The sequence below is a fragment of the Chiloscyllium plagiosum genome, unplaced genomic scaffold (assembly GCF_037043375.1).
Source record: "Chiloscyllium plagiosum isolate Xiang-an unplaced genomic scaffold, Cpla_swu_hap1 HiC_scaffold_46, whole genome shotgun sequence".
NCBI lineage: Eukaryota > Metazoa > Chordata > Chondrichthyes > Orectolobiformes > Hemiscylliidae > Chiloscyllium > Chiloscyllium plagiosum.
In genome coordinates, this window is record NW_028270184.1 from 11,766,422 (window position 1) to 12,010,293 (window position 243,872).

The following is a 243,872-nucleotide window of genomic DNA, read 5'->3' on the forward strand; positions in this document are numbered from 1 at the left end:
AGGGGGTTTGGGCACTAACAGATCCTCGTGTTAGGGGGTGTGGGCACTAACAGATCCCTGTGTCAGGGGGTGTGGGCACTAACAGATCCCTCGTGTCGGGGGGTGTGGGCACTAACAGATCCCCGTGTCAGGGGGTGTGGGCACTAACAGATCCCCGTGACAGGAGGTGTGGGCACTAACAGATCCCTGTGTCGGGGGTGTGGGCACTAACGGATCTCCTGTGTTTGAGGTGTGGGCACTAACAAATCCCTTGTATCGGGGGTGTGGGCAATAACAGATCCTCCGTGGCAGGGGTTGCAGGCACTAACACATCCCAGTGTCAGGCGATGTGGGCACTAACGGAGCCTCGTGTCAAGGGATGTGGGCACTAACAGATCCCTGTGTCAGGGTGTGGACACTAACAGATCCCTGTGTCAGGGGGTGTCGGCACGAACAGATCCCTGTCAGGGAATGTGGGCACTAACAGATCCCTGTGTCATGGGGTGTGGGCACTAACAGATCCTCGTGTCAGGGGGTGTGGGCACGAACATATCCCTGTCAGGGAATGTGGGCACTAACAGATCCTCGTGTCAGGGGGTGTGGGCACGAACATATCCCTGTCAGGGAATGTGGGCACTAACAGATCCCTGTGTCATGGGGTGTGGGCACTAACAGATCCTCGTGTCAGGGGGTGTGGGCACGAACAGATCCCTGTCAGGGTATGTGGGCACTAACAGATCCCTCGTGTCAGGGGGTGTGGGCACTAACCGATCCCCGTGTCAGGGGGTGTGGGCACTAACAGATCCCTGTGTCAGGGGGTGTGGGCATTCACAGATCCCTGCGTCAGGGGTTGCGGACACTAACAGATCCTTGTGTCAGGGGGTGTGGGCACGAACAGATCTTTGTGTCAGGGGGTGTGGGCACTAACAGATCCCTGTGTCAGGGGGTGTGGGCACAAACAGATCCCTGTTTCAGAGGGTGTGGGCACTAACAGATCCCCGTGTCAGGGGGTGTGGGCACTAACAGATCCCTGTGTCAGGGGATGTGGGCACTAACAGATCCCTGTGTTAGGTGGTGCGGGCACTAACCGATCACTCGTGCCGGGTGTGTGGATACAAACAGATCCCTGTGTCAGCGGTTATGGCCACTAACAGATCCTCGTGTCAGAGGGTGTGGGCGCGAACAGATCCCTGTCAGGGAATGTGGGCACTAACAGATCCCTGTGTAATGGGGTGTGGGCACTAACAGATCCCTCGTGTCAGTGGGTGTGGGCACTAACTGATCCCTGTGTCAGCAGTTATGGCCACTAACAGATCCTCGTGTCAGGGGGTGTGGGCACGAACAGATCGCTTTCAGGGAATGTGGGCACTAACAGATCCCAGTGTCAGGGGGTGTGGGCACTAACAGATCCCTCGTGTCAGGGATTGCGGGCACTAACAGATCCGTGTGTCAGGGTGTTTGGGCACTAACAGATCCTTGTGTCAGGGGGTGTGGGCACGAACAGATTCCCGTGTCAGGGGTTGTGGACACTAACGGATGCCCGTGTCAGGGGGTATGTGCACTAACACATCCCTGTGTCAGGGGATGTGGGCACTAACGGATCCTCGTGTCAAGGGATGTGGGCATTAACAGATCCCGGTGTTCAGGGTATGGGCACTAACGGATCTCCGTGTCAGGGGGTGTCGGCACCAACAGATCCCTGTGTCAGGGGGTGTGGGCACTAACAGACCCCTGTGTCAGAGGGTGTAGGCACTAACAGATCCCTGTGTCAGGGGGTGTGGGCACCAACAGATCCCTCGTGCTGCGGATGTGGGCACTAACAGATCCCTGTACCGGGGGTGTGGGCACTAACAGATCCCTCTTGTCCGGGGTGTGGGCACTAACAGATCCCCGTGTCAGGGGATGTGGGCACTAACAGATCCCTGTGTCAGAGGTTATGGCCACTAACAGATCCTCGTGTCAGAGGGTGTGGGCGCGAACAGATCCCTGTCAGGGAATGTGGGCACTAACAGATCCCTGTGTAATGGGGTGTGGGCACTAACAGATCCCTCGTGTCAGTGGGTGTGGGCACTAACAGATCCTCGTGTCAGGGGGTGTGGGCACTAACAGATCCCCGTGTCAGAAGGTGTGGGCACTAACAGATCCCCGTGTCAGGGGGTGTGGGCACTAACAGATCCCCGTGTCAGGGGGTGTGGGCACTAACAGATCCCCGTGTCAGGGGATGTGGGCACTAACAGATCCCCGTGTCAGGGGATGTGGGCACTAACAGATCCCTCGTGTCGGGGGTTTGGGCACTAACAGATTCCCGTGTCAGGGGGTGTGGGCACTAACAGATCCCCGTGCCAGGGGGTGTGGGCACTAACAGATCCCTGTGTCAGGGGGGTGTGGGCATTAATGGATCTCCTGTGTTTGAGGTGCGGGCACTAACAGATCCCTCATGTCGGGGGTTTGGGCACTAACAGATTCCCGTGTCAGGGATTGCGGGCACTAACAGATCCCTGTGTCAGGGGGTTTGGGCACTAACAGACCCTCATGTCAGGTGGTGTGGGCACTAACAAATCCCCGTGTCAGGGGTTGTGGGCACGAACGGATGCCCATGTCGGGTTGTGGGCACTAACGGATCCTAGTGTCAAGGGATGTGGGCATTAACAGATACCTGTGTCAGGGTGTGGGCACTAACAGATCCCTGTGTCGGGGTATCGGCACCAACAGATCCCCGTGTCAGGGGGTGTGGGCACTATCAGATCCCTGTGTCAGAGGGTGTAGGCACTAACAGATCCCTGTGTCAGGGGGTGTGGGCACCAACAGATCCCTCGTGCTCGGGTGTGGGCACTAACAGATCCCCGTGTCAGGGGATGTGGGCACTAACAGATCCCTGTCAAAGGGTGTGGGCACTAACTGATCCCCGTGTCAGGGGATGTGGGCACTAACAGATCCCTGTGTCAGGGGTTGTGGGCACTAACAGATCCCTGTGTCAGGTGGTGCGGGCACTAACCGATCACTCGTGCCGGGTGTGTGGACACAAACAGATCCCTGTGTCAGCGATTATGGCCACTAACAGATCCTCGTGTCAAAGGGTGTGGGCACGAACAGATCCCTGTCAGGGAATGTGGGCACTAACAGATCCCTGTGTCAGGGGGTGTGGGCACTAACAGATCCCTCGTGTCGGGGGGTGTGGGCACTAACAGATCCCCGTGTCAGGGGGTGTGGGCACTAACAGATCCCCGTGACAGGAGGTGTGGGCACTAACAGATCCCTGTGTCGGGGGTGTGGGCACTAACGGATCTCCTGTGTTTGAGGTGTGGGCACTAACAAATCCCTTGTATCGGGGGTGTGGGCAATAACAGATCCCCCGTGGCAGGGGTTGCAGGCACTAACAGATCCCTGTGTCAGGGGGTTTGGGCACTAACAGATCCTCGTGTTAGGGGGTGTGGGCACTAACAGATCCCTGTGTCAGGGGGTGTGGGCACTAACAGATCCCTCGTGTCGGGGGGTGTGGGCACTAACAGATCCCCGTGTCAGGGGGTGTGGGCACTAACAGATCCCCGTGACAGGAGGTGTGGGCACTAACAGATCCCTGTGTCGGGGGTGTGGGCACTAACGGATCTCCTGTGTTTGAGGTGTGGGCACTAACAAATCCCTTGTATCGGGGGTGTGGGCAATAACAGATCCTCCGTGGCAGGGGTTGCAGGCACTAACACATCCCAGTGTCAGGCGATGTGGGCACTAACGGAGCCTCGTGTCAAGGGATGTGGGCACTAACAGATCCCTGTGTCAGGGTGTGGACACTAACAGATCCCTGTGTCAGGGGGTGTCGGCACGAACAGATCCCTGTCAGGGAATGTGGGCACTAACAGATCCCTGTGTCATGGGGTGTGGGCACTAACAGATCCTCGTGTCAGGGGGTGTGGGCACGAACATATCCCTGTCAGGGAATGTGGGCACTAACAGATCCTCGTGTCAGGGGGTGTGGGCACGAACATATCCCTGTCAGGGAATGTGGGCACTAACAGATCCCTGTGTCATGGGGTGTGGGCACTAACAGATCCTCGTGTCAGGGGGTGTGGGCACGAACAGATCCCTGTCAGGGTATGTGGGCACTAACAGATCCCTCGTGTCAGGGGGTGTGGGCACTAACCGATCCCCGTGTCAGGGGGTGTGGGCACTAACAGATCCCTGTGTCAGGGGGTGTGGGCATTCACAGATCCCTGCGTCAGGGGTTGCGGACACTAACAGATCCTTGTGTCAGGGGGTGTGGGCACGAACAGATCTTTGTGTCAGGGGGTGTGGGCACTAACAGATCCCTGTGTCAGGGGGTGTGGGCACAAACAGATCCCTGTTTCAGAGGGTGTGGGCACTAACAGATCCCCGTGTCAGGGGGTGTGGGCACTAACAGATCCCTGTGTCAGGGGATGTGGGCACTAACAGATCCCTGTGTTAGGTGGTGCGGGCACTAACCGATCACTCGTGCCGGGTGTGTGGATACAAACAGATCCCTGTGTCAGCGGTTATGGCCACTAACAGATCCTCGTGTCAGAGGGTGTGGGCGCGAACAGATCCCTGTCAGGGAATGTGGGCACTAACAGATCCCTGTGTAATGGGGTGTGGGCACTAACAGATCCCTCGTGTCAGTGGGTGTGGGCACTAACTGATCCCTGTGTCAGCAGTTATGGCCACTAACAGATCCTCGTGTCAGGGGGTGTGGGCACGAACAGATCGCTTTCAGGGAATGTGGGCACTAACAGATCCCAGTGTCAGGGGGTGTGGGCACTAACAGATCCCTCGTGTCAGGGATTGCGGGCACTAACAGATCCGTGTGTCAGGGTGTTTGGGCACTAACAGATCCTTGTGTCAGGGGGTGTGGGCACGAACAGATTCCCGTGTCAGGGGTTGTGGACACTAACGGATGCCCGTGTCAGGGGGTATGTGCACTAACACATCCCTGTGTCAGGGGATGTGGGCACTAACGGATCCTCGTGTCAAGGGATGTGGGCATTAACAGATCCCGGTGTTCAGGGTATGGGCACTAACGGATCTCCGTGTCAGGGGGTGTCGGCACCAACAGATCCCTGTGTCAGGGGGTGTGGGCACTAACAGACCCCTGTGTCAGAGGGTGTAGGCACTAACAGATCCCTGTGTCAGGGGGTGTGGGCACCAACAGATCCCTCGTGCTGCGGATGTGGGCACTAACAGATCCCTGTACCGGGGGTGTGGGCACTAACAGATCCCTCTTGTCCGGGGTGTGGGCACTAACAGATCCCCGTGTCAGGGGATGTGGGCACTAACAGATCCCTGTGTCAGAGGTTATGGCCACTAACAGATCCTCGTGTCAGAGGGTGTGGGCGCGAACAGATCCCTGTCAGGGAATGTGGGCACTAACAGATCCCTGTGTAATGGGGTGTGGGCACTAACAGATCCCTCGTGTCAGTGGGTGTGGGCACTAACAGATCCTCGTGTCAGGGGGTGTGGGCACGAACAGATCCCTTTCAGGGAATGTGGGCACTAACAGATCCCTGTGTCAGAGGGTGTTGGCACTAACAGATCCCTGTGTCAGGGGGTGTGGGCACCAACAGATCCCTCGTGCTGCGGATGTGGGCACTAACAGATCCCTGTACCGGGGGTGTGGGCACGAACAGATCCCTCTTGTCCGGGGTGTGGGCACTAACAGATCCCCGTGTCAGGGGATGTGGGCACTAACAGATCCCTGTGTCAGAGGTTATGGCCACTAACAGATCCTCGTGTCAGAGGGTGTGGGCGCGAACAGATCCCTGTCAGGGAATGTGGGCACTAACAGATCCCTGTGTAATGGGGTGTGGGCACTAACAGATCCCTCGTGTCAGTGGGTGTGGGCACTAACAGATCCTCGTGTCAGGGGGTGTGGGCACTAACAGATCCCCGTGTCAGAAGGTGTGGGCACTAACAGATCCCCGTGTCAGGGGGTGTGGGCACTAACAGATCCCCGTGTCAGGGGGTGTGGGCACTAACAGATCCCCGTGTCAGGGGATGTGGGCACTAACAGATCCCCGTGTCAGGGGATGTGGGCACTAACAGATCCCTCGTGTCGGGGGTTTGGGCACTAACAGATTCCCGTGTCAGGGGGTGTGGGCACTAACAGATCCCCGTGCCAGGGGGTGTGGGCACTAACAGATCCCTGTGTCAGGGGGGTGTGGGCATTAATGGATCTCCTGTGTTTGAGGTGCGGGCACTAACAGATCCCTCATGTCGGGGGTTTGGGCACTAACAGATTCCCGTGTCAGGGATTGCGGGCACTAACAGATCCCTGTGTCAGGGGGTTTGGGCACTAACAGACCCTCATGTCAGGTGGTGTGGGCACTAACAAATCCCCGTGTCAGGGGTTGTGGGCACGAACGGATGCCCATGTCGGGTTGTGGGCACTAACGGATCCTAGTGTCAAGGGATGTGGGCATTAACAGATACCTGTGTCAGGGTGTGGGCACTAACAGATCCCTGTGTCGGGGTATCGGCACCAACAGATCCCCGTGTCAGGGGGTGTGGGCACTATCAGATCCCTGTGTCAGAGGGTGTAGGCACTAACAGATCCCTGTGTCAGGGGGTGTGGGCACCAACAGATCCCTCGTGCTCGGGTGTGGGCACTAACAGATCCCCGTGTCAGGGGATGTGGGCACTAACAGATCCCTGTCAAAGGGTGTGGGCACTAACTGATCCCCGTGTCAGGGGATGTGGGCACTAACAGATCCCTGTGTCAGGGGTTGTGGGCACTAACAGATCCCTGTGTCAGGTGGTGCGGGCACTAACCGATCACTCGTGCCGGGTGTGTGGACACAAACAGATCCCTGTGTCAGCGATTATGGCCACTAACAGATCCTCGTGTCAAAGGGTGTGGGCACGAACAGATCCCTGTCAGGGAATGTGGGCACTAACAGATCCCTGTGTCAGGGGGTGTGGGCACTAACAGATCCCTCGTGTCGGGGGGTGTGGGCACTAACAGATCCCCGTGTCAGGGGGTGTGGGCACTAACAGATCCCCGTGACAGGAGGTGTGGGCACTAACAGATCCCTGTGTCGGGGGTGTGGGCACTAACGGATCTCCTGTGTTTGAGGTGTGGGCACTAACAAATCCCTTGTATCGGGGGTGTGGGCAATAACAGATCCCCCGTGGCAGGGGTTGCAGGCACTAACAGATCCCTGTGTCAGGGGGTTTGGGCACTAACAGATCCTCGTGTTAGGGGGTGTGGGCACTTACAGATCCCTGTGTCAGGGGGTGTGGGCACTAACAGATCCCTCGTGTCGGGGGGTGTGGGCACTAACAGATCCCCGTGTCAGGGGGTGTGGGCACGAACAGATCGCTTTCAGGGAATGTGGGCACTAACAGATCCCAGTGTCAGGGGGTGTGGGCACTAACAGATCCCTCGTGTCAGGGATTGCGGGCACTAACAGATCCGTGTGTCAGGGTGTTTGGGCACTAACAGATCCTTGTGTCAGGGGGTGTGGGCACGAACAGATTCCCGTGTCAGGGGTTGTGGACACTAACGGATGCCCGTGTCAGGGGGTGTGTGCACTAACACATCCCTGTGTCAGGGGATGTGGGCACTAACGGATCCTCGTGTCAAGGGATGTGGGCATTAACAGATCCCGGTGTCAGGGTATGGGCACTAACGGATCTCCGTGTCAGGGGATGTCGGCACCAACAGATCCCTGTGTAATGGGGTGTGGGCACTAACAGATCCCTCGTGTCAGTGGGTGTGGGCACTAACAGATCCTCGTGTCAGGGGGTGTGGGCACTAACAGATCCCCGTGTCAGAAGGTGTGGGCACTAACAGATCCCCGTGTCAGGGGGTGTGGGCACTAACAGATCCCCGTGTCAGGGGGTGTGGGCACTAACAGATCCCTCGTGTCGGGGGGTATGGGCACTGACAGATCCCTCGTGTCGGGGGGTGTGGGCACTAACAGATCCCCGTGTCAGGGGGTGTGGGCACTAACAGATCCCTCGAGTCGGGGGGTGTGGGCACTAACAGATCCCTCGTGTCGGAGGGTATGGGCACTAACTGATCCCCGTGTCAGGGGATGTGGGCACTAACAGATCCCTGTGTCAGGTGGTGCGGGCACTAACCGATCACTCGTGCCGGGTGTGTGGACACAAACAGATCCCTGTGTCAGCGATTATGGCCACTAACAGATCCTCGTGTCAAAGGGTGTGGGCACGAACAGATCCCTGTCAGGGAATGTGGGCACTAACAGATCCCTGTGTCAGGGGGTGTGGGCACTAACAGATCCCTCGTGTCGGGGGTGTGGGCACTAACAGATCCCCGTGTCAGGGGGTGTGGGCACTAACAGATCCCCGTGACAGGAGGTGTGGGCACTAACAGATCCCTGTGTCGGGGGTGTGGGCACTAACGGATCTCCTGTGTTTGAGGTGTGGGCACTAACAAATCCCTTGTATCGGGGGTGTGGGCAATAACAGATCCCCCGTGGCAGGGGTTGCAAGCACTAACAGATCCCTGTGTCAGGGGGTTTGGGCACTAACAGATCCTCGTGTTAGGAGGTGTGGGCACTAACAGATCCCTGTGTCAGGGGGTGTGGGCACTAACAGATCCCTCGTGTCGGGGGGTGTGGGCACTAACAGATCCCCGTGTCAGGGGGTGTGGGCACTAACAGATCCCCGTGACAGGAGGTGTGGGCACTAACAGATCCCTGTGTCGGGGGTGTGGGCACTAACGGATCTCCTGTGTTTGAGGTGTGGGCACTAACAAATCCCTTGTATCGGGGGTGTGGGCAATAACAGATCCCCCGTGGCAGGGGTTGCAGGCACTAACAGATCCCTGTGTCAGGTGGTTTGGGCACTAACAGATCCTCGTGTTAGGGGGTGTGGGCACTAACAGATCCCTGTGTCAGGGGGTGTGGGCACTAACACATCCCAGTGTCAGGCGATGTGGGCACTAACGGATCCTCGTGTCAAGGGATGTGGGCACTAACAGATCCCTGTGTCAGGGTGTGGACACTAACAGATCCCTGTGTCAGGGGGTGTCGGCACGAACAGATCCCTGTCAGGGAATGTGGGCACTAACAGATCCCTGTGTCATGGGGTGTGGGCACTAACAGATCCTCGTGTCAGGGGGTGTGGGCACGAACATATCCCTGTCAGGGAATGTGGGCACTAACAGATCCCTGTGTCATGGGGTGTGGGCACTAACAGATCCTCGTGTCAGGGGGTGTGGGCACGAACAGATCCCTGTCAGGGAATGTGGGCACTAACAGATCCCTCGTGTCAGGGGGTGTGGGCACTAACCGATCCCCGTGTCAGGGGGTGTGGGCACTAACAGATCCCTGTGTCAGGGGGTGTGGGCATTCACAGATCCCTGCGTCAGGGGTTGCGGACACTAACAGATCCTTGTGTCAGGGGGTGTGGGCACGAACAGATCTTTGTGTCAGGGGGTGTGGGCACTAACAGATCCCTGTGTCAGGGGGTGTGGGCACAAACAGATCCCTGTTTCAGAGGGTGTGGGCACTAACAGATCCCCGTGTCAGGGGGTGTGGGCACTAACAGATCCCTGTGTCAGGGGATGTGGGCACTAACAGATCCCTGTGTTAGGTGGTGCGGGCACTAACCGATCACTCGTGCCGGGTGTGTTGACACAAACAGATCCCTGTGTCAGCGGTTATGGCCACTAACAGATCCTCGTGTCAGGGGGTGTGGGCACGAACAGATCGCTTTCAGGGAATGTGGGCACTAACAGATCCCAGTGTCAGGGGGTGTGGGCACTAACAGATCCCTCGTGTCAGGGATTGCGGGCACTAACATATCCGTGTGTCAGGGTGTTTGGGCACTAACAGATCCTTGTGTCAGGGGGTGTGGGCACTAACAGATTCCCGTGTCAGGGGTTGTGGACACTAACGGATGCCCGTGTCAGGGGGTGTGGGCACTAACACATCCCTGTGTCAGGGGATGTGGGCACTAACGGATCCTCGTGTCAAGGGATGTGGGCATTAACAGATCCCGGTGTCAGGGTATGGGCACTAACGGATCTGCGTGTCAGGGGGTGTCGGCACCAACAGATCCCTGTGTCAGGGGGTGTGGGCACTAACAGATCCCTGTGTCAGAGGGTGTAGGCACTAACAGATCCCTGTGTCAGAGGGTGTAGGCACTAACAGATCCCTGTGTCAGGGGGTGTGGGCACCAACAGATCCCTCGTGCTGCGGATGTGGGCACTAACAGATCCCTGTACCGGGGGTGTGGGCACGGACAGATCCCTCTTGTCCGGGGTGTGGGCACTAACAGATCCCCGTGTCAGGGGATGTGGGCACTAACAGATCCCTGTGTCAGAGGTTATGGCCACTAACAGATCCTCGTGTCAGAGGGTGTGGGCGCGAACAGATCCCTGTCAGGGAATGTGGGCACTAACAGATCCCTGTGTAATGGGGTGTGGGCACTAACAGATCCCTCGTGTCAGTGGGTGTGGGCACTAACAGATCCTCGTGTCAGGGGGTGTGGGCACGAACAGATCCCTTTCAGGGAATGTGGGCACTAACAGATCCCTGTGTCAGAGGGTGTAGGCACTAACAGATCCCTGTGTCAGGGGGTGTGGGCACCAACAGATCCCTCGTGCTGCGGATGTGGGCACTAACAGATCCCTGTACCGGGGGTGTGGGCACGAACAGATCCCTCTTGTCCGGGGTGTGGGCACTAACAGATCCCCGTGTCAGGGGATGTGGGCACTAACAGATCCCTGTGTCAGAGGTTATGGCCACTAACAGATCCTCGTGTCAGAGGGTGTGGGCGCGAACAGATCCCTGTCAGGGAATGTGGGCACTAACAGATCCCTGTGTAATGGGGTGTGGGCACTAACAGATCCCTCGTGTCAGTGGGTGTGGGCACTAACAGATCCTCGTGTCAGGGGGTGTGGGCACGAACAGATCCCTTTCAGGGAATGTGGGCACTAACAGATCCCAGTGTCAGGGGGTGTGGGCACTAACAGATCCCTCGAGTCGGGGGGTGTGGGCACTAACAGATCCCTCGAGTCGGGGGGTGTGGGCACTAACAGATCCCTCGTGTCGGGGGGTATGGGCACTGACAGATCCCTCGTGTCGGGGGGTGTGGGCACTAACAGATCCCCATGTCAGGGGGTGTGGGACTAACAGATCCCTCGTGTCGGGGGTTGTGGGCACTAACAGATCCCCGTGTCAGGGGGTGTGGGCACTAACAGATCCCCGTGTCAGGGGGTGTGGGCACTAACAGATCCCCGTGTCAGGTGGTGCGGGCACTAACAGTTCCCTGTGTCAGGGGGTGTGGGCACTAACGGATCTCCTGTGTTTGAGGTGTGGGCACTAACAAATCCCTTGTGTCAAGGGGTGTGGGCACTAACAAATCCCTTGTGTCAAGGGGTGTGGGCAGTAACAGATCCCCCGTGTCAGGGGTTGCGGGCACTAACAGATCCCTGTGTCAGGGAATGTGGGCACTAACAGATCCCTGTGACAGGGGGTGTGGGCACTAACAGATCCCTGTGTCAGGGGGTGTGGGCACTAACGGATCACCTGTGTTTGAGGTGTGGGCACTAACAGATCCCTCGTGTCAGGGGATGTGGGCAGTAACAGATCCCTTTCAGGGAATGTGGGCACTAACAGATCCCTCCTGTCAGGGGGTGTGGGCACTAACAGATCCCTCGTGTCAGGGATTGCGGGCACTAACAGATCCGTGTGTCAGGGTGTTTGGGCACTAACAGATCCTTGTGTCAGGGGGTGTGGGCACTAACAGATTCCCGTGTCAGGGGTTGTGGACACTAACGGATGCCCGTGTCAGGGGGTGTGGGCACTAACACATCCCTGTGTCAGGGGATGTGGGCACTAACGGATCCTCGTGTCAAGGGATGTGGGCATTAACAGATCCCGGTGTCAGGGTATGGGCACTAACGGATCTCCGTGTCAGGGGGTGTCGGCACCAACAGATCCCTGTGTCAGGGGGTGTGGGCACTAACAGATCCCTGTGTCAGAGGGTGTAGGCACTAACAGATCCCTGTGTCAGGGGGTGTGGGCACCAACAGATCCCTCGTGTCAGGGGATGTGGGCACTAACAGATCCCTGTACCGGGGGTGTGGGCACGAACAGATCCCTCTTGTCCGGGGTGTGGGCACGAACAGATCCCCGTGTCAGGGGATGTGGGCACTAACAGATCCCTGTGTCAGGGGGTGTGGGCACTAACAGATCCCTGTGTCAGGGGATGTGGGCACGAACAGATCCCTCTTGTCCGGGGTGTGGGCACTAACAGACCCCCGTGTCAGGGGATGTGGGCACGAACAGATCCCTCTTGTCCGGGGTGTGGGCACTAACAGATCCCCGTGTCAGGGGATGTGGGCACTAACAGATCCCTGTGTCAGGTGGTGCGGGCACGAACAGATCCCTCTTGTCCGGGGTGTGGGCACGAACAGATCCCCGTGTCAGGGGATGTGGGCACTAACAGATCCCTGTGTCAGGGGGTGTGGGCACTAACAGATCCCTGTGTCAGGGGATGTGGGCACGAACAGATCCCTCTTGTCCGGGGTGTGGGCACTAACAGACCCCCGTGTCAGGGGATGTGGGCACGAACAGATCCCTCTTGTCCGGGGTGTGGGCACTAACAGATCCCCGTGTCAGGGGATGTGGGCACTAACAGATCCCTGTGTCAGGTGGTGCGGGCACTAACCGATCACTCGTGCCGGGTGTGTGGACACAAACAGATCCCTGTGTCAGCAGTTATGGCCACTAACAGATCCTCGTTTCAGGGGGTGTGGGCACGAACAGATCCCTCGTGTCGGGAGGTGTGGGCACGAACAGATCCCCGTGTCAGGGAATGAGGGCACTAACAGATCCCCATGTCAGGGGGTGTGGGCACTAACAGATCCCTCGTGTCGGGGGGTGTGGGCACGAACAGATCCCCGTGTCAGGGGGTGTGGGCACTAACAGATCCCTCGTGTCGGGGGGTGTGGGCACTAACAGATCCCCGTGTCGGGGGGTGTGGGTACTAACAGATCCCCGTGACAGGGGGTGTGGGCACTAACAGATCCCTGTGTGAGGGGGTGTGGGCACTAACAGATGCCTCGTGTCAGGGGGCGTGGGCACTAACGGATCTGCTGTGTTTGAGGTGTGGGCACTAACAAATCCCTTGTGTCAGGGGGTGTGGGCACTAACAGATCCCCAGTGTCAGGGGTTGCGGGCACTAACAGATCCCTGTGTCAGGGGGTGTGGGCACTTACAGATCCCCCGTGTCAGGGGTTGCGGGCACTAACAGACCCCTGTGTCAGGGAATGTGGGCACTAACAAATCCCTGTGTCAGGGGGTGTGGGCACTAACAGATCCCCGTGACAGGGGGTGTGGGCACTAACAGATCCCTGTGTCAGGGAATGTGGGCACTAACAGATCCCTGTGTCAGGTGGTGCGGGCACTAACCGATCACTCGTGCCGGGTGTGTGGGCACGAACAGATCCCTGTGTCAGCGGTTATGGCCACTAACAGATCCTCGTGTTAGGGGGTGTGGGCGCGAACAGATCCCTGTCAGGGAATGTGGGCACTAACAGATCCCTGTGTAATGGGGTGTGGGCACTAACAGATCCCTCGTGTCAGTGGGTGTGGGCACTAACAGATCCCTGTGTCAGCGGTTATGGCCACTAACAGATCCTCGTGTCAGAGGGTGTGGGCGCGAACAGATCCCTGTCAGGGAATGTGGGCACTAACAGATCCCTGTGTAATGGGGTGTGGGCACTAACAGATCCCTCGTGTCAGTGGGTGTGGGCACTAACAGATCCTCGTGTCAGGGGGTGTGGGCACGAACAGATCCCTTTCAGGGAATGTGGGCACTAACAGATCCCAGTGTCAGGGGGTGTGGGCACTAACAGATCCCTCGAGTCGGGGGGTGTGGGCACTAACAGATCCCTCGTGTCGGGGGGTATGGGCACTGACAGATCCCTCGTGTCGGGGGGTGTGGGCACTAACAGATCCCCATGTCAGGGGGTGTGGGACTAACAGATCCCTCGTGTCGGGGGTTGTGGGCACTAACAGATCCCCGTGTCAGGGGGTGTGGGCACTAACAGATCCCCGTGTCAGGAGGTGTGGGCACTAACAGATCCCCGTGTCAGGTGGTGCGGGCACTAACAGATCCCTGTGTCAGGGGGTGTGGGCACTAACGGATCTCCTGTGTTTGAGGTGTGGGCACTAACAAATCCCCCGTGTCAGGGGTTGCGGGCACTAACAGATCCCTGTGTCAGGGAATGTGGGCACTAACAGATCCCCGTGACAGGGTGTGTGGGCACTAACAGATCCCTGTGTCAGGGGGTGTGGGCACTAACGGATCACCTGTGTTTGAGGTGTGGGCACTAACAAATCCCTTGTGTCAGGGGATGTGGGCAGTAACAGATCCCTTTCAGGGAATGTGGGCACTAACAGATCCCTCCTGTCAGGGGGTGTGGGCACTAACAGATCCCTCGTGTCAGGGGGTATGGGCACTAACAGATCCCCCGTGTCAGGGATTGCGGGCACTAACAGATCCGTGTGTCAGGGTGTTTGGGCACTAACAGATCCTTGTGTCAGGGGGTGTGGGCACTAACAGATTCCCGTGTCAGGGGTTGTGGACACTAACGGATGCCCGTGTCAGGGGGTGTGGGCACTAACACATCCCTGTGTCAGGGGATGTGGGCACTAACGGATCCTCGTGTCAAGGGATGTGGGCATTAACAGATCCCGGTGTCAGGGTATGGGCACTAACGGATCTCCGTGTCAGGGGGTGTCGGCACCAACAGATCCCTGTGTCAGGGGGTGTGGGCACTAACAGATCCCTGTGTCAGAGGGTGTAGGCACTAACAGATCCCTGTGTCAGGGGGTGTGGGCACCAACAGATCCCTCGTGTCAGGGGATGTGGGCACTAACAGATCCCTGTACCGGGGGTGTGGGCACGAACAGATCCCTCTTGTCCGGGGTGTGGGCACGAACAGATCCCCGTGTCAGGGGATGTGGGCACTAACAGATCCCTGTGTCAGGGGGTGTGGGCACTAACAGATCCCTGTGTCAGGGGATGTGGGCACGAACAGATCCCTCTTGTCCGGGGTGTGGGCACTAACAGACCCCCGTGTCAGGGGATGTGGGCACGAACAGATCCCTCTTGTCCGGGGTGTGGGCACTAACAGATCCCCGTGTCAGGGGATGTGGGCACTAACAGATCCCTGTGTCAGGTGGTGCGGGCACTAACCGATCACTCGTGCCGGGTGTGTGGACACAAACAGATCCCTGTGTCAGCAGTTATGGCCACTAACAGATCCTCGTTTCAGGGGGTGTGGGCACGAACAGATCCCTCGTGTCGGGAGGTGTGGGCACGAACAGATCCCCGTGTCAGGGAATGTGGGCACTAACAGATCCCCATGTCAGGGGGTGTGGGCACTAACAGATCCCTCGTGTCGGGGGGTGTGGGCACGAACAGATCCCCGTGTCAGGGGGTGTGGGCACTAACAGATCCCTCGTGTCGGGGGGTGTGGGCACTAACAGATCCCCGTGTCGGGGGGTGTGGGTACTAACAGATCCCCGTGACAGGGGGTGTGGGCACTAACAGATCCCTGTGTGAGGGGGTGTGGGCACTAACAGATGCCTCGTGTCAGGGGGCGTGGGCACTAACGGATCTGCTGTGTTTGAGGTGTGGCCACTAACAAATCCCTTGTGTCAGGGGGTGTGGGCACTAACAGATCCCCAGTGTCAGGGGTTGCGGGCACTAACAGATCCCTGTGTCAGGGGGTGTGGGCACTTACAGATCCCCCGTGTCAGGGGTTGCGGGCACTAACAGACCCCTGTGTCAGGGAATGTGGGCACTAACAAATCCCTGTGTCAGGGGGTGTGGGCACTAACAGATCCCCGTGACAGGGGGTGTGGGCACTAACAGATCCCTGTGTCAGGGAATGTGGGCACTAACAGATCCCTGTGTCAGGTGGTGCGGGCACTAACCGATCACTCGTGCCGGGTGTGTGGGCACGAACAGATCCCTGTGTCAGCGGTTATGGCCACTAACAGATCCTCGTGTTAGGGGGTGTGGGCGCGAACAGATCCCTGTCAGGGAATGTGGGCACTAACAGATCCCTGTGTAATGGGGTGTGGGCACTAACAGATCCCTCGTGTCAGTGGGTGTGGGCACTAACAGATCCCTGTGTCAGCGGTTATGGCCACTAACAGATCCTCGTGTCAGGGGGTGTGGGCACGAACAGATCCCTTTCAGGGAATGTGGGCACTAACAGATCCCAGTGTCAGGGGGTGTGGGCACTAACAGATCCCTCGTGTCGGGGGGTATGGGCACTGACAGATCCCTCGTGTCGGGGGGTGTGGGCACTAACAGATCCCCATGTCAGAGGGTGTGGGCACTAACAGATCCCTCGTGTCGGGGGGTGTGGGCACTAACAGATCTTTGTGTCAGGGGGTGTGGGCACTAACAGATCCCTGTGTCAATGGGTGTGGGCACTAAAGGATCTCCTGTGTTTGAGGTGTGGGCACTAACAAATCCCTTGTGTCAAGGGGTGTGGGCAGTAACAGATCCCCCGTGTCAGGGGTTGCGGGCACTAACAGATCCCTGTGTCAGGGAATGTGGGCACTAACAAATCCCTGTGTCAGGGAGTGTGGGCACTAACAGATCCCCGTGACAGGGGGTGTGGGCACTAACAGATCCCTGTGTCAGGGGGTGTGGGCACTAACGGATCACCTGTGTTTGAGGTGTGGGCACTAACAGATCCCTGTGTCAGCGGTTATGGCCACTAACAGATCCTCGTGTCAGGGGGTGTGGGCACGAACAGATCCCTGTCAGCGAATTTGGGCACCTACAGATCCCTGTGTCGGGGGGTGTGGGCACTAACAGATCCCTCCTGTCAGGGGGTCTGGGCACTAACCGATCCCTGTGTCAGGGGTTGCGGGCACTAACGGATCCCTGTGTCAGTGGGTGTGGGCACTAACAGATCCTTGTGTCAGGGGGTGTGGGCACTAACGGATCCCCCGTGTCAGGGGCTGTGGGCACTAATGGAACCCCCGTGTCAGGGGCTGTGGGCACTAATGGATCCTCGTGTCAGGGGATGCAGGCATTATTGGATTCTTGTGTCGGGGATGTGGGCACTAACAGATCCCTCGTGTGAGGGGATGCGGGCACTATCGGATTCTTGTTTCGTGGATGTGGGCACTAACAAATCCCTTGTGTCATGCGGTGCGGGCACTAACGGATCCCTGTGTCAGGGGATGTGGGCACTAATGGATCCTCGTGTCAGGGGATGTGGGCACTAACAAATCCCTCGTGTCGTGATGTGGGCACTAACGGATCCCTTGTGTCAGGGGGTGTGGGCACTAACTGATCCCTCGTCTCAGGGAGTGCGGGCACTAATGGATCCCTGGTGTCAGGGGGTATAAGCACTAACAGACCCCTTGTGTCAGGGGATGTGGTCACTAACAGATCCCTCGTTTCAAGGGGTGTGTGCACTAACAGATCCCTAGTGTCGGGGATGCGGGCACTAACTGATCCCTCATGTCGGGGGGTGTGGGCACTAACGGATCCCTGTATCGGGGGTGTGGGCACTAACAGATCCCTGTTTCAAGGGGTGTGGGCACTAACAGATCCCTAGTGTCAGGGATGCGGGCACTAACAGATCCCCTTGTCAAGGGATGTGGGCACTAACAGATCCCTCATGTCAGGGGTGCAGGCACTAATGGATCCCTTGTGTCAGGGGGTGAGGGCACTAACGGATCCCTGTGTCAAGTGGTGTGGGCACTAACCGATCCCTTTTGTCAGGGGGTGTAAGCACTAACAGATCCCCGTGTCAGGGCGTGTAAGCACTAACAGATCCCCGTGTCAGGGGATGTGGGCACTAACAGATCCCTGTGTCAGGGGGTGTAAGCACTAACAGATCCCCCATGTCAAGGGATGTGGGCACTAACAGATCCCTGTGTCAGGGGATGTGGGCACTAACAGATCCCTCGTGTCAGGCGGTGTGGGCACTAATAGATCCATTTTGTCAGAGGTTGTGGGCACTAACAGATCCCTTTTATCAGGATGTGTAAGCACTTAGAGATCCCTCATGTCAGGGGATGTGGGCACTAGCGGATCCCTGTGTCGGGGGTGTGGGCACTAACGGATCTCTGTGTCAGGCGGTGTGGGCACTAACACATCCCTCGTGTAAAGGTGTGTGGGCACTAGTGGATCCCTTGTGTCAGGGGATGAGTGCACTAACAGATCCTTCGTGTCAGGGGGTGTGGGCATTAACAGATCTCCGTGTCAGGGTGTGCGGGCACTAACAGATCCCCCGTGTCAGGTGGTGTGGGCAATAACAAATCCCTTGTGCCAGGGGTTGTGGGCACTAACGGATCCCTGTATCAGGAGGTGTGGGCACTAACACATCCCTCGTGTCAGGGGATGTGGACACTAACAGATCCCTTGTGTCAGGGGATGTGGCACTAACAGATCCCTTGTGTCAAGGGGTGTGGGCACTAGTGGATCCCTTGTGTCGGGGGTGTGGGCACTAACAGATCCTTCATGTCAGGTGGTGTGGGCACTAACATCCCTCTTGTCAGGGGGTGTGGGCACTAACAGATCCCTTGTGTCAGGGGGTGCGGGCACTAACAGGTCCCTCGTGTCGGGTTGTGGGCACTAACAGATCCTTCATGTCAGGGGGTATGGGCACTAACAGATCCCTCGTGTCAGGGGTTGTGGGCACTAGTGGATCCCTTGTGTCAGGGGGTGTGGGCACTAACACATCCCTCGTGTCAAGAGGTGTGGGCACTAGTGGATCCCTTGTGTCAGGGGGTGTGGGCACTAACAGATCCCTCGTGTCAGGGGGTGTGAGCACTAACAGATCCCTCGTGTCAGGGGGTGTGGGCACTAACAGATCCCTTGTGTCAGGGGGTGTGAGCACTAACAGATCCCTCGTGTCAGGGGGTGTGGGCACTAACAGATCCCCGTGTCAGGGGGTGTGGGCACTAACAGATCCCCGTGTCAGGGGGTGTGGGCACTAACAGATCCTCGTGTCAGGGTGTGTGGGCACTAACAGATCCCCGTGTCAGGGGGTGTGGGCACTAACAGATCCCTGTGTCAGGGGGTGTGGCCACTAACAGATCCCTTGTGTCTGCCAGGAAAAGGTGGTTTTAAAAAGTCTACAGTGGTGGTTGGTGCTGATGGTTCCCAATTTAATTTAGACTGTGGGACACTGAATGAATCTGTGGATTCCTGCTGCCATCTTCATGCTGAGGCTAAGGGTTAAATAATGCCCCACGGCATCGAGTGCAGGGCACCATCACCCTCCCTCCCCTTTCTCACAGTTTCTCTTTGAAAAGTCTGTCCAAGATCCCCCCTTGCTTTTCTTTTGCTCTCATTTTATCCGATTTACTTCGGTAGGTCATGGTTGAACCTGTTTCCGATGCCCTTTCACCTCTGACCTCCTCGTTGCGCAACTTGGTGGGGTTGGTCGCACACCTCACTCCCAAATCCACAGCACCGTGTCCCATTGCTGGGTTTGAGGGGGCACAATTCCAGGCTGGCACCCCTCAGGGGCAGGACTGAGGGAATGCTGAACTGTTAGAGGCGCTGCCTTTCAGGTGAGGTGGTCAACCCTGGCTCCGTCTGCCCTCGCCCATCCTCCATGGTGCCCTCAGCCCAGTGTTTATCCCTCAGCCGGCCGACGCAAATTATCCGGTGCCTACAGCTTCGCCGTTACTGGGAGCTGACTGTGCACAAATTATATGAAGCCATGGTTCTCTCCAATACAACAGTGACTGCTTTTTCAGGTATAGGGGCTCACCAGCTCAGTTCTCTAGTTTGTGCCGCTAACCGGCTGAGTTTATCATGAAGGGTTCTCCTTCTCAACCTCCCCCCTTACCTGGGGTGTGGTGACCCTCAGGTTAAATCGCCAGTCATCTCTCTCTCTCCCTCCCTTTCCTCTCTCTCTGCCCCCCCATCTCTATCTCCCCCCGCCCCCTCTATCTCTCTTTCCCCCTCTCTCTCTCTTCCCTCTCTCTCTGCCCCATCTCTATCTCTCCCTCCCTCTTCTCGCCCCGCCTCTCTCTCTCCCCCCTTCTCTACCCCCCTCTCTCTCCCCACTCTCTCTTCCCCCTCCCCACTCTCTTTCCCTCCTCTCCCCCCACTCTCTCTTCCCCTCCTCTCTCTCTCTCTCCCTCTTTCTCTCTCCTGCCTCTATGTCCCCCTTCTGTCTCTCTACCCCCGTCTCTCTCCCCCCCACTTTCTCCCCCTCCCTTTCTCTCCCCACTCTCTCTTCCCCCTCCCCACTCTCTTTCCCTCCTCTCCCCCCACTTCTCTCCCCCTCCTCTCTCTCTCCCCGTCTCTCTCCCCCCCCACTCTCTCCCCCTCCCTTTATCTCTCCTCTCTCCCCCCCTCCTACTCTCTCCCCCTCTCCTCTCTCCCCTCTCTCTCTCTCTCACACCTCCTCTCCCCACCCCCCGCACCCCTCCTCTCTTTCTCTCTCTCTCTCATCCCTAGTCTCCCCGTCCCCCCTCGCCCCCTCTCTCTCCCCCCCTCTCGCCTCCCCCTCCCCTCTCTCTCTCTCTCACCTCCTCTCCCCCCCACCACCCCACCCCACACCCCTCCTCCCCTCTCTCTATCCCCCCGCTCGAATGAGAGAGCAGCCCGATGATCCTCTAGGGCAAAGGTGGCGTTTATGTACTTCAAAGAGTACTTAATTTACTGTGAAGCACTTTGAAATGCCCAGAAGTCATGAAAATGGCTATATAAATCTTTCTCAATTCCCCTCTGCTTCATTTGTCATTGCCTTAAATCTGCATCTTCTGTTTATCACCCTTCTACTGCTACTCTGTTGCAGTATTAAGTTTCAAAAATTTTATTAAATTTTCTCTTCGTCTTTTCTCCCCTTAATCGCCCCCCCCCCCCCTTCTCCCTTCTCCCCACTTATCTCTGGTCCGTCATTCCAGCAAAGCTCTTGGTGTTCTTCCTGAAGGTTGACTCTTGCTTTATTCTTGTAGAATTCCTGCAGTGTTCCCAATGCCTCTGAAAGCGTTCACCTATCCGCTACCCGCGACCAGGTTTGTCCACGCAGGAAGGACCGTCTACAAACTGAAGATGCGTTACAGCTACCACATCAAGTAAGTTAAGGACTTTGTACCAACTTTCTCATGGTCTGGCTGCCTCAGTGATTCAGCCAGAAGATTCTCACATCGCAGACCGCGGCTCAGACAATGGTGAGGATATTCAAAATGCTGGGCCACTTGTGAGCTTCTTAATGGACTTCACCTCTGGCTCAGCTAATCTGCTGAATGAAAACCAAAAGAATCGCAGATGCTGTAAATCAGAAACAAAAAAAAACAAGAATTGCTGGAAAAGCTCAGCATCTGTGAAGAGAAATAGTTAAAGAGTTAACGTTTCAGGTCCAATGACCCTTGCTCAGAAAGGTCTGGACAGAGTGGACGTTGGGAAGATGTTTGCATTGACTGGAGAGCTGAAGACACAAGGGCACAGGTTAAGAATAAAGGGAAGACCCTTTAGAACGGAGATAAGGAGAAACTTCTTCAGCCAGAGAGTGGGGAATCTATGGAATTCACTGCCACAGAAGGCTGTGGGGGCCAGGTCACTGAGTATATTTAAAACAGAGATAGGTAAGTTCTTGATTGCCAAGAGGTTAGAGGGTTACAGGGAGAAAGCAGGAAAATCGGGTTGAAAACCTTATCAGGAGAAAGTGAGGACTGCAGATGCTGGAGATCAGAGTCGAGAGGGTGGCGCTGGAAAAGCACAGCAGGGTCAGGCAGCACCCGAGGAGCAGGAGAATCGACGTTTCGGGCATAAGCCCTTCATCAGGAATCCATTCTTGATGAAGGGCTTTTGTCCAAAATGTCGATCATTCTGCTCCTCGGGTGCTGCCTGACCCTGCTGTGCTTTTCCAGCATCACCCTCTCGACTTTGAAAACCTTATCAACCATGATTAAATGGCTGAGCAGACTCGATAGGCCGAATGGCCTAATTTCTGCTCCTATCCCTTATGGTCTTATGATCCTTGTGGAACACCGTTGGTCGCAGGCCTCCCGTCTGAAAAGCAACCCTTCACCATCACCTATCAATGCTGTTAAGTGTCCTGCCATTAACTGTATACTTTTCCTCAACATTATCACCTCACACTTGCTCGGATTAAACTCCATCTGCCATTTCTCTGCCCATATTTGCAACTGATCTATATCCTGCTGTATCCCTTGACAATCTTCTACATTATCCATGACTCCATGATTTTTGTGTCATCTGCAAAATTACCAACCCACCCATCCGTAAGACCTTAAGACAAGGAGCAGAGATTAGGCCATTCAGCCCATCAAGTCTGCTCCACCGTTCAGTCATGGCTGATAAGTTTTTCAACCCCATTTTCTGTCAGTAACCTTTGATCCCCTTGGCAGTCAAGACCTTATCTATCTCAGTTTTAAACTTACTCAATGACCTGGCCTCTGCAGCTTTCTGTGGCAATGAATTCCATAGATTCCCCGCTCTCTGGCTGAAGAAGTTTCTCCATATCTTTGTTCTAAATTCTTCCCTTTATTCTTAGGCTGTGCCCTGAGGTCCTCATCTCTCCTACCAATGGAAGCATCTTCCCAACGTCCACTCTGTCTAGGCCACTCAGTTTTCTGTCCCCCCCCCCCCCCCCCTCATCCTTCTAAACTCCATCGAGTATAGTCCCAGAGTCCTCAAACATTCCTCCTATGTTAAGCCTTTCATTCCTGGGACCGTTCTTGTGGACATCCTCTGGGCCCTCTCCAGGACCAGTGTATGGGGTCCAAAATTGCTCACAATACTCTAAATGTGGTTTGACCAGATTCTTATAAAGCCTCAGAAGTACATCCCTGCTTTTATGTTTTGGACTTCTCGAGATGAATGACAACATTGTGTTAGCTTTCCTAACGACTAACTCGACCTGCCTTCTTCCAGACAGCTAATCTTCTATCCATGCTATCTTACTCAGCAGCCTCCTGTGCGGCACCATATCAAAGGCCTACTGGAAATCTAGACAGATAATATCCATTGGCTCGCCTTGGTCTAACCTGCTCGTTACCACCTCAAAGAATTCATGGCTTGGTCTGGTTAGCATCACTCTCTCTCTCCCCACTGATGTGGAGGTGCCAGTGTTGGACTAGGGTGGACAAGGTCAGAGGTCACATGACAGCAGGTTATAGTCATAGCATGGAAACAGGCCCTTTGGCCAAAACTGGTCCCTGGTACCCACTCAGCTAGTTCCAATCGCCTGCATTTGGTCCATACCCCTCTAAACCCTTCCCATTCATGTACCTATCCAAATGTTTTTTAAATGATGCTATTGTACCTGCCTCAATCACTCTCTCTGGCAGCTCATTCCATATACACTCACTGTGTGAATAAGTTGCCCCTCAGGTCTTCTTAAACATTTCCCCTCTCACCTTAAACCTACGCCCTCTAGTTTTCAATTCCCCATCCCTGGGAAAAAGACTATATACATTCATCCTATCTATACCCCTCATGATTTTATACACATCAGTAAGGTCACTCCTCATTCCAAGGAATGAAGTCCAACCTCTCCCTATAACTCAGGCCTACTAGTCCTGGCAACATCCTCGTAAATCTTCTTTGCGCTCTTTCCAGTTTAACTATGTCCTTCCTATAACACTGTGACCAAAACTGTATGCAGCACTCCAAGTGTGGCCTCACCAACGACTTATACAGCTATAACATAGCATCCCAACTCCTATACTCAGTGCCTAGACCGATGAAGGCCAGCAAGCTAAATGCCTTCTTCACCACCCTGTCTCCCTGTGACACTGCTTTCAAAGAACTATGTACTTGTACTCCTAAATCCCTCTATTCCACAACAATAGTCCACCTGGTTTATTTGGAGTCACAAGCTTTCGGAATGCTGCCCTTTGTTAGGTGAAACGAGCAGAAGCATACAGGCACAAAACTTATAATCAGAGACCTCAAACAAATGGTGTGAGTGGAGTGTCCAGGCTGAATAATAGATCTCTGCAGGTAATCTAGAGTGTCAGACAGTCTGATTAAAATGTCAACAGCCGAATAGCATATGAAGGCATAATCTACAGTATAATCTGATGAATTGAGGCAGAGAGATAATTACAAAAAATTAAAAATAAAGTGATGCTGGAGACAGATCGAGTGACTAGAATAACCTGATAGGTATAAGAATTGTATGCCAAGGTTCTAACCAAAGTAACAAGTACCTATCTTAATTAGTTTACACACTTTTGGATTGATTTGGGGATGCCAGTGATGGACTGGGATGTACAGTGACAAATCACACAACGCCATTATAGTCCAACAGAGTTAAAAATCACACAACACCAGGTTATAGTCCAACAGGTTTAATTGGAAGCACACTAGCTTTCACCTGATGAAGGAACGTCACTCCGAAAGCTAGTGTGCTTCCAATTAAACCTGTTGGACTATAACCTGGTGTTGTGTGATTTTTAACTTTGTACACCCCAGTCCAACACCGGCATCTCCGAATCATAGTCCAACAGGTTTAACTAGAAGCACACTAGCTTTCGGAGCACCGCTCCTAGTGCTTCCAGTTAAACCTGTTGGACTATAGCTTGGTGTTGTGTGATTTGTCACTTTTGGATTAGTTGTTACTTTGGCATGCAATGTGACTCTTACACGTATCATATTATTCCAGTCACTCGGTTTGTCTCCAGCATCATCTTATTTCTAATTTTCTATAATTATCTGTCTGCCTGAATTAATCGGACTATAGGTCATCCCTTTGCATACTGTTCAGCTGTTGACACTTTACTCAGATTGTCTGATACTCTTGATTACCTGCAGAGATCTATTATTCAGCCTGTCGATACTGCATTCACACCATTTGTTTGAGGTCTCTGATTATAAATTCTGTGCCTGTGTGCTTCTCCTCACTTCACCTGACAAAGGGGCAGCGCTCTGAACACTTGTGATCTCAAATAAACCTGTCGGACTATAACCTGATGTTGTGTGACTTCTGACCTTGTCTCCACTGAGACAGGGATTCGAGTCCCAATCTCAAGAGTTGATGGCCAAGGAGCTTGCATACATAATGCAGCCAGAGAGCTGGAGAATCCACCTTTAAGTCCTAACAACAGAGGCCATTGGCAGGTTGTAAATCCAGATATTGCTGGTCAGCCATTTGATGGAAAGAAATCAGAGCTTCTACTATCAGTGTCCATAGCTGTGGGATACAGCATGCATGTAATGGTGTGCACTGCTACAGCAATGCAGCAGGGTGATGGTTCGGTTGGCCTGGATGGCTGGTGTAGATCGGTTTGGTGTCACCAGCTCCGGATTCGATCTCTGATCCAGCTGTGGTGAATTCAGGACCTACCTTCTCGCCTACCCATGATGGCAATAACAGCACCATGATTTGGACCAGCAATCGGGGAGAGAACTCAAGAAGTGTGAGAAAAAAAACGATCATTTCTGGAGCCTTTATTCTGTCATGTTATGTAGTCAGATTGTGCTTTTTTGCTGCCTTGTGACTTCATTTGCATAGCATTTCTATAAATCCTGGAACAAACCTCACCCACCTCCAACTCCCTAACAGTGGTGTATCCACAACACGTAGAGTCATACAGCATGGAAAAGACCCTCCGGTCCAGTCAGTCCATGGCGACCATAATCCCAAACTAAACTATTCCCATCAGCCAACGCTTGGCCCATATCCCTCCAAATATTTCATATTAATTTACTTACCTAAATGTCGTTTAAACATTGTAACTGTACCTGCATCCACCACTTCCTCAGGAAGTTCATTCCACACACGAACCACTCTGTGTAAAAACAAAAAAAATGCCCCTCATGATTTTTTTGAATCTCTCTCCTCTCACTTTAAAAATAGATCCCGTGGTCTTGAAATCCCCTGGGGAAAGGGCACCGGCCATTCGCCTTATCTATACCCCTCATGATTATAAATCTCAATAAGGTCACCTCTCAACCTCCTATACTCCAGTGAAAAAAATCTCAACCTATTCAGTCTCTTCTTATAACTCAAACCCTCCATTCCCAGCAACATCCTGGTAAATCTTTCCTGAACTCTCTCCAGCTTGATAATACCTTTCCTATAACAGGGCGACCAGAACTGGACACAGTGCTCCAGAAGAGGCCTCACCAATGTCCTGTACAACCTCAACATGACAGCCCAACAGGACTAGAGTGAGGGGTTGCAGAAGGCAGTTCACCACCACTGGGGACAATTAAAGATGGGCAATGAGTGTCAGCCCAGTCAGAAAAGTCTACATCCCACAAACGAATAAAAAAAACTCCCAAGTCCCACAACTGTTTGACTCTTTCCTCCTCCGAATGCAAATTACTTGACTGGAACTATCTGCAGCAGTCTCTCTTCAACTTGAAAGACATTTGCACAAAATGCAAATCCAAGCTGGTGAGTTTTGGGTGAGTGGGCGAACCTAGTCACTCTTGCATTATGAAGCACTTCATTATTTAAATTCTTTTTAACAATGCGTTTTTTATTCTGTCACACAAACTAGTACTGCTGCCCTTGCGTGTGGTGAGACACAGAAAAATTTGGAAACCCACAGTTCAATCTGATAAATTGCTTTCTTTATCCCCTGGGCTCAGTAATTCTGCACCTAGTTGTTCAAACAGATGTGCAAAACCATTGCTGTTAATCCTGACTGTTACCGTGTATCATTTCTCTTTCCATTGGTTTTTCCAGGGAGGACATGGGGATCGACAGAGAGCAAGTCAGGCAAGAATTGGAGGTAGGGAATCCATGTTCCACTACTTCAGAACACAGGTACAGGAAATTAGAAGGGAAGGATGTTAGACTCATTTCAAATGTACAGACTACCAGAATGAAATGGGAAAGGTGGTCTATTTGAAAATGTGGATTTCACAGATCTTGACCTGGTGATGATTTCCCCTGAATTTGAGTGGAATTCACAGTAGAAGTTGTGTTTTCTGGTCACACTGACTAACCAGGTCAAATCAACGATCCCTGGCCAGACAGGGAGAAGGGTGGGCTGTATGGATAAGAGAACAAAGACAAGAAACAATGAAGCACACTCTTTGATCTGGCTGACCTGTTGGATGACTCTTCTAACTGAAAGCAAAACTAAAAGCCTTCCTGGGTCTATGTGAGTCCTCATCCTGCCCACTCATGAATCCTTTGTATCATTTTTTAAATACAAAAAACACAAAAAGCTCTTTACCAACTCCCTGTCTGAAGGAGATATTTCGGCGCCACCACATCTGCAAGAGAAACAGCACAGAACCACTCGTTAAGATCAGGCTCATCACACTTTCAAATTTAGTTACTATCCCTTTGTTCTCCCATCTAAGTATATATATTGTAAGAAGCTGGGGTTGCAGCACAAACTTCACATTGTCACATCCTGCCAATCTGAAATAGACAAATGTAAGGATACTGTTTCTTTTCTGCCAGCCAACCAATCTTACTTAGAATCCCTACAGTGTGGAAACAGGCTCTTCGGCCCAACAAGTCCACACCGAGCCTCCGAAGAGTAACCCACCCAGACCCATTCCCTTATTTCCTCTGCATTTCCCCTGACTAATGCACCTAACACTACAGGCAATTTAGCACGGCCAATTCACCTAACTTGCACATCTTTGGATTGTGGGAAGAAACTGGAGCACCCGGAGGAAACCCACACAGACACGGGGATGACATGCAAACTCCACACAGTTGCCCGAGGCTGGATTCAGACCCAGGTCTCTGGTGCTGTGAGGCTGCAGTGTTAACCACTGAGCCACTGTGCCACCCCACTTCTGTCCATGCTAATATGCTGTCCCCTACACCATGAGCTGCTACTTTGTTCAGTAACATTTTATGCAATGCCTTCTCAAATGCCTTCTGGAAATCCAAGAACATTATGTCTACAGCAGTCCTGTATGTTACTCCTTGATAAAACTTCAATAAATTAGTTAAACACGTTTTCCCTTCTCAAAATCATGGTGGCTGTTCCCAAAAACCTTGGGTTATTCTAAGTGCCCAGTTACAAACTCCTATTGATCAATTCTGACAACATCCCCAAGATGGATATCAAGTAACTGGCATATAGTTTCCGTGTTTCCTGCCTTCCATACCCTCCTCGAACAGATGAGTTATGTTTGCTGCTTTCAAATCAGATGGAAACTTTCCTGAATCTAGCAAATAGGAAAATCAATACTAACCCACCAGTACCTCATTAAACATCACTTTTAAGACCCTGGAATAAAGTCCATTAGGACGTGGGGACTTGTCAGCTACAGCACCACCAGCTTGCCTAGAGATTGTAATTTCATTAGGTTTGACACTGCCTTTCACCTCTTGATTTGCAAATATAATTAGAATGTCTCTGTATCCTCAATGAAGACAAATGCAAAATATTTGTTAAATTTGTCTGCTGTTTCCTTATTATCTACAATGACCTCTTCATCTCATTCTCATTCTCTGGAGAAGCAACACTCAATTGACATTTTTATTTTTACATGTAGATAAAACATCTTGCTATCTGTTTTTCTAGCTAGCTACCTCTCAGACTCTAATTTGTTTATCCTTATTAATAATTAGACATTCTCTGCTGTAATGTATATTCTGTACAGTTATCTGATGGCCACTCAACTTTGTGCAATTATACACTTTTTTTCTTAAGTTTAATGCTTTTCTTAGCTGCTTTCCGTAAACCTAGATGGTGGCTTTTCCCCTTATAAATATAATTGTTCTGACTATTTTGAAATGTCCCATTAAATGCCCTCAGTTGATCAATTCCGTAGCCAGGATGCCAGTTCACTTTAGTTAACTCAGCTTTCATGCAGAAGGCATGCCTTTATTTAAATCTAAAAGAACAGTCTTCTGCACCTTCCCTGTAACATTGTATTCTGCATTCTGTTCTGCCACCTTAATGCACTTCGTCTGCTTCAATCTCTTGATATAGGACACTTTTCACTGTATTTCGGCACATGTGACAACAATAAATCAAACTCAAACACTGTCTCCCTTTCAAACTGAGTGTGAATTCAGTCAGAGGGGTTACTTTACTCTGAGGTCTTGAAATAATCCTGTCATATTACACAGTCCACCAAGTCTAGTATAGTTTGCTGTCTAGCTGGTTCCAGAACATTCTGACTATTCCTAATGTCAACCCAAACCAATTCCATATCCCAATCTCCTGAACCAAGATCATGTCTAATTAATGCATTAATTCCATGCTTTCCTTCCACCTTTACCCAGCTTCCTATTCTTCTTGAATGTCATATACCCCACAATATTCAGGACCCAATCCCTGTCACCATTCAGCCAACTCTGTCACAGAAATTAGATCATATTTATTTTCTTCAGTGTGCATTATTGATATGATCCCAGCTGAAGTTAATTCTGGACATATCAGACCGCACGTTTTAAATAATGGTTACCATGGTGGTCAGTCACTAAACAGTCACTAAACATAGACAAGTGAGTCTGTCAGTGTCCTTTTAACAAAAGTGCACAAAATAAAAAGCAAAGCACTGTATAAGATAATTTAGAAAGATCTTGGCATAAACAAAGGAAAATTCAACCCTTTTCCCAGTAGTATTCTTTACAGTACATCAATCCAGTGAAGTCTCATTCCTATTGAATCTCTTTCATTTCTTATTTAATTGATGAGGTTATAAGCATTTCCTTTCAATTACCTTCTAAATATTCACCAGTTATGATTCTGGCATTTCCACCTTTTTCACTGACATTTACTAGCTAAACTGGAAGGAAAACATTGATTACTTAAACTGCAAAAATTATTTTAAGATTTCTTTCTAGCTATGAAAGCATTGGTTGCCCCAAACTAAACTGCCTTTCTGCTAGTGTGAAACTGCTCTTCTGAGCTCAGTCTACTAGTAGCCCCTGATATCAAACTTAACTACAAAATTCATCAATTAACTCCCAAGTAGTTGATATAGTCATTTAACATAAGTCACAAATTTTCTTTGAAGAAGCTGTCGAAATGCAATGTTAAAAGATGACTTTCTAACCTACGTCAAGTCACTTTTACAGAACTGAAAGCTAAAATGCATTTTCCCCCCTCTTTCAAATCCAAGTTTCCAAATCATAACAACATCCTGCAAATAGTGGCTCAGAGGTTAGCACTGTTGCCTCATAGCACCAGGGACCCAGTTTTGATTCCAGCCTCGGGCGACTGTATGTTTGGAATTTGTACATTCTCCCTGTGTCTGCTCCTCCGGGTTCCTCCCACAGTACAAAGACGTGCAGGTTAGTTGAATAGCTGTGCTAAAATATTGCCCATAGTGTTCAGGGGCGTATAGGTGAGGTGCATGTCTCAGGATTAAATGCAGAGTAGTAGGGGGATGGGTCTGGGTGGGTTACTCTTCAGAGGGTTGGTATGGATCTGTTGGGCCAAATGGCCTGTTTCTACATTGTAGGAATTCTAAAAAAAACTACATCATACTATCATTTTGTTTAATTTGCTATGAATGCTACGTGCATTCAGATACAGAGTCTTTAGTTTTATCTTTGTTGTTTTTGTAATATCTAGTCTTGTATATTCTCAGGTTGGTTCTGTCTATCTCTTCCTAACCTTCATTTGCTAGATTATTATTTTGCATTCCTGCTTTTATGATACAGGGGGTCCCTGATTTACAAACGTCCAACATACGAATGCTTGTACTTCCAAATGTGATCCCATACAAGGGTGTAATTTTAAAGGCCCAACATTTCCTGTACCTAATGTTGTGGGGAAAATCACCAGCCTTGCAGTCAGAGTCTGGGTTCAACGTCAGAGTTTATTGTACAGGAGACTACCGGAGCTCCGGGGAGAGAAAGACACCAACAGCACAGTGGTCAGCTGCGAGACTTCTCTCAACCCGGAGCACATGTCAAGATACTTCTATACATTTTATGATATAATAGGTCAGTGATGAGGTTATTGCCTCTGTAACATAGTTTGTTTGTTGTAAACAATGCAGAAGTGTCGATAGTTTCATGTTAGTTCCAGCACAGCCTTTGTTAATTTCAGCACGGTTGTTGTCAGTTTCAGTGCAGACATTGTAAGTTTCAATGTAAGTGCGGACGTCCGTTGCTCTAGTAATGCATGCCAATCACACTTCCTGAGATGGACGAGTACTGCAGCCCTGGGGGCTATTAGCACTTTGTATTGAGTCCGTATCAGACTGTTAGCATTTCTATCAAAGGTGTTGGCTGGACCCAGACACTTCGGCGGGCAGTATACGCTACTCATGTGTAATCTCTCCCCTACCTGCCTTAAACTAATCAACTAGGTTGTGAGTGATTGTGCTCGCATTCTGGTAGCCCCAGACAGTGTGTGTGTTTGTTCTGCTGTCTCTCTCCATATTGTGGTCCGGTGGCCATCTTGTGTGTCAAGTGGCCAACTTATGTCTCAGCGGCCATCTTGTGTGTCCATGTGCATAGTGTCACCCTGCCCCATGCCATCTCCCACTTCACTATGAACAGCTGCTTTATATTGTCCTGCCTTGTGTTCAGACTTCTGTACAAATGGACTCAAGACTGGAACCCGTTTGCAACCATTCCAGGGGGACTGCTTGGACCTTTGATTTCCCACATCAATCCAAACCTGATCCTTCACTCCTATTGTTTAATCTAAAGCCCTCTCTACTTCCCTAATATATTGCTTGCTGGATCATTGGTTCCAGCACAATTCAGGCACAGACCATCCCAATAGTATAGCGCCAACTCTCCCCACTATAGATGCCAGTTTTCCATAAACCAGAACCCACTTCTTCCACAGCAGTCTTTGATGTATTTATTGCAATACCTTATGCTCCCCCTGTAATTAGTACATTCTTCAAGTAATAATAGTACAAAGATTATTGCTCAGGTGTTTTTGTGACTTAGTTTAGTGCCTAGCTCCTGTATTTAAGCTGGATCTCTTTTAAAGTCCAGCCTATGTTGATGGTACTTACATGAATATGGCAACTGGATCCTCTCCCTCTCACTCCAAGTTCCCATCCAGCCCTGAGCAGATGTCCTAAACCCCTAGCACTATGTAGCCTTCTGGACTCACTCAATTGAATGCACTAGATCAGTGATTGTCCCACTCACTATGCGATCTCCTACTACCACTACATTCCTTACTGTTCCTCCCAGTTAAAAGACACCCTGAACCAAAGTGCCCTCTTATTCTTAAAACTGGAATATGCTACAATGTTCCATGAATATCATTCACAAAGAAATAGGGAAGTGTTTCAGCCTTTTCCATTAAAAAATGAACACTGCCAAGCACTGAATGGATTTGTTCTCCAGTGTCTGTGCCATTAAGTTCACAGCTGGTAAACTCAGCTTACACTGCTGGCTCTGCACTGTATTTATTGAGCTCTGATGAAACATCCACTCAATGCATGCTTGACTTCATCAGTTTCTGCATCTGATTTCAATGTTCTGTGCAAGTATTGTTCCTCCCACACATTAGAACCATCTTTCGTCTGGGTGTTCAGCATCTGATTTTAATGTTTTTTGTGAGTATCCTTTCTCCTCTGATATTGAACCCACTTGTTTTGCCGTGTCTATGGGATTTGATTCCATTTGGTTTCCCAAAGTACTGCTTAAGACCAAGGAATCTTCTGAAAGAACTCTTTACTCACAGCGTAATCCCTGTGCATTGGCTGAAAATTTCCCCTCCCTGCTAAGGTGACAAGATAGGGTGAAAATGTTTTTCATAAGTTAGGTTCTCAACATCGAGAAACGTTTTCCCAATTTTCCCCTCTTTGCCCTTAGCAATGACCAACTTATTTCCAAGTTATTTGCAACTCATTGAAGTTTCAACTTGCCCTATTTACGTTCCACCTGCAGTTCCCCTCTCCTTAATCGAGAAACTATACAATGCAAATTCCCAACATGTAAATCAGACAGGTACCCGGAAGCTGAAGTTTGCCAAGTGTCTGTCCCGGCCATTGTATTGCCACTCCCTATCCCAACATCGTTCCATGGCCAATGTCGTCCATCGCCTTCCATCCACATCGGCAAACTGTCAGCCTCACAAAAATCATCGAGCTTCCTCTCAGATCAATTCAGACACCACTTCAGGCCTTCAACACTTTACTCTGGAGCTAATGGACTTGCTTCTGCTAGGTTGATTTGTGCTCAGGGGCACCTCCGTCGCAGACCTCTAGGCACTGACTCCCTTTAGTGTTTATTTAGAGGCTGCTGGCCTCTGTTTGCTTGTCACTAATTTCTTAGAACTCACTGACCTTACAGGCTGTCAGCCTCTGCTTGCTTCTGAGTGTCAGGGGACAGCTTGTGGTGGTGGGGAGATCTTGTGCGGACCTACTGAGAGTTGTAGTCCATACGCCTTGGGGGTAGAGTTAGAGGGAATGCTCTGTTTGTAAGCATATGTAGCAGAGAGAAGATGGTGGTACTCACCCATAGAGAGTGCAGAAGATTATGGACCTACTTGTGACATTACTGGGCATCCCTTCTGGCAATGGAGAGTTAGCTTGCCTTTCCTTTGAAAGATCAACATGGTCAAGAACTATAGTTTGGGAAGTGGTTCCTGGCTTACAGTGTTATGGACCAGGTCAGACCCTCTCAAAATATTTCGAGAAGGTAGCCTCGACCCTAACTGTTTCTTATTATAAAGGCTGATGTGAAGGGAATATTCTAGGTTTGACGCAGCTGGCCAAACCACTCTGCTTTAAGCAAAACAGACTTTCTTTAAAGACTGCAGTTGAAACGTGAACAAAAGAAAACGGAATTTAGAATAACTTAACTATTTGAAAACTCAACCGACACGATATCGCAACTTAACTAAGCAGCTGTTCCAACTCCCGTAACATCCCATAAATGCACCCCTTGGCAGAAGATAAATTCAGACACAGGTTCTTACAGGCCAGAGAGATTTCAGAGAGAAAAGTCAGCCAGGGATCATCTGCTGAAGCATGGAGCTTTTTCTCGGCAGCAGCTTCTGCGGTACAACTAAACCAAACTAGGAAAAACCCTGAACCAGGGGAACTGTTCACTCCCCTGCCATTGTTAAAGTAGGCTTGCTTCCGAGACATTTCGGCACCTCTGCCTTTACGACCTCTCTTGATAAAAAGCCCAACCATAAAGTGACCTTGTTAAAGTGACAGTGTCGTCATGACAGCATCTGGACTGCTGTGCTGCTGGATTTTAAAAATGCAGCCAGAGGAACCAAAAGGTCTTGCCAGTGACAAGCACTTCCCCCTGTCTGCCAAGGCTATTCCCTGAGAAAAAAGAGCCCCACAGCTCAGTTACGTAATTAAAGAGAGAAAGCGTGGAAGCTTGCCTGAGGAAATTTGCCCTATGTCATAGAGTACCGGACAGAATGAAACCTCAGCAACACATTTTAAAGGCAAATAGTTTTCTTAGGACCCTGGTGGAGTTACTGCTTCATAATAGTTCTCTCCAGAAAAGCATTTGAGATGGGCATCATCATTCTGCCATCAAGATCATTGCACATAATATTATTGCTGACGCCATGATTTGACATCTCTTCATAAGTCTTTAGCCCCCTTATCAGCACAACATGCATATCTCCACAGGAAGGAGAAAGTGAGGCCTACAGGTGCTGGAGATCAGAGTCGAGAGTGTGGTGCTGGAAAAGCACAGCAGGTCAGACAGTAACCGAGGAGCAGGAGAATCGACATTTTGGCCATAAGCCCTTCATCAGAAATTAAACTTGTGGGTCAGGGCAGTGTCTCTATCTTTATGCCTATCTTTGGGCCAGACACTGAGCCCTGTCTCTGGGCCAGACACACAGACACTGAGCCCTGTCTCTCGGCTCATTCCTGAAGAAGGGCTTATGCCTGAAACGTCGATTTTCCTGCTCCTCGGATGCTGCCTGACCTGCTGTGCTTTTCCAGCAACACACTCTGGACTCTACCTCCACAAAACGTCTCCATTGTTTCAGACATACAAACACAGTGCCCTCTCTCTGTGGACCAGACAAATGCCCACACACACAAAAAAAGAGCCCTCTCTCTGAGACAGGATACACAGACACAGAGCCCTGTCTCTGGGCCAGACAGACAAAAACAAAGCCCTGTCTCTGGGCCACACACACAGACCCAGAGCACTCTGACTCTGGACCAGACACACAAACACAAAGTCCTCTTTCTCTGGATGAGAAACACAGACACACAGCCCTTTGTCTCTGGATCTGACACACACACAGAGCTCTCTTTCTGGACTAGACACAGAGCCCTCTTGACCAGGGAACACAGATACACAGTTTAGATCAGAGTGGTGCTGGAAAAGCACAGCAGCTGAAAATGTGTTGCTGGAAAAGCGCAGCAGGTTAGGCAGCATCCAAGGAACAGGAGAATCGACGTTTCGGGCATAAGCCCTTCTTCAGGAATGAGGAAAGTGTGTCCAGCAGGCTAAGATAAAAGGTAGGGAGGAGGGACTTGGAGGAGGGGCTTTGGAAATGCGATAGGTGGAGGAAGGTCAAGGTGAGGGTGATAGGCCGGAGTGGGGTGGGGGCGGAGAGGTCAGGAAGATGATTGCAGGTTAGGAAGGCGGTGCTGAGTTCGAGGGATTTGACTGAGACAAGGTGGGGGGAGGGGAAATGAGGAAATTGGAGAAATCAGAGTTCATCCCTTGTGGTTGGAGGGTTCCCAGGCAGAAGATGAGGCACTCTTCCTCCAACCGTCGTGTTGCCATGGTCTGGCGATGGAGGAGTCCAAGGACCTGCATGTCCTTGGTGGAGTGGGAGGGGGAGTTAAAGTGTTGGGCTACAGGGTGGTTGGGTTGGTTGGTCCGGGTGTCCCAGAGGTGTTCTCTGAAACGTTCCGCAAGTAGGCAGCCTGTCTCCCCAATATAGAGGAGGCCACATTGAGTGCAGCGGATGCAATAGATGATGTGTGTGGAGGTGCAGGTGAATTTGGAGGTGGTGGGGTCCGTTTGGAGGTGGCGGAAATGGCGGCGGATGATACGTTGTACATGGAGGTTGGTGGGGTGGTAGGTGAGGACCACCCCACCAACCTCCATGTATGGTCCTCACCTACCACCCCACCAACCTCCATGTATGGTCCTCACCTACCACCCCACCAACCTCCATGTACAATGTATCATCCGCCGCCATTTCCGCCACCTCCAAACGGACCCCACCACCAGTGATATATTTCCCTCCCCTCCCCTATCAGCATTCCGAAAAGACCACTCCCTCCGTGACACCCCCCACCAACCCAACCTCCACTCCCGGCACCTTCCCCTGCAACCGCAAGAAATGCAAAACTTGCGCCCACACCTCCCCCCTTACTTCCCTCCAAGGCCCCAAGGGACATTTCCATATCCGCCACAAATCTCTGATCTCCAGCATCTGCAGCCCTCACTTTCTCTCGAAAAGCACAGCAGGTCAGGCAGCATCCGAGCAGCAGGAAAATCGACGTTTCGGGCAAAAGCCCTTCATCACAGCCAGATACAGATACACAGCCAACTGTCTTAGTCAGACAAAGAGCTCTCTCTCTCTGGGTCAGACGTAGACACAGAACCTTCTCTGTGGGTCACACACAAAACACAGAGCCCTGTCACTGGGCCAGACACACAGACACAGATCCCTATCTTTAGGGCAGACGCACAGACACAGAGCCCTATCTCTGGGCCAGACACAAAAACACAGATCCCTATCTTTAGGCCAGATGCACAGACCCAGAGCCCTGTCTCTGTGCCACACACACAGATACAGAGCCCTGTCTCTGGGCCAGACACACAGACACAGATCCCTATCTTTAGGCCAGATGCACAGACCCAGAGCCCTGTCTCTGTGCCACACACACAGATACAGAGACCTGTCACTGGGCCAGACACACAGACACAGAGCCCTGTCTCTGTGCCACACACACAGACACAGAACCCTGTCATTGGGCCAGACACACAGTGTCCTGTCTCTGGGTCTGATATGTACACACAGAGCCCGATGGCACAGTGGTTAGCACTGCTACCTCACGGTGCCTGGGACCCAAGTTCGATTCCAGCCTCAGGCGACTGTCTGTGTGGAGTTTGCACATTCTCCCTGTGTCTGTGTGAGTTTGCTGTAGGTTCATCCCACAATCCAAAGATGTACAGGTTAGGTGAATTAGATTCCCTACAGTATGGAAACAGGCCCTTTGGCCCAACCAGTCCACACTGACCCTCCAAAGAGTAACCCACCCAGACCCATTTCCCTCTGACTATTGCACCTAACACTACGGGTAATTTAGCATGGTCACCAATTTACCTAACCTGCACATCTTTCGTGCTGTGGGAGGAAACCGGAGCACCCAGAGGAAACCCATGCAGACACGGGGAGAATGTGCAAACTCCACACAGACAATTGCCCAAGGCTGGAATCAAACCTGGGACCCTGGTGCTGTGAGGCAGCAGTGCTAACCACTGAGCCACCATACCGCCCTGCTAAATCACCCATAGTGTACAGGGATATGTAGGTTAGGTGCATTAGTCAGGGGAAATGTGGGGGAATAGGTCTGAGTGGGTTACTGTTTTGGAGGGCCGGTGTGGACCTGTTGGGCCTAGTGGCTTGTTTCCACACTGTAGCGATTCTATAATTCAAATACACAGAAGCAGATTCCCTCTCTGTGCTCTGGATCAGATGCATAGACAGTGAGCCCTCTCCCTGGGCCAGACACAGAGCCCTCTCTCTGGGCCATGGTATGCAGACACTGGACAATCTCTCTCGCCCAAATTCGTTATTGCTGCAACTTGGCATAGACTCACGACTATGAAAGGGATCCTGCTCAGCCAACTTGAATCTCCAGTAGGAAATTATCTCTTGGTGACGGGCTCACAGCTTGCATCTTTGGGACACTCCAGTGACGTCTGGGCCTGACTCCTAACTTACCTTCCTACTTTTGCATCGGTGTACCTTTATAGTTTCTTCCGACTAATGGGAAATAGTGGCCAGGCTAATGAATCAAATTATGGTTAATTGGGAGTTGTTTTGGTGAACTGTGATAAGGTAATTCTTTCTGTAAAAGTGAATTTTATTTCAACACAGCTTTATCTGCTGTGACACTGAAATTTGATATTTCTGTCGCATGCGAACATTTCTCACCTTTTGAAGAATATAGCTCCTGTCTGTGCTGAAATCAGGTACTGCAGCAGTTACTGTACTCAGCGATCTAGTGATAAACTCTGATACCAACCCTGGATGTAACAAGTTTCTTAAGACTTAGTTTATGCCCACCTCCAAGATAACATACACTGTGCTTTTAATAGTTTTAAATAATATGGTATGTGTGCTCTCCTGAAAGGCAGGCCCTTGATTCATTATCCTGCGCTATTTCCTTGTCAGTGGTGGTTTGCCATTGCCATTAATTCTCGAGGGAGGGGAAGAAGTCGACGCAGCCAGAATGGGTATTGAACCTGTGATGTTGGCATCATTCTGAAGCATAGTCCAAGCCAAAAAGCCAACTTAGCGCACCAACCCCAATGTTATTCATGTAACAATATATAATTCATAATCATACTCAAATAATAAAACCCGAGAAAATCACTCGTCCTGATGAAGAAAAAGATACAGTACTAGTAAGGATAATTAAAATGCAATCAGTGTGGATGCTGTGAATTGTGAATCTGTCACCTCGTGCTATAATACATTGATATTGGTTTGTTGCAGGATGCTATCCGTGCGGTACTTGGAAATCTGGACAGGTTACAACCATTTACCACAGAGCACTTCACCATCTTCCCATGTATCCTTTGCAGCTTGATCAAAAGGGCCGTATCGAACTTAAGAGGGCGCTTCCACCCACTTACGAGTTATAGAAAGAACGTTACTAAGGTTTTGAACAGAGTGATTCTCCACAACCTGGTTACCAGTGGCCACCACATTGGTAAATTATGTTAAACACTAGTAAAATTGTCGGGCTGTAACGTACAGTGCTGCTGGTGCATGTCTTTATACAGCGAGGATTCAAAGGGAAACCTAGGACCTAGCATTGCTGAGGCGGAAGCAGGAAAATACATTTCTGATGAAAGGAAGACAACTAGTGATATGTTCTTGGACAGAATGAGAGGAGGGGATCTATTTAAACCTTTCAAGGGTTTTGAGACCGATTATCTTCACTGGTTGAATGTCAAGAATAATATGTACATTTAGCATTAGCACTTAAAACAGAGAGAGGCAGGTCAGAAAGGAAATTCTCATCAAAATGTTATTAGAACGAGGGGTGCTCTGGTTATTGAAGCTTAACCAATCATGTATTCAAGAGGGAATTAGATAAACACTAGAGGAAAATAGTTAGAGGTGTATGGTTAAAGCAGAGGAATAGAATTGGAGCAGCAGTAACTGGGAACTCGCTGCCTACAAGGATAATACAAACAGAAACAAACTGTGATTTCAATTGGTTGAGTGTTTGAAGGAAGTAAGTGTACAGGGTATACAACATATGTGACTAACTGGATTAATCTACAGAGAGCTAGCATGGACACAATGGGCCAGATAGCCTCTTTGTGTGCTGTAATTGGTCATTGAGTGAGGGACTAGCACTACTGTATGCGTCTGATGGAGCAAATGGTGTTTGTGTGGTAGCCTACTGGACTAATGATCTGGAGGCCTCAATTAATGATTCAGATTTGAGTTCAAATCCCACATTGTAGCTGGAAAATTTAAACTCAGTTCATTAATATACTTAGAATTAAAGAGTTAGTTTCAGTAATGGTGACATTGAAACCATTGGATTGTCATAAAAAACCCATCCAATTCACTAATGTCCTTCAGGGAAATCTGCCATCCTTACCCATTCCAGACTGTATGTAACTCTTGGCTGCCATCTGAAATGATCTGATAAACCAGTCAGTTATTTTCAAAAGGGCAGCTCAACAGCAATTTCCTGAGGACAATGATAACTTGTCCTTGCAAATGATGCCAATGCTCTGTGAATAATTAAAAGAAGAGACACTTACAATGCCGGGTATTCAATGATTCTGCGGAATCAGAGTGCAGAAGTGAGCCCACCTCCAGCGAGGAAAACTGAGGAAACGATCCATCTCAGCCTTGGGAAATTCCCCTGATATGAAAAGCAGGACAAACTCAGCGAGTTACTGCCCATCAGCACACTCATAGTAATCAGTAAATTGATGGAGGGGTCATAAACAGAGTTATCAAGCAGCAGTTGCCGAATAATAACCTGCCCCATGGCATCCAGTTTGGGTTCCGCAGAGCCACTCAGCCCTTGACCTTATTATAAACTTGGTTCAAACATGAACAAAGTAGTTAAACTCTAGAGGTGAGTTAAGAGTGACTGCCCTTGACATCAAGGCCACATTTGACTGAGTCTGACATCGCGGACCAGGACAATATCTAGGCTTGGGCTGACAAATGGCAAGTAACATTTGCATCACACAAATGCATGAGAATGACTGTCTCCAACAAAGTTAAAAATCACACAACACCAGGTTATAGGTGCAAACAAGGTGCAAGCAATCAGGGCCCGGCCATGTCCTGACAAGTGGCAGAATAGGATGTGCAGGTCACCTTTGGGAGCATGGTGCATAAGGCAATGAGATGGGTATGAAACATTTGCGCTAGAAACCTGCTGGCCTCACAAAGAGAAATATACTGTGAGACTCATCAAAATGTGTGTTACGATCGAGCCCTCCACAATCACCTGATGAAGGAGCGTCACTCTGAAAGCTAGTATGCTTCCAATTAAACCTGTTGGACTATAACCTGGTGTTGTGTGATTTTTAACTTTGTACACCCCAGTCCAACACCAGCATCTCCGAATCATGTCTCCAACAAGAAAAAGATCTAACATTGTCCCTTAATTTGCAATGGCATTATGATCACTGGATTCCCCTGTTATAAACATGCTAGGGCTTACCATTGACCGGAAAATGAACTTGACCAGATATATACATACCTTAGCTATAAGACCAGGTCAGAGACTTGGAATCCTGCAACAAGTAACTCACCTCCTAACTGCCTAAAGCCCGATCAACATCTTTAAGGCTCAAGTCACCGATCTGATAGTCTATGCACCACTTGCTTGGATGAGTGCACCTTCCAGAGCATCCAACAACCTTGAAAGCCTTCAAAGCAATACAGCTCACTTGACTGGCACCACATCCACAAATATTCACTGTTTCCACCACCAATGCGTAGAAGCAGCTGTGTGTACCACCAATGAGATGCGCTGCAGAAATATATTACCTTTCATTGGGTGGGTCAAAATCCTGGACTTTCCTCCCTAACAGCATTCTGTGTCTACCTCCATCAAATGGACTGTAGCAGTTCAAGAAGGCAGCTAACCACCACCTTCTCAAGGGGAATACAGCCTGGGCAATTAATGCTAGAATGCAATGAAGCCCACATTGTTGTAAGGACTTTTAAAAAATTGACTCAAAATGCTTGTGCCAACTCACTAAAACAGTTCTATATTTAAATCTCTGTTCCAGCTCCTACTTATGTGTTTTTTCTAATGTTTACGCACTACCGTTTCAAAAGCTGTCATCAATTTTGCCATTGCTTTCCTGACTTCAGTTTAGTTCCTCCAGTGCCATGCAGGATAACATGCAGCAAATCCCTGTCACCAGACTCAATTCGTCATAGCCTCTTTTACTCCAGCCAAAGTGGTGTCCCACTGTTGAAGGTCCATTCAATGCACTTTGTCAGGTCTTTTTGGCCAGCCATGTCTTCTTTTCCCAGGTCGGGTGTCCATTCGACTGCCCCTCCAATAGGGCGGATGGCCCTTGAGATGGAATGCGTACCCGCTAGTTAGTGTCTGTTGTCACTCTGTGCCAGTGCCTTGTGTAACACTTCAACATTGGTGATGTTGTCTCTTCAAGTAATGCCCAGGACTTTGCATAGGCAACACTAGTGGAAGGTAGGCGGTTTATATGGCACCTTTGCTACTCTCTTCCATGTCTTGTTGGCATTAGATGGGCAGTTTCAATGAATCTTTCAATGAGGGCACCATGGCCCAGTGGTTAGCACTGCAGCCTTACAGTACCAGGGACCCAGGTTCGATTCCAGCTTTGGGTGACTGTCTGTGTGGAGTTTGTACATTCTCCCTGTGTCTGTGTGGGTTTCCTCCCACAGTCCAGAAATGTGCAGGTTAGGTGAATTGGCCATGCTAAATTGCCCATAGCGTTCAGGGGTGTGTAGGTAAGGTGCAGTAGCCAGGGGTAAATGTAGAATAATAGGGTAGGGGGATGGGTGTGGGTGGGATACCCTTCGGAGGGTCAGTGTGGATTTGTTGGCCGAAGGACCTGTTTCCACACCAAAAAAAAGGGGTGGCTCAGTGGTTAGCACTGCTGCCTCACAACACCAGGGACCCAGGTTCGATTCCAGCCTTGGATGACTGTCTGTGTGGAGTTTGCACAATCTCCCTGTGTCTGCGTGGGTTTCCAAAGATGTGCAGGTTCGGTGAATTTGCCATTCTAAATTGCCCCTAGTGTTAGGTGCTTTAGTCAGAGGGAAACGGGTCTGGGTGCGTTTCTCTTTGGCGGGTCGGTGTGGACTTGTTGGGCTGAAAGGCCTGTTTCCACATTGTAGGGAATCTAATCTTCTAGCCCTGACGAGATGGGCCACGATGACAAAGTAGGTAAAGTCACATGACCAGTGAAAAGTTTCTTGCTGTCAATAGTGAAAAGTCCCATTTTTCAACCAAGTTTTGAACAGACAAACTCCTTGCTTGTGAAAGGCGAGAGGCCTCTTTATATGTATTAGCATGTATTGCCATTTTTTATTATCCAAGCTTGCCTCATTAATAAGCATTTGAGCTGAGTCCTGGATTGGAGGCTGTCACGGAGAAGCGAGTCCCTGGACTGGAGGCAAGACATGGATTGGAGGCTGTTGCGGGTCGGCGAGTCACCAGCATGAACTTGGAGGCAAACGCCCGGACTGGAGGCGAAGCTTCACATTTCAGAGTCTGGCATGGTCTGGAGACTTGGCCCGATGTGGTCTGGAGACTAGATGCTGGCATGGGCTGGGGTGGAAGGACTGTGAACTGTATACTTTTATTTTTTACTTTTCCTTTTCATACTTATGATCGAATTTTTACTTATTATTTTTTTCTATTTTGTATCAAGTATTTAAGTATCTGTACCTAGATATCTTGCACCTAAGATGGTGTCATAAGTAGCGACCTGTAAACTTTTCGCTGTACTCATTCAAGTACATGTGACAATAAAGCTAATTCAATTCTCCAACCCGCTAGATAGAAACTAGACTCCTCAGCATGAAAGGATAGGTAGGCTTCAGATTGGTTCCACAACATCGAGGGCCTGTACTGTGCAGGAATGTTCTTGTTGTATGAAGGTCAGAGCGGTATCCTGGTTACTACAGCTCACTGCTTACTCCTCCAGGCCTCCACCTGGAATACCAAGCACCAACATCTCAGGCTTTGAAAGTCAATGGTGGGAGGAGTGGTGGCGATATTATCAGGAAATACTGCCGTACTAGGGATGTTGGGGGAAATCGGTGCTTTGGATTGGAGGTAGCAACCTAGGATGCAGAGGAGACAAGAATGATGAAGAGGGAAAATTGGATATTTAAGAGGTTTAACAGTAGCACATGGGAGGACATGCCATATTGTGGGAGCAGAGGTTAAGTGATCACCACAACAGTGGCATAAATGTGGGAGCTGTGCTGCAGGATATTGAGTAAATCTATGCTACAGGGCAGAGATTCAGTGGGTCACAGTGAAAGCTACAAATGTAATTCCAGGCATTAACATCTCAGGGTACATTCCACGGACAGCTATCACACACATTACCCATCCACGGACCTTGGAATCAGACACATATCAGCCTCACCACATCGTTGTGACACACTTCCAGTCCACTTATGATACAGTTATGCATTTTAAGTGGTCCACTTTGGATCACACATATGTTTTTCATTGCACTGCTGCTGCCAGGGCATTTTGCATGCAGAGATAGGCCCCTGTTGAACCAGGCTGCATCTCGAGGCTGCTGACTCACTCACTGTCTTATTGCTCACTCACTTTGTGCTTGCTTAAATACTCACAGCATCCTGCTTTTGTGCCAACTTGAATACTCACAACGTCCCTGCCTTTGGTGCTAGCTCCCTCACCAGAGATTAAAGGCTCAAAGAACTTTGATCCTGCCTTGCTATTTAGCTCAGACATAAAGATTGATGTAGTTTTTCAGCATTGGTCAGATCAGACATGTTGCATGGCACCATGTTTTGCCAATCTCAGATATACAGCATGTGCCAGCAGTCTAGGTAGCAAACATGATTCACGTGCATAGTGCATAGCCCTGTCTCAAAGTTTAAGCAGAGTGGACCCAAGTCAAGTCAAGTCAAGTCAAGGAGGCCTGCTGTCATTCAGACATTCTGGCACAGAAAATCTTGCACGTCATCTAATCTCAGTCCAGGGGATGAAGAAAGTCAGTCTACCGCTGGACTGGACACAGTTAAGGGATGTGTAGCACTTTAGTCTGTTGCTGTTTGAAGAGGCAAACACAGCTTCTACTTCTTTATTTTCACTCCTACTGTTGTTGAGTGAAAATGAATGTTTTGAACCGTTCGAAGGCTTCCCTGTATGTAATGGCCCCACATTAAGCAGTGGGAAGAGTTTGAGTTACATTGGGCATTGGGGAAAGAGCAGCTGCCATTTAGATAGGGTGTTGAGATGGGATAGGGCTACCTATGGATAACTGTGGCTTGCATCCTCAACAGCAATTGATGTGAAACTGTGGACTTGTGTGTGCAATGAAATGTCAGCTGAGTCTGTTATGTGTCCAGGGGAGTGTTGATTTGTGGTCGCTTTCCCATTACATCCATGGTGAATAACAACTCAGGACTGCCAATGCTTGACTGACATTGGTGAGGCCTCCTCTGGAGTACTGGTCAGCCTGTTACAGGAAGGATATTATCAAACTGGACAGGGTTCAGAAAATATTAACCAGGATGTTGCCAGGAATGGAAGGGAGAGGCTAAATAGACTTGGACGTTTTTCACCAGAGTGTAGGACGTAGAGGGGTGGCTTTATAGAGATTTTTTAAATCATGAGGGGTATAGATAAGGCAGGTGTCTTTTCCCAGTGGTGAGGGATTTCAAGACTAGGGTGGCATATTTTTAAAGTGAGAGCAGAAAGGACATGAAGGACTACATTTTTACACAGAGAGTGGTTCATGTGTGGAATGAACGTCCAGAGAATCAAGTCAAGTCAAGGCTGGGCTTCAAACAAGGTGCAAGCAATCAGGGCCCGGCCGTGTCCTGACAAGTGGCAGAATAGGATGTGCAGGTCACCTTTGGGAGCATGGTGCATAAGGCAATGAGATGGGTATGAAACATTTGCGCTAGAAACCTGCTGGCCTCACAAAGAGAAACATACCGTGAGACTCATCAAAATGGCACATGGTGGATTTCTGGTACAATTCAGCCATCAAGAGTTGCAGTTTCACGTCTGTTTCGATGTTGTTGGGTGTCCACAGTGCATGGAGTTCTTTGTTTTTTACAATTGACACCTGAATGATTCTTTTGTTAAAAAAAAAACTTAGCTTCTACCTTTGAATCTTCAGTTTGATATAGTTTTGTATGAATTAGATTAGATTCTCTATAGTATGGAAACAGGCCCTTCAGCCCAACAAGTCCACACCGAACAGTAACCCACCCAGACCCATTCCCCCACCCTATATTTACCCCAGACTAATGCACCTAACATTATGGGCAAATTAGCATGGCTAGTTCACCCTAACCTGCACATCTTTGGACAGTGGGAGGAAACCGGAGCACCCAGAGGAAACACACCCAGACATGGGGAGAATGTGCAAACTCCACACAGACCCGAGGGTGGAATCAAACCCGGGTCCCTGGTGCTGTGAGGTAGCAGTGCTAATCACAGAGCCACCATGCTGCCCCAAATCAATGGGAAAAAAAGTGTTTACCCCAATTTTTTACATCTATCCTCTTAGTGATTCTCTGTATTTCCATTTGCCCTTTTAAATAACTATTCTTTTCTACACTGATTATTCCCATTTTTCTAATGTCTGTGACTCTTGTTGCCTCTGCCTTCCTATATCCTTTAGGTGTCCTTCCTCAACTAACTACTATCAGTTATCTGTCATTTATTTCAGCGCTGCCTGAGGGTCTTCAATGCGTGCATACCATTTGCCGTGTTTCCCTACGATACATTAGTAACTGGACTTCAGAAGTGACTCATTCCTGGAGTAAAAGGAAGTCCTTTTAGAAATGTCTTCAGCCGGAGAGTGATGAATCTATCACTGCCACAGAAGGCTGTGGAGGCCAGGTCATTGAGTATATTTAAGTCTGAGATGGACAGGTTCTTGAGTGTCAAGGGGATCTCCTTGGGGGAGAAAGCGAGAGACTGCAGTTGAGAAACTTATCAGCCATGATTGAATGGTGGAGCTAACCCGATGGGCTGAATGGCCTAATTTCTGCTCCCACATCTTGTGGTCTTATGGTCCAAATTCTTTGGAATACCCTGAGGTTGTAAAAGGTCTAATATAAATGCACCAAATCCTTTCTTTCATAATTGTGTGCTGTGTAATGTCTGTGTAGTTTGCTAGAATGCCTTTTATTTAATTTCAGTATAACTGATGCCAAAGGGACAGCTTGCAACAGATTCTCCTTTATGGTTTTCACTTTAACAGTGTACAAGATAAAAATGAATGGGAAAGATTATCAGAACTTCAGTTTAAACAAGGTGACAAAATCCTCATCTCTTACCCGTATGTCTGTACCTTGTATGTTGAATTAAGGTCAGATCACCAGCATTCGTTAGCAGGTAAATGCATTTCTTTAAAATAAATGTTTAGAGTGTATGATTACAGGATTAAACAATATTAGATGTATTCCCTTTTACTTAGCTTTCAATGCTTCCTTTCTAACTTTTATTTTCCTCTCCCTCTGTTACTTGCCAAGCATCATTGTCCATCCAAGAGATTATTTGGCAGACCGGAGCCAAGCCTCATCACTTCCTGTGGAAGCTCATTCCATACACTCACCACCCTCTGTGTGAAAAAAATTGCCCCTTAGGTCCCTTTTAAAGCTGCTGTATAGGGCAAGCAAGGAGGCATGCTGAGCTCTTAGAGCTGTACAGCATGGAAACAGACCCTTCCTTCCAACTTATCCATGCTGACCAGATATCCTAAATTAATCTAGTCCCATTTGCCAGCACCCGGCCAATATCCCTCTAAACCCTTCCTATTCATATACCCATCCAAATGCCTTTTAAATGTTGTAATTGCACCACTTCCCCTGGCAGCTCATTCCATACATGCACCACCCTCTGTGTGATAAGGTTGCCCCTTAGGTCCCTTTTAAATCTTTCCCTTCTCACTTTAAACCCATGCCATCTAATTTTGTACTCCCCCCACCCCAGGGAAAAGATTTTGTCCATTTACCCGATGCATGTCCCCCGTGATTTTATAAACTTCTATAAGATCACTCCTCCGACGCTCCAGGGAAAACAGCCCCAGCCAATTGTTGATTGAACCCAACCCATTACACCTTTACCCCCACTCATCTGCTTCTGATCGGGTGGATCAGGATTTTGTTGTGGAAGGAGCTGTATGATTGCTTGGGTAACATTTAATTTTAAAATGTCTTGTGCTTTATCCATTTTCTCCAACTCCCCAGCCCTTCACTCCTGATTGTTCTGCCTTTCGTCCCTTGATCAATTGGTCTGGAATTCTCTCTGTAAATCCCTCTGCTTGTTCGTTTAAGACCTCTCTCTTTTGAACCAAGCCATTCATCAGTCCAACTGATTTCTCTGTTCTTACCAGTTGTTTTCATCCTAGGGATTAAGACATGTGTGTCAACTCAGCACAGACTGGGAATTGAAATTGGGACCCTCTGGTTACTTTAAGTAGTAATTTAACCCTCAATAATTGAGAGACTTCTGCTAATTCTTTATTGTAATTTTTGAGAGCATGACATTTGTCAGTTAATACATTTCAAAATCAGACGGGGTATTGAGTACAAGAGTTGGCAGGTCATGTTACAGTTGTATAAGACTTTGATTCGGCCACATTTGGAATACTGCGTACAGTTCTGGTCACCACATTACCAAAAGGATGTGGATGCTTTGGAGAGGGTGCAGAGGGGGTTCACTAAGATGTTGCCTGGTATGGAGGGTGCTAGCAATGAAGAGTGGTAGAGTAGATTAGGATTGTTTTTATTAGAAAGATGGAGGTTGAGGGGGGACCTGATTGTGGTCTACAAAATCATGAGGTCCACAATATGGACAGGGTGGATTGCAAGAAGTTTTTTCCCAGGGGGGGGTCTCTTACTAGGAGTCACGAGTTCAAAGTGAGAGAGGAAACGTTTAGGGGAGATTTGTGTGGAAAGTTCTTTACGCAGAGGGTGGTAGGTGCCTGGAACACATTGCCAGCAGAGGATCTGGATCAGCACAGGCTTGTAGGGCCGAAGGGCTTGTCCCTGTGTAATAATTTTCTTTGTTCTTAGAAACAATGACAACAGCATGTTAAACTGTACACGTTGCAATTTTTGAAATCTTATGCTATTGGAATTAAGTGAGATTACACTTTATTTTTACATTTCACGTTGCAAGATGCAAGTTGCTATGTCCCAGCTGATGGTAATATTGGATGCCAGGCTCAGTGGTGAAACCTGACTTGATAGGCCATAAGTTTTACTTCTGAGATTTGGTTACCGTCATAGTTAGTCACTGAACATATTCAAGTGACATATTTCCCTCATTTCTGTCCTAAAAGATTTTAAGACTGCATTCCTTAGCTCTGGACTCACCTACATAAATAATATCTTTTCCACGTCCACCATGTTACGAGTGTTTGGGATTTGATAAACTGCAATCAAATCACCCCTCACTTTTCTAAACTTAGGTGAAACCTTGCTCTGCTTGTCCAACCTTCCCTCATAAACCAACTTGCTCAATCCAGGTATCATTCTGGTAAACCTTCTCTGAACTGTGCCCAACACATTTACTCTCTTACTTCAGTAATGAGACCAAAACTGCACACAGTATTCGGGATGTGTTCTGACTAGTGCCCCATAACCTGAAGCATAACATCCTCACATTTATGTTCAAATTGCTATGATAGTAAAGAATAGCATTCCAGTAATCACTTGATGTATCTGCTCCTAATCCTTTGCAATTCATGCATTAAACCACCTAAATCTTTCTACACCTTGGAATTCTGCAGTTGTTCACCATTTATATAATACTCTGCTTTTTCCTTCCTGCCAATGTAAACAACATCACATTTTCCCACATTATTCACCACCTGCCAGAATTTTGCTCATTGATTTAACCTATCTATGTCAGTCATAATTGTTATTAGGTCATCTTCACAACATGAGCTGTAGGGAGAGGCTGAACAGGCTGGGGCTGTTTTCCCTGGAGCGTCGGAGGCTGAGGTGTGACCTTATAAAGGTTTATAATATCATGAGGGGCATGGATAGGATAAATAGACAAAGTCTTTTCCCTGGGGTGGGGGAAGTCCAGAACTAGAGGGCATAGGTTTAGGGTGAGAGGGGAAAGATATAAAAGAGGCAACCTTTTCACTCAGAGGGTGGTACGTGTATGGAATGAGCTGCCAGAGGAAGTGGTGGAGGCTGGTACAATTGCAACATTTAAAAGGCATCTGGATGGCTAAATGAATAGAAAGGGTTTGGAGGGATATGGGCTGGGTACTGGTAGTTAGGTTAGGATATCTGGTCGGCATGGACGAGTTGGACCGAAGGGTCTGCTTCCGTGCTGTACGTCTCTATGACTCTACGAAAACAAGACCCTGCCGTTCTATCATTGTTGCTCATTTGATAAGTTGGAACTCTGAACCTAACTCTCTACCTACCTGCACCATGCAGAAGTTCAAGAAGGAGTCTCAGACCACTTTCTCAAGCCAACTAGGATTGGGCAGTTAATGCCACTTCACCAATGACCCCCTACAATTTTTATGAAAGTTCAAAGGATGTGCTTGAATCTTTAAAGTTTGAGGATAGATGGATTGCGTGTGAACACACTTAAAAACTGTTGAGGGTGTTCTGATGATGTGAAAGGCATTACATAAATGTGCAAGTCCTTCGTTACTCTCTTTGCTTCAACAGCTTTTGTGAAAGTGCTGTCTAGAGTCCAGAACTGTTGACATAACAAAACTGAGTGAAAGATATTGACAGAAAAGTGTGACCAGAAATCATGCTATGGACAAAAGGAAAGTACCCCTCATGCAGGTTTTTTTAAAATGATGGTGGTCATTGTGGAATGGAATGGTGCTCCAATCGATTTAATGTTATACAATCAGCTTCATAGTTCGATTTTATAACCCATGCTCAATTTTGTTTCCAATTATGTGTTTTTCAAAAGTTTTACAAACTCACTTTTTCAAGTCTTAAAGTACAAATTGAAAGCCATTTATCTCCTTGACTTTGAACAGGGATGAGTGACTTCTTGACTGATTTGTGTTTCCTTTGTTTCAGCTGCAGGTGAATGCCATTTCAATGATTGTGTAAGTAAAAGTAATTGTAATTTTGCAACATGATCCTTGATATTCACTGACAAGAAGCCACACCTTTCCAAATAGTACTTTGTAGTGTGATGGGCTTGGAGCTGCTTCTGTATGAAAGGGGCTATAAAAATACAAGGTTAATGACAGAAAAATGCCTGATCTTCCCTTTCAGAAGGAAGAAATATAGAAATTAGGGGTTGGAAGAAGCCATTCACCCCTATGATCCTGCTCCATAATTCAGCAAGATCACGGCTGGTCTTCTACCTCAACTCCATCTATTCACACTATCTCCATATCCTTCATTCCCTGTGTACCCAAAGATCTATTGATCCTGGTCTTGAATGTATTTAACGACTGAGCACAACAGGTCTCTGGTGTAGAGAGTTCCAGAGATTCACAACCTCTCCCATCACAGGCCAAAATGGCTGGCCCCTCAGTCTGAGACTATGGCACCGCATCCCAGACTTACAAGCCCAGGGAGACATTGTGTTGGAAAAGCACCGCAGGTCAGGCAGCATCTGAGGAACAGGAGAATTGAGGTTTCAGGCGTAAGCCCTTCACCAGGAATATTCAGGCTTATGTCCAAAACGTCGTTTCTCCTCCTCCTCGGATGCTGTCTGACCTGCTGTGCTTTTCCAGCACCACACTCTCGACTCTGATCTTCAGCACCTGCAGTCCTCACTTTCTCCCAAAAATCAGATGACACCAGGTTATAGTCCAACAGGTTTGCTTGAAATTGCAAGCTTTCGGAACTCAGCTCCTTCCTCAGGAATGGTATGATGGAGAGATATAAGGCACAGTATTTATAAGCAAAACGTTAACAAGCTGAGGTCAGGTTTTTTTTGACAGAATAGAATCATGAATGAAATAATTCCCCTTGTGTGTCTGTGTGTCTGTCTGTCTGTGTGTGTGTGTGTGTGGGGTGTTGTGTGTGTGTGTGTATGTGTGTCTGAGTGTGTGTATGTGTGTCTGAGTGTGTGTGTGTGTGTGTGTGAGAGAGTGAGTGAGAGAGAGAGAGTGCGTGTCAGAGAGAGAGTGTGTGTGTGTCAGAGCGAGAGAGTGTGTGTGTCAGAGAGACAGAGAGAGTGTATGAGTGTATGAGAGAGAGATAATTAATGTATGAATGTGAGAGAGAGAGAGTGTGTGTCTGTGTCTGTGTCCGTGTCTGTATGTATGTGTGTATTTGAGAAAGTGCAAGTGTGTTTCCCTCTTGAGACAATCTCTTCATTTCAGGGAACCAGTCAAATTAACTTTGGAAGAACTTCCTCAAAGGCAAGTAGTTCTTCCTTACTGCGTGGGTTTCCTCTGTGTGCTCCGGTTTCCTCCCACAATCCAAAGATGTGCAGGTCAGCTGAATTGGCTACGCTAAATTGCCCACTAGTGTTAGGAGGGAAATGGTTCTGCGTGGGTTACTCTTCGGAGGGTCGGTGTGGACTGGTTGGTTCAAAGTGCCTGTTTCCAAACTGTAAGGAATCTGATGTAACCTAATCTAAAGAGACCAAAACTGCGTACATTAATCCATGTGGCTTTATCAACATCCTGTATAATTGCTGCAAGACTCCTTTGTACTTCTAACCCTTTCTAACTCAAGCTAACATAATTTATTGTTGTGTTAAGTGTTGCACACTTTCTGTGATTCACATACAAGGATGCTCACATCCATCTGCAAGGGGAACTTCTCACCATTCAAAAGAATTCTACCTTTATTCCGAGCCAAGTAGAAAACTTCTTAATTCATTACATTCTATTCCATCTGTTATGCTCATTCCCACCTTTTCCAACTTAGTATTGTCAGTAAACTTGTAAGATGTTCCCCTCCTCCAAGTCATTGAATATAAAATTTATTATAAATAGCTCAGGCCCAAATGCTGATCCTTGCAGCAGTCTGCTAGCTTTAGCCAGCGAACGCTGTTAACTAATTCTCAATCTATGTTATGAAATTATCCGCAGTCCCAAGTCCTATTTTTCTGCAATAGCCTCTTGTGTAATACCTTCTTAAGTGTCATTTTTTAAATCTAGACTCACTCCATGCACTGCTTACCCCCATAGGAGAATTGGTTGAGGACTCTGGATCTGCACTCAGTGGAGTTTAGAAGGATGAAGGGTGGGGGGATCTGATCGAAACTTACGGAATACTGAGAGGCCGGGATAGAGTGGACACGCAGGAGATGTTTTCACGAGTAGGAGAGACTAGGACCTGAGGGCACAGTCTCAGAGTGAAGGGCCCTTCCTTTAGAACTGAGATGAGGAGCAATTTCTTCAGCCAAATCTGTGGAACTCCTTACTGCAAAAGACTGTGGAGGCCATGTCATTGAGTATATTTAAGATAGATAAGTTCTTGATTAGTAAGGAGATCAAGGGTTACTGAGAGAAGGCAGGGGTTGAAAGCTATCAGCTATGATCGAATGGCAGAGCAGACTCAATGAGCTGAATGGCCTAATTCTGCCCCAGTATCACATGGTGTTTTGATCTTATCCATCGTACTAGCTACGTCCTCAGAAAAAAACTAATAGATTTGTATACACAACTTCCCTTTGATAAATCTGTGTTGACTTTGTCTAATCATATGATTTTCAAGTGCCTTGTTGCCACATTATTAATAGGCAATTCTTAACATTAATAGATAAGTTTTGCCTGCTACTAATAGTGGGCTAACTGCCCTGTAGTTTCTGTTTTCTCTGTCCCTGTTCCCTTAAATAATGGGGTTACTTTTGCTACCCCCCCAGTCTGTCAGTCTAGAATCTAATTCTAGAAGATTAAAGTCAAAGATCAATGCATCCTCTATTTCTGCAACCACCTGTTTGAAAACCACTGATCTCACCAGCGCTGTATGTTTACTTGTACAGGGTTCTTTGAGTTCCTCATTCTTGCTAGACACTTGGGTTTCCATTAATTCACCAGACTCAGAGCCATCTCACTCTTGCTTCTCTGTTTTCTCTTTATCAAGTTCTTGCTCCGCTTTACTGAATTGTAAAATCCTGTAGCCTTTCAGCATTACTAATCTTTCTGGTAACATTTTAAGCCTCTTTTTTGGATCAATAATATCTTACGGCTTGCTGGCCACACTTGGATCACTTTTACTGTGAGGTCTTTGTGTGGCTCAGAGGGAAGCATATTTGTTACAAATCATGATTGAATTCCTTAAATATTAAGGAATGTGGCTTGTCTAACTGCATGTATTCCAATATGGTTTTCTAATCTACCTTAGTTAACTCAACCTCAAATTTAAATCCCCAGTCACTTTTAAGCTGAACGTAACTGCTATTATATTATAATCACTATTGGAGGTCAAATCTGCTAGCCCTTTCACAATAAACTATGCTGATAACAAAATAGTCTGCTTTCTATTTGGTTCTCCAACTTACCGAACTAAAAAAAAACTTTCTTGGTTTCTCATGTTCCTCTTGTTGGTCTTTTTGTTAACTACCCTCTAAATTACCAATCCTCTTGCCACTGGAATGGTTTCTCCTTATTTATAGTATCAAAGCCCTTTATAATTTTTGCCACCGACACCAAGGCTCCCAAAATATCCCTCCTCTCTCAGAAGAGTTCCATGAACTCTCTGATTCCTCATCACATCCAGGAAATCTCTTCTGTACCCACTCCAAGGCCTTGTCATCATTCGTAACGTGTGTGGTGAGGAGAATTTAAATTGCCCCATCGTTTTTCCTCTCTCCACTTCTTTTAATAAAGCCACTGATCTCACCGTGGGCAGCACGGTGGCACAGTGGTTAGCACTGCTGCCTCACAGCGCCAGAGACCCGGGTTCAATTCCCGCCTCAGGCGACTGACTGTGTGGAGTTTGCACATTCTCCCCGTGTCTGCGTGAGTTTCCTCCGGGTGCTCCGGTTTCCTCCCACAGTCCAAAGATGTGCAGGTTAGGTGAATTGGCCGTGCTAAATTGCCCGTAGTGTTAGGTGAAGGGGTAAATGTAGGGGAATGGGCCTTGGTGGGTTGCTCTTCGGAGGGCCAGTGTGGACTTGTTGGGCCAAAGGGCCTGTTTCCACACTATAGGTAATCTAATCTTTAAAAAATGCAAGTAATCTAATTTAAACTAATCATGTCGGATGCTGTCTTTGTTTACTACATTTTCAAGTTTCATCTCATCTGCAAACTTCTAAATTATGCCTTGTATTCTCAAGTCCAGATCGTTTAACTGATGTTGAAATGTGGAGTAGTCCTAATGTCAACTGTGTGGATCATCACTGTACTTTCTGGAATAAAAATCACCATCATTTTCTGTCCTGTTGACAAATTTGTATCCATGGAAATGTCATGGGCATTGTTTCAATAATGAATCTATTGTCCTACCTATTAGTAGTGTTCTGCAACACCACTATTCTGCTCCTTGTGTCTGTGCTGGGATTTTCAAAGAACTAGTCAATTAGTTCCACATCATAATGACTCACTTCCTAATAGAATTCACATCTGCCTTCTGACTCCAATGTCAATTACATGAATTCCTGTCTTCTGGTTACCAACGCTCCTACCAGTACAAACAGCTCCTTATTTACCAATTGCTTCACAGATTTGAACATCACTATAAAATCTTTCGGCACGGTGGCTCAGTGGTTAGCACTGCTGCCTCACAGCATCAGGACTCAGGTTTGATTCCAGTCTCGGGCGACTGTCTGTGTGGAGTTTGCACATTCTCCCCGTGTCTGCGTGGGTTTCCTCTGGGTGTTCCCGTTTCCCCCAACCATCCAAAGATGTGTCGGTTCAGTGTATTGGCCATGCTAAATTGCACCATGTGCCGAGGGATGTGCAGGTTAGGGTGGATTGGCCATGCTAAATTGTCCCATAGTGCCCACGGATGTGCAGGTTAAGGTGGATTGGCCGTGCTAAATTGTCCTATAGTGTTCAGAGGTGCATTAGTCAGGGGAAATGTAGAGTAATGGGTTTGGAGAATGGGTCTGGGTTGGTTACTCTTCGGAGGGTTGGTGTGGACTGGTTGGGCCAAAGGGCCTGTTTCTACACTGTAGGGATTCTTTCTTTAATCTTCCTGTTCAAAGGCCAATTCTCCAGATTTTATTAGGTAGACATACAGAGGATGTTCCCAGCAAAAAAAAGCTAGGGTCTGTAAATATAAGATTTACTAATAAATGCACTGTGGAATTCAGGAGAAATCTTTTTCCACAGAGAGTGTGGAGCTCACTACCATGAGAAGTGGCAGAAGAAAATAGCATGATTGCATTAGAAGGGAGTCAAGACAAACACATGCAGGAGGAAGGAAGAGAAGGACATATTATCAGGTTGGATGGAAAGGATTTGGAAGAGGCTAATATAGAGCATAAAAACAGCAACGATCAGTTGTGCTGAAAAGGACTTTATGTGGTATTTTGCCAACCAGAGCATTATCTGCATTACTTGTATCGACTTATTCCAATAGTTCATCAAAAACGTAGATCAACTTAGTCAAAAATGCGAGGTGCAGACTTTTATTATTTGCCCATCCTTTGACAAATTTGACAAATCTGAATCGTAAATACTAAACTATGAGCGTGGTTTTTTTTTTCGAAGTGTGGGGGATCATTTTTTTAGGTGGTGACGAACATGCTATCCCCGCTGCAGAGATAACTCACCAGATTTTCCCATCGATCAGCTCATTCGGAGCTGACAGGCAGAACAGAGACAAGTATCTCACCCTAACGCAGGGAGAAGTTGGTAGAAGCTTACACCTCAGGGGATTCATCAGAAAAAAAATGTACCTCTTTTATTTTCCCTTCTGAGGGGTTGAGGGTTGCAGGCTGAGGGGGCCAGAACAATTGGAAGCAAGATCAAGCAGAAGCGCCTTCCTCTGGGTCATCACTCGGGCCTCAATTCCCCCCATAATGGAGCAGTTAGAATCCTCCAACCCCGCCCCACTCCACAGATGGATCATCCTGTCTTCTTAACCAGGAATCTATCTACCTCTCATCTTGCTGGGGAGGCATGTGAGGAGCGAGTTGGGGAATTGAGATCCTTACCTGATTGGTAATTGACCTCTTCAAGGCCTTACCGGCTGGTAGATTGGGAAAGTCTCCAGTGGGCCCTTTTGCCCGTTGGTGAGTTTCTCCCCAAGGCCAACGCGTTCCGTTCTTTCAAAACTTAAAGAACGATAGATGCTGTAAATCAGAAACAAAAACACAAGCGACTGGGCATGCTGCTGTCAGAACTGCTGAGCTTTTCCAGCAGATTCTGTTTTTGTCCCGTTATTTTCCCTCCTTGCCACTTCCAGGGAGGGAAAATCACAGCGTTGGTTCTAGCAACGGTTATATCAATGCCTTCCCTGTAGCTAGAGGGCAGACTCCCATGACGTTATGACTATTTATCACCTATGACTTTAATGCATGAACAACCATTACTTATGGTCCCTTTTCTAGTTCATGGAAAATGTATCTGTCACCCCAAATATGTGAGACTGCCTAATCCACAACAAAAGATAAAATGATACAATTTATTCTTTATTTAACGATTGTCTCTTTGGGAACTTACCTGAGACGATGTGTAGGAATCTTGACAGTGGTAAAGATATTAAGATAACTCAAAACCACTGAAATCTAATGAACTCTTCAGGTTGAGACTGAACTCAAGCCAAATAGCCAATTTAAATTGAAAAGTGATTAAAACATGATCCCTCATGCAAAACACACAAAACGAGACTTTTCAACTAGAGATTGCTTGCAGGCTTTGAAAATAATGCTGTCTCACAATCTTAGATTCCCTGCAGTGTGGAAACAAGCCCTTCAGCCCAACAAGTCCCCACCGACCTTCCGAAGAACAACCCACCCAGACCAATCCCCTACATTTACCCCTGCACCTAACACTACAGGCAATTTAGCACGGCCAATCCACCCTAACCTGCACATCCCTGGGCACTATGGGACAATTTAGCACGGCCAATCCACCCTAACCTGCACATCCGTGGGCACTATGGGACAATTTAGCACGGCCAATCCACCCTAACCTGCACATCCCTGGGCACTATGGGATAATTTAGCATGGCCAATTCACCCTAACCTGCACATCCCTGGGCACTATGGGACAATTTAGCATGGCCAATTCACCCTAACCTGCACATCCCTGGGCACTATGGGACAATTTAGCATGGCCAATTCACCCTAACCTGCACATCCCTGGACACTATGGGACAATGTAGCACGGCCAATCCACCCTAACCTGCACATCTTTGGATTGTGGGAGGAAACCGGAGCAAACCCGCACAGACACAGGAAGAATGTGCAAAACTCCACACAGACAGTCGCCCGAGGCTGGAATTGAACCTGGGACCCTGGTACTGTGAGGCAGCAGTGCTAACCACTGAGCCACCGTGCCACCCCAGATGAAATCGCAATTAAGTCATCATAATAACTGCATTCAAATGTGGAGAGTCGATATTACAGTGCAATGATTTTCTCTGTTTTGAAGACTTCCTGTATGGCAAATGTGCACTGTTTATGCAAATTGAAGGGCACAGTAAGTTCATGAATTAAAATTTTACTTTGAATTTGAAGCACCCTGCGGAAACGCTGACGGTAGCATTCCCAGTAACAAAAGATGCCAGTGAGGAGAAACCTGAGAGATCACATTTACGGTCGAACAGGAAAAGGTCAGTGATGTAGAAGTTACAGCACAGAAATAAGACATTCATCACATTGTGCTATGCAGCTTTGGTCCAATCAAGAGGAAAGAACTATATTCAAGAGGTGAGCTGAGTAACTGCCTTTGACAGCAACATAGCGTTTGATTGACAGTGGCATGAAGGTGTACAAGCAGAACAGAAGTTGGTAGGCACAGAGGAAACCTTTCTAGAGGTTGGTGTCATAGCCAGTCAAAGAAAGATGGGCGTTGGAGGCAAATTATTGCTATCCAAGCACTGCACAATGTCCCTTGGCCCAACCATCAACTGCCACTTCACCAATGACCTTCATACTTCCCCACTCACCTTGAGTTCTAATCTGGGGTTCCTGTCACCGTGAACTCTAGTCTGGGGTTCCTGTCACCGTGAACTCTAGTCTGGAGTTACTGTCACCGTGAACTCTAGTCTGGGGTTACTGACACTGTGAACTCTAGTCTGGAGTTACTGTCACTGTGAACGCAAGTCTGGGGTTCCTGTCACCGTGAACTCTAGTCTGGAGTTACTGTCACCGTGAACTCTAGTCTGGTGTTACTGTCACCGTGAACTCTAGTCTGGAGTTACTGTCACCGTGAACTCTAGTCTGGTGTTACTGTCACCGTGAACTCTAGTCTGGGGTTACTGACACCGTGAACTCTAGTCTGGTGTTACTGTCACCGTGAACTCTAATCTGGGGTTACTGTCACCGTGAACTCTAGTCTGGAGTTACTGTGACCGTGAACACTAGTCTGCTGTTACTGTCACCGTGAACTCTCGTCTGGGGATACTGTCACCGTAAACTCTAGTCTGGAGTTACTGTCACCGTGAACTCTAGTCTGGAGTTACTGTGACCGTGAACTCTAGTCTGGGGGTACTGTCACCGTGAACTCTAGTCTGGGGTTACTGTCACCGTGAACTCTAGTCTGGGGGTACTGCCACCGTGAACTCTAGTCTGGAGTTACTGTGACCGTGAACTCTAGTCTGGAGTTACTGTTACCGTGAACTCTAGTCTGGGGTTACTGTCACCGTGAACTCTAGTCTAGTGTTACTGTCACCGTGAACTCTAGTCTGGAGTTACTGTGACCATGAACTCTAGTCTGGAGTTACTGTCACCGTGAACTCTAGTCTGGGGTTACTGTCACCGTGAACTCTAGTCTGGTGTTACTGTGACCGTAAACTCTAGTCTGGGGTTACTGTCACCGTGAACTCTAGTCTGGGGTTACTGTCACCGTGAACTCTAGTCTGGAGTTACTGTGACCGTGAACTCTAGTCTGGGGTTACTGTCACCGTGAACTCTAGTCTGGAGTTACTGTGACCGTGAACTCTAGTCTGGAGTTACTGCCACCGTGAACTCTAGTCTGGAGTTACTGTGACCGTGAACTCTAGTCTGGAGTTACTGTCACCGTGAACTCTAGTCTGGGGTTACTGTCACCGTGAACTCTAGTCTGGAGTTACTGTGACTGTGAACTCTAGTCTGGTGTTACTGTCACCGTGAACTCTAGTCTGGAGTTACTGTCACCGTGAACTCTAGTCTGGGGTTACTGTGACCGTGAACCCTAGTCTGATGTTACTGTCACCGTGAACTCTAGTCTGGTGTTACTGTCGCCGTGAACTCTAGTCTGGAGTTACTGTCACCGTGATCTCTAGTCTGGAGTTACTGTCACCGTGAACTCTAGTCTGGTGTTTCTGTCACCGTGAACCCTAGTCTGGTGTTACTGTCACCGTGAACTCTAGTCTGGGGTTACTGTGACTGTGAACTCTAGTCTAGTGTTACTGTCACCGTGAACTCTAGTCTGGAGTTACTGTGACTGTGAACTCTAGTCTGATGTTACTGTCACCGTGAACTCTAGTCTGGTGTTACTGTCGCCGTGAACTCTAGTCTGGAGTTACTGTCACCGTGAACTCTAGTCTGGAGTTACTGTCACCGTGAACTCTAGTCTGGTGTTTCTGTCACCGTGAACCCTAGTCTGGTGTTACTGTCACCGTGAACTCTAGTCTGGGGTTACTGTGACTGTGAACTCTAGTCTAGTGTTACTGTCACCGTGAACTCTAGTCTGGAGTTACTGTGACTGTGAACTCTAGTCTGATGTTACTGTGACTGTGAACTCTAGTCTGATGTTACTGTCACCGTGAACTCTAGTCTGGTGTTACTGTCACCGTGATCTCTAGTCTGGAGTTACTGTCACCGTGAACTCTAGTCTGGTGTTTCTGTCACCGTGAACCCTAGTCTGGTGTTACTGTCACCGTGAACTCTAGTCTGGGGTTACTGTCACCATGAACTCTAGACTGGGGTTACTGTCACCGTGAACTCTAGTCTGGTGTTACTGTCACCGTGAACTTTAGTCTGGAGTTACTGTGACCGTAAACTCTAGTCTGGAGTTACTGTCACCGTGAACTCTAGTCTGGAGTTACTGTGACCGTGAACTCTAGTCTGGGGGTACTGTCACCGTGAACTCTAGTCTGGGGTTACTGTCACCGTGAACTCTAGTCCTGGGGTACTGCCACCGTGAACTCTAGTCTGGAGTTACTGTCACCGTGAACTCTAGTCTGGAGTTACTGTTACCGTGAACTCTAGTCTGGGGTTACTGTCACCGTGAACTCTAGTCTAGTGTTACTGTCACCGTGAACTCTAGACTGGGGTTACTGTCACCGTGAACTCTAGTCTGGAGTTACTGTCGCCGTGAACTCTAGTCTGGTGTTACTGTCACCGTGAACTCGAGTCTGGAGTTACTGTGACCGTGAACTCTAGTCTGGAGTTACTGTCACCGTGAACTCTAGTCTGGGGTTACTGTCACCGTGAACTCGAGTCTAGTGTTACTGTCACCGTGAACTCTAGTCTAGTGTTACTGTCACCGTGAACTCTAGACTGGGGTTACTGTCACCGTGAACTCTAGTCTGGTGTTACTGTCACCGTGAACTCTAGTCTGGAGTTACTGTGACCGTGAACTCTAGTCTGGAGTTACTGTCACCGTGAACTCTAGTCTGGAGTTACTGTGACCATGAACTCTAGTCTGGAGTTACTGTCACCGTGAACTCTAGTCTGGGGTTACTGTCACCATGAACTCTAGTCTGGTGTTACTGTGACCGTGAACTCTAGTCTGGGGTTACTGTGACTGTGAACTCTAGTCTAGTGTTACTGTCACCGTGAACTCTAGTCTGGAGTTACTGTGACTGTGAACTCTAGTCTGATGTTACTGTGACTGTGAACTCTAGTCTGATGTTACTGTCACTGTGAACTCTAGTCTGGTGTTACTGTCACCGTGATCTCTAGTCTGGAGTTACTGTCACCGTGAACTCTAGTCTGGTGTTTCTGTCACCGTGAACCCTAGTCTGGTGTTACTGTCACCGTGAACTCTAGTCTGGGGTTACTGTCACCATGAACTCTAGACTGGGGTTACTGTCACCGTGAACTCTAGTCTGGTGTTACTGTCACCGTGAACTTTAGTCTGGAGTTACTGTGACCGTAAACTCTAGTCTGGAGTTACTGTCACCGTGAACTCTAGTCTGGAGTTACTGTGACCGTGAACTCTAGTCTGGGGGTACTGTCACCGTGAACTCTAGTCTGGGGTTACTGTCACCGTGAACTCTAGTCCTGGGGTACTGCCACCGTGAACTCTAGTCTGGAGTTACTGTCACCGTGAACTCTAGTCTGGAGTTACTGTTACCGTGAACTCTAGTCTGGGGTTACTGTCACCGTGAACTCTAGTCTAGTGTTACTGTCACCGTGAACTCTAGACTGGGGTTACTGTCACCGTGAACTCTAGTCTGGAGTTACTGTCGCCGTGAACTCTAGTCTGGTGTTACTGTCACCGTGAACTCGAGTCTGGAGTTACTGTGACCGTGAACTCTAGTCTGGAGTTACTGTCACCGTGAACTCTAGTCTGGGGTTACTGTCACCGTGAACTCGAGTCTAGTGTTACTGTCACCGTGAACTCTAGTCTAGTGTTACTGTCACCGTGAACTCTAGACTGGGGTTACTGTCACCGTGAACTCTAGTCTGGTGTTACTGTCACCGTGAACTCTAGTCTGGAGTTACTGTGACCGTGAACTCTAGTCTGGAGTTACTGTCACCGTGAACTCTAGTCTGGAGTTACTGTGACCATGAACTCTAGTCTGGAGTTACTGTCACCGTGAACTCTAGTCTGGGGTTACTGTCACCGTGAACTCTAGTCTGGTGTTACTGTGACCGTGAACTCTAGTCTGGGGTTACTGTCACCGTGAACTCTAGTCTGGAGTTACTGTCACCGTGAACTCTAGTCTGGAGTTACTGCCACCGTGAACTCTAGTCTGGAGTTACTGTGACCGTGAACTCTAGTCTGGAGTTACTGTCACCGTGAACTCTAGTCTGGGGTTACTGTCACCGTGAACTCTAGTCTGGAGTTACTGTGACTGTGAACTCTAGTCTGGTGTTACTGTCACCGTGAACTCTAGTCTGGTGTTACTGTCACCGTGAACTCTAGTCTGGGGTTACTGTCACCGTGAACTCTAGTCTGGAGTTACTGTGACCGTGAACCCTAGTCTGATGTTACTGTCACCGTGAACGCTAGTCTGGTGTTACTGTCGCCGTGAACTCTAGTCTGGGGTGACGGTTACCGTGAACTCTAGTCTGGAGTTACTGTCACCGTGAACTCTAGTCTGGTGTTACTGTGACCGTGAACCCTAGTCTGGTGTTACTGTTACCGTGAACTCTTGTCTGGTGTTACTGTCACCGTGATCTCTAGTCTGGTGTTTCTGTCACCGTGAACCCTAGTCTGGTGTTACTGTCACCGTGAACTGCAGTCTGGGGTTACTGTCACCGTGAACTCTAGTCTGGTGTTTCTGTCACCGTGAACCCTAGTCTGGTGTTTCTGTCACCGTGAACCCTAGTCTGGTGTTACTGTCACCGTGAACTCTAGTCTGGGGTTACTGTCACCGTGAACTCTAGTCTGGGGTTACTGTCACCGTGAACTCTAGTCTGGAGTTACTGTGACTGTGAACTCTAGTCTGGTGTTACTGTCACCGTGAACTCTAGTCTGGAGTTACTGTGACCGTGAACCCTAGTCTGATGTTACTGTCACCGTGAACTCTAGTCTGGTGTTACTGTCGCCGTGAACTCTAGTCTGGGGTGACGGTTACCGTGAACTCTAGTCTGGTGTTACTGTCACCGTGAACTCTAGTCTGGTGTTACTGTGACCGTGAACCCTAGTCTGGTGTTACTGTTACCGAGAACTCTTGTCTGGTGTTACTGTCACCGTGATCTCTAGTCTGGAGTTACTGTCACCGTGAACTCTAGTCTGGTGTTTCTGTCACCGTGAACCCTAGTCTGGTGTTACTGTCACCGTGAACTCTAGTCTGGGGTTACTGTCACCATGAACTCTAGACTGGGGTTACTGTCACTGTGAACTCTAGTCTGGTGTTACTGTCACCATGAACTCTAATCTGGGGTTACTGTCACCGTGAACTCTAGTCTGGAGTTACTGTGACCGTGAACACTAGTCTGCTGTTACTGTCACCGTGAACTCTCGTCTGGGGGTACTGTCACCGTAAACTCTAGTCTGGAGTTACTGTCACCGTGAACTCTAGTCTGGAGTTACTGTGACCGTGAACTCTAGTCTGGGGGTACTGTCACCGTGAACTCTAGTCTGGGGTTACTGTCACCGTGAACTCTAGTCTGGGGGTACTGCCACCGTGAACTCTAGTCTGGAGTTACTGTTACCGTGAACTCTAGTCTGGGGTTACTGTCACCGTGAACTCTAGTCTAGTGTTACTGTCACCGTGAACTCTAGACTGGGGTTACTGTCACCGTGAACTCTAGTCTGGAGTTACTGTCGCCGTGAACTCTAGTCTGGTGTTACTGTCACCGTGAACTCTAGTCTGGAGTTATTGTGACCGTGAACTCTAGTCTGGAGTTACTGTGACCATGAACTCTAGTCTGGAGTTACTGTCACCGTGAACTCTTGTCTGGGGTTACTGTCACCGTGAACTCTAGTCTGGTGTTACTGTGACCGTGAACTCTAGTCTGGTGTGACTGTCACCGTGAACTCTAGTCTGGGGTAACTGTCACCGTGAACTCTAGTCTGGAGTTACTGTGACCGTGAACTCTAGTCTGGGCTTACTGTCACCGTGAACTCTAGTCTGGAGTTACTGTGACCGTGAACTCTAGTCTGGAGTTACTGCCACCGTGAACTCTAGTCTGGAGTTTCTGTGACCGTGAACTCTAGTCTGGAGTTACTGTCACCGTGACCTCTAGTCTGGGGTTACTGTCACCGTGAACTCGAGTCTAGTGTTCCTGTCACCGTGAACTCTAGTCTAGTGTTACTGTCACCGTGAACTCTAGACTGGGGTTACTGTCACCGTGAACTCTAGTCTGGTGTTACTGTCACCGTGAACTCTAGTCTGGAGTTACTGTGACCGTGAACTCTAGTCTGGAGTTACTGTCACCGTGAACTCTAGTCTGGAGTTACTGTGACCATGAACTCTAGTCTGGAGTTACTGTCACCATGAACTCTAGTCTGGGGTTACTGTCACCGTGAACTCTAGTCTGGTGTTACTGTGACCGTGAACTCTAGTCTGGGGTTACTGTCACCGTGAACTCTAGTCTGGAGTTACTGTCACCGTGAACTCTAGTCTGGAGTTACTGCCACCGTGAACTCTAGTCTGGAGTTACTGTGACCGTGAACTCTAGTCTGGAGTTACTGTCACCGTGAACTCTAGTCTGGGGTTACTGTCACCGTGAACTCTAGTCTGGAGTTACTGTGACTGTGAACTCTAGTCTGGTGTTACTGTCACCGTGAACTCTAGTCTGGTGTTACTGTCACCGTGAACTCTAGTCTGGGGTTACTGTCACCGTGAACTCTAGTCTGGAGTTACTGTGACCGTGAACCCTAGTCTGATGTTACTGTCACCGTGAACGCTAGTCTGGTGTTACTGTCGCCGTGAACTCTAGTCTGGGGTGACGGTTACCGTGAACTCTAGTCTGGAGTTACTGTCACCGTGAACTCTAGTCTGGTGTTACTGTGACCGTGAACCCTAGTCTGGTGTTACTGTTACCGTGAACTCTTGTCTGGTGTTACTGTCACCGTGATCGCTAGTCTGGAGTTACTGTCACCGTGAACTCTAGTCTGGTGTTTCTGTCACCGTGAACCCTAGTCTGGTGTTACTGTCACCGTGATCGCTAGTCTGGAGTTACTGTCACCGTGAACTCTAGTCTGGTGTTTCTGTCACCGTGAACTCTAGTCTGGGGTTACTGTCACCGTGAACTCTAGTCTGGGGTTACTGTCACCGTGAACTCTAGTCTGGAGTTACTGTCACCGTGAACTCTAGTCTGGGGTTACTGTCACCGTGAACTCTAGTCTGGGGTTACTGTCACCGTGAACTCTAGTCTGGAGTTACTGTGACTGTGAACTCTAGTCTGGTGTTACTGTCACCGTGAACTCTAGTCTGGAGTTACTGCGACCGTGAACCCTAGTCTGATGTTACTGTCACCGTGAACTCTAGTCTGGTGTTACTGTCGCCGTGAACTCTAGTCTGGGGTGACGGTTACCGTGAACTCTAGTCTGGTGTTACTGTCACCGTGAACTCTAGTCTGGTGTTACTGTGACCGTGAACCCTAGTCTGGTGTTACTGTTACCGTGAACTCTTGTCTGGTGTTACTGTCACCGTGAACTCTAGTCTGGTGTTTCTGTCACCGTGAACCCTAGTCTGGTGTTACTGTCACCGTGAACTCTAGTCTGGGGTTACTGTCACCATGAACTCTACACTGGGGTTACTGTCACGTGAACTCTAGTCTGGTGTTACTGTCACCATGAACTCTAATCTGGGGTTACTGTCACCGTGAACTCTAGTCTGGAGTTACTGTGACCGTGAACACTAGTCTGCTGTTACTGTCACCGTGAACTCTCGTCTGGGGGTACTGTCACCGTAAACTCTAGTCTAGTGTTACTGTCACCGTGAACTCTAGACTGGCGTTACTGTGACCGTGAACTCTAGTCTGGAGTTACTGTCGCCGTGAACTCTAGTCTGGTGTTACTGTCACCGTGAACTCTAGTCTGGAGTTACTGTGACCGTGAACTCTAGTCTGGAGTTACTGTGACCATGAACTCTAGTCTGGAGTTACTGTCACCGTGAACTCTAGTCTGGTGTTACTGTGACCGTGAACTCTAGTCTGGTGTGACTGTCACCGTGAACTCTAGTCTGGGGTAACTGTCACCGTGAACTCTAGTCTGGAGTTACTGTGACCGTGAACTCTAGTCTGGGCTTACTGTCACCGTGAACTCTAGTCTGGAGTTACTGTGACCGTGAACTCTAGTCTGGAGTTACTGCCACCGTGAACTCTAGTCTGGAGTTACTGTGACCGTGAACTCTAGTCTGGAGTTACTGTCACCGTGACCTCTAGTCTGGGGTTACTGTCACCGTGAACTCTAGTCTGGAGTTACTGTGACTGTGAACTCTAGTCTGGTGTTACTGTCACCGTGAACTCTAGTCTGGAGTTACTGTCACCGTGAACTCTAGTCTGGGGTTACTGTGACCGTGAACCCTAGTCTGATGTTACTGTCACCGTGAACTCTAGTCTGGTGTTACTGTCGCCGTGAACTCTAGTCTGGGGTGACGGTTACCGTGAACCCTAGTCTGGGGTTACTGTCACCGTGAACTCTAGTCTGGTGTTACTGTGACCGTGAACCCTAGTCTGGTGTTACTGTTACCGTGAACTCTTGTCTGGTGTTACTGTCACCGTGAACTCTAGTCTGGAGTTACTGTCACCATGAACTCTAGTCTGGAGTTACTGTGACCGTGAACTCTAGTCTGGAGTTACTGTCACCGTGAACTCTAGTCTGGAGTTACTGTGACCATGAACTCTAGTCTGGAGTTACTGTCACCGTGAACTCTAGTCTGGGGTTACTGTCACCGTGAACTCTAGTCTGGTGTTACTGTGACCGTGAACTCTAGTCTGGGGTTACTGTCACCGTGAACTCTAGTCTGGAGTTACTGTCACCGTGAACTCTAGTCTGGAGTTACTGCCACCATGAACTCTAGTCTGGAGTTACTGTGACCGTGAACTCTAGTCTGGAGTTACTGTCACCGTGAACTCTAGTCTGGGGTTACTGTCACCGTGAACTCTAGTCTGGAGTTACTGTGACTGTGAACTCTAGTCTGGTGTTACTGTCACCGTGAACTCTAGTCTGGTGTTACTGTCACCGTGAACTCTAGTCTGGGGTTACTGTCACCGTGAACTCTAGTCTGGAGTTACTGTGACCGTGAACCCTAGTCTGATGTTACTGTCACCGTGAACGCTAGTCTGGTGTTACTGTCGCCGTGAACTCTAGTCTGGGGTGACGGTTACCGTGAACTCTAGTCTGGAGTTACTGTCACCGTGAACTCTAGTCTGGTGTTACTGTGACCGTGAACCCTAGTCTGGTGTTACTGTTACCGTGAACTCTTGTCTGGTGTTACTGTCACCGTGATCTCTAGTCTGGTGTTTCTGTCACCGTGAACCCTAGTCTGGTGTTACTGTCACCGTGAACTGCAGTCTGGGGTTACTGTCACCGTGAACTCTAGTCTGGTGTTTCTGTCACCGTGAACCCTAGTCTGGTGTTTCTGTCACCGTGAACCCTAGTCTGGTGTTACTGTCACCGTGAACTCTAGTCTGGGGTTACTGTCACCGTGAACTCTAGTCTGGGGTTACTGTCACCGTGAACTCTAGTCTGGAGTTACTGTGACTGTGAACTCTAGTCTGGTGTTACTGTCACCGTGAACTCTAGTCTGGAGTTACTGTGACCGTGAACCCTAGTCTGATGTTACTGTCACCGTGAACTCTAGTCTGGTGTTACTGTCGCCGTGAACTCTAGTCTGGGGTGACGGTTACCGTGAACTCTAGTCTGGTGTTACTGTCACCGTGAACTCTAGTCTGGTGTTACTGTGACCGTGAACCCTAGTCTGGTGTTACTGTTACCGAGAACTCTTGTCTGGTGTTACTGTCACCGTGATCTCTAGTCTGGAGTTACTGTCACCGTGAACTCTAGTCTGGTGTTTCTGTCACCGTGAACCCTAGTCTGGTGTTACTGTCACCGTGAACTCTAGTCTGGGGTTACTGTCACCATGAACTCTAGACTGGGGTTACTGTCACTGTGAACTCTAGTCTGGTGTTACTGTCACCATGAACTCTAATCTGGGGTTACTGTCACCGTGAACTCTAGTCTGGAGTTACTGTGACCGTGAACACTAGTCTGCTGTTACTGTCACCGTGAACTCTCGTCTGGGGGTACTGTCACCGTAAACTCTAGTCTGGAGTTACTGTCACCGTGAACTCTAGTCTGGAGTTACTGTGACCGTGAACTCTAGTCTGGGGGTACTGTCACCGTGAACTCTAGTCTGGGGTTACTGTCACCGTGAACTCTAGTCTGGGGGTACTGCCACCGTGAACTCTAGTCTGGAGTTACTGTTACCGTGAACTCTAGTCTGGGGTTACTGTCACCGTGAACTCTAGTCTAGTGTTACTGTCACCGTGAACTCTAGACTGGGGTTACTGTCACCGTGAACTCTAGTCTGGAGTTACTGTCGCCGTGAACTCTAGTCTGGTGTTACTGTCACCGTGAACTCTAGTCTGGAGTTATTGTGACCGTGAACTCTAGTCTGGAGTTACTGTGACCATGAACTCTAGTCTGGAGTTACTGTCACCGTGAACTCTTGTCTGGGGTTACTGTCACCGTGAACTCTAGTCTGGTGTTACTGTGACCGTGAACTCTAGTCTGGTGTGACTGTCACCGTGAACTCTAGTCTGGGGTAACTGTCACCGTGAACTCTAGTCTGGAGTTACTGTGACCGTGAACTCTAGTCTGGGCTTACTGTCACCGTGAACTCTAGTCTGGAGTTACTGTGACCGTGAACTCTAGTCTGGAGTTACTGCCACCGTGAACTCTAGTCTGGAGTTTCTGTGACCGTGAACTCTAGTCTGGAGTTACTGTCACCGTGACCTCTAGTCTGGGGTTACTGTCACCGTGAACTCGAGTCTAGTGTTCCTGTCACCGTGAACTCTAGTCTAGTGTTACTGTCACCGTGAACTCTAGACTGGGGTTACTGTCACCGTGAACTCTAGTCTGGTGTTACTGTCACCGTGAACTCTAGTCTGGAGTTACTGTGACCGTGAACTCTAGTCTGGAGTTACTGTCACCGTGAACTCTAGTCTGGAGTTACTGTGACCATGAACTCTAGTCTGGAGTTACTGTCACCATGAACTCTAGTCTGGGGTTACTGTCACCGTGAACTCTAGTCTGGTGTTACTGTGACCGTGAACTCTAGTCTGGGGTTACTGTCACCGTGAACTCTAGTCTGGAGTTACTGTCACCGTGAACTCTAGTCTGGAGTTACTGCCACCGTGAACTCTAGTCTGGAGTTACTGTGACCGTGAACTCTAGTCTGGAGTTACTGTCACCGTGAACTCTAGTCTGGGGTTACTGTCACCGTGAACTCTAGTCTGGAGTTACTGTGACTGTGAACTCTAGTCTGGTGTTACTGTCACCGTGAACTCTAGTCTGGTGTTACTGTCACCGTGAACTCTAGTCTGGGGTTACTGTCACCGTGAACTCTAGTCTGGAGTTACTGTGACCGTGAACCCTAGTCTGATGTTACTGTCACCGTGAACGCTAGTCTGGTGTTACTGTCGCCGTGAACTCTAGTCTGGGGTGACGGTTACCGTGAACTCTAGTCTGGAGTTACTGTCACCGTGAACTCTAGTCTGGTGTTACTGTGACCGTGAACCCTAGTCTGGTGTTACTGTTACCGTGAACTCTTGTCTGGTGTTACTGTCACCGTGATCGCTAGTCTGGAGTTACTGTCACCGTGAACTCTAGTCTGGTGTTTCTGTCACCGTGAACCCTAGTCTGGTGTTACTGTCACCGTGATCGCTAGTCTGGAGTTACTGTCACCGTGAACTCTAGTCTGGTGTTTCTGTCACCGTGAACTCTAGTCTGGGGTTACTGTCACCGTGAACTCTAGTCTGGGGTTACTGTCACCGTGAATTCTAGTCTGGAGTTACTGTCACCGTGAACTCTAGTCTGGGGTTACTGTCACCGTGAGCTCTAGTCTGGGGTTACTGTCACCGTGAACTCTAGTCTGGAGTTACTGTGACTGTGAACTCTAGTCTGGTGTTACTGTCACCGTGAACTCTAGTCTGGAGTTACTGCGACCGTGAACCCTAGTCTGATGTTACTGTCACCGTGAACTCTAGTCTGGTGTTACTGTCGCCGTGAACTCTAGTCTGGGGTGACGGTTACCGTGAACTCTAGTCTGGTGTTACTGTCACCGTGAACTCTAGTCTGGTGTTACTGTGACCGTGAACCCTAGTCTGGTGTTACTGTTACCGTGAACTCTTGTCTGGTGTTACTGTCACCGTGAACTCTAGTCTGGTGTTTCTGTCACCGTGAACCCTAGTCTGGTGTTACTGTCACCGTGAACTCTAGTCTGGGGTTACTGTCACCATGAACTCTACACTGGGGTTACTGTCACGTGAACTCTAGTCTGGTGTTACTGTCACCATGAACTCTAATCTGGGGTTACTGTCACTGTGAACTCTAGTCTGGAGTTACTGTGACCGTGAACACTAGTCTGCTGTTACTGTCACCATGAACTCTCGTCTGGGGGTACTGTCACCGTAAACTCTAGTCTAGTGTTACTGTCACCGTGAACTCTAGACTGGCGTTACTGTGACCGTGAACTCTAGTCTGGAGTTACTGTCGCCGTGAACTCTAGTCTGGTGTTACTGTCACCGTGAACTCTAGTCTGGAGTTACTGTGACCGTGAACTCTAGTCTGGAGTTACTGTGACCATGAACTCTAGTCTGGAGTTACTGTCACCGTGAACTCTAGTCTGGTGTTACTGTGACCGTGAACTCTAGTCTGTTGTGACTGTCACCGTGAACTCTAGTCTGGGGTAACTGTCACCGTGAACTCTAGTCTGGAGTTACTGTGACCGTGAACTCTAGTCTGGGCTTACTGTCACCGTGAACTCTAGTCTGGAGTTACTGTGACCGTGAACTCTAGTCTGGAGTTACTGCCACCGTGAACTCTAGTCTGGAGTTACTGTGACCGTGAACTCTAGTCTGGAGTTACTGTCACCGTGACCTCTAGTCTGGGGTTACTGTCACCGTGAACTCTAGTCTGGAGTTACTGTGACTGTGAACTCTAGTCTGGTGTTACTGTCACCGTGAACTCTAGTCTGGAGTTACTGTCACCGTGAACTCTAGTCTGGGGTTACTGTGACCGTGAACCCTAGTCTGATGTTACTGTCACCGTGAACTCTAGTCTGGTGTTACTGTCGCCGTGAACTCTAGTCTGGGGTGACGGTTACCGTGAACCCTAGTCTGGGGTTACTGTCACCGTGAACTCTAGTCTGGTGTTACTGTGACCGTGAACCCTAGTCTGGTGTTACTGTTACCGTGAACTCTTGTCTGGTGTTACTGTCACCGTGATCTCTAGTCTGGAGTTACTGTCACCGTGAACTCTAGTCTGGTGTTTCTGTCACCGTGAACCCTAGTCTGGTGTTACTGTCACCGTGAACTCTAGTCTGGGGTTACTGTCACCGTGAACTTTAGTCTGGAGTTACTGTCACCGTGAACTCTAGTCTGGTGTTTCTGTCACCGTGAACCCTAGTCTGGTGTTACTGTCACCGTGAACTCTAGTCTGGGGTTACTGTCACCGTGAACTTTAGTCTGGAGTTACTGTGACCGTAAACTCTAGTCTGGAGTTACTGTCACCGTGAACTCTAGTCTGGAGTTACTGTGACCGTGAACTCTAGTCTGATGTTACTGTCACCGTGAACTCTAGTCTGGTGTTACTGTCGCCGTGAACTCTAGTCTGGGGTGACGGTTACCGTGAACTCGAGTCTGGTGTTACTGTCACCGTGAACTCTCGTCTGGTGTTACTGTTACCGTGAACTCTTGTCTGGTGTTACTGTCACCGTGATCTCTAGTCTGGAGTTACTGTCACCGTGAACTCTAGTCTGGTGTTTCTGTCACCGTGAACCCTAGTCTGGTGTTACTGTCACCGTGAACCCAAGTCTGGGGTTACTGTCACCATGAACTCTAGACTGGGGTTACTGTCACCGTGAACTCTAGTCTGGTGTTACTGTCACCGTGAACTTTAGTCTGGAGTTACTGTGACCGTAAACTCTAGTCTGGAGTTACTGTCACCGTGAACTCTAGTCTGGAGTTACTGTGACCGTGAACTCTAGTCTGGGGGTACTGTCACCGTGAACTCTAGTCTGGGGTTACTGTCACCGTGAACTCTAGTCCTGGGGTACTGCCACCGTGAACTCTAGTCTGGAGTTACTGTCACCGTGAACTCTAGTCTGGAGTTACTGTTACCGTGAACTCTAGTCTGGGGTTACTGTCACCGTGAATTCTAGTCTAGTGTTACTGTCACCGTGAACTCTAGACTGGGGTTACTGTCACCGTGAACTCTAGTCTGGAGTTACTGTCGCCGTGAGCTCTAGTCTGGTGTTACTGTCACCGTGAACTCGAGTCTGGAGTTACTGTGACCGTGAACTCTAGTCTGGAGTTACTGTCACCGTGAACTCTAGTCTGGGGTTACTGTCACCGTGAACTCGAGTCTAGTGTTACTGTCACCGTGAACTCTAGTCTAGTGTTACTGTCACCGTGAACTCTAGACTGGGGTTACTGTCACCGTGAACTCTAGTCTGGTGTTACTGTCACCGTGAACTCTAGTCTGGAGTTACTGTGACCGTGAACTCTAGTCTGGAGTTACTGTCACCGTGAACTCTAGTCTGGAGTTACTGTGACCATGAACTCTAGTCTGGAGTTACTGTCACCGTGAACTCTAGTCTGGGGTTACTGTCACCGTGAACTCTAGTCTGGTGTTACTGTGACCGTGAACTCTAGTCTGGGGTTACTGTCACCGTGAACTCTAGTCTGGAGTTACTGTCACCGTGAACTCTAGTCTGGAGTTACTGCCACCGTGAACTCTAGTCTGGAGTTACTGTGACCGTGAACTCTAGTCTGGAGTTACTGTCACCGTGAACTCTAGTCTGGGGTTACTGTCACCGTGAACTCTAGTCTGGAGTTACTGTGACTGTGAACTCTAGTCTGGTGTTACTGTCACCGTGAACTCTAGTCTGGTGTTACTGTCACCGTGAACTCTAGTCTGGGGTTACTGTCACCGTGAACTCTAGTCTGGAGTTACTGTGACCGTGAACCCTAGTCTGATGTTACTGTCACCGTGAACGCTAGTCTGGTGTTACTGTCGCCGTGAACTCTAGTCTGGGGTGACGGTTACCGTGAACTCTAGTCTGGAGTTACTGTCACCGTGAACTCTAGTCTGGAGTTACTGTCACCGTGAACTCTAGTCTGGTGTTACTGTCACCGTGAACTCTAGTCTGGTGTTACTGTGACCGTGAACCCTAGTCTGGTGTTACTGTTACCGTAAACTCTTGTCTGGTGTTACTGTCACCGTGATCTCTAGTCTGGAGTTACTGTCACCGTGAACTCTAGTCTGGTGTTTCTGTCACCGTGAACCCTAGTCTGGTGTTACTGTCACCGTGAACTCTAGTCTGGGGTTACTGTCACCGTGAACTCTAGTCTGGGGTTACTGTCACCGTGAACTCTAGTCTGGAGTTACTGTGACTGTGAACTCTAGTCTGATGTTACTGTCACCGTGAACTCTAGTCTGGTGTTACTGTCGCCGTGAACTCTAGTCTGGGGTGACGGTTACCGTGAACTCTAGTCTGGTGTTACTGTCACCGTGAACTCTAGTCTGGTGTTACTGTGACCGTGAACCCTAGTCTGGTGTTACTGTTACCGTGAACTCTTGTCTGGTGTTACTGTCACCGTGATCTCTAGTCTGGAGTTACTGTCACCGTGAACTCTAGTCTGGTGTTTCTGTCACCGTGAACCCTAGTCTGGTGTTACTGTCACCGTGAACTCTAGTCTGGGGTTACTGTCACCATGAACTCTAGACTGGGGTTACTGTCACCGTGAACTCTAGTCTGGTGTTACTGTCACCATGAACTCTAATCTGGGGTTACTGTCACCGTGAACTCTAGTCTGGAGTTACTGTGACCGTGAACACTAGTCTGCTGTTACTGTCACCGTGAACTCTCGTCTGGGGGTACTGTCACCGTAAACTCTAGTCTGGAGTTACTGTCACCGTGAACTCTAGTCTGGAGATACTGTGACCGTGAACTCTAGTCTGGGGGTACTGTCACCGTGAACTCTAGTCTGGGGTTACTGTCACCGTGAACTCTAGTCTGGGGGTACTGCCACCGTGAACTCTAGTCTGGAGTTACTGTCACCGTGAACTCTAGTCTGGAGTTACTGTTACCGTGAACTCTAGTCTGGGGTTACTGTCACCGTGAACTCTAGTCTAGTGTTACTGTCACCATGAACTCTAGACTGGGGTTACTGTCACCGTGAACTCTAGTCTGGAGTTACTGTCGCCGTGAACTCTAGTCTGGTGTTACTGTCACCGTGAACTCTAGTCTGGAGTTATTGTGACCGTGAACTCTAGTCTGGAGTTACTGTGACCATGAACTCTAGTCTGGAGTTACTGTCACCGTGAACTCTCGTCTGGGGTTACTGTCACCGTGAACTCTAGTCTGGTGTTACTGTGACCGTGAACTCTAGTCTGGTGTGACTGTCACCGTGAACTCTAGTCTGGGGTAACTGTCACCGTGAACTCTAGTCTGGAGTTACTGTGACCGTGAACTCTAGTCTGGGCTTACTGTCACCGTGAACTCTAGTCTGGAGTTACTGTGACCGTGAACTCTAGTCTGGAGTTACTGCCACCGTGAACTCTAGTCTGGAGTTTCTGTGACCGTGAACTCTAGTCTGGAGTTACTGTCACCGTGACCTCTAGTCTGGGGTTACTGTCACCGTGAACTCGAGTCGAGTGTTCCTGTCACCGTGAACTCTAGTCTAGTGTTACTGTCACCGTGAACTCTAGACTGGGGTTACTGTCACCGTGAACTCTAGTCTGGTGTTACTGTCACCGTGAACTCTAGTCTGGAGTTACTGTGACCGTGAACTCTAGTCTGGAGTTACTGTCACCGTGAACTCTAGTCTGGAGTTACTGTGACCATTAACTCTAGTCTGGAGTTACTGTCACCATGAACTCTAGTCTGGGGTTACTGTCACCGTGAACTCTAGTCTGGTGTTACTGTGACCGTGAACTCTAGTCTGGGGTTACTGTCACCGTGAACTCTAGTCTGGAGTTACTGTCACCGTGAACTCTAGTCTGGAGTTACTGCCACCGTGAACTCTAGTCTGGAGTTACTGTGACCGTGAACTCTAGTCTGGAGTTACTGTCACCGTGAACTCTAGTCTGGGGTTACTGTCACCGTGAACTCTAGTCTGGAGTTACTGTGACTGTGAACTCTAGTCTGGTGTTACTGTCACCGTGAACTCTAGTCTGGTGTTACTGTCACCGTGAACTCTAGTCTGGGGTTACTGTCACCGTGAACTCTAGTCTGGAGTTACTGTGACCGTGAACCCTAGTCTGATGTTACTGTCACCGTGAACGCTAGTCTGGTGTTACTGTCGCCGTGAACTCTAGTCTGGGGTGACGGTTACCGTGAACTCTAGTCTGGAGTTACTGTCACCGTGAACTCTAGTCTGGTGTTACTGTGACCGTGAACCCTAGTCTGGTGTTACTGTTACCGTGAACTCTTGTCTGGTGTTACTGTCACCGTGATCGCTAGTCTGGAGTTACTGTGACCGTGAACTCTAGTCTGGTGTTTCTGTCACCGTGAACCCTAGTCTGGTGTTACTGTCACCGTGAACTCTAGTCTGGGGTTACTGTCACCGTGAACTCTAGTCTGGGGTTACTGTCACCGTGAACTCTAGTCTGGAGTTACTGTGACTGTGAACTCTAGTCTGGGGTTACTGTCGCCGTGAACTCTAGTCTGGGGTGACGGTTACCGTGAACTCTAGTCTGGTGTTACTGTCACCGTGAACTCTAGTCTGGTGTTACTGTGACCGTGAACCCTAGTCTGGTGTTACTGTTACCGTGAACTCTTGTCTGGTGTTACTGTCACCGTGATCTCTAGTCTGGAGTTACTGTCACCGTGAACTCTAGTCTGGTGTTTCTGTCACCGTGAACCCTAGTCTGGTGTTACTGTCACCGTGAACTCTAGTCTGGGGTTACTGTCACCATGAACTCTAGACTGGGGTTACTGTCACCGTGAACTCTAGTCTGGTGTTATTGTCACCATGAACTCTAATCTGGGGTTACTGTCACCGTGAACTCTAGTCTGGAGTTACTGTGACCGTGAACACTAGTCTGCTGTTACTGTCACCGTGAACTCTCGTCTGGGGGTACTGTCACCGTAAACTCTAGTCTGGAGTTACTGTCACCGTGAACTCTAGTCTGGAGTTACTGTGACCGTGAACTCTAGTCTGGGGGTACTGTCACCGTGAACTCTAGTCTGGGGTTACTGTCACCGTGAACTCTAGTCTGGGGGTACTGCCACCGTGAACTCTAGTCTGGAGTTACTGTCACCGTGAACTCTAGTCTGGAGTTACTGTTACCGTGAACTCTAGTCTGGGGTTACTGTCACCGTGAACTCTAGTCTGGAGTTACTGTCACCGTGAACTCTAGACTGGGGTTACTGTCACCGTGAACTCTAGTCTGGGGTTACTGTCACCGTGAACTCTAGTCCTGGGGTACTGCCACCGTGAACTCTAGTCTGGAGTTACTGTCACCGTGAACTCTAGTCTGGAGTTACTGTTACCGTGAACTCTAGTCTGGGGTTACTGTCACCGTGAACTCTAGTCTAGTGTTACTGTCACCGTGAACTCTAGACTGGGGTTACTGTCACCGTGAACTCTAGTCTGGAGTTACTGTCGCCGTGAACTCTAGTCTGGTGTTACTGTCACCGTGAACTCGAGTCTGGAGTTAATGTGACCGTGAACTCTAGTCTGGAGTTACTGTCACCGTGAACTCTAGTCTGGGGTTACTGTCACCGTGAACTCGAGTCTAGTGTTACTGTCACCGTGAACTCTAGTCTAGTGTTACTGTCACCGTGAACTCTAGACTGGGGTTACTGTCACCGTGAACTCTAGTCTGGTGTTACTGTCACCGTGAACTCTAGTCTGGAGTTACTGTGACCGTGAACTCTAGTCTGGAGTTACTGTCACCGTGAACTCTAGTCTGGAGTTACTGTGACCATGAACTCTAGTCTGGAGTTACTGTCACCGTGAACTCTAGTCTGGGGTTACTGTCACCGTGAACTCTAGTCTGGTGTTACTGTGACCGTGAACTCTAGTCTGGGGTTACTGTCACCGTGAACTCTAGTCTGGAGTTACTGTCACCGTGAACTCTAGTCTGGAGTTACTGCCACCGTGAACTCTAGTCTGGAGTTACTGTGACCGTGAACTCTAGTCTGGAGTTACTGTCACCGTGAACTCTAGTCTGGGGTTACTGTCACCGTGAACTCTAGTCTGGAGTTACTGTGACTGTGAACTCTAGTCTGGTGTTACTGTCACCGTGAACTCTAGTCTGGTGTTACTGTCACCGTGAACTCTAGTCTGGGGTTACTGTCACCGTGAACTCTAGTCTGGAGTTACTGTGACCGTGAACCCTAGTCTGATGTTACTGTCACCGTGAACGCTAGTCTGGTGTTACTGTCGCCGTGAACTCTAGTCTGGGGTGACGGTTACCGTGAACTCTAGTCTGGAGTTACTGTCACCGTGAACTCTAGTCTGGAGTTACTGTCACCGTGAACTCTAGTCTGGTGTTACTGTCACCGTGAACTCTAGTCTGGTGTTACTGTGACCGTGAACCCTAGTCTGGTGTTACTGTTACCGTAAACTCTTGTCTGGTGTTACTGTCACCGTGATCTCTAGTCTGGAGTTACTGTCACCGTGAACTCTAGTCTGGTGTTTCTGTCACCGTGAACCCTAGTCTGGTGTTACTGTCACCGTGAACTCTAGTCTGGGGTTACTGTCACCGTGAACTCTAGTCTGGGGTTACTGTCACCGTGAACTCTAGTCTGGAGTTACTGTGACTGTGAACTCTAGTCTGATGTTACTGTCACCGTGAACTCTAGTCTGGTGTTACTGTCGCCGTGAACTCTAGTCTGGGGTGACGGTTACCGTGAACTCTAGTCTGGTGTTACTGTCACCGTGAACTCTAGTCTGGTGTTACTGTGACCGTGAACCCTAGTCTGGGGTTACTGTTACCGTGAACTCTTGTCTGGTGTTACTGTCACCGTGATCTCTAGTCTGGAGTTACTGTCACCGTGAACTCTAGTCTGGTGTTTCTGTCACCGTGAACCCTAGTCTGGTGTTACTGTCACCGTGAACTCTAGTCTGGGGTTACTGTCACCATGAACTCTAGACTGGGGTTACTGTCACCGTGAACTCTAGTCTGGTGTTACTGTCACCATGAACTCTAATCTGGGGTTACTGTCACCGTGAACTCTAGTCTGGAGTTACTGTGACCGTGAACACTAGTCTGCTGTTACTGTCACCGTGAACTCTCGTCTGGGGGTACTGTCACCGTAAACTCTAGTCTGGAGTTACTGTCACCGTGAACTCTAGTCTGGAGATACTGTGACCGTGAACTCTAGTCTGGGGGTACTGTCACCGTGAACTCTAGTCTGGGGTTACTGTCACCGTGAACTCTAGTCTGGGGGTACTGCCACCGTGAACTCTAGTCTGGAGTTACTGTCACCGTGAACTCTAGTCTGGAGTTACTGTTACCGTGAACTCTAGTCTGGGGTTACTGTCACCGTGAACTCTAGTCTAGTGTTACTGTCACCGTGAACTCTAGACTGGGGTTACTGTCACCGTGAACTCTAGTCTGGAGTTACTGTCGCCGTGAACTCTAGTCTGGTGTTACTGTCACCGTGAACTCTAGTCTGGAGTTATTGTGACCGTGAACTCTAGTCTGGAGTTACTGTGACCATGAACTCTAGTCTGGAGTTACTGTCACCGTGAACTCTCGTCTGGGGTTACTGTCACCGTGAACTCTAGTCTGGTGTTACTGTGACCGTGAACTCTAGTCTGGTGTGACTGTCACCGTGAACTCTAGTCTGGGGTAACTGTCACCGTGAACTCTAGTCTGGAGTTACTGTGACCGTGAACTCTAGTCTGGGCTTACTGTCACCGTGAACTCTAGTCTGGAGTTACTCTGACCGTGAACTCTAGTCTGGAGTTACTGCCACCGTGAACTCTAGTCTGGAGTTTCTGTGACCGTGAACTCTAGTCTGGAGTTACTGTCACCGTGACCTCTAGTCTGGGGTTACTGTCACCGTGAACTCGAGTCGAGTGTTCCTGTCACCGTGAACTCTAGTCTAGTGTTACTGTCACCGTGAACTCTAGACTGGGGTTACTGTCACCGTGAACTCTAGTCTGGTGTTACTGTCACCGTGAACTCTAGTCTGGAGTTACTGTGACCGTGAACTCTAGTCTGGAGTTACTGTCACCGTGAACTCTAGTCTGGAGTTACTGTGACCATTAACTCTAGTCTGGAGTTACTGTCACCATGGACTCTAGTCTGGGGTTACTGTCACCGTGAACTCTAGTCTGGTGTTACTGTGACCGTGAACTCTAGTCTGGGGTTACTGTCACCGTGAACTCTAGTCTGGAGTTACTGTCACCGTGAACTCTAGTCTGGAGTTACTGCCACCGTGAACTCTAGTCTGGAGTTACTGTGACCGTGAACTCTAGTCTGGAGTTACTGTCACCGTGAACTCTAGTCTGGGGTTACTGTCACCGTGAACTCTAGTCTGGAGTTACTGTGACTGTGAACTCTAGTCTGGTGTTACTGTCACCGTGAACTCTAGTCTGGTGTTCCTGTCACCGTGAACTCTAGTCTGGGGTTACTGTCACCGTGAACTCTAGTCTGGAGTTACTGTGACCGTGAACCCTAGTCTGATGTTACTGTCACCGTGAACGCTAGTCTGGTGTTACTGTCGCCGTGAACTCTAGTCTGGGGTGACGGTTACCGTGAACTCTAGTCTGGAGTTACTGTCACCGTGAACTCTAGTCTGGTGTTACTGTGACCGTGAACCCTAGTCTGGTGTTACTGTTACCGTGAACTCTTGTCTGGTGTTACTGTCACCGTGATCGCTAGTCTGGAGTTACTGTCACTGTGAACTCTAGTCTGGTGTTTCTGTCACCGTGAACCCTAGTCTGGTGTTACTGTCACCGTGAACTCTAGTCTGGGGTTACTGTCACCGTGAACTCTAGTCTGGGGTTACTGTCACCGTGAACTCTAGTCTGGAGTTACTGTGACTGTGAACTCTAGTCTGGGGTTACTGTCGCCGTGAACTCTAGTCTGGGGTGACGGTTACCGTGAACTCTAGTCTGGTGTTACTGTCACCGTGAACTCTAGTCTGGTGTTACTGTGACCGTGAACCCTAGTCTGGTGTTACTGTTACCGTGAACTCTTGTCTGGTGTTACTGTCACCGTGATCTCTAGTCTGGAGTTACTGTCACCGTGAACTCTAGTCTGGTGTTTCTGTCACCGTGAACCCTAGTCTGGTGTTACTGTCACCGTGAACTCTAGTCTGGGGTTACTGTCACCATGAACTCTAGACTGGGGTTACTGTCACCGTGAACTCTAGTCTGGTGTTATTGTCACCATGAACTCTAATCTGGGGTTACTGTCACCGTGAACTCTAGTCTGGAGTTACTGTGACCGTGAACACTAGTCTGCTGTTACTGTCACCGTGAACTCTCGTCTGGGGGTACTGTCACCGTAAACTCTAGTCTGGAGTTACTGTCACCGTGAACTCTAGTCTGGAGTTACTGTGACCGTGAACTCTAGTCTGGGGGTACTGTCACCGTGAACTCTAGTCTGGGGTTACTGTCACCGTGAACTCTAGTCTGGGGGTACTGCCACCGTGAACTCTAGTCTGGAGTTACTGTCACCGTGAACTCTAGTCTGGAGTTACTGTTACCGTGAACTCTAGTCTGGGGTTACTGTCACCGTGAACTCTAGTCTAGTGTTACTGTCACCGTGAACTCTAGACTGGGGTTACTGTCACCGTGAACTCTAGTCTGGAGTTACTGTCGCCGTGAACTCTAGTCTGGTGTTACTGTCACCGTGAACTCTAGTCTGGCGTTACTGTGACCGTGAACTCTAGTCTGGAGTTACTGTGACCATGAACTCTAGTCTGGAGTTACTGTCACCGTGAACTCTAGTCTGGTGTTACTGTGACCGTGAACTCTAGTCTGGTGTGACTGTCACCGTGAACTCTAGTCTGGGGTAACTGTCACCGTGAACTCTAGTCTGGAGTTACTGTGACCGTGAACTCTAGTCTGGGCTTACTGTCACCGTGAACTCTAGTCTGGAGTTACTGTGACCGTGAACTCTAGTCTGGAGTTACTGCCACCGTGAACTCTAGTCTGGAGTTACTGTGACCGTGAACTCTAGTCTGGAGTTACTGTCACCGTGACCTCTAGTCTGGGGTTACTGTCACCGTGAACTCTAGACTGGGGTTACTGTCACCGTAAACTCTAGTCTGGAGTTACTGTCACCGTGAACTCTAGTCTGGAGATACTGTGACCGTGAACTCTAGTCTGGGGGTACTGTCACCGTGAACTCTAGTCTGGGGTTACTGTCACCGTGAACTCTAGTCTGGGGGTACTGCCACCGTGAACTCTAGTCTGGAGTTACTGTCACCGTGAACCCTAGTCTGGAGTTACTGTTACCGTGAACTCTAGTCTGGGGTTACTGTCACCGTGAACTCTAGTCTAGTGTTACTGTCACCGTGAACTCTAGACTGGGGTTACTGTCACCGTGAACTCTAGTCTGGAGTTACTGTCGCCGTGAACTCTAGTCTGGTGTTACTGTCACCGTGAACTCTAGTCTGGAGTTATTGTGACCGTGAACTCTAGTCTGGAGTTACTGTGACCATGAACTCTAGTCTGGAGTTACTGTCACCGTGAACTCTCGTCTGGGGTTACTGTCACCGTGAACTCTAGTCTGGTGTTACTGTGACCGTGAACTCTAGTCTGGTGTGACTGTCACCGTGAACTCTAGTCTGGGGTAACTGTCACCGTGAACTCTAGTCTGGAGTTACTGTGACCGTGAACTCTAGTCTGGGCTTACTGTCACCGTGAACTCTAGTCTGGAGTTACTGTGACCGTGAACTCTAGTCTGGAGTTACTGCCACCGTGAACTCTAGTCTGGAGTTTCTGTGACCGTGAACTCTAGTCTGGAGTTACTGTCACCGTGACCTCTAGTCTGGGGTTACTGTCACCGTGAACTCGAGTCGAGTGTTCCAGTCACCGTGAACTCTAGTCTAGTGTTACTGTCACCGTGAACTCTAGACTGGGGTTACTGTCACCGTGAACTCTAGTCTGGTGTTACTGTCACCGTGAACTCTAGTCTGGAGTTACTGTGACCGTGAACTCTAGTCTGGAGTTACTGTCACCGTGAACTCTAGTCTGGAGTTACTGTGACCATTAACTCTAGTCTGGAGTTACTGTCACCATGAACTCTAGTCTGGGGTTACTGTCACCGTGAACTCTAGTCTGGTGTTACTGTGACCGTGAACTCTAGTCTGGGGTTACTGTCACCGTGAACTCTAGTCTGGAGTTACTGTCACCGTGAACTCTAGTCTGGAGTTACTGCCACCGTGAACTCTAGTCTGGAGTTACTGTGACCGTGAACTCTAGTCTGGAGTTACTGTCACCGTGAACTCTAGTCTGGGGTTACTGTCACCGTGAACTCTAGTCTGGAGTTACTGTGACTGTGAACTCTAGTCTGGTGTTACTGTCACCGTGAACTCTAGTCTGGTGTTACTGTCACCGTGAACTCTAGTCTGGGGTTACTGTCACCGTGAACTCTAGTCTGGAGTTACTGTGACCGTGAACCCTAGTCTGATGTTACTGTCACCGTGAACGCTAGTCTGGTGTTACTGTCGCCGTGAACTCTAGTCTGGGGTGACGGTTACCGTGAACTCTAGTCTGGAGTTACTGTCACCGTGAACTCTAGTCTGGTGTTACTGTGACCGTGAACCCTAGTCTGGTGTTACTGTTACCGTGAACTCTTGTCTGGTGTTACTGTCACCGTGATCGCTAGTCTGGAGTTACTGTCACCGTGAACTCTAGTCTGGTGTTTCTGTCACCGTGAACCCTAGTCTGGTGTTACTGTCACCGTGAACTCTAGTCTGGGGTTACTGTCACCGTGAACTCTAGTCTGGGGTTACTGTCACCGTGAACTCTAGTCTGGAGTTACTGTGACTGTGAACTCTAGTCTGGGGTTACTGTCGCCGTGAACTCTAGTCTGGGGTGACGGTTACCGTGAACTCTAGTCTGGTGTTACTGTCACCGTGAACTCTAGTCTGGTGTTACTGTGACCGTGAACCCTAGTCTGGTGTTACTGTTACCGTGAACTCTTGTCTGGTGTTACTGTCACCGTGATCTCTAGTCTGGAGTTACTGTCACCGTGAACTCTAGTCTGGTGTTTCTGTCACCGTGAACCCTAGTCTGGTGTTACTGTCACCGTGAACTCTAGTCTGGGGTTACTGTCACCATGAACTCTAGACTGGGGTTACTGTCACCGTGAACTCTAGTCTGGTGTTATTGTCACCATGAACTCTAATCTGGGGTTACTGTCACCGTGAACTCTAGTCTGGAGTTACTGTGACCGTGAACACTAGTCTGCTGTTACTGTCACCGTGAACTCTCGTCTGGGGGTACTGTCACCGTAAACTCTAGTCTGGAGTTACTGTCACCGTGAACTCTAGTCTGGAGTTACTGTGACCGTGAACTCTAGTCTGGGGGTACTGTCACCGTGAACTCTAGTCTGGGGTTACTGTCACCGTGAACTCTAGTCTGGGGGTACTGCCACCGTGAACTCTAGTCTGGAGTTACTGTCACCGTGAACTCTAGTCTGGAGTTACTGTTACCGTGAACTCTAGTCTGGGGTTACTGTCACCGTGAACTCTAGTCTAGTGTTACTGTCACCGTGAACTCTAGACTGGGGTTACTGTGACCGTGAACTCTAGTCTGGAGTTACTGTCGCCGTGAACTCTAGTCTGGTGTTACTGTCACCGTGAACTCTAGTCTGGCGTTACTGTGACCGTGAACTCTAGTCTGGAGTTACTGTGACCATGAACTCTAGTCTGGAGTTACTGTCACCGTGAACTCTAGTCTGGTGTTACTGTGACCGTGAACTCTAGTCTGGTGTGACTGTCACCGTGAACTCTAGTCTGGGGTAACTGTCACCGTGAACTCTAGTCTGGAGTTACTGTGACCGTGAACTCTAGTCTGGGCTTACTGTCACCGTGAACTCTAGTCTGGAGTTACTGTGACCGTGAACTCTAGTCTGGAGTTACTGCCACCGTGAACTCTAGTCTGGAGTTACTGTGACCGTGAACTCTAGTCTGGAGTTACTGTCACCGTGACCTCTAGTCTGGGGTTACTGTCACCGTGAACTCTAGTCTGGAGTTACTGTGACTGTGAACTCTAGTCTGGTGTTACTGTCACCGTGAACTCTAGTCTGGAGTTACTGTCACCGTGAACTCTAGTCTGGGGTTACTGTGACCGTGAACCCTAGTCCGATGTTACTGTCACCGTGAACTCTAGTCTGGTGTTACTGTCGCCGTGAACTCTAGTCTGGGGTGACGGTTACCGTGAACCCTAGTCTGGGGTTACTGTCACCGTGAACTCTAGTCTGGTGTTACTGTGACCGTGAACCCTAGTCTGGTGTTACTGTTACCGTGAACTCTTGTCTGGTGTTACTGTCACCGTGATCTCTAGTCTGGAGTTACTGTCACCGTGAACTCTAGTCTGGTGTTTCTGTCACCGTGAACCCTAGTCTGGTGTTACTGTCACCGTGAACTCTAGTCTGGGGTTACTGTCACCGTGAACTTTAGTCTGGAGTTACTGTGACCGTAAACTCTAGTCTGGAGTTACTGTCACCGTGAACTCTAGTCTGGAGTTACTGTGACCGTGAACTCTAGTCTGGGGGTACTGTCACCGTGAACTCTAGTCTGGGGTTACTGTCACCGTGAACTCTAGTCTGGGGGTACTGCCACCGTGAACTCTAGTCTGGAGTTACTGTCACCGTGAACTCTAGTCTGGTGTTACTGTGACCGTGAACCCTTGTCTGGTGTTACTGTTACCGTGAACTCTTGTCTGGTGTTACTGTCACCGTGAACTCTAGTCTGGAGTTATTGCCACCGTGAACTCTAGTCTGGTGTTTCTGTCACCGTGAACCCTAGTCTGGTGTTACTGTCACCGTGAACTCTAGTCTGGTGTTACTGTCACCGTGAACTTTAGTCTGGAGTTACTGTGACCGTAAACTCTAGTCTGGAGTTACTGTCACCGTGAACTCTAGTCTGGAGTTACTGTGACCGTGAAATCTAGTCTGGGGGTACTGTCACCGTGAACTCTAGTCTGGGATTACTGTCACCGTGAACTCTAGTCTGGGGGTACTGCCACCGTGAACTCTAGTCTGGAGTTACTGTCACCGTGAACTCTAGTCTGGAGTTACTGTTACCGTGAACTCTAGTCTGGGGTTACTGTCACCGTGAACTCTAGTCTAGTGTTACTGTCACCGTGAACTCTAGACTGGGGTTACTTTCACCGTGAACTCTAGTCTGGAGTTACTGTCGCCGTGAACTCTAGTCTGGTGTTACTGTCACCGTGAACTCTAGTCTGGAGTTACTGTGACCGTGAACTCTAGTCTGGAGTTACTGTCACCGTGAACTCTAGTCTGGGGTTACTGTCACCGTGAACTCGAGTCTAGTGTTACTGTCACCGTGAACTCTAGTCTAGTGTTACTGTCACCGTGAACTCTAGACTGGGGTTACTGTCACCGTGAACTCTAGTCTGGTGTTACTGTCACCGTGAACTCTAGTCTGGAGTTACTGTGACCGTGAACTCTAATCTGGAGTTACTGTCACCGTGAACTCTAGTCTGGAGTTACTGTGACCATGAACTCTAGTCTGGAGTTACTGTCACCGTGAACTCTAGTCTGGGGTTACTGTCACCGTGAACTCTAGTCTGGTGTTACTGTGACCGTGAACTCTAGTCTGGGGTTACTGTCACCGTGAACTCTAGTCTGGAGTTACTGTCACCGTGAACTCTAGTCTGGAGTTACTGCCACCGTGAACTCTAGTCTGGAGTTACTGTGACCGTGAAGTCTAGTCTGGAGTTACTGTCACCGTGAACTCTAGTCTGGGGTTACTGTCACCGTGAACTCTAGTCTGGAGTTACTGTGACTGTGAACTCTAGTCTGGTGTTACTGTCACCGTGAACTCTAGTCTGGGGTTACTGTCACCGTGAACTCTAGTCTGGAGTTACTGTGACCGTGAACCCTAGTCTGATGTTACTGTCACCGTGAACGCTAGTCTGGTGTTACTGTCGCCGTGAACTCTAGTCTGGGGTGACGGTTACCGTGAACTCGAGTCTGGAGTTACTGTCACCGTGAACTCTAGTCTGGTGTTACTGTCGCCGTGAACCCTAGTCTGGTGTTACTGTTACCGTGAACTCTTGTCTGGTGTTACTGTCACCGTGATCTCTAGACTGGAGTTACTGTCACTGTGAACTCTAGTCTGGTGTTTCTGTCACCGTGAACCCTAGTCTGGTGTTACTGTCACCGTGAACTCTAGTCTGGGGTTACTGTCACCGTGAACTCGAGTCTGGAGTTACTGTGACCGTGAACTCTAGTCTGGAGTTACTGTCACCGTGAACTCTAGTCTGGGGTTACTGTCACCGTGAACTCTAGTCTGGAGTTACTGTCACCGTGAACTCTCGTCTGGAGTTACTGTGACTGTGAACTCTAGTCTGGTGTTACTGTCACCGTGAACTCTAGTCTGGAGTTACTGTGACCGTGAACCCTAGTCTGATGTTACTGCCACCGTGACCTCTAGTCTGGTGTTACTGTCGCCGTGAACTCTAGTCTGGGGTGACGGTTACCGTGAACTCTAGTCTGGTGTTACTGTCACCGTGAACTCTAGTCTGGTGTTACTGTGACCGTGAACCCTAGTCTGGTGTTACTGTTACCGTGAACTCTTGTCTGGTGTTACTGTCACCGTGAACTCTAGTCTGGAGTTACTGTTACCGTGAACTCTAGTCTGGGGTTACTGTCACCGTGAACTCTAGTCTAGTGTTACTGTCACCGTGAACTCTAGACTGGGGTTACTGTCACCGTGAACTCTAGTCTGGAGTTACTGTCGCCGTGAACTCTAGTCTGGTGTTACTGTCACCGTGAACTCTAGTCTGGAGTTATTGTGACCGTGAACTCTAGTCTGGAGTTACTGTGACCATGAACTCTAGTCTGGAGTTACTGTCACCGTGAACTCTCGTCTGGGGTTACTGTCACCGTGAACTCTAGTCTGGTGTTACTGTGACCGTGAACTCTAGTCTGGTGTGACTGTCACCGTGAACTCTAGTCTGGGGTAACTGTCACCGTGAACTCTAGTCTGGAGTTACTGTGACCGTGAACTCTAGTCTGGGCTTACTGTCACCGTGAACTCTAGTCTGGAGTTACTGTGACCGTGAACTCTAGTCTGGAGTTACTGCCACCGTGAACTCTAGTCTGGAGTTTCTGTGACCGTGAACTCTAGTCTGGAGTTACTGTCACCGTGACCTCTAGTCTGGGGTTACTGTCACCGTGAACTCGAGTCGAGTGTTCCTGTCACCGTGAACTCTAGTCTAGTGTTACTGTCACCGTGAACTCTAGACTGGGGTTACTGTCACCGTGAACTCTAGTCTGGTGTTACTGTCACCGTGAACTCTAGTCTGGAGTTACTGTGACCGTGAACTCTAGTCTGGAGTTACTGTCACCGTGAACTCTAGTCTGGAGTTACTGTGACCATTAACTCTAGTCTGGAGTTACTGTCACCATGAACTCTAGTCTGGGGTTACTGTCACCGTGAACTCTAGTCTGGTGTTACTGTGACCGTGAACTCTAGTCTGGGGTTACTGTCACCGTGAACTCTAGTCTGGAGTTACTGTCACCGTGAACTCTAGTCTGGAGTTACTGCCACCGTGAACTCTAGTCTGGAGTTACTGTGACCGTGAACTCTAGTCTGGAGTTACTGTCACCGTGAACTCTAGTCTGGGGTTACTGTCACCGTGAACTCTAGTCTGGAGTTACTGTGACTGTGAACTCTAGTCTGGTGTTACTGTCACCGTGAACTCTAGTCTGGTGTTACTGTCACCGTGAACTCTAGTCTGGGGTTACTGTCACCGTGAACTCTAGTCTGGAGTTACTGTGACCGTGAACCCTAGTCTGATGTTACTGTCACCGTGAACGCTAGTCTGGTGTTACTGTCGCCGTGAACTCTAGTCTGGGGTGACGGTTACCGTGAACTCTAGTCTGGAGTTACTGTCACCGTGAACTCTAGTCTGGTGTTACTGTGACCGTGAACCCTAGTCTGGTGTTACTGTTACCGTGAACTCTTGTCTGGTGTTACTGTCACCGTGATCGCTAGTCTGGAGTTACTGTCACCGTGAACTCTAGTCTGGTGTTTCTGTCACCGTGAACCCTAGTCTGGTGTTACTGTCACCGTGAACTCTAGTCTGGGGTTACTGTCACCGTGAACTCTAGTCTGGGGTTACTGTCACCGTGAACTCTAGTCTGGAGTTACTGTGACTGTGAACTCTAGTCTGGTGTTACTGTCACCGTGAACTCTAGTCTGGAGTTACTGCGACCGTGAACCCTAGTCTGATGTTACTGTCACCGTGAACTCTAGTCTGGTGTTACTGTCGCCGTGAACTCTAGTCTGGTGTTACTGTGACCGTGAACCCTAGTCTGGTGTTACTGTTACCGTGAACTCTTGTCTGGTGTTACTGTCACCGTGATCTCTAGTCTGGAGTTACTGTCACCGTGAACTCTAGTCTGGTGTTTCTGTCACCGTGAACCCTAGTCTGGTGTTACTGTCACCGTGAACTCTAGTCTGGGGTTACTGTCACCATGAACTCTAGACTGGGGTTACTGTCACCGTGAACTCTAGTCTGGTGTTATTGTCACCATGAACTCTAATCTGGGGTTACTGTCACCGTGAACTCTAGTCTGGAGTTACTGTGACCGTGAACACTAGTCTGCTGTTACTGTCACCGTGAACTCTCGTCTGGGGGTACTGTCACCGTAAACTCTAGTCTGGAGTTACTGTCACCGTGAACTCTAGTCTGGAGTTAATGTGACCGTGAACTCTAGTCTGGGGGTACTGTCACCGTGAACTCTAGTCTGGGGTTACTGTCACCGTGAACTCTAGTCTGGGGGTACTGCCACCGTGAACTCTAGTCTGGAGTTACTGTCACCGTGAACTCTAGTCTGGGGTTACTGTCACCGTGAACTCTAGTCTAGTGTTACTGTCACCGTGAACTCTAGACTGGGGTTACTGTGACCGTGAACTCTAGTCTGGAGTTACTGTCGCCGTGAACTCTAGTCTGGTGTTACTGTCACCGTGAACTCTAGTCTGGCGTTACTGTGACCGTGAACTCTAGTCTGGAGTTACTGTGACCATGAACTCTAGTCTGGAGTTACTGTCACCGTGAACTCTAGTCTGGTGTTACTGTGACCGTGAACTCTAGTCTGGTGTGACTGTCACCGTGAACTCTAGTCTGGGGTAACTGTCACCGTGAACTCTAGTCTGGAGTTACTGTGACCGTGAACTCTAGTCTGGGCTTACTGTCACCGTGAACTCTAGTCTGGAGTTACTGTGACCGTGAACTCTAGTCTGGAGTTACTGCCACCGTGAACTCTAGTCTGGAGTTACTGTGACCGTGAACTCTAGTCTGGAGTTACTGTCACCGTGACCTCTAGTCTGGGGTTACTGTCACCGTGAACTCTAGTCTGGAGTTACTGTGACTGTGAACTCTAGTCTGGTGTTACAGTCACCGTGCACTCTAGTCTGGTGTTACTGTCGCCGTGAACTCTAGTCTGGTGTTACTGTCACCGTGAACTCTAGTCTGGAGTTACTGTCACCGTGAACTCTAGTCTGGGGTTACTGTGACCGTGAACCCTAGTCTGATGTTACTGTCACCGTGAACTCTAGTCTGGTGTTACTGTCGCCGTGAACTCTAGTCTGGGGTGACGGTTACCGTGAACCCTAGTCTGGGGTTACTGTCACCGTGAACTCTAGTCTGGTGTTACTGTGACCGTGAACCCTAGTCTGGTGTTACTGTTACCGTGAACTCTTGTCTGGTGTTACTGTCACCGTGATCTCTAGTCTGGAGTTACTGTCACCGTGAACTCTAGTCTGGTGTTTCTGTCACCGTGAACCCTAGTCTGGTGTTACTGTCACCGTGAACTCTAGTCTGGGGTTACTGTCACCGTGAACTTTAGTCTGGAGTTACTGTGACCGTAAACTCTAGTCTGGAGTTACTGTCACCGTGAACTCTAGTCTGGAGTTACTGTGACCGTGAACTCTAGTCTGGGGGTACTGTCACCGTGAACTCTAGTCTGGGGTTACTGTCACCGTGAACTCTAGTCTGGGGGTACTGCCACCGTGAACTCTAGTCTGGAGTTACTGTCACCGTGAACTCTAGTCTGGTGTTACTGTGACCGTGAACCCTTGTCTGGTGTTACTGTTACCGTGAACTCTTGTCTGGTGTTACTGTCACCGTGATCTCTAGTCTGGAGTTACTGCCACCGTGAACTCTAGTCTGGTGTTTCTGTCACCGTGAACCCTAGTCTGGTGTTACTGTCACCGTGAACTCTAGTCTGGTGTTACTGTCACCGTGAACTTTAGTCTGGAGTTACTGTGACCGTAAACTCTAGTCTGGAGTTACTGTCACCGTGAACTCTAGTCTGGAGTTACTGTGACCGTGAAATCTAGTCTGGGGGTACTGTCACCGTGAACTCTAGTCTGGGATTACTGTCACCGTGAACTCTAGTCTGGGGGTACTGCCACCGTGAACTCTAGTCTGGAGTTACTGTCACCGTGAACTCTAGTCTGGAGTTACTGTTACCGTGAACTCTAGTCTGGGGTTACTGTCACCGTGAACTCTAGTCTAGTGTTACTGTCACCGTGAACTCTAGACTGGGGTTACTTTCACCGTGAACTCTAGTCTGGAGTTACTGTCGCCGTGAACTCTAGTCTGGTGTTACTGTCACCGTGAACTCTAGTCTGGAGTTACTGTGACCGTGAACTCTAGTCTGGAGTTACTGTCACCGTGAACTCTAGTCTGGGGTTACTGTCACCGTGAACTCGAGTCTAGTGTTACTGTCACCGTGAACTCTAGTCTAGTGTTACTGTCACCGTGAACTCTAGACTGGGGTTACTGTCACCGTGAACTCTAGTCTGGTGTTACTGTCACCGTGAACTCTAGTCTGGAGTTACTGTGACCGTGAACTCTAATCTGGAGTTACTGTCACCGTGAACTCTAGTCTGGAGTTACTGTGACCATGAACTCTAGTCTGGAGTTACTGTCACCGTGAACTCTAGTCTGGGGTTACTGTCACCGTGAACTCTAGTCTGGTGTTACTGTGACCGTGAACTCTAGTCTGGGGTTACTGTCACCGTGAACTCTAGTCTGGAGTTACTGTCACCGTGAACTCTAGTCTGGAGTTACTGCCACCGTGAACTCTAGTCTGGAGTTACTGTGACCGTGAAGTCTAGTCTGGAGTTACTGTCACCGTGAACTCTAGTCTGGGGTTACTGTCACCGTGAACTCTAGTCTGGAGTTACTGTGACTGTGAACTCTAGTCTGGTGTTACTGTCACCGTGAACTCTAGTCTGGTGTTACTGTCACCGTGAACTCTAGTCTGGGGTTACTGTCACCGTGAACTCTAGTCTGGAGTTACTGTGACCGTGAACCCTAGTCTGATGTTACTGTCACCGCGAACGCTAGTCTGGTGTTACTGTCGCCGTGAACTCTAGTCTGGGGTGACGGTTACCGTGAACTCGAGTCTGGAGTTACTGTCACCGTGAACTCTAGTCTGGTGTTACTGTGACCGTGAACCCTAGTCTGGTGTTACTGTTACCGTGAACTCTTGTCTGGTGTTACTGTCACCGTGATCTCTAGACTGGAGTTACTGTCACTGTGAACTCTAGTCTGGTGTTTCTGTCACCGTGAACCCTAGTCTGGTGTTACTGTCACCGTGAACTCTAGTCTGGGGTTACTGTCACCGTGAACTCTAGTCTGGAGTTACTGTGACCGTGAACCCTAGTCTGATGTTACTGTCACCGTGAACGCTAGTCTGGTGTTACTGTCGCCGTGAACTCTAGTCTGGGGTGACGGTTACCGTGAACTCTAGTCTGGAGTTACTGTCACCGTGAACTCTAGTCTGGTGTTACTGTGACCGTGAACCCTAGTCTGGTGTTACTGTTACCGTGAACTCTTGTCTGGTGTTACTGTCACCGTGATCGCTAGTCTGGAGTTACTGTCACCGTGAACTCTAGTCTGGTGTTTCTGTCACCGTGAACCCTAGTCTGGTGTTACTGTCACCGTGAACTCTAGTCTGGGGTTACTGTCACCGTGAACTCTAGTCTGGGGTTACTGTCACCGTGAACTCTAGTCTGGAGTTACTGTGACTGTGAACTCTAGTCTGGTGTTACTGTCACCGTGAACTCTAGTCTGGAGTTACTGCGACCGTGAACCCTAGTCTGATGTTACTGTCACCGTGAACTCTAGTCTGGTGTTACTGTCGCCGTGAACTCTAGTCTGGGGTGACGGTTACCGTGAACTCTAGTCTGGTGTTACTGTCACCGTGAACTCTAGTCTGGTGTTACTGTGACCGTGAACCCTAGTCTGGTGTTACTGTTACCGTGAACTCTTGTCTGGTGTTACTGTCACCGTGATCTCTAGTCTGGAGTTACTGTCACCGTGAACTCTAGTCTGGTGTTTCTGTCACCGTGAACCCTAGTCTGGTGTTACTGTCACCGTGAACTCTAGTCTGGGGTTACTGTCACCATGAACTCTAGACTGGGGTTACTGTCACCGTGAACTCTAGTCTGGTGTTATTGTCACCATGAACTCTAATCTGGGGTTACTGTCACCGTGAACTCTAGTCTGGAGTTACTGTGACCGTGAACACTAGTCTGCTGTTACTGTCACCGTGAACTCTCGTCTGGGGGTACTGTCACCGTAAACTCTAGTCTGGAGTTACTGTCACCGTGAACTCTAGTCTGGAGTTAATGTGACCGTGAACTCTAGTCTGGGGGTACTGTCACCGTGAACTCTAGTCTGGGGTTACTGTCACCGTGAACTCTAGTCTGGGGGTACTGCCACCGTGAACTCTAGTCTGGAGTTACTGTCACCGTGAACTCTAGTCTGGGGTTACTGTCACCGTGAACTCTAGTCTAGTGTTACTGTCACCGTGAACTCTAGACTGGGGTTACTGTGACCGTGAACTCTAGTCTGGAGTTACTGTCGCCGTGAACTCTAGTCTGGTGTTACTGTCACCGTGAACTCTAGTCTGGCGTTACTGTGACCGTGAACTCTAGTCTGGAGTTACTGTGACCATGAACTCTAGTCTGGAGTTACTGTCACCGTGAACTCTAGTCTGGTGTTACTGTGACCGTGAACTCTAGTCTGGTGTGACTGTCACCGTGAACTCTAGTCTGGGGTAACTGTCACCGTGAACTCTAGTCTGGAGTTACTGTGACCGTGAACTCTAGTCTGGGCTTACTGTCACCGTGAACTCTAGTCTGGAGTTACTGTGACCGTGAACTCTAGTCTGGAGTTACTGCCACCGTGAACTCTAGTCTGGAGTTACTGTGACCGTGAACTCTAGTCTGGAGTTACTGTCACCGTGACCTCTAGTCTGGGGTTACTGTCACCGTGAACTCTAGTCTGGAGTTACTGTGACTGTGAACTCTAGTCTGGTGTTACAGTCACCGTGCACTCTAGTCTGGTGTTACTGTCGCCGTGAACTCTAGTCTGGTGTTACTGTCACCGTGAACTCTAGTCTGGAGTTACTGTCACCGTGAACTCTAGTCTGGGGTTACTGTGACCGTGAACCCTAGTCTGATGTTACTGTCACCGTGAACTCTAGTCTGGTGTTACTGTCGCCGTGAACTCTAGTCTGGGGTGACGGTTACCGTGAACCCTAGTCTGGGGTTACTGTCACCGTGAACTCTAGTCTGGTGTTACTGTGACCGTGAACCCTAGTCTGGTGTTACTGTTACCGTGAACTCTTGTCTGGTGTTACTGTCACCGTGATCTCTAGTCTGGAGTTACTGTCACCGTGAACTCTAGTCTGGTGTTTCTGTCACCGTGAACCCTAGTCTGGTGTTACTGTCACCGTGAACTCTAGTCTGGGGTTACTGTCACCGTGAACTTTAGTCTGGAGTTACTGTGACCGTAAACTCTAGTCTGGAGTTACTGTCACCGTGAACTCTAGTCTGGAGTTACTGTGACCGTGAACTCTAGTCTGGGGGTACTGTCACCGTGAACTCTAGTCTGGGGTTACTGTCACCGTGAACTCTAGTCTGGGGGTACTGCCACCGTGAACTCTAGTCTGGAGTTACTGTCACCGTGAACTCTAGTCTGGTGTTACTGTGACCGTGAACCCTTGTCTGGTGTTACTGTTACCGTGAACTCTTGTCTGGTGTTACTGTCACCGTGATCTCTAGTCTGGAGTTACTGCCACCGTGAACTCTAGTCTGGTGTTTCTGTCACCGTGAACCCTAGTCTGGTGTTACTGTCACCGTGAACTCTAGTCTGGTGTTACTGTCACCGTGAACTTTAGTCTGGAGTTACTGTGACCGTAAACTCTAGTCTGGAGTTACTGTCACCGTGAACTCTAGTCTGGAGTTACTGTGACCGTGAAATCTAGTCTGGGGGTACTGTCACCGTGAACTCTAGTCTGGGATTACTGTCACCGTGAACTCTAGTCTGGGGGTACTGCCACCGTGAACTCTAGTCTGGAGTTACTGTCACCGTGAACTCTAGTCTGGAGTTACTGTTACCGTGAACTCTAGTCTGGGGTTACTGTCACCGTGAACTCTAGTCTAGTGTTACTGTCACCGTGAACTCTAGACTGGGGTTACTTTCACCGTGAACTCTAGTCTGGAGTTACTGTCGCCGTGAACTCTAGTCTGGTGTTACTGTCACCGTGAACTCTAGTCTGGAGTTACTGTGACCGTGAACTCTAGTCTGGAGTTACTGTCACCGTGAACTCTAGTCTGGGGTTACTGTCACCGTGAACTCGAGTCTAGTGTTACTGTCACCGTGAACTCTAGTCTAGTGTTACTGTCACCGTGAACTCTAGACTGGGGTTACTGTCACCGTGAACTCTAGTCTGGTGTTACTGTCACCGTGAACTCTAGTCTGGAGTTACTGTGACCGTGAACTCTAATCTGGAGTTACTGTCACCGTGAACTCTAGTCTGGAGTTACTGTGACCATGAACTCTAGTCTGGAGTTACTGTCACCGTGAACTCTAGTCTGGGGTTACTGTCACCGTGAACTCTAGTCTGGTGTTACTGTGACCGTGAACTCTAGTCTGGGGTTACTGTCACCGTGAACTCTAGTCTGGAGTTACTGTCACCGTGAACTCTAGTCTGGAGTTACTGCCACCGTGAACTCTAGTCTGGAGTTACTGTGACCGTGAAGTCTAGTCTGGAGTTACTGTCACCGTGAACTCTAGTCTGGGGTTACTGTCACCGTGAACTCTAGTCTGGAGTTACTGTGACTGTGAACTCTAGTCTGGTGTTACTGTCACCGTGAACTCTAGTCTGGTGTTACTGTCACCGTGAACTCTAGTCTGGGGTTACTGTCACCGTGAACTCTAGTCTGGAGTTACTGTGACCGTGAACCCTAGTCTGATGTTACTGTCACCGCGAACGCTAGTCTGGTGTTACTGTCGCCGTGAACTCTAGTCTGGGGTGACGGTTACCGTGAACTCGAGTCTGGAGTTACTGTCACCGTGAACTCTAGTCTGGTGTTACTGTGACCGTGAACCCTAGTCTGGTGTTACTGTTACCGTGAACTCTTGTCTGGTGTTACTGTCACCGTGATCTCTAGACTGGAGTTACTGTCACTGTGAACTCTAGTCTGGTGTTTCTGTCACCGTGAACCCTAGTCTGGTGTTACTGTCACCGTGAACTCTAGTCTGGGGTTACTGTCACCGTGAACTCTAGTCTGGAGTTACTGTCACCGTGAACTCTAGTCTGGAGTTACTGTGACTGTGAACTCTAGTCTGGTGTTACTGTCACCGTGAACTCTAGTCTGGAGTTACTGTGACCGTGAACCCTAGTCTGATGTTACTGTCACCGTGAACTCTAGTCTGGTTTTACTGTCGCCGTGAACTCTAGTCTGGGGTGACGGTTACCGTGAACTCTAGTCTGGTGTTACTGTCACCGTGAACTCTAGTCTGGTGTTACTGTGACCGTGAACCCTAGTCTGGTGTTACTGTTACCGTGAACTCTTGTCTGGTGTTACTGTCACCGTGATCTCTAGTCTGGAGTTACTGTCACCGTGAACTCTAGTCTGGTGTTTCTGTCACCGTGAACCCTAGTCTGGTGTTACTGTCACCGTGAACTCTAGTCTGGGGTTACTGTCACCATGAACTCTAGACTGGGGTTACTGTCACCGTGAACTCTAGTCTGGTGTTACTGTCACCATGAACTCTAATCTGGGGTTACTGTCACCGTGAACTCTAGTCTGGAGTTACTGTGACCGTGAACACTAGTCTGCTGTTACTGTCACCGTGAACTCTCGTCTGGGGGTACTGTCACCGTAACCTCTAGTCTGGAGTTACTGTCACCGTGAACTCTAGTCTGGAGTTACTGTGACCGTGAACTCTAGTCTGGGGGTACTGTCACCGTGAACTCTAGTCTGGGGTTACTGTCACCGTGAACTCTAGTCTGGGGGTACTGCCACCGTGAACTCTAGTCTGGAGTTACTGTCACCGTGAACTCTAGTCTGGAGTTACTGTTACCGTGAACTCTAGTCTGGGGTTACTGTCACCGTGAACTCTAGTCTAGTGTTACTGTCACCGTGAACTCTAGACTGGGGTTACTGTCACCGTGAACTCTAGTCTGGAGTTACTGTCGCCGTGAACTCTAGTCTGGTGTTACTGTCACCGTGAACTCTAGTCTGGAGTTACTGTGACCGTGAACTCTAGTCTGGAGTTACTGTGACCATGAACTCTAGTCTGGAGTTACTGTCACCGTGAACTCTAGTCTGGGGTTACTGTCACCGTGAACTCTAGTCTGGTGTTACTGTGACCGTAAACTCTAGTCTGGTGTGACTGTCACCGTGAACTCTAGTCTGGGGTAACTGTCACCGTGAACTCTAGTCTGGAGTTACTGTGACCGTGAACTCTAGTCTGGGGTTACTGTCACCGTGAACTCTAGTCTGGAGTTACTGTGACCGTGAACTCTAGTCTGGAGTTACTGCCACCGTGAACTCTAGTCTGGAGTTACTGTGACCGTGAACTCTAGTCTGGAGTTACTGTCACCGTGACCTCTAGTCTGGGGTTACTGTCACCGTGAACTCTAGTCTGGAGTTACTGTGACTGTGAACTCTAGTCTGGTGTTACTGTCACCGTGAACTCTAGTCTGGAGTTATTGTCACCGTGAACTCTAGTCTGGGGTTACTGTGACCGTGAACCCTAGTCTGATGTTACTGTCACCGTGAACTCTAGTCTGGTGTTACTGTCGCCGTGAACTCTAGTCTGGGGTGACGGTTACCGTGAACCCTAGTCTGGGGCTACTGTGACCGTGAACCCTAGTCTGGTGTTACTGTTACCGTGAACTCTTGTCTGGTGTTACTGTCACCGTGATCTCTAGTCTGGAGTTACTGTCACCGTGAACTCTAGTCTGGTGTTTCTGTCACCGTGAACCCTAGTCTGGTGTTACTGTCACCGTGAACTCTAGTCTGGGGTTACTGTGACTGTGAACTCTAGTCTAGTGTTACTGTCACCGTGAACTCTAGCCTGGAGTTACTGTGACTGTGAACTCTAGTCTGATGTTACTGTCACCGTGAACTCTAGTCTGGTGTTACTGTCGCCGTGAACTCTAGTCTGGAGTTACTGTCACCGTGAACTCTAGTCTGGAGTTACTGTCACCGTGAACTCTAGTCTGATGTTACTGTCACCGTGAACTCTAGTCTGGTGTTACTGTCGCCGTGAACTCTAGTCTGGTGTTACTGTCACCGTGAACCCTAGTCTGGTGTTACTGTTACCGTGAACTCTTGTCTGGTGTTACTGTCACCGTGATCTCTAGTCTGGAGTTACTGTCACCGTGAACTCTAGTCTGGTGTTTCTGTCATCGTGAACCCTAGTCTGGTGTTACTGTCACCGTGAACTCTAGTCTGGGGTTACTGTCACCATGAACTCTAGACTGGGGTTACTGTCACCGTGAACTCTAGTCTGGTGTTACTGTCACCGTGAACTTTAGTCTGGAGTTCCTGTGACCGTAAACTCTAGTCTGGAGTTACTGTCACCGTGAACTTTAGTCTGGAGTTACTGTGACCGTGAACTCTAGTCTGGGGGTACTGTCACCGTGAACTCTAGTCTGGGGTTACTGTCACCGTGAACTCTAGTCTGAGGGTACTGCCACCGTGAACTCTAGTCTGGAGTTACTGTCACCGTGAACTCTAGTCTGGAGTTACTTTTACCGTGAACTCTAGTCTGGGGTTACTGTCACCGTGAACTCTAGTCTAGTGTTACTGTCACCGTGAACTCTAGACTGGGGGTACTGTCACCGCTAACTCTAGTCTGGAGTTACTGTCGCCGTGAACTCTAGTCTGGTGTTACTGTCACCGTGAACTCTAGTCTGGAGTTACTGTGACCGTGAACTCTAGTCTGGAGTTACTGTCACCGTGAACTCTAGTCTGGGGTTACTGTCACCGTGAACTCGAGTCTAGTGTTACTGTCACCGTGAACTCTAGTCTAGTGTTACTGTCACCGTGAACTCTAGACTGGGGTTACTGTCACCGTGAACTCTAGTCTGGAGTTACTGTCGCCGTGAGCTCTAGTGTGGTGTTACTGTCACTGTGAACTCTAGTTTGGAGTTACTGTGACCGTGAACTCTAGTCTGGAGTTACTGTCACCGTGAACTCTAGTCTGGGGTTACTGTCACCGTGAACTCTAGTCTGGAGTTACTGTGACCGTGAACTCTAGTCTGGGGTTACTGTCACCGTGAACTCTAGTCTGGTGTTACTGTGACCGTGAACTCTAGTCTGGGGTTACTGTCACCGTGAACTCTAGTCTGGAGTTACTGTGACCGTGAACTCTAGTCTGGAGTTACTGCCACCGTGAACTCTAGTCTGGAGTTACTGTGACCGTGAACTCTAGTCTGGAGTTACTGTCACTGTGAACTCTAGTCTGGGGTTACTGTCACCGTGAACTCTAGTCTGTAGTTACTGTGACTGTGAACTCTAGTCTGGTGTTACTGTCACCGTGAACTCTAGTCTGGGGTTACTGTCACCGTGAACTCTAGTCTGGAGCTACTGTGACCGTGAACCCTAGTCTGATGTTACTGTCTCCGTGAACCCTAGTCTGGTGTTACTGTCGCCGTGAACTCTAGTCTGGGGTGACGGTTACCGTGAACTCTAGTCTGGTGTTACTGTCACCGTGAACTCTAGTCTGGTGTTACTGTCACCGTGAACTCTAGTCTGGAGTTACTGTCGCCGTGAGCTCTAGTCTGGTGTTACTGTCACCGTGAACTCTAGTCTGGAGTTACTGTGACCGTGAACTCTAGTCTGGAGTTACTGTCACCGTGAACTCTAGTCTGGGGTTACTGTCACCGTGAACTCTAGTCTGGAGTTACTGTGACCGTGAACTCTAGTCTGGGGTTACTGTCACCGTGAACTCTAGTCTGGTGTTACTGTGACCGTGAACTCTAGTCTGGGGTTACTGTCACCGTGAACTCTAGTCTGGAGTTACTGTGACCGTGAACTCTAGTCTGGAGTTACTGCCACCGTGAACTCTAGTCTGGAGTTACTGTGACCGTGAACTCTAGTCTGGAGTTACTGTCACTGTGAACTCTAGTCTGGGGTTACTGTCACCGTGAACTCTAGTCTGTAGTTACTGTGACTGTGAACTCTAGTCTGGTGTTACTGTCACCGTGAACTCTAGTCTGGGGTTACTGTCACCGTGAACTCTAGTCTGGAGCTACTGTGACCGTGAACCCTAGTCTGATGTTACTGTCTCCGTGAACCCTAGTCTGGTGTTACTGTCGCCGTGAACTCTAGTCTGGGGTGACGGTTACCGTGAACTCTAGTCTGGTGTTACTGTCACCGTGAACTCTAGTCTGGTGTTACTGTCGCCGTGAACTCTAGTCTGGGGTGACGGTTACCGTGAACTCTAGTCTGGTGTTACTGTCACCGTGAACTCTAGTCTGGTGTTACTGTGACCGTGAACCCTAGTCTGGTGTTACTGTTACCGTGAACTCTTGTCTGGTGTTACTGTCACCGTGATCTCTAGTCTGGAGTTACTGTCACCGTGAACTCTAGTCTGGTGTTTCTGTCACCGTGAACCCTAGTCTGGTGTTACTGTCACCGTGAACTCTAGTCTGGGGTTACTGTCACCGTGAACTCTAGTCTGGGGTTACTGTGACTGTGAACTCTAGTCTGGTGTTACTGTCACCGTGAACTCTAGTCTGGAATTACTGTGACCGTGAACCCTAGTCTGATGTTACTGTCACCGTGAACTCTAGTCTGGTGTTACTGTCGCCGTGAACTCTAGTCTGGGGTGACGGTTACCGTGAACTCTAGTCTGGTGTTACTGTCACCGTGAACTCTAGTCTGGTGTTACTGTGACCGTGAACCCTAGTCTGGTGTTACTGTTACCGTGAACTCTTGTCTGGTGTTACTGTCACCGTGAACTCTAGTCTGGGGTTACTGTCACCATGAACTCTAGACTGGGGTTACTGTCACCGTGAACTCTAGTCTGGTGTTACTGTCACCGTGAACTCTAGTCTGGTGTTACTGTCACCGTGAACACTAGTCTGGAGTTACTGTGACCATGAACTCTAGTCTGGAGTTACTGTGACCGTGAACTCTAGTCTGGGGTTACTGTCACCGTGAACTCTAGTCTGGGGTGACAGTTACCATGAACTCTAGTCTGGGGTTACTGTCACCGTGAACTCAAGTCTAGTGTTACTGTCACCGTGAACTCTCGACTGGGGTTACTGTCACCGTGAACTCTAGACTGGGGTTACTGTCACCGTGAACTCTAGTCTGGAATTACTGTCGCCGTGAACTCTAGTCTGGAGTTACTGTGACCGTTAACTCTAGTCTGGAGTTACTGTCACCGTGAACCCTAGTCCGATGTTACTGTCACCGTGAACTCTAGTCTGGTGTTACTGTCACCGTGAACTCTAGTCTGGTGTTACTGTCACCGTGAACTCTATTCTGGTGTTACAGTTACCGTGAACTCTATTCTGGTGTTACTGTCACCGTGATCTCTAGTCTGGGGGTACTGTCACCGTGAACTCTAGTCTGGAGTTACAGTTACCGTGAACTCTATTCTGGTGTTACTGTCACCGTGATCTCTAGTCTGGGGGTACTGTCACCGTGAACTCTAGTCTGGGGTGACGGTTACCATGAACTCTAGTCTGGGGTTACTGTCACCGTGAACTCTAGTCTGGGGTGACAGTTACCATGAACTCTAGTCTGGGGTTACTGTCACCGTGAACTCTAGTCTCGTGTTACTGTCACCGTGAACTCTCGACTGGGGTTACTGTCACCGTGAACTCTAGACTGGGGTTACTGTCACCGTGAACTCTAGTCTGGAATTACTGTCGCCGTGAACCCTAGTCTGATGTTACTGTCACCGTGAACTCTAGTCTGGTGTTACTGTCGCCGTGAACTCTAGTCTGGGGTGACGGTTACCGTGAACTCTAGTCTGGTGTTACTGTCACCGTGAACTCTAGTCTGGTGTTACTGTCGCCGTGAACTCTAGTCTGGGGTGACGGTTACCGTGAACTCTAGTCTGGTGTTACTGTCACCGTGAACTCTAGTCTGGTGTTACTGTCACCGTGAACCCTAGTCTGGTGTTACTGTTACCGTGAACTCTTGTCTGGTGTTACTGTCACCGTGATCTCTAGTCTGGAGTTACTGTCACCGTGAACTCTAGTCTGGTGTTTCTGTCACCGTGAACCCTAGTCTGCTGTTACTGTCACCGTGAACTCTAGTCTGGGGTTACTGTCACCGTGAACTCTAGTCTGGGGTTACTGTCACCGTGAACTCTAGTCTGGAGTTACTGTGACTGTGAACTCTAGTCTGGTGTTACTGTCACCGTGAACTCTAGTCTGGAGTTACTGTCACCGTGAACTCTAGTCTGGGGTTACTGTGACCGTGAACCCTAGTCTGATGTTACTGTCACCGTGAACTCTAGTCTGGTGTTACTGTCGCCGTGAACTCTAGTCTGGGGTGACGGTTACCGTGAACCCTAGTCTGGGGTTACTGTGACCGTGAACCCTAGTCTGGTGTTACTGTTACCGTGAACACTTGTCTGGTGTTACTGTCACCGTGATCTCTAGTCTGGAGTTACTGTCACCGTGAAGTCTAGTCTGGTGTTTCTGTCACCGTGAACCCTAGTCTGGTGTTACTGTCACCGTGAACTCTAGTCTGGGGTTACTGTGACTGTGAACTCTAGTCTAGTGTTACTGTCACCGTGAACTCTAGTCTGGAGTTACTGTCACCGTGAACTCTAGTCTGGAGTTACTGTGACTGTGAACTCTAGTCTGATGTTACTGTCACCGTGAACTCTAGTCTGGTGTTACTGTCGCCGTGAACTCTAGTCTGGGGTGACGGTTACCGTGAACTCTAGTCTGGTGTTACTGTCACCGTGAACTCTAGTCTGGAGTTACTGTCACCGTGAACTCTAGTCTGGGGTGACGGTTACCGTGAACTCTAGTCTGGTGTTACTGTCACCGTGAACTCTAGTCTGGTGTTACTGTCGCCGTGAACTCTAGTCTGGAGTTACTGTCACCGTGAACTCTAGTCTGGAGTTACTGTGACTGTGAACTCTAGTCTGATGTTACTGTCACCGTGAACTCTAGTCTGGTGTTACTGTCGCCGTGAACTCTAGTCTGGGGTGACGGTTACCGTGAACTCTAGTCTGGTGTTACTGTCACCGTGAACTCTAGTCTGGTGTTACTGTGACCGTGAACCCTAGTCTGGTGTTACTGTTACCGTGAACTCTTGTCTGGTGTTACTGTCACCGTGATCTCTAGTCTGGAGTTACTGTCACCGTGAACTCTAGTCTGGTGTTTCTGTCACCGTGAACCCTAGTCTGGTGTTACTGTCACCGTGAACTCTAGTCTGGGGTTACTGTCACCATGAACTCTAGACTGGGGTTACTGTCACCGTGAACTCTAGTCTGGTGTTACTGTCACCGTGAACTTTAGTCTGGAGTTACTGTGACCGTAAACTCTAGTCTGGAGTTACTGTCACCGTGAACTCTAGTCTGGAGTTACTGTGACCGTGAACTCTAGTCTGGGGGTCCTGTCACCGTGAACTCTAGTCTGGGGTTACTGTCACCGTGAACTCTAGTCTGGGGGTACTGCCACCGTGAACTCTAGTCTGGAGTTACTGTCACCGTGAACTCTAGTCTGGAGTTACTGTTACCGTGAACTCTAGTCTGGGGTTACTGTCACCGTGAACTCTAGTCTAGTGTTACTGTCACCGTGAACTCTAGACTGGGGTTACTGTCACCATGAACTCTAGTCTGGAGTTACTGTCGCCGTGAACTCTAGTCTGGTGTTACTGTCACCGTGAACTCGAGTCTGGAGTTACTGTGACCGTGAACTCTAGTCTGGAGTTACTGTCACCGTGAACTCGAGTCTAGTGTTACTGTCACCGTGAACTCTAGTCTAGTGTTACTGTCACCGTGAACTCTAGACTGGGGTTACTGTCACCGTGAACTCTAGTCTGGTGTTACTGTCACCGTGAACTCTAGTCTGGAGTTACTGTGACCGTGAACTCTAGTCTGGAGTTACTGTCACCGTGAACTCTAGTCTGGAGTTACTGTGACCATGAACTCTAGTCTGGAGTTACTGTCACCATGAACTCTAGTCTGGGGTTACTGTCACCGTGAACTCTAGTCTGGTGTTACTGTGACCGTGAACTCTAGTCTGGGGTTACTGTCACCGTGAACTCTAGTCTGGAGTTACTGTCACCGTGAACTCTAGTCTGGAGTTACTGCCACCGTGAACTCTAGTCTGGAGTTACTGTGACCGTGAACTCTAGTCTGGAGTTACTGTCACCGTGAATTCTAGTCTGGGGTTACTGTCACCGTGAACTCTAGTCTGGAGTTACTGTGACTGTGAACTCTAGTCTGGTGTTACTGTCACCGTGAACTCTAGTCTGGTGTTACTGTCACCGTGAACTCTAGTCTGGGGTTACTGTCACTGTGAACTCTAGTCTGGAGTTACTGTGACCGTGAACCCTAGTCTGATGTTACTGTCACCGTGAACGCTAGTCTGGTGTTACTGTCGCCGTGAACTCTAGTCTGGGGTGACGGTTACCGTGAACTCTAGTCTGGAGTTACTGTCACCGTGAACTCTAGTCTGGTGTTACTGTGACCGTGAACCCTAGTCTGGTGTTACTGTTACCGTGAACTCTTGTCTGGTGTTACTGTCACCGTGATCTCTAGTCTGGAGTTACTGTCACCGTGAACTCTAGTCTGGTGTTTCTGTCACCGTGAACTCTAGTCTGGGGTTACTGTCACCGTGAACTCTAGTCTGGAGTTACTGTGACTGTGAACTCTAGTCTGGTGTTACTGTCACCATGAACTCTAGTCTGGAGTTACTGTCACCGTGAACTCTAGTCTGGGGTTACTGTCACCGTGAACTCTAGTCTGGTGTTCCTGTGACCGTGAACTCTAGTCTGGTGTGACTGTCACCGTGAACTCTAGTCTGGGGTAACTGTCACCGTGAACTCTAGTCTGGAGTTACTGTGACCGTGAACTCTAGTCTGGGCTTACTGTCACCGTGAACTCTAGTCTGGAGTTACTGTGACCGTGAACTCTAGTCTGGAGTTACTGCCACCGTGAACTCTAGTCTGGAGTTACTGTGACCGTGAACTCTAGTCTGGAGTTACTGTCACCGTGACCTCTAGTCTGGGGTTACTGTCACCGTGAACTCTAGTCTGGAGTTACTGTGACTGTGAACTCTAGTCTGGTGTTACTGTCACCGTGAACTCTAGTCTGGAGTTACTGTCACCGTGAACTCTAGTCTGGGGTTACTGTGACCGTGAACCCTAGTCTGATGTTACTGTCACCGTGAACTCTAGTCTGGTGTTACTGTCGCCGTGAACTCTAGTCTGGGGTGACGGTTACCGTGAACCCTAGTCTGGGGTTACTGTCACCGTGAACTCTAGTCTGGTGTTACTGTGACCGTGAACCCTAGTCTGGTGTTACTGTTACCGTGAACTCTTGTCTGGTGTTACTGTCACCGTGATCTCTAGTCTGGAGTTACTGTCACCGTGAACTCTAGTCTGGTGTTTCTGTCACCGTGAACCCTAGTCTGGTGTTACTGTCACCGTGAACTCTAGTCTGGGGTTACTGTCACCATGAACTCTAGACTGGGGTTACTGTCACCGTGAACTCTAGTCTGGTGTTACTGTCACCTTGAACTTTAGTCTGGAGTTACTGTGACCGTAAACTCTAGTCTGGAGTTACTGTCACCGTGAACTCTAGTCTGGAGTTACTGTGACCGTGAACTCTAGTCTGGGGGTACTGTCACCGTGAACTCTAGTCTGGGGTTACTGTCACCGTGAACTCTAGTCTGGGGGTACTGCCACCGTGAACTCTAGTCTGGAGTTACTGTCACCGTGAACTCTAGTCTGGAGTTACTGTTACCGTGAACTCTAGTCTGGGGTTACTGTCACCGTGAACTCTAGTCTAGTGTTACTGTCACCGTGAACTCTAGACTGGGGTTACTGTCACCGTGAACTCTAGTCTGGAGTTACTGTCGCCGTGAACTCTAGTCTGGTGTTACTGTCACCGTGAACTCTAGTCTGGAGTTACTGTGACCGTGAACTCTAGTCTGGAGTTACTGTCACCGTGAACTCTAGTCTGGGGTTACTGTCACCGTGAACTCGAGTCTAGTGTTACTGTCACCGTGAACTCTAGTCTAGTGTTACTGTCACCGTGAACTCTAGACTGGGGTTACTGTCACCGTGAACTCTAGTCTGGTGTTACTGTCACCGTGAACTCTAGTCTGGTGTTACTGTCGCCGTGAACTCTAGTCTGGAGTTACTGTCACCGTGAACTCTAGTCTGGAGTTACTGTGACTGTGAACTCTAGTCTGATGTTACTGTCACCGTGAACTCTAGTCTGGTGTTACTGTCGCCGTGAACTCTAGTCTGGGGTGACGGTTACCGTGAACTCTAGTCTGGTGTTACTGTCACCGTGAACTCTAGTCTGGTGTTACTGTGACCGTGAACCCTAGTCTGGTGTTACTGTTACCGTGAACTCTTGTCTGGTGTTACTGTCACCGTGATCTCTAGTCTGGAGTTACTGTCACCGTGAACTCTAGTCTGGTGTTTCTGTCACCGTGAACCCTAGTCTGGTGTTACTGTCACCGTGAACTCTAGTCTGGGGTTACTGTCACCATGAACTCTAGACTGGGGTTACTGTCACCGTGAACTCTAGTCTGGTGTTACTGTCACCGTGAACTTTAGTCTGGAGTTACTGTGACCGTAAACTCTAGTCTGGAGTTACTGTCACCGTGAACTCTAGTCTGGAGTTACTGTGACCGTGAACTCTAGTCTGGGGGTACTGTCACCGTGAACTCTAGTCTGGGGTTACTGTCACCGTGAACTCTAGTCTGGGGGTACTGCCACCGTGAACTCTAGTCTGGAGTTACTGTCACCGTGAACTCTAGTCTGGAGTTACTGTTACCGTGAACTCTAGTCTGGGGTTACTGTCACCGTGAACTCTAGTCTAGTGTTACTGTCACCGTGAACTCTAGACTGGGGTTACTGTCACCGTGAACTCTAGTCTGGAGTTACTGTCGCCGTGAACTCTAGTCTGGTGTTACTGTCACCGTGAACTCGAGTCTGGAGTTACTGTGACCGTGAACTCTAGTCTGGAGTTACTGTCACCGTGAACTCTAGTCTGGGGTTACTGTCACCGTGAACTCGAGTCTAGTGTTACTGTCACCGTGAACTCTAGTCTAGTGTTACTGTCACCGTGAACTCTAGACTGGGGTTACTGTCACCGTGAACTCTAGTCTGGTGTTACTGTCACCGTGAACTCTAGTCTGGAGTTACTGTGACCGTGAACTCTAGTCTGGAGTTACTGTCACCGTGAACTCTAGTCTGGAGTTACTGTGACCATGAACTCTAGTCTGGAGTTACTGTCACCGTGAACTCTAGTCTGGTGTTACTGTGACCGTGAACTCTAGTCTGGGGTTACTGTCACCGTGAACTCTAGTCTGGAGTTACTGTCACCGTGAACTCTAGTCTGGAGTTACTGCCACCGTGAACTCTAGTCTGGAGTTACTGTCACCGTGAACTCTAGTCTGGAGTTACTGTCACCGTGAATTCTAGTCTGGGGTTACTGTCACCGTGAACTCTAGTCTGGAGTTACTGTGACTGTGAACTCTAGTCTGGTGTTACTGTCACCGTGAACTCTAGTCTGGAGTTACTGTGACCGTGAACTCTAGTCTGGAGTTACTGTCACCGTGAACTCTAGTCTGGAGTTACTGTGACCATGAACTCTAGTCTGGAGTTACTGTCACCGTGAACTCTAGTCTGGTGTTACTGTCACCGTGAACTCCATTCTGGGGTTACTGTCACCGTGAACTCTAGTCTGGAGTTACTATGACCGTGAACCCTAGTCTGATGTTACTGTCACCGTGAACGCTAGTCTGGTGTTACTGTCGCCGTGAACTCTAGTCTGGGGTGACGGTTACCGTGAACTCTAGTCTGGAGTTACTGTCACCGTGAACTCTAGTCTGGTGTTACTGTGACCGTGAACCCTAGTCTGGTGTTACTGTTACCGTGAACTCTTGTCTGGTGTTACTGTCACCGTGATCTCTAGTCTGGAGTTACTGTCACCGTGAACTCTAGTCTGGTGTTTCTGTCACCGTGAACTCTAGTCTGGGGTTACTGTCACCGTGAACTCTAGTCTGGAGTTACTGTGACTGTGAACTCTAGTCTGGTGTTACTGTCACCGTGAACTCTAGTCTGGAGTTACTGCGACCGTGAACCCTAGTCTGATGTTACTGTCACCGTGAACTCTAGTCTGGTGTTACTGTCGCCGTGAACTCTAGTCTGGGGTGACGGTTACCGTGAACTCTAGTCTGGTGTTACTGTCACCGTGAACTCTAGTCTGGTGTTACTGTGACCGTGAACCCTAGTCTGGTGTTACTGTTACCGTGAACTCTTGTCTGGTGTTACTGTCACCGTGATCTCTAGTCTGGAGTTACTGTCACCGTGAACTCTAGTCTGGTGTTTCTGTGACCGTGAACACTAGTCTGCTGTTACTGTCACCGTGAACTCTCGTCTGGGGGTACTGTCACCGTAAACTCTAGTCTGGAGTTACTGTCACCGTGAACTCTAGTCTGGAGTTACTGTGACCGTGAACTCTAGTCTGGGGGTACTGTCACCGTGAACTCTAGTCTGGGGTTACTGTCACCGTGAACTCTAGTCTGGGGGTACTGCCACCGTGAACTCTAGTCTGGAGTTACTGTCACCGTGAACTCTAGTCTGGAGTTACTGTTACCGTGAACTCTAGTCTGGGGTTACTGTCACCGTGAACTCTAGTCTAGTGTTACTGTCACCGTGAACTCTAGACTGGGGTTACTGTGACCGTGAACTCTAGTCTGGAGTTACTGTCGCCGTGAACTCTAGTCTGGTGTTACTGTCATCGTGAACTCTAGTCTGGAGTTACTGTCACCGTGAACTCTAGTCTGGGGTTACTGTCACCGTGAACTCTAGTCTGGTGTTCCTGTGACCGTGAACTCTAGTCTGGTGTGACTGTCACCGTGAACTCTAGTCTGGGGTAACTGTCACCGTGAACTCTAGTCTGGAGTTACTGTGACCGTGAACTCTAGTCTGGGCTTACTGTCACCGTGAACTCTAGTCTGGAGTTACTGTGACCGTGAACTCTAGTCTGGAGTTACTGTGACCGTGAACTCTAGTCTGGGGGTACTGTCACCGTGAACTCTAGTCTGGGGTTACTGTCACCGTGAACTCTTGTCTGGGGGTACTGCCACCGTGAACTCTAGTCTGGAGTTACTGTCACCGTGAACTCTAGTCTGGAGTTACTGTTACCGTGAACTCTAGTCTGGGGTTACTGTCACCGTGAACTCTAGTCTAGTGTTACTGTCACCGTGAACTCTAGACTGGGGTTACTGTGACCGTGAACTCTAGTCTGGAGTTACTGTCGCCGTGAACTCTAGTCTGGGGTGACGGTTACCGTGAACTCTAGTCAGGTGTTACTGTCACTGTGAACTCTAGTCTGGAGTTACTGTGACCATGAACTCTAGTCTGGAGTTACTGTCACCGTGAACTCTAGTCTGGGGTTACTGTCACCGTGAACTCTAGTCTGGTGTTACTGTGACCGTGAACTCTAGTCTGGGGTTACTGTCACCGTGAACTCTAGTCTGGAGTTACTGTCACCGTGAACTCTAGTCTGGAGTTACTGCCACCGTGAACTCTAGTCTGGAGTTACTGTGACCGTGAACTCTAGTCTGGAGTTACTGTCACCGTGAATTCTAGTCTGGGGTTACTGTCACCGTGAACTCTAGTCTGGAGTTACTGTGACTGTGAACTCTAGTCTGTTGTTACAGTCACCGTGAACTCTAGTCTGGTGTTACTGTCACCGTGAACTCTAGTCTGGTGTTTCTGTCACCGTGAACTCTAGTCTGGGGTTACTGTCACCGTGAACTCTAGTCTGGAGTTACTGTGACTGTGAACTCTAGTCTGGTGTTACTGTCACCGTGAACTCTAGTCTGGAGTTACTGCGACCGTGAACCCTAGTCTGATGTTACTGTCACCGTGAACTCTAGTCTGGTGTTACTGTCGCCGTGAACTCTAGTCTGGGGTGACGGTTACCGTGAACTCTAGTCTGGTGTTACTGTCACTGTGAACTCTAGTCTGGTGTTACTGTGACCGTGAACCCTAGTCTGGTGTTACTGTTACCGTGAACTCTTGTCTGGTGTTACTGTCACCGTGATCTCTAGTCTGGAGTTACTGTCACCGTGAACTCTAGTCTGGTGTTTCTGTGACCGTGAACACTAGTCTGCTGTTACTGTCACCGTGAACTCTCGTCTGGGGGTACTGTCACCGTAAACTCTAGTCTGGAGTTACTGTCACCGTGAACGCTAGTCTGGAGTTACTGTGACCGTGAACTCTAGTCTGGGGGTACTGTCACCGTGAACTCTAGTCTGGGGTTACTGTCACCGTGAACTCTAGTCTGGGGGTACTGCCACCGTGAACTCTAGTCTGGAGTTACTGTCACCGTGAACTCTAGTCTGGAGTTACTGTTACCGTGAACTCTAGTCTGGGGTTACTGTCACCGTGAACTCTAGTCTAGTGTTACTGTCACCGTGAACTCTAGACTGGGGTTACTGTGACCGTGAACTCTAGTCTGGAGTTACTGTCGCCGTGAACTCTAGTCTGGTGTTACTGTCACCGTGAACTCTAGTCTGGAGTTACTGTGACCGTGAACTCTAGTCTGGAGTTACTGTGACCATGAACTCTAGTCTGGAGTTACTGTCACCGTGAACTCTAGTCTGGGGTTACTGTCACCGTGAACTCTAGTCTGGTGTTCCTGTGACCGTGAACTCTAGTCTGGTGTGACTGTCACCGTGAACTCTAGTCTGGGGTAACTGTCACCGTGAACTCTAGTCTGGAGTTACTGTGACCGTGAACTCTAGTCTGGGCTTACTGTCACCGTGAACTCTAGTCTGGAGTTACTGTGACCGTGAACTCTAGTCTGGAGTTACTGTGACCGTGAACTCTAGTCTGGGGGTACTGTCACCGTGAACTCTAGTCTGGGGTTACTGTCACCGTGAACTCTAGTCTGGGGGTACTGCCACCGTGAACTCTAGTCTGGAGTTACTGTCACCGTGAACTCTAGTCTGGTGTTACTGTTACCGTGAACTCTAGTCTGGGGTTACTGTCACCGTGAACTCTAGTCTAGTGTTACTGTCACCGTGAACTCTAGACTGGGGTTACTGTGACCGTGAACTCTAGTCTGGAGTTACTGTCGCCGTGAACTCTAGTCTGGGGTGACGGTTACCGTGAACTCTAGTCTGGTGTTACTGTCACTGTGAACTCTAGTCTGGAGTTACTGTGACCATGAACTCTAGTCTGGAGTTACTGTCACCGTGAACTCTAGTCTGGAGTTACTGTCACCGTGAACTCTAGTCTGGGGTTACTGTCACCGTGAACTCTAGTCTGGAGTTACTGTCACCGTGAACTCTAGTCTGGGGTTACTGTCACCGTGAACTCTAGTCTGGTGTTACTGTGACCATGAACTCTAGTCTGGAGTTACTGTCACCGTGAACTCTAGTCTGGTGTTACTGTCACCGTGAACTCTAGTCTGGAGTTACTGTCACCGTGAACTCTAGTCTGGAGTTACTGCCACCGTGAACTCTAGTCTGGAGTTACTGTGACCGTGAACTCTAGTCTGGAGTTACTGTCACCGTGAATTCTAGTCTGGGGTTACTGTCACCGTGAACTCTAGTCTGGAGTTACTGTGACTGTGAACTCTAGTCTGTTGTTACAGTCACCGTGAACTCTAGTCTGGTGTTACTGTCACCGTGAACTCTAGTCTGGGGTTACTGTCACCGTGAACTCTAGTCTGGAGTTACTGTGACCGTGAACCCTAGTCTGATGTTACTGTCACCGTGAACGCTAGTCTGGTGTTACTGTCGCCGTGAACTCTAGTCTGGGGTGACGGTTACCGTGAACTCTAGTCTGGAGTTACTGTCACCGTGAACTCTAGTCTGGTGTTACTGTGACCGTGAACCCTAGTCTGGTGTTACTGTTACCGTGAACTCTTGTCTGGTGTTACTGTCACCGTGATCTCTAGTCTGGAGTTACTGTCACCGTGAACTCTAGTCTGGTGTTACTGTCACCGTGAACTCTAGTCTGGGGTTACTGTCACCATGAACTCTAGACTGGGGTTACTGTCACCGTGAACTCTAGTCTGGTGTTACTGTCACCATGAACTCTAATCTGGGGTTACTGTCACCGTGAACTCTAGTCTGGAGTTACTGTGACCGTGAACACTAGTCTGCTGTTACTGTCACCGTGAACTCTCGTCTGGGGGTACTGTCACCGTAAACTCTAGTCTGGAGTTACTGTCACCGTGAACTCTAGTCTGGAGTTACTGTGACCGTGAACTCTAGTCTGGGGGTACTGTCACCGTGAACTCTAGTCTGGGGTTACTGTCACCGTGAACTCTAGTCTGGGGGTACTGCCACCGTGAACTCTAGTCTGGAGTTACTGTCACCGTGAACTCTAGTCTGGAGTTACTGTTACCGTGAACTCTAGTCTGGGGTTACTGTCACCGTGAACTCTAGTCTAGTGTTACTGTCACCGTGAACTCTAGACTGGGGTTACTGTGACCGTGAACTCTAGTCTGGAGTTACTGTCGCCGTGAACTCTAGTCTGGTGTTACTGTCACCGTGAACTCTAGTCTGGAGTTACTGTGACCGTGAACTCTAGTCTGGAGTTACTGTGACCATGAACTCTAGTCTGGAGTTACTGTCACCGTGAACTCTAGTCTGGGGTTACTGTCACCGTGAACTCTAGTCTGGTGTTCCTGTGACCGTGAACTCTAGTCTGGTGTGACTGTCACCGTGAACTCTAGTCTGGGGTAACTGTCACCGTGAACTCTAGTCTGGAGTTACTGTGACCGTGAACTCTAGTCTGGGCTTACTGTCACCGTGAACTCTAGTCTGGAGTTACTGTGACCGTGAACTCTAGTCTGGAGTTACTGTGACCGTGAACTCTAGTCTGGGGGTACTGTCACCGTTAACTCTAGTCTGGGGTTACTGTCACCGTGAACTCTAGTCTGGGGGTACTGCCACCGTGAACTCTAGTCTGGAGTTACTGTCACCGTGAACTCTAGTCTGGAGTTACTGTTACCGTGAACTCTAGTCTGGGGTTACTGTCACCGTGAACTCTAGTCTAGTGTTACTGTCACCGTGAACTCTAGACTGGGGTTACTGTGACCGTGAACTCTAGTCTGGAGTTACTGTCGCCGTGAACTCTAGTCTGGGGTGACGGTTACCGTGAACTCTAGTCTGGTGTTACTGTCACTGTGAACTCTAGTCTGGAGTTACTGTGACCATGAACTCTAGTCTGGAGTTACTGTCACCGTGAACTCTAGTCTGGGGTTACTGTCACCGTGAACTCTAGTCTGGTGTTACTGTGACCGTGAACTCTAGTCTGGGGTTACTGTCACCGTGACCTCTAGTCTGGAGTTACTGTCACCGTGAACTCTAGTCTGGAGTTACTGCCACCGTGAACTCTAGTCTGGAGTTACTGTGACCGTGAACTCTAGTCTGGAGTTACTGTCACCGTGAATTCTAGTCTGGGGTTACTGTCACCGTGAACTCTAGTCTGGAGTTACTGTGACTGTGAACTCTAGTCTGGTGTTACAGTCACCGTGAACTCTAGTCTGGTGTTACTGTCACCGTGAACTCTAGTCTGGGGTTACTGTCACCGTGAACTCTAGTCTGGAGTTACTGTGACCGTGAACCCTAGTCTGATGTTACTGTCACCGTGAACGCTAGTCTGGTGTTACTGTCGCCGTGAACTCTAGTCTGGGGTGACGGTTACCGTGAACTCTAGTCTGGAGTTACTGTCACCGTGAACTCTAGTCTGGTGTTACTGTGACCGTGAACCCTAGTCTGGTGTTACTGTTACCGTGAACTCTTGTCTGGTGTTACTGTCACCGTGATCTCTAGTCTGGAGTTACTGTCACCGTGAACTCTAGTCTGGTGTTTCTGTCACCGTGAACTCCAGTCTGGGGTTACTGTCACCGTGAACTCTAGTCTGGAGTTACTGTGACTGTGAACTCTAGTCTGGTGTTACTGTCACCGTGAACTCTAGTCTGGAGTTACTGCGACCGTGAACCCTAGTCTGATGTTACTGTCACCGTGAACTCTAGTCTGGTGTTACTGTCGCCGTGAACTCTAGTCTGGGGTGACGGTTACCGTGAACTCTAGTCTGGTGTTACTGTCACTGTGAACTCTAGTCTGGTGTTACTGTGACCGTGAACCCTAGTCTGGTGTTACTGTTACCGTGAACTCTTGTCTGGTGTTACTGTCACCGTGATCTCTAGTCTGGAGTTACTGTCACCGTGAACTCTAGTCTGGTGTTTCTGTCACCGTGAACCCTAGTCTGGCGTTACTGTCACCGTGAACTCTAGTCTGGGGTTACTGTCACCATGAACTCTAGACTGGGGTTACTGTCACCGTGAACTCTAGTCTGGTGTTACTGTCACCATGAACTCTAATCTGGGGTTACTGTCACCGTGAACTCTAGTCTGGAGTTACTGTGACCGTGAACACTAGTCTGCTGTTACTGTCACCGTGAACTCTCGTCTGGGGGTACTGTCACCGTAAACTCTAGTCTGGAGTTACTGTCACCGTGAACTCTAGTCTGGAGTTACTGTGACCGTGAACTCTCGTCTGGGGGTACTGTCACCGTGAACTCTAGTCTGGGGTTACTGTCACCGTGAACTCTAGTCTGGGGGTACTGCCACCGTGAACTCTAGTCTGGAGTTACTGTCACCGTGAACTCTAGTCTGGAGTTACTGTTACCGTGAACTCTAGTCTGGGGTTACTGTCACCGTGAACTCTAGTCTAGTGTTACTGTCACCGTGAACTCTAGACTGGGGTTACTGTGACCGTGAACTCTAGTCTGGAGTTACTGTCGCCGTGAACTCTAGTCTGGTGTTACTGTCACCGTGAACTCTAGTCTGGAGTTACTGTGACCGTGAACTCTAGTCTGGAGTTACTGTGACCATGAACTCTAGTCTGGAGTTACTGTCACCGTGAACTCTAGTCTGGGGTTACTGTCACCGTGAACTCTAGTCTGGTGTTCCTGTGACCGTGAACTCTAGTCTGGTGTGACTGTCACCGTGAACTCTAGTCTGGGGTAACTGTCACCGTGAACTCTAGTCTGGAGTTACTGTGACCGTGAACTCTAGTCTGGGCTTACTGTCACCGTGAACTCTAGTCTGGAGTTACTGTGACCGTGAACTCTAGTCTGGAGTTACTGCCACCGTGAACTCTAGTCTGGAGTTACTGTGACCGTGAACTCTAGTCTGGAGTTACTGTCACCGTGACCTCTAGTCTGGGGTTACTGTCACCGTGAACTCTAGTCTGGAGTTACTGTGACTGTGAACTCTAGTCTGGTGTTACTGTCACCGTGAACTCTAGTCTGGAGTTACTGTCACCGTGAACTCTAGTCTGGGGTTACTGTGACCGTGAACCCTAGTCTGATGTTACTGTCACCGTGAACTCTAGTCTGGTGTTACTGTCGCCGTGAACTCTAGTCTGGGGTGACGGTTACCGTGAACCCTAGTCTGGGGTTACTGTCACCGTGAACTCTAGTCTGGTGTTACTGTGACCGTGAACCCTAGTCTGGTGTTACTGTTACCGTGAACTCTTGTCTGGTGTTACTGTCACCGTGATCTCTAGTCTGGAGTTACTGTCACCGTGAACTCTAGTCTGGTGTTTCTGTCACCGTGAACCCTAGTCTGGTGTTACTGTCACCGTGAACTCTAGTCTGGGGTTACTGTCACCATGAACTCTAGACTGGGGTTACTGTCACCGTGAACTCTAGTCTGGTGTTACTGTCACCTTGAACTTTAGTCTGGAGTTACTGTGACCGTGAACTCTAGTCTGGGGGTACTGTCACCGTGAACTCTAGTCTGGAGTTACTGTGACCGTGAACTCTAGTCTGGGGGTACTGTCACCGTGAACTCTAGTCTGGGGTTACTGTCGCCGTGAACTCTAGTCTGGGGGTACTGCCACCGTGAACTCTAGTCTGGAGTTACTGTCACCGTGAACTCTAGTCTGGAGTTACTGTTACCGTGAACTCTAGTCTGGGGTTACTGTCACCGTGAACTCTAGTCTAGTGTTACTGTCACCGTGAACTCTAGACTGGGGTTACTGTCACCGTGAACTCTAGTCTGGAGTTACTGTCGCCGTGAACTCTAGTCTGGTGTTACTGTCACCGTGAACTCGAGTCTGGAGTTACTGTGACCGTGAACTCTAGTCTGGAGTTACTGTCACCGTGAACTCTAGTCTGGGGTTACTGTCACCGTGAACTCGAGTCTAGTGTTACTGTCACCGTGAACTCTAGTCTAGTGTTACTGTCACCGTGAACTCTAGACTGGGGTTACTGTCACCGTGAACTCTAGTCTGGTGTTACTGTCACCGTGAACTCTAGTCTGGAGTTACTGAGACCGTGAACTCTAGTCTGGAGTTACTGTCACCGTGAACTCTAGTCTGGAGTTACTGTGACCATGAACTCTAGTCTGGAGTTACTGTCACCGTGAACTCTAGTCTGGGGTTACTGTCACCGTGAACTCTAGTCTGGTGTTACTGTGACCGTGAACTCTAGTCTGGGGTTACTGTCACCGTGAACTCTAGTCTGGAGTTACTGTCACCGTGAACTCTAGTCTGGAGTTACTGCCACCGTGAACTCTAGTCTGGAGTTACTGTGACCGTGAACTCTAGTCTGGAGTTACTGTCACCGTGAACTCTAGTCTGGGGTTACTGTCACCGTGAACTCTAGTCTGGAGTTACTGTGACTGTGAACTCTAGTCTGGTGTTACTGTCACCGTGAACTCTAGTCTGGTGTTACTGTCACCGTGAACTCTAGTCTGGGGTTACTGTCACCGTGAACTCTAGTCTGGAGTTACTGTGACCGTGAACCCTAGTCTGATGTTACTGTCACCGTGAACGCTAGTCTGGTGTTACTGTCGCCGTGAACTCTAGTCTGGGGTGACGGTTACCGTGAACTCGAGTCTGGAGTTACTGTCACCGTGAACTCTAGTCTGGTGTTACTGTGACCGTGAACCCTTGTCTGGTGTTACTGTTACCGTGAACTCTTGTCTGGTGTTACTGTCACCGTGATCTCTAGTCTGGAGTTACTGTCACCGTGAACTCTAGTCTGGTGTTTCTGTCACCGTGAACCCTAGTCTGGTGTTACTGTCACCGTGAACTCTAGTCTGGGGTTACTGTCACCGTGAACTCTAGTCTGGAGTTACTGTCACCGTGAACTCTAGTCTGGAGTTACTGTGACTGTGAACTCTAGTCTGGTGTTACTGTCACCGTGAACTCTAGTCTGGAGTTACTGTGACCGTGAACCCTAGTCTGATGTTACTGTCACCGTGAACTCTAGTCTGGTGTTACTGTCGCCGTGAACTCTAGTCTGGGGTGACGGTTACCGTGAACTCTAGTCTGGTGTTACTGTCACCGTGAACTCTAGTCTGGTGTTACTGTGACCGTGAACCCTAGTCTGGTGTTACTGTTACCGTGAACTCTTGTCTGGTGTTACTGTCACCGTGATCTCTAGTCTGGAGTTACTGTCACCGTGAACTCTAGTCTGGTGTTTCTGTCACCGTGAACCCTAGTCTGGTGTTACTGTCACCGTGAACTCTAGTCTGGGGTTACTGTCACCATGAACTCTAGACTGGGGTTACTGTCACCGTGAACTCTAGTCTGGTGTTACTGTCACCATGAACTCTAATCTGGGGTTACTGTCACCGTGAACTCTAGTGTGGAGTTACTGTGACCGTGAACACTAGTCTGCTGTTACTGTCACCGTGAACTCTCGTCTGGGGGTACTGTCACCGTAAACTCTAGTCTGGAGTTACTGTCACCGTGAACTCTAGTCTGGAGTTACTGTGACCGTGAACTCTAGTCTGGGGGTACTGTCACCGTGAACTCTAGTCTGGGGTTACTGTCACCGTGAACTCTAGTCTGGGGGTACTGCCACCGTGAACTCTAGTCTGGAGTTACTGTCACCGTGAACTCTAGTCTGGAGTTACTGTTACCGTGAACTCTAGTCTGGGGTTACTGTCACCGTGAACTCTAGTCTAGTGTTACTGTCACCGTGAACTCTAGACTGGGGTTACTGTCACCGTGAACTCTAGTCTGGAGTTACTGTCGCCGTGAACTCTAGTCTGGTGTTACTGTCACCGTGAACTCTAGTCTGGAGTTACTGTGACCGTGAACTCTAGTCTGGAGTTACTGTGACCATGAACTCTAGTCTGGAGTTACTGTCACCGTGAACTCTAGTCTGGGGTTACTGTCACCGTGAACTCTAGTCTGGTGTTACTGTGACCGTGAACTCTAGTCTGGTGTGACTGTCACCGTGAACTCTAGTCTGGGGTAACTGTCACCGTGAACTCTAGTCTGGAGTTACTGTGACCGTGAACTCTAGTCTGGGGTTACTGTCACCGTGAACTCTAGTCTGGAGTTACTGTGACCGTGAACTCTAGTCTGGAGTTACTGCCACCGTGAACTCTAGTCTGGAGTTACTGTGACCGTGAACTCTAGTCTGGAGTTACTGTCACCGTGACCTCTAGTCTGGGGTTACTGTCACCGTGAACTCTAGTCTGGAGTTACTGTGACTGTGAACTCTAGTCTGGTGTTACTGTCACCGTGAACTCTAGTCTGGAGTTACTGTCACCGTGAACTCTAGTCTGGGGTTACTGTGACCGTGAACCCTAGTCTGATGTTACTGTCACCGTGAACTCTAGTCTGGTGTTACTGTCACCGTGAACTCTAGTCTGGTGTTACTGTGACCGTGAACCCTAGTCTGGTGTTACTGTTACCGTGAACTCTTGTCTGGTGTTACTGTCACCGTGATCTCTAGTCTGGAGTTACTGTCACCGTGAACTCTAGTCTGGTGTTTCTGTCACCGTGAACCCTAGTCTGGTGTTACTGTCACCGTGAACTCTAGTCTGGGGTTACTGTCACCATGAACTCTAGACTGGGGTTACTGTCACCGTGAACTCTAGTCTGGTGTTACTGTCACCATGAACTCTAATCTGGGGTTACTGTCACCGTGAACTCTAGTCTGGAGTTACTGTGACCGTGAACACTAGTCTGCTGTTACTGTCACCGTGAACTCTCGTCTGGGGGTACTGTCACCGTAAACTCTAGTCTGGAGTTACTGTCACCGTGAACTCTAGTCTGGAGTTACTGTGACCGTGAACTCTAGTCTGGGGGTACTGTCACCGTGAACTTTAGTCTGGGGTTACTGTCACCGTGAACTCTAGTCTGGGGGTACTGCCACCGTGAACTCTAGTCTGGAGTTACTGTCACCGTGAACTCTAGTCTGGAGTTACTGTTACCGTGAACTCTAGTCTGGGGTTACTGTCACCGTGAACTCTAGTCTAGTGTTACTGTCACCGTGAACTCTAGACTGGGGTTACTGTCACCGTGAACTCTAGTCTGGAGTTACTGTCGCCGTGAACTCTAGTCTGGTGTTACTGTCACCGTGAACTCTAGTCTGGTGTTACTGTGACCATGAACTCTAGTCTGGAGTTACTGTCACCGTGAACTCTAGTCTGGGGTTACTGTCACCGTGAACTCTAGTCTGGTGTTACTGTGACCGTGAACTCTAGTCTGGTGTGACTGTCACCGTGAACTCTAGTCTGGGGTAACTGTCACCGTGAACTCTAGTCTGGAGTTACTGTGACCGTGAACTCTAGTCTGGGGTTACTGTCACCGTGAACTCTAGTCTGGAGTTACTGTGACCGTGAACTCTAGTCTGGAGTTACTGCCACCGTGAACTCTAGTCTGGAGTTACTGTGACCGTGAACTCTAGTCTGGAGTTACTGTCACCGTGACCTCTAGTCTGGGGTTACTGTCACCGTGAACTCTAGTCTGGAGTTACTGTGACTGTGAACTCTAGTCTGGTGTTACTGTCACCGTGAACTCTAGTCTGGAGTTACTGTCACCGTGAACTCTAGTCTGGGGTTACTGTGACCGTGAACCCTAGTCTGATGTTACTGTCACCGTGAACTCTAGTCTGGTGTTACTGTCGCCGTGAACTCTCGTCTGGGGTGACGGTTACCGTGAACCCTAGTCTGGGGTTACTGTGACCGTGAACCCTAGTCTGGTGTTACTGTTACCGTGAACTCTTGTCTGGTGTTACTGTCACCGTGATCTCTAGTCTGGAGTTACTGTCACCGTGAACTCTAGTCTGGTGTTTCTGTCACCGTGAACCCTAGTCTGGTGTTACTGTCACCGTGAACTCTAGTCTGGGGTTACTGTGACTGTGAACTCTAGTCTAGTGTTACTGTCACCGTGAACTCTAGTCTGGAGTTACTGTGACTGTGAACTCTAGTCTGATGTTACTGTCACCGTGAACTCTAGTCTGGTGTTACTGTCGCCGTGAACTCTAGTCTGGAGTTACTGTCACCGTGAACTCTAGTCTGGAGTTACTGTGACTGTGAACTGTAGTCTGATGTTACTGTCACCGTGAACTCTAGTCTGGTGTTACTGTCGCCGTGAACTCTAGTCTGGGGTGACGGTTACCGTGAACTCTAGTCTGGTGTTACTGTCACCGTGAACTCTAGTCTGGTGTTACTGTGACCGTGAACCCTAGTCTGGTGTTACTGTTACCGTGAACTCTTGTCTGGTGTTACTGTCACCGTGGTCTCTAGTCTGGAGTTACTGTCACCGTGAACTCTAGTCTGGTGTTTCTGTCACCGTGAACCCTAGTCTGGTGTTACTGTCACCGTGAACTCTAGTCTGGGGTTACTGTCACCATGAACTCTAGACTGGGGTTACTGTCACCGTGAACTCTAGTCTGGTGTTACTGTCACCGTGAACTTTAGTCTGGAGTTACTGTGACCGTAAACTCTAGTCTGGAGTTACTGTCACCGTGAACTCTAGTCTGGAGTTACTGTCACCGTAAACTCTAGTCTGGAGTTACTGTCACCGTGAACTCTAGTCTGGTGTTACTGTGACCGTGAACCCTAGTCTGATGTTACTGTCACCGTGAACTCTAGTCTGGTGTTACTGTCGCCGTGAACCCTAGTCTGGGGTGACGGTTACCGTGAACTCTAGTCTGGTGTTACTGTCACCGTGAACTCTAGTCTGGTGTTACTGTGACCGTGAACCCTAGTCTGGTGTTACTGTTACCGTGAACTCTTGTCTGGTGTTACTGTCACCGTGATCTCTAGTCTGGAGTTACTGTCACCGTGAACTCTAGTCTGGTGTTTCTGTCACCGTGAACCCTAGTCTGGTGTTACTGTCACCGTGAACTCTAGTCTGGGGTTACTGTAACCATGAACTCTAGACTGGGGTTACTGTCACCGTGAACTCTGGTCTGGTGTTACTGTCACCATGAACTCTAATCTGGGGTTACTGTCACCGTGAACTCTAGTCTGGAGTTACTGTGACCGTGAACACTAGTCTGCTGTTACTGTCACCGTGAACTCTCGTCTGGGGGTACTGTCACCGTAAACTCTAGTCTGGAGTTACTGTCACCGTGAACTCTAGTCTGGAGTTACTGTGACCGTGAACTCTCGTCTGGGGGTACTGTCACCGTGAACTCTAGTCTGGGGTTACTGTCACCGTGAACTCTAGTCTGGGGGTACTGCCACCGTGAACTCTAGTCTGGAGTTACTGTCACCGTGAACTCTAGTCTGGAGTTACTGTTACCGTGAACTCTAGTCTGGGGTTACTGTCACCGTGAACTCTAGTCTAGTGTTACTGTCACCGTGAACTCTAGACTGGTGTTACTGTCACCGTGAACTCTAGTCTGGGGTTACTGTGACTGTGAACTCTAGTCTAGTGTTACTGTCACCGTGAACCCTAGTCTGGTGTTACTGTTACCGTGAACTCTTGTCTGGTGTTACTGTCACCGTGGTCTCTAGTCTGGAGTTACTGTCACCGTGAACTCTAGTCTGGTGTTTCTGTCACCGTGAACTCTAGTCTGGGGTTACTGTCACCGTGAACTCTAGTCTGGAGTTACTGTCACCGTGAACTCTAGTCTGGGGTTACTGTCACCGTGAACCCTAGTCTGGTGTTACTGTCACCGTGAACTCTAGTCTGGGGTTACTGTCACCATGAACTCTAGACTGGGGTTACTGTCACCGTGAACTCTAGTCTGGTGTTACTGTCACCGTGAACTTTAGTCTGGAGTTACTGTGACCGTAAACTCTAGTCTGGAGTTACTGTCACCGTGAACTCTAGTCTGGAGTTACTGTCACCGTAAACTCTAGTCTGGAGTTACTGTCACCGTGAACTCTAGTCTGGTGTTACTGTCACCGTGAACTCTAGTCTGGGGTTACTGTCACCGTGAACTCTAGTCTGGAGTTACTGTCACCGTGAACTCTAGTCTGGAGTTACTGTGACTGTGAACTCTAGTCTGGTGTTACTGTCACCGTGAACTCTAGTCTGGAGTTACTGTGACCGTGAACCCTAGTCTGATGTTACTGTCACCGTGAACTCTAGTCTGGTGTTACTGTCGCCGTGAACTCTAGTCTGGGGTGACGGTTACCGTGAACTCTAGTCTGGTGTTACTGTCACCGTGAACTCTAGTCTGGTGTTACTGTGACCGTGAACCCTAGTCTGGTGTTACTGTTACCGTGAACTCTTGTCTGGTGTTACTGTCACCGTGATCTCTAGTCTGGTGTTACTGTCACCGTGAACTCTAGTCTGGTGTTACTGTCACCGTGATCTCTAGTCTGGTGTTACTGTCACCGTGAACCCTAGTCTGGTGTTACTGTCACCGTGAACTCTAGTCTGGGGTTACTGTCACCATGAACTCTAGACTGGGGTTACTGTCACCGTGAACTCTAGTCTGGTGTTACTGTCACCATGAACTCTAATCTGGGGTTACTGTCACCGTGAACTCTAGTCTGGAGTTACTGTGACCGTGAACACTAGTCTGCTGTTACTGTCACCGTGAACTCTCGTCTGGGGGTACTGTCACCGTAAACTCTAGTCTGGAGTTACTGTCACCGTGAACTCTAGTCTGGAGTTACTGTGACCGTGAACTCTCGTCTGGGCGTACTGTCACCGTGAACTCTAGTCTGGGGTTACTGTCACCGTGAACTCTAGTCTGGGGGTACTGCCACCGTGAACTCTAGTCTGGAGTTACTGTCACCGTGAACTCTAGTCTGGAGTTACTGTTACCGTGAACTCTAGTCTGGGGTTACTGTCACCGTGAACTCTAGTCTATTGTTACTGTCACCGTGAACTCTAGACTGGTGTTACTGTCACCGTGAACTCTAGTCTGGGGTTACTGTGACTGTGAACTCTAGTCTAGTGTTACTGTCACAGTGAACTCTAGTCTGGAGTTACTGTGACTGTGAACTCTAGTCTGATGTTACTGTCACCGTGAACTCTAGTCTGGTGTTACTGTCGCCGTGAACTCTAGTCTGGAGTTACTGTCACCGTGAACTCTAGTCTGGAGTTACTGTGACTGTGAACTCTAGTCTGATGTTACTGTCACCGTGAACTCTAGTCTGGTGTTACTGTCGCCGTGAACTCTAGTCTGGGGTGACGGTTACCGTGAACTCTAGTCTGGGGTTACTGTCACCGTGAACTCTAGTCTGGTGTTACTGTGACCGTGAACCCTAGTCTGGTGTTACTGTTACCGTGAACTCTTGTCTGGTGTTACTGTCACCGTGGTCTCTAGTCTGGAGTTACTGTCACCGTGAACTCTAGTCTGGTGTTTCTGTCACCGTGAACCCTAGTCTGGTGTTACTGTCACCGTGAACTCTAGTCTGGGGTTACTGTCACCATGAACTCTAGACTGGGGTTACTGTCACCGTGAACTCTAGTCTGGTGTTACTGTCACCGTGAACTTTAGTCTGGAGTTACTGTGACCGTAAACTCTAGTCTGGAGTTACTGTCACCGTGAACTCTAGTCTGGAGTTACTGTCACCGTAAACTCTAGTCTGGAGTTACTGTCACCGTGAACTCTAGTCTGGTGTTACTGTCACCGTGAACTCTAGTCTGGGGTTACTGTCACCGTGAACTCTAGTCTGGAGTTACTGTCACCGTGAACTCTAGTCTGGAGTTACTGTGACTGTGAACTCTAGTCTGGTGTTACTGTCACCGTGAACTCTAGTCTGGAGTTACTGTGACCGTGAACCCTAGTCTGATGTTACTGTCACCGTGAACTCTAGTCTGGTGTTACTGTCGCCGTGAACTCTAGTCTGGGGTGACGGTTACCGTGAACTCTAGTCTGGTGTTACTGTCACCGTGAACTCTAGTCTGGTGTTACTGTGACCGTGAACCCTAGTCTGGTGTTACTGTTACCGAGAACTCTTGTCTGGTGTTACTGTCACCGTGATCTCTAGTCTGGAGTTACTGTCACCGTGAACTCTAGTCTGGTGTTTCTGTCACCGTGAACCCTAGTCTGGTGTTACTGTCACCGTGAACTCTAGTCTGGGGTTACTGTCACCATGAACTCTAGACTGGGGTTACTGTCACCGTGAACTCTAGTCTGGTGTTACTGTCACCATGAACTCTAATCTGGGGTTACTGTCACCGTGAACTCTAGTCTGGAGTTACTGTGACCGTGAACACTAGTCTGCTGTTACTGTCACCGTGAACTCTCGTCTGGGGGTACTGTCACCGTAAACTCTAGTCTGGAGTTACTGTCACCGTGAACTCTAGTCTGGAGTTACTGTGACCGTGAACTCTCGTCTGGGGGTACTGTCACCGTGAACTCTAGTCTGGGGTTACTGTCACCATGAACTCTAGTCTGGGGGTACTGCCACCGTGAACTCTAGTCTGGAGTTACTGTCACCGTGAACTCTAGTCTGGAGTTACTGTTACCGTGAACTCTAGTCTGGGGTTACTGTCACCGTGAACTCTAGTCTAGTGTTACTGTCACCGTGAACTCTAGACTGGGGTTACTGTCACCGTGAACTCTAGTCTGGAGTTACTGTCGCCGTGAACTCTAGTCTGGTGTTACTGTCACCGTGAACTCTAGTCTGGAGTTACTGTGACCGTGAACTCTAGTCTGGAGTTACTGTGACCATGAACTCTAGTCTGGAGTTACTGTCACCGTGAACTCTAGTCTGGGGTTACTGTCACCGTGAACTCTAGTCTGGTGTTACTGTGACCGTGAACTCTAGTCTGGTGTGACTGTCACCGTGAACTCTAGTCTGGGGTAACTGTCACCGTGAACTCTAGTCTGGAGTTACTGTGACCGTGAACTCTAGTCTGGGGTTACTGTCACCGTGAACTCTAGTCTGGAGTTACTGTGACCGTGAACTCTAGTCTGGAGTTACTGCCACCGTGAACTCTAGTCTGGAGTTACTGTGACCGTGAACTCTAGTCTGGAGTTACTGTCACCGTGACCTCTAGTCTGGGGTTACTGTCACCGTGAACCATAGTCTGGAGTTACTGTGACTGTGAACTCTAGTCTGGTGTTACTGTCACCGTGAACTCTAGTCTGGAGTTACTGTCACCGTGAACTCTAGTCTGGGGTTACTGTCACCGTGAACTCTAGTCTGGAGTTACTGTGACTGTGAACTCTAGTCTGGTGTTACTGTCACCGTGAACTCTAGTCTGGAGTTACTGTCACCATGAACTCTAGACTGGGGTTACTGTCACCGTGAACTCTAGTCTGGTGTTACTGTCACCATGAACTCTAATCTGGGGTTACTGTCACCGTGAACTCTAGTCTGGAGTTACTGTGACCGTGAACACTAGTCTGCTGTTACTGTCACCGTGAACTCTCGTCTGGGGGTACTGTCACCGTAAACTCTAGTCTGGAGTTACTGTCACCGTGAACTCTAGTCTGGAGTTACTGTGACCGTGAACTCTAGTCTGGGGGTACTGTCACCGTGAACTCTAGTCTGGGGTTACTGTCACCGTGAACTCTAGTCTGGGGGTACTGCCACCGTGAACTCTAGTCTGGAGTTACTGTCACCGTGAACTCTAGTCTGGAGTTACTGTTACCGTGAACTCTAGTCTGGGGTTACTGTCACCGTGAACTCTAGTCTAGTGTTACTGTCACCGTGAACTCTAGACTGGGGTTACTGTCACCGTGAACTCTAGTCTGGAGTTACTGTCGCCGTGAACTCTAGTCTGGTGTTACTGTCACCGTGAACTCTAGTCTGGAGTTACTGTGACCGTGAACTCTAGTCTGGAGTTACTGTGACCATGAACTCTAGTCTGGAGTTACTGTCACCGTGAACTCTAGTCTGGGGTTACTGTCACCGTGAACTCTAGTCTGGTGTTACTGTGACCGTGAACTCTAGTCTGGTGTGACTGTCACCGTGAACTCTAGTCTGGGGTTACTGTCACCGTGAACTCTAGTCTGGTGTTACTGTCACCGTGAACTCTAGTCTGGGGTTACTGTCACCGTGAACTCTAGTCTGGAGTTACTGTGACCGTGAACTCTAGTCTGGAGTTACTGCCACCGTGAACTCTAGTCTGGAGTTACTGTGACCGTGAACTCTAGTCTGGAGTTACTGTCACCGTGACCTCTAGTCTGGGGTTACTGTCACCGTGAACTCTAGTCTGGAGTTACTGTGACTGTGAACTCTAGTCTGGTGTTACTGTCACCGTGAACTCTAGTCTGGAGTTACTGTCACCGTGAACTCTAGTCTGGGGTTACTGTCACCGTGAACTCTAGTCTGGGGTTACTGTCACCGTGAACTCTAGTCTGGAGTTACTGTCACCGTGAACTCTAGTCTGGGGTTACTGTGACCGTGAACCCTAGTCTGATGTTACTGTCACCGTGAACTCTAGTCTGGTGTTACTGTCACCGTGAACTCTAGTCTGGTGTTACTGTGACCGTGAACCCTAGTCTGGTGTTACTGTTCCCGTGAACTCTTGTCTGGTGTTACTGTCACCGTGGTCTCTAGTCTGGAGTTACTGTCACCGTGAACTCTAGTCTGGTGTTTCTGTCACCGTGAACCCTAGTCTGGTGTTACTGTCACCGTGAACTCTAGTCTGGGGTTACTGTCACCATGAACTCTAGACTGGGGTTACTGTCACCGTGAACTCTAGTCTGGTGTTACTGTCACCGTGAACTTTAGTCTGGAGTTACTGTGACCGTAAACTCTAGTCTGGAGTTACTGTCACCGTGAACTCTAGTCTGGAGTTACTGTCACCGTAAACTCTAGTCTGGAGTTACTGTCACCGTGAACTCTAGTCTGGTGTTACTGTCACCGTGAACTCTAGTCTGGGGTTACTGTCACCGTGAACTCTAGTCTGGAGTTACTGTCACCGTGAACTCTAGTCTGGAGTTACTGTGACTGTGAACTCTAGTCTGGTGTTACTGTCACCGTGAACTCTAGTCTGGAGTTACTGTGACCGTGAACCCTAGTCTGATGTTACTGTCACCGTGAACTCTAGTCTGGTGTTACTGTCGCCGTGAACTCTAGTCTGGGGTGACGGTTACCGTGAACTCTAGTCTGGTGTTACTGTCACCGTGAACTCTAGTCTGGTGTTACTGTGACCGTGAACCCTAGTCTGGTGTTACTGTTACCGTGAACTCTTGTCTGGTGTTACTGTCACCGTGATCTCTAGTCTGGAGTTACTGTCACCGTGAACTCTAGTCTGGTGTTTCTGTCACCGTGAACCCTAGTCTGGTGTTACTGTCACCGTGAACTCTAGTCTGGGGTTACTGTCACCATGAACTCTAGCCTGGGGTTACTGTCACCGTGAACTCTAGTCTGGTGTTACTGTCACCATGAACTCTAATCTGGGGTTACTGTCACCGTGAACTCTAGTCTGGAGTTACTGTGACCGTGAACACTAGTCTGCTGTTACTGTCACTGTGAACTCTCGTCTGGGGGTACTGTCACCGTAAACTCTAGTCTGGAGTTCCTGTCACCGTGAACTCTAGTCTGGAGTTACTGTGACCGTGAACTCTCGTCTGGGGGTACTGTCACCGTGAACTCTAGTCTGGGGTTACTGTCACCGTGAACTCTAGTCTGGGGGTACTGCCACCGTGAACTCTAGTCTGGAGTTACTGTCACCGTGAACTCTAGTCTGGAGTTACTGTTACCGTGAACTCTAGTCTGGGGTTACTGTCACCGTGAACTCTAGTCTAGTGTTACTGTCACCGTGAACTCTAGACTGGGGTTACTGTCACCGTGAACTCTAGTCTGGAGTTACTGTCGCCGTGAACTCTAGTCTGGTGTTACTGTCACCGTGAACTCTAGTCTGGAGTTACTGTGACCGTGAACTCTAGTCTGGAGTTACTGTGACCATGAACTCTAGTCTGGAGTTACTGTCACCGTGAACTCTAGTCTGGGGTTACTGTCACCGTGAACTCTAGTCTGGTGTTACTGTGACCGTGAACTCTAGTCTGGTGTGACTGTCACCGTGAACTCTAGTCTGGGGTAACTGTCACCGTGAACTCTAGTCTGGAGTTACTGTGACCGTGAACTCTAGTCTGGGGTTACTGTCACCGTGAACTCTAGTCTGGAGTTACTGTGACCGTGAACTGTAGTCTGGAGTTACTGCCACCGTGAACTCTAGTCTGGAGTTACTGTGACCGTGAACTCTAGTCTGGAGTTACTGTCACCGTGACCTCTAGTCTGGGGTTACTGTCACCGTGAACTCTAGTCTGGAGTTACTGTCACCGTGAACTCTAGTCTGGTGTTACTGTCACCGTGAACTCTAGTCTGGAGTTACTGTCACCGTGAACTCTAGTCTGGGGTTACTGTCACCGTGAACTCTAGTCTGGAGTTACTGTCACCGTGAACTCTAGTCTGGAGTTACTGTGACCGTGAACTCTAGTCTGGAGTTACTGTCACCGTGACCTCTAGTCTGGGGTTACTGTCACCGTGAACTCTAGTCTGGAGTTACTGTGACTGTGAACTCTAGTCTGGTGTTACTGTCACCGTGAACTCTAGTCTGGAGTTACTGTCACCGTGAACTCTAGTCTGGGGTTACTGTCACCGTGAACTCTAGTCTGGAGTTACTGTCACCGTGACCTCTAGTCTGGGGTTACTGTCACCGTGAACCATAGTCTGGAGTTACTGTGACTGTGAACTCTAGTCTGGTGTTACTGTCACCGTGAACTCTAGTCTGGAGTTACTGTCACCGTGAACTCTAGTCTGGAGTTACTGTGACTGTGAACTCTAGTCTGGTGTTACTGTCACCGTGAACTCTAGTCTGGAGTTACTGTCACCATGAACTCTAGACTGGGGTTACTGTCACCGTGAACTCTAGTCTGGTGTTACTGTCACCATGAACTCTAATCTGGGGTTACTGTCACCGTGAACTCTAGTCTGGAGTTACTGTGACCGTGAACACTAGTCTGCTGTTACTGTCACCGTGAACTCTCGTCTGGGGGTACTGTCACCGTAAACTCTAGTCTGGAGTTACTGTCACCGTGAACTCTAGTCTGGAGTTACTGTGACCGTGAACTCTAGTCTGGGGGTACTGTCACCGTGAACTCTAGTCTGGGGTTACTGTCACCGTGAACTCTAGTCTGGGGGTACTGCCACCGTGAACTCTAGTCTGGAGTTACTGTCACCGTGAACTCTAGTCTGGAGTTACTGTTACCGTGAACTCTAGTCTGGGGTTACTGTCACCGTGAACTCTAGTCTAGTGTTACTGTCACCGTGAACTCTAGACTGGGGTTACTGTCACCGTGAACTCTAGTCTGGAGTTACTGTCGCCGTGAACTCTAGTCTGGTGTTACTGTCACCGTGAACTCTAGTCTGGAGTTACTGTGACCGTGAACTCTAGTCTGGAGTTACTGTGACCATGAACTCTAGTCTGGAGTTACTGTCACCGTGAACTCTAGTCTGGGGTTACTGTCACCGTGAACTCTAGTCTGGTGTTACTGTGACCGTGAACTCTAGTCTGGTGTGACTGTCACCGTGAACTCTAGTCTGGGGTAACTGTCACCGTGAACTCTAGTCTGGAGTTACTGTGACCGTGAACTCTAGTCTGGGGTTACTGTCACCGTGAACTCTAGTCTGGAGTTACTGTGACCGTGAACTCTAGTCTGGAGTTACTGCCACCGTGAACTCTAGTCTGGAGTTACTGTGACCGTGAACTCTAGTCTGGAGTTACTGTCACCGTGACCTCTAGTCTGGGGTTACTGTCACCGTGAACTCTAGTCTGGAGTTACTGTGACTGTGAACTCTAGTCTGGTGTTACTGTCACCGTGAACTCTAGTCTGGAGTTACTGTCACCGTGAACTCTAGTCTGGGGTTACTGTGACCGTGAACCCTAGTCTGATGTTACTGTCACCGTGAACTCTAGTCTGGTGTTACTGTCACCGTGAACTCTAGTCTGGTGTTACTGTGACCGTGAACCCTAGTCTGGTGTTACTGTTACCGTGAACTCTTGTCTGGTGTTACTGTCACCGTGGTCTCTAGTCTGGAGTTACTGTCACCGTGAACTCTAGTCTGGTGTTTCTGTCACCGTGAACCCTAGTCTGGTGTTACTGTCACCGTGAACTCTAGTCTGGGGTTACTGTCACCATGAACTCTAGACTGGGGTTACTGTCACCGTGAACTCTAGTCTGGTGTTACTGTCACCGTGAACTTTAGTCTGGAGTTAAAGTGACCGTAAACTCTAGTCTGGAGTTACTGTCACCGTGAACTCTAGTCTGGAGTTACTGTCACCGTAAACTCTAGTCTGGAGTTACTGTCACCGTGAACTCTAGTCTGGTGTTACTGTCACCGTGAACTCTAGTCTGGGGTTACTGTCACCGTGAACTCTAGTCTGGAGTTACTGTCACCGTGAACTCTAGTCTGGAGTTACTGTGACTGTGAACTCTAGTCTGGTGTTACTGTCACCGTGAACTCTAGTCTGGAGTTACTGTGACCGTGAACCCTAGTCTGATGTTACTGTCACCGTGAACTCTAGTCTGGTGTTACTGTCGCCGTGAACTCTAGTCTGGGGTGACGGTTACCGTGAACTCTAGTCTGGTGTTACTGTCACCGTGAACTCTAGTCTGGTGTTACTGTGACCGTGAACCCTAGTCTGGTGTTACTGTTACCGTGAACTCTTGTCTGGTGTTACTGTCACCGTGATCTCTAGTCTGGAGTTACTGTCACCGTGAACTCTAGTCTGGTGTTTCTGTCACCGTGAACCCTAGTCTGGTGTTACTGTCACCGTGAACTCTAGTCTGGGGTTACTGTCACCATGAACTCTAGACTGGGGTTACTGTCACCGTGAACTCTAGTCTGGTGTTACTGTCACCATGAACTCTAATCTGGGGTTACTGTCACCGTGAACTCTAGTCTGGAGTTACTGTGACCGTGAACACTAGTCTGCTGTTACTGTCACCGTGAACTCTCGTCTGGGGGTACTGTCACCGTAAACTCTAGTCTGGAGTTACTGTCACCGTGAACTCTAGTCTGGAGTTACTGTGACCGTGAACTCTCGTCTGGGGGTACTGTCACCGTGAACTCTAGTCTGGGGTTACTGTCACCGTGAACTCTAGTCTGGGGGTACTGCCACCGTGAACTCTAGTCTGGAGTTACTGTCACCGTGAACTCTAGTCTGGAGTTACTGTTACCGTGAACTCTAGTCTGGGGTTACTGTCACCGTGAACTCTAGTCTAGTGTTACTGTCACCGTGAACTCTAGACTGGGGTTACTGTCACCGTGAACTCTAGTCTGGAGTTACTGTCGCCGTGAACTCTAGTCTGGTGTTACTGTCACCGTGAACTCTAGTCTGGAGTTACTGTGACCGTGAACTCTAGTCTGGAGTTACTGTGACCATGAACTCTAGTCTGGAGTTACTGTCACCGTGAACTCTAGTCTGGGGTTACTGTCACCGTGAACTCTAGTCTGGTGTTACTGTGACCGTGAACTCTAGTCTGGTGTGACTGTCACCGTGAACTCTAGTCTGGGGTAACTGTCACCGTGAACTCTAGTCTGGAGTTACTGTGACCGTGAACTCTAGTCTGGGGTTACTGTCACCGTGAACTCTAGTCTGGAGTTACTGTGACCGTGAACTCTAGTCTGGAGTTACTGCCACCGTGAACTCTAGTCTGGAGTTACTGTGACCGTGAACTCTAGTCTGGAGTTACTGTCACCGTGACCTCTAGTCTGGGGTTACTGTCACCGTGAACTCTAGTCTGGAGTTACTGTGACTGTGAACTCTAGTCTGGTGTTACTGTCACCGTGAACTCTAGTCTGGAGTTACTGTCACCGTGAACTCTAGTCTGGGGTTACTGTCACCGTGAACTCTAGTCTGGAGTTACTGTGACTGTGAACTCTAGTCTGGTGTTACTGTCACCGTGAACTCTAGTCTGGAGTTACTGTCACCATGAACTCTAGACTGGGGTTACTGTCACCGTGAACTCTAGTCTGGTGTTACTGTCACCATGAACTCTAATCTGGGTTTACTGTCACCGTGAACTCTAGTCTGGAGTTACTGTGACCGTGAACACTAGTCTGCTGTTACTGTCACCGTGAACTCTCGTCTGGGGGTACTGTCACCGTAAACTCTAGTCTGGAGTTACTGTCACCGTGAACTCTAGTCTGGAGTTACTGTGACCGTGAACTCTAGTCTGGAGTTACTGTCACCGTGAACTCTAGTCTGGAGTTACTGTTACCGTGAACTCTAGTCTGGGGTTACTGTCACCGTGAACTCTAGTCTAGTGTTACTGTCACCGTGAACTCTAGACTGGGGTTACTGTCACCGTGAACTCTAGTCTGGAGTTACTGTCGCCGTGAACTCTAGTCTGGTGTTACTGTCACCGTGAACTCTAGTCTGGAGTTACTGTGACCGTGAACTCTAGTCTGGAGTTACTGTGACCATGAACTCTAGTCTGGAGTTACTGTCACCGTGAACTCTAGTCTGGGGTTACTGTCACCGTGAACTCTAGTCTGGTGTTACTGTGACCGTGAACTCTAGTCTGGTGTGACTGTCACCGTGAACTCTAGTCTGGGGTAACTGTCACCGTGAACTCTAGTCTGGAGTTACTGTGACCGTGAACTCTAGTCTGGGGTTACTGTCACCGTGAACTCTAGTCTGGAGTTACTGTGACCGTGAACTCTAGTCTGGAGTTACTGCCACCGTGAACTCTAGTCTGGAGTTACTGTGACCGTGAACTCTAGTCTGGAGTTACTGTCACCGTGACCTCTAGTCTGGGGTTACTGTCACCGTGAACTCGAGTCTGGGGTTACTGTGACCGTGAACCCTAGTCTGGTGTTACTGTGACTGTGAACTCTAGTCTGGTGTTACTGTCACCGTGAACTCTAGTCTGGAGTTACTGTCACCGTGAACTCTAGTCTGGGGTTACTGTGACCGTGAACCCTAGTCTGATGTTACTGTCACCGTGAACTCTAGTCTGGTGTTACTGTCGCCGTGAACTCTAGTCTGGGGTGACGGTTACCGTGAACCCTAGTCTGGGGTTACTGTGACCGTGAACCCTAGTCTGGTGTTACTGTTACCGTGAACTCTTGTCTGGTGTTACTGTCACCGTGATCTCTAGTCTGGAGTTACTGTCACCGTGAACTCTAGTCTGGTGTTTCTGTCACCGTGAACCCTAGTCTGGTGTTACTGTCACCGTGAACTCTAGTCTGGGGTTACTGTGACTGTGAACTCTAGTCTAGTGTTACTGTGACCGTGAACTCTAGTCTGGAGTTACTGTGACTGTGAACTCTAGTCTGATGTTACTGTCACCGTGAACTCTAGTCTGGTGTTACTGTCGCCGTGAACTCTAGTCTGGAGTTACTGTCACCGTGAACTCTAGTCTGGAGTTACTGTGACTGTGAACTCTAGTCTGATGTTACTGTCACCGTGAACTCTAGTCTGGTGTTACTGTCGCCGTGAACTCTAGTCTGGGGTGACGGTTACCGTGAACTCTAGTCTGGTGTTACTGTCACCGTGAACTCTAGTCTGGTGTTACTGTGACCGTGAACCCTAGTCTGGTGTTACTGTTACCGTGAACTCTTGTCTGGTGTTACTGTCACCGTGATCTCTAGTCTGGAGTTACTGTCACCGTGAACTCTAGTCTGGTGTTTCTGTCACCGTGAACCCTAGTCTGGTGTTACTGTCACCGTGAACTCTAGTCTGGGGTTACTGTCACCATGAACTCTAGACTGGGGTTCCTGTCACCGTGAACTCTAGTCTGGTGTTACTGTCACCGTGAACTTTAGTCTGGAGTTACTGTGACCGTAAACTCTAGTCTGGAGTTACTGTCACCGTGAACTTTAGTCTGGAGTTACTGTGACCGTGAACTCTAGTCTGGGGGTACTGTCACCGTGAACTCTAGTCTGGGGTTACTGTCACCGTGAACTCTAGTCTGGGGGTACTGCCACCGTGAACTCTAGTCTGGAGTTACTGTCACCGTGAACTCTAGTCTGGAGTTACTTTGACCGTGAACTCAAGTCTGGGGTTACTGTCACCGTGAACTCTAGTCTAGTGTTACTGTCACCGTGAACTCTAGACTGGGGGTACTGTCACCGTGAACTCTAGTCTGGAGTTACTGTCGCCGTGAACTCTAGTCTGGTGTTACTGTCACCGTGAACTCTAGTCTGGAGTTACTGTGACCTTGAACTCTAGTCTGGAGTTACTGTCACCGTGAACTCTAGTCTGGGGTTACTGTCACCGTGAACTCGAGTCTAGTGTTACTGTCACCGTGAACTCTAGTCTAGTGTTACTGTCACCGTGAACTATAGACTGGGGTTACTGTCACCGTGAACTCTAGTCTGGAGTTACTGTCGCCGTGAACTCTAGTCTGGTGTTACTGTCACCGTGAACTCTAGTCTGGAGTTACTGTGACCGTGAACTCTAGTCTGGAGTTACTGTCACCGTGAACTCTAGTCTGGGGTTACTGTCACCGTGAACTCTAGTCTGGAGTTACTGTGACCGTGAACTCTAGTCTGGGGTTACTGTCACCGTGAACTCTAGTCTGGTGTTACTGTGACCGTGAACTCTAGTCTGGGGTTACTGTCACCGTGAACACTAGTCTGGGTGTACTGTCACCGTAAACTCTAGTCTGGAGTTACTGTCACCGTGAACTCTAGTCTGGAGTTACTGTGACCGTGAACTCTAGTCTGGGGGTACTGTCACCGTGAACTCTAGTCTGGGGTTACTGTCACCGTGAACTCTAGTCTGGGGGTACTGCCACCGTGAACTCTAGTCTGGAGTTACTGTCACCGTGAACTCTAGTCTGGAGTTACTGTTACCGTGAACTCTAGTCTGGGGTTACTGTCACCGTGAACTCTAGTCTAGTGTTACTGTCACCGTGAACTCTAGACTGGGGTTACTGTCACCGTGAACTCTAGTCTGGAGTTACTGTCGCCGTGAACTCTAGTCTGGTGTTACTGCCACCGTGAACTCTAGTCTGGAGTTACTGTGACCGTGAACTCTAGTCTGGAGTTACTGTGACCATGAACTCTAGTCTGGAGTTACTGTCACCGTGAACTCTAGTCTGGGGTTACTGTCACCGTGAACCCTAGTCTGGTGTTACTGTGACCGTGAACTCTAGTCTGGTGTGACTGTCACCGTGAACTCTAGTCTGGGGTAACTGTCACCGTGAACTCTAGTCTGGAGTTACTGTGACCGTGAACTCTAGTCTGGGGTTACTGTCACCGTGAACTCTAGTCTGGAGTTACTGTGACCGTGAACTCTAGTCTGGAGTTACTGCCACCGTGAACTCTAGTCTGGAGTTACTGTGACCGTGAACTCTAGTCTGGAGTTACTGTCACCGTGACCTCTAGTCTGGGGTTACTGTCACCGTGAACTCTAGTCTGGAGTTACTGTGACTGTGAACTCTAGTCTGGTGTTACTGTCACCGTGAACTCTAGTCTGGAGTTACTGTCACCGTGAACTCTAGTCTGGGGTTACTGTGACCGTGAACCCTAGTCTGATGTTACTGTCACCGTGAACTCTAGTCTGGTGTTACTGTCGCCGTGAACTCTAGTCTGGGGTGACGGTTACCGTGAACCCTAGTCTGGGGTTACTGTGACCGTGAACCCTAGTCTGGTGTTACTGTTACCGTGAACTCTTGTCTGGTGTTACTGTCACCGTGATCTCTAGTCTGGAGTTACTGTCACCGTGAACTCTAGTCTGGTGTTACTGTCACCGTGAACTCTAGTCTGGTGTTTCTGTCACCGTGAACCCTAGTCTGGTGTTACTGTCACCGTGAACTCTAGTCTGGGGTTACTGTGACTGTGAACTCTAGTCTAGTGTTACTGTCACCGTGAACTCTAGTCTGGAGTTACTGTGACTGTGAACTCTAGTCTGATGTTACTGTCACCGTGAACTCTAGTCTGGTGTTACTGTCGCCGTGAACTCTAGTCTGGAGTTACTGTCACCGTGAACTCTAGTCTGGAGTTACTGTGACTGTGAACTCTAGTCTGATGTTACTGTCACCGTGAACTCTAGTCTGGTGTTACTGTCGCCGTGAACTCTAGTCCTGGGTGACGGTTACCGTGAACTCTAGTCTGGTGTTACTGTCACCGTGAACTCTAGTCTGGTGTTACTGTGACCGTGAACCCTAGTCTGGTGTTACTGTTACCGTGAACTCTTGTCTGGTGTTACTGTCACCGTGATCTCTAGTCTGGAGTTACTGTCACCGTGAACTCTAGTCTGGTGTTTCTGTCACCGTGAACCCTAGTCTGGTGTTACTGTCACCGTGAACTCTAGTCTGGGGTTACTGTCACCATGAACTCTAGACTGGGGTTACTGTCACCGTGAACTCTAGTCTGGTGTTACTGTCACCGTGAACTTTAGTCTGGAGTTACTGTCACCGTGAACTTTAGTCTGGAGTTACTGTGACCGTGAACTCTAGTCTGGGGGTACTGTCACCGTGAACTCTAGTCTGGGGTTACTGTCACCGTGAACTCTAGTCTGGGGGTACTGCCACCGTGAACTCTAGTCTGGAGTTACTGTCACCGTGAACTCTAGTCTGGAGTTACTTTGACCGTGAACTCAAGTCTGGGGTTACTGTCACCGTGAACTCTAGTCTAGTGTTACTGTCACCGTGAACTCTAGACTGGGGGTACTGTCACCGTGAACTCTAGTCTGGAGTTACTGTCGCCGTGAACTCTAGTCTGGTGTTACTGTCACCGTGAACTCTAGTCTGGAGTTACTGTGACCGTGAACTCTAGTCTGGAGTTACTGTCACCGTGAACTCTAGTCTGGGGTTACTGTCACCGTGAACTCGAGTCTAGTGTTACTGTCACCGTGAACTCTAGTCTAGTGTTACTGTCACCGTGAACTATAGACTGGGGTTACTGTCACCGTGAACTCTAGTCTGGAGTTACTGTCGCCGTGAACTCTAGTCTGGTGTTACTGTCACCGTGAACTCTAGTCTGGAGTTACTGTCACCGTGAACTCTAGTCTGGGGTTACTGTCACCGTGAACTCTAGTCTGGAGTTACTGTGACCGTGAACTCTAGTCTGGGGTTACTGTCACCGTGAACTCTAGTCTGGTGTTACTGTGACCGTGAACTCTAGTCTGGGGTTACTGTCACCGTGAACTCTAGTCTGGAGTTACTGTGACCGTGATCTCTAGTCTGGAGTTTCTGTCACTGTGAACTCTAGTCTGGGGTTACTGTCACCGTGAACTCTAGTCTGTAGTTACTGTGACTGTGAACTCTAGTCTGGTGTTACTGTCACCGTGAACTCTAGTCTGGTGTTACTGTCACCGTGAACTCTAGTCTGGGGTTACTGTCACCGTGAACTCTAGTCTGGAGCTACTGTGACCGTGAACTCTAGTCTGGTGTTACTGTTGCCGTGAACTCTAGTCTGGGGTGACGGTTACCGTGAACTCTAGTCTGGTGTTACTGTCACCGTGAACTCTAGTCTGGTGTTACTGTGACCGTGAACCCTAGTCTGGTGTTACTGTTACCGTGAACTCTAGTCTGGTGTTACTGTCACCGTGATCTCTAGTCTGGAGTTACTGTCACCGTGAACTCTAGTCTGGTGTTTCTGTCACCGTGAACCCTAGTCTGGTGTTACTGTCACCGTGAACTCTAGCCTGGGGTTACTGTCACCGTGAACTCTAGTCTGGGGTTAATGTCACCGTGAACTCTAGTCTGGAGTTACTGTGACTGTGAACTCTAGTCTGGTGTTACTGTCACCGTGAACTCTAGTCTGGAGTTACTGTGACCGTGAACTCTAGTCTGATGTTAATGTCACCGTGAACTCTAGTCTGGAGTTACTGTGACTGTGAACTCTAGTCTGGTGTTACTGTCACCGTGAACTCTAGTCTGGAGTTACTGTGACTGTGAACTCTAGTCTGATGTTACTGTCACCGTGAACTCTAGTCTGGTGTTACTGTCGCCGTGAACTCTAGTCTGGGGTGACGGTTACCGTGAACTCTAGTCTGGTGTTACTGTCACCGTGAACTCTAGTCTGGTGTTACTGTGACCGTGAACCCTAGTCTGGTGTTACTGTTACCGTGAACTCTTGTCTGGTGTTACTGTCACCGTGATCTCTAGTCTGGAGTTACTGTCACCGTGAACTCTAGTCTGGTGTTTCTGTCACCGTGAACCCTAGTCTGGTGTTACTGTCACCGTGAACTCTAGTCTGGGGTTACTGTCACCATGAACTCTAGACTGGGGTTACTGTCACCGTGAACTCTAGTCTGGTGTTACTGTCACCGTGAACTCTAGTCTGGTGTTACTGTCACCGTGAACACTAGTCTGGAGTTACTGTGACCATGAACTCTAGTCTGCTGTTACTGTCACCGTGAACTCTAGTCTGGGGTTACTGTCACCGTGAACTCTAGTCTGGAGTTACTGTGACTGTGAACTCTAGTCTGGTGTTACTGTCACCGTGAACTCTAGTCTGGAGTTACTGTCACCGTGAACCCTAGTCTGATGTTACTGTCACCGTGAACTCTAGTCTGGTGTTACTGTCGCCGTGAACTCTAGTCTGGGGTGACGGTTACCGTGAACTCTAGTCTGGTGTTACTGTCACCGTGAACTCTAGTCTGGTGTTACTGTGACCGTGAACCCTAGTCTGGTGTTACTGTTACCGTGAACTCTTGTCTGGTGTTACTGTCACCATGATCTCTAGTCTGGAGTTACTGTCACCGTGAACTCTCGTCTGGTGTTTCTGTCACCGTGAACCCTAGTTTGGTGTTACTGTCACCGTGAACTCTAGTCTGGGGTTACTGTCACCATGAACTCTAGACTGGGGTTACTGTCACCGTGAACTCTAGTCTGGTGTTACTGTCACCGTGAACTTTAGTCTGGAGTTACTGTGACCGTGAACTCTAGTCTGGAGTTACTGTGACCATGAACTCTAGTCTGGAGTTACTGTCACCGTGAACTCTAGTCTGGAGTTACTGCCACCGTGAACTCTAGTCTGGTGTTACTGTTACCGTGAACTCTTGTCTGGTGTTACTGTCACCGTGATCTCTAGTCTGGAGTTACTGTCACCGTGAACTCTAGTCTGGTGTTTCTGTCACCGTGAACCCTAGTCTGGTGTTACTGTCACCGTGAACTCTTGTCTGGGGTGACGGTTACCGTGAACTCTAGTCTGGTGTTACTGTCACCGTGAACTCTAGTCTGGTGTTACTGTGACCGTGAACCCTAGTCTGGTGTTACTGTTACCGTGAACTCTTGTCTGGTGTTACTGTCACCGTGATCTCTAGTCTGGAGTTACTGTCACCGTGAACTCTAGTCTGGTGTTTCTGTCACCGTGAACCCTAGTCTGGTGTTACTGTCACCGTGAACTCTAGTCTGGGGTTACTGTCACCATGAACTCTAGACTGGGGTTACTGTCACCGTGAACTCTAGTCTGGTGTTACTGTCACCGTGAACTCTAGTCTGGTGTTACTGTCACCGTGAACACTAGTCTGGAGTTACTGTGACCATGAACTCTAGTCTGGAGTTACTGTCACCGTGAACTCTAGTCTGGAGTTACTGTCACCGTGAACTCTAGTCTGGGGTGACGGTTACCATGAACTCTAGTCTGGGGTTACTGTCACCGTGAACTCTAGTCTGGGGTGACAGTTACCATGAACTCTAGTCTGGGGTTACTGTCACCGTGAACTCTAGTCTAGTGTTACTGTCACCGTGAACTCTCGACTGGGGTTACTGTCACCGTGAACTCTAGACTGGGGTTACTGTCACCGTGAACTCTAGTCTGGAATTACTGTCGCCGTGAACTCTAGTTTGGAGTTACTGTGACCGTGAACTCTAGTCTGGAGTTACTGTCACCGTGAACCCTAGTCCGATGTTACTGTCACTGTGAACTCTAGTCTGGTGTTACTGTCACCGTGAACCCTAGACTGGGGTTACTGTCACCGTGAACTCTAGTATGGAGTTACAGTTACCGTGAACTCTATTCTGGTGTTACTGTGACCGTGAACTCTAGTCTGGAGTTACTGTCACCGTGATCTCTAGTCTGGGGGTACTGTCACCGTGAACTCTAGTCTGGGGTGACGGTTACCATGAACTCTAGTCTGGGGTTACTGTCACCGTGAACTCTAGTCTGGGGTGACAGTTACCATGAACTCTAGTCTGGGGTTACTGTCACCGTGAACTCTAGTCTCGTGTTACTGTCACCGTGAACTCTCGACTGGGGTTACTGTCACCGTGAACTCTAGACTGGGGTTACTGTTACCGTGAACTCTAGTCTGGAATTACTGTCGCCGTGAACCCTAGTCTGATGTTACTGTCACCGTGAACTCTAGTCTGGTGTTACTGTCGCCGTGAACTCTAGTCTGGGGTGACGGTTACCGTGAACTCTAGTCTGGTGTTACTGTCACCGTGAACCCTAGTCTGGTGTTACTGTTACCGTGAACTCTTGTCTGGTGTTACTGTCACCGTGATCTCTAGTCTGGAGTTACTGTCACCGTGAACTCTAGTCTGGTGTTTCTGTCACCGTGAACCCTAGTCTGGTGTTACTGTCACCGTGAACTCTAGTCTGGGGTTACTGTCACCGTGAACTCTAGTCTGGAGTTACTGTGACTGTGAACTCTAGTCTGGTGTTACTGTCACCGTGAACTCTAGTCTGGAGTTACTGTCACCGTGAACCCTAGTCTGATGTTACTGTCACCGTGAACTCTAGTCTGGTGTTACTGTCGCCGTGAACTCTAGTCTGGGGTGACGGTTACCGTGAACTCTAGTCTGGTGTTACTGTCACCGTGAACTCTAGTCTGGTGTTACTGTGACCGTGAACCCTAGTCTGGTGTTACTGTTACCGTGAACTCTTGTCTGGTGTTACTGTCACCATGATCTCTAGTCTGGAGTTACTGTCACCGTGAACTCTTGTCTGGTGTTTCTGTCACCGTGAACCCTAGTTTGGTGTTACTGTCACCGTGAACTCTAGTCTGGGGTTACTGTCACCATGAACTCTAGACTGGGGTTACTGTCACCGTGAACTCTAGTCTGGTGTTACTGTCACCGTGAACTTTAGTCTGGAGTTACTGTGACCGTGAACTCTAGTCTGGAGTTACTGTGACCATGAACTCTAGTCTGGAGTTACTGTCACCGTGAACTCTAGTCTGGAGTTACTGTCACCGTGAACTCTAGTCTGGGGTGACGGTTACCATGAACTCTAGTCTGGGGTTACTGTCACCGTGAACTCTAGTCTGGGGTGACAGTTACCATGAACTCTAGTCTGGGGTTACTGTCACCGTGAACTCTCGACTGGGGTTACTGTCACCGTGAACTCTAGACTGGGGTTACTGTCACCGTGAACTCTAGTCTAGAGTTACTGTGACCGTGAACTCTAGTCTGGAGTTACTGTCACCGTGAACCCTAGTCCGATGTTACTGTCACTGTGAACTCTAGTCTGGTGTTACTGTCACCGTGAACTCTAGACTGGGGTTACTGTCACCGTGAACTCTAGTATGGAGTTACAGTTACCGTGAACTCTATTCTGGTGTTACTGTGACCGTGAACTCTAGTCTGGAGTTACTGTCTCCGTGATCTCTAGTCTGGGGGTACTGTCACCGTGAACTCTAGTCTGGGGTGACGGTTACCATGAACTCTAGTCTGGGGTTACTGTCACCGTGAACTCTAGTCTGGGGTGACAGTTACCATGAACTCTAGTCTGGGGTTACTGTCACCGTGAACTCTAGTCTAGTGTTACTGTCACTGTGAACTCTCGACTGGGGTTACTGTCACCGTGAACTCTAGACTGGGGTTACTGTCACCGTGAACTCTAGTCTGGAATTACTGTCGCCGTGAACTCTAGTCTGGTGTTACTGTGACCGTGAACTCTAGTCTGGAGTTACTGTGACCGTGAACTCTAGTCTGGAGTTACTGTGACCGTGAACCCTAGTCCGATGTTACTGTCACTGTGAACTCTAGTCTGGTGTTACTGTCACCGTGAACTCTAGTCTGGGGTGACAGTTACCATGAACTCTAGTCTGGAGGTACTGTCACCGTGAACCCTAGTCCGATGTTACTGTCACTGTGAACTCTAGTCTGGTGTCACTGTCACCGTGAACTCTAGTCTGGGGTGACAGTTACCATGAACTCTAGTCTGGTGTTACTGTCACCGTGAACCCTAGACTGGTGTTACTGTCACCGTGAACTCTAGTCTGGTGTTACTGTCACCGTGAACTCTAGTCTGGGGTTACTGTGACCGTGAACTCTAGTCTGGGGTTACTGTCACCATGAACCCTAGTCTGGAGTTACTGTCACCGTGAACTCTAGTCTGGAGTTACTGTCACCGTGAACTCTAGTCTGGAGTTACTGTGACCGTGAACTCTCGTCTGGGGTTACTGTCACCGTGAACTCTAGTCTGGAGTTACTGTCACCGTGAACTCTAGTCTGGAGTTACTGTGACCGTGAACTCTAGTCTGGTGTTACTGTCACCGTGAACTCTAGTCTGGTGTTACTGTCACCGTGAACTCTAGTCTGGAGTTACTGTCACCGTGAACTCTAGTCTGCTGTTACTGTCACCGTGAACCCTAGTCTGGAGTTACTGTGACCGTGAACTCTAGTCTGGGGTTACTGTCACCGTGAACTCTAGTCTGGAGTTACTGTCACCGTGAACTCTAGTCTGGAGTTACTGTGACCGTGAACTCTAGTCTGGTGTTACTGTCACCGTGAACTCTAGTCTGGTGTTACTGTCACCGTGAACTCTAGTCTGGAGTTACTGTCACCGTGAACTCTAGTCTGCTGTTACTGTCACCATGAACTCTAGTTTGTTGTTACTGTGGCCATGAACTCTAGTCCTGGGTTACTGAGACCGTGAACTCTAGTCTGCTGTTACTGTCACCATGAACCCTAGTCTGGGGTTACTGTCACCGTGAACTCTAGTCTGGTGTTACTGTCACCGTGAACTCTAGTCTGGAGTTACTGTCACCGTGAACTCTAGTCTGGTGTTACTGTCACCGTGATCTCTAGTCTGGGGGTACTGTCACCGTGAACTCTAGTCTGGTGTTACTGTCACCGTGAACTCTAGTCTGGGGTTACTGTCACCGTGAACTCTAGACTGGGGTTACTGTGAGCGTGAACTCTAGTCTGGAGGTACTGTCACCTTGAACTCTAGTCTGCTGTTACTGTGACCGTGGACTCTAGTCTGGAGGTACTGTCACCTTGAACTCTAGTCTGCTGTTACTGTGACCGTGAACTCTAGTCTGGAGGTACTGTCACCTTGAACTCTAGTCTGCTGTTACTGTTACCGTGAACTCTAGTCTGGCGTTACTGTCACTGTGAACTCTAGTCTGGAGTTACTGTTACCGTGAATTCTAGTCTGGTGTTACTGTCACCGTGAACTCTAGTCTGGAGGTACTGTCACCTTGAACTCTAGTCTGCTGTTACTGTGACCGTGAACTCTAGTCTGGAGGTACTGTCACCTTGAACTCTAGTCTGCTGTTACTGTTACCGTGAACTCTAGTCTGGCGTTACTGTCACTGTGAACTCTAGTCTGGAGTTACTGTTACCGTGAATTCTAGTCTGGTGTTACTGTCACCGTGAACTCTAGTCTGGAGTTACTGTCACCGTGAACTCTAGTCTGGTGTTACTGTCACCGTGAACACTAGTCTGGAGTTACTGTCACCGTGAACTCGAGTCTGGTGTTACTGTGACCGTGAACTCTAGTCTGGTGTTACTGTGACCGTGAACTCTAGTCTGGAGTTACTGTCACCATGAACTCTAGTCTGGGGTTACTGTCACCGTGAACTCGAGTCTGGTGTTACTGACACCATGAACTCTAGCCTGGAGTTACTGTCACCGTGAACTCTAGTATGGTATTACTGACGCCGTGAACTCTAGTCTGGTGTTATTGTCACCGTGAACTCTAGTCTGGTGTTACTGTGACCGTGAACTCTAGTCTGGTGTTACTGTCACCGTGAACCCTAGTCTGGTGTTACTTACACCGTGAACTCTAGCCTGGAGTTACTGTCACCATGAACTCTAGCCTGGAGTTACTGTCACCGTGAACTCAAGTATGGTATTACTGACGCCGTGAACTCTAGTCTGGAGTTACTGTCACCGTGAACCCTAGTCCGATGTTACTGTCACTGTGACCTCTCGTCTGGTGTTACTGTCACCGTGAACTCTAGACTGGGGTTACTGTCACCGTGAACTCTAGTCTGGAGTTACAGTTACCGTGAACTCTATTCTGGTGTTACTGTGACCGTGAACTCTAGTCTGGAGTTACTGTCACCGTGATCTCTCGTTTGGGGGTACTGTCACCGTGAACTCTAGTCTGGGGTGACGGTTACCATGAACTCTAGTCTGGGGTTACTGTCACCGTGAACTCTAGTCTGGGGTGACAGTTACCATGAACTCTAGTCTGGGGTTACTGTCACCGTGAACTCTAGTCTAGTGTTACTGTCACCGTGAACTCTCGACTGGGGTTACTGTCACCGTGAACTCTAGACTGGGGTTACTGTCACCGTGAACTCTAGTCTGGAATTACTGTCGCCGTGAACTCTAGTCTGGAGTTACTGTGACCGTGAACTCTAGTCTGGAGTTACTGTCACCGTGAACCCTAGTCCGATGTTACTGTCACTGTGAACTCTAGTCTGGTGTTACTGTCACCGTGAACCCTAGACTGGTGTTACTGTCACCGTGAACTCTAGGCTGGTGTTACTGTCACCGTGAACTCTAGTCTGGGGTTACTGTGACCGTGAACTCTAGTCTGGGGTTCCTGTCACCATGAACCCTAGTCTGGGGTGACTGTCACCGTGAACTCTAGTCTGGGGTTACTGTCACCGTGAACTCTAGTCTGGAGTTACTGTGACCGTGAACTCATGTCTGGAGTTACTGCCACCGTGAATTCTAGTCTAGTGTTACTGTCACCGTGAACTCTCGACTGGGGTTACTGTCACCGTGAACTCTAGTCTGGTGTTACTGTCACCGTGAACTCTAGTCTGGGGTTACTGTGACCGTGAACTCTAGTTTGGAGGTACTGTCACCTTGAACTCTAGTCTGCTGTTACTGTGACCGTGAACTCTAGTCTGGAGTTACTGTGACCATGAACTCTAGTCTGGTGTTACTGTCACCGTGAACTCTAGTCTGCTGTTACTGTCACCGTGAACCCTAGTCTGGAGTTACTGTGACCGTGAACTCTAGTCTGGGGTTACTGTCACCGTGAACTCTAGTCTGGGGTTACTGTAAACGTGAACCCTAGTTTGTTGTTACTGTGGCCATGAACTCTAGTCCTGGGTTACTGAGACCGTGAACTCTAGTCTGCTGTTACTGTCACCGTGAACTCTAGTCTGGAGTTACTGTCACCGTGAACTCTAGTCTGGAGTTACTGTCACCGTGATCTCTAGTCTGGGGGTACTGTCACCGTGAACTCTAGTCTGGGGTTACTGTCACCGTGATCCCTAGTCTGGGGTTACTGTCACCGTGAACTCTAGTCTGGAGTTACAGTTACCGTGAACTCTATTCTGGTGTTACTGTGACCGTGAACTCTAGTCTGGAGTTACTGTCACCGTGATCTCTAGTCTGGGGGTACTGTCACCGTGAACTCTAGTCTGGTGTTACTGTCACCGTGAACTCTAGTCTGGGGTTACTGTGACCGTGAACTCTAGTTTGGAGGTACTGTCACCTTGAACTCTAGTCTGCTTTTACTGTGACCGTGAACTCTAGTCTGAAGGTACTGTCACCGTGAACTCTAGTCTGGTGTTACTGTCACCGTGAACCCTAGACTGGTGTTACTGTCACCGTGAACTCTAGTCTGGTGTTACTGTCACCGTGAACTCTAGTCTGGGGTTACTGTGACCGTGAACTCTAGTCTGGGGTTACTGTCACCATGAACCCTAGTCTGGGGTTACTGTCACCGTGAACTCTAGTCTGGGGTTACTGTGACCGTGCACTCTAGTCTGGAGTTACTGTGACCGTGAACTCTAGTCTGGAGTTACTGTCACCGTGAACTCTAGTCTGCTGTTACTGTCACCGTGAACCCTAGTCTGGAGTTACTGTGACCGTGAACCCTAGTTTGTTGTTACTGTGGCCATGAACTCTAGTCCTGGGTTACTGAGACCGTGAACTCTAGTCTGGAGTTACTGTCACCGTGAACTCTAGTCTGGAGTTACTGTCACCGTGAACTCTAGTCTGGAGTTACAGTTACCGTGAACTCTATTCTGGAGTTACTGTCACCGTGATCTCTAGTCTGGGGGTACTGTCACCGTGAACTCTAATCTGGAGTTACTGTGACCGTGAACTCTAGTCTGGAGTTACTGTCACCGTGAACTCTAGTCTGGAGTTACTGTCACCGTGAACTCTAGTCTGGAGTTACAGTTACCGTGAACTCTATTCTGGAGTTACTGTCACCGTGATCTCTAGTCTGGGGGTACTGTCACCGTGAACTCTAGTCTGGGGGTACTGTCACCGTGAACTCTAGTCTGGGGTTACTGTGACCGTGAACTCTAGTCTGGAGTTACTGTCACCGTGATCTCTAGTCTGGGGGTACTGTCACCGTGAACTCTAATCTGGTGTTACTGTCACCGTGAACTCTAGTCTGGGGTTACTGTGACCGTGAACTCTAGTCTGGAGTTACTGTGACCATGAACTCTAGTCTGGAGTTACTGTTACCGTGAATTCTAGTCTGGTGTTACTGTGACTGTGAACTCTAGTCTGGAGTTACTGTGACCATGAACTCTAGTCTGGGGTTACTGTGACCGTGAACTCTAGTCTGGTGTTACTGTCACCGTGAACTCGAGTCTGGAGTTACTGTGACTGTGAACTCTAGTCTGGAGTTACTGTCACCCTGAACTCTAGACTGGGGTTACTGTCACCGTGAACTCTAGTCTGGAGTTACTGTCGCCGTGAACTCTAGTCTGGAGTTACAGTTACCGTGAACTCTATTCTGGTGTTACTGTGACCGTGAACTCTAGTCTGGAGTTACTGTCACCGTGATCTCTCGTCTGGGGGTACTGTCACCGTGAACTCTAGTCTGGGGTGACGGTTACCATGAACTCTAGTCTGGGGTTACTGTCACCGTGAACTCTAGTCTGGGGTGACAGTTACCATGAACTCTAGTCTGGGGTTACTGTCACCGTGAGCTCTAGTCTAGTGTTACTGTCACCGTGAACTCTCGACTGGGGTTACTGTCACCGTGAACTCTAGACTGGGGTTACTGTCACCGTGAACTCTAGTCTGGAATTACTGTCGCCGTGAACTCTAGTCTGGAGTTACTGTGACCGTGAACTCTAGTCTGGAGTTACTGTCACCGTGAACCCTAGTCCGATGTTACTGTCACTGTGAACTCTAGTCTGGTGTTACTGTCACCGTGAACCCTAGACTGGTGTTACTGTCACCGTGAACTCTAGTCTGGTGTTACTGTCACCGTGAACTCTAGTCTGGGGTTACTGTGACCGTGAACTCTACTCTGGGGTTCATGTCACCATGAACCCTAGTCTGGGGTGACTGTCACCGTGAACTCTAGTCTGGGGTTACTGTCACCGTGAACTCTCGACTGGGGTTACTGTCACCGTGAACTCTAGTCTGGTGTTACTGTCACCGTGAACTCTAGTCTGGGGTTACTGTGACCGTGAACTCTAGTCTGGGGTTCCTGTCACCATGAACCCTAGTCTGGGGTGACTGTCACCGTGAACTCTAGTCTGGGGTTACTGTCACCGTGAACTCTAGTCTGGAGTTACTGTGACCGTGAACTCAAGTCTGGAGTTACTGCCACCGTGAATTCTAGTCTAGTGTTACTGTCACCGTGAACTCTCGACTGGGGTTACTGTCACCGTGAACTCTAGTCTGGTGTTACTGTCACCGTGAACTCTAGTCTGGGGTTACTGTGACCGTGAACTCTAGTTTGGAGGTACTGTCACCTTGAACTCTAGTCTGCTGTTACTGTGACCGTGAACTCTAGTCTGGAGTTACTGTGACCATGAACTCTAGTCTGGTGTTACTGTCACCGTGAACTCTAGTCTGCTGTTACTGTCACCGTGAACCCTAGTCTGGAGTTACTGTGACCGTGAACTCTAGTCTGGGGTTACTGTCACCGTGAACTCTAGTCTGGGGTTACTGTAAACGTGAACCCTAGTTTGTTGTTACTGTGGCCATGAACTCTAGTCCTGGGTTACTGAGACCGTGAACTCTAGTCTGCTGTTACTGTCACCGTGAACTCTAGTCTGGAGTTACTGTCACCGTGAACTCTAGTCTGGAGTTACTGTCACCGTGATCTCTAGTCTGGGGGTACTGTCACCGTGAACTCTAGTCTGGGGTTACTGTCACCGTGATCCCTAGTCTGGGGTTACTGTCACCGTGAACTCTAGTCTGGAGTTACAGTTACCGTGAACTCTATTCTGGTGTTACTGTGACCGTGAACTCTAGTCTGGAGTTACTGTCACCGTGATCTCTAGTCTGGGGGTACTGTCACCGTGAACTCTAGTCTGGTGTTACTGTCACCGTGAACTCTAGTCTGGGGTTACTGTGACCGTGAACTCTAGTTTGGAGGTACTGTCACCTTGAACTCTAGTCTGCTTTTACTGTGACCGTGAACTCTAGTCTGAAGGTACTGTCACCGTGAACTCTAGTCTGGTGTTACTGTCACCGTGAACCCTAGACTGGTGTTACTGTCACCGTGAACTCTAGTCTGGTGTTACTGTCACCGTGAACTCTAGTCTGGGGTTACTGTGACCGTGAACTCTAGTCTGGGGTTACTGTCACCATGAACCCTAGTCTGGGGTTACTGTCACCGTGAACTCTAGTCTGGGGTTACTGTGACCGTGCACTCTAGTCTGGAGTTACTGTGACCGTGAACTCTAGTCTGGAGTTACTGTCACCGTGAACTCTAGTCTGCTGTTACTGTCACCGTGAACCCTAGTCTGGAGTTACTGTGACCGTGAACCCTAGTTTGTTGTTACTGTGGCCATGAACTCTAGTCCTGGGTTACTGAGACCGTGAACTCTAGTCTGGAGTTACTGTCACCGTGAACTCTAGTCTGGAGTTACTGTCACCGTGAACTCTAGTCTGGAGTTACAGTTACCGTGAACTCTATTCTGGAGTTACTGTCACCGTGATCTCTAGTCTGGGGGTACTGTCACCGTGAACTCTAATCTGGAGTTACTGTGACCGTGAACTCTAGTCTGGAGTTACTGTCACCGTGAACTCTAGTCTGGAGTTACTGTCACCGTGAACTCTAGTCTGGAGTTACAGTTACCGTGAACTCTATTCTGGAGTTACTGTCACCGTGATCTCTAGTCTGGGGGTACTGTCACCGTGAACTCTAGTCTGGGGGTACTGTCACCGTGAACTCTAGTCTGGGGTTACTGTGACCGTGAACTCTAGTCTGGAGTTACTGTCACCGTGATCTCTAGTCTGGGGGTACTGTCACCGTGAACTCTAATCTGGTGTTACTGTCACCGTGAACTCTAGTCTGGGGTTACTGTGACCGTGAACTCTAGTCTGGAGTTACTGTGACCATGAACTCTAGTCTGGAGTTACTGTTACCGTGAATTCTAGTCTGGTGTTACTGTGACTGTGAACTCTAGTCTGGAGTTACTGTGACCATGAACTCTAGTCTGGGGTTACTGTGACCGTGAACTCTAGTCTGGTGTTACTGTCACCGTGAACTCGAGTCTGGAGTTACTGTGACTGTGAACTCTAGTCTGGAGTTACTGTCACCCTGAACTCTAGACTGGGGTTACTGTCACCGTGAACTCTAGTCTGGAGTTACTGTCGCCGTGAACTCTAGTCTGGAGTTACAGTTACCGTGAACTCTATTCTGGTGTTACTGTGACCGTGAACTCTAGTCTGGAGTTACTGTCACCGTGATCTCTCGTCTGGGGGTACTGTCACCGTGAACTCTAGTCTGGGGTGACGGTTACCATGAACTCTAGTCTGGGGTTACTGTCACCGTGAACTCTAGTCTGGGGTGACAGTTACCATGAACTCTAGTCTGGGGTTACTGTCACCGTGAGCTCTAGTCTAGTGTTACTGTCACCGTGAACTCTCGACTGGGGTTACTGTCACCGTGAACTCTAGACTGGGGTTACTGTCACCGTGAACTCTAGTCTGGAATTACTGTCGCCGTGAACTCTAGTCTGGAGTTACTGTGACCGTGAACTCTAGTCTGGAGTTACTGTCACCGTGAACCCTAGTCCGATGTTACTGTCACTGTGAACTCTAGTCTGGTGTTACTGTCACCGTGAACCCTAGACTGGTGTTACTGTCACCGTGAACTCTAGTCTGGTGTTACTGTCACCGTGAACTCTAGTCTGGGGTTACTGTGACCGTGAACTCTACTCTGGGGTTCATGTCACCATGAACCCTAGTCTGGGGTGACTGTCACCGTGAACTCTAGTCTGGGGTTACTGTCACCGTGAACTCTCGACTGGGGTTACTGTCACCGTGAACTCTAGTCTGGTGTTACTGTCACCGTGAACTCTAGTCTGGGGTTACTGTGACCGTGAACTCTAGTTTGGAGGTACTGTCACCTTGAACTCTAGTCTGCTTTTACTGTGACCGTGAACTCTAGTCTGGAGTTACTGTCACCGTGAACTCTAGTCTGCTGTTACTGTCACCGTGAACCCTAGTCTGGAGTTACTGTGGCCATGAACTCTAGTCCTGGGTTACTGAGACCGTGAACTGTAGTCTGCTGTTACTGTCACCGTGAACTCTAGTCTGGAGTTACTGTCACCGTGAACTCTAGTCTGGAGTTACTGTCACCGTGATCTCTAGTCTGGGGGTACTGTCACCGTGAACTCTAGTCTGGTGTTACTGTCACCGTGATCCCTAGTCTGGGGTTACTGTCACCGTGAACTCTAGTCTGGAGTTACAGTTACCGTGAACTCTATTCTGGTGTTACTGTGACCGTGAACTCTAGTCTGGAGTTACTGTCACCGTGATCTCTAGTCTGGGGGTACTGTCACCGTGAACTCTAGTCTGGTGTTACTGTCACCGTGAACTCTAGTCTGGTGTTACTGTCACCGTGAACTCTAGTTTGGAGGTACTGTCACCTTGAACTCTAGTCTGCTTTTACTGTGACCGTGAACTCTAGTCTGAAGGTACTGTCACCTTGAACTCTAGTCTGCTGTTACTGTGACCGTGAACTCTAGTCTGGAGTTACTGTTACCGTGAATTCTAGTCTGGTGTTACTGTCACCGTGAACTCTAGTCTGGAGTTACTGTCACCGTGAACTCTAGTCTGGTGTTACTGTCACCGTGAACACTAGTCTGGAGTTACTGTCACCGTGAACTCGAGTCTGGTGTTACTGTGACCGTGAACTCTAGTCTGGAGTTACTGTCACCGTGAACTCTAGTCTGGGGTTACTGTGACCGTGAACTCTAGTCTGGAGTTACTGTGACCGTGAACTCTAGTCTGGAGTTACTGTCACCGTGAACTCTAGTCTGGAGGTACTGTCGCCTTGAACTCTAGTCTGCTGTTACTGTTACCGTGAACTCTAGTCTGGAGTTACTGTTACCGTGAATTCTAGTCTGGTGTTACTGTCACCGTGAACTCTAGTCTGGAGTTACTGTCACCGTGAACTCTAGTCTGGTGTTACTGTCACCGTGAACACTAGTCTGGAGTTACTGTCACCGTGAACTCGAGTCTGGTGTTACTGTGACCGTGAACTCTAGTCTGGTGTTACTGTGACCGTGAACTCTAGTCTGGAGTTACTGTGACCGTGAACTCTAGTCTGGGGTTATTGTCACCGTGAACTCTAGTCAGGAGTTACTGTCACCATGAACTCTAGTCTGGGGTTACTGTCACTGTGAACTCGAGTCTGGTGTGACTGACACCATGAACTCTAGCCTGGAGTTACTGTCACCGTGAACTCTAGTATGGTGTTACTGTGACCGTGAACTCTAGTCTGGTGTTATTGTCACCGTGAACTCTAGTCTGGTGTTACTGTCACCGTGAACCCTAGTCTAGTGTTACTTACACCGTGAACTCTAGCCTGGAGTTACTGTCACCGTGAATTCTAGTCTGGTGTTACTGTCACCGTGAACTCTAGTCTGGTGTTACTGACACCATGAACTCTAGCCTGGAGTTACTGTCACCGTGAACTCAAGTATTGTATTACTGATGCCGTGAACTCTAGTCTGGTGTTACTGTGACCGTGAACTCTAGTCTGGTGTTACTGTCACCGTGAACCCTAGTCTGGTGTTACTTACACCGTGAACTCTAGCCTGGAGTTACTGTCACCGTGAACTCTAGTATGGTGTTACTGTGACCGTGAACTCTAGTCTGGTGTTACTGTCACCGTGAACCCTAGTCTGGTGTTACTTACACCGTGAACTCTAGCCTGGAGTTACTGTCACCGTGAATTCTAGTCTGGTGTTACTGTCACCGTGAACTCTAGTCTGGTGTTACTGTCACCGTGAACTCAAGTATGGTATTACTGACGCCGTGAACTCTAGTCTGGTGTTACTGACACCATGAACTCTAGCCTGGAGTTACTGTCACCGTGAACTCAAGTATGGTATTACTGACGCCGTGAACTCTAGTCTGGTGTTACTGTCACCGTGAACTCTAGTCTGGTGTTACTGTGACCGTGAACTCTCGTCCGGAGTTTCTGTCACCGTGAACTCTAGTCTGGGGTGACGGTTACCATGAACTCTAGTCTGGGGTTACTGTCACCGTGAACTCTAGTCTGGGGTGACAGTTACCATGAACTCTAGTCTGGGGTTACTGTCACCGTGAACTCTAGTCTAGTGTTACTGTCACCGTGAACTCTCGACTGGGGTTACTGTCAACGTGAACTCTAGACTGGGGTTACTATCACCGTGAACTCTAGTCTGGAATTACTGTCGCCGTGAACTCTAGTCTGGAGTTACTGTGACCGTGAACTCTAGTCTGGAGTTACTGTCACCGTGAACCCTAGTCCGATGTTACTGTCACTGTGAACTCTAGTCTGGAGTTACTGTCACCGTGAACCCTAGTCCGATGTTACTGTCACTGTGAACTCTAGTCTGGAATTACTGTCACCGTGAACTCTAGTCTGGGGTTACTGTGGCCGTGAACTCTAGTCTGGGGTTACTGTCACCGTGAACTCAAGTATGGTGTTACTGACGCCGTGAACTCTAGTCTGGTGTTACTGTCACCATGAACCCTAGTCTGGGGTTACTGTCACCGTGAACTCTAGTCTGGTGTTACTGTCACCGTGAACTCTAGCCTGGAGTTACTGTCACCGTGAACTCAAGTATGGTGTTACTGACGCCGTGAACTCTAGTCTGGGGTTACTGTCACCATGAACCCTAGTCTGGGGTTACTGTCACCGTGAACTCTAGTCTGGTGTTACTGTCACCGTGAACTCTAGCCTGGAGTTACTGTCACCGTGAACTCAAGTATGGTGTTACTGACGCTGTGAACTCTAGTCTGGGGTTACTGTCACCATGAACCCTAGTCTGGGGTTACTGTCACCGTGAACTCTAGTCTGGAATTACTGTCGCCGTGAACTCTAGTCTGGAGTTACTGTGACCGTGAACTCTAGTCTGGAGTTACTGTCACCGTGAACCCTAGTCCGATGTTACTGTCACTGTGAACTCTAGTCTGGTGTTACTGACACCATGAACTCTAGCCTGGGGTTACTGTCACCGTGAACTCAAGTATGGTGTTACTGACGCCGTGAACTCTAGTCTGGTGTTACTGTCACCGTGAACTCTAATCTGGTGTTACTGTGACCGTGAACTCTCGTCCGGAGTTTCTGTCACCGTGAACTCTAGTCTGGGGTGACGGTTACCATGAACTCTAGTCTGGGGTTACTGTCACCGTGAACTCTAGTCTGGGGTGACAGTTACCATGAACTCTAGTCTGGGGTTACTGTCACCGTGAACTCTAATCTGGGGTGACAGTTACCATGAACTCTAGTCTGGGGTTACTGTCACCGTGAACTCTAGTCTAGTGTTACTGTCACCGTGAACTCTCGACTGGGGTTACTGTCACCGTGAACTCTAGACTGGGGTTACTCTCACCGTGAACTCTAGTCTGGAATTACTGTCGCCGTGAACTCTAGTCTGGAGTTACTGTGACCGTGAACTCTAGGCTGGAGTTACTGTCACCGTGAACCCTTGTCCGATGTTACTGTCACTGTGAACTCTAGTCTGGTGTTACTGTCACCGTGAACTCTAGTCTGGGGTGACAGTTACCATGAACTCTAGTCTGGTGTTACTGTCACCGTGAACTCTAGTCTGGGGTTACTGTCACCGTGAACTCTAGTCTGGTGTTACTGTCACCGTGAACTCTAGTCTGGGGTTACTGTGACCGTGAACTCTAGTCTGGGGTTACTGTCACCATGAACCCTAGTCTGGGGTTACTGTCACCGTGAACTCTAGTCTGGGGTTACTGTCACCGTGAACTCTAGTCTGAAGTTACTGTCACCGTGAACTCTAGTCTGGAGTTACTGCCACCGTGCACTCTAGTCTGGAGTTACTGTGACCGTGAACTCTAGTCTGGAGTTACTGTCACCGTGAACTCTAGTCTGCTGTTACTGTCACCGTGAACCCTAGTCTGGAGTTACTGTGACCGTGAACTCTAGTCTGGGGTTACTGTCACCGTGAACTCTAGTCTGGGGTTATTGTCACCGTGAACTCTTGTCTGGTGTTACTGTCACCGTGAACTCTAGTCTGGTGTTACTGTGACCGTGAACTCTAGTCTGGAGTTACTGTCACCGTGATCTCTAGTCTGGGGTTACTGTAACCGTGAACTCTAGTCTGGAGTTACAGTTATCGTGAACTCTATTCTGGTGTTACTGTGACCGTGAACTCTAGTCTGGAGTTACTGTCACCGTGAACTCTAGTCTGGTGTTACTGTCACCGTGAACACTAGTCTGGAGTTACTGTCACCGTGAACTCGAGTCTGGTGTTACTGTGACCGTGAACTCTAGTCTGGTGTTACTGTGACCGTGAACTCTAGTCTGGAGTTACTGTGACCGTGAACTCTAGTCTGGGGTTATTGTCACCGTGAACTCTAGTCAGGAGTTACTGTCACCATGAACTCTAGTCTGGGGTTACTGTCACTGTGAACTCGAGTCTGGTGTGACTGACACCATGAACTCTAGCCTGGAGTTACTGTCACCGTGAACTCTAGTATGGTGTTACTGTGACCGTGAACTCTAGTCTGGTGTTATTGTCACCGTGAACTCTAGTCTGGTGTTACTGTCACCGTGAACCCTAGTCTAGTGTTACTTACACCGTGAACTCTAGCCTGGAGTTACTGTCACCGTGAATTCTAGTCTGGTGTTACTGTCACCGTGAACTCTAGTCTGGTGTTACTGACACCATGAACTCTAGCCTGGAGTTACTGTCACCGTGAACTCAAGTATTGTATTACTGATGCCGTGAACTCTAGTCTGGTGTTACTGTGACCGTGAACTCTAGTCTGGTGTTACTGTCACCGTGAACCCTAGTCTGGTGTTACTTACACCGTGAACTCTAGCCTGGAGTTACTGTCACCGTGAACTCTAGTATGGTGTTACTGTGACCGTGAACTCTAGTCTGGTGTTACTGTCACCGTGAACCCTAGTCTGGTGTTACTTACACCGTGAACTCTAGCCTGGAGTTACTGTCACCGTGAATTCTAGTCTGGTGTTACTGTCACCGTGAACTCTAGTCTGGTGTTACTGTCACCGTGAACTCAAGTATGGTATTACTGACGCCGTGAACTCTAGTCTGGTGTTACTGACACCATGAACTCTAGCCTGGAGTTACTGTCACCGTGAACTCAAGTATGGTATTACTGACGCCGTGAACTCTAGTCTGGTGTTACTGTCACCGTGAACTCTAGTCTGGTGTTACTGTGACCGTGAACTCTCGTCCGGAGTTTCTGTCACCGTGAACTCTAGTCTGGGGTGACGGTTACCATGAACTCTAGTCTGGGGTTACTGTCACCGTGAACTCTAGTCTGGGGTGACAGTTACCATGAACTCTAGTCTGGGGTTACTGTCACCGTGAACTCTAGTCTAGTGTTACTGTCACCGTGAACTCTCGACTGGGGTTACTGTCAACGTGAACTCTAGACTGGGGTTACTATCACCGTGAACTCTAGTCTGGAATTACTGTCGCCGTGAACTCTAGTCTGGAGTTACTGTGACCGTGAACTCTAGTCTGGAGTTACTGTCACCGTGAACCCTAGTCCGATGTTACTGTCACTGTGAACTCTAGTCTGGAGTTACTGTCACCGTGAACCCTAGTCCGATGTTACTGTCACTGTGAACTCTAGTCTGGAATTACTGTCACCGTGAACTCTAGTCTGGGGTTACTGTGACCGTGAACTCTAGTCTGGGGTTACTGTCACCGTGAACTCAAGTATGGTGTTACTGACGCCGTGAACTCTAGTCTGGTGTTACTGTCACCATGAACCCTAGTCTGGGGTTACTGTCACCGTGAACTCTAGTCTGGTGTTACTGTCACCGTGAACTCTAGCCTGGAGTTACTGTCACCGTGAACTCAAGTATGGTGTTACTGACGCCGTGAACTCTAGTCTGGGGTTACTGTCACCATGAACCCTAGTCTGGGGTTACTGTCAGCGTGAACTCTAGTCTGGTGTTACTGTCACCGTGAACTCTAGCCTGGAGTTACTGTCACCGTGAACTCAAGTATGGTGTTACTGACGCTGTGAACTCTAGTCTGGGGTTACTGTCACCATGAACCCTAGTCTGGGGTTACTGTCACCGTGAACTCTAGTCTGGAATTACTGTCGCCGTGAACTCTAGTCTGGAGTTACTGTGACCGTGAACTCTAGTCTGGAGTTACTGTCACCGTGAACCCTAGTCCGATGTTACTGTCACTGTGAACTCTAGTCTGGTGTTACTGACACCATGAACTCTAGCCTGGGGTTACTGTCACCGTGAACTCAAGTATGGTGTTACTGACGCCGTGAACTCTAGTCTGGTGTTACTGTCACCGTGAACTCTAATCTGGTGTTACTGTGACCGTGAACTCTCGTCCGGAGTTTCTGTCACCGTGAACTCTAGTCTGGGGTGACGGTTACCATGAACTCTAGTCTGGGGTTACTGTCACCGTGAACTCTAGTCTGGGGTGACAGTTACCATGAACTCTAGTCTGGGGTTACTGTCACCGTGAACTCTAATCTGGGGTGACAGTTACCATGAACTCTAGTCTGGGGTTACTGTCACCGTGAACTCTAGTCTAGTGTTACTGTCACCGTGAACTCTCGACTGGGGTTACTGTCACCGTGAACTCTAGACTGGGGTTACTCTCACCGTGAACTCTAGTCTGGAATTACTGTCGCCGTGAACTCTAGTCTGGAGTTACTGTGACCGTGAACTCTAGGCTGGAGTTACTGTCACCGTGAACCCTTGTCCGATGTTACTGTCACTGTGAACTCTAGTCTGGTGTTACTGTCACCGTGAACTCTAGTCTGGGGTGACAGTTACCATGAACTCTAGTCTGGTGTTACTGTCACCGTGAACTCTAGTCTGGGGTTACTGTCACCGTGAACTCTAGTCTGGTGTTACTGTCACCGTGAACTCTAGTCTGGGGTTACTGTGACCGTGAACTCTAGTCTGGGGTTACTGTCACCATGAACCCTAGTCTGGGGTTACTGTCACCGTGAACTCTAGTCTGGGGTTACTGTCACCGTGAACTCTAGTCTGAAGTTACTGTCACCGTGAACTCTAGTCTGGAGTTACTGCCACCGTGCACTCTAGTCTGGAGTTACTGTGACCGTGAACTCTAGTCTGGAGTTACTGTCACCGTGAACTCTAGTCTGCTGTTACTGTCACCGTGAACCCTAGTCTGGAGTTACTGTGACCGTGAACTCTAGTCTGGGGTTACTGTCACCATGAACTCTAGTCTGGGGTTATTGTCACCGTGAACTCTTGTCTGGTGTTACTGTCACCGTGAACTCTAGTCTGGTGTTACTGTGACCGTGAACTCTAGTCTGGAGTTACTGTCACCGTGATCTCTAGTCTGGGGTTACTGTAACCGTGAACTCTAGTCTGGAGTTACAGTTATCGTGAACTCTATTCTGGTGTTACTGTGACCGTGAACTCTAGTCTGGAGTTACTGTCACCGTGATCTCTAGTCTGGGGGTACTGTCACCGTGAACTCTAGTCTGGTGTTACTGTCACCGTGAACTCTAGTCTGGGGTTACTGTGACCGTGAACTCTAGTCTGGAGGTACTGTCACCTTGAACTCTAGTCTGCTGTTACTGTTACCGTGAACTCTAGTCTGGAGTTACTGTCACTGTGAACTCTAGTCTGGGGTTACTGTCACTGTGAACCCTAGTCTGGTGTTACTGTGACCGTGAACTCTAGTCTGGAGTTACTGTTACCGTGAATTCTAGTCTGGTGTTACTGTCACCGTGAACTCTAGTCTGGAGTTACTGTGACCGTGAACTCTAGTCTGGTGTTACTGTCACTGTGAACTCTAGTCTGGAGTTACTGTGACCGTGAACTCTAGTCTGGTGTTACTGTGACCGTGAACTCTAGTCTGCTGTTACTGTGACCGTGAACTCTAGTCTGGAGTTACTGTCACCCTGAACTCTAGTCTGGGGTTATTGTCACCGTGAACTCTAGTCAGGAGTTACTGTCACCATGAACTCTAGTCTGGGGTTACTGTCACCGTGAACTCTAGTCTGGGGTGACAGTTACCATGAACTCTAGTCTGGGGTTACTGTCACCGTGAACTCTAGTCTGGGGTGACAGTTACCATGAACTCTAGTCTGGGGTTACTGTCACCGTGAACTCTAGTCTAGTGTTACTGTCACCGTGAACTCTCGACTGGGGTTACTGTCACCGTGAACTCTAGACTGGGGTTACTGTCACCGTGAACTCTAGTCTGGAATTACTGTCGCCGTGAACTCTAGTCTGGAGTTACTGTCACCGTGAACTCTAGTCTGGAGTTACTGTCACCGTGAACCCTCGTCCGATGTTACTGTCACCGTGAACCCTAGTCCGATGTTACTGTCACCGTGAACTCTTGTCTGGTGTTACTGTCACCGTGAACCCTAGACTGGTGTTACTGTCACCGTGAACTCTCGTCTGGTGTTACTGTCACCGTGAACTCTAGTCTGGGGTTACTGTGACCGTGAACTCTAGTCTGGGGTTACTGTCACCATGAACCCTAGTCTGGGGTTACTGTCACCGTGAACTCTAGTCTGGGGTTACTGTGACCGTGCACTCTAGTCTGGAGTTACTGTGACCGTGAACTCTAGTCTGGAGTTACTGTCACCGTGAACTCTAGTCTGGAGTTACTGTCACCGTGAACTCTAGTCTGCTGTTACTGTCACCGTGAACTCTAGTCTGCTGTTTCTGTCACCGTGAACTCTAGTCTGGGGTTACTGTGACCGTGCACTCTAGTCTGGAGTTACTGTGACCGTGAACTCTAGTCTGGAGTTACTGTGACCGTGAACTCTAGTCTGGAGTTACTGTGACCGTGAACTCTAGTCTGGAGTTACTGTGACCGTGAACTCTAGTCTGGAGTTACAGTTACCGTGAACTCTAGTCTGGAGTTACTGTCACCGTGAACTCTAGTCTGGAGTTACTGTCACCGTGAACTCTAGTCTGGAGTTACTGTGACCGTGAACTCTAGTCTGGAGTTACTGTCACCGTGATCTCTAGTCTGGGGGTACTGTCACCGTGAACTCTAGTCTGCTGTTACTGTTACCGTGAACTCTAGTCTGGAGTTACTGTGACCATGAACTCTAGTCTGGGGTTACTGTCCCCGTTAACTCTAGTCTGGGGTTACTGTCACCGTGAACTCTAGTCTGGAGTTACTGTCACCGTGAATTCGAGTCTGGTGTTACTGTGACCGTGAACTCTAGTCTGGTGTTACTGTGACCGTGAACTCTAGTCTGGAGTTACTGTCACCCTGAACTCTAGTCTGGGGTTATTGTCACCGTGAACTCTAGTCAGGAGTTACTGTCACCATGAACTCTAGTCTGAGGTTACTGTCACCGTGAACTCTTGTCTGGAGTTACTGTCACCGTGAACTCTAGTCTGGAGTTACTGTCACCGTGAACTCTAGTCTGGAGTTACTGTGACCGTGAACTCTAGTCTGGGGGTACTGTCACCGTGAACTCTAGTCTGGAGTTACTGTCACCGTGAACTCTAGTCTGGGGTTACTGCCACCGTGAACTCTAGTCTGGAGTTACTGTCACCGTGAACTCTAGTCTGGAGTTACTGTTACCGTGAACTCTAGTCTGGGGTTACTGTCACCGTGAACTCTAGTCTAGTGTTACTGTCACCGTGAACTCTAGACTGGGGTTACTGTCGCCGTGAACTCTAGTCTGGAGTTACTGTCGCCGTGAACTCTAGTCTGGTGTTACTGTCACCGTGAACTCTAGTCTGGGGTTACTGTCACCGTGAACTCTAATCTGTTGTTACTGTCACCGTGAACTCTAGTCTGGAGTTACTGTGACCGTGAACTCTAGTCTGGAGTTACTGCCACCGTGAACTCTAGTCTGGAGTTACTGTGACCGTGAACTCTAGTCTGGAGTTACTGTGACCGTGAACTCTAGTCTGGAGTTACTGTCACCGTGAACTCTAGTCTGGAGGTACTGTCACCTTGAACTCTAGTCTGCTGTTACTGTTACCGTGAACTCTAGTCTGGGGTTACTGTCACCGTAAACTCTAGTCTGGAGTTACTGTCACCGTGAACTCTAGTCTGGTGTTACTGTCACCGTGAACTCTAGTCTGGAGTTACTGTGACCGTGAACCCTAGTCTGATGTTACTGTTACCGTGAACTCTAGTCTGGAGTTACTGTCACCGTGAACTCTAGTCTGGTGTTACTGTCACCGTGAACTCTAGTCTGGTGTTACTGTGACCGTGAACTTTAGTCTGGTGTTACTGTCGCCGTGAACTCTAGTCTGGTGTTACTGTCACCGTGAACTCTAGTCTGATGTTACTGTCACCGTGAACTCTAGTCTGGTGTTACTGTCACCGTGAACTCTAGTCTGGTGTTACTGTCACCGTGAACTCTAGTCTGGTGTTACTGTCGCCGTGAACTCTAGTCTAGGGTGACGGTTACCGTGAACTCTAGTCTGGTGTTACTGTCACCGTGAACTCTAGTCTGGTGTTACTGTGATCGTGAACCCTAGTCTGGTGTTACTGTCACCGTGATCTCTAGTCTGGAGTTACTGTCACCGTGAACTCTAGTCTGGTGTTTCTGTCACCGTGAACCCTAGTCTGGTGTTACTGTCACCGTGAACTTTAGTCTGGAGTTACTGTGACCGTGAACTCTAGTCTGGAGTTACTGTCACCGTGAACTCTAATCTGGTGTTACTGTGACCGTGAACTCTCGTCCGGAGTTTCTGTCACCGTGAACTCTAGTCTGGGGTGACGGTTACCATGAACTCTAGTCTGGGGTTACTGTCACCGTGAACTCTAGTCTGGGGTGACAGTTACCATGAACTCTAGTCTGGAGTTACTGTCACCGTGAACTCTAGTCTGGAGTTACTGTCGCCGTGAACTCTAGTCTGGAGTTACTGTGACCGTGAACTCTAGTCTGGAGTTACTGTCACCGTGATCTCTAGTCTGGGGGTACTGTCACCGTGAACTCTAGTCTGGTGTTACTGTCACCGTGAACTCTAGTCTGGGGTTACTGTGACCGTGAACTCTAGTCTGGAGGTACTGTCACCTTGAACTCTAGTCTGCTGTTACTGTTACCGTGAACTCTAGTCTGGAGTTACTGTCACTGTGAACTCTAGTCTGGGGTTACTGTCACTGTGAACCCTAGTCTGGAGTTACTGTCACCGTGAACTCTAGTCTGGAGTTACTGTGACTGTGAACTCTAGTCTGGTGTTACTGTGACCGTGAACTCTAGTCTGGGGTTACTGTGACCGTGAACCCTAGTCTGGTGTTACTGTGACCGTGAACTCTAGTCTGGGGTTACTGTGACCGTGAACTCTAGTCTGGAGGTACTGTCACCGTGAACTCTAGTCTGGAGTTACAGTTACCGTGAACTCTATTCTGGTGTTACTGTGACCGTGAACTCTAGTCTGGAGTTACTGTCACCGTGATCTCTAGTCTGGGGGTACTGTCACCGTGAACTCTAGTCTGGTGTTACTGTCACCGTGAACTCTAGTCTGGGGTTACTGTGACCGTGAACTCTAGTCTGGGGTTACTGTCACCGTGAACTCTAGTCTGGAGGTACTGTCACCTTGAACTCTAGCCTGCTGTTACTGTGACCGTGAACTCTAGTCTGGAGTTACTGTTACCGTGAATTCTAGTCTGGTGTTACTGTCACCGTGAACTCTAGTCTGGTGTTACTGTCACCGTGAACTCTAGTCTGGAGTTACTGTGACCATGAACTCCAGTCCGGAGTTACTGTTACCGTGAACTCTAGTCTGGGGTTATTGTCACCGTGAACTCTAGTCAGGAGTTACTGTCACCATGAACTCTAGTCTGGGGTTACTGTCACCGTGAACTCTTGTCTGGAGTTACTGTCACCGTGAACTCTAGTCTGGAGTTACTGTCACCGTGAACTCTTGTCTGGAGTTACTGTGACCGTGAACTCTAGTCTGGGGGTACTGTCACCGTGAACTCTAGTCTGGGGTTACTGTCACCGTGAACTCTAGTCTGGGGGTACTGCCACCGTGAACTCTAGTCTGGAGTTACTGTCACCGTGAACTCTAGTCTGGAGTTACTGTTACCGTGAACTCTAGTCTGGGGTTACTGTCACCGTGAACTCTAGTCTAGTGTTACTGTCACCGTGAACTCTAGACTGGGGTTACTGTCACCGTGGACTCTAGTCTGGAGTTACTGTCGCCGTGAACTCTAGTCTGGTGTTACTGTCACAGTGAACTCTAGTCTGGGGTTACTGTCACCGAGAACTCTAATCTGGTGTTACTGTCACCGTGAACTCTAGTCTGGAGTTACTGTGACCGTGAACTCTAGTCTGGAGTTACTGCCACCGTGAACTCTAGTCTGGAGTTACTGTGACCGTGAACTCTAGTCTGGAGTTACTGTGACCGAGAACTCTAGTCTGGAGTTACTGTCACCGTGAACTCTAGTCTGGAGGTACTGTCACCTTGAACTCTAGTCTGCTGTTACTGTTTCCGTGAACTCTAGTCTGGGGTTACTGTCACCGTCAACTCTAGTCTGGAGTTACTGTCACCGTGAACTCTAGTCTGGTGTTACTGTCACCGTGAACTCTAGTCTGGAGTTACTGTGACCGTGAACCCTAGTCTGATGTTACTGTTACCGTGAACTCTAGTCTGGAGTTACTGTCACCGTAAGCTCTAGTCTGGTGTTACTGTCACCGTGAACTCTAGTCTGGTGTTACTGTGACCGTGAACTCTAGTCTGGTGTTACTGTCACCGTGAACTCTAGTCTGATGTTACTGTGACCGTGAACTCTAGTCTGGTGTTACTGTTACCGTGAACTCTTGTCTGGTGTTACTGTCACCGTGATCTCTAGTCTGGAGTTACTGTCACCGTGAACTCTAGTCTGGTGTTTCTGTCACCGTGAACCCTAGTCTGGTGTTACTGTCACCGTGAACTCTAGTCTGGGGTTACTGTCACCATGAACTCTAGACTGGGGTTACTGTCACCGTGAACTCTAGTCTGGTGTTACTGTCACCGTGAACTTTAGTCTGGAGTTACTGTGACCGTGAACTCTAGTCTGGAGTTACTGTGACCATGAACTCTAGTCTGGAGTTACTGTCACCGTGAACTCTAGTCTGGAGTTACTGTCACCGTGAACTCTAGTCTGGGTGACGGTTACCATGAACTCTAGTCTGGGGTTACTGTCACCGTGAACTCTAGTCTGGGGTGACAGTTACCATGAACTCTAGTCTGGGGTTACTGTCACCGTGAACTCTAGTCTAGTGTTACTGTCACCGTGAACTCTCGACTGGGGTTACTGTCACCGTGAACTCTAGACTGGGGTTACTGTCACCGTGAACTCTAGTCTGGAATTACTGTCGCCGTGAACTCTAGTCTGGTGTTACTGTCACCGTGAACTCTAGCCTGGAGTTACTGTCACCGTGAACTCTAGTCTGGAGTTACTGTCACCGTGAACTCTAGTCTGGTGTTACTGTCACCGTGAACTCTAGTCTGGAGTTACTGTGACCGTGAACCCTAGTCTGATGTTACTGTTACCGTGAACTCTAGTCTGGAGTTACTGTCACCGTGAACTCTAGTCTGGTGTTACTGTCACCGTGAACTCTAGTCTGGTGTTACTGTGACCGTGAACTTTAGTCTGGTGTTCCTGTCACCGTGAACTCTAGTCTGGTGTTACTGTCACCGTGAACTCTAGTCTGATGTTACTGTCACCGTGAACTCTAGTCTGGTGTTACTGTCGCCGTGAACTCTAGTCTAGGGTGACGGTTACCGTGAACTCTAGTCTGGTGTTACTGTCACCGTGAACTCTAGTCTGGTGTTACTGTGATCGTGAACCCTAGTCTGGTGTTACTGTTACCGTGAACTCTTGTCTGGTGTTACTGTCACCGTGATCTCTAGTCTGGAGTTACTGTCACCGTGAACTCTAGTCTGGTGTTTCTGTCACCGTGAACCCTAGTCTGGTGTTACTGTCACCGTGAACTTTAGTCTGGAGTTACTGTGACCGTGAACTCTAGTCTGGAGTTACTGTCACCGTGAACTCTAATCTGGTGTTACTGTGACCGTGAACTCTCGTCCGGAGTTTCTGTCACCGTGAACTCTAGTCTGGGGTGACGGTTACCATGAACTCTAGTCTGGGGTTACTGTCACCGTGAACTCTAGTCTGGGGTGACAGTTACCATGAACTCTAGTCTGGAGTTACTGTCACCGTGAACTCTAGTCTGGAGTTACTGTCGCCGTGAACTCTAGTCTGGAGTTACTGTGACCGTGAACTCTAGTCTGGAGTTACTGTCACCGTGATCTCTAGTCTGGGGGTACTGTCACCGTGAACTCTAGTCTGGTGTTACTGTCACCGTGAACTCTAGTCTGGGGTTACTGTGACCGTGAACTCTAGTCTGGAGGTACTGTCACCTTGAACTCTAGTCTGCTGTTACTGTTACCGTGAACTCTAGTCTGGAGTTACTGTCACTGTGAACTCTAGTCTGGGGTTACTGTCACTGTGAACCCTAGTCTGGAGTTACTGTCACCGTGAACTCTAGTCTGGAGTTACTGTGACTGTGAACTCTAGTCTGGTGTTACTGTGACCGTGAACTCTAGTCTGGGGTTACTGTGACCGTGAACCCTAGTCTGGTGTTACTGTGACCGTGAACTCTAGTCTGGGGTTACTGTGACCGTGAACTCTAGTCTGGAGGTACTGTCACCGTGAACTCTAGTCTGGAGTTACAGTTACCGTGAACTCTATTCTGGTGTTACTGTGACCGTGAACTCTAGTCTGGAGTTACTGTCACCGTGATCTCTAGTCTGGGGGTACTGTCACCGTGAACTCTAGTCTGGTGTTACTGTCACCGTGAACTCTAGTCTGGGGTTACTGTGACCGTGAACTCTAGTCTGGGGTTACTGTCACCGTGAACTCTAGTCTGGAGGTACTGTCACCTTGAACTCTAGCCTGCTGTTACTGTGACCGTGAACTCTAGTCTGGAGTTACTGTTACCGTGAATTCTAGTCTGGTGTTACTGTCACCGTGAACTCTAGTCTGGCGTTACTGTCACTGTGAACTCTAGTCTGGTGTTACTGTCACCGTGAACTCTAGTCTGGAGTTACTGTGACCATGAACTCCAGTCCGGAGTTACTGTTACCGTGAACTCTAGTCTGGGGTTATTGTCACCGTGAACTCTAGTCAGGAGTTACTGTCACCATGAACTCTAGTCTGGGGTTACTGTCACCGTGAACTCTTGTCTGGAGTTACTGTCACCGTGAACTCTAGTCTGGAGTTACTGTCACCGTGAACTCTTGTCTGGAGTTACTGTGACCGTGAACTCTAGTCTGGGGGTACTGTCACCGTGAACTCTAGTCTGGGGTTACTGTCACCGTGAACTCTAGTCTGGGGGTACTGCCACCGTGAACTCTAGTCTGGAGTTACTGTCACCGTGAACTCTAGTCTGGAGTTACTGTTACCGTGAACTCTAGTCTGGGGTTACTGTCACCGTGAACTCTAGTCTAGTGTTACTGTCACCGTGAACTCTAGACTGGGGTTACTGTCACCGTGGACTCTAGTCTGGAGTTACTGTCGCCGTGAACTCTAGTCTGGTGTTACTGTCACAGTGAACTCTAGTCTGGGGTTACTGTCACCGAGAACTCTAATCTGGTGTTACTGTCACCGTGAACTCTAGTCTGGAGTTACTGTGACCGTGAACTCTAGTCTGGAGTTACTGCCACCGTGAACTCTAGTCTGGAGTTACTGTGACCGTGAACTCTAGTCTGGAGTTACTGTGACCGAGAACTCTAGTCTGGAGTTACTGTCACCGTGAACTCTAGTCTGGAGGTACTGTCACCTTGAACTCTAGTCTGCTGTTACTGTTTCCGTGAACTCTAGTCTGGGGTTACTGTCACCGTCAACTCTAGTCTGGAGTTACTGTCACCGTGAACTCTAGTCTGGTGTTACTGTCACCGTGAACTCTAGTCTGGAGTTACTGTGACCGTGAACCCTAGTCTGATGTTACTGTTACCGTGAACTCTAGTCTGGAGTTACTGTCACCGTAAGCTCTAGTCTGGTGTTACTGTCACCGTGAACTCTAGTCTGGTGTTACTGTGACCGTGAACTCTAGTCTGGTGTTACTGTCACCGTGAACTCTAGTCTGATGTTACTGTCACCGTGAACTCTAGTCCGGTGTTACTGTCGCCGTGAACTCTAGTCTAGGGTGACGGTTACCGTGAACTCTAGTCTGGTGTTACTGTCACCGTGAACTCTAGTCTGGTGTTACTGTGACCGTGAACCCTAGTCTGGTGTTACTGTTACCGTGAACTCTTGTCTGGTGTTACTGTCACCGTGATCTCTAGTCTGGAGTTACTGTCACCGTGAACTCTAGTCTGGTGTTTCTGTCACCGTGAACCCTAGTCTGGTGTTACTGTCACCGTGAACTCTAGTCTGGGGTTACTGTCACCATGAACTCTAGACTGGGGTTACTGTCACCGTGAACTCTAGTCTGGTGTTACTGTCACCGTGAACTTTAGTCTGGAGTTACTGTGACCGTGAACTCTAGTCTGGAGTTACTGTGACCATGAACTCTAGTCTGGAGTTACTGTCACCGTGAACTCTAGTCTGGAGTTACTGTCACCGTGAACTCTAGTCTGGGTGACGGTTACCATGAACTCTAGTCTGGGGTTACTGTCACCGTGAACTCTAGTCTGGGGTGACAGTTACCATGAACTCTAGTCTGGGGTTACTGTCACCGTGAACTCTAGTCTAGTGTTACTGTCACCGTGAACTCTCGACTGGGGTTACTGTCACCGTGAACTCTAGACTGGGGTTACTGTCACCGTGAACTCTAGTCTGGAATTACTGTCGCCGTGAACTCTAGTCTGGTGTTACTGTCACCGTGAACTCTAGCCTGGAGTTACTGTCACCGTGAACTCAAGTATGGTGTCACTGACGCCGTGAACTCTAGTCTGGTGTTACTGTCACCGTGAACTCTAATCTGGTGTTACTGTGACCGTGAACTCTCGTCCGGAGTTTCTGTCACCGTGAACTCTAGTCTGGGGTGACGGTTACCATGAACTCTAGTCTGGGGTTACTGTCACCGTGAACTCTAGTCTGGGGTGACAGTTACCATGAACTCTAGTCTGGGGTTACTGTCACCGTGAACTCTAGTCTGGGGTGACAGTTACCATGAACTCTAGTCTGGAGTTACTGTGACCGTGAACTCTAGTCTAGTGTTACTGTCACCGTGAACTCTCGACTGGGGTTACTGTCACCGTGAACTCTAGACTGGGGTTACTGTCACCGTGAACTCTAGTCTGGAATTACTGTCGCCGTGAACTCTAGTCTGGAGTTACTGTGACCGTGAACTCTAGTCTGGAGTTACTGTCACCGTGAACCCTAGTCCGATGTTACTGTCACTGTGAACTCTAGTCTGGTGTTACTGTCACCGTGAACTCTAGTCTGGGGTGACAGTTCCCATGAACTCTAGTCTGGTGTTACTGTCACCGTGAACCCTAGACTGGTGTTACTGTCACCGTGTACTCTAGTCTGGTGTTACTGTCACCGTGAACTCGAGTCTGGGGTTACTGTGACCGTGAACTCTAGTCTGGGGTTACTGTCACCATGAACCCTAGTCTGGGGTTACAGTGACCGTGAACTCTAGTCTGGAGTTACTGCCACCGTGCACTCTAGTCTGGAGTTACTGTGACCGTGAACTCTAGTCTGGAGTTACTGTCACCGTGAACTCTAGTCTGCTGTTACTGTCACCGTGAACCCTAGTCTGGGGTTACTGTGACCGTGAACCCTAGTTTGTTGTTACTGTGGCCATGAACTCTAGTCCTGGGTTACTGAGACCGTGAACTCTAGTCTGGAGTTACTGTCACCGTGAACTCTAGTCTGGAGTTACTGTCACCGTGAACTCTAGTCTGGAGTTACAGTTACCGTGAACTCTATTCTGGTGTTACTGTGACCGTGAACTCTAGCCTGGTGTTACTGTCACCGTGAACTCTAGTCTGGGGTTACTGTCACCGTGATCTCTAGTCTGGGGTTACTGTCACCATGAACTCTCGTCTGGGGTTACTGTGACCGTGAACTCTAGTCTGGAGGTACTGTCACCTTGAACTCTCGTCTGCTGTTACTGTTACCGTGAACTCTAGTCTGGAGTTACTGTCACTGTGAACTCTAGTCTGGGGTTACTGTCACTGTGAACCCTAGTCTGGTGTTACTGTGACCGTGAACTCTAGTCTGGAGTTACTGTTACCGTGAATTCTAGTCTGGTGTTTCTGTCACCGTGAACTCTAGTCTGGCGTTACTGTCACTGTGATCTCTAGTCTGGTGTTACTGTCACCGTGAACTCTAGTCTGGAGTTACTGTGACCATGAACTCTAGTCTGGTGTTACTGTCACCGTGAACTCTAGTCTGGCGTTACTGTCACTGTGAACTCGAGTCTGGAGTTACTGTCACCGTGAACTCTAGTCTGGTGTTACTGTCACCGTGAACTCTAGTCTGGAGTTACTGTCACCGTGAACTCGAGTCTGGTGTTACTGTGACCGTGAACTCTAGTCTGGTGTTACTGTGACCGTGAACTCTAGTCTGGTGTTACTGTCACCGTGAACTCTAGTCTGGGGTTATTGTCACCGTGAACTCTAGTCAGGAGTTACTGTTACCATGAACTCTAGTCTGGAGTTACTGTCACCGTGAACTCTTGTCTGGAGTTACTGTCACCGTGAACTCTAGTCTGGAGTTACTGTCACCGTGAACTCTAGTCTGGAGTTACTGTGACCGTGAACTCTAGTCTTGGGGTACTGTCACCGTGAACTCTAGTCTGGGGTTACTGTCACCGTGAACTCTAGTCTGGGGGTATTGCCACCGTGAACTCTAGTCTGGAGTTACTGTCACCGTGAACTCTAATCTGGAGTTACTGTCAACGTGAACTCTAGTCTGATGTTACTGTCACCGTGAACTCTAGTCTGGTGTTACTGTCGCCGTGAACTCTAGTCTAGGGTGACGGTTACCGTGAACTCTAGTCTGGTGTTACTGTCACCGTGAACTCTAGTCTGGTGTTACTGTGACCGTGAACCCTAGTCTGGTGTTACTGTTTCCGTGAACTCTTGTCTGGTGTTACTGTCACCGTGATCTCTAGTCTGGAGTTACTGTCACCGTGAACTCTAGTCTAGTGTTACTGTCACCGTGAACTCTAGACTGGGGTTACTGTCACCGGGAACTCTAGTCTGGAGTTACTGTCGCCGTGAACTCTAGTCTGGTGTTACTGTCACCGTGAACTCTAGTCTAGGGTTACTGTCACCGTGAACTCTAGTCTGGTGTTACTGTCACCGTGAACTCTAGTCTGGGGTTACTGTCACCGTGAACTCTAATCTGGTGTTACTGTCACCGTGAACTCTAGTCTGGAGTTTCTGTGACCGTGAACTCTAGTCTGGAGTTACTGCCACCGTGAACTCTAGTCTGGAGTTACTGTGACCGTGAACTCTAGTCTGGAGTTACTGTCACCGTGAACTCTAGTCTGGGGTTACTGTCACCGTAAACACTAGTCTGGAGTTACTGTGACTGTGAACTCTATTCTGGTGTTACTGTTACCGTGAACTCTAGTCTGGAGTTACTGTCACCGTGAACTCTAGTCTGGAGTTACTGTGACCGTGAACCCTAGTCTGATGTTACTGTTACCGTGAACTCTAGTCTGGAGTTACTGTCACCGTGAACTCTAGTCTGGTGTTACTGTCACCGTGAACTCTAGTCTGGAGTTACTGTCACCTTGAACTCTAGTCTGGTGTTACTGTCACCGTGAACTCTAGTCTGATGTTACTGTCACCGTGAACTCTAGTCTGGTGTTACTGTCGCCGTGAACTCTAGTCTAGGGTGACGGTTACCGTGAACTCTAGTCTGGTGTTACTGTCACCGTGAACTCTAGTCTGGTGTTACTGTGACCGTGAACCCTAGTCTGGTGTTACTGTTTCCGTGAACTCTTGTCTGGTGTTACTGTCACCGTGATCTCTAGTCTGGAGTTACTGTCACCGTGAACTCTAGTCTGGTGTTTCTGTCACCGTGAACCCTAGTCTGGTGTTACTGTCACCGTGAACTCTAGTCTGGGGTTACTGTCACCATGACCTCTAGACTGGGGATACTGTCACCGTGAACTCTAGTCTGGTGTTACTGTTACCGTGAACTTTAGTCTGGAGTTACTGTGACCGTGAACTCTAGTCTGGAGTTACTGTGACCATGAACTCTAGTCTGGAGTTACTGTCACCGTGAACTCTAGTCTGGGTGACGGTTACCATGAACTCTAGTCTGGGGTTACTGTCACCGTGAACTCTAGTCTGGGGTGACAGTTACCATGAACTCTAGTCTGGGGTTACTGTCACCGTGAACTCTAGTCTAGTGTTACTGTCACCGTGAACTCTCGACTGGGGTTACTGTCACCGTGAACTCTAGACTGGGGTTACTGTCACCGTGAACTCTAGTCTGGAATTACTGTCGCCGTGAACTCTAGTCTGGAGTTACTGTGACCGTGAACTCTAGTCTGGAGTTACTGTCACCGTGAACCCTAGTCCGATGTTACTGTCACTGTGAACTCTAGTCTGGTGTTACTGTCACCGTGAACTCTAGTCTGGAGTTACTGTCACCGTGAACTCTAGTCTGGGGTGACGGTTACCATGAACCCTAGTCCGATGTTACTGTCACTGTGAACTCTAGTCTGGTGTGACTGTCACCGTGAACTCTAGTCTGGGGTGACAGTTACCATGAACTCTAGTCTGGTGTTACTGTCACCGTGAACCCTAGACTGGAGTTACTGTCACCGTGAACTCTAGTCTGGTGTTACTGTCACCGTGAACTCTCGTCTGGGGTTACTGTGACCGTGAACTCTAGTCTGGGGTTACTGTCACCATGAACCCTAGTCTGGGGTTACTGTCACCATGAACTCTAGTCTGGGGTTACTGTCACCGTGAACTCTAGTCTGGAGTTACTGTGACCGTGAACTCTAGTCTGGAGTTACTGCCGCCGTGAACTCTAGTCTGGAGTTACTGTGACCGTGAACTCTAGTCTGGGGTTACTGTCACCGTGAACTCTAGTCTGGGGTTACTGTGACCGTGAACTCTAGTCTGGAGGTACTGTCACCTTGAACTCTAGTCTGCTGTTACTGTTACCGTGAACTCTAGTCTGGCGTTACTATCACTGTGAACTCTAGTCTGGGGTTACTGTCACTGTGAACCCTAGTCTGGTGTTACTGTGACCGTGAATTCTAGTCTGGTGTTACTGTCACCGTGAACTCTAGTCTGGAGTCACTGTCACTGTGAACTCTAGTCTGGTGTTACTGTCACCGTGAACACTAGTCTGGAGTTACTGTCACCGTGAACTCGAGTCTGGTGTTACTGTGACCGTGAACTCTAGTCTGGTGTTACTGTCACCGTGAACTCGAGTCTGGTGTTACTGTGACCGTGAACTCTAGTCTGGGGTTACTGTCACCGTGAACTCTCGACTGGGGTTATTGTCACCGTGAACTCTAGTCAGGAGTTACTGTCACCATGAACTCTAGTCTGGGGTTACTGTCACCGTGAACTCGAGTCTGGTGTTACTGACACCATGAACTCTAGCCTGGAGTTACTGTCACCGTGAACTCTAGTATGGTATTACTGACGCTGTGAACTCTAGTCTGATGTTATTGTCACCGTGAACTCTCGACTGGGGTTATTGTCACCGTGAACTCTAGTCAGGAGTTACTGTCACCATGAACTCTAGTCTGGGGTTCCTGTGACCGTGAACTCTAGTCTGGTGTTACTTACACCGTGAACTCTAGCCTGGAGTTACTGTCACCGTGAATTCTAGTCTGGTGTTACTGTCACCGTGAACTCAAGTATGGTATTACTGACGCCGTGAACTCTAGTCTGGTGTTACTGTCACCGTGAACTCTAGTCTGGAGTTACTGTCACCGTGAACTCTAGTCTGGGGTGACGGTTCCCATGAACTCTAGTCTGGGGTTACTGTCACCGTGAACTCTAGTCTGGGGTGACAGTTACCATGAACTCTAGTCTGGGGTTACTGTCACCGTGAACTCTAGTCTGGTGTTACTGTCACCGTGAACTCTAGTCTGGTGTTACTGTCACCGTGAACTCTAATCTGGTGTTACTGTGACCGTGAACTCTCGTCCGGAGTTTCTGTCACCGTGAACTCTAGTCTGGGGTGACGGTTACCATGAACTCTAGTCTGGGGTTACTGTCACCGTGAACTCTAGTCTGGGGTGACAGTTACCATGAACTCTAGTCTGGGGTTACTGTCACCGTGAACTCTAGTCTAGTGTTACTGTCACCGTGAACTCTCGACTGGGGTTACTGTCACCGTGAACTCTAGACTGGGGTTACTGTCACCGTGAACTCTAGTCTGGAATTACTGTCGCCGTGAACTCTAGTCTGGAGTTACTGTGACCGTGAACTCTAGTTTGGAGTTACTGTCACCGTGAACCCTAGTCTGGAATTACTGTCGCCGTGAACTCTAGTCTGGAGTTACTGTGACCGTGAACTCTAGTTTGGAGTTACTGTCACCGTGAACCCTAGTCCGATGTTACTGTCACCGTGAACTCTAGTCTGGAGTTACTGTCACCGTGAACCCTAGTCCGATGTTACTGTCACTGTGAACTCTAGTCTGGTGTTACTGTCACCGTGAACTCTAGTCTGGGGTTACTGTGACCGTGAACTCTAGTCTGGGGTTACTGTCACCGTGAACCCTAGACGGGTGTTACTGTGACCATGAACTCTAGTCTGGGGTTACTGTCACCATGAACCCTAGTCTGGGGTTACTGTCACCGTGAACTCTAGTCTGGTGTTACTGTCACCGTGAACTCTAGTCTGGAGTTACTGTCACCGTGAACTCTAGTCTGGGGTTACTGTGACCGTGAACTCTAGTCTGGGGTTACTGTCACCATGAACCCTAGTCTGGGGTTACTGTCACCGTGAACTCTAGTCTGGGGTTACTGTCACCGTCAACTCTAGTCTGGAGTTACTGTGACCGTGAACTCTAGTCTGGAGTTACTGCCACCGTGCACTCTAGTCTGGGGTTACTGTCACCGTGAACCCTAGACTGGTGTTACTGTGACCATGAACTCTAGTCTGGGGTTACTGTCACCATGAACCCTAGTCTGGGGTTACTGTCACCGTGAACTCTAGTCTGGTGTTACTGTCACCGTGAACTCTAGTCTGGAGTTACTGTCACCGTGAACTCTAGTCAGGGGTTACTGTGACCGTGAACTCTAGTCTGGGGTTACTGTCACCATGAACCCTAGTCTGGGGTTACTGTCACCGTGAACTCTAGTCTGGGGTTACTGTCACCGTGAACTCTCGACTGGGGTTACTGTCACCGTGAACTCTAGACTGGAATTACTGTCGCCGTGAACTCTAGTCTGGAGTTACTGTGACCGTGAACTCTAGTCTGGAGTTACTGTCACCGTGAACCCTAGTCCGATGTTACTGTCACTGTGAACTCTAGTCTGGTGTTACTGTCACCGTGAACTCTAGTCTGGAGTTACTGTGACCATGAACTCTAGTCTGGAGTTACTGTCACCGTGAACTCTAGTCTGGAGTTACTGTCACCGTGAACTCTAGTCTGGGGTGACGGTTACCATGAACTCTAGTCTGGGGTTACTGTCACCGTGAACTCTAGTCTAGTGTTACTGTCACCGTGAACTCTAGACTGGGGTTACTGTCACCGTGAACTCTAGTCTGGAATTACTGTCGTCGTGAACTCTAGTCTGGAGTTACTGTGACCGTGAACTCTAGTCTGGAGTTACTGTCACCGTGAACCCTAGTCCGATGTTACTGTCACTGTGAACTCTAGTCTGGTGTGACTGTCACCGTGAACTCTAGTCTGGGGTGACAGTTACCATGAACTCTAGTCTGGTGATACTGTCACCGTGAACCCTAGACTGGTGTTACTGTCACCGTGAACTCTAGTCTGGTGTTACTGTCACCGTGAACTCTCGTCTGGGGTTACTGTGACCGTGAACTCTAGTCTGCGGATCCTGTCACCATGAACCCTAGTCTGGGGTTACTGTCACCATGAACTCTAGTCTGGGGTTACTGTCACCGTGAACTCTAGTCTGGAGTTACTGTGACCGTGAACTCTAGTCTGGAGTTACTGCCACCGTGAACTCTAGTCTGCTGTTACTGTCACCGTGAACCCTAGTCTGGAGTTACTGTGACCGTGAACTCTAGTCTGGGGTTACTGTCACCGTGAACTCTAGTCTGGGGTTACTGTTACCATGAACTCTAGTCTGGGGTTACTGTCACCGTGAACTCTAGTCTAGAGTTACTGTGACCGTGAACTCTAGTCTGGAGTTACTGTCACCGTGAACTCTAGTCTGCTGTTACTGTCACCGTGAACCCTAGTCTGGAGTTACTGTGACCGTGAACTCTAGTCTGGGGTAACTGTCACCGTGAACTCTAGTCTGCTGTTACTGTCACCGTGAACTCTAGTCTGGAGTTACTGTGACCGTGAACTCTAGTCTGGGGTTACTGTCACCGTGAACTCTACTCTGGTGTTACTGTCACCGTGAACCCTAGTTTGTTGTTACTGTGGCCATGAACTCTCGTCTGCTGTTACTGTCACCATGAACCCTCGTCTGGGGTTACTGTCACCGTGAACTCTAGTCTGGAGTTACAGTTACCGTGAACTCTATTCTGGTGTTACTGTGACCGTGAACTCTAGTCTGGAGTTACTGTCACCGTGATCTCTAGTCTGGGGGTACTGTCACCGTGAACTCTAGTCTGGTGTTACTGTCACCGTGAACTCTAGTCTGGGGTTACTGTGACCGTGAACTCTAGTCTGGAGGTACTGTCACCTTGAACTCTAGTCTGCTGTTACTGTTACCGTGAACTCTAGTCTGGCGTTACTGTCACTGTGAACTCTAGTCTGGGGTTACTGTCACTGTGAACCCTAGTCTGGTGTTTCTGTGACCGTGAATTCTAGTCTGGTGTTACTGTCACCGTGAACTCTAGTCTGGAGTTACTGTCACTGTGAACTCTAGTCTGGTGTTACTGTCACCGTGAACACTAGTCTGGAGTTACTGTCACCGTGAACTCGGGTCTGGTGTTACTGTGACCGTGAACTCTAGTCTGGTGTTACTGTCACCGTGAACTCGAGTCTGGTGTTACTGTGACCGTGAACTCTAGTCTGGGGTTACTGTCACCGTGAACTCTCGACTGGGGTTATTGTCACCGTGAACTCTAGTCAGGAGTTACTGTCACCATGAACTCTAGTCTGGGGTTACTGTCACCGTGAACTCTAGTCTGGTGTTACTGACACCGTGAACTCGAGCCTGGAGTTACTGTCACCGTGAACTCAAGTATGGTATTACTGACGCCGTGAACTCTAGTCTGGTGTTACTGTCACCGTGAACTCTAGTCTGGAGTTACTGTCACCGTGAACTCTAGTCTGGGGTGACGGTTCCCATGAACTCTAGTCTGGGGTTACTGTCACCGTGAACTCCAGGCTGGGGTGACAGTTACCATGAACTCTAGTCTGGGGTTACTGTCACCGTGAACTCTAGTCTGGTGTTACTGTCACCGTGAACTCTAATCTGGTGTTACTGTGACCGTGAACTCTCGTCCGGAGTTTCTGTCACCGTGAACTCTAGTCTGGGGTGACGGTTACCATGAACTCTAGTCTGGGGTTACTGTCACCGTGAACTCTAGTCTGGGGTGACAGTTACCATGAACTCTAGTCTGGGGTTACTGTCACCGTGAACTCTAGTCTAGTGTTACTGTCACCGTGAACTCTCGACTGGGGTTACTGTCACCGTGAACTCTAGACTGGGGTTACTGTCACCGTGAACTCTAGTCTGGAATTACTGTCGCCGTGAACTCTAGTCTGGAGTTACTGTGACCGTGAACTCTAGTCTGGAGTTACTGTCACCGTGAACCCTAGTCCGATGTTACTGTCACTGTGAACTCTAGTCTGGAGTTACTGTCACCGTGAACCCTAGTCCGATGTTACTGTCACTGTGAACTCTAGTCTGGTGTTACTGTCACCGTGAACTCTAGTCTGGGGTTACTGTGACCGTGAACTCTAGTCTGGGGTTGCTGTCACCGTGAACCCTAGACTGGTGTTACTGTGACCATGAACTCTAGTCTGGGGTTACTGTCACCATGAACCCTAGTCTGGGGTTACTGTCACCGTGAACTCTAGTCTGGAGTTACTGTCACCGTGAACTCTAGTCTGGGGTTACTGTGACCGTGAACTCTAGTCTGGGGTTACTGTCACCGTGAACTCTAGTCTGGGGTTACTGTCACCGTGAACTCTAGTCTGGAGTTACTGTGACCGTGAACTCTAGTCTGGAGTTACTGCCACCGTGCACTCTAGTCTGGGGTTACTGTCACCGTGAACCCTAGACTGGTGTTACTGTGACCATGAACTCTAGTCTGGGGTTACTGTCACCATGAACCCTAGTCTGGGGTTACTGTCACCGTGAACTCTAGTCTGGTGTTACTGTCACCGTGAACTCTAGTCTGGAGTTACTGTCACCGTGAACTCTAGTCTGGGGTTACTGTGACCGTGAACTCTAGTCTGGGGTTACTGTCACCATGAACCCTAGTCTGGGGTTACTGTCACCGTGAACTCTAGTCTGGGGTTACTGTCACCGTGAACTCTAGTCTGGAGTTACTGTGACCGTGAACTCTAGTCTGGAGTTACTGCCAGCGTGCACTCTAGTCTGGAGTTACTGTGACCGTGAACTCTAGTCTGGAGTTACTGTCACCGTGAACTCTAGTCTGGTGTTACTGTCACCGTGAACCCTAGTTTGTTGTTACTGTGGCCATGAACTCTAGTCCTGGGTTACTGAGACCGTGAACTCTAGTCTGGAGTTACTGTCACCGTGAACTCTAGTCTGGAGTTACAGTTACCGTGAACTCTATTCTGGTGTTACTGTGACCGTGAACTCTAGTCTGGAGTTACTGTCACTGTGATCTCTAGTCTGGGGTTACTGTGACCGTGAACTCTAGTCTGGAGGTACTGTCACCGTGAACTCTAGTCTGGTGTTACTGTCACCGTGAACTCTAGTCTGGGGTTACTGTGACCGTGAACTCTAGTCTGGAGGTACTGTCACCGTGAACTCTAGTCTGAAGTTACTGTCACCGTGAACTCGAGTCTGGTGTTACTGTCACCGTGAACTCGAGTCTGGAGTTACTGTCACCGTGAACTCTAGTCTGGGGTTACTGTCACCGTGAACTCTAGTCTGGTGTTACTGTGACCGTGGACTCTAGTCTGGAGTTACTGTCACCCTGAACTCTAGTCTGGGGTTACTGTCACCCTGAACTCTAGTCTGGGGTTAATGTCACCGTGAACTCTAGTCAGGAGTTACTGTCACCATGAACTCTAGTCTGGGGTTACTGTCACTGTGAACTCGAGTCTGGGGTTAATGTCACCGTGAACTCTAGTCTGGAGTTACTGTCACCATGAACTCTAGTCTGGAGTTACTGTCACCGTGATCTCTAGTCTGGGGTTACTGTCACCGTGAACTCTAGTCTGGTGTTACTGTCACCGTGAACTCTAGTCTGGGGTTACTGTGACCGTGAACTCTAGTCTGGAGGTACTGTCACCTTGAACTCTAGTCTGCTGTTACTGTTACCGTGAACTCTAGTCTGGAGTTACTGTCACTGTGAACCCTAGTCTGGTGTTACTGTGACCGTGAACTCTAGTCTGGAGTTACTGTTACCGTGAATTCTAGTCTGGGGTTACTGTCACCGTGAACTCTAGTCTGGCGTTACTGTCACCGTGAACTCTAGTCTGGTGTTACTGTCACTGTGAACTCTAGTCTGGTGTTACTGTCACCGTGAACTCTAGTCTGGTGTTACTGTCACCGTGAATCCTAGTCTGGAGTTACTGTGACCGTGAACCCTAGTCTGATGTTACTGTCACCGTGAACTCTAGTCTGGTGTTACTGTCGCCGTGACTCTAGTCTGGGGTGACGGTTACCGTGAACTCTAGTCTGGTGTTACTGTCACCGTGAACTCTAGTCTGGTGTTACTGTGACCGTGAACCCTAGTCTGGTGTTACTGTTACCGTGAACTCTTGTCTGGTGTTACTGTCACCGTGATCTCTTGTCTGGAGTTACTGTCACCGTGAACTCTAGTCTGGTGTTTCTGTCACCGTGATCTCTAGTCTGGTGTTACTGTCGCCGTGAACTCTAGTCTGGGGTGACGGTTACCGTGAACTCTAGTCTGGTGTTACTGTCACCGTGAACTCTAGTCTGGTGTTACTGTTACCGTGAACTCTTGTCTGGTGTTACTGTCACCGTGATCTCTCGTCTGGAGTTCCTGTTACCGTGAACTCTTGTCTGGTGTTTCTGTCACCGTGAACCCTAGTCTGGTGTTACTGTCACCGTGAACTCTAGTCTGGGGTTACTGTCACCATGAACTCTAGACTGAGGTTACTGTCACCGTGAACTCTAGTCTGGTGTTACTGTCACCGTGAACTTTAGTCTGGAGTTACTGTGACCGTGAACTCTAGTCTGGAGTTACTGTGACCATGAACTCTAGTCTGGAGTTACTGTCACCGTGAACTCTAGTCTGGGGTGACGGTTACCATGAACTCTAGTCTGGGGTTACTGTGACCATGAACTCTAGTCTGGAGTTACTGTCACCGTGAACTCTAGTCTGGGGTGACGGTTACCATGAACTCTAGTCTGGGGTTACTGTCACCGTGAACTCTAGTCTGGGGTGACAGTTACCATGAACTCTAGTCTGGGGTTACTGTCACCGTGAACTCTAGTCTAGTGTTACTGTCACCGTGAACTCTCGACTGGGGTTACTGTCACCGTGAACTCTAGACTGGGGTTACTGTCACCGTGAACTCTAGTCTGGAATTACTGTCGCCGTGAACTCTAGTCTGGAGTTACTGTGACCGTGAACTCTAGTCTGGAGTTACTGTCACCGTGAACCCTAGTCCGATGTTACTGTCACCGTGAACCCTAGACTGGTGTTACTGTCACCGTGAACTCTAGTCTGGGGTTACTGTCACCGTGAACTCTAGTCTGGAGGTACTGTGACCGTAAACTCTAGTCTGGGGTTACTGTGACCGTGAACTCTAGTCTGGAGGTACTGTCACCTTGAACTCTAGTCTGCTGTTACTGTTACCGTGAACTCTAGTCTGGAGTTACTGTCACTGTGAACTCTAGTCTGGGGTTACTGTCACTGTGAACCCTAGTCTGGTGTTACTGTGACCGTGAACTCTAGTCTGGGGTTACTGTGACCGTGAACTCTAGTCTGGAGGTACTGTCACCGTGAACTCTAGTCTGGAGTTACAGTTACCGTGAACTCTATTCTGGTTTTACTGTGACCGTGAACTCTAGTCTGGAGTTACTGTCACCGTGATCTCTAGTCTGGGGGTACTGTCACCGTGAACTCTAGTCTGGTGTTACTGTCACCGTGAACTCTAGTCTGGGGTTACTGTGACCGTGAACTCTAGTCTGGGGTTACTGTCACCGTGAACTCTAGTCTGGAGGTACTGTCACCTTGAACTCTAGCCTGCTGTTACTGTGACCGTGAACTCTAGTCTGGAGTTACTGTTACCGTGAATTCTAGTCTGGTGTTACTGTCACCGTGAACTCTAGTCTGGCGTTACTGTCACTGTGAACTCTAGTCTGGTGTTACTGTCACCGTGAACTCTAGTCTGGAGTTACTGTGACCATGAACTCCAGTCCGGAGTTACTGTTACCGTGAACTCTAGTCTGGGGTTATTGTCACCGTGAACTCTAGTCAGGAGTTACTGTCACCATGAACTCTAGTCTGGGGTTACTGTCACCGTGAACTCTTGTCTGGAGTTACTGTCACCGTGAACTCTAGTCTGGAGTTACTGTCACCGTGAACTCTTGTCTGGAGTTACTGTGACCGTGAACTCTAGTCTGGGGGTACTGTCACCGTGAACTCTAGTCTGGAGTTACTGTCACCGTGAACTCTAGTCTGGGGTGACGGTTCCCATGAACTCTAGTCTGGGGTTACTGTCACCGTGAACTCTAGTCTGGGGTGACAGTTACCATGAACTCTAGTCTGGGGTTACTGTCACCGTGAACTCTAGTCTGGTGTTACTGTCACCGTGAACTCTAGTCTGGTGTTACTGTCACCGTGAACTCTAATCTGGTGTTACTGTGACCGTGAACTCTCGTCCGGAGTTTCTGTCACCGTGAACTCTAGTCTGGGGTGACGGTTACCATGAACTCTAGTCTGGGGTTACTGTCACCGTGAACTCTAGTCTGGGGTGACAGTTACCATGAACTCTAGTCTGGGGTTACTGTCACCGTGAACTCTAGTCTAGTGTTACTGTCACCGTGAACTCTCGACTGGGGTTACTGTCACCGTGAACTCTAGACTGGGGTTACTGTCACCGTGAACTCTAGTCTGGAATTACTGTCGCCGTGAACTCTAGTCTGGAGTTACTGTGACCGTGAACTCTAGTTTGGAGTTACTGTCACCGTGAACCCTAGTCCGATGTTACTGTCACCGTGAACTCTAGTCTGGAGTTACTGTCACCGTGAACCCTAGTCCGATGTTACTGTCACTGTGAACTCTAGTCTGGTGTTACTGTCACCGTGAACTCTAGTCTGGGGTTACTGTGACCGTGAACTCTAGTCTGGGGTTACTGTCACCGTGAACCCTAGACGGGTGTTACTGTGACCATGAACTCTAGTCTGGGGTTACTGTCACCATGAACCCTAGTCTGGGGTTACTGTCACCGTGAACTCTAGTCTGGTGTTACTGTCACCGTGAACTCTAGTCTGGAGTTACTGTCACCGTGAACTCTAGTCTGGGGTTACTGTGACCGTGAACTCTAGTCTGGGGTTACTGTCACCATGAACCCTAGTCTGGGGTTACTGTCACCGTGAACTCTAGTCTGGGGTTACTGTCACCGTCAACTCTAGTCTGGAGTTACTGTGACCGTGAACTCTAGTCTGGAGTTACTGCCACCGTGCACTCTAGTCTGGGGTTACTGTCACCGTGAACCCTAGACTGGTGTTACTGTGACCATGAACTCTAGTCTGGGGTTACTGTCACCATGAACCCTAGTCTGGGGTTACTGTCACCGTGAACTCTAGTCTGGTGTTACTGTCACCGTGAACTCTAGTCTGGAGTTACTGTCACCGTGAACTCTAGTCAGGGGTTACTGTGACCGTGAACTCTAGTCTGGGGTTACTGTCACCATGAACCCTAGTCTGGGGTTACTGTCACCGTGAACTCTAGTCTGGGGTTACTGTCACCGTGAACTCTCGACTGGGGTTACTGTCACCGTGAACTCTAGACTGGAATTACTGTCGCCGTGAACTCTAGTCTGGAGTTACTGTGACCGTGAACTCTAGTCTGGAGTTACTGTCACCGTGAACCCTAGTCCGATGTTACTGTCACTGTGAACTCTAGTCTGGTGTTACTGTCACCGTGAACTCTAGTCTGGAGTTACTGTGACCATGAACTCTAGTCTGGAGTTACTGTCACCGTGAACTCTAGTCTGGAGTTACTGTCACCGTGAACTCTAGTCTGGGGTGACGGTTACCATGAACTCTAGTCTGGGGTTACTGTCACCGTGAACTCTAGTCTAGTGTTACTGTCACCGTGAACTCTAGTCTAGTGTTACTGTCACCGTGAACTCTAGACTGGGGTTACTGTCACCGTGAACTCTAGTCTGGAATTACTGTCGTCGTGAACTCTAGTCTGGAGTTACTGTGACCGTGAACTCTAGTCTGGAGTTACTGTCACCGTGAACCCTAGTCCGATGTTACTGTCACTGTGAACTCTAGTCTGGTGTGACTGTCACCGTGAACTCTAGTCTGGGGTGACAGTTACCATGAACTCTAGTCTGGTGATACTGTCACCGTGAACCCTAGACTGGTGTTACTGTCACCGTGAACTCTAGTCTGGTGTTACTGTCACCGTGAACTCTCGTCTGGGGTTACTGTGACCGTGAACTCTAGTCTGCGGATCCTGTCACCATGAACCCTAGTCTGGGGTTACTGTCACCATGAACTCTAGTCTGGGGTTACTGTCACCGTGAACTCTAGTCTGGAGTTACTGTGACCGTGAACTCTAGTCTGGAGTTACTGCCACCGTGAACTCTAGTCTGCTGTTACTGTCACCGTGAACCCTAGTCTGGAGTTACTGTGACCGTGAACTCTAGTCTGGGGTTACTGTCACGGTGAACTCTAGTCTGGGGTTACTGTCACCATGAACTCTAGTCTGGGGTTACTGTCACCGTGAACTCTAGTCTAGAGTTACTGTGACCGTGAACTCTAGTCTGGAGTTACTGTCACCGTGAACTCTAGTCTGCTGTTACTGTCACCGTGAACCCTAGTCTGGAGTTACTGTGACCGTGAACTCTAGTCTGGGGTAACTGTCACCGTGAACTCTAGTCTGCTGTTACTGTCACCGTGAACTCTAGTCTGGAGTTACTGTGACCGTGAACTCTAGTCTGGGGTTACTGTCACCGTGAACTCTACTCTGGTGTTACTGTCACCGTGAACCCTAGTTTGTTGTTACTGTGGCCATGAACTCTCGTCTGCTGTTACTGTCACCATGAACCCTCGTCTGGGGTTACTGTCACCGTGAACTCTAGTCTGGAGTTACAGTTACCGTGAACTCTATTCTGGTGTTACTGTGACCGTGAACTCTAGTCTGGAGTTACTGTCACCGTGATCTCTAGTCTGGGGGTACTGTCACCGTGAACTCTAGTCTGGTGTTACTGTCACCGTGAACTCTAGTCTGGGGTTACTGTGACCGTGAACTCTAGTCTGGAGGTACTGTCACCTTGAACTCTAGTCTGCTGTTACTGTTACCGTGAACTCTAGTCTGGCGTTACTGTCACTGTGAACTCTAGTCTGGGGTTACTGTCACTGTGAACCCTAGTCTGGTGTTTCTGTGACCGTGAATTCTAGTCTGGTGTTACTGTCACCGTGAACTCTAGTCTGGAGTTACTGTCACTGTGAACTCTAGTCTGGTGTTACTGTCACCGTGAACACTAGTCTGGAGTTACTGTCACCGTGAACTCGGGTCTGGTGTTACTGTGACCGTGAACTCTAGTCTGGTGTTACTGTCACCGTGAACTCGAGTCTGGTGTTACTGTGACCGTGAACTCTAGTCAGGGGTTACTGTCACCGTGAACTCTCGACTGGGGTTATTGTCACCGTGAACTCTAGTCAGGAGTTACTGTCACCATGAACTCTAGTCTGGGGTTACTGTCACCGTGAACTCTAGTCTGGTGTTACTGACACCGTGAACTCGAGCCTGGAGATACTGTCACCGTGAACTCAAGTATGGTATTACTGACGCCGTGAACTCTAGTCTGGTGTTACTGTCACCGTGAACTCTAGTCTGGAGTTACTGTCACCGTGAACTCTAGTCTGGGGTGACGGTTCCCATGAACTCTAGTCTGGGGTTACTGTCACCGTGAACTCCAGGCTGGGGTGACAGTTACCATGAACTCTAGTCTGGGGTTACTGTCACCGTGAACTCTAGTCTGGTGTTACTGTCACCGTGAACTCTAATCTGGTGTTACTGTGACCGTGAACTCTCGTCCGGAGTTTCTGTCACCGTGAACTCTAGTCTGGGGTGACGGTTACCATGAACTCTAGTCTGGGGTTACTGTCACCGTGAACTCTAGTCTGGGGTGACAGTTACCATGAACTCTAGTCTGGGGTGACGGTTACCGTGAACTCTAGTCTGGTGTTACTGTCACCGTGAACTCTAGTCTGGTGTTACTGTGACCGTGAACCCTAGTCTGGTGTTACTGTTACCGTGAACTCTTGTCTGGTGTTACTGTCACCGTGATCTCTTGTCTGGAGTTACTGTCACCGTGAACTCTAGTCTGGTGTTTCTGTCACCGTGATCTCTAGTCTGGTGTTACTGTCGCCGTGAACTCTAGTCTGGGGTGACGGTTACCGTGAACTCTAGTCTGGTGTTACTGTCACCGTGAACTCTAGTCTGGTGTTACTGTTACCGTGAACTCTTGTCTGGTGTTACTGTCACCGTGATCTCTCGTCTGGAGTTCCTGTTACCGTGAACTCTTGTCTGGTGTTTCTGTCACCGTGAACCCTAGTCTGGTGTTACTGTCACCGTGAACTCTAGTCTGGGGTTACTGTCACCATGAACTCTAGACTGAGGTTACTGTCACCGTGAACTCTAGTCTGGTGTTACTGTCACCGTGAACTTTAGTCTGGAGTTACTGTGACCGTGAACTCTAGTCTGGAGTTACTGTGACCATGAACTCTAGTCTGGAGTTACTGTGACCGTGAACTCTAGTCTGGAGTTACTGCCACCGTGCACTCTAGTCTGGGGTTACTGTCACCGTGAACCCTAGACTGGTGTTACTGTGACCATGAACTCTAGTCTGGGGTTACTGTCACCATGAACCCTAGTCTGGGGTTACTGTCACCGTGAACTCTAGTCTGGTGTTACTGTCACCGTGAACTCTAGTCTGGAGTTACTGTCACCGTGAACTCTAGTCTGGGGTTACTGTGACCGTGAACTCTAGTCTGGGGTTACTGTCACCATGAACCCTAGTCTGGGGTTACTGTCACCGTGAACTCTAGTCTGGGGTTACTGTCACCGTGAACTCTAGTCTGGAGTTACTGTGACCGTGAACTCTAGTCTGGAGTTACTGCCAGCGTGCACTCTAGTCTGGAGTTACTGTGACCGTGAACTCTAGTCTGGAGTTACTGTCACCGTGAACTCTAGTCTGGTGTTACTGTCACCGTGAACCCTAGTTTGTTGTTACTGTGGCCATGAACTCTAGTCCTGGGTTACTGAGACCGTGAACTCTAGTCTGGAGTTACTGTCACCGTGAACTCTAGTCTGGAGTTACAGTTACCGTGAACTCTATTCTGGTGTTACTGTGACCGTGAACTCTAGTCTGGAGTTACTGTCACCGTGATCTCTAGTCTGGGGTTACTGTGACCGTGAACTCTAGTCTGGAGGTACTGTCACCGTGAACTCTAGTCTGGTGTTACTGTCACCGTGAACTCTAGTCTGGGGTTACTGTGACCGTGAACTCTAGTCTGGAGGTACTGTCACCGTGAACTCTAGTCTGGAGTTACTGTCACCGTGAACTCGAGTCTGGTGTTACTGTCACCGTGAACTCGAGTCTGGAGTTACTGTCACCGTGAACTCTAGTCTGGGGTTACTGTCACCGTGAACTCTAGTCTGGTGTTACTGTGACCGTGGACTCTAGTCTGGAGTTACTGTCACCCTGAACTCTAGTCTGGGGTTACTGTCACCCTGAACTCTAGTCTGGGGTTAATGTCACCGTGAACTCTAGTCAGGAGTTACTGTCACCATGAACTCTAGTCTGGGGTTACTGTCACTGTGAACTCGAGTCTGGGGTTAATGTCACCGTGAACTCTAGTCGGGAGTTACTGTCACCATGAACTCTAGTCTGGAGTTACTGTCACCGTGATCTCTAGTCTGGGGTTACTGTCACCGTGAACTCTAGTCTGGTGTTACTGTCACCGTGAACTCTAGTCTGGGGTTACTGTGACCGTGAACTCTAGTCTGGAGGTACTGTCACCTTGAACTCTAGTCTGCTGTTACTGTTACCGTGAACTCTAGTCTGGAGTTACTGTCACTGTGAACCCTAGTCTGGTGTTACTGTGACCGTGAACTCTAGTCTGGAGTTACTGTTACCGTGAATTCTAGTCTGGGGTTACTGTCACCGTGAACTCTAGTCTGGCGTTACTGTCACCGTGAACTCTAGTCTGGTGTTACTGTCACTGTGAACTCTAGTCTGGTGTTACTGTCACCGTGAACTCTAGTCTGGTGTTACTGTCACCGTGAATCCTAGTCTGGAGTTACTGTGACCGTGAACCCTAGTCTGATGTTACTGTCACCGTGAACTCTAGTCTGGTGTTACTGTCGCCGTGACTCTAGTCTGGGGTGACGGTTACCGTGAACTCTAGTCTGGTGTTACTGTCACCGTGAACTCTAGTCTGGTGTTACTGTGACCGTGAACCCTAGTCTGGTGTTACTGTTACCGTGAACTCTTGTCTGGTGTTACTGTCACCGTGATCTCTTGTCTGGAGTTACTGTCACCGTGAACTCTAGTCTGGTGTTTCTGTCACCGTGATCTCTAGTCTGGTGTTACTGTCGCCGTGAACTCTAGTCTGGGGTGACGGTTACCGTGAACTCTAGTCTGGTGTTACTGTCACCGTGAACTCTAGTCTGGTGTTACTGTTACCGTGAACTCTTGTCTGGTGTTACTGTCACCGTGATCTCTCGTCTGGAGTTCCTGTTACCGTGAACTCTTGTCTGGTGTTTCTGTCACCGTGAACCCTAGTCTGGTGTTACTGTCACCGTGAACTCTAGTCTGGGGTTACTGTCACCATGAACTCTAGACTGAGGTTACTGTCACCGTGAACTCTAGTCTGGTGTTACTGTCACCGTGAACTTTAGTCTGGAGTTACTGTGACCGTGAACTCTAGTCTGGAGTTACTGTGACCATGAACTCTAGTCTGGAGTTACTGTCACCGTGAACTCTAGTCTGGGGTGACGGTTACCATGAACTCTAGTCTGGGGTTACTGTGACCATGAACTCTAGTCTGGAGTTACTGTCACCGTGAACTCTAGTCTGGGGTGACGGTTACCATGAACTCTAGTCTGGGGTTACTGTCACCGTGAACTCTAGTCTGGGGTGACAGTTACCATGAACTCTAGTCTGGGGTTACTGTCACCGTGAACTCTAGTCTAGTGTTACTGTCACCGTGAACTCTCGACTGGGGTTACTGTCACCGTGAACTCTAGACTGGGGTTACTGTCACCGTGAACTCTAGTCTGGAATTACTGTCGCCGTGAACTCTAGTCTGGAGTTACTGTGACCGTGAACTCTAGTCTGGAGTTACTGTCACCGTGAACCCTAGTCCGATGTTACTGTCACCGTGAACCCTAGACTGGTGTTACTGTCACCGTGAACTCTAGTCTGGGGTTACTGTCACCGTGAACTCTAGTCTGGAGGTACTGTGACCGTGAACTCTAGTCTGGGGTTACTGTGACCGTGAACTCTAGTCTGGAGGTACTGTCACCTTGAACTCTAGTCTGCTGTTACTGTTACCGTGAACTCTAGTCTGGAGTTACTGTCACTGTGAACTCTAGTCTGGGGTTACTGTCACTGTGAACCCTAGTCTGGTGTTACTGTGACCGTGAACTCTAGTCTGGGGTTACTGTGACCGTGAACTGTAGTCTGGAGGTACTGTCACCGTGAACTCTAGTCTGGAGTTACAGTTACCGTGAACTCTATTCTGGTTTTACTGTGACCGTGAACTCTAGTCTGGAGTTACTGTCACCGTGATCTCTAGTCTGGGGGTACTGTCACCGTGAACTCTAGTCTGGTGTTACTGTCACCGTGAACTCTAGTCTGGGGTTACTGTGACCGTGAACTCTAGTCTGGGGTTACTGTCACCGTGAACTCTAGTCTGGAGGTACTGTCACCTTGAACTCTAGCCTGCTGTTACTGTGACCGTGAACTCTAGTCTGGAGTTACTGTTACCGTGAATTCTAGTCTGGTGTTACTGTCACCGTGAACTCTAGTCTGGCGTTACTGTCACTGTGAACTCTAGTCTGGTGTTACTGTCACCGTGAACTCTAGTCTGGAGTTACTGTGACCATGAACTCCAGTCCGGAGTTACTGTTACCGTGAACTCTAGTCTGGGGTTATTGTCACCGTGAACTCTTGTCTGGAGTTACTGTCACCGTGAACTCTAGTCTGGAGTTACTGTCACCGTGAACTCTTGTCTGGAGTTACTGTGACCGTGAACTCTAGTCTGGGGGTACTGTCACCGTGAACTCTAGTCTGGGGTTACTGTCACCGTGAACTCTAGTCTGGGGGTACTGCCACCGTGAACTCTAGTCTGGAGTTACTGTCACCGTGAACTCTAGTCTGGAGTTACTGTTACCGTGAACTCTAGTCTGGGGTTACTGTCACCGTGAACTCTAGTCTAGTGTTACTGTCACCGTGAACTCTAGACTGGGGTTACTGTCACCGTGGACTCTAGTCTGGAGTTACTGTCGCCGTGAACTCTAGTCTGGTGTTACTGTCACCGTGAACTCTAGTCTGGGGTTACTGTCACCGAGAACTCAAATCTGGTGTTACTGTCACCGTGAACTCTAGTCTGGAGTTACTGTGACCGTGAACTCTAGTCTGGAGTTACTGCCACCGTGAACTCTAGTCTGGAGTTACTGTGACCGTGAACTCTAGTCTGGAGTTACTGTGACCGAGAACTCTAGTCTGGAGTTACTGTCACCGTGAACTCTAGTCTGGAGGTACTGTCACCTTGAACTCTAGTCTGCTGTTACTGTTTCCGTGAACTCTAGTCTGGGGTTACTGTCACCGTCAACTCTAGTCTGGAGTTACTGTCACCGTGAACTCTAGTCTGGTGTTACTGTCACCGTGAACTCTAGTCTGGAGTTACTGTGACCGTGAACCCTAGTCTGATGTTACTGTTACCGTGAACTCTAGTCTGGAGTTACTGTCACCGTAAGCTCTAGTCTGGTGTTACTGTCACCGTGAACTCTAGTCTGGTGTTACTGTGACCGTGAACTCTAGTCTGGTGTTACTGTCACCGTGAACTCTAGTCTGATGTTACTGTCACCGTGAACTCTAGTCCGGTGTTACTGTCGCCGTGAACTCTAGTCTAGGGTGACGGTTACCGTGAACTCTAGTCTGGTGTTACTGTCACCGTGAACTCTAGTCTGGTGTTACTGTGACCGTGAACCCTAGTCTGGTGTTACTGTTACCGTGAACTCTTGTCTGGTGTTACTGTCACCGTGATCTCTAGTCTGGAGTTACTGTCACCGTGAACTCTAGTCTGGTGTTTATGTCACCGTGAACCCTAGTCTGGTGTTACTGTCACCGTGAACTCTAGTCTGGGGTTACTGTCACCATGAACTCTAGACTGGGGTTACTGTCACCGTGAACTCTAGTCTGGTGTTACTGTCACCGTGAACTTTAGTCTGGAGTTACTGTGACCGTGAACTCTAGTCTGGAGTTACTGTGACCATGAACTCTAGTCTGGAGTTACTGTCACCGTGAACTCTAGTCTGGAGTTACTGTCACCGTGAACTCTAGTCTGGGTGACGGTTACCATGAACTCTAGTCTGGGGTTACTGTCACCGTGAACTCTAGTCTGGGGTGACAGTTACCATGAACTCTAGTCTGGGGTTACTGTCACCGTGAACTCTAGTCTAGTGTTACTGTCACCGTGAACTCTCGACTGGGGTTACTGTCACCGTGAACTCTAGACTGGGGTTACTGTCACCGTGAACTCTAGTCTGGAATTACTGTCGCCGTGAACTCTAGTCTGGTGTTACTGTCACCGTGAACTCTAGCCTGGAGTTACTGTCACCGTGAACTCAAGTATGGTGTCACTGACGCCGTGAACTCTAGTCTGGTGTTACTGTCACCGTGAACTCTAATCTGGTGTTACTGTGACCGTGAACTCTCGTCCGGAGTTTCTGTCACCGTGAACTCTAGTCTGGGGTGACGGTTACCATGAACTCTAGTCTGGGGTTACTGTCACCGTGAACTCTAGTCTGGGGTGACAGTTACCATGAACTCTAGTCTGGGGTTACTGTCACCGTGAACTCTAGTCTGGGGTGACAGTTACCATGAACTCTAGTCTGGAGTTACTGTGACCGTGAACTCTAGTCTAGTGTTACTGTCACCGTGAACTCTCGACTGGGGTTACTGTCACCGTGAACTCTAGACTGGGGTTACTGTCACCGTGAACTCTAGTCTGGAATTACTGTCGCCGTGAACTCTAGTCTGGAGTTACTGTGACCGTGAACTCTAGTCTGGAGTTACTGTCACCGTGAACCCTAGTCCGATGTTACTGTCACTGTGAACTCTAGTCTGGTGTTACTGTCACCGTGAACTCTAGTCTGGGGTGACAGTTCCCATGAACTCTAGTCTGGTGTTACTGTCACCGTGAACCCTAGACTGGTGTTACTGTCACCGTGTACTCTAGTCTGGTGTTACTGTCACCGTGAACTCGAGTCTGGGGTTACTGTGACCGTGAACTCTAGTCTGGGGTTACTGTCACCATGAACCCTAGTCTGGGGTTACAGTGACCGTGAACTCTAGTCTGGAGTTACTGCCACCGTGCACTCTAGTCTGGAGTTACTGTGACCGTGAACTCTAGTCTGGAGTTACTGTCACCGTGAACTCTAGTCTGCTGTTACTGTCACCGTGAACCCTAGTCTGGGGTTACTGTGACCGTGAACCCTAGTTTGTTGTTACTGTGGCCATGAACTCTAGTCCTGGGTTACTGAGACCGTGAACTCTAGTCTGGAGTTACTGTCACCGTGAACTCTAGTCTGGAGTTACTGTCACCGTGAACTCTAGTCTGGAGTTACAGTTACCGTGAACTCTATTCTGGTGTTACTGTGACCGTGAACTCTAGCCTGGTGTTACTGTCACCGTGAACTCTAGTCTGGGGTTACTGTCACCGTGATCTCTAGTCTGGGGTTACTGTCACCATGAACTCTCGTCTGGGGTTACTGTGACCGTGAACTCTAGTCTGGAGGTACTGTCACCTTGAACTCTCGTCTGCTGTTACTGTTACCGTGAACTCTAGTCTGGAGTTACTGTCACTGTGAACTCTAGTCTGGGGTTACTGTCACTGTGAACCCTAGTCTGGTGTTACTGTGACCGTGAACTCTAGTCTGGAGTTACTGTTACCGTGAATTCTAGTCTGGTGTTTCTGTCACCGTGAACTCTAGTCTGGCGTTACTGTCACTGTGATCTCTAGTCTGGTGTTACTGTCACCGTGAACTCTAGTCTGGAGTTACTGTGACCATGAACTCTAGTCTGGTGTTACTGTCACCGTGAACTCTAGTCTGGCGTTACTGTCACTGTGAACCCGAGTCTGGAGTTACTGTCACCGTGAACTCTAGTCTGGTGTTACTGTCACCGTGAACTCTAGTCTGGAGTTACTGTCACCGTGAACTCGAGTCTGGTGTTACTGTGACCGTGAACTCTAGTCTGGTGTTACTGTGACCGTGAACTCTAGTCTGGTGTTACTGTCACCGTGAACTCTAGTCTGGGGTTATTGTCACCGTGAACTCTAGTCAGGAGTTACTGTCACCATGAACTCTAGTCTGGAGTTACTGTCACCGTGAACTCTTGTCTGGAGTTACTGTCACCGTGAACTCTAGTCTGGAGTTACTGTCACCGTGAACTCTAGTCTGGAGTTACTGTGACCGTGAACTCTAGTCTTGGGGTACTGTCACCGTGAACTCTAGTCTGGGGTTACTGTCACCGTGAACTCTAGTCTGGGGGTATTGCCACCGTGAACTCTAGTCTGGAGTTACTGTCACCGTGAACTCTAATCTGGAGATACTGTCAACGTGAACTCTAGTCTGATGTTACTGTCACCGTGAACTCTAGTCTGGTGTTACTGTCGCCGTGAACTCTAGTCTAGGGTGACGGTTACCGTGAACTCTAGTCTGGTGTTACTGTCACCGTGAACTCTAGTCTGGTGTTACTGTGACCGTGAACCCTAGTCTGGTGTTACTGTTTCCGTGAACTCTTGTCTGGTGTTACTGTCACCGTGATCTCTAGTCTGGAGTTACTGTCACCGTGAACTCTAGTCTAGTGTTACTGTCACCGTGAACTCTAGACTGGGGTTACTGTCACCGTGAACTCTAGTCTGGAGTTACTGTCGCCGTGAACTCTAGTCTGGTGTTACTGTCACCGTGAACTCTAGTCTGGGGTTACTGTCACCGTGAACTCTAATCTGGTGTTACTGTCACCGTGAACTCTAGTCTGGAGTTACTGTCACCGTGAACTCTAGTCTGGCGTTACTGTGACCGTGAACTCTAGTCTGGAGTTACTGCCACCGTGAACTCTAGTCTGGAGTTACTGTGACCGTGAACTCTAGTCTGGAGTTACTGTCACCGTGAACTCTAGTCTGGGGTTACTGTCACCGTAAACACTAGTCTGGAGTTACTGTGACTGTGAACTCTATTCTGGTGTTACTGTTACCGTGAACTCTAGTCTGGAGTTACTGTCACCGTGAACTCTAGTCTGGAGTTACTGTGACCGTGAACCCTAGTCTGATGTTACTGTTACCGTGAACTCTAGTCTGGAGTTACTGTCACCGTGAACTCTAGTCTGGTGTTACTGTCACCGTGAACTCTAGTCTGGAGTTACTGTCACCTTGAACTCTAGTCTGGTGTTACTGTCACCGTGAACTCTAGTCTGATGTTACTGTCACCGTGAACTCTAGTCTGGTGTTACTGTCGCCGTGAACTCTAGTCTAGGGTGACGGTTACCGTGAACTCTAGTCTGGTGTTACTGTCACCGTGAACTCTAGTCTGGTGTTACTGTGACCGTGAACCCTAGTCTGGTGTTACTGTTTCCGTGAACTCTTGTCTGGTGTTACTGTCACCGTGATCTCTAGTCTGGAGTTACTGTCACCGTGAACTCTAGTCTGGTGTTTCTGTCACCGTGAACCCTAGTCTGGTGTTACTGTCACCGTGAACTCTAGTCTGGGGTTACTGTCACCATGAACTCTAGACTGGGGATACTGTCACCGTGAACTCTAGTCTGGTGTTACTGTCACCGTGAACTTTAGTCTGGAGTTACTGTGACCGTGAACTCTAGTCTGGAGTTACTGTGACCATGAACTCTAGTCTGGAGTTACTGTCACCGTGAACTCTAGTCTGGAGTTACTGTCACCGTGAACTCTAGTCTGGGTGACGGTTACCATGAACTCTAGTCTGGGGTTACTGTCACCGTGAACTCTAGTCTGGGGTGACAGTTACCATGAACTCTAGTCTGGGGTTACTGTCACCGTGAACTCTAGTCTAGTGTTACTGTCACCGTGAACTCTCGACTGGGGTTACTGTCACCGTGAACTCTAGACTGGGGTTACTGTCACCGTGAACTCTAGTCTGGAATTACTGTCGCCGTGAACTCTAGTCTGGAGTTACTGTGACCGTGAACTCTAGTCTGGAGTTACTGTCACCGTGAACCCTAGTCCGATGTTACTGTCACTGTGAACTCTAGTCTGGTGTTACTGTCACCGTGAACTCTAGTCTGGAGTTACTGTGACCATGAACTCTAGTCTGGAGTTACTGTCACCGTGAACTCTAGTCTGGAGTTACTGTCACCGTGAACTCTAGTCTGGGGTGACGGTTACCATGAACCCTAGTCCGATGTTACTGTCACTGTGAACTCTAGTCTGGTGTGACTGTCACCGTGAACTCTAGTCTGGGGTGACAGTTACCATGAACTCTAGTCTGGTGTTACTGTCACCGTGAACCCTAGACTGGAGTTACTGTCACCGTGAACTCTAGTCTGGTGTTACTGTCACCGTGAACTCTCGTCTGGGGTTACTGTGACCGTGAACTCTAGTCTGGGGTTACTGTCACCATGAACCCTAGTCTGGGGTTACTGTCACCATGAACTCTAGTCTGGGGTTACTGTCACCGTGAACTCTAGTCTGGAGTTACTGTGACCGTGAACTCTAGTCTGGAGTTACTGCCGCCGTGAACTCTAGTCTGGAGTTACTGTGACCGTGAACTCTAGTCTGGGGTTACTGTCACCGTGAACTCTAGTCTGGGGTTACTGTGACCGTGAACTCTAGTCTGGAGGTACTGTCACCTTGAACTCTAGTCTGCTGTTACTGTTACCGTGAACTCTAGTCTGGCGTTACTGTCACTGTGAACTCTAGTCTGGGGTTACTGTCACTGTGAACCCTAGTCTGGTGTTACTGTGACCGTGAATTCTAGTCTGGTGTTACTGTCACCGTGAACTCTAGTCTGGAGTCACTGTCACTGTGAACTCTAGTCTGGTGTTACTGTCACCGTGAACACTAGTCTGGAGTTACTGTCACCGTGAACTCGAGTCTGGTGTTACTGTGACCGTGAACTCTAGTCTGGTGTTACTGTCACCGTGAACTCGAGTCTGGTGTTACTGTGACCGTGAACTCTAGTCTGGGGTTACTGTCACCGTGAACTCTCGACTGGGGTTATTGTCACCATGAACTCTAGTCAGGGGTTACTGTCACCATGAACTCTAGTCTGGGGTTACTGTCACCGTGAACTCGAGTCTGGTGTTACTGACACCATGAACTCTAGCCTGGAGTTACTGTCACCGTGAACTCTAGTATGGTATTACTGACGCTGTGAACTCTAGTCTGATGTTATTGTCACCGTGAACTCTCGACTGGGGTTATTGTCACCGTGAACTCTAGTCAGGAGTTACTGTCACCATGAACTCTAGTCTGGGGTTCCTGTGACCGTGAACTCTAGTCTGGTGTTACTTACACCGTGAACTCTAGCCTGGAGTTACTGTCACCGTGAATTCTAGTCTGGTGTTACTGTCACCGTGAACTCAAGTATGGTATTACTGACGCCGTGAACTCTAGTCTGGTGTTACTGTCACCGTGAACTCTAGTCTGGAGTTACTGTCACCGTGAACTCTAGTCTGGGGTGACGGTTCCCATGAACTCTAGTCTGGGGTTACTGTCACCGTGAACTCTAGTCTGGGGTGACAGTTACCATGAACTCTAGTCTGGGGTTACTGTCACCGTGAACTCTAGTCTGGTGTTACTGTCACCGTGAACTCTAGTCTGGTGTTACTGTCACCGTGAACTCTAATCTGGTGTTACTGTGACCGTGAACTCTCGTCCGGAGTTTCTGTCACCGTGAACTCTAGTCTGGGGTGACGGTTACCATGAACTCTAGTCTGGGGTTACTGTCACCGTGAACTCTAGTCTGGGGTGACAGTTACCATGAACTCTAGTCTGGGGTTACTGTCACCGTGAACTCTAGTCTAGTGTTACTGTCACCGTGAACTCTCGACTGGGGTTACTGTCACCGTGAACTCTAGACTGGGGTTACTGTCACCGTGAACTCTAGTCTGGAATTACTGTCGCCGTGAACTCTAGTCTGGAGTTACTGTGACCGTGAACTCTAGTTTGGAGTTACTGTCACCGTGAACCCTAGTCCGATGTTACTGTCACCGTGAACTCTAGTCTGGAGTTACTGTCACCGTGAACCCTAGTCCGATGTTACTGTCACTGTGAACTCTAGTCTGGTGTTACTGTCACCGTGAACTCTAGTCTGGGGTTACTGTGACCGTGAACTCTAGTCTGGGGTTACTGTCACCGTGAACCCTAGACGGGTGTTACTGTGACCATGAACTCTAGTCTGGGGTTACTGTCACCATGAACCCTAGTCTGGGGTTACTGTCACCGTGAACTCTAGTCTGGTGTTACTGTCACCGTGAACTCTAGTCTGGAGTTACTGTCACCGTGAACTCTAGTCTGGGGTTACTGTGACCGTGAACTCTAGTCTGGGGTTACTGTCACCATGAACCCTAGTCTGGGGTTACTGTCACCGTGAACTCTAGTCTGGGGTTACTGTCACCGTCAACTCTAGTCTGGAGTTACTGTGACCGTGAACTCTAGTCTGGAGTTACTGCCACCGTGCACTCTAGTCTGGGGTTACTGTCACCGTGAACCCTAGACTGGTGTTACTGTGACCATGAACTCTAGTCTGGGGTTACTGTCACCATGAACCCTAGTCTGGGGTTACTGTCACCGTGAACTCTAGTCTGGTGTTACTGTCACCGTGAACTCTAGTCTGGAGTTTCTGTCACCGTGAACTCTAGTCTGGGGTGACGGTTACCATGAACTCTAGTCTGGGGTTACTGTCACCGTGAACTCTAGTCTGGGGTGACAGTTACCATGAACTCTAGTCTGGGGTTACTGTCACCGTGAACTCTCGTCTAGTGTTACTGTCACCGTGAACTCTCGACTGGGGTTACTGTCACCGTGAACTCTAGACTGGGGTTACTGTCACCGTGAACTCTAGTCTGGAATTACTGTCGCCGTGAACTCAAGTCTGGAGTTACTGTGACCGTGAACTCTAGTTTGGAGTTACTGTCACCGTGAACCCTAGTCCGATGTTACTGTCACCGTGAACTCTAGTCTGGAGTTACTGTCACCGTGAACCCTAGTCCGATGTTACTGTCACTGTGAACTCTAGTCTGGTGTTACTGTCACCGTGAACTCTAGTCTGGGGTTACTGTGACCGTGAACTCTAGTCTGGGGTTACTGTCACCGTGAACCCTAGACGGGTGTTACTGTGACCATGAACTCTAGTCTGGGGTTACTGTCACCATGAACCCTAGTCTGGGGTTACTGTCACCGTGAACTCTAGTCTGGTGTTACTGTCACCGTGAACTCTAGTCTGGAGTTACTGTCACCGTGAACTCTAGTCTGGGGTTACTGTGACCGTGAACTCTAGTCTGGGGTTACTGTCACCATGAACCCTAGTCTGGGGTTACTGTCACCGTGAACTCTAGTCTGGGGTTACTGTCACCGTCAACTCTAGTCTGGAGTTACTGTGACCGTGAACTCTAGTCTGGAGTTACTGCCACCGTGCACTCTAGTCTGGGGTTACTGTCACCGTGAACCCTAGACTGGTGTTACTGTGACCATGAACTCTAGTCTGGGGTTACTGTCACCATGAACCCTAGTCTGGGGTTACTGTCACCGTGAACTCTAGTCTGGTGTTACTGTCACCGTGAACTCTAGTCTGGAGTTACTGTCACCGTGAACTCTAGTCAGGGGTTACTGTGACCGTGAACTCTAGTCTGGGGTTACTGTCACCATGAACCCTAGTCTGGGGTTACTGTCACCGTGAACTCTAGTCTGGGGTTACTGTCACCGTGAACTCTCAACTGGGGTTACTGTCACCGTGAACTCTAGACTGGAATTACTGTCGCCGTGAACTCTAGTCTGGAGTTACTGTGACCGTGAACTCTAGTCTGGAGTTACTGTCACCGTGAACCCTAGTCCGATGTTACTGTCACTGTGAACTCTAGTCTGGTGTTACTGTCACCGTGAACTCTAGTCTGGAGTTACTGTGACCATGAACTCTAGTCTGGAGTTACTGTCACCGTGAACTCTAGTCTGGAGTTACTGTCACCGTGAACTCTAGTCTGGGGTGACGGTTACCATGAACTCTAGTCTGGGGTTACTGTCACCGTGAACTCTAGTCTAGTGTTACTGTCACCGTGAACTCTAGTCTAGTGTTACTGTCACCGTGAACTCTAGACTGGGGTTACTGTCACCGTGAACTCTAGTCTGGAATTACTGTCGTCGTGAACTCTAGTCTGGAGTTACTGTGACCGTGAACTCTAGTCTGGAGTTACTGTCACCGTGAACCCTAGTCCGTTGTTACTGTCACTGTGAACTCTAGTCTGGTGTGACTGTCACCGTGAACTCTAGTCTGGGGTGACAGTTACCATGAACTCTAGTCTGGTGATACTGTCACCGTGAACCCTAGACTGGTGTTACTGTCACCGTGAACTCTAGTCTGGTGTTACTGTCACCGTGAACTCTCGTCTGGGGTTACTGTGACCGTGAACTCTAGTCTGCGGATCCTGTCACCATGAACCCTAGTCTGGGGTTACTGTCACCATGAACTCTAGTCTGGGGTTACTGTCACCGTGAACTCTAGTCTGGAGTTACTGTGACCGTGAACTCTAGTCTGGAGTTACTGCCACCGTGAACTCTAGTCTGCTGTTACTGTCACCGTGAACCCTAGTCTGGAGTTACTGTGACCGTGAACTCTAGTCTGGGGTTACTGTCACCGTGAACTCTAGTCTGGGGTTACTGTCACCATGAACTCTAGTCTGGGGTTACTGTCACCGTGAACTCTAGTCTAGAGTTACTGTGACCGTGAACTCTAGTCTGGAGTTACTGTCACCGTGAACTCTAGTCTGCTGTTACTGTCACCGTGAACCCTAGTCTGGAGTTACTGTCACCGTGAACTCTAGTCTGGTGTTACTGTGACCGTGAACTCTAGTCTGGGGTTACTGTCACCGTGAACTCTACTCTGGTGTTACTGTCACCGTGAACTCTAGTCTGGAGTTACTGTGACCGTGAACTCTAGTCTGGGGTTACTGTCACCGTGAACTCTACTCTGGTGTTACTGTCACCGTGAACCCTAGTTTGTTGTTACTGTGGCCATGAACTCTCGTCCTGGGTTACTGAGACCGTGAACTCTCGTCTGCTGTTACTGTCACCATGAACCCTAGTCTGGGGTTACTGTCACCGTGAACTCTAGTCTGGAGTTACAGTTACCGTGAACTCTATTCTGGTGTTACTGTGACCGTGAACTCTAGTCTGGAGTTACTGTCACCGTGATCTCTAGTCTGGGGGTACTGTCACCGTGAACTCTAGTCTGGTGTTACTGTGACCGTGAATTCTAGTCTGGTGTTACTGTCACCGTGAACTCTAGTCTGGGGTTACTGTGACCGTGAATTCTAGTCTGGTGTTACTGTCACCGTGAACTCTAGTCTGGAGTTACTGTCACTGTGAACTCTAGTCTGGTGTTACTGTCACCGTGAACACTAGTCTGGAGTTACTGTCACCGTGAACTCGGGTCTGGTGTTACTGTGACCGTGAACTCTAGTCTGGTGTTACTGTCACCGTGAACTCGAGTCTGGTGTTACTGTGACCGTGAACTCTAGTCTGGGGTTACTGTCACCGTGAACTCTCGACTGGGGTTATTGTCACCGTGAACTCTAGTCAGGAGTTACTGTCACCATGAACTCTAGTCTGGGGTTACTGTCACCGTGAACTCTAGTCTGGTGTTACTGACACCGTGAACTCGAGCCTGGAGTTACTGTCACCGTGAACTCAAGTATGGTATTACTGACGCCGTGAACTCTAGTCTGGTGTTACTGTCACCGTGAACTCTAGTCTGGAGTTACTGTCACCGTGAACTCTAGTCTGGGGTGACGGTTCCCATGAACTCTAGTCTGGGGTTACTGTCACCGTGAACTCCAGGCTGGGGTGACAGTTACCATGAACTCTAGTCTGGGGTTACTGTCACCGTGAACTCTAGTCTCGTGTTACTGTCACCGTGAACTCTAGTCTGGAGTTACTGTGACCATGAACTCTAGTCTGGGGTTACTGTCACCGTGAACTCTAGTCTGGTGTTACTGTCACCGTGAACTCTAATCTGGTGTTACTGTGACCGTGAACTCTCGTCCGGTGTTTCTGTCACCGTGAACTCTCGTCTGGGGTGACGGTTACCATGAACTCTAGTCTGGGGTTACTGTCACCGTGAACTCTAGTCTGGGGTGACAGTTACCATGAACTCTAGTCTGGGGTTACTGTCACCGTGAACTCTAGTCTAGTGTTACTGTCACCGTGAACTCTCGACTGGGGTTACTGTCACCGTGAACTCTAGACTGGGGTTACTGTCACCGTGAACTCTAGTCTGGAATTACTGTCGCCGTGAACTCTAGTCTGGAGTTACTGTGACCGTGAACTCTAGTCTGGAGTTACTGTCACCGTGAACCCTAGTCCGATGTTACTGTCACTGTGAACTCTAGTCTGGAGTTACTGTCACCGTGAACCCTAGTCCGATGTTACTGTCACTGTGAACTCTAGTCTGGTGTTACTGTCACCGTGAACTCTAGTCTGGGGTTACTGTGACCGTGAACTCTAGTCTGGGGTTACTGTCACCGTGAACCCTAGACTGGTGTTACTGTGACCATGAACTCTAGTCTGGGGTTACTGTCACCATGAACCCTAGTCTGGGGTTACTGTCACCGTGAACTCTAGTCTGGAGTTACTGTCACCGTGAACTCTAGTCTGGGGTTACTGTGACCGTGAACTCTAGTCTGGGGTTACTGTCACCGTGAACTCTAGTCTGGAGTTACTGTGACCGTGAACTCTAGTCTGGGGTTACTGTGACCGTGAACTCTAGTCTGGGGTTACTGTCACCGTGAACTCTAGTCTGGAGTTACTGTGACCGTGAACTCTAGTCTGGAGTTACTGCCACCGTGCACTCTAGTCTGGGGTTACTGTCACCGTGAACCCTAGACTGGTGTTACTGTGACCATGAACTCTAGTCTGGGGTTACTGTCACCATGAACCCTAGTCTGGGGTTACTGTCACCGTGAACTCTAGTCTGGTGTTACTGTCACCGTGAACTCTAGTCTGGAGTTACTGTCACCGTGAACTCTAGTCTGGGGTTACTGTGACCGTGAACTCTAGTCTGGGGTTACTGTCACCATGAACCCTAGTCTGGGGTTACTGTCACCGTGAACTCTAGTCTGGGGTTACTGTCACCGTGAACTCTAGTCTGGAGTTACTGTGACCGTGAACTCTAGTCTGGAGTTACTGCCAGCGTGCACTCTAGTCTGGAGTTACTGTGACCGTGAACTCTAGTCTGGAGTTACTGTCACCGTGAACTCTAGTCTGGTGTTACTGTCACCGTGAACCCTAGTTTGTTGTTACTGTGGCCATGAACTCTAGTCCTGGGTTACTGAGACCGTGAACTCTAGTCTGGAGTTACTGTCACCGTGAACTCTAGTCTGGAGTTACAGTTACCGTGAACTCTATTCTGGTGTTACTGTGACCGTGAACTCTAGTCTGGAGTTACTGTCACCGTGATCTCTAGTCTGGGGTTACTGTGACCGTGAACTCTAGTCTGGAGGTACTGTCACCGTGAACTCTAGTCTGGTGTTACTGTCACCGTGAACTCTAGTCTGGGGTTACTGTGACCGTGAACTCTAGTCTGGAGGTACTGTCACCGTGAACTCTAGTCTGGAGTTACTGTCACCGTGAACTCGAGTCTGGTGTTACTGTCACCGTGAACTCGAGTCTGGAGTTACTGTCACCGTGAACTCTAGTCTGGGGTTACTGTCACCGTGAACTCTAGTCTGGTGTTACTGTCACCGTGAACTCTAGTCTGGAGTTACTGTCACCCTGAACTCTAGTCTGGGGTTACTGTCACCCTGAACTCTAGTCTGGGGTTAATGTCACCGTGAACTCTAGTCAGGAGTTACTGTCACCATGAACTCTAGTCTGGGGTTACTGTCACTGTGAACTCGAGTCTGGTGTTACTGTCACCATGAACTCTAGTCTGGAGTTACTGTCACCGTGATCTCTAGTCTGGGGTTACTGTCACCGTGAACTCTAGTCTGGTGTTACTGTCACCGTGAACTCTAGTCTGGGGTTACTGTGACCGTGAACTCTAGTCTGGAGGTACTGTCACCTTGAACTCTAGTCTGCTGTTACTGTTACCGTGAACTCTAGTCTGGCGTTACTGTCACTGTGAACTCTAGTCTGGGGTTACTGTCACTGTGAACCCTAGTCTGGTGTTACTGTGACCGTGAACTCTAGTCTGGAGTTACTGTTACCGTGAATTCTAGTCTGGGGTTACTGTCACCGTGAACTCTAGTCTGGCGTTACTGTCACTGTGAACTCTAGTCTGGTGTTACTGTCACCGTGAACTCTAGTCTGGTGTTACTGTCACCGTGAATCCTAGTCTGGAGTTACTGTGACCGTGAACCCTAGTCTGATGTTACTGTCACCGTGAACTCTTGTCTGGTGTTACTGTCGCCGTGACTCTAGTCTGGGGTGACGGTTACCGTGAACTCTAGTCTGGTGTTACTGTCACCGTGAACTCTAGTCTGGTGTTACTGTGACCGTGAACCCTAGTCTGGTGTTACTGTTACCGTGAACTCTTGTCTGGTGTTACTGTCACCGTGATCTCTTGTCTGGAGTTACTGTCACCGTGAACTCTAGTCTGGTGTTTCTGTCACCGTGATCTCTAGTCTGGTGTTACTGTCGCCGTGAACTCTAGTCTGGGGTGACGGTTACCGTGAACTCTAGTCTGGTGTTACTGTCACCGTGAACTCTAGTCTGGTGTTACTGTTACCGTGAACTCTTGTCTGGTGTTACTGTCACCGTGATCTCTCGTCTGGAGTTCCTGTTACCGTGAACTCTTGTCTGGTGTTTCTGTCACCGTGAACCCTAGTCTGGTGTTACTGTCACCGTGAACTCTAGTCTGGGGTTACTGTCACCATGAACTCTAGACTGAGGTTACTGTCACCGTGAACTCTAGTCTGGTGTTACTGTCACCGTGAACTTTAGTCTGGAGTTACTGTGACCGTGAACTCTAGTCTGGAGTTACTGTGACCATGAACTCTAGTCTGGAGTTACTGTCACCGTGAACTCTAGTCTGGGGTGACGGTTACCATGAACTCTAGTCTGGGGTTACTGTCACCGTGAACTCTAGTCTGGGGTGACAGTTACCATGAACTCTAGTCTGGGGTTACTGTCACCGTGAACTCTAGTCTAGTGTTACTGTCACCGTGAACTCTCGACTGGGGTTACTGTCACCGTGAACTCTAGACTGGGGTTACTGTCACCGTGAACTCTAGTCTGGAATTACTGTCGCCGTGAACTCTAGTCTGGAGTTACTGTGACCGTGAACTCTAGTCTGGAGTTACTGTCACCGTGAACCCTAGTCCGATGTTACTGTCACCGTGAACCCTAGACTGGTGTTACTGTCACCGTGAACTCTAGTCTGGTGTTACTGTCACCGTGAACTCTAGTCTGGGGTTATTGTGACCGTGAACTCTAGTCTGGGGTTACTGTCACCATGAACCCTAGTCTGGGGTTACTGTCACCGTGAACTCTAGTCTGGGGTTACTGTCACCGTGAACTCTAGTCTGGAGTTACTGTGACCGTGAACTCTAGTCTGGGGTTACTGTGACCGTGAACTCAAGTCTGGAGTTACTGTGACCGTGAACTCTAGTCTGGAGTTACTGTCACCGTGAACTCTAGTCTGCTGTTACTGTCACCGTGAACCCTAGTCTGGAGTTACTGTGACCGTGAACTCTAGTCTGGAGTTACTGTCACCGTGAACTCTAGTCTGGGGTTACTGTCACCGTGAACTCTAGTCTGGTGTTACTGTCACCGTGAACTCTCGACTGGGGTTACTGTCACCGTGAACTCTAGACTGGGGTTACTGTCACCGTGAACTCTAGTCTGGAATTACTGTCGCCGTGAACTCTAGTCTGGAGTTACTGTGACCGTGAACTCTAGTCTGGAGTTACTGTCACCGTGAACCCTAGTCCGATGTTACTGTCACTGTGAACTCTAGTCTGGAGTTACTGTCACCGTGAACCCTAGTCCGATGTTACTGTCACTGTGAACTCTAGTCTGGTGTTACTGTCACCGTGAACTCTAGTCTGGGGTTACTGTGACCGTGAACTCTAGTCTGGGGTTACTGTCACCGTGAACCCTAGACTGGTGTTACTGTGACCATGAACTCTAGTCTGGGGTTACTGTCACCATGAACCCTAGTCTGGGGTTACTGTCACCGTGAACTCTAGTCTGGTGTTACTGTCACCGTGAACTCTAGTCTGGAGTTACTGTCACCGTGAACTCTAGTCTGGGGTTACTGTGACCGTGAACTCTAGTCTGGGGTTACTGTCACCATGAACCCTAGTCTGGCGTTACTGTCACCGTGAACTCTAGTCTGGGGTTACTGTCACCGTGAACTCTAGTCTGGAGTTACTGTGACCGTGAACTCTAGTCTGGGGTTCCTGTGACCGTGAACTCAAGTCTGGAGTTACTGTGACCGTGAACTCTAGTCTGGAGTTACTGTCACCGTGAACTCTCGTCTGCTGTTACTGTCACCGTGAACCCTAGTCTGGAGTTACTGTGACCGTGAACTCTAGTCTGGAGTTACTGTCACCGTGAACTCTAGTCTGGAGTTACTGTCACCGTGAACTCTAGACTGGGGTTACTGTCACCGTGAACTCTAGTCTGGTGTTACTGTCACCGTGAACTCTCGTCTGGAGTTACTGTTACCGTGAATTCTAGTCTGGAGTTACTGCCACCGTGAACTCTAGTCTGGAGTTACTGTGACCGTGAACTCTTGTCTGGAGTTACGGTCACCGTGAACTCTAGTCTGCTGTTACTGTCACCGTGAACCCTAGTCTGGAGTTACTGTGACCGTGAACTCTAGTCTGGGGTAACTGTCACCGTGAACTCTAGTCTGGTGTTACTGTGACCGTGAACCCTAGTCTGGGGTTACTGTTACCGTGAATTCTGGTCTGGTGTTACTGTCACCGTGAACTCTAGTCTGGTGTTACTGTCACCGTGAACTCTAGTCTGGGGTTACTGTCACCGTGAACTCTAGTCTGGTGTTACTGTGACCGTGAACCCTAGTTTGTTGTTACTGTGGCCATGAACTCTAGTCCTGGGTTACTGAGACCGTGAACTCTAGTCTGGAGTTACTGTCACCGTGAACTCTAGTCTGGTGTTACTGTCACCATGAACCCTAGTCTGGGGTTACTGTCACCGTGAACTCTAGTCTGGAGTTACTGTCACCGTGAACTCTAGTCTGGAGTTACAGTTACCGTGAACTCTATTCTGGTGTTACTGTCACCGTGAACTCTAGTCTGGTGTTACTGTGACCGTGAACTCTAGTATGGTATTACTGTCACCATGAACTCTAGTCTGGGGGTACTGTCACCGTGAACTCTAGTCTGGGGTTGCTGTGACCGTGAACTCTAGTCTGGGGTTACTGTCACCGTGAACTCTAGTCTGGTGTGACTGTCACCGTGAACTCTAGTCTGGAGTTACTGTCACCTTGAACTCTAGTCTGCTGTTACTGTTACCGTGAACTCTAGTCTGGTGTTACTGTCACCGTGATCTCTAGTCTGGAGTTACTGTCACCTTGAACTCTAGTCTGCTGTTACTGTTACCGTGAACTCTAGTCTGGCGTTACTGTTACTGTGAACTCTAGTCTGGGGTTACTGTCACTGTGAACCCTAGTCTGGTGTTACTGTCACCGTGAACTCTAGTCTGGTGTTACTGTGACCGTGAACTCTAGTCTGGAGTTACTGTCACCCTGAACTCTAGTCTGGGGTTACTGTCACCGTGAACTCTAGTCTGGAGTTACTGTCACCGTGAACCCTAGTCTGGAGTTACTGTGACCGTGAACTCTAGTCTGGGGTTACTGTCACTGTGAACCCTAGTCTGGTGTTACTGTGACCGTGAACCCTAGTCTGGAGTTACTGTTACCGTAAATTCTAGTCTGGTGTTACTGTCACCGTGAACTCTAGTCTGGTGTTACTGCCACCGTGAACTCTAGTCTGGTGTTACTGTGACCGTGAACTCTAGTCTGGAGTTACTGTCACCGTGAACTCTAGTCTGGAGTTACTGTCACCCTGAACTCTAGTCTGGGGTTACTGTCACCGTGAACTCTAGTCTGGAGTTACTGTCACCGTGAACCCTAGTATGGAGTTACTGTGACCGTGAACTCTAGTCTGCTGTTACTGTCACTGTGAACCCTAGTCTGGTGTTACTGTGACCGTGAACTCTAGTCTGGAGTTACTGTGACCGTGAACTCTAGTCTGGTGTTACTGTGACCGTGAACTCTAGTCTGGAGTTACTGTCACCGTGAACTCTAGTCTGGCGTTACTGTCACTGTGAACTCTAGTCTGGGGTTACTGTGACCATGAACTCTAGTCTGCTGTTACTGTCACCATGAACTCGAGTCTGGTGTTACTGTGACCGTGAACTCTAGTCTGGAGTTACTGTCACCGTGAACTCTAGTCCGTTGTTATTGTCACCGTGAACTCTAGTCTGGAGTTACTGTTACCATGAACTCTAGTCTGGAGTTACTGTTACCGTGAACTCAAGTCTGGTGTTACTGTGACCGTGAACTCTAGTCTGGTGTTACTGTGACCGTGAACTCTAGTCTGGGGTTATTGTCACCGTGAACTCGAGTCTGGTGTTACTGACACCATGAACTCTCGACTGGGGTTACTGTCACCGTGAACTCTAGACTGGTGTTACTGTCACCGTGAACTCTAGTCTGGAGTTATTGTCACTGTGAACTCTAGTCTGGAGTTACTGACACCGTGAACTCGAGTCTGGTGTTACTGTCACCGTGAACTCTAGTCTGGAGTTCCTGTCACCGTGAACTCGAGTCTGGTGTTACTGACACCATGAACTCTAGCCTGGAGTTACTGTCACCGTGAACTCTAGTCTGGGGTTACTGTTACCGTGAACTCGAGTATGGTGTTACTGACGCCGTGAACTCTAGTCTGGAGTTACTGTGACCGTGAACTCTAGTCTGGAGTTACTGTCACCGTGAACTCGAGTCTGGTGTTACTGACACCATGAACTCTAGCCTGGAGTTACTGTCACCGTGAACTCTAGTATGGTGTTACTGACGCCGTGAACTCTAGTCTGGAGTTACTGTCACCGTGAACTCTAGTCTGGAGGTACTGTCACCGTGAACCCTCGTCTGGGGTTACTGTCACCGTGAACTCTAGTCTGGGGTTACTGTCACCGTGAACCCTAGTCTGGGGTTACTGTCACCGTGAACCCTAGACTGGGGTTACTGTCACTGTGAACCCTAGTCTGGTGTTACTGTGACCGTGAACCCTAGTCTGGAGTTACTGTGACCGTGAACTCTAGTCTGCTGTTACTGTCACTGTGAACCCTAGTCTGGTGTTACTGTGACCGTGAACTCTAGTCTGGAGTTACTGTGACCGTGAACTCTAGTCTGGTGTTACTGTGACCGTGAACTCTAGTCTGGAGTTACTGTCACCGTGAACTCTAGTCTGGCGTTACTGTCACTGTGAACTCTAGTCTGGGGTTACTGTGACCATGAACTCTAGTCTGCTGTTACTGTCACCATGAACTCGAGTCTGGTGTTACTGTGACCGTGAACTCTAGTCTGGAGTTACTGTCACCGTGAACTCTAGTCCGTTGTTATTGTCACCGTGAACTCTAGTCTGGAGTTACTGTTACCATGAACTCTAGTCTGGAGTTACTGTTACCGTGAACTCAAGTCTGGTGTTACTGTGACCGTGAACTCTAGTCTGGTGTTACTGTGACCGTGAACTCTAGTCTGGGGTTATTGTCACCGTGAACTCTAGTCTGGAGTTACTGTCACCATGAACTCTAGTCTGGGGTTACTGTCACCGTGAACTCTCGTCTGGAGTTACTGTCACCGTGAACTCGAGTCTGGTGTTACTGACACCATGAACTCTCGACTGGGGTTACTGTCACCGTGAACTCTAGACTGGTGTTACTGTCACCGTGAACTCTAGTCTGGAGTTACTGACACCGTGAACTCGAGTCTGGTGTTACTGTCACCGTGAACTCTAGTCTGGAGTTCCTGTCACCGTGAACTCGAGTCTGGTGTTACTGACACCATGAACTCTAGCCTGGAGTTACTGTCACCGTGAACTCTAGTCTGGGGTTACTGTTACCGTGAACTCGAGTATGGTGTTACTGACGCCGTGAACTCTAGTCTGGAGTTACTGTCACCGTGAACTCTAGTCTGGAGTTACTGTCACCGTGAACTCTAGTATGGTGTTACTGACGCCGTGAACTCTAGTCTGGAGTTACTGTCACCGTGAACTCTAGTCTGGAGGTACTGTCACCGTGAACTCTCGTCTGGGGTTACTGTCACCGTGAACTCTAGTCTGGGGTTACTGTCACCGTGAACCCTAGTCTGGGGTTACTGTCACCGTGAACCCTAGACTGGGGTTACTGTCACCGTGAACTCTAGCCTCGAGTTACTGTCACCGTGAACTCTAGCCTCGAGTTACTGTCACCGTGAACTCTAGTCTGGGGATACTGTCACCGTGAACCCTAGTCTGGTGTTACTGTCACCGTGAACCCTGGTCTGGGGATACTGTCACCGTGAACCCTAGTCTGGTGTTACTGTGACCGTGAACTCTAGTCTGGAGTTACTGTCACCGTGAACTCTAGTCTGGGGTTACTGTGACCGTGAACTCTAGTCTGGGGTTACTGTCACCGTGAACCCTAGTCTGGTGTTACTGTGACCGTGAACTCTAGTCTGGAGTTACTGTCACCGTGAACTCTCGTCTGGGGTTACTGTCACCGTGAACTCTAGTCTGGGGTTACTGTCACCGTGAACCCTAGTCTGGAGTTACTGTCACCGTGAACTCTCGTCTGGGGTTACTGTCACCGTGAACTCTAGTCTGGGGTTACTGTCACCGTGAACCCTAGACTGGGGTTACTGTCACCGTGAACTCTAGCCTCGAGTTACTGTCACCGTGAACTCTAGCCTCGAGTTACTGTCACCGTGAACTCTAGTCTGGGGATACTGTCACCGTGAACCCTAGTCTGGTGTTACTGTCACCGTGAACCCTGGTCTGGGGATACTGTCACCGTGAACTCTAGTCTGGTGTTACTGTCACCGTGAACCCTGGTCTGGGGATACTGTCACCGTGAACCCTAGTCTGGTGTTACTGTCACCGTGAACCCTGGTCTGGGTATACTGTCACCGTGAACCCTGGTCTGGGGATACTGTCACCGTGAACCCTAGTCTGGTGTTACTGTCACCGTGAACCCTGGTCTGGGGATACTGTCACCGTGAACCCTAGTCTGGTGTTACTGTCACCGTGAACCCTAGTCTGGTGTTACTGTTTACTTGTTCAGATTTTTCTCACAAACTTTAATGGTGTATTATCTAATTTTACTGTTTACTGTTTTCATTGTGGTTTAGCTGGGTGTTTTTTTTTACTGTTCGCACAAATCTTCATTTAATCATACATTCACTGTGAATTATGCTGGATTTCTTTTCAAAAGACTTTGGATTGGATGAGACTAATAAAAAAAAATTAACTTAAAGGAGTAAAAATGCCTTGATGAAAAGCATCAATAAAGAAAACATGGTCGACTCTGGGACAATGAGTGAAAAGAAGAGGAAGGTAGGTTTGTCAAAGAGCCAATCTATCCATGGTTTATGTAACACTACTTTGTGAGATTTATATTCCAAATTCTCAGCATACTGAGTAACAAAATCTTTTCAAAATCAGTGGAAAATTTAATATTCCTGAACCTTTAGTGTTTGCATCTTGTTCAACTGGCCTGACCAACTGAAAAGTGATATTTAGCTTTATTCAGTACTGTTTTGGAACTATTTCAAATGTGTGGCAACTGGGATTTATCCCTTCCTCAGTGACCATGTAACTGTGCACAATTCAATTTAAACATTAGAACTGTATGGTTACATTTAATTAATTTGTACTAGTTCTGATTTCTTATCATATACACACTGTCAGCATTCTGTTTCATATTAGCAACAAAAAGCAAAATACCAGATGCTGGAAATTTGACATATAAACAGGTAATTCTGAACAAACTCATTTAACAGCTCTTCACTTCCAACCTTTCCCTTTTCTTTTTCCATTCCCTTCCCTGCTTTTTTTGTCACATCCCAGTTTTGATGATAATTTATTAACCTCTTATTTCACATTTTCAGTGTCTGCAGTTTTTTTTTACAACAATGCATGACACGTCCAAACAAAACTGAATCGTGAATCACTAAACCATGGGTCGGATGCTCATTTGTTTATAACTCTCTTGAGATCACTACAGGAGAAGCAACAATGGCTAGGATTCTGCGGGCAGTCAACTCAAGTATTGGGACCAGAGAGGGTTGGTGTTCTGGATGTAATAGGAAACAAAGAAATGTTCAGAGACATCCTTGCCAAAGGTTGACAGCTCAGGAGCACAGAGAGGGATCGGGTAAATTGCCTTGGTGTGGCGCCTGGTTTGTTGCTGTCACTTTACTGACTATGTAATGGAAACAGTGTTACCTCCACCCTGCTACAGGACAGCAGAAGTTCCAGGAAGATATCCAATCCTGCAAAGACGCTGAAATTTTTAGAGCTAAGATGGAGAGAGAGCTTATGAGAAGTGTAAGGGTAAGTGATCCTAGGAGGCGAAAGAAGGAAGAGGATAGAATGGTTTGTTTCTGTGCTCTGACTCTGACAGGCTGAGCTTGAGTTTTAAATGTGTTGCTGGAAAAGCGCAGTAGGTCAGGCAGCATCCAAGGAGCAGGAGAATCGACGTTTCGGGCATGAGCCCTTCTTCAGGAATGAGGAAAGTGTGTCCAGCAGGCTAAGATAAAATGTAGGGAGGAGGGACTTGGGGGAGGGGCGTTGGAAATGCGATAGGTGGAAGGAGGTCAAGGTGAGGGTGATAGGCCGGAGTGGGGGGTGGGGGCGGAGAGGTCAGGAAGAAGATTGCAGGTTAGGAAGGCGGTGCTGAGTTCGAGGGATTTGAATGAGACAAGGTGGGGGGAGGGGAAATGAGGAAACTGGTGAAATCCAAGTTCATCCCTTGTGGTTGGAGGGTTCCCAGGTGGAAGATGAGGCGCTCTTCCTCCAACAGTCGTGTTGCTACGGTCTGGCGATGGAGGAGTCCAAGGACCTGCATGTCCTTGGTGGAGTGGGAGGGGGAGTTGAAGTGTTGAGCCACGGGGTGGTTGGGTTGGTTGGTCCGGGTATCCCAGAGGTGTTCTCTGAAACGCTCCGCAAGTAGGCGGCCTGTCTCCCCAATATAGAGGAGGCCACATCGGATGCAGCAGATGCAGTAAATGATGTGTGTGGAGGTGCAGGTGAATTTGTGGCGGATATGGAAGGATCCCTTGGGGCCTTGGAGGGAAGTAAGGGGGGAGGTGTGGGCGCAAGTTTTGCATTTCTTGCGGTTGCAGGGGAAGGTGCCGGGAGTGGAGGTTGGGTTGGTGGGGGGTGTGGACTTGATGAGGGAGTCACGGAGGGAGTGGTCTTTTCGGAATGCTGATAGGGGAGGGGAGGGAAATATATCCCTGGTGGTGGGGTCCGTTTGGAGGTGGCGGAAATGACGAAGGATGATTCGCTGTATATGGAGGTTGGTGGGGTGGTAGGTGAGGACCAGTGGGGTTCTGTCCTGGTGGCGATTGGAGGGGCGGGGCTTAAGTGCGGAGGAGCGGGAAGTGGAGGAGATGCGGTGGAGGGCATCATCGATCATGTCTGGGGGGAAATTGCGGTCTTTGAAGAAGGAGGCCATCTGGGTTGTACGGTATTGGAACTGGTCCTCCTGGGAGCTTGAGTTTTGTCGAGTCTGCGGGCAGAATTGGTGAAAGAGGTGATGAGAAGGGAGAATGATGGGGTGAGTTAGCTTGGGCATATACTTGCCACCTTGTCAATTATGTCACGGGCAAAAAGTCCATTGGGAACCTTCTTGAACTGTCAACAAGTAAGGCCCTTAAGTGGTCAATTAAGGGCCACTCAAGGGCGTCAACTCGCCACCTCCCTGATTTCCTGCTTTCCCAGTAGGTGAGAAAGATGACTGGTTTCCCGATTAGGGAACTAGGCTTCCCTGGTAAGGTAAAGTGGTCTAAAGATTTCCTCCTCATAGATCGTTTGGTAATTCTTTTAAAAACTTATTTCCAATCTTCTGACCTACCATCTATCTTTGCACAATTATATGTCTTTTCTTTAATACTATCTTTGACTCTGGATGTAGGTTTGCTCGCTGAGCTGGAAGGTTCGTTTTCAGACATTTTGTAACCATACTAGGTAACATCTTCAGTGAGCTTCTGGCTGAAGCACTGGTGGCGTAGCCCACTTTCTGTTTATATGTTTGAGTTTCCTTGGGTTGGTGATGTCATTTCCTGTTCTTTTCCTCTGGCTGGTAAATGGGATCCAAGTCAATGTGTTTGTTGATAGAGTTCCGGTTGGAATACCATGCTTCTAGGAATTCTTGTGCGTGTCGCTCCTAGGACAAGCCAAACAGAGACTTGCACCCATTTACCACCTCCTGAGAAAAAGAACAGGAAATGACATCGCCATGGGAAATGCCATGACCACTAGAAATGGCATCACCAACCCAAGGAAACTGAAACATATAAATAGAAAGTGGGCTACACCGCCAGTGTTTCATCCAGAGGCTCACTGAAGATGATACCTAGTCTGGTGACGAAATGTCTGAAAACGAACCTTCCAGCTCAGCGAGCAAACCTACATCCAGAACCTCAACCTGAGCTACAAAACGCGCTAACTATCTTTGACTTTTTTGATTAAGCACGGATGGCAGATTTGTCCCTTCAAATTTTTATTACTTATTGGAATGTATCTGCTCTGCACTTTCTGGGATAACTCCTTAAATATTTTTGCCACCGCATCCCTATTGATCTATAATTCCTTAACTTATGCATTTGGAGGTCCATATACAATACAACAAACACAGTACTCTCATAGTGCTCCCTGCTATCAAAAAACTCAACCAAATCAGCACATTAGCTGCCTTTCTCAAGCTCATGCTGGTTTTCTTTATTAATCCACGTTTGTTTGAGTGTTCTGTTAATTTTGTCCCGACTTACTGTTCCAAAAAGCTTTTCTACCAAGGTTAATCTGACTGGCCTGTGGTGGCTGGACTTATTCTCTTATCCCTACTTGAACAAGGATGTACCCGTACAGTTCTCCAGTCACCTGGCATAACCCTGCGTCAGAGGAGGATCAGAGGATTATGGCCAGAGTCTCTGCAATTTCACTTACTTCTCTCAGTAACATTAGATGTACCCCATCTGTCCCTGATGACCTATCAACATTAAGTACAGCCGGCCTACTTAGTCGGCCCTAACCTGCACATCTTTGGATTGTGGGAGGAAACCGGAGCACCCGGAGGAAACCCACGCAGACACGGGGAGAAGGTGCAAACTCCATACAGACAGTCACCCAAGGCTGGAATTGAACCCGGGACCCTGGCGAAGTGAGGCAGCAGTGCTAACTACTGAGCTACCGTGCTGCCCCAAGGGCAACTTGGGGCGAGCAGTAAATGCTGGCCAGTCAGCGACACCCATGGCCCACAAGTGAATAAAAATTCTTCAGTTTTGGAACATTCTCTTCAACCAATACTGTTACACCCTGTTTTGCTTCTTCCTACTCCGTCCTGAACACCTTTTATCCAACAATATGTAGCATCCAGGCCTGTTCTTCAAAAATTGAATCTCCATATTTTCACAAAAGCATATTTCCACATGACTATTTGTGTGTACCTTATTTACAACACTTCACTCATTTACCAAGTTGTACAATTTTGACATTATTACATTCCCTTCTAACCTGATCTCACCCATTCCCTTTCTATTTCCTACTGTAAAGATAATTTTTCTAATTCTCTGCACACATTGGTTTTCCTGTCTAATATTGCTTCCTGTCTCCCACATTCTGCCATACTAGTTTGGAGCCTTTCTGATCGTGCTAGCCAACCACCCCATCAGAATGCTTGCGCCAGTTCTGTTCAAGTGCAACCTGTCTGGTCTGTACGAATAGTATCTTGCCCAGAACTGGCCCCTGTATCCCAAGACACTTCAGCAAGGCATTTGATAAGGTTCCCCATGGAAGGCTCATTCAGAAGGTCAGGAGGAATGGGATACAGAATTGGCTGGCCAACAGAAGACAGAGAGTGGTAGTAGAAGGAAAATATTCTGCCTGGAAGTCAGTGGTGAGTGGTGTTCCACAGGGCTCTGTCCTTGGGCCTCTACTGTTTGTAATTTTTATTAATGTCTTGGATGAGGGGATTGAAAGATGGGTCAGCAAGTTTGCAGATGACACAAAGGTTGGAGGTGCCGTTGGCAGTATAGAGGGCTGTTGTAGGCTGCAGCGGGACATTGACAGGATGCAGAGATGGGCTGAGAGGTGGCAGATGGAGTTCAACCTGGATAAATGCGAGGTGATGCATTTTGGAAGGTCGAATTTGAAAGCTGATTACAGGATTAAGGATAGGATTCTTGGCAGTGTGGAAGAACAGAGGGATCTTGGTATGCAGGTACATAGATCCCTTAAAATGGCCACCCAAGTGGACAGGGTTGTGAAGAAAGCATATGGTGTTTTGACTTTCATTAACAGGGGGATTGAGTTTAAGAGTCATGAGATCTTGTTGCAGCTCTATAAAACTTTGGTTAGACCGCACTTGGAATACTGCATCCAGTTTTGGTCGCCCTATTATAGGAAAGATGTGGATGCTTTGGAGTGGGTTCAGAGGAGGTTTACCAGGATCCTGCCTGGACTGGAGGGCTTATCTTATGAAGAGAGGTTGAGTGAGCTCGGACCTTTTTCATTGGAGAAAATGAGGAGGAGAGGGGACCAAATTGAGGTATACAAGATAATGAGAGGCATAGATAGAGTCGATAGCCAGAGACTATTTCCCAGGGCAGAAATGGCTAACACGAGGGGTCATAGTTTTAAGCTGGTTGGAGGAAAGTATAGAGGGGATGTCAGAGGCGGGTTCTTTACACAGAGAGTTGTGAGAGCATGGAATGCGTTGCCAGCAGCAGTTGTGGAAACAAGGTCATTGGGGACATTTAAGAGACTGCTGGACACAGAAATTTGAGGGTGCATACATGAGGATCAATGGTCGGCACAACATCGTGGGCTAAAGGGCCTGTTCTGTGCTGTACTGTTGTATGCTCTATACTGCTTCCCTTCCTCCTACATCATCTCTGCAGGCATGCATTTATCTGCTGTATTCCTCTGATGTCTAACCTCAGGAATTCTTGGAGTGCGCACGGGATGGTTTTCTTGACTGATATGTGGAGGGACCAACCAAAGAGCAGGCCTTAGATTGGGTACTGTGTAATGAGAAGGGAATTATTGCCAATCTAGCTGTGTGAGACTCCTCTGGGATCAGCGACCATAACATGGTAGAAGTTTTTTATCAAGATGGAGAGTGAGGTAGATGATTTGGAGACTAGAGTGCTGAAACTTAATAAAAGAAACCATGAAGATATGAGGCGTGAGTCCGCCTTGAAAAATTTAGGAGAGTTATTTAAAGGGATGACAGTGGATAGGCAATTAGGAGAAAGTGAGGACTGCAGATGCTGGAGATCAGATTCAAAAATGTCGACTCTCCTGCTCCTCAGATGCTGCTTGATCGGCTGTCCTTTGCCAGCACTACACTTTTTGACAGTGGATAGGTAATGGCAAACATTCAAGGGAAGCGTGGGGGAACTGCAAACGACTGTTTAGGGATGTAGGTTTACTCACTGAGCTGGAAGGTTCGTTTTCAGATGTTTCATCACCATACTGGGTAACATCTTCAGTGAGCCTTCGGATGAAGCACTAGTGGTGTAGCCCCTTTCTATTTATGTGTTTGAGTTTCCTTGGGTTGGTGTTGTCATTTCCTGTGGGATACAGGTCAATGTGTTTGTTGATAGAGTTCTGGTTGGAATGCTTGCTTCTAGGAATTTTTGTGCGTGTCTCCGTTTGGCTTGTCCTAGGATGGATGTGTTGTCCCAGTCAGTGGTTTCCTTCCTCATCTGTATGTAAGGATAATAGGGAGAGTGAGTCATGTCGTTTTGTGGCTAGGTGATGTTCATGTATCCTGGTGACTAGTTCTCTGCCTGTTTGTCCAATGTAGTGAGAAATAGGAACATCTCATTTACCATATCCCCCTATTTAGAACAGGAAATTATGTCACCATAGGAAATGATGTCAGCACAGGAAATGACATCACCACCCAAGGAAACTCAAACACATAAATAGGAAGCGGGCTACACCACCATCTTCATCTGGAGGCTCACTGAAGATGTTGGTAAAAACAACAGAAGATGTTACCTAGCAGGGTGATGAAACGTCTGAAAATGAACCTTCCAACTCAGCAAACAAACCTAAATCCAGAACCTCAACCTGAGCTACAAATATTCTAAAAACTCGCTAACAACTGTTTATTCCTGTCTGGCACAAAAGCAAAATGGATGACAGCCAATCTACGGCTCAGAGACAGTATCCGATCCAAAGAAGAAACTGGCAGATTGGCCAAGAAAAATAATCGGTCTGAGGTTTGGGAGCAGTTTAGAATTCAGCAAAGAAGGACCAAGGGATTGATTAGGAAGGGGAAAATATAATACAAAAGTAAGCCTGCAGGGAACATAAAGACTGACAGAAAGAGTTTCTATAGGTACGTGAAGAGAAAGAGATTGGTGAAGACAAATGTAGGTCCCGTACAGATAGAAGTGGGGGATTGTATAATAGGTGACAAAGAAATGGCTGAGCAACTGAATACATACTTTGGTTCTATCTTCATACAAGAGGACACAAATCATATAGCCAGAAATGTTGGAGAATGAAAGATTTTAATGAGAGGGAAGAACTGAGGGAGATCAATATTAGTACAGAAACGGTGCTGGGAAAATTGATGGGGTTGAAGGCAGATAAATCACCAGGGCCTGATAATCTACATCCCAGAGTATTTAAGGAAGTGGCTCTAGAAATAGTGGATGCATTTGTGGTCATCTTCCAGGATTCTATAGACTCTAGAAGAGTCCCTGCAGATTGGAGGGTAGCTAATGTCACTCCAATACTCCAAAAGGGAGATAAAGAGAAAACAGAGAATTACAGACCAGTAAGCCAGTAGTTCGGTAGTGGGGAAAATTTTCAAATCCATTATCAAGGACTTTATAGCAGAGCATTTAGAAAGCAGTGGCAGGATCAGACAGAGTCAACATGGATTTACGAAGGGGAAATCATGCTTGACAAATCTGTTGGAATTCTATGAAGATGTAACTAGTAGAGTTGACAAGGGGGAGCCAGTTGATGTGGTATATTTGGATTTTCAGAAAGCGTTTGACAAAGTGCGGCATAAGGGATTATTGGGCCAGATTAAAGCACGTGGGATTGAGGGAAGTGCACTGAAAAGGAAAGAAAATTGGTTGGCAGAGAGGAAACAAAGAGTTGGAATTAATGGGTCCTTTACAAATAGATGGGCAATAACTAGTGGGGTGCCACAGGGATCAGTGCTGGGTGCCCAGCTATTCACAGTATATATTAATGGTTTGGATGAGGGAATAGAATGTAACATCTCAAAGTGGGAGGGGTGAACAGTGATGAAGATGCCGAGAGCCTTCAGCATGATCTGGACAGGTTGGGTGAGTGGGCACATCAATGGCAGGTGCAGCAAAATTTGGATAAATGTGAGGTTATTCACTTTGGAAGCAAAAACAGGAAGGCAGATTACTACCTGACAGGCTGTACATTGGGAGAGGGGAGTGTGCTGTGGGACCTGGGTGTCCCTGTGCACAAGTCGCTGAAGGTAAGCATGCAGGTGCAGCGGGCGGTAAATAAGGTAAATGGTATGTTGGCCTTCACTGTGAGAGGTTTCGAGTGCAGGAGCAGGGATGTGTTGTTGCAGTTATACAGGGCCTTGGTGAGGCCACATCTAGAATATTGTATGTAGTTTTGGTCTCCTTTTCTGAGGGAGGATACTCTTGCTCTCGAGTAAGTGCAGTGAGGGTTTCCCAGGCTGATCCCGGGAATGGCGGGACCGATGTATGAGGAGAGATTGATGAGGTTAGGATTGTTTTTACTGGAGTCCAGATGAATGAGGGGGATCTCACAGAGATTTATAAAATTCTAACAGGACCAGTCAGGGTAGATGCAGGGAGGATGTTCCTGATGGTGAGTGTGTCCAGAACAGGGGTCACAGTCTGAGGATTCGGGATAGACCATTTAGGACAGAGATGAAGAGACATTTCTTCACCCAAAGAGGGGTGAGCCTGTGGAACTCAGTACCACAGGAAGGAGTTGATGCCAAAACATTGAGTGTATTCAAGAGGCAGCTAGATTTCGCACTTGGGGCAAATGGGGTCAAAGGTTATTGGGAGAAAGCAGGATTAGGCTATTGAGTTGACAGAGCAGGCTCGAAGGGCGGAATGGCCTCCTCCCCCTGCTCCTATCTTCTATGTTTCTATATTTCACTTGTACGTTGTACTGAGGGATAACTAGAGATTATGATCTTTTGAGGCCTGATTCCTGGCCTCCTCCCTCGCTTCCCTAAACCTTCCTCCTTCCACCAATCTGGTCAATATCAATATGGACCATGATTTCTGGCAGCTCACCCTCCCCCTAATCCTGAATGAATGAGCTTGTGTAGATGGTCACTGGTAACAATGGGTGTGAAGGTTGGGTTTCTGCACTGAGAGGCAGTGATCTGTCACTCCAGAAAAATACCAGGGGCAGCAACGTGGAGAAGTGGCAAGGGTGCAGATAAGCTAACTGGTCATGTCAACAGATAGAGCAGAAGCAAAGGATAGCACCGATGGTGCTAGTGGGGGGAGGGGAAATAGATTTAGTAGGAATCGTGTTTGATGCTGTTCCCTCAGTTACCTAGCAAGATTTTACCTTGATCCAGTTTAGGAACTAATTTTCCAACGACCTGGCACATATTTACCACACCATTTTCCAGCAATTAGCCAAACTTGGCGTACCATCAGTAACGTCTTGCTGCACACCCTAATGCACCTGGGCGTTCTGGTTCTCCAGAGCTCTGTAACTGTGCATTGACTCAAATATTTTTATTTTTTTAATCTAGAAACGAGCAAAGACATCTACCCAAGCTGAAGGTGAAACCACCCTGCAGCCTGGCTCATGGGGTTCAGGTTGGTACACTCTCCTTAGGCCAGGAGGATTACTTGATGTTCACAGCAGACAATGCACAATTTGGTTCCATAATTTAGGGGCCTTCTAAGCAACAACATTCTCCAAGCCCATTGAGGTAACTCTTCCACTAAAATGGCAGGCAAAGGTTGTGAGAAACATTACAGCATTGCAAACGTTAATTTGCATCTAACAGGTATCACCTATAAGCAAGATGTTGTCATTTTACTTCCAATGGCTGGCTGAACAAAGAAGGGCACCACTGATTCGATCTTGGTGTAGTGTGAGGGCAGCTCACACCGGCAGCTATATTCCCAGATCCTGACTTGGATTGGTGTTGGGTCCACTACTTTTTGTCATTTATAAAAATGATTTGGATGTGAACATAGGAGGTATAGTCAGTAAGTTTGCAGGTGACACCAAAATTGGAGGTGTGGTGGACAGCAAAGAGGGTTACCTCAGGTTACAACAGAATCTGGACCCAATGGGCTGAGAAGTAGCTGATGGAGTTTAGTCTAGATAAATGTGAGGTGCTGCATTTTGGGGAAGCAAATCTTATCAGGACTTATACACTTAATGGTAAGGTCCTAGGGAGTGTTGCTAAACAGAGACCCTGGAGTGTAGGTTCCTAGCTCCTTGAAAGTGGAGTTGCAGGGAGATAGAATAGTGAAGAAAGCATTTGGTATGCTTTCATTTATTGGTCAGAGTATTGAGTACAGGAGTTGGGAGGTCATGTTGCGGCTGTACAGGACATTGGTTAGGCCACTGTTGGAATATTGCTTGTAATTCTGGTCTCCTTCCTATTGGAAAGATATTGTGAAACTTGAAAGGGTTCAGAAAAGATTTACAAGGATATTGCCAGGGTTGGAGGATTTGAGCTACAGGGAGAGGCTGAACAGGCTGTTTTCCCTGGAGCGTCGGAGGCTGAGGGGGGACCTTATAGAGGTTTACAAAATCATGAGGAGCATGGACAGGATAAATAGACAAAGTCTTTTCCCTGGGATGGGGGAGTCCAGAACTAGAGGGCATAGGCTTGGGGTGAGAGGGGAAAGATATAAAAGAGACTTAAGGGGCAACGTTTTCACACAGAGGGTGGTACGTGTATGGAATGAGCTGCCAGAGGATGTGGTGGAGGCTGGTACAATTGCAACATTTAAGAGACATCTGGATGGGTATATGAATAGGAAGGGTTTGGAGGGATATGGGCCGGGGGCTGGCAGGTGGGACTAGATTGGGTTGGGATATCTGGTCGGCATGGACGGGTTGGACCGAAGGGTCTGTTTCCGAGCTGTACATCTCTATGACTCTATGATTCTAATCGAGGGCCATCAGCTTCAACTCACGTGGGAATGTCATCCCTTCTCACTCACAAGATGATTGCAAATGGCAGATGACACAGAAGGATCCTAACAAATTTGTAGGACAATTTGCTCAGAGGTTAGAGACCAGCAAGGTTTGTGATGCACCCAAGGGCACAGCCATATGCGTAAGCCGGCACATGGCGGTCCCAGCTGTGAAGACCAGTGCCCCATTGAGAATAAGCCCCACGGTTAGCTATTCAAAGTCACTGCCAGACCACGGCAGCAGATCTCCTGGCTGGAGTGACTACATGGACGACAGACGGGGGTTTGGATTAAGTTTACACTGTCCGCCAACCAGCTATCCTGGGGCTGTTTTTCTACTCTCACCAGGTAAGCCTGGAATTGCAGCACCGAACAGGAATGACGATGGCGTGAAGGAACAAACCACCTCAGATCAGAAACTGGGGTGTGATGCACCACAGGCAGCCGCAGGAGGAATGCTTCAATGTTTACTCAGGTAATCAATTTAGACTTCTGCAAATTAACTGTTTGAAATGCTATCTCAAATCCAGCAGCCTTGTCTGAGCCAGACTGTGTTAATTCAAATTTAAAACACCTTAATACAATGAATAGGGGATTTTGGAAAATCAACTGAGATGATTGCAAATTAAGCACATTAGGTTAATGACCTTGTCACTGTTGATATTAGATTAGATTAGGTTAGATGACCTACAGTGTGGAAACAGGCCCTTCGGCCCAACAAGTCCACACCGACCCTCCGAAGAGTAACCCACCCAGACCCATTCCCCTACATTTACCACTTCACCTAACACTACAGGCAATTTAGCACGGCCAATTCACCCTAACCTGCACATTTTTGGACTGTGGGAGGAAACTGGAGCACCCGGAGGAAACCCACGCAGACACGGGGCGAATGTGCAAACTCCACACAGACAGTTGCTTGAGTCGGGAATTCATATCTCACACAATGATTTTGATAACTGTTTTATGCTAGCCCCAGTTCCCTCCATCAGCCAAACCTGCTCAAAATGAGAAAAAAATTCAATTTTAAAAAAGGTTAATGTTAACATTTCAAATCCAATTACCCTTCTTCAGAACAGTGGACTTGAAATCTTAACTCTGTTTCTGTCTCCTTTGCGAAAGGTGAGTCATTCATTTAAATCTTGACATCTGACATCGGAGAGCAGAGGTTTCTGGGAAAAGAGAGATTTTGTTTTCCCCTCAGCAATGTAAGTGAGTGTTTTCTAAACCCAAGACCCTACCCTTGTAGGGCGTCCCGCCCATCCACCTCCTCTAACCTTAAACACCAGGGACACATCAGGTAAGTTTCTCTCATTTTTTACTTTCTGATAAGGGGACTAGCAGGGATGGCAATGCAGGGAGAGGAATGGTCCTCCTGCATGATGTTTGAGGTGAGGGACGCCATTAGTGACCCATCCAAGGGGTCACTAATGGCGTCCCTGCAGGAAGTGCATCCAACTCTTGCTCTTCCAAGACCGCATTCGGGAACCGGAGTAGAAGCTGGAAGAACTTTGGATCGTTCGGGAGGCAGAGGCTGTGATAGTTAAGAGTTAAAGGGAATTATTACTCCTAGGCACAAAGAAAGCTGGGTAACTGTTAGAAGGGGGGAAAATACAGTCAGTGCAGGGATCCCCTGTTGTCATTTCGCTGAAAAATAAATATTCTGTTTTGGATACTGTTTGGGGGGGGGTACGATTTACCAGGGGCATGCAGATCTCTGGCACCGAGTCTGTCCCTGCTGCACAGAAGGGAAGGGGGGATAGGAGGGGAGAGTGTGAGTCATTGGAGACTGAATATTTAGAGGCTCAGATAGAAGGTTTGTAGGGAACGAACGAGACTCGCGGTCGGTGTGTTGCCTCCCAGGTGCCAGGGTCTGTGATGTCTCGGTTCGTATCTTTGGAATCCTGAAGGGAGAGGGCGACCGACCCCAAGTTGTGGTCCACATAGGTACCAACGACATAGGTAGGAAGAGGGATAGGGAATGTTAGGCAGGATTTCAGGGAGCTAGGGTGGAAGCTGAGAGCTAGAACAAACAGAGTTGTTATCTCTGGTTTGTTACCTGTGCCACGTGATAGTGAGGCAAGGAATAGGGAGAGGTATCAGCTAAACACGTGGCTGCGAGGATGGTGCAGGAGGGAGGGTTTCAGGTACATCGATAATTGGGGCTCATTTTGAGGAAGGTGGGACCTCTACAAACAGGGCAATCTTCACTTGAACCAGAAGGGGTACTAACATCCTGGGTGAGAAATGTGCTCATGCTAATCGGGTGGGTTTAAACTAGCTCAGCAGGGGGATGGGATCCTATGGTGTAGTTCCAGTGCACAGGAGGATGAGAGTAGGGAGGACAGGGACAAGATTTCACAGTCATAGGAGTGTGCTGGCAGGCAGCAAGCTGGTTTGAAGTGTGTCTTCTTCAATGCCAGGAGTATCTGGAATAAGGTAGGTGAGCTTGCAGCATGGATAGGTACCTGGGACTTCGATGTTGTGGCCATTTCAGGGACATGGATAGAGTAGATTGAGGAATGGATGTTGCAGGTTCCAGTGTTTAGATGTTTAATTAAAAACAGGCAAGGCGGTAAAAGAGGGGGAGGTGTGGCCTTGTTAGTCAAGGACAGTATAATGGTGGCTGAAAGAACTTTTGACGAGGATTTGTCTTCTGAGGTGGTATGGGCTGAGGTTAGAAACAGGAGAGGAGAGGTCACACTGCTGGGAGCTTTTTCTAGGCCTCCACAAAGTTCCAGGGATGTGAAGGAGAGGATTGGCAAAACGATTCTGGGTAGGAGTGAAAGGGAGAGGGTTGTCATTATGGGAGACTTTAACTTCCCCAAAATTGACTAGAAATGCTATAACTCTCGTGTGTCGGATGGATCAGTTTTTGTCCAATGTGTACAGGAGGGTTCCCTGACACAGTATGTTTGAAGGGCCGACAAAGAGGGGAGACCACACTGGATCTGGTGCTTGGTAATGAACCAGGCCAGGCGTTTGATTTAGTGGTAGGTGAGCACTTTGGAGAGAGTGACCATAATTCAGTTACATTTAGTTTAGCGATGGAAAGGGATAGGTACATGCCACAGGGCAAGAGTTATAGATGGGGGAAGGGCAATTATAATGCGATTAGGCAAGACTTAGGAGGCATAGAATGGCGTAGCAAAATGCAGGGGATGGGGTCAATTGAAATGTGGAGCTGGTTTAAGGAACAGATATTGCATGTCCTTGATAGGTACGTCCCTGTCAGGCAGGGGGGAAGTGATAAGGTAAGGGAACCCGTGGTTTACGACAGAAATTGCATCTCTTGGTAAGCGGAAGAAGGAGGCCTATGTGACGTTGAGACGAGATGGTTCAGATGAGGCGATGGAGAGTTACAGATTATCCCGTAAGGATTTAAAGAGAGAGTTAAGAAAAGCAAAGAGAGGACATGAGCAGTCTTTAGAAGGTAGAATAAAGAAGAACCCTAAAGCTTTCAATACGTATGTGAGGAATAAAAGGATGACTAGGGTAGGAATAGGGTCAGTCAAAGACAGAAGTGGGAAGTTGTGTGTGCACCCTGTGGAGATCAGACAGGTGCTAAACAAAGATTTCTAATCTGTTTTCACTCAGGAAAAGGAAAATATTGTAGAGAAGAAGAATGAGATACGAGATATTAGACAGTAAAGGATTGAAGTCAGTAAGGAGGTGGTGTGATCAATTCTAGAAGGTGTGAAAGTAGATAAATCCTCTCCATCCCTCACCGTGTGCTCCAACCCTCACCACATCCTCCATCCCTCACCACGTCCTCCATCCCTCACCACGTGCTCCATCCCTCACCGTGTCCTCCATCCCTCACCGCGTCCTCCATCCCTCACCGTGTCCTCCATCCCTCACCACATCCTCCATCCCTCACCGCGTCCTCCATCCCTCACCATGTCCTCCATCCCTCACCGTATGCTCCATACCTCACCGTGTGCTCCATCCCTCACCATGTGCTCCATCCCTCACCGCGTGCTCCATCCCTCACCACATCCTCCATCCACCACCGTATGCTCCATACCTCACCGTGTGCTCCATCCCTCACCGTGTGCTCCATCCCTCACCGCATGCTCCATCCCTCACCGCGTGCTCCATCCCTCACCGCGTGCTCCATCCCTCACCGCGTGCTCCATCCCTCACCATGTGCTCCATCCCTCACCGCGTGCTCCATCCCTTACCATGTGCACCATCCCTCACCGCATGCTCCAACATACACTGCGTGCTCCATCCCTCACCACATCCTCCATCCCTCACCGTGTGCTCCATCCCTCACCGTGTGCTCCATCCCTCACCAGATCCTTCATCCCTCACCGTGTGCTCCATCCCTCAACGAGTGCTCCCTCCCTCACCGCGTGCTCCATCCCTCACCACATCTCCATCCCTCACCGTGTGCTCCATCCCTCACCGCGTGCTCCATCCCTCACCAAGTGCTCCATCCCTCACCACATCCTCCATCCCTCACCATGTGTTCCATCCCTCACCGTGTGTTCCATCCCTCACCATGTGCTCCATCCCTCACCACATCCTCCATCCCTCACCGTGTGTTTCATCCCTCACCGTGTGTTCCATCCCTCACCACATCCTCCATCCCTCACCATGTGTTCCATCCCTCACCGTGTGCTCCATCCCTCACCGTGTGTTCCATCCCTCACCGTGTGCTCCATCCCTCACCACATCCTCCATCACTCACCGTGTGTTTCATCCCTCACCGTGTGTTCCATCCCTCACCGCGTCCTCCATCCCTCACCATGTCCTCCATCCCTCACCGTATGCTCCATATCTCACCGTGTGCTCCATCCCTCACCATGTGCTCCATCCCTCACCGCGTGCTCCATCCCTCACCACATCCTCCATCCACCACCGTATGCTCCATACCTCACCGTGTGCTCCATCCCTCACCGTGTGCTCCATCCCTCACCGTGTGCTCCATCCCTCATCGCGTGCTCCATCCCTCACCGTGTGCTCCATCCCTCACCGCGTGCTCCATCCCTCACCGCGTGCTCCATCCCTCACCGCGTGCTCCATCCCTCACCATGTGCTCCATCCCTCACCGCGTGCTCCATCCCTTACCATGTGCACCATCCCTCACCGCATGCTCCAACATTCACTGCGTGCTCCATCCCTCACCACATCCTCCATCCCTCACCGCGTGCTCCATCCCTCACTGCGTGCTCCATCCCTCACCAAGTGCTCCATCCCTCACCACATCCTCCATCCCTCACCGTGTGCTCCATCCCTCACCGTGTGTTCCATCCCTCACCGTGTGCTCCATCCCTCACCACATCCTCCATCCCTCACCGTGTGTTCCATCCCTCACCGTGTGTTCCATCCCTCACCGCGTGCTCCATCCCTTACCGTGTCCTCCATCCCTCACCGTGTGCTCCATCCCTCACCGTGTGCTCCATCCCTCACCAGATCCTTCATCTCTCACCGCGTCCTCCATCCCTCACCGTGTCCAGCATCCCTCACTGCGTGCTCCATCTCTCACCGCGTTCTCCATCCCTCACCATGTCCTCCATCCCTCACCATGTGCTCCATCCCTCACTGTGTCCTCCATCCCTCACCACGTGCTCCATCCCTCACCATGTACTCCATCCCTCACTGCATGCTCTATCCCTCACCACGTGCTCCATCCCTCACCATGTCCTCCATCCCTCACCGCGTGCTCCATCCCTCACCATGTCCTCCATCCCTCACTGCATGCTCTATCCCTCACCACGTGCTCCATCCCTCACCATGTCCTCCATCCCTCACTGCATGCTCTATCCCTCACCACGTGCTCCATCCCTCACCATGTCCTCCATCCCTCACCATGTCCTCCATCCCTCACCACATCCTCCATCCCTCACCGCGTGCTCCATCCCTCACTGCGTGCTCCATCCCTCACCAAGTGCTCCATCCCTCACCACATCCTCCATCCCTCACCGTGTGTTTCATCCCTCACCGTCTGTTCCATCCCTCACCGTGTGTTCCATCCCTCACCGCGTGCTCCATCCCTTACCGTGTCCTCCATCCCTCACCGTGTGCTCCATCCCTCACCGCGTGCTCCATCCCTCACCGTGTCCTCCATCCCTCTCTGTGTCTTCCATCCCTCACTGTGTGCTCCATCCCTCACTGTGTCTTCCATCCCTCACCGCGTGCTCCATCCCTCACCACGTGCTCCATCCCTCACCACGTGCTCCATCTCTCACCATGTGCCCCATCCCTCACCGTGTGCTCCATCCCTCACTGTGTGCTCCATCCCTCACTGTGTGCTCCATCCCTCACCACGTGCTCCATCCCTCACCACGTGCTCCATCCCTCACCACGTGCTCCATCTCTCACCATGTGCCCCATCCCTCACTGTGTGCTCCATCCCTCACCGTGTGCTCCATCCCTCACAGTGTGCTCCATCCCTCACAGAGTGCTCCATCCTTCACCACATGCTCCATCCCTCACCATGTCCTCCATCCCTCACCGTGTGCTCCATCCCTCACAGTGTGCTCCATCCCTCACTGCGTGCTCCATCCCTCACTGCGTGCTCCATCTCTCACCGCGTCCTCCATCCCTCACCGTGTCCTCCATCCCTCACCGCGTGCTCCATCCCTCACCGTGTCCTCCATCCTTCACCGTGTCCTCCATCCCTCACCGTGTGCTCCATCCCTCACCGTGTGCTCCATCTCTCACTGCATGCTCCATCCCTCACCGCGTCCTCCATCCCTCACCGTGTCCACCAACCCTCACTGCGTGCTCCATCTCTCACCGCGTCCTCCATCCCTCACCATGTCCTCCATCCCTCACCATGTGCTCCATCCCTCATCGTGTCCTCCATCCCTCACCACGTGCTCCATCCCTCACCATGTCCTCCATCCCTCACTGCATGCTCTATCCCTCACCATGTCCTCCATCCCTCACCGCGTGCTCCATCCCTCACCATGTCCTCCATCCCTCACTGCATGCTCTATCCCTCACCACGTGCTCCGTCCCTCACCATGTCCTCCATCCCTCACCGTGTCCTCCATCCCTCACCGCGTGCTCCATCCCTCACCGCGTCCTCCATCCCTCACCGTGTCCTCCATCCCTCACCGTGTGCTCCATCCCTCACCGTGTGCTCCATCTCTCACTGCATGCTCCATCCCTCACCGCGTCCTCCATCCCTCACCATGTCCACCAACCCTCACTGCGTGCTCCATCTCTCACCGCGTCCTCCATCCCTCACCATGTCCTCCATCCCTCACCATGTGCTCCATCCCTCATCGTGTCCTCCATCCCTCACCACGTGCTCCATCCCTCACCATGTCCTCCATCCCTCACTGCATGCTCTATTCCTCACTACGTGCTCCATCCCTCACCATGTCCTCCATCCCTCACCGCGTGCTCCATCCCTCACCATGTCCTCCATCCCTCACTGCATGCTCTATCCCTCACCACGTGCTCCGTCCCTCACCATGTCCTCCATCCCTCACCGTGTGCTCCATCCCTCACCGCGCGCTCCATCCCTCACCGCGTGCTCCATCCCTCACTGCGTGCTCCATCCCTCACCGCGTGATCCATCCCTCACCGAGAGCTCCATCCCTCACCGCGTGATCCATCCCTCACCGCGTGCTCCATCCCTCACCGTGCGCTCCATCCCTCACCGTGCGCTCCATCCCTCACCGCGTGCTCGATCCCTCACCGCGTGCTCCATCCCTCACCACATCCTCTATCCCTCACCGAGTGCTCCATCCCTCACCGCGTGCTCCATCCCTCACCGTGTCCTCCATCCCTCACCGTGTGCTCCATCCCTCACCGTGTGTTCCATCTCTCACCGCATGCTCCATCCCTCACCGTGTGCTCCATCCCTCACCACGTGCTCCATCCCTCACCATGTGCTCCATCCCTCACCGTGTGCTCCACCCCCTCACCGCGTGCTCCATCTCTCACCGCATGCTCCATCCCTCACCGTGTGCTCCATCCCTCACCGCGTGCTCCATCCCTCACCACATCCTCCATCCCTCACCATGTGCCCCATCTCTCACCGTGTGCTCCACCCCTCACTGTGTGCTCCATCCCTCACTGTGTGCTCCATCCCTCACCACATGTTCCATCCCTCACCACGTGCTCCATCCCTTACCGTGTCCTCCATCCCTCACCACATGCTCCATCCCTCACCATGTCCTCCATCCCTCACTGCATGCTCTATCCCTCACCGCGTCCTCCATCCCTCACCGTGTCCTCCATCCCTCACCGCGTGCTCCATCCCTCACCGTGTCCTCCATCCCTCACCGTGTGCTCCATCCCTCACCATGTGCTCCATCCCTCACCGCGTGCTCCATCCCTCACCGCGTGCTCCATCCCTCACCGCGTGATCCATCCCTCACCGAGAGCTCCACCCCTCACCGCGTGATCCATCCCTCACCGCGTGCTCCATCCCTCACCGTGTGCTCCATCCCTCACCGTGCGCTCCATCCCTCACCGTGTGCTCCATCCCTCACCGAGTGCTCCATCCCTCACCGAGAGCTCCATCACTCACTGCGTGCTCTATCCCACATCACATCTTCCATCCCTCACCGCGTGCTCCATCCCTCACCGAGTGCTCCATCCCTCACCGAGAGCTCCACCCCTCACCGCGTGATCCATCCCTCACCGTGCGCTCCATCCCTCACCGTGCGCTCCATCCCTCACCGAGTGCTCCATCCCTCACCGCGTGATCCATCCCTCACCGTGCGCTCCATCCCTCACCGTGCGCTCCATCCCTCACCGCGTGCTCCATCCCTCACCGCGTGCTCCATCCCTCACCGCGTGCTCCATCCCTCACCGTGTGCTCCATCCCTCACCACATCCTCCATCCCTCACCACATCCTCCATTCCTCACCACATCCTCCATCCCTCACCGGGTCCTCCATCCTCACCATGTCCTGCATCCCACATCGTATGCTCCATCCCTCATGATGTGCTCCATCCCTCACTGCGTGCTCCCTCCCTCACCGCGTGCTCCCTCCCTCACCACATCCTCCATCCCTCACTACATTCTCCACCCCTCAAGGAGTGCTCCCTCCCTCACCGCGTGCTCCCTCCCTCACCGCGTGCTCCATCCCTCATCGTGTCCTCCATCCCTCGCCGTGTCCTCCATCCCTCATCGCGTGCTCCATTGCTCACCGTGTCCTCCATCCCTCACCACATCCTCCATCCCTCACCGCATGCTCCATTCCTCATCGTGTCCTCCATCCCTCACCATGTCCTCCATCCCTCACCGTGTGCTCCATCGCTCACCGTGTCCTCCATCCCTCACCACATTCTCCATCCCTCACCGTGTCCTCCATCCCTCACCGTGTCCTCCATCCCTCATCGCGTGCTCCATTGCTCACCGTGTCCTCCATCCCTAACCACATCCTCCATCCCTCACCGTGTGCTCCTTCTCTCATTGTGTGCTCCATCCCTCACCATGTGCTCCATCCCTCACCGTGTCCTCCATCCCTCACCGCGTGCTCCATCCCTCACTGTGTCCTCCATCCCTCACCGCGTGCTCCATCCCTCACCATGTGCTCCATCCCTCACCGTGTCCTCCATCCCTCACCACATCCTCCATCCCTCACCCTGTCCTCCATCCCTCACCGCGTGCTCCATCCCTCACCACATCCTCCATCCCTCACCGTGTGCTCCATCACTCACCGCGTGCTCCATCCCTCACCGCATGCTCCATCCCTCACCACATCCTCCATCCCTCACCGAGTGCTCCATCCCTCACCGTGTCCTCCATCCCCCACCGTGTGCTCCATCTCTCACCACATCCTCCATCCCTCACCGTGTCCTCCATCCCTCACCGTGTCCTCCATCCCTCACCGTGTGCTCCATCCCTCACCACGTGCTCCATCCCTCACCGCGTGCTCCATCCTTCACCGCGTGCTCCATCCCTCACCGCGTGCTCCATCCCTCACCGTGTGCTCCATCCCTCACCGTGTGCTCCATCCCTCACCACGTGCTCCATCCCTCACCGTGTGCTCCATCCCTCACTGCGTGCTCCATCCCTCACCGTGTGCTCCACCCCCTCACCGCGTGCTCCATCTCTCACCACGTGCTCAATCTCTCACCGCATGCTCCATCCCTCACCGTGTGCTCCATCCCTCACCATGTGCCCCATCCCTCACCATATCCTCCATCCTTCATCACATCTCCATCCCTCACTGCGTGCTCCATCTCTCACCGCATGCTCCATCCTTCATCACATCCTCCATCCCTCACTGCGTGCTCCATCTCTCACCGCTTGCTCCATCCCTCACCGTATGCTACAACCCCTCACCGCGTGCTCCATCCCTCACCGCGTGCTCCATCTCTCACCACTTGCTCCATCCCTCACCGTGTGCTCCATCCCTCACCATGTGCTCTAACCCTCATCACATCCTCCATCCCTCACTGTGCGCTCCATCCCTCACTGCGTGCTCCATCCCTCACTACATCCTCCATCCCTCACCACATCCTCCATCCCTTACCGTGTCCTCCATCCCTCACCACATCCTCCATCCCTTACCGTGTCCTCCATCCCTCACCACATCCTCCATCCCTCTCCATGTGTTCCATCCCTCACCGTGTCCTCCATCCCTCACTGCGTGCTCCATCCCTCACTACATCCTCCAACCCTCACCACATCCTCCATCCCTTACCGTGTCCTCCATCCCTCACCACATCCTCCATCCCTCTCCATGTGTTCCATCCCTCACCGTGTCCTCCATCCCTCACCGCGTGCTCCATCCCTCACCACATCCTCCATCCCTTACCGCGTGCTCCATCCCTCACCACATCCTCCATCCCTCTCCTTGTGCTCCATCCCTTGTATTTGGCCTGTAGGACTCTTGCCCACATTGCTTTGCTTTGATTATTGCATTGAAAACAGGGGTGTTTCCCCTTGACAGACCCAAGACAAGCTCAAAGAGCTGGAATAATCTCCAGAGCTGTGATGAGCCTCTCTCCGGCTGGGTGCCTCGGATCAGAGGGGATCGAACCCATGACCTTTCCCAACTTGAAGCTCCAGTTATTGTTCAGACAAGATTGTAATGTTACATTCAGGTTGTCACAGGTCAGAGGGATTGAGTATCCAAAATGTCAGGTTTTTTTCAATGTAGTTTCTAATAAACTTTGCGAGCACGATGTACACGTGTTCTGGGGTGAATGATGCAATGCCTTTCAAATAAAGTACATTAAAGCCCTGTGAATTATCCTGATTACCAGAGGATCTGATCTCTTTTTACAGTGCTTTGTTTCCATTCCATTTGCTATTTGCCAGGAGGCAGTCGAAATAGCAGCTTCAGTCTGTCTCTCGAACGATTAAGTCAGCGAGTATCAACTTGCTATCACATTCAGGCTTCCACGATTCACTGTGGCATTGAAAATGTTCATTGTTCTACAAAATGTTGACTCCTGTCATAAGTTCTGCTCAATATGTTTGGAAATGTAATAACTGTGGTTTAAAGTTGTTAAATGGGATTGCCAGCAGCCTTGGGTAATGTTTTATTACTCTCTGACTGTCAAACATGTTTGATGTTGAAGATGCAGGGTGCACTCCAGTAGGTAATTTCAATGTCACCATCTCACAGCCAAGTTCCATCTTAGTATGTACTTATCCAATTCCCCCAGTGCTTCACTCTCACCAGGGGGCAGAAGGTTGGCTGATTTATTAATCAATCTCTCTCACTATCTCTGACATAGGGGGCTGAATTCCCACCCAACCACCAATCTCTCGGTCCCTGTGACCTTTGGGGAAGACAGTCTGGCTCCTCTCTACTTTATCTCTCTCTCTCTCTTTCTTTCTGTGACACTGGACTAAATTCTATCCCTTCCCCCAACCTCCCGGTCCTGCTGTATCTGTCCCTGACTATCCCCCTCTCTCTGTGACCCAGCAACACTGGGGAGCAGGACCCTGACTGGATCCAAGCCTCACTCTCCCTCTCCCCATATCACCGAAGCATCCTGAGGCTATTTCAACTGTTGATCTAGCAAACCTGACGTAGGTCAGTAGGTGCCCCGGATCAGAGGGGATCGAACCCATGACCTTTCCCAACTTGAAGCTCCAGTTATTGTTCAGACAAGATTGTAATGTTACATTCAGGTTGTCACAGGTCAGAGGGATTGAGTATCCAAAATGTCAGGTTTTTTTCAATGTAGTTTCCAATAAACTTTGCGAGCACGATGTACAGTGTTATGTGTAGTGATACCTCTCTACATTGTCGTCCAGTTTACCGTCCACACAACTGAAAACATTTCGAGCAGCTCTGCATTTCAGAGGGTCCTTTCTGCCTGTCCAACAGTGTGTGATGGAACCACTCCACATTAGCTTCCGTTTGCCCTCGCCACACTCAGGGCCGAATCTTTCAAACCCATGAACAAAGTGGCCGCTAGTGAGTCGGTTGTGAAAAGGTGGCGAGATTGGAAAAGTGAGAGTCCTGATGGTGGGAAAGAGACGTTTGATTCGACAACCCAAGTTGGGGTGAGAATCTCACCTGTGAGCAGCAAGAGGCTTGTCTATATCCATCTTCGTGCATTAACCTAAACTTACGTCATCAATATGCAGTTTCCCATTCTCCCTTCCATCTGATAGAAACCAGACAAGCAATAATTCACACATCTCCGATCCAGATACGATGCCCGAGTAAATAAAGGGTGACTTGGTGATGGGATACAGGCCTCTGTGCAGTTATTTCAGTGTCAATGGGAGAAAACAATATGTACCTGAAGATCATTCGCTCGTAGCAGTCATCTTGGAGTTGGCATTTCTGGCATCACGCCTTTATTTGGAAAACTTGACTCATTTGCTGTTGAAAACTTGACTCATTTGCTTCTCCAGCAACACATTTCCATCTCTGATCTCCAACATCTGCAGACCTCATTTTCTCTTCTGTTGAAGACTGGGCCCAATATGTGGAAAGGATGTGGGTTTCTTTCCAGGCAAATGATATTGGGGTAGGAAAAAAAGCAATGAGTAATCCTTCAGACTGCTTGTGGAGCTACAGCATTTTTGGTTATAAGGGGCTTAACTTTCCCAGAGGCACTAGACACTAAAACCTTCTAAGAATTGACGAATTTGGTTAAGGAATATTACAGCCCCAAACCTCCTCTAATCCTGAGACACCATCGGTTTTATTCAGCTGTTAGAGAATCGGGGGAATCTGTTTTGGGTTTTTTTGGTGAGGTTGAGATGACTGGCAGAGGCATGTGACTTTGGGTTAGCCCTGAATGAGATGCTGAGAGACGGTTTGGTATGTGAGATTAATGACGTAACCATACAGAAGCGGCTACCAGCTGAGGCTCAACTGGACTTCAGACAGGCACTACGGCTGGCTTTGTCCTTAGAAGATGTGGCAAGTGGAGCATGGGAACTATTGGGCATCTCAATGGAAGTGGACACCCTCACCCTGTCCGACTGAGCTTGAGGAACACCACTTGAGTGTAGGCAAACCCAGAGCCTCAGGCAGGACGTATCCTGAGCAGAGGGACCCTAGGCCAGCCCACAGCAGATACCTCACAACAAATCCAAGCCTCAGTCAAGTGGCTAAAAAGTTCTTCAGCATCTGGACCACAAGTCATTGTAGGTGCTGACTCGGGACAGTAAAGGAGTCCTACAAGCCCTGACTTGAGTAAGAAATGTCCTGTTTTGAAGACATGGCTTTGCCACCCACAGCTTCCTAGAACTCATCATTGGGCCCTTATTCTCAGCTTGTACAAGTGTAAGCTAGAACATCGTCCAGGAATCCAAGTGGCTAATGCAGAAGCCTTGAGCCACCTCCCACTGACAGATACTCCACCGGTGGTGCCTCCCTTGGAAGAGTCCATTTTGGTTTTAAACCTCTTGACAGCTTTCCAGTCACCGCTGACGATATCTGACTGTGGATACACAAACATCATGTCCTAGCAAAGCTAAAGCAGCTGATGGTATTCAGGAAAAGAGAAGGGCCATCACAACCAGGACTGAAACCTTTTGGAGCACGCAACACCAGATCACTGTAGAGGACGGCGTATGACTATGGGGAGCAAGAGTGATTAAAGGTCACCATGAGATACCAGGGTCTCCCAAGATGAAGATGCTAGCAAGAAGCTATGGGTCTGGTGGCCAGGGTTTGATTAGATTAGATTACTTACAGTGTGGAAACAGGCCCTTCGGCCCAACAAGTCCACACCGAGCCGCCAAAGCATAACCCACCCAGACCCATTCCCCTACATTTACCTCTTCACCTAACACTACAGGCAATTTAGCATGGCCAATTCACCTAACCTGCACATTTTTTTGGATTGTGGGAGGAAACCGGAGCACCCGGAGGAAACCCACACAGACACGGGGTAGAATGTGCAAACTCCACACAGAGAGTCGCCTGAGGCAGGTATTGAACCCGGGTCTCTGGCGCTGTAAGGCAGCAGTGCTAACCACTGTGCCGCCGACATCATTGCATTGGTGGAGCAATGCCCCAGTGTGCCAAGGTGGACAAACATTATCACCAGCAGCACCTCCACATTCGGTGGGACTGGCTGGGTAAACCCTGGACCCAGTCGCGTGTCGATCGTGCGGATCCATTCATGGGCTCAATGTTCCTGGTCATTGTGCAGGCCCAATCTAAGTGGTTGGATGTGCATAAAGTTCGTTCTGCAAACTCAGGGATGATTGAGAAGCTTCGAGCATTGTTTGTGAAGCGTGGACTCTTGGGAAACATGGACGTCATTTACCAGCAGGGAATTTGAATATTTCCTGAAGTCAAATGATGTTCAGTACATAAGGACAGCTCCATACCATCCATCATCCAATGGTAAAGCAGAAAGAGTGGTCGAAATGTTGAAGGTAGGCTTAAAGAAGCACCCTACAGCGTCACTGGATATCAAACTGTTCCCATTCCTGTTTAACTATCGGATCACCCTGTACGGAACTACAGGGATAGCTCTAGAAGAGTTGCTAATGGGGCCAAGACTCTGTACCAGATTAAGCCTGATATTCCCAAACCTTGTGGTGGGGAGGGAGGGAGGGCAGTAGGAATGCCTACATGCCTCCTGTAAGCAAGAGAGGCAATTTAATGCAGGGGCTGAGGTTTGGTGCCGGAACCATGGAAATGGTCCTGTATGGGTATGAGACCAGGTCGATGCGAGGTCAGGTCCCATGACTTACAAAGTTCAGGTAGTCCTGAACAAACACATGGATCACCTGAACGCTGTTACCTCACAAACGGGGTAGGGACAAAACATATGTGGCCCCTCAGAACAGCCAGAAGGTCAGTCAGAAACAGTAAGTAACCTCCTCCCATCTAGTGTCGAGGACACCTCAGAGTCCGAGATGGATGCAGCCGCGAGACCGTTACCGCCGGAAGGAGACGAGGAAACTCTCCCGAGATGCTCCGGACGCAAGAGACGGGCTATGGTCAGGCACATGCTGCCTGTGTCAGAGTCCCAGTCAGAGGAACCTGACCCAGGGGCAAACACATCGCAGGAAAAGCTACAAGAGAAAGACCAGGCCAACATCCCCGCACTTGGGAAGGAGGGCGGAGGGACATCGTGATGGGAACCAGCTGGGTCATGTGGACTACAAGCTCCTTGATTGGGGTCGGTGATCTAGACCAGTCAGGAAAGCCCTGGCTGACCAATATTAACAGGAGTCAGTGTACAGTGCCCAAGTAAATAAAGGGTGACCTGGTGATGGAATACTAGCCTCCAAGCAGTTATTTCAACACTAAAACCATGCAGACCCTCCCAGTGCAGAACTGCGCTAAGTGAGTATAAGCCAATTCTCTCTCCCCTCCAATTCCAGTTTTAAAATCTCAACCCTACAACTCCACAAGAGGGTGCTATCGAGCACACTCACTCCAGTATGTTTCTCTGACAAGTCATGATTTGGAGATGCTGGTGTTGGACTGGGGTGGACAAAGTTAAAAATCACACAACACAAGTTTATAGTCCAGCAGGTTTAATTGGAAGCACAATTAAACATCCTGTGTCACCTGATGAAGGAGCGTCGCTCCGAAAGCTAGTGCTTCCAATTAAACCTGCTGGACTATAACCTGGTGTTGTGTGATTTATATCTCTGACAAGTGTTTTAATTGTCTGTGGCCTTTTAAAGCATACTTATTTAAGAATTCAACAAAAAACATATTGGGCTCAAAGTGTTAACCCACTTTGTTACTCTCTGCCATAGTTTTGTATTTGTTTCTTCAAGCTTTTTCCCATCACTGCACAGACTATTTCTTTAACAGGAGTGAACTTTTCACTTTTAAGTTTGGGAATTGATACAGGGCTATGGGGAGAGAGCAGGGCAGTGGGATTAGTTTGGGGATTGATACAGGGCTATGGGGAGAGAGTGGGACCGTGGGATTAGTTTGGGGATTGATACAGGGCTATGGGGAGAGAGTGGGACCGTGGGATTAGTTTGGGGATTGATACAGGGCTATGGGGAGAGAGTGGGGCAGTGAGATTAGTTTGAAGATTGATACAGGGCTATGTGGAGAGAGTGGGACCATGGGATTAGTTTGGGGATTGATACAGGGCTATGGGGAGAGAGCGGGGCAGTGGGATTAGTTTGGGGATTGATACAGGGCTATGGGGAGAGTGTGGGGCAGTGGGATTAGTTTGGGGATTGATACAGGGCTATGGGGAGAGAGTGGGACCGTGGGATTAGTTTGGGGATTGATACAGGGCTATGGGAGAGAGTGGGGCAGTGGGACTAGTTTGAAGATTGATTTAGGGCTATGGGGAGAGTGTGGGGCAGTGGGATTAGTTTGGGGATTGGTACAGAGCTATGGAGAGAGAGTGGGGCAGTGGGATTAGTTTGGGATTGATTTAGGGCTATGGGGAGAGTGTGGGGCAGTGGGATTAATTTGGGGATTGGTACAGAGCTATGGAGAGAGAGTGGGGCAGTGGGATTAGTTTGGGATTGATTTAGGGCTATGGGGAGAGTGTGGGGCAGTGGGATTAGTTTGGGATTGATTTAGGGCTATGGGGAGAGAGCGGGGCAGTGGGATTAGGTTGGGAATTGATACAGGGCTATGGGGAGAGAGCAGGGCAGTGGGATTAGTTTGTGGATTGATACAGGGCTATGGGGAGAGAGTGGGACGGTGGGATTAGTTTGGGGATTGATACAGGGCTATGGGGAGAGATTGGGGCAGTGGGATTAGTTTGAAGATTGATACAGGGCTATGTGGAGAGAGTGGGACCATGGGATTAGTTTGGGGATTGATACAGGGCTATGGGGAGAGAGTGGGGCAGTGAGATTAGTTTGAAGATTAATACAGGGCTATGGGGAGAGAGCGGGGCAGTGGGATTAGTTTGGGGATTGATACAGGGCTATGGGGAGAGCGGGGCAGTGGGATTAGTTTGGGGATTGATACAGGGCTATAGGGAGAGAATGAGGCTGTGGGATTAGTTTGGGGATTGATTCAGGGCGATGGGGAGAGAGTGGGACCGTGGGATTAGTTTGGGGATTGATACAGGGCTATGGGGAGAGAGTGGGACCGTGGGATTAGTTTGGGGATTGATACAGGGCTATGGGAGAGAGTGGGGCAGTGGGACTAGTTTGATGATTGATACAGGGCTATGGGGAGAGAGTGGGAGAAAGTGAGGTCTGCAGATGCAGATTCCTGAAGAAACGTTGATTCTCCTGCTCCTCGGATGCTGCCTGGCCTGCTGCACTTTTCCAGCACTACACCTTTCAACTATGGGGAGAGAATGGGGCAGTGGGATTGGTTTGGGGATTGATTTAGGGCTATGGGGAGAGTGTGGGGCAGTGGGATTAGTTTGGGGATTGGTACAGAGCTATGGAGAGAGAGTGGGGCAGTGGGATTAGTTTGGGATTGATTTAGGACTATGGGGAGAGAGTGGGGCAGTGGGATTAGTTTGGGATTGATTTAGGGCTATGGGGAGAGTGTGGGGCAGTGGGATTAGTTTGGGGATTGGTACAGAGCTATGGAGAGAGAGTGGGGCAGTGGGATTAGTTTGGGATTGATTTAGGGCTATGGGGAGAGAGTGGGGCAGTGGGATTAGTTTGGGGATTGGTACAGAGCTATGGAGAGAGAGTGGGGCAGTGGGATTAGTTTGGGATTGATTTAGGGCTATGGGGAGAGTGTGGGGCAGTGGGATTAGTTTGGGATTGTTTTAGGGCTATGGGGAGAGAGCGGGGCAGATTGATTAGTTTGGAGAATGATACGGGGCCATGCAGAGAGAGTGGGGCAGTGAAACTAGTTTAGGGATTAATAAAGGGGCTGAAAGGGAGGCAGAAGTGTTAATTATAAGCCGGAAGGGGAGCTGATATGAAGAAACTGTTCCTCACTCAAGGGAGAGTGGAAATTTGGGACTCAGTCACCCCCACTACAAAACTAGATACCAGGTGTGAATTCAAACATTCATGGCTGATAAAATAGTTGTAGGGTTCGGATATCAAGAGAAACGGGATCTGAGATGAACAGAGATTGGTTAGAGATTAACCACCATCTTGTTTAAGGGAAGGTACCAGTGTGTTTCACTGCTGCTCTGAATAGGGCCCCGTAAAGATCAGCAAGACTGCCTATGTGTGGAACTGCAGGAGATGGGGAGATACTAAATGAGTGTTTTGCTTCAGTAGTTACTGTGGAGAAAGATATGGAAGATAGAGAACTTGGGGAAATGGATGGTGACATCTTGAAAAATATCCAAATTACAGAGGAGGAGGTGCTGGATGTCTTAAAATGCATGAAGGTGGATAAATCCCTGGGACCTGATCAGGTGTACCCTGGAACTTTGTGGGAAGCCAGGGAAGTGATTGCTGGGCCCCTCGCTGAGATATTTGTATCGATAGTCACAACGATCAGTGCTGGGTCCACTACTTTTTGTCATTTATACAAATGATTTGGATGTAAACATAGGAGATACGGTTAGTAAGTTTACCACCAAAATTGGTGGTGTAGTCAACAGCCAAGAAGGTTACTTCAGAGTCCAAGTGGATGTTGATCGTATGGGTCGAGGAGTGGTAGATGGAGTTTAATTTGACTAAATGTGAGGTGTTGCATTTTGGAAAGGACTTATACACTTAATGGTAAGCTCCTGGGAGTGTTGCTGAACAAAGAGACCTTGGAGTGCAGGTTCCTAGCTCCTTGAAAGTGGAGTCGCAGGTAGACAGGATAGTGAAGAAGGTATTTGGTATGCTGGCCTTTATTGGTCAGTGCTTTGAGTACAGGAATTGAGAGGTCATCTTGTGGCTCGACAGGACATTGGTTAGGCCACTTTTGGAATACTATGTTCAATTCTGCTCTAGGAAGGATGCTGTGAAACTTGAAAGGGTTCAGAAAAGATTTACAAGGATGTTGCCAGGGTTGGAGCATTTGAGCTACAGGGAGAGGCTGAATAGAGTGGGGCTGTTTTCCCTGGAGGTCAGAGGCTGAGGGGTGACCTTACAGAGGTTTATAAAATCATGAGGGGCATGGATAGGGTGAATAGACAAGGTCTTTTCCCCCAGGGTAGTGGAGTCCAGAAGTAGAGGGCGTAGGTTTACAGTGAGAGGGGAAAGATTTAAAAGGGACCTAAGGGGCAACTTTTTCATGCAGAGGATGGTGTGTGTGTGGAATGAGCTGCCAGAGGAAGTGGTGGAGGCTGGTACAATTGCAACATTTAAAAGGCATCTGGATGTGTATATGAATAGGAAGGGTATCGATTAATTTTGGATACCTGGTTGGTATGGATGAGTTGGACCAGAGGGTCTGTTTCCATTCTACACATAACTCTTAGTGCAGGGGAGGTGTTCCACATAGCACAGAAAACCACACAGCCTTGATTGGTAAAGAAAATGAGGAGATTACTCACTCAGTGATCGCTGCCTCTGACCCTCTAACTGGGAATCAATCATCTCATTCGAGAAATTTTGCAGAGAAGAATAGGGACTTATATCCACACTTGTTGAGAGTGTGTTGCTGGAAAAGCACAGCAGGTCAGGCAGCATCCAAGGAGCAAGAGAATCGACGTTTCAGATCGGAGTCTTTCATTAGGAATTATATCCTTATATCCATCCCTCTCCCCTGACCCAATCTGACACATTTACTCCATACAAATTCTCTTCGACTGGTTTGGTTGTCGTCTGTCCTGCCAGTGTAGACAGGCAGCATTGCTGGAAAAGGTCTCATGACACAGTGGGGAGCATCACGGCCTCAGAGCTAGGAGCTCTGGGTTCGAGCCCCACTCCAGAACTTGTTAGCCAGGGAAGCCGCGACTTGCCAATCCTTTTAGCCAATGGCAGGCAGGAAGCCAATTTCGAGGAGATTCCTGATCAGTCGCCTGATAGACAGAAAGTGGAGCACCTAACTCCAGGCGACGGAATGCTCATAAAATCACCGTTACCACGACGACTACAAATACAAAATGGGAAATAGTTAACGGCTCAGGCACCATCTGTGGTGAGAGACATCTCATCCTCTCTCTGTACTCACCCCACAAAAGTCTGCTGGCTAGATAATAGCACGTGGCCTTTAGTGCAAAGAGAATGGAGTGTAAAATTTTGCTAAGACCATCGTGTTTTAGGCCCTGAAAGATATATTGGCATTGGTGGAAATCCAGACACGAGGTTGATACCAGGGTGACGAGAGGTTAAGTAGATTGGGTTTCATGCTCATTGGAGTTTATTTAGAATGAGGCATTATTATTGAAATAAATAAATGATTCTTAAGGGAAATGACAGGTTAGATACAGAAAAGTTGGTTCCCTTGAGGGACAGTCCAGGACCAGGGGGTATCATCTCAAAATAAGGGCTTGTAAGACAGATGAGGAATTTCTACCTTCAGAGGGTTAATTCCTTACCTCAGAGAGCTGTCGAGGCTGGGTTGTTAAGGCTGAGGCAGTCAGGTTTTTAATCAGAAAGGGGCATCAAAGATGATTTGAGGACATTCAGATTAACCACAATCCTCATTGATGGGCTGAATGGCCTACCTTTGCTCCTGTTATGGCCTTACGCCCAGCTGAGGTTTCCCAGCAGTTTTATCCCTGCAGCACTCCCTGAGTGAGTTGTCGGGGGGAGGATCTGGTTTAATCGCTGAGTCTGTGTTCAGAAGCTCCCCCCACTCCCGCGAGTAACACTGACTTCTCCCAGTGTCTGAGACAATGGTCTTGAAAGGAACCGCGCCAGTACACCACAACTGAGTGACACACACACACACCAAACTTCAAAGCAGAAACAGAAACCAGCTCCTGTCAAAATCCATACCCACAGCCTCTCAATGATCGGAGGCGTTCCAATTGGACACTGATAGAGGGAGGTTCAAGGAGAAAGGGGGATGGCTTGTGTCTATCACCAATATTAAGCCAGGAACAAAATTTCCCAAAATCTTCTCCAGAGAGACAGAGATATTGGCGGAGACAACAAGAGCAGAGGTGAGAACTGTTTATACCATATTCATTGTATATCTACACTCCAGCTGTACTCACTCTCTGTCTCACTCTCTGTCTCACTCACTCACTCTCTCTTTCCCTCTGTCTCTCTCACTCTCTCTCTCTCTGTCCTGGGCTTTATTCTTCTCTCTCTCTCTAGCTCTCTATCTCTCTCTCCTTAGCCTGGTGTTTATTCTCTCTCTCTATCTTGGGGTTTATTCTCTCTCTCTCTCTCAGAATCTATTCCATTCTCTATCCTGGTATTTATGCCCTTCCTCTCCGATCCTGGGTTTATTCTCTCTCTGTCTGTCTCTTTGTCTGTCTATCTCTCTCTATCCTAGTATTTATTCCCTCCCTCTCTCTATCCTGGGTTTATTTTTTCTCTCTCTCTATCCTGAGGTTTAATTTCTCTCTCTCTATCCTGGGATTTATATTCTCTCTCTCTATCCTGGGAATTATATTCTCTCTCTCTCTCTCTCTCTATCCTGGGGTCTGTCTGTCTGTCTATCCTGGGGTTTAATCTCTCTCTCTCTCTCTCTGATTCAGTCCCGGAATACCCGCTGTCTCTGAGATGATGCCCACCATTGTCGTGGTTCTGCTGTTGGCCTCAGGAGCTCTCAGTCTGGATCCCACAGACCCTGAACCAGGCTGTCACCGTTACCGTGAGTGAGGGAGAGGGAGGAGAGGGAAAGTGGGAGAGAGAGGGAGGGAGGGAGGGACAGGGGAGAACTATAGGGAGGGAGGGAGGGACAAGGGAGGACTATAGGGAGAGAGGGAGGGACAGGGGGAGGACTATAGGGAGAGAGGGAGTGAGAGGGAGGGAGGGACGGGGGAGGACTATAGGGAGAGAGGGAGGGAGGGACGGGGAGGACTATAGGGGGAGAGGGAGGGAGGGAGGGACAGGGGGAGGACTATAGGGGGAGAGGGAGGGAGGGAGGGACAGGAGGAGGACTATAGGGAGAGAGGGAGGGAGGGATGGGGAGGACTATAGGGAGAGAGGGAGGGACAGGGGGAGGACTATAGGGAGAGAGGGAGGGAGGGAGGGACAGGGGGAGGACTATAGGGAGAGAGAGAGGGTGAGGGAGGAACAGCGAAGGACTATTGGGAGAGAGGGAGGGAGGGACGGGGAGGACTATAGGGAGGGGAGGGAGCATGTGACGGAGTGAGGGAGAGGGAGAAAGGTAGTGGGAGAGATGAAGTGGGAGAGAAGAGAGTGTAAGAGAAGGTCAGGGAGAGAGTGATTGATATAGGGTATGAGAGGAAGAGAATGAATGAGAGGAAATGAGAGTGAGAGGAAAGAAGTGTAACAGGAGGAGAGAGAGAGGGAGTAACAGTGAAAAAGAAAAGGAGAGGAGCCAGGGAGAGGGAAAAAGAGAGATGGACAGAGAGAGAGAATGAGAGAGAGAAAGTGAGGGAGTGTGGGAGAGGGAGAAAGGCAGTGGGAGTGAGGGAGTGAGAGAGAAAGTCAGGAAGAGAGAGTGAAAGAGAGAGAAAGGGATAGGGAGGTAAACAGGGTATCAGAGAGGGAGTGAATGGGTGAGAGAAAGAGAAATGGAGAGAGACAAAGGGACAAGGAGAGGTAATGAGGAAAGCAGAAGTGAGGGAGAGGGAGTGTGGGAGTCAGAATGAGGGGGTAGAGAGAGGGAGTGTGTGTGGCAGACAGAGAGAATTAATTGTTGGTATGTAGGTGGAGCAGTGAGGGAGGAGTGGACAGACCAAGGAGGGAGGAGAGAAAGAGATGGAGGCAGAGTGAGTGAATGAGGGAGGGAAGGTTTGAGGGAGAGGCACTGGGAGTGGGAGATTGGAGGTAGTGAGGGTGTTTCAATGAGAGGGCAGTATTTCTGTTAGTGAGTGGAGAGCACTCTGGGAACTGTACCCTCTCTCTGCATGAAGTTCTCCCTCTGCCTGAACCTCTCCTTCTCCCTCTCCCTCTCTCTCTCTCCCCTCTCTACCTCTTCTGCAGCTTTCAACGTCACCATAAAGAGTGACCGAGCGGGGACGTGCCTGGGATCCCAGTTGATTCATGCCTGTGTGGGTTACTGTGAATCCAGTGCGTTTCCCTCCAAGTCCTCTGTACTGCTGGCCAGTGAGTTCAAACACAACATCACCTCGGTGTCACAGTGCTGCACCATCAGCAAGATGCTAAAGGTCAGTGCATTAACACACTCTTCCAATCTCACTGTACCCTTCTCCTTCCTCTGTGACCTGTGATCTCTTACCCTCTCAATTTCTCTCTCTCCCTCTCCAGTGTTGTCTCACTTTCTCATTCCCTTCCTCCATATCCCTCTTCAGCCCACTCTCTCTCTTTCTCTCCATCCCGCGTATCAGTCAATCTATTTTTTTCTCACTCTCGTTTTCTCTCTCCTTCCCATTCTCTAACTGTACCTCTCCCTCCATCTCTTTCTGTATCCTTCTACCTCTCCTTTGTTATAAAGCAGAGATTGACACACCTCTCCCTCCCCCCTCCCCCACCTGAGAAATAAGACCCTTTAATCGGTCAAAGTGGTGTGAGCTGCTTTTCAGCAACTTCTAGTGGTTAAAGAAAATAAATCCCTGGCACTTGCTTTAAAATCAACAAGTAATTTATTTATCAAACAGTGAACAAATTAACTAAACTATTAACAAAGCAAATAAATCCCTTCTAACTACTAACAATTCCCGAATAAAGCAAGATTCCGATGGTGTGCTGTTCCAATAAATACGAGTCCCACTCGTATACGGGA

The 243,872-nt window shown here is 49.3% G+C and overlaps 2 protein-coding genes across 2 annotated transcripts; both read left to right on the plus strand.

Annotated features, from left to right (window-relative positions):
• Positions 1 to 19,349: 19,349 nt before the first annotated feature.
• majin (membrane anchored junction protein) lies at positions 19,350 to 50,359 on the plus strand. The gene is made up of 6 exons (XM_087983602.1): positions 19,350 to 19,526; positions 20,925 to 21,044; positions 26,633 to 26,678; positions 38,520 to 38,595; positions 46,498 to 46,623; positions 50,298 to 50,359. The coding sequence occupies exons 2-6, from the start codon at positions 20,944 to 20,946 to the stop codon at positions 50,357 to 50,359; spliced, it is 411 nt and encodes a 136-aa protein (XP_087839728.1). The 5' UTR covers positions 19,350 to 19,526; positions 20,925 to 20,943.
• A 7,484-nt stretch (positions 50,360 to 57,843) lies between these two features.
• Positions 57,844 to 243,360, plus strand: gpha2 (glycoprotein hormone subunit alpha 2). The gene is made up of 6 exons (XM_087983603.1): positions 57,844 to 57,914; positions 208,924 to 209,002; positions 218,430 to 218,496; positions 220,186 to 220,312; positions 241,696 to 241,811; positions 243,113 to 243,360. Exons 2-6 carry the CDS (start codon positions 208,940 to 208,942, stop codon positions 243,358 to 243,360), a joined length of 621 nt encoding a protein of 206 aa, XP_087839729.1. The 5' UTR covers positions 57,844 to 57,914; positions 208,924 to 208,939.
• Positions 243,361 to 243,872: the final 512 nt, after the last annotated feature.

Excerpts from the sequence above, each read along its gene's own strand:
- gpha2 (XM_087983603.1), top strand. The coding sequence starts at position 208,940 with ATGAAAAGCATCAATAAAGAAAACATGGTCGACTCTGGGACAATGAGT. Across the intron at positions 209,003-218,429 it reads TGAGTGAAAAGAAGAGGAAG|AAACGAGCAAAGACATCTAC; the intron begins GTAGGTTTGTCA and ends TTTTTAATCTAG. Across the intron at positions 218,497-220,185 it reads GCCTGGCTCATGGGGTTCAG|GTAAGCCTGGAATTGCAGCA; the intron begins GTTGGTACACTC and ends TACTCTCACCAG.
- majin (XM_087983602.1), top strand. The coding sequence starts at position 20,944 with ATGCCTCTGAAAGCGTTCACCTATCCGCTACCCGCGACCAGGTTTGTC. Across the intron at positions 21,045-26,632 it reads CGTTACAGCTACCACATCAA|GGAGGACATGGGGATCGACA; the intron begins GTAAGTTAAGGA and ends TGGTTTTTCCAG. Across the intron at positions 26,679-38,519 it reads AAGTCAGGCAAGAATTGGAG|GATGCTATCCGTGCGGTACT; the intron begins GTAGGGAATCCA and ends GGTTTGTTGCAG.